Source organism: Dipodomys spectabilis, unplaced genomic scaffold (assembly GCF_019054845.1).
Source record: "Dipodomys spectabilis isolate Male_0828 unplaced genomic scaffold, ASM1905484v1 ptg000046l, whole genome shotgun sequence".
NCBI classification, from domain to species: Eukaryota; Metazoa; Chordata; class Mammalia; order Rodentia; family Heteromyidae; genus Dipodomys; species Dipodomys spectabilis.
In genome coordinates, this window is record NW_024870723.1 from 6,948,808 (window position 1) to 7,216,229 (window position 267,422).

The following is a 267,422-nucleotide window of genomic DNA, read 5'->3' on the forward strand; positions in this document are numbered from 1 at the left end:
TGGGTTACAAGCAATGAAAGCAATTGAATAGTCTGTAGTAATCCTTTGTCTCTGGGAACAGGAAAAAAAAAATTGGACTTATTTTGTGAGGGAGAAATTCATGGTGCCACGTGGGGAAATTTCTGTCATGTCCATCAACTAAGAGCCTGTGGGAGGATTTTCGGGGACTGCACGGTGGTGAATTTCTCTCGCTGAGCTGGGGGGACAGCTCTCCCAGCCACTGGGAGCATCATCATCATTCCTGAGCTTCCAACAAAGGCAGAGCACTGCAAGTGTGGTTCTCACAGGAATGGGAGTCTAGGATATTAATGAAGAAAGGAAAGGGGGCTGGAGGGGGGAAATGGAGTTATTTTGGAGGAGCAGTCTGCCAATCACAAAGCAGATTCCATATGTCCGAGGAGTGGCAAGGGCCATTTTTCAAGCCCCAGTGTCTTCAAGGAGGTGAGGATGAGGGGGAGTGTGGAGGGAGTGGAGCTGACCGGTTTGGCATCATCTGTCTTGAGAGACATGATTCAAGAAAGTGTCTCACTTTGTGGACCAGCCACACTGTGTAAGAAACCAGAAAGCGGCCTGAAGTAACACGACATCTCCACAGCACTTTGGTTTATGAAACACTTCCACATTTATTATGCTTTCTGTGACTGCACCCAAAGGTTGCAATATATGGACCCCCACAAGGGTGGCTAGAGGCCTGGAGGCGCAACAGTCTATGTGGCCTGCAGAATTTCCCAGGGTGCTCCATGAAAGAAGCGCAGGGGAAATGACCCAGGGACCCAGAGCTTCCACGCATGCGCTGAGCATATACATGACTTTTCTGACACGTGCATTCTCAGATGCTTGCAGACCCAGGGCCTCAGACAAGCCATAGGACCTCCTGGCTATCATTAGAGTGATGATAATCCTCATCTCAGTGCTGGGTCACTGAGAGGATTAGATGCGGAAAAAGATTTAAAACCACGTTGTAAACTGAGAAGCACTATTTTTGTTGTTGTTGTTAAATTCATACAGGAAAGGCGGAATCCTCCCCAGGCCTGTCTGTATTTCACACACGTCTACATTCATAGCAAGATGACTTCTTTTCTGAGGACAGGTCAGGCTGGATGCCAAGCGGGGGGTGGGGGGGTGGGTGTCCTTGGGGAAGATGACCTGAACTGGACTTGAATTAGAAAAGCTATTATGGCTGGGCCTAGTGCTATGTACCTATGATCCCAGCTATACAGATGATGTAGGTAGGAGAATCACTGTCTAGGCCTAACTGTGAGATCCTATCAAACAGGACTAAAGCAAAAAGGGCTAGGGGTATGGTTCAGATGGTAGAGCACCTGCAGAGCAAGTGCAAGGCTCTGAGATCAAGGCCAGTATGGGGGACATAATTATGATCTATTCGGGGTGTCAGTGTCATGAGATGGCTACTAGCCTTCGGAAAGAGAAGGCACCAGCCAAGGAACCATCTGGAGATATTGAGCCAATTGGTGTAGTACAGGTGAGAAAGGCAGGATTTTTAAGGCTATGGACAGGCTCCTGGGAGGGGCCCCGAGGGAACAGCACAGGCCTGGAGTCACAGCTGGGGGTGGGAGGCGAGGACACAGGCCAGGCCAGGAGAGGGAAAAGATGAGATCTGGGTTAAAAAAAAAAGTGGTCACGGTTCTACAGGAGGAACATGAGGAGGCTTGTCTTGGGGGATGGAGGTTCTGGACTCCGGGAGGCCCCGATCGGCTCCCAAGGAGCGGCACCTGCTGGCTGGAGCATCTTGGCAGACACCATGGCAGGCTCTCTTGTGGCTAGGTGGTGGCTCAGAGCTCTTCCTGCCTCTAATAGCAGAAAAGCTGAGCTGCCCCCCGGCCCCAGGCTAGGCCTAAGGAACGGGGTGATGCCACAGCCAAGCACAGGCATGCGGAGGGGGCCCTAGCTATTGTCTTCCTGCTAGGAAGAAGAAACCATCTGCTTTTGCTTTTATGTGAACCATAGCCTGAAAAAGGAGGGGTGAGTGAGTCACCCAAGGTGGGAAACACAGTGGGACTTCCCAAAGGTTCCTAGCGCTCCCTCTTACAATGGAGCACCTCTGCATGCTTTCTGCCCAATCGTATTAGGGGGAAAGAGCCCTGTCAGTCACCTGGGGGCCTCTGGTGAGCTGGCCGCCTCCTTTCCCAGTCACGTCAGGGCAGAGGCTGCTCCTGGGACGTTGGGCTCCATCAGGACAGGGCCTGTGTCTCAGACCTGCCTCTAGCTGACATTAATCCCATGAATTCCAACTTCCTCCACCACCCCGGACACGGCTACAGTGCAACTTCTTGGCTCTTCACTTGCCCATGTCCAGCGGGCTTGCTGAAATGCCCGGCACCGGAGAACTAGCTGCAGCTCCACTTTGGGAAATGGTGTCAGGTTAGAACTTCTATTACCAGACTCTTGGCAGCTCCTGGATGAAAACAAGTGTGTCCAGATGCAACTGCCTGTACTGGGACATCCGTTTGTGCGGCCTGGGGGGGTCTCAGAAGAGCAGCCCTGAGGGTTTCAACCTCTGTTTCACACAGTGGATCCCTGCTCACACTGCTCAAGTGCGTGCTCCTGTGGCCTGGTTCTTATGGGAGTCTTGTGTCTTCCTCCCAGGACCCTCTCCCCTCCCCTTTCTTCTCCCAGGGCTCCCAGCATGGGGCCTTGGCCATTCTGTCAGCACCCCAGCCCTTCAAGGGTCCATTCTGAGGCCACAAGGCCACCTGGATAGGGAGACTGTTTTGACATCAAGGCCAAACTAAACCAAACTGAACCAACTCGGAGGCTCTGGTTACCGCTGAGGCTGTAGGAACCCAACTTACGTCTTAATTACGTCTTAATTAGTGACAAAGCAAACATTGTGGCAACAGGCAAATTAACGAAATAAATGAGGCTAATTTGTTAACTACATCCACATAGCACATGATTGAGGTGGGAGGGTCAAGACTGCCTTCTTGATTTGCAGAGAGGGTGGGTGGAAGGAAGGAAACATGGAGTCCTTGGGCTTGGAGCAGCAGCGTCTCAGAGGCCCAAGTCCCAGCTTTGGCTTGGGGATGGCTGCTGACCCTCCTGCTCCCACCCTGTTTGAGCACAGCAGATTTCTCCCAGTGGGTGCTTCCTGTGAGCCCAGAATAGCAGGTGCCATCTGTCCTGTTTTAGATGTCATATGTCCACTGATGACTGGCAAACAGGGCGGGTCAGCAAGAGGAACTGAGAGGAAGTGGGGGGATGGTGAGAATTGGCATTAGAAATTGGGGTGCTGCAGAATACGAAAATAATTTACAGGGCTCTCAGCCAGGTGGGGGTCCTGGGCAGAGAATCCTTAGCATCTGTGGCTAAGGATTCTCCAAGGCAGGGGCCCTGGACTGTCTTTGGCCCCGAAGGGCTCACACTTCTGGGACAGAGTGGCCTTCAGGACAGAGCAGGCTTGGAGTAGGAGAGCTTACTGGCCCCCACGATGGTGCCCGTGGACTGGGCAGTGGGGACTGTCTCCTGCGGAAGGCTGTGGTCAGGCGCTGTCCCCCGCCGTCCCACCCCGCTGCACAGCAGGCGCTTCTCGTCCAGCAGGGACAGGTGGTACTCGCACAGGTCGATCAGCGAGGCCACTTGCTCGTGGAGCGGCATCATCTTGAACTTCCTCTGGGCCAGGAAGAAGAAAGCTTCTACAAATGCCTGCAGACACATCCCTGTGGACAGAGAGATGGCATCAGGGCGCTGCCATGCACGAGAAAGGCTGACTGGCAAGACCCAGCCTCTCTCCCTACCGTGCTTCATTCTGAAGGCTGGGCCTAGGCCGAGTCACAGAGGCTCACCAGGCCTGGGCACCAGGAACTTAAATAGCATGTGCAGTACTTTTCACAGCTATCGAAGCTGAGTCTCAGAGAAGTGGGGGATACCTGGGTAGAAAGTGAGGGGGCTCGGATTTTAACTGCACACAAAGCCTTGCTCTTGGACACCACACAGAAATGTCTTCCTGAAAACCTAGCTCCCAGCTGGGCACTGGTGGCTCACGACTGGAATGCTAACACTTAGGAGGCTGAGATCTGAGGATCGAGGTTTGAAGCCAGCCCAGGCAGGAAAGTCTGTGAGACTCTTATCTCTAATAAACTACTCAGAAAAGGCCGGAGGTGGTGTTGTAGCTCAAGTGGTAGAGCGCTAGCCTTGAGCAAAAGAAGCTCAGGGACAGCGCCAGGGCCGAGTTCAAGCCCCAGGACCAGCAACTAACAAAAACCAAACACCAGCACCAAAACCCAGTTCCCTACTTCCTAAAGAATGCTGCTCTGACTGAGGCCCCGACAGTAGCAACTCCATGAACAGTGTGCATCCCTGCTCCAGACCAGATGAGGAGCTTGCGCCAGAACACAAATCACCCGCCTCATCCTTCGCTGTGGCACGGCTCTAACGGAAGCGGGTGCTGCTTATGCTACGGCTCAGGCCTCGTGTCCTGGACTGGAACCAACCATTCATGGGCTGGAACTTTGAGTAGCTCTCATCTACACGACTCAGCAACCTTTTGGAAATGAGAATGTGGCTTGTTTGGTAGAGCACCAGCCTTGAGTGAAAAAGCCGAGTGACAGAACGCGATGGTGAGTTCAAGCCCCACTACTGGCATCCAAAAAGAAAAAATAAAAGAAAAAACCCCAGTCCTGCCTTATGTTCTAGGGATGTATTTTAAGACCTCCCCAACCAACAACCGCCTGAAAGCGCAGGTAGTATTGAATTCTGTTATCTAGTTATCTATAATAGTATACGTTATATATAGGTATATATGCCATGTGTTTTCTTATCTGTCCCTCAGTGTTTGCACATAGCACAGAATTAATTTCTCTCTCCATGTTTTAAGCCTTGGCACCTAATTTAAATCACTGCTCATGCACATTGGGGCCGTTATTAAGTAAACCAGAGTTACTTAAACATCAGCACTGAGATACTATTACAGTCAATCTGGGAAGTGGACAGTTGCTAAGTGAAGAATGGTTGGTAGCCTATACAGAGTAGATATGCTGGACAGAGAGATGATTCATGGTCCAAGTGGGAAGAGGCAGGGCAGTCTGAGATTCTGTGATGTTATTCAGATTAGATATTTCTGGAATTTTCCATAGAATATATTCAGACTGACATTGGGCTATGAAACTAAAGAAAGCAAGATTTCAGATAACAGGGATTCAGTGAAGAGGGGAAGAGAATCAGTTTTCACATGTGCCAGACATACTAGAACTCCTATTGTGCAGATGAGAAAACTGAGGCCCAGCGGATGGGCCCACATTTGTAGGGAGCAGTGATGGGATTTGCCCATGGCCTCCTGCACTGATGATTCTGCACCCCTTCCCCTGTGTCTGGGGGTGAGAACACAGTTGTAGAGGGCACAAGGGCTGAGATGGAAATGTATGGAACTTACAGGGCACCACCTAGTCCAGACTTGGAGGGTCTGGGGTAGGGGTCAGAGGAGGCTTGTGGGGAAGGGGAGGGACACTTAGAGTTGGGCCCTAGAGAAGGAGAGGGCCTTGATTGACAGGCCAGGGGTGGTGGGTGGGGCTGGGAGCAGGGAGGAGCAAGGCAAGCAAAAGGGGCCCTGGCAGCCGGTGGATTACCCAGGGCTGAGGGAGGGGCCAGCTGGCCAGAGGCTGGGGGCGGGGCACAAGAGCCCCTGGTGTCAGCCCCACTCCACTTTGGGGCTGTGGATTCCCACATCTGAAATAGCCTCACCACGTTGTCTAGACCAGTGATTCCCAAATTATTTCTTTTATATTCAAGGAAACTTTTGTTCCCCCCGCCCTTGGTTTGTTTGATTTCTTAGATACAAGTCTTATGAATAAGCCACCCCAATTTACCAGGCTAAGTCATGTGGGACTCAGAGTCCTATACCTTAGGACCTTCAGATCTTTACAACCATTTTTTGAGAAAATTTGCTTAGCATCTTCATGTTACCAAGGGACTGGGTGGCACATGAGATCCTGTCACAGGAAGCCATGAAAACTGGACCAGATTCCGGGGCTCCTGATGAGCTCACAACACCTTCTAACTGCATGACACCCACCCCACAGACAAACTCTGAAAGAAAAGGACAATCAAGGTCAAACACATGTCAAGATTAAGGTCTGGGAAAGAGGGCCACCTCTTCTAACCACAGCTGGTAAGTGGACTTTGCTTAGCCAGCCAACACAGAGGCAATGGGTTGGAGAAGGCACAGCCTAAACTACACCCTGAACATAGGGGTCTCTGGCCCCAAACAGCCCATATTAAGGCACTGAGCATCTGAATTTAACAAAGGATTACTTTTGATCTTCTTTTTTTCTTTTCAAAGGGGCCTGACCTACGCCACTATTTGGTGAGAACTAAACCATTTTAAGAATTCGAAAGGGGCAGGAGGAGGAGAAGGAGAAGAAGAGAGAGTCAGCCTGCTAAAATCAGTTTAGATTCAGGATCAGGGTGCTGGGATTTCCAGTGGAAAGGTAAGACCGCAAGACAGGAAAGGGGCAGCTCCTACCAGAGTGGAAGTTGAAGCCTTTTCCAGACACTTCCTGAATAGTCTATGTGTATGATCGGGGGACCTGGCTCTTTCTCCTTCCTTATTACTATTTACTATAAAATGCAATGAGAATATTGACAGAGGGTGTTGGCCAGGCTCAGGCCTTATCCTCTCTGAGAACTATGTGCTGACTGATCTTCCCCCATCCTGTCTGCAAAAAGGCATTTTCCCACTCAGTTGTACCAACAACTCCTGCAGATCCTCAACAGCTAAGTAGTCCTTATAACCATTATTTTAAAGGCTGCACAATATTCCATCAACTGGGTTGCCTGGTAGATACCTATAGTCTCAGCACTTGGAGGCTGAGGTTTGAGGGTCTGTTGAGCATAGAGTTTGAGATCAACCTTTGCAACAGAGCCACACTCTCCTCCACCTTAAACAAACAAAATTAGTCCATCAAAGTTTTGCCTTGGATACCATTTCACTACCTCTGCCCTGTCTGAACACCAAATATTAAGATTTGCTCGCTTTTTTTGAGAATAGTATAATCAATAGTGAATGTCACTGTTTTTATTTTTGATTCATTTATTTTTTAACAATGAAACCCTATGATTCTGGGTTGTTTTCTTCTGTTTTTAAAGCATTATATTGGTTTGGAAATTAATTCCATGTTAAAAAATCCTTCAATAGCCAGGCACCTATGGAGCACACCTGTAATCCTAGCTACTCAGGAGGCTGAGAGCTGAGAATTACAGTTTGAAGCCAGCCCAGGTAAAAAAAACTGAAAGACTCTTTTTTCCAATGAACCAGCAAAAAATCAAAGTGAAGATGTGGCTCAAGTGGTAAGAGTACTAACTGTGAGAGAAAAATCAAAGGTCAAACCCCCAAGTTTAGCCCCAAAATATTTCAGTCTTTAGAGTTCCCCCATGGGCAAAGCACAGGAACAAGGGAATGAGAGATAAAACCATTGCACCCTCCAAGTTACAGGGGTGACTGCTTGCTCACCAAGCCAACCCAAGTACAGAATAAAGGCAGTGGTCAGGTGAGCACATAATTGCTGTAAACTTTGGAAAAAAACAATTCTGCAAAAGTCTGAGAGTCTTTCAAGAATTCATATTATTCAACACATGGTCATAGTCTTCAAAATGTTCCCTAACAGAATATGCAATTGAAAAATAAACAACGTAAATGTCATATTCACTGTTGACTTATCTGTAGTACAAGTGGGTAGACAGCAGAGCTAAGATTTCAAAGGCACTGAAACAAATCCTTCTATCTTTAATGTATTTTCCAAACTAGATAATGCACACTGTTTGACAAAGATTAGAGGGGGGAAAAAAGCAACCATATTATTTAAAAAATACCTCCAACCCTGCCTTTGGCCATCCCATATAGAGTTAATTGTCTGAGTGCTTCCTTGTTTCTGGCCATCTGCTGGGATAAATCTAGGGGTCCATGGCTGTGTTCCCAGGAAAACCTTGGGCACCTGGGGACATCTGGGCACCTGTGCAACCCAGTGAAGACTTGAGCTGACACGAACCTTTATCACCCGTGTGTCTCAGTTGTTATTTCCACTTTATAGCTGAACTAAGCTGAGAGGCAACGCTGAAAACTCTTCTCCAGGAAGATTTGCAGACTAATAAAAGCAGGATGATCCAGACCATATGCTCAGATGTTGAAATGGCGATTCAGCCCCTCCCCAGAGCTGAGGTGGTTCCCAGGTGATGTGAGGCCCCAGGCCAGGGACCCCACTTTGAGACCACTGCCCAGCCTGCAGGGTCCAGTCTGCCTGTCCTTCACTCTCAAAACCCCAGCTGCAACCAAGATTCTTGTTTACAAAAAGACCTGCCCTAAACGGAGAGAGTCTTGACTTTTGTCTAAAAACGTCTACATTTATTTTAAGACATTGATTGAGAGAAAACCCAGATGGTTATTTTTAAAAGACTAATGATGGAGAAACCACGAAGTTTCTCTCACTGTGCATTAAGCTCCCTCTTCATTTCTGAGAAACCACACATTGTAGACCAGGGGCTTCTTGCAGCAGCATTGCTGGACCACGAAGCACAAGGGCGGTCTGGGCCCTGTCCTCTTAAGAACTCAAGATGGAGACGGTGAGAGAGAGCTGGTTAGATTCTGAATGTGGTGTTAGTCTACAGGTCTGAGATCTGCCCATGGTAGGGACAAGTCAGAGTCCAGTGAGATGGACTTGTTTCCCCTAGCACTGGGATTTGAACTCAGAACCTCATGTTCTCACTGGGCTTGCTTTCTTGGCTGTCACCACTTGAGGCATGGCTCCAGTTTGGCTTTTTTTGACTGGCTATTTGGAGATGGATTCTCATGGAATTTTCTTCTCCAGCTGGCCCTGAACCACAGTCCTCCTGGTCTTGGCCTCCTCAGTAGGTAGAATGGCAGGCACTAAGTCACGGGTGCCCTGCTAATCTCTTAACTTCTTTACTGCAGGCTTTAAGTCTTCAAAGAGCTGACCATGTCAGAGTTTTCCCCACACTGCCAAAAGAAAAGAAAATTCTAGGAACAATGGCAGCCTTGCAGCGTTAATGGGGATGGGCCACATCCTTGTCTGCTGGATGCTCCTACGAAGAAGAAGGCAGTCAGATCTACAGGTTTGCAAGCGAGCTCTCCCCACCTGGCTCCCACATGTGAAGATAAGATATTGAGTCTGCCTTCCTTCCTTCCTTCCTTTCTTCCTTCCTTCCTTCCTTTCTAGTTCTTTCGTTCAGCTTCATTTGGGTTGACAGATGTCGCTGGAGAAAGCAGTTTTAGAATTGTTCCAGTTGCAGCCAGACACATGCCTCTCACTGGAGATCGTGAGATGAGGCCCCTGACAGCCCCAGCCTTATTCTGTCAATCAACAGGATGAGGGCGGGCCCACTGGCTCCTCCTGGTGCACAGCTACCTCAGCTTACTCCCAGGGAGGCATCCTGGTTCACACACACACACACACACACACACACACACACACACACACACCCCACAAATGCGAGCACGGTAGCTGTTCTCACTAATCCCATCATCTATTCTGGAGCTTAAGGATGGAGACAAGATTAATAACTTACGTGTGCCTAGTGCTTTCCAATTTACAAGGAATATCTGTCTTCTCGGCTAGTTTGCAGACATTATTACAAATATTCCTCATTTACAGTCGGGGGACACAGGTCGCTTGTTGAGGTCTCTCCCTAAGTGGAAGGAGTAGCGTTTCAACCCGTGCTAATCTTGCATCCCAACCCAATGCTCTTTTTCCAACATTATTAGGCTTTTTTAACATCTGACAGTTATATATGATTTTACAGTTTACAGAGCACATTTGCATATATGATATAATTAAATCCAAATCATTGTTGACAGCCAGGGATATTATCCAGGACTGAATATAAGATTCCCCCACCCTCCCTTTCAAAAGTGTCTCAGCGTCCCTGCTAGTTGTTCTAACCCAAGGTATCAGTGAGTGAGGACAGTCTGGGTGAATTCCTTTCCTCTCCTCAACCTTCAAATCTCTTTCGTATTACTCACCTAGAATAAATGCTTCTGCCTCACCATGAAATCCCAAATGTTTATATATGTTCACGTTTTCTGTTTGGAATCATTGCTGGGGGTGGGGGTGGGGAGGCAGATTGATCTGCACTGGAATTAGCTTTGTGATTCCTCTCAGTGCAGCAAACAACACCCTGAAGAGCGATCGTTGAGGGCCGCACAGGCACACAGGTGGCTCATCACCTCTGACTTCTCCCCATTCCTAGCTTCGGGTCTGCTGCTGCATGAGCCCCACCCCTGCCATGACCACTGGCTCTCCAGGCCTGGGCCACATTGGTCAGTAGATCAGACCAGAGTAGTTGCCATGCGGTGACATTGGACCCCGTGAATGGGGATCCAGAACTCAGCTCTTCCACCTACTAGCTAGTAAGGGATTTCATGGCTCTGGCTCTTAAGTGTTTTTTGTTTGTTTTGTTTTTAATCTATAGAGACAGTAATATTGGCCCTGAGTGGCTTTTACAAGGTACCATCCACAAAAAAGCCCAATACAGTGCTTAAAAACTAGCACCTGACAGTCTCCATTTCTGCACTCACTTCTCTTGCCTGGAGTGCTACCAAAGTACTGGTTCTGGTTCCTTCGTTTATGGCTGTTAATCAGTCTCTGGTCTTCCCTATGCAGTCTGTGCCTTGGAGCTGGTCACGTCTTCTTCATGGGCTTCAGTTCCCCCTCCCCTCCCCCCCCTTTTGGAAAATGAGGGGCTAACAGAGTCATCTCAGAATCCTGGCAGTATTGGGAGTGATTATTACTTCTGAATTTTTAAGGTAATAACTACAATCATGAGCAGCATGTGATAAGCTCACTAGGACTTTCCCCGGGCGCTCCTCATGTCCTGTGGAGGCCCCGAGAGGCTGGTACTGATCATCTTTGCATTGTGCAGGTGACAAGTGCTGAATGGCAAGAGGCCAAAGCAGTTGTTCAAGGTCACATTCCTTTTGCCCAAGGTCACACTTTAGAGAGTGTCGATGCAGAGATTCCCAACCTGTGATTGGTATCTGTTCTCTACTAAACCACAGGGAGTCCTTCAAGGCCTAGTTATATTCCTGCTACGCCCGTGTAGCGCACACAGGCACTGTACATCAGCGCCACACCAGCAGCAAGCCACCATCACCCTTGTCCTTGTCTGGATGGAGAAATGAATAAGTGTCAGGATGGAATCATAAATAGATCCTGCAGAAAAATCATTACCCTAGAAGCCCGAAGCATCCACAATCAAAGGCAAAAGCAACAATCTCATCTTTCCTTAATCACAAGTCACCCACTGGCCAGTGGAGAGGGGTGCGAGGTCTCAGGCCAGTCCCATCCAATCCGATTATCCCCCACATAGACACGAGGGCCTGAGTCACTGTTCCTAAAGATAGGGCCACAGTACTGATCATGTCTTCCTGAGACCGCAGCCTGTCATGGTTCTCTTGAGATTTATGGCTTCAGCGGAACCTTCTGAGAACCAATGCTCATTCCTCAGCAAGTGATCAAAACAAATCTCCAGCCTTACACAGTCAAACCACCTTCAAAGTCAAACTAAGAAGGATCACTAAGGATATGTGAGGACACAATAAAGTGTTCGGTGTATGCTGGGTACTGTGGCTGAGTACCTGATGGACACAGCACAGAATCGGAGTGGGAGGTGTGTTTGGTCACTTTCCCTTTGGTCTCTCACTTATGTTTCATGACATGGCAATGTTTTGGTGTTGTCTGGGCTTTCTCATTATTGGGCTCAGAAGCAAAGCCATTTGCCCAGAGTTCGGCAGAGTGGGCTTGGTGGTGGAGATTCCTGGCCTGGGTTGCACTCCCTGACCTTGCTCCCAGCATTCATCCAGTCCCTTGGTTTTCTCCAGTGGCGGTTCTGGCACAGCATCAGTCCACTCTGGGTACTGCCCCTCTCTCTGGGCTCGGCTCGTGCACTGAGACTCGGGAAGCTGTGCTGCAATGATCCCACTCTAACGGCAAAGCCCACTTCTCCTATAGCAGCCTTGCTCTGCAACGCATTTACAGGGCGGCCACCAAGTGGAAGCAGAGATGCCAGCCTTCTGGGCCTAGTGCCGGGGATGGATGGATGTAAGACAGTGGAGGGAGGAGGGAGGGGTGTTGTGGACAGGGGTCAACACCAAGGGTGAAGCCAAGCCTTGCCTGGGAGAGGCATGAAAGGTGAAAATCTACAACAAGGAGGTGTGTGCACAGTACAGTATGAGAGCTCCAATTCTCTCTCACACACATCTCAGTGTGTCAGTATCTGTACACATGTATCTCTGGGCCCATATCATATCTATTGTACCATGCTTTTAAGTCGTATGTCTTGACACCTCTCTCTATCAGCATGTAAAACCACTCCAGTTTGTGTAGGTTGTATAGAATTCCATAGTGTGAATGGACCATGATTTTTGTATCAGTACTGGAGCTTGAACTCAGGGCCTTGTGCTCTGGTGCTCCACCATTTGAGCCACACCTCCACTTCCTATTTTTTGCTGCTTAATTGGAGATAAGAGTCTCTCCCACTTGTCTGCCTGGCCTGGCTTTGAATCTCAATCCTCAGATCCCAGATTCGGTCAGCTAGACTAACAGGCTTGAGCCACCGATACCCAGCTATTTGTTTGTTTTTCCAGTGAGGGTCTCAGTACGTAGCTCAGGCTTTTTTTTTTCACTCAGAGAGTCTCCTACTTCAGGGCTGAGATTACAGGTGTGTATTACCACACTGGTCATTGTGTGTGTTTTGATCATTCCTGTCAAACTGTCTAGGGGCTGGTATCTTAAGGATTAGCAGGAGTTTTCTGATCAGAGGCGGAAGGAAGATCTCTCTGAGCAAAATCTTGGTACTATGAAAGGATGAGAGCTAGCCTAGCACGGAGGTTGGAAAGAAAGATGAATGCTTTGAAGCCCTGTCTCTTGAGTGTTCTCACTGGATGGTTTCTCTGCTGCTCCTGAAGGTAAGCTTGCTGGCTACTGCCCAGTCTGGGCCCTTGTATTAGGGAAGAGGTTGCATGATGGTGCATTTCTGCCATCCTCTTCCTCTCTGCTCCCTGCTCAGCCACACTCCCCCTGGGAGATGCTCGGCCACACCGCTCAGAGGACTTCCCTTCTTGTCTCCACCCAAGCCTGTCTCACCAAATGCCTGAGCACCCCCTCTGTCTTCTCGCCTCTCAGCATTTCCCTCCAAGAAATGCTCCCCTCCCCCTCTCCCCCTCTTCCCCTCTGTCCTCCTCCGCCCTCTCCTCCTTCCCTTCCCTCTGCCTGCCTCCTGCCTCCAGCTCTGGTCTCTTCTGCTGTCTCTGATGTGCTTTACCTTGAGTTGAGTCCTGCAGGGCCCCCGCCTGGCTTCTCTGCCCTCTTCTAGTCTCTCATTGCCTGGGCTTTAAATATCTACAATGAATCAATGCCAGGGAGAATCATCTGAAGTCTTATCTCCAGGCCAGACGGCTTGTGGCTACTGGGACACCTCATTAGCATCTCAAAGAGTCTGTTAAAAAATGAGTGTCTTGGTCCTGGCTTCCCAATCCTGCCTTTGCTGGAGTCCTACCCATTCCCAGAAATGGCATCGCCACCCTTCTACATGCTGGAGCCAGAAGCCTGGTCATTTTCTGAAGTTTCTCTCACAGGCCTCCTCAGGGCCTCTGCACACCCCACGCTGCAGCCCAAGCTCTCCGCTGCCAGCCCTGCCCCCCAGCCGCGCTCACTCAGCCTCCTTCCTCCAACAGACCCGGGTCAGCCAGGGCGCCCATGCGTGACCTGCACTCTTTATTCTGCAAGCACCAGCCCCCACTGGCTTCTCCTGTGTGGCACGCTACAGTCCCTCTGTGATTCCCCCCCCCCCCCCCCCCCCGCCCGTTGTCTTCCAGAACCCTTTGCGCATCTTCCCAGCTTCTGGTCTTGGCTACTGGGGATCCTTCCCTAGGTCCTACCTTGGGTGACCCCGGCATCTCAGCTCAAATGCTACTTTTTCTGGCACATCTCTCTATCTACTTCCCAAGATAAATGCATCTTTCTGTGGTTTGCATTGAAGCTCATTTTACCAGGAGCCAGGGGCTCAGGCCTAACTACGTAGGAAGCTGAGCTTTGTAGATGGAGGCTTAAAGCCAGCCCAGGCAGGACAGTCTGTGAGACTCTTATCTCTTACTAACCACCAAAAAGCCAGAAGAGCTGTGGCTCAAGTGGTGGAGCGTCAGCCTTGAGTGTAAAAGCTAAGGGACAGCACTCTAGGCCCTGAGTTCAAATCCTAGTACTGGCAAAACCCAAAACAACAATAATAACAACAAAACCACAGTATTTTAGTTTACAGAACTCATAACCCCCAATGACAAGCTGTGTCACACGCTCACGCTCTGCCTCTGCTCCAGACACTAGGGACAGCAGGGCCCGGCTGTGTGCATACTGCGCCTGCTCCTTGCTGCCGGGGCCTGGTGTGTGGCAGAGCCAAGGAACATTAGTGGGTTCGCTTGGGGTTGGGAGAATCAGGGTGCATAGCAGACGTGCCTAAGTTCAAATGCAATCTGCCTCTTCTGTGCTGCAGCTCTAGCTTCATCCCCGCCTCCCTCATGCTCTTGGGGAACGTGTGTGGGCGCTGTGAGAGCTTTCCTGTCTTCAAGTCACTAGTGGGGCCACGCCCGGTGGGATAAACGCCCTCATCCTGCAGACCAGCAATTCTGCATCCTTTCCAGTAAACTGGCTGTCTAGGGGAAGTTGAAGTCACCCTCAAAGGCCCCTCTGCTCCCCTTGACATATCCTCTAGTCATCTGGCTGGGCCTTCTGGAATTTTCAGAAGACTGCGGCCTCAGCCTTACAGGGGGTCAGGAGGCGGTTCGTGGTGGCCACTGACCAAGGGCCCCAGCCCTGGCCTCAAGGAGACACCACCTCAGGTGCCAATCAGAGCCAGCCTGCCTGTCACTTAGAGAGGTGACAGGAGGCAGATCAGTGTCAAAAAGAAGAGCAGTGGGTTTCAATTTGATTCACATTAAGAATGTCATGTTCAAGCCCAAATGAGAAAGAAGAGTAATGCTCTTTAGGCGGGGAGTTTATTTTCGTCACTTTGTCAGAGAGAAATTGCAGCCCTGAGGGCATTGGAGCTGCACAGAATTACCTAAAACATTAACATGCAAATTGCCTTCTTTAGAGAAGGTAATTTTATTAGTGTGCGAAAGTGTTTCTTTTACTGTACTCCTGCTTGGGAGCTGGGCTGAGTTTGGGCCTCTGCGAGGGGAGAATTAGGGGAACCTAACTTGGTTAGGATTCTGTCACCTCGGCTAGTGGAACCCGTGTCGCCTTGGGCTCGTGGTATTCACCCTGGCACTGTTCTAGTTGGCTGCTGAAGGGCGCACAGTGGGGAGCGGGCACGTGACTTGCTCAAGATCAGTTCTCTTCAGCCTGGTAGAGCTGAGGTGCCCTGCCTGTGTCTCCTTGCAGGAGTTTCTCTAAGAATCAGGAGCCCAGGGAGATGCCATGTACTTGTTCATTCACTAATCATAAGTTTCTACTGTCCTAGGCCTGGGGTGCCAAATTGGAACTAGGCACCAGCAAAAAGGTGCTCTGTACCCACTGAGGTAGGTAGAACCGGGAAACAGATCACAGAGTAAGGCTGATGGAGAGTATGCCAAGAAGTAACAGAGCACTGCAGAATGCAGGACTGTTTTGCAGGAGGGACAGGGCAAGGGTCTGGGAGGCCTTTCAAAGGAGGGGCCCAGGGTGGGCTTGCTCCAGGCATCCAGGTGGGCAAGGGCATTCTAGGAAGGAGGAACACCCCAGCAGAGGCCCAGAGGGAGGCCCAGGGGTCTGGCCCAGAGATTCCCTTTAGAGACTGAACTAGAAGAACAGGTGCTGGGCAGGGCGCATGGCTGCAGCGAGTGTCGATGAGGCCCACAAGGCTGATCTCAAAAGCCGTGGAGCTCGGAGGGAGCCTGCTCAGCACAGAATCACGGTCCCCATGGGGATTCTGGAGGGAGGGGGTCCCCCAGCCCCGAGTGCCAACACGACAGGTTGTATGAGGATGCACTTACATAAGGCCTCCGCCTCCCCTCACAGACACGATGGGACGCGTAGGCAGAGACGCCCACCACTAGCGAGAAGACAGCGCCTCAGTGGTAATCAGGCCTCCCCAAGGAGATGCGTGCACCTCCCCCAGGATGCCACCCGGGCGCCCCAGGCCCAGGCCACTGCTGCTGGCCCTCAGTTGGCTGGCAGCCTTCTTGAGGGAAACACAAAAGAAAACATGCTTATAATCATGCTTGAGGCCAGATAACTATGCAGCAACCACCATTCCGGACTGCAGACATGGCCAAATGTCCGCGCAGGGATCTGGGCACTGGTATTGACTGCTGGGGTTTTGTAGTAAAGGACAGGCGCCTTGTAGAATGTGCCTGGTAGGATCTGAAGATGCCCCCATTGGTGTCTGCCCCTGAGGTCAGCCTGGGTTACAGAGTGAAGACCTTGCCTCCCCTCCCCACCAAAGACGGTGAGCTCTAGGCTGGACAAGCTCTGTCTTGGCTAGCTCAGGCCATTTCCTAAATATAGAGATTCTTCTCACTGCATTCTTGGATATGGGACAAAGTCTAGGCTTTATCCAGGATTCCATGGAAGTCTCTGGAAGGGCTTCTGGCAGGGGTGGTGGTTGGTAAAGGGAAGAGGGTAGGGACTGACCATTTAGGAATATTCTAGAACCTAAAAATTCCTAGAATTTTACTCCACAACAAAGGCTTTGTCTTCAAAGGAGGCTAATTGGCCAGAGGCTCAACTGGCCTGGGGGAAGGACAATTAGACAAGTCCTGAATCTCCACTCAGGCTTCCTGTCCCTCCTGGAGGAAAGTCAGGCGAGAAACATTTTGGAAAGTCTTGGGCCACCAGTGCAAACCCACTGAGGAGCTGAGATTTCATTTTAAGGTTATAGAATGCTTTCTGTCCTCAGCATCTGAACACCACATCCCCAGGCTCCACCTGAGTCACTGAGGACTAGAACTGAGATTCAAGATAGAGACTCCCTCTAAGAAGGAGTTTTTATGGAAACCTGAAGGCAAGAAGAGGAATGAAGAAAACAGAAAATTAGAGGCGACCCAAGCCTCTGGCACCTACAGCTTCAGCAATTGTCCAGTGCACTCCTGCTCATAGTGAGACAGATATTCTGTCCTCAGCATCTGAACACCACATCCCCAGGCTCCACCTGAGTCACTGAGGACTAGAACTGAGATTCAAGATAGAGACTCCCTCTAAGAAGGAGTTTTTATGGAAACCTGAAGGCAAGAAGAGGAATGAAGAAAACAGAAAATTAGAGGCGACCCAAGCCTCTGGCACCTACAGCTTCAGCAATTGTCCAGTGCACTCCTGCTCATAGTGAGACAGATACAATGTTCTCAAAAAAAGGAGTCTCAAGAGAAAGTGAAACATGCTTTGAACTAAGTGAAAATAAAAATATAATTTTACAGAAATGGGTGGAACATAGGGCTGGGAAGGTGGCTCAGTGGTAGAGCGCTTGCCTTGTGTGCATGAGGCCCTGGGTTCGATTCCTCAGCACCACATAAGCAAAAAGAAAAAAGCCGGAAGTGGCACTGTGGCTCAAGTGGTAGAGTGCTAGCCTTGAGCTGAAGAGCTGAGGGACAGTGCCCAGGCCCAGAGTTCAGGCACCACAACCGGACCCCCCCCCCCCCCAAAAAAGAAAGAAATGGGTGGGACATAAAAAAGCCATGCTTAGAGGGAAGTGTACATAATTGGGTGCATATAGTAGACAAGAAGCAAGATTGACAGCAATCTAAGCCTCATTTTAGGAAAACTAGGGAAAAAAGAGAAAATTAAATCCAAAATAAGTAAAAGAAGTAATGAAAATTAGAAAACAAGGAAATGAAATTAAAAACAGGAAATCAATAGAGCAAAATCAATGAAACCAAATGCTGATGCTTTGTAAAAATCAATAACATTGAGAAACCTCTACCAGGCTAATCAAGGAAAAAAAAGAGAGAAGATTATTGTAATACTAGTTAGTAATAACAAATCCCTAATATCAGAAATGAAAGAGGAATCAACCCTCTTCTTCTCAGGGATATTAAAAGGATAATAGAGAAAAATTCTGAACAAGCTATGTCCATGAATTTGGTAACTTAGATGTAATAGACCAAATTTTTGAAAGACACAATTTACCAAAACAGGAAAAACAGATAACATGAATAAGTTCATTATTTATTAGAGAAATTGAATGAAGAGTTACTACCCCCCCCCCAAAGAAAACAAAAAGCCCAGATTGTTTCACTGGTGAATTCCACCGAACATTTCAAGAAAGAAAGAATACTGATTCTCTTTAATCACTTCCAGAATATAGCAGCAGAGGGAATACAGATTGTTTGGAAATGGGCTACTTAATCTCCAAATACTTTGGGATTTCCCAAATATCTTTCTTTCTGTAATTTATTTTTAGCTTAAGTCTATTGTGGTCTGAGAGCATGCTCTGTATCATTTCTACTCTTGTAAAACTGTCAAAATATATGTTATACCCTAGAACAAACTCCATCTTGGTGAACATTCCATATGAACAGAGAAGAATGGATATTCTTTTCTTGTTGCATAATATATTTTAAACATGTCAATTAGATCCAGTTGATTGATGGTACCATTCAGTATCCTATTTTTTTTTTTTTTTGCCTGGAGGATCTGTCAATTACTGATGGGGGTGTTGAAGTCTTTAACCACAGTGATAGCTGTATCTACTTCTCTTTGTGGTTCTACTGTTTTGCTACATGTATTTTGACACTCTGTACTTAGGTGTATGTATGTTAAGGATTGTTATGTCTTCTTGAAGAACTGACCTCATTATCATTGCTACCCACCTCTATCTTCAGTAATTTTCCTTATTCTGTTTTTCCTTATTCTGCTTTGTCTGAAATACATACAGCTACTCCTACTTTGTTTTGGTTAGTGTGGAAATGGTCTCTGTCTTCATACCTTTATCTATGCTTATATCTATTGATGTTTACATTTTATCTATGTTTTTATGTTTAAAATGGCTTTTGTGCAAACAACATACAGTTGGGCTTTGTTTTTCATTCTCTCCACAGGCTCTGTATTTCAACTGATTTATGTAAACCATTAACATTTAAAGTAATTGCTTATGTAATTGGATTAATATCTACCATGATTACAACTTGTTACTATTCATTACATGTGTTCTTTTTTTTCTCTTTTTAAAAATGTTCTCTTGTTCTGCCTTCTCTGGTTTTAATAGAACACTTTGTTTTGTTTTGTTTTTACCCGTACCAGAGTTTGAACTCAGGGCCTTACACTTGCTCTGCTGGTGCTCTTCCATTTGAGCCACATTGCCAGGAAGCTATTTGGTGGTTATGTTGGAGATGGAGTCCCAAAGATGTTTCTGCCCAGCTTGGACTTGAAATCCTTTGGATTTCAGATCCCTGAGAAGCTAAGATTACAGCCATGAGCCACCAGCATCCAATTCAATAGACATTTCATGAAATTATATTTTTCTCTCCTTTTTCAGTGCACCAATTATACTTTTCCTCCTCTGACCTTCACCTCACTTTTTAAGAGATGGGGCCTCACAACTGTTGCCTAGGCTGGCATTAAATTCCTGAGCTTTCAAGAACTCCTCCTACCTTGTCCTCCTGAGGTCCTGGGACTACAAGTGTATGCAGCATGCCCAGCCCTCCATACTTCTTTTTCCTCTTTTTAAAATTAGTTAGTATTCTAGTTTGGAACATACATATCTAGCTAATAAGTCCACTGTCAAATAACATTGCGCCAGAGAGATGAAGGAAATCTAATCTAGGTGACCTTGGGTTTGAGTATTAAATTTTAGATATATCACCAAAAGCAAGGTATGTGAAGAAAAAAACTGGGAGGTTGTACTTTATTAAAATTTAAAGCTTCTGCTTTGAGAAAGATACGACTAAGAAAGTGGGGTTGGAGTATAGTTCAATGGCAGAGTACTTGGCTAGCATTCACAGGCCTTGGGTTCACACCCCAGTACCATGGGGTGGGGAATGAAAAAATGAAGGGATGAGCCATAGATGAGGAAAGTATTTGAAAAAATAATCTTGATGGAGAACTTATTTCCAAAATATACACCAAAACTCTTAAAACTGAACAATAAGAAAACAGTCCAATTAAGAAATGGATCAAAGAGCTAACAGATTTCTCACCAGAGAATATATTGAAGTAGTAAAGGAGCTATGAAAAGATGCTCAACGTCAGATGGCTTTAGGGAATTCAAATTAAAATGAAAAGCACCACTATGTTCCTATTAGAATGGTTACATAAAAAATAACTGCCTAGACTAAGTGACGACAAGGGACGTGGCGCATCAGAGACTCATTCATTCCTGTGGGAATGCAAGTGACACTGACAGCTTGGACAGTTTGGACAGTTTGGCAGTTTGACATTTTCTTATAAAGCGAACCATAACATTACCATATGCATTAGTCAGGATTCTTCAGAGAGACAGAATCACTAGGAGATAGATAGATACATACATACATACATAGATAGGTACATAGACAGACAGACAGATAGATAGCTGAGAGGGGATTTATTAGGCTATGGGTTGTGCAATTATAGAGAATGGGAAGTCCCACATCAGGACAAGTCTATATCTCAAAGCCTCAGAACCAAGGCAATGGTGATGTAGCTCTCAGTTCAAGGCCAAAGGCCTGATAACCTTCTTTGAGGGAAGCATTGCTATTCTGAGGACTCAGGGCAGGAGGAGAGAGAAAGAGAGAGAGAGAGAGAGAGAGAGAGAGAATATCACCTTTATTCCCACTCAGTCTACTGACTACATGCCAGCCCCAGAGACAATGCATCGTCAGTTCTAAAGACTAAGTATTTCTTTGTCCAGTCAGATGACATCTGAAATTAACCATCTTCCTGGGGCAGGATAGATCTGGGAAAATGCCACATGGGAAACAGGAGCTAGGAATTCCGAGACAAATACTATAGTAATGAATAGCTTGATTAAAAGCTCGTAGGTATTATTTCATTGCTTTCACAGCCAGACCCCCTGAACCCCAACACCATAACTTGCTAACATTTATTCTTAAAAAGACTAGGGGGAGGGACAAGCTCCCTTTGATCTTGTCTGCTTGCCCAAATGACTAGCATTTTCTAGAACTGAGCAAGAGTAAGAGAATGGCACAGGCTGGAAAAAGAAATAGGAAGGCAATAAAAAAAAGCCTTTGGGAAAATGACTCCTATGGGCATAAAAATTGTAAAAAGCAAAACAAAACACCTATTTGTCCTGAAGGGAACATCCGAGCTCCCCATTCAGGAGTGGGGATTTTTTTTTCCTGCCAACACAAATAACATCATACAAATAACATAATAACAACATCATACACAATGGTGTAGAGGGGCCACGGGCAGCTGAGAAGAAGCACTGAGAAGCATTCGTGTCTGGCCCCTTATGTACCAAGTGATTCGGCCCATGGGATGTAGAGAGATGCTTGGACACCCATGACATGATGTCCCCAAATGTAGTGAGCTGGCCAGCCTTGAAAAGCTCTGGGCCCCATTCATAAGGCGAGGATGACTAAGCTGCCCAGGTGCAGAACCGAGGGGAGCCCTCCTCCTCAGTGAACTTAGGGCCCAAACTCAGCCCACTTTTTCACCATAATTCCAGATGTGAAAGCATACATTGTCCCCGCTACCATATGTGCCCGCATCCATGCCTGGGTTGAGGACTGATTTTCTCTCTTTCTTTTGCTTTCATAATAAACATTTTTGGTGTCTACCTTGGTATATGCTAACATTCATTTTTTTTGTACCATCATGAACTTGGCGCGCCAGGGCCAGGGGAGGCCTCCTCTGTTGGAGTGTCACCGGTTTTAGTAACAACACCATGCCATCATATTCCTGGGTGTGTGCCTAACCGTGCTAACAACTTATGCCCACATAAAACCTGCACATGGATAATTATAGCAGTTTTATTCATGATCGTCAAACCTGGAAGCAACCAAGATATCCTTGGATAAATGACTAGACTAACAATTGGGCCCACCCCATTCAACAGACTATCACTCAGAGATTCAAAAACAAATGCGGCTGGAGGTGTGGATCAAGTGGTAGAGCACCTGCCTAGCAAGTACAAGGTCTTGAGTTCAAACGCCAGTACCTCCAAAATAAACAAAGCAAACAAAAAGGGTAAGGCTCCAGCTTCAACCCAAGGTACTTTCAAGAAAACAAGCCACTGTAATTTAACTATCAATTCACAAAAAAATATTGAGGAACTTAAATGTATACAGCTAAGTGAAAGAAGTCAGTTTGAAATAACATGACATTTTGGAAAAGACAAATGAGAGAGAATAAAAAGATCACAAGTTGCCCTGGGCTCAAGGAGCTGAATATGTAGAGCAGAGAGATGTGTGAGTGTGTGTGTGTGTGTGTGTGTGTGTGTGTGTGAGTGTGCTGATCCTTGGGCTTGAACTTGAGGCCCCGGTGCTGTCTTTGAGCTTGAGCAGAGTTTTTTTTTGGGGGCGGGGGGCAGTGGAACTGTTCTGTCTGATGCGGTCACGGTGGATATAAATATCATTATACATTTGTCAAAACCCATAGAACAACACAACTTGACTTGTACAACACAAGTTGTAATGAAAACCACATTTCAGTCAATAATAACATAGCAATAATTTGTTCGTTAACTGGAACCAATGTACACTGCCAAACACAAGATGGCATTGTAGGGGAACTAGTGTATGGGGGTGGGGGAATATGTGAGAATTCTCTATACTGTCTGCTTTATGTTCCTGAACAAATAAAGCCTATTCATTTCAATAAGTGCGTGTACAGCTCCTGGGTTGTGTTAGATGGTCCGTAAGTGTGGTTTGAGTTTGTGTTGATCACTGGCAATCATGTTCAAGGGTGTGTTTGAGAAGCTTGTTAGGATACTTGGTTCTGATCCAAAACCTGTCATGGGTGGTGCCCCATTCCCCCTCAGCTTTCTCATCCTCCTTTCTTCCTTTTTTGTTTACTGGTGGTACAGGGGATTGCACTCAGGGCCTCAGGCCTGTAGGCAGGCACCCTATCACTTGAGCCATGCCTCTAGTCCTTTTTGAAGGTGATTATTTTTTCACTAGGGTCATGTTTTATGCCTGGGCTGGCCTGGACTGGGATCCTCCTATTCATGTTTCCTTGTGTCATAGGGTTGATGGGCACTGGAATGACCTAGCTGTCATGTTTTCCCTGTAGCTGAGGTAACACACCACCACACCCAGCCACTGGTGGGGATGGGTCTCCTGAACCTCTGGACCTTCATCTCCACCTCCTAAGTAGCTAGGATTACAGCCTGAACCAATGCTGTCTCCTCCTCGGTTTCCTTCCCTTTTCCTTCCTTCTTCCCTTCCTTCTTTCTTTTTCTCCTTCTCTCTTCCTGCCTTCCTTTCCCTTCAAAGCCATTTCTATTAACATCCACAAGTCACACAGGGGGATCTCATTGTGACATTTTTACACATGCATACCAGAAGATACCCGATCGAACCCCAGCTGTCGGGCTCCCTTTTCCCCCCTCCCTCTTCTCAGAACAATTTCATGGGATTTCCTTGTTCTACTTTCATACATACAGATGAACTGCTCCAGCCATATTCACTCTTTCCCCTTTCCTGTGAGCCCTCCCATCCTGCTGGTGTTCGGCCCTCACAACAGAGCTGTCTCTGTTATTTCTTTTTCACTTCCTTAGTGTGCATTAATTGTACCAGGCTAGTCTCTTTTTACTCAGCTTTACACGGAGGATAAGAGGGATTGCTCCTGCGCACAGCTGGGAGGTCCTGCGAGGTGTTTGTTACAGCCATGCTACGCAAATACTCTACAAATTCCTCTGCCCCTGGCTAGGACTGCAGGAGGCGGGCTTGGGACTGAGCGCGCCTGCCGTGGTGCTTTCTGGACACATCTTTCATCATCACCCTGTGCTGTGCATGACCGGGAAGTCAACTCTCTCACCAAGCACAGATTTCCCACTCCTGGACTGGGGACATCTTGCTAGCATCTTCATGAGCTGTGAGTTGTCACTGCATGAGAAGCGCAGAACTGAGATGGGGTCCTGATGGCCTGAGAGGTTCAGAAACCTCCTCCCAGCCTTGACTTCTTCCTCTGAAAATGGCATCACAAACTAGACAGAGCTTCCTGGGAATGAGTGAATTCACTAGACAAGAGGGAATGGGAGCCATTTCATAATTTGTAACACATACTCACACACATAGTCTCTTATATGCACACACACACACACACACACACACACACACACATCGGGATTCATAATGTTGGCAGGAAAAAAAAAGGAAAAGGAGCCAATGTGGAAGCCAAGAATGTCCTTCCTTATGAAATCCTGCCAATGAGGTGCCTGTCACTAGCCCACTGCAGAGGCCACTTTGGCCTCCAGAGTGAGTCTCTGGAAGGTTCCCAAATGTCAGCACAGGTGTGAAAGTCTGCCAGCTTCTTCTATGAGTCCTGGGGACAGGAAGCAGTCAGGGTAAGGCGTGTGTATGAGTGTGTGTGTGTGTGTGTGTAAAAGGTGGCTTTTCTTTCTCCTCTTCTTCCTCCTCCTCCTCCTTCTTCTTCGTGCTGGTATTGGGACTTGAATTCAGGGCCTGGCAGCTGTCCTTTGGCTCTCTTGAGCAAGGCTGTCCCTCTACCACTTGAACCACACTTCTACTTCTGGCTTTTTGCTGGCTGAGACAAGAGTCTCAAGAACTTTTTTGTCCAGGGCTGGCTTTGAACCGCGACCCTCAGATCCTCGCCTCCTGTGTAGCTGGGATCGCAGGTGTGAGCCACCTGTGCCTGGCAGAAGCCAGCTTTCCTTTCTATTTTTAGGGAGCAGACTGTGGGCAGAGGTCCTGTCCTCTGTATTCCAGATGGCCGAGGATGAGGAGGGCTAGGTACTCAACTGGTTTGGGGTGGTGGGTAGGAGTACAGACGGCCTGGGGCAGCCCTGGGGTGAGGACACCTCAAAAGAATACAGTCATCACTTTGCAGCCTCAAAGAAGAGCGTCTGCGATGGGGGAGGGGAGGCTGGCATTTCTGTTGGCTCACTTGCTTTTATTAAAAATACTTCTGATGCCTACTATTTTGTAAGCGTGTAGGGCACACATCCAGAGAAGCCCATCTGACTGCGAGATAATTTCAAGGCTGAAGAATATCGTCGGTGCCAGACACCTCCATGAGGCGCTGCGTGAGCTCAACCCTGCTCTCTGAGGCCCCATCTATCCGGGGCGGGGGGAGTCCATGTATATGTATAAGGGAGGCCTTGCTAAACATTCCAAGTAAAAATACTTTAAAAATATTTCAGTACATCTTCAACCAACTACATGTCGGTGGCTGCTTATTCCAGCTGATGAAACGTAGAGGTGTTAGATGATTTGTGTAAGTCGACTGAGGCGATGTGGTTGGGAGATGGTAACTAGACTCAGAGGCTCACAAGATAGCTGGCTGGGATAGCCCAGTGTCTGGTCCATAGGACCCGTGTGTCACAGTGCCAGGACGCAGCAAGATCCTGGTGGAGTCAGTTCAACTTCAGGCCAGAGCTGCAGGCTTGTTTCCTTGTTTCAGTGCCTAATGGGTGCTGTGACTAAGAGGGAGTCCCGGTGGTCAGAGCAGATGAGAAAGGTTGGGGTCTGGCCTGGGGGAGAACGGCCCATTGAGGCAGAGAAGCTGAGCTGTGGGAAGCAAGGGCCTCAGTGGAGGGCTCCCCAGGTGGCTGGCACCCTGGGGTGACAGTGGAGCTGGTAGGGTGATGAATGGCCACAGAGGGACAGGTGTCCGGCCGGAGGGATCCTCATCACTCAGATGTCCTTCCTTGGTCTTGGAACTGTGAGATCAGACACTGCAGGCGGGGGGGGGGGGGGTGGCCAGTGGGAGGTTCTTAGTTGAAAGATGCTTTCAGAGAGTACCGGAGCCTGCCCTGTTCCAAGGCAGGGAGCATCCCTGGGTTCCCAAATCATCAACCCACCAGTGCTTTGTGGGGCCAACTGGAAAGGGAGTGAGAGGGCTGGGACTCTGTCTGGCACCGAGGGGAAGTCAGTTGCCGACTCGTACCCGGCCCCCTCTGGCTGGGCTATGATACAGCCCCTTCTTCCTGCAAAGATACAGCAGGAGCAGATGCCCAGGAAACAAATCCCGAAGAAGCCATGCATGAGAGTTACGTGACCACAGTCACCGCAGCCCAGACTGTGGGGCACAGGGGCAGAGATGGCTCCAAGATCTCCTGGGATTTGTTTCATTTTTTCTATTTTTTGGGGGGAGGAGGGGGCAGGTATCATGATTCACTTGACTTCACAGGTGATCGAAAGTTGCACAACTTGCTAGAGGTCATCTAGCTATCAAGTTATTAAACCCAAGTTCAAAGCCAGGTTTGTCTGAATCCAGAGCCCGTAGCTTTGAGTAAATTGCTGTTTGAATCAAGGCAGTTTTAGGAAGTGGGACACGAGGCTCAGGTATTCAGACATTAAACTTGCTTTCTGAGTAAGGTGTGTGTGTGTGTGTGTGTGTGTGTGTGTGTGTGTGTGTGTGTGTGTGTGTGTGTGTGTGTGTGTGTGTGTGTGTGGTGGGAAATGGTATAGGAGGGTGATTCTCCAATCCATATCCCCTTCCTTTGTGATCATGTTTCCATTGGTTACTGGGAAAGACCATCAGCATTTTTCCTTTTCTTTCTCTTCTTTTGGTTTTTATTGAGACAGGGCCTCACTGTGTAGCCCAGACTGGCCTCAAATCCATAATCTATCTGCTTCAGTCTCCTGAGTTCTGAGATACGGGTATGTGCTACTATGCCTGGCATAGTTTCTCTCTCAAAACAGGAAAACATCTGGCTGAAAAGTGAACAGAGACCCAGCAACCCCCCAGACGTCAGGACTGTGCTAGATGCGCCAGATGCCAGGGGGTGGGCTCAGCGCTCCCTTTGTAGGTGAACTCTGGCTCTCACATCGCTGACACCAGAGATGTCTTTTATTGCCTGATCTCAATGCTGTCCTCATCTCTCTCCTTCAAAATGTGCGATTCTACGCTGGAAGGAGTTGGAGCAACGTTGCCTTGATAAGAAGAAATCGTGAGTGCAATTTACATGAAATCACTGCATCTCCACAGCCAATTTGTTTCCTCATTTGATTCCGGCCCAGGAGAGGACTGCAACACCCCCATTTTGCTGATAACACCCTCATTTAGTTCTGTGTTCTGATGGAAATTCTAGAATTGGAAATTAAAATCCTTAATTTTTTTTAAATGACAATTTTCCTGGCATGCCAGAGAGTGTGAAATACATATTACTAAGTTCCATCGAGCTCCTGAACAGTCTTTGACATTCGAGAGTGCTGCAGACAGGCCTGTTTAGGGAAGGATGAACTCTGGGTACAGATGAGGTGGGGAGAGGAGAGGAATGCGCTGGGGATGGGAGGGCCATGTGTCAGATGCAGGTTATTCTCAAGTCAAGGTTTGTTTTTTTGGGGGGTGGTGAGCTTGTGTGTGCTTATTCCATTATTAATAGCTAATTACAAAAGCTAACCGTGTAAGAGCCAGCCAGGCAGGGACCATGAAGAAAGGTCTCATGAATGATGCTGATTAATGCAATTTTATGCACCTGAGATCCAACAGAATGCAAAACAAACAACCAAAAACATGGCTGTTTTGAGAGGCTGGGCTGACGTTTAGACTTGGTCCTATGTACACTTTTTCCTAGTTTTGAAATTTCTCCTCACTCAATTTTTTTTCTTCTTGTGCTCGTCCTGGGGCTTAAACTCAGGACCTGGCCATTGTCCCTGAGCTTTTTCCCTTTTTCTCAAGACTAGTGCTCTATCACTTGAGCCACTTTTGGCTATTAACTGGAGATAAAGACTTTCTTTTCCAGGCTGGCTTTGAACCACAATCTTCAGATCTCAGCTTCCTGAGTAGCTAGGATTACAGGTGTGAGCCTCCTGCACCTGGCTTCACTCATCTTTTTTTTGGTCAGTCATGGGCCTGGGCGCTGTCCCTCAGCAGTTCAGCTCAAGGTGAGTGCTCTACCCCTTGAGCCACAGCACCACTTCCAGCTTTTTTCTTTTTGCTTATGTGGCATTGAACCCAGGGCCTCATGCATGCAAGGCAAGCGCTCTGCCACTGAGCCACCTTCCCAGCCCCCATCACACATCTTTTTTAAGCACCACTCTCCTCTATTTCAATAGCAAGGTCCCTCTGCTGGTTATCTTCTTGTTCACAATGGTCTCAAGCATCAGGGATCTGGTGAAACTCTTCTCTGGGTACCAGTTTTGCTGGGTACCAGTGAAGAGTTTAAGGCAGAAGAAAGAGTTGATGGGAGGATGCGCAAGCACTTAAGACACAGCTGGTGCTGGGGGAGGGGATGATCCTATCTCACTGGGCTGGCTTTTTTTTTGGGGGGGGGGGAGGTCTGTCATGGAGCTTAGACTCTGGGCCTGGCAGCTATCCCTGAGCTCTTCAGCTGAAGGTTAGTGCTCTACTACTTTAAGCCTTAATACCACTTCCAATTTTCTGGTGATTAATTGGAGATAAGAGTCTTGTGGACTTTCCTGCCTGGGCTGGCTTTGAATCATGATTCTCAGGTCTCAGCCTCCTGAGTAGCTTGGATTACAGGCATGGGCCACCAGTGCCCAGCATGGTTGGCATTTTAAACTGAGCAGTCAGAAGCAGGAAGAAGGACCCCATCACAGAAATTGTGTCTACTTTAAGACATGGCTCTCCCACTCAGATTTCCCTGCTTTGAGGGGATCAAATACTCACTGGGTCCTGGGCAAGATGGCTTTGTACATTGTAGGCCAAATGCAAGGCCCCTGAGGGTACGGAACACACTGCCAGTGCCCTTTCTGGATAACATGGCATTCCCCCTTTCAAGAGCTGTGGGTGGATTCTGTCTATTAACTGACTCTACTCCTCCTCTGTTACTCTCTGCTGGGAGCTCCGGGTATACCCTGGTATGATCATCAACTGCTTGGACTCACATGTGTGACCCAGACCCAGTGGCTATAATGCAAAGGTTTGCACATGAGCTCTGCAGTTAGACCAGTGTTGGTTCAAATCCCAGTGTCCCTGCGACAAGGCTTTGACTCTGCTAATTTTATCTCTTTAAGTCTCAATTCCTCATCTGTCTAATGGTCATAACAATTTTTCTTCTCTCCAATGGTAAATGTCCAGTAAATAGTCTCAATTACACTTTTTTCTTAAGAGGCTAGGATCTGTATGGAATTTATATCTCCTTAGGGCCCAATATTAGATGACATGGTCATTCCTTTTTTGTTGAATGAATGATTGGCCTTTGAGAATGAGACCTATGTTCTACCATTCTTCAATGACTTCTTTTTCTTGTTTTTGGCGGTAGTAAATCAATCAAGGGGCCTCTTGCGTGCTAAGCATGGCTTTACCACTGAGCCATACCCAGCCCCAAAGACTTCTTTCTTGTCAGTCTACATAGCTCTAGGAGACAGGGAAGAGGGGGATGGAGGAAAGAAGGAAGGAAGGAAGGAAGGAAGGAAGGAAGGAAGGAAGGAAGGCAGGAAGGGAGGGAGGGAGGGAGGGAGGGAGGGAGAGAGGGAGGTAGAAAAGAAGGAAGGAAGGAAAGAAGAAGAGAGAAAGGAAAGAAGGAAGGAAGGAAGGAAAGAAGGAAGGACTCACTCTGGTCTTTCTGCTAATGTTTGCCTAAAGTGAGAACCAGAACCCAAGCACAGATTGCTTCCACTGCTCTCCAGGTGCTTCCTGAATGGTCCTCATAAGGCATCTGGGTTCTGATACCCCTTCTCCTTACGAGTCAGGGGTGGGAGGCCAGATTGAAAAAGAGACAAGAACTTGGCCCTGGCTGACACCAGCTCTAGTCGGCAGGGCACCAGTGAGCATGGGCATGGAGAAGGTTCATTCCTGGCTTTCATGTCTGGTTCTCTTCCTAGACCTCCTAGGCCCTGTTATTTCCTCTCTGTAGCAATGGAGGATGAGGAAAGGGCAGGCAGGAGCTTGGACAAGGCACCTCCACCCCAACACACACTGTACTTCTGTCCTCCCTGCAGGCCCTGTGCGGGATGGGCTGACTACTTCACTGGCACATCACGTTTGTACACATTTATGAAGAATAATGTGATGTTTCAGTATGTGTATACATTATGTGGTCATCAAACCAGGGCAATTAGCATATCCATCATCTTAAACAGTTGTCCTGTTCTCAGCTCTGAAGTTCACAGAGCTTTCATGTTAGCTCACCTTCCTGCCACTGCGTCCCCTGTGCCTCCCACTTCACAAGCCCTGTCCCTTCCTCAGTCATTCAGGTGAACCAGTACTTTCTGGTTGGGCCCTAGACTTGGGGACCGCACCTGCAGCCAGTTGGCAGGAGGTCTGAGTTCAAATCTTGCCTTTGTTACTCACTGGAGATGAGACCTGACAAGTCACTTTTGCTCTTGGAACCTCCGGTTCCTCATCTGTAACATGAGATTCTATAACACACCTTGAAGCTCTAGTGCAAGAATTAACAGCCGTATGTATGTGTATGAGGTATCTGACCCACAATTGCTGCTCCACACAGGAGTAGGTGGTAGAGAGCCGGGGCTCATACATGCTAAAAATAAGTAATCATTTCATTTCCTTAGCCTGATCAGTGCCAGTGGAGAGACCCTGGCAGACCCCAGAATTCCTCATCAGAGCTGACATTGGTGTTTGGTCCCTCTGGGCTCTGCCTGCAGGGAGCTGACAATTCAAGAGGCAAACAAAACAGGGAAAGCGACTCAGAATTAACAATGGACCAGATGCTCATGCTAGTTTGAAGCAATAAAACATGATAAATAGCTTCCTGCTGCTACTCCTGATCAATTTCAATATTTAATAATTCCACAGCCCCCACCCCACTCCCTCATCTGGCCCCTCCACGGGCATCCAGCTCACAGAGCAAACACTTCTTGGCTTTCTGAAAGCATCAGCAAAAAGTGACGTCGCCTAATTGTCACATGAGCATGCTGGGTCCTCAAAAATGATCATTAATCTGCCTGCCTGTCCTGCAGACGCTCCATCTCGTGTCTCTGCTGTTGCCAGGGGAGCTGGAGCTGTGGCCGGAGCTGCTAAGTGCAGAGATGCAACTGGAACACTTGCCTTGTTGATCCAATGACTGTGGAGATTGTCTGACTTTTGCTTTTGAATGGAAAAAAAATAGGGCAGAGAGAGCTCTGTGGTCATCTTACTCCAGGACCAATGAGTAGGAGGAAGTGACCTGGAGGGAAAACCCACCTAGGTTGGTGTTTGAATCTGACCTACCAACTACGCCTCTGAGCCTCAGTTTCCTTCTCTGTACCACAATCAGACCTATCTGTGGGAGAATTTCAGGCAATGCAGTACATGTAAAGTGCCTGGCATAGCTGACAACTGGCAGCCAACATCACTACCAAACTGCTTTATCTAACTCAGAAAAAGCAGCCATGATGAGCATCAGTGCCCTACAGGGAGGGGACTCTGTGTCCCAATGTGTGGGCATGGGGCTAGATCTGCTGGGTGTGGCACCAACAGTCAGACAGCCCTGCCCTAGGCATTTCCACCACCGTGTCTACTAATAAGATGAACCAGCTTGCCTGGATTGCCACGATCCCAAACGCTTTAGGACCCAGTGGTGCCGAAGACCTTAAGGCCACTGCAGATGGCGGGCGTCCTGGGGTCATTTTACAGCTGGCACTTTCAAACTGCAGTCAAATGCAACCCGGGTCACTCAACCTCTGACTTCACATCCTGTCCCCCAAATCACAGGAACCAGCTGCTACCTGAGGTGCCTCCCCTCCCCCCGCCCCTCTGGGTATTGCTTGTACAGGGAGGTGGCTGGGAGGGGAGAGCGGCACCAGGAGGCTACGGGTCCACTGTCATTGTATGACCATCACCAACCTGAAGTTTACCCATCTGTGAAACAAGATGCCTGGTGTCTTCCATATTAGGCCATGGCGACACTTAAGGAGAGAATAAGTTTGGAAAAATTTGGTGATCCTGCCATGAGTCATACAAATATCAGCTATTATTATTAGGACTTTTTAACAAAACACCCTTTTGTAAGGAGAAAGTTCAGGAACTCCTCGATCCACAGATATGTTCTAATACAATTCTTCCCCACAGAACACCGATGATCAAGGTCAAATCCTTCAGTGAGCCATTCAAGACCTTCCATCCTCATTCCCACGCCTTCCTGTTCCTTTTGCTCCAGTCCATCTGAGATCGTTGGGGTGGCTTGGGTCCCAGCCCCTCACAGGTGTCCACGTTTAGGCTCAGCTATCCCTATGCCCAAGCAGCCACACCCACCCTGCACGTCAGATGATCCTGAAGGTCCTTCTCCAAGTGGCTCTCCCTGGAAAGGGATGAGGAGCTTTCTGCTGGCTTCCTTCTATTTGCTTCTCTCTATCTCAGCACATCTCTCACTATGCCGATGTCATTTCCCCATGTGGTTCCCACCCCACAGAAAGGTTTTTCCACACCAGAGCCAAGTTCTCTATAGTCTCTCCAACACCTGGCTAGCATGTGCTCAGCAAATGTGTGCTGAGGGAAAGAGTAAATGAGTGAATAGCTGAGTCTCCCCAAGAGAGATGTAGTCAGTCTTAAGCATAGCCAGAGGGTGCTAATGGTGGGGTTAGAAGGTGGCAGGGGTCGTGCCTTGGTAGCAGACAGTAACCTGGAATTTCAGTTCTGCTTAGTTTCTGCAGTGGTGCTCAGAGCAGATCGGATTATCTTCCTTCTTCAGCATCACAGAAGAGTATGCACTCTGCTCCCCCCGCCCCCTCCCCTCCCCTCGGTGCTTCTTGGGGTCACATGAGAACCTGGTGGGGGTGACCAGCAGGTACCTGACTCTCGCTGGTCCAGGGTCACAGAGTTCCACCTCCTGGTGATGTCGATGTAGAGAATGTCCACGGCGGCCATGGACAGGCTGCTGCTACTCAGCTTGCAGTTCCTGCAAAGATAGAGAGGACATTACCACGAGAGGGACAGCCGCCCTGTTCTTTATCTTCCCCGGGGCCTGCTGTGGACTGAATATCTGTCTGCCCCACCCCCAAAATACATAGTGTGAACTCTTCTTCCCCAAGTGAGATTCATTAGGAAGTGGGGACTTTGGGGTGGGTGCGGTAGTCCAGGTCATGTAAGTACAGCCCCACTGGATGGGTTTGGTGACTTTTAGGAAGAGATCTGAAAAAGCTCGTATGCTCTGTCTGCTCTTGGCTGCATGAGGATCCAAGTACAAAATGACCATCAGCAAGCCAAGAGACAAGCCTTCACCAGATCTCTCCTTCTCTAAACTAAGAATTGAATGTTTGTTGTTCTGCCAGTGCTGGGATTTGAACTCAAGGCCAGTAGGGGCCCTTAGCTTTTTCTTCTCAAGGCTGATGTTCTACCATTTGGGCCACAGCTCCACTTGCAGGTTTTTTGGTGATAACTGGAGATAAGTGTCTCATGAACTTTTCTGGCCCGGCTAGCTTTGTAACTTCCTTTCTCAGATCTCAGCCTCCTGAGAAACTGGGATTACAAGTGTGAGCCACCAACGCCTGGCTGTTCTGGCATTTTTTGACACCTGCTCACACGGTCTGAGATGATTTATTTTCGCAGGTTGTGTTTCTTGCTTGGAATTGCTAATGAAGAATAGCAGGGAATGCTGAGAAAAAAAAGCTGAACATATGACCGGGGATTAGATGGTTTGGGTTCCTATAAATTCAGCCATTGGCTTTCTTGGGGGCTAATGCTTCCTAGAGCAAGGCCATCACCACCACAGGCCTTGAACTACAGGTCTCAGTGCTCTGCCACTGAGAAGCACATGGCCTGGGTGGCTGATTCCTTCTCCTTGTCTGTGCAGTGGGTGGGCTTTCATAGCACTGTCACTGTTTCAGAGGGACCCACTCTAGAAGGAAATGAGAACGCCACGTTTCAGAATATACCCCCTTACATGTGTCTCCATCTTCCTACCCATCAGTCCCTGCACACGTGCACGGCCCCTTCTGCTGGCATCCTGGCAGCTGCAGGTGTCAGGTACAGAGGACCCCTGATGACAGTCCCTCACTGAAGCCATCACGGTGGGGCAGAAGCAAGACCCCGGATGCTCACCCGAGGAGGCTCCTGAGGCCGGCTGCAGACAGGCTCTGCATTCCTGTACTTTCCCTGTCTTAATTTTTGTCACCTCAACATTTAACATAAGCTTCAAATCAGCCCTAGGAAACTCACATTTCTGGGGCAGAACAGTATGGCTGAGCCATGCCCCTCTGTGGGGGCTGTGCCAGCCTTATGGTGGGGGAAGTGGGAAGAGGGGGGAGCCCTCGGGAGCCCTCTGTGGGATGCTTTCTTAGAGTCACCTAGAAATGTCAGGAGGAGGCAGGGTGCCTCTGAGCTTCAGCTGCTTCCCTCATTAAGTGCAGGGAGACCAAAGTAAGCAGCTTTTCACTCTGATGTCGGCAATGGTGCTCAATGTCCAACCGCAGAGCAGCTCAGATCGAGTGCCCCCCCCCCCCCCCCCGCTTTCATTTGGTCTGGAAAGGTGGGCGATCTGGATTGAGATCCTGGCTCCCTCACATTCTCTAGCTGCCTGACTGTGGACTGCTTCCTTACCCCATGACTCTACCCATCTTGGGCCTCCATTTTCTAGTCTTTCTATAATATTACCTTTTATTGAGGGAGTGGATGCCTGGTACTTGGTAGACCTAAAGCAATCATTCATTCCCTTCCAGATCCTGCTCTCCCTGTCCCTTTTCCTCTCCTGCAGCCAGAGCCACCTGGGCCCTGCAGGCCACCAAGACAAGCATGCAGTGCATAGCACTGACCCATCTGCAGCCCCAGCTAATGAGAAAATGGTGCTTTGATTTCCCATTTGTCATGATCCCCTGTGGGGACAGCTCCCTTAGGAACCAGACAGGTGGGGTGCTGATTGGCAAGCAGAACTGGGCATCCAGAGGCCCTACCCCAAACCTAGGTACACCCCTAATGATGGGGTGGGAGCATACCCAGCATGGAGCCCAGATAATGCCTGGTGCTTCTCATACTGGCTGGCTTGCCCCCTCCCTTCCTGCTTCCCTCCCTCCCCTTTCTTCCAGTCCAGCCTCATTTCCCAGGCCATCAATTCACATCCTGCTTCCTCCTGGGCTCCGGCTCTATATTTCAATCACAAGTCACCGTGGCAGACTTCAAAGCACATCAATGCACAGTTATTGGAACTCCGTAACAACATGTCAGTGGACGCAGAGTCTTTCACATCACCTGTCACCAAGATGGCTATCTCTATTGGGTTCCACTGGGGATGAGGCTCATGAACAACTTACAGGGCTAATTGCCAGAGCTTCATTAGGAAAAGGCCACGGGTTTTCTCTCATTACAATAGCTGTGTCCTGCAGACTACCTGACTGCCTGAGGGCCTGAGCACTGCCTGGCTGGCTCTGTGGGTTAATGGAACACAAAAAGGTAAACCAAACTGACCACTAGTATGTAGTGACTTTTTGTGACAAGAAGAAAATAGAAGTGTCAAAGCTTTAGCAGGAGCTGTAATTTACCAAAGAGAATTCTCCACTTATCCCCTTTCCAAGGTAACTCATCCTGCCTAGTGATGCCGGCAAACACTGTTGATCGTAACATCTGTTGCCGGGACAGGGGAGGAGGGTCTGTGTTGGCTGTAGGAAGCAGGAAATGCTTTCAAAGAATTTTGATTCTGTAGGCATTTCTTGGGCACCATCTGTCTTGCAGGCCCTTTCTTGCATGAGCTCTCAGAATCTTTATAACTACTTCATGGGGGAGTGTTGCCCAGTCTCATTTCAGTCAATGGAGTACAAAGCTGAGGACTAGCAGAAAGGCTTGGCCCTGGGGCCAGTAGCTCACACCTGTAATCCTAGCTACTCAGAAGGCTGAGATCTGAGGATCGTGATGTGAAGTCAGCTTAGGAAGAAAAGTCCGTGAGCCTCTTATCTCCAGTTAACTAGCAAAAAGGTAGAAGCAAACTGGGAAAGAGCCAGCAAAAGGATGACATTGTCTAAAAAGAAATGTACTCTTTACCTGACATAGATGACTGTAATCCCTCTGCATATCACCTTTATAATCACACACACACACACACACACACACACACACACACACACACACACACACACACTGCCAGAAGCACAGCTGTGGCTCAAATGGTAGTTGGGGAACTGTAAGGAGGCACCCAGTCTACGGGCACTGAAGGAACCCCAGAATCAAGACTCCACGTCTCAGGCCTGGGACCATAGGGCTGAGCCTCTAGTGCACTGTTTTGGGCAGCAGGCTCATGGGAAGACAACCAGAATCCAGTGAAGACACCTTCTCCCAGGACGCCCTGTGATCTCCAATTTTCACCCAGGCTCACACAGAGCCACGAGGCCAACGCTCTGGGATGATTCTTTTTCTGATCCATCCACTCAGTCAATATAAAGTCGCTTTCCCCTCCCCTATGTGCAGTCAGCTGTAGTCTAGGCTCAGTGAGCAGGACAGGGATAATGGGTCTTGGGGTAGCACGCCCAGAGGGTTGATGTGATCTGAGGCAGGGAAGAAAGTCAAAGCCTAGCCACTGCTGGATCATGGAGAACAGGTTTCTCTTTTGTCCCAGGATGCAGTTCTTCAAACAGCTCATGAGTAGAAGGCTAAATTCTTCAGTGGAGAAGAGTCTAAGAAATATGGTACATGAAAAAGCCAGAAAAACTCCTAGGAAAAGGAGAGGTTGGACATGAACTTGGAACACTCCAGCTTGAAATCAAAGGCATGAGTTTGAATCTTGGCTTTGCCATGTGACCTTGAACAAGTCATGGAAGCTCTTTCATTGGTATAGTGAGACCAAGATTATTCACTGGATAATGTTGTTGTTGTTGTTGTTGTTGTTGTTTTGGGTCTGGTCGTGGGGCCTGAACTCTGGGCCTGGGCGCTGTCCCTCAGCTCTTCAGCTCAAGGCTAGCACTCTACCACTTGAGCCACAGCGCCACTTCCGGCTTTTTTCTTTTTTGCTTATGTGGTGCTGAGGAATCGAACCCAGGGCCTCAGGCATGCAAGGCAAGCGCTCTACCACTGAGCCATCTTCCCAGCCCTGTTGTTGTTATTATTATTATCTGATACACTGGGTTTGATCTCAGGAACTCTACCACATATTCAGCCTTTTCTATTATTTTTCTAATAGAGTTCCCCCCGCCCCTTAGGCCAGCCTGGGCTTCCATCTTCCTATTTGTCTTGTCCACATAGCTGGGGTTATAGGCATGCACCATTACACTCAGCCTTTTATTAGTCAAGATGGGGGTCTTACAAACTTTTTGCTTAGGCTGGTGTCAAATCTTGATCCTCTTGAGCTCAGTCTCTTAAGTAGCTAGGGTTACAGGCATGAGCTCTCTTTTCAAGGGTGTTCAGTGTCTAGCACACATGGGAAAGTGGCAGGTGACAGTTTGATCTTTCCTCTGTGATGTAGAATCAGATTGAAAAAATAATTTTTTATCCTTCTATTTGGTTTTTGTTTTTCAGAATTGAAGGTATTTGGGCATATATGATGGGAGAGAATCACAAGTCATTCAAGTTTGCTAGGAACGCAAGTAAAGAAAGATTTGAGGTGATCATTCCCATTTCCTCTTAACAACTGCTGACATCTCATGGGAAATTTAACAACCAACTTCTCCACTCCATAAAGTTCTATTTATAGAATCCCTTTTATATTCACTTTTCTCTGTGCAAAAATAAAGAAGCATTTTTTTTTCCTGGAGAGGTTTCTATAAGGTAAAAACTAACAAATTACCAATATTTATTATAAGCCAAAGACAAAGACATGTCATATCAACATATGGAGAAGGAGGGAGATAAACTCTGATTTAAAATGTGTCCATTAAAAAATTAGCTTCTATTTAGTTATATTGGGGGATTTCATTGTTACATCTCTATGCATTTTCAGAATGAAAATGTATGTATTTCAAAAGGCCCTGGGTACCTTAGGAAGAGAATCCCACAGCCCTGGAAAGGGACTGTCATAGAAGAGGAGATTTTCAAAGTTACTGAGGAGTTAACATCAGAAGGGGAAAGCAATGTTCTAGAATAGAACATTCTAATGTACTGTGTTGCCTCTCAGAGAATAAAATCCCCTACAGCTACCCATAATGAATCATATTAATATCTCCTTATGGTAAAAGGGAGTGGAAAGGCAGAAAGAAAAAGAGAGAGAAGGGGAAAAAAGTTCTCTAATTCAAAAGGACGCCCCAGGGCAGAGGCCATAAGGGTGACGTGCAGGGATTTGAAAGCAGAACAGCGCAGGTAAAATGGAGGTGCAAGGTGCAGGCAGACTGGCTCCCTTGCTTAGGAAGAAAACTGTTGAATCCCGGCTGCTGCCACTGAAGATGTAGCACATGCAAATTAACATCAGGTCCCACGTCTACCTGGCTGGCAGAAAGTGTCCTCTGTGAATTACATGGGATGCCCCCCCAAATTAGTAATCCAATGGAAGAAGAGGAAAAATGCCCTGCTTCGAAGAACGCTGTCAAGCTGAAGAATCAATTAGATCATTTCTACCATCTAAAGAAAGAAAGAAGCCTCCATACTCCTACAATTATTCTAAAATCATTTTTAAAACCAGGGGAAAAAAAGAGGCACTAATTCATGGTAATATGTGCTACTATTACATGCCTTCTGAGGAAGTGACACGAGGAACTGGGTAGACAGACCTAAGTCTAGACAAGGGGACGACAGTTCATTATTTCTTGTTTCTCTGTGAGAGGGAAAAGGAGACTATAGACAGGCTGGCATTCGCATAATTCACTCCAAAACTGCTGATCGATGCAGCACATTACGAGGGACGGACACTGACAATGAATGCTAGCCAGTGCTTATTGTTTCCTTCTCTCTTGTTCTCTTCAAGGAACTTGGGGAGGAGGAGTGGGGAGTAGGCGGGAGAGTCAAGTTCAACTTCTGCTGCCTGTGTGGGCGCCCCAAAGCAGTACGGACCTCCACAATGAATATGCTTTTTTTTCAAGGAGCTCCTGAGAAGGACTCTTGGTTCAGTGTAACATATGGCATAAATATGATTAATTCACAATCAAACAAAATTCAAACCAGAGTGGAGAGGAGAAAGAATAGTGTTAGTGACAGAAGAAGCTGATAAAGCTAACCCGCAAGACGGAGCATACCGAGATCAAATTGAAAGCAGAGGGTACAGTCTTCCACTCTGGAGTTGTTGTTGGGGTTTCTGGGTAAATTTTACTTTAGTATTTTACATTCATTCACTCACTCGCTCATTCCTTTGTGCTGGTACGAGGGCTTGAACTCAGGGTCTGGGTGGTGTTCCTAAGCTCATTTGTTCAAGGCTAGAGCTCTACCACTTGAGCCACAGCTCCAATTTTTGCTTTTTTTTTTTTTTTTTTGGATGGTTAATTGGAGATAAGATTCTCACTGACTGTCCTTCCCTGGCTGGCTTTGAACTGTGATCCTCAGATCAGCCTTCTGAGTAGCTAGGATTCCAGGCGTGAACCTCTGACACCTAGCCTCTGGGTACATTTTAAAAAGAAAAGTCTGTTAGTGGCTGTACACTATTTGGCCCACTTTTCCCTGCATCTTTCATGAAGTCAGGCATTGGTTTGGCAGGGGAGGGGGCTCATCTGTGGGTCCATCTGCTCCCGCTCACCCACCCCCACCTGAAGCATCAATCTCCATCCTCCTGGTCACCAGAGCTCCTGCTTAGTGCCTCGTCACAGATTGGGAATGGTGACTGCGGGACCTAATCGTCTCTAACAATGCCAAAATAGGTTTCTCATGCAAATGCCCTTAACGAGAGAACAAAGGGATGGAAAAATCCGAAAACCTATCACATACACACCGAAGGTTCTTTACATTACCCAGTGCCAGTCTGAGAGCATTATTATTACTCTTTTGTTTTAAAGGAATCTTATATACTAGAACCATTCTTGATTCTGCCTTCTCTTTGGGATGATGTATAAATGCAGCCATGCTCTTACTAGGGGCCTCCCTGGCGCTCAGACCACACATCACCCTGGATGGCCTCAATGGACCATCGTGCTTTGAACAGATGCCGTGGTTGAAAGGATTTTCTCAATCACCCGCCTTCATCTACACATACTGCAATTACACATGGAAATCAATCTAGCGTTCTTTGGGAAACCCTCAGCCTGGCAGGGGCACTTCCCTAGGACAGGGTGTATGGGCTCCAGTGTAAGCCACCCCCCCATCTTTTCTGACATAGCACACTGGGCTCCTTTATGCCCCTACCTGCGCCCCTAACTCTGCAGGTAGTTAGGTTTTTGTTTTTTAAAGAAATTGTATTCTCTCTCTCCCTCCCTCCCTCCTTCCCTCCCTCCTTCCCTCTCCCCCGGCTCTCTGTATATGTGCCAGTCCTAGGGCTTGAACTTAGGACCTGAGCACTCTCCCTGAGATTTTGTGCTCCAGGCTAGTGCTCTACCACTTTGCACCCTCCTCCACTCCTGGCCTCTCTGGTGGAGAGATAAGAGTCTCATGGACTTCCTTGCTAGGGTTGGCTTTGAACCCTGAACCTTAAACCTCAGTCCCCTGAGTAGCCAGGATTACAGGCGTGAGCCACTGACGTCCAGCAAGTTTTATTATCTTTAAGTAGTTGTACCAGAGGTTTCATTTCAACATGTCAGACTCTAAGTACAATGGCCCTCAATCAATGTCACTCCTATCATCATTCCCCCCCACCTCTCCAGTGCCATCCATCCCCTCAATTTACCTAGCTCCATTTTCACATATGTCCATCGAATATGATGACTGCATTCACTTACCCTTCCTCTCGCCATTCGTCTGCCCTTCCTCCCTGACCTCACCCATCTCCCAACAACACAGCTTCCTGGAATGCATTTTGTTAGGCTGTCAGTTGTTCAAAGGAGTTACGCCATTGCAGCCCTCGCCTGTGTACATCACACGGCAGCCCATGGATTTCTGAGCAAGCTCGTGGTGCCCCACCTCTGACCTGTGCTTCCGCAGAACTTTACTAGGAATGCAAAGGAAGTGTTCCAGTGTGGATGCGAGCACGCTGCCTGCTCCCACGTGCCCACGGCCCCCAGCTGGACCAGGTGCTGCTTCTGATTCTAAACTTGGGCCACACACTGTCCTACTCTCCCTTTACTGCTGGCAACTCCTCCCTGGGAGCAGTCCAAATCCTGCCACCCCCAGACAGAGACTCCTCTGTTCTTATTTCCAGGGATCTCATGACAAGCCCCACTGGGGGGACCCTGACCACCACCCCAATCTCTGCCCTCCTCATATGATTTCTGTTAGGTGGGAGTCCCCTGAGGGGCAGGGGGCGGAGTCTATTACTCACTGGGAGGGATGGGGAGAGGAAGGATGGGGAGGGGAAGGATCTTACAGGGCCTGGGTTCTTTGTACATCTTTAGATCTGCACCGAAGCCAAGCCATCCCTTCATGCTCTCTGGTCTTAGAGATTTCTGGGCCATGGAGCAGAGGCTGGGGATTGACAAGACAGTTCCTGACTTTGCTCTAGAAGGTCTGGGCCTAGTGGTGGTGGAATGCTTCGTTGTTCTGAGTCAGTGCCACAACAGGTCAGCCTGATGCTCCCACAGTGCCTTGCGTGCCTTCATGACCAGGGCCTGCTGTCACTGAGCTGTCTCTCCATGTTCTCAGGCCCGGGAATCACAAACGGGCAGAAACTTTTACTTATCTGATCTCTCCCTCCTCTTTTTCATCATAATAGGAGAATATGCACAGTTAGAAAAAGTCTCTTTTCCAGCTTCCCACCTACCAGGCAGTGGCTAGTAAGGTTTAAGTGGAAGTCATTGAATATAGCTTCTGGAAAAGGTTTTTCTCTTTCTTGTTTTTCTTCCTTTCCTTTCCTTCTTTCTTTCTTTTCTTTTTCTTTTTCTTTTTTCGGTACCACTTCTGGAGTTTAAGCTCAGGGCCAAGGTGCCATCCCTTAGCTTTGTTTGCTCAAGGCTGGCACTCTACCACTTGAGCCACAGCTCTACTTCTGACGTTTTGGCAATGGATTGGAAATAAGAGTCTGAAAAACTTTTCTGCTCAAGCTGGCTTCACATTACAGTCCTCAGGTCTCAGCCTCCTGAGTAGCTAGGATTACAGGTGTGAGTGAGCTTCCAGTGTCTCATGTGGGAAAGCTTTTAAAAGGTATTTAATTCATCTGGTAGTGACTTTCCTTCCTTTTTCCTTCTTGCTGCCTAGAAGCTGATCAAGATGGCTGGATTTTGAGCAGCCATTCTGTGACCAGAATGTAATCCTGGATCTAGCAGGACATACTTGGGCTTGATGGGAAGAACGATGATGTCTGGGACAGAGATTATACTGGGGAGTCATCAGCCAATCCCATTGTCAATTTGCCCATTACATGAGAGAAAACTATTATCCCTAAGCCATTTGCAGAAGGTTGTTTGTCTTATTACTGAGAGCCAAATGCAGTTATGAAATTAGTTGAAGGCTATCATAGTAGATAGTATTTTTATGACAAATAATAAAGGTGCCAGTTAACTAATCTTGAAAATTCCCACAGTCTAATGGGAAGAAACCATAAACATCTCACTTAACAACTGACCTAGGCCCTTGGCCAGATAATTTATAGTCTGTTCTCCAACCTCACAACAACCACCCATTTTGCAGATGAGGAAACTGAGACTTGGAGGAAACAAAGCACTGACCTGAAGTTATCCAGCTATATAATAATATGCTTATTCTTGAAGTTAGTGGACCTGCCTGACCCCAAAACCCATGCTCTTAGTCTTTCCTGCCTCCAACCTCTTCTCCCACCCTAAACACACACAAAGTCCCTCTCAAATCACTCTGTGAATATGTCTTCAGGTTTCCTAAAATGGCAAAAATTCCTGCCAGTACTTCTGCTTACTACCCCACTGGTTCCAGAATGCTACCATCCACTTTCTCTGCCTTTTGACAAAAATAGTTTCCAACTCAAGATGTCTAATTATTTGCTTTAGTGAAGAAAAACTGGGGAAAGTGTGATTTTGAGGGGCAACATGGAAATATTAAAACCAATGACAAGAAAAACAACAGCCACATTGAGGGCTGGCGGAGACTTTTTTCCTGTAGTGTATATGCTACAATTATCTGCTAATGAGCAATTAATTCTCTGTTGAAGCCAATTCAGATTTGTTGAAGGACTCTGCAAGTCATTCACTGGCACACACAACTTCGTGTCGGACTCTGTGCAGCATGTGTGTGTGTGTGTGTGTGTGTTTGGGTGTAATTTTTTTTTTTATAAAAACAGCAAGCTTCATGGAATTCTTTAAACACTGTAGGAAGTAACTAATATATATCGATCATTTATCCCATGCTAGATGCTTCTGTGCTGCTCTAACTGATCTTCCACACACAATCCCAAGGCCTAGGCGGTTCTACCCCCATTTTCACAGGTAAAAAAAAAAAATCACAGAGGTCCAAGGATGGTCATGAAGCTGCCCTCAGGCCATGAGGCCAACAAGGGGTTCTAGACTACTCCCGGAACACCCTCGGATAATCCAAGGTAACTTAAGAGGAAATTGATTACTATTGTAATACTCTTTTTGTTTTCTCACATTTCATCTCCTTTCAAATGCATGCAAATTTTGTATTATATTCTTTTCTGTAATATAGACTATAATATAATCATGTTATGTTCGTCTTAGAGCAAATGTACCAAATTATTTATCAGCTGAATTATTTAACTTTCTGGAAACTGATCCTTGGAACAGAGGTGACTTGTTGCTTGGCTATGTTTTTGTAAATGTTCAGCCCCAGCCCTCAACTACCTGGATGAACCCTGGATTGAGAAGCACAAAGTCTAACTTCATGGGTCTAATTATTATTATGATTATCATTATTAATATTACTTATAACAGTTCTGGGGCTTGAATTCAGGGCCTGGGATGTTTTGCTCAAGATTAATACGAACACTTGAGCCACAACTATAATTCTGGCTCTTTGGTGGTTAATTAGAGGTAAGACTCTCACAGGCTTTTTTCTGCCCAGACTGGGTTTGAACTGGGATCCTCAGTTCTCAGCTTCCTGTGTAGTTAGGATTGTAAACACGAGCCACTGGCATCTGGCCAGGTCAAATTATTAAGATGTGTTTCAATACCTGGCTCAGGGTAGCTGCTGTGTTTTGATATGGTTTGAGTGGATGGAGGCGTGGTTCATGGTGAAATGGAAAATCTTTAAGAGATGGCACCTAATGGGAGGTCCTTAGGTCATCAGAGACAGGGCCTTATTACGGTGGTTCTTGTGGGACCCTGGATTCATTCCTGGGCCAGTGGGTTGTTAGAAGAATGGGCCTGACCCTGAACTGTTCTGTAGCTTCCTGTCTGGAGTCTCCCTTCCCCCAGCTCAGGCTCCCACCACAACATCATCTACCACCAGGCCCTCACCAAAGGGCTTCATCTTGGCGTTTTCTCCAAAACTCTGAGTTAAACAAACCTTTTTTTCCTTTATAAAGTTTCCCAGCTTCATGCATCTTGTGACACTACTAAAACTCAGATGGATCCAATAGTGTATCTTTGTTTTGTTAACCATAGTCTTCAGGAGGTGAATGCTGTCACATCCATAATATTAATTATTTCAACCCAACGAGAGTTTATGATGTGCCAGACTCAGTGGCAGCCATGAGGCTCATCCAACCTCAAATGAGGTACTGACCCAGAACAACGGATCAGGGAGGCTCAGCCACCCAGCTGAGGGACTGGACTCCACTCCACCCAAGGCCCAAGCAGAGGAGGCTCATTTCACTGACCTTATGAAGGTACGAAAGCCGGTGGGTCCCAGCTTCATAGTCCCCTTGATTCCCAGGAATCGGATAAACAGATTGGCCATCCTGTCCACCAAGCGCAGGTAGTTGAACTGCTTTGCGTACTTGGGGAACACCTGTTTGAGGCAAATGGAGGGCAGGTGGGCCTCAGGGCTGCTGTTGGCTCCCGCAGCGTTCTTGCTGTCCACATCTTCCTTTCTGGCTACTGTTTTTCCAAGCTGCTGAGACCTGAAGTAATAAGGAATTCATGATATAGCCTCTGATGTCTCCATTTGAGATTTCCAATAACCCCAGGGGATGTGTACTGCTGTGGTTTTTATTTTACAGACCTCAGAGAGGTGACTTGCCCCAGGCTCCCACCGCTCGTGTGCAGCAGCGCTGGGCTTGAACCCAGATGCAGTCGCCACTGGAAATGTATGCTTCTACTAGGCTATCAGCCTGTTTTCCCAATCCAGGAAACTTCCTTTACTGTACTCATGGCCCTAAGAGAACACTCGGCTATGAAGCAGGCTGGGTTTGATTTCAAACTCCTACTTGTGGGTAGTAATTGAATAATTAAGAAATATAAAAATCTCATTGAGAGCCTGGCACGAAGCCAGAAGCACAGTTCACTGAACAATTTGCAAAGATGCATCAGTTACCCAATTCTAGGAACAGGAACAATTACATTTCCTGGCTTAACTGTTTTCTTTATTTGGAACTCGTACCAAAAAAAAAAAATGATCAGAATGTTGTGATTCCTTAGTCTGCATATTTTATTCAGACATTATTCTGAGAGTCAAAGTTAGCAGTTAATAATTCTCAAATATCCACTGCTAACCCAGAATATCCTTTTCTTCTCCAGAACTGTCTAGCACTTTCTCATCACTCCAGATGTGTCCTCGCTTGAATGTCCCCGCTACCTGCCAGCTACCCAGGCAGGAAAACAGCATCAATGCGGGGCCCTGCTCCACCTGTCCTGCCTCCACAGCCAGTTTTACCGCCTTGGTCTTGAAACCTGCTCTCACTCTGCCCTGCCTGGCCTGATTTGCAACGTCCTGTCTTCCTGACTCCATCTTGTATACTGCTACCTAAAGGGAACCTCTTCTATTTATTTTTATTTTTTGGTGGCAGTGCTGGGGCTTGAACTCAGGGCCTTTCATGCTTGCTTAGCATTTTTTGCTCAAGGCTTTCATGCTTGCTTAGCGTTTTTGTTCAGGGCTGGTATTCTACCACTTGAGCCAAACCTCCACTTCTGGCTTTTTGGTGTTAATCGGAGATAAGAGTCTTAGGGATTGTTCTGCTAAGGCTGACTTCAAATTATGATCCTCAGACTTCAGCCTCCTGAGTAGCTGGGATTCTAGGTATGAGCCACCAGCTTCAGACTGGGGCTATCTGGGGGAGGCAATCCCTTGCTAACACTCTCTACTTTGCACTCCTTATTCAAGCACTCAAGGTTTGAATTCTTTTCCAGCCTCATTTCTAGTCCCTGCCTGGCCGGGCATAGCCTTTCCTTCTGGACTTTGAACACTGACCCTGTCTGCACCTTGCTGCCCAGGCCCAGGCCTGTGAGACCCTGGTGCTCACTCTGCTCCCAGTTCCCTTCCAAACTCAGTACCTCTCTGTGCTTGTAGCCTGCTTCCCTTTTGGGGCCCTGTTCTGCTGGGGCCAAAGGAAGCCCTCTGTCACCTGTGGGGACAGGACCCTAAGCCTATGAGACATGGTGGGTAAAATGCATCCTGTTTGACGATCTCATCCAGGGAAACTAGACTCATGCTCCATGGTACCAAACTCAATACCATTCTCTTCATGGAGAATGTTTCAGTGCACCTACATCCAGGAAAACACAATGTCAGGCCCCACACTGAGCCTGGCACAGTCTGTCACTTTCAGGACCCACTGAGTCTCCTTGGCCATGGATGCCCACTCTGTTCCTTGGTTATGTCCTCCTGTTTCCTGAATCCTGCCTGGGCCACTCTGGTTTTGATGCCAGCCTCTCCTGCTATGCTGTGAGCTTCCTGAAGGCAGAGGCCACACTTTATCCAATGCTCCTCCGGAGAGGGCCTTGCACGTCGCAGGTGCCTGGGGACTGCTCCGCTGGATTTGGCGAAGTGGGAAAGTTTGCTTTGAATAGCAATGTGAGCCCTAAAGAAAATATCAAAGTTCTGCTGCTTTATATCTTATAAACCCTTCTAAATGGGAGAAGTCATTCAAGAAATATCTTCCCTGACAATCCTGTCCAAAAGGATTGTCTCATGCCAGTCAAAAGAGCCTGTCTCCAGGAAGATCTCCCCAGAGTGAAGAGAGGGGCCCAGAAAACCTGCTCACTGCTCCTTCTAAGTGAGTCTCAACTCTAGTCTCAAAGAAGGACAGGCAGAGGACAAAACAAAGGAAAAATCCCCTTGAGAGCTCACCAGTGTGGCGGCTTTGGGAAGACAAATGCTCCCCCTGTAAAGGGAAGGAGCCGGATCCCCCAGGAGTGGTAAATGTTCCCTTGGGTGTGCCACTTTCCTTCAGCAAAAGTGGTTTTGTCATTGTCACCTTGAACACTTCAGATAGTAAATACTAGTCAGGTGGTGACTTTTTAGACGAAAAGAAGTGTTTCCTCACTAAGATTATAAAGAAGAAAAATGCAGGAAAAGAAGTGACACTCTTACAGGAAATTAGCTCTTCAATTGCTGGAGAAGTGGCAGATGCCGGCAGTATTAGCACTCAGGAGGTTTTTGTGAAGGGGAAATATACAGTTTGAACACACCAAACAACAATGAAAACAGCTCTGAGAATAACTCAATCCTCAGAGCTGTCCCACATTTGTGATTTTGTTTTGCTCTTTCTGCACCTTTGCATATAGTCTTTGATTCTATCCCTGGTAGGGAAACTGAGACTTGGCAAGGTGTCGCTCTCGTTGCTCTGGCCGATTCTGAATTGGGCAGGATTATGAATCAGTTTTTCTAATACAGCCCTCAGTCTGCCTTGTTACCTCCTCATTTTAAAGCACATCACACATGATTCACAGTGGGGCCATAAAACCTAAATGTAACACGATGGTTTATTTTTAATTACAAAGAACTTTTAAATTGTAATTGATAGCTGGGTGCCAGTGGCTCACACCTATAATCCTAGCTACTTGGGAGGCTAAGATTGGGAGGATTGTGATTTGAAGACACCCTGGGCAGAAAACTTGATGAGACCCTTTGCTGAGAATTGCTAGATACAATAGACAATAGATAGATACAATAGAGCTGCCTTAAATAGGCAGCTCTCTGCCCAGGCACATGCCCTTGTGGGTACAGAGACCCTGTCTTAAAAAATAATCAGCACAAATGAAGGCTGGAGTTATGGCTCCGCATGTAGTCAGAGCAACTGTCATGAAAGCATGAGGCTCTGAGTTCAAACCTGAAGAAGGAGGAGGAGGAAGAGGAGGAGGAGGAAGAGGTAATTTGTGCTCCTTGTAGACATTTTGAGACATATCCAAAGGAATCAAAATCACTTCTAATGCCCCAGAGTTTGAAGATACATGCATTAGTGTTTTGATGTCTATAGTTATCAATAGGAAAATATTACATTAAATTACATTAAATATTACATTAAAAACTTTGTGCTCACAATGAGATGTACAAGTCGTTATGTCGAAAAACAAACTTTACAACTTTGGTGTGGGGACGGTGGGTGGTGGGGGGATACGAAGGGATGGGAAGGGGAAACAAAGCAGGAGGCTGCAATGCTTGATAAGAAATGTGCTCATTACCTTACCCATGTAATTGTAACCCCTCTGTACAGTATTTTCACAATAAAATATATTTAAAAAATAAATAAAATGGAAATTCACAAGAAAAAAAAAAACTTTGTGCTCATCCAAAGTATCTTCTCATGGCACTTAGGTCAGATTTCACGAGCACATTTCCCATGGACATGTATATATTCCATATTAAGCCTGAACAAGAACATAATTAATTCCTTCTTCACTTAGATACTTAGTGATATATGAACTGGAGTGTGTTTAAAGACAGCTTGGTGAGCATTTTCCTTTCTAAGCAATGTGCTTCTTTTCCCAAATACCAAATGCTACAGCTACAGTGGCTTTGGAGATCATTCCACCCAACAATGTCATTTATTTTTGTCATGTAAAACATACACGAGAGTCTACCCAATTCACCATTTTAAAGTGTGCAGTTTGGTGGCATTTAGGACATTCATGAGGTTATATCATCATCATCATCATCATCATCATCCTCATCACTACCTAGTTCCAGAACATTTCATAGCCCTATCATTTTAGAGAAGAAACTGAAACCCTGGTCAGCAGGGACATTAGTAACAATAGATGTTTTGGAGATAAGAGTCTTACAGACTTTCCTGCCTGGGCCGGCTTTGAAACGGAATCCTCAAATCTCAGCCTCCTGAGTAGTTAGGATTACAGGCACCTGGCACCAGTGAACCGCTTAATTAATGTATCCAGGGTGGTGGCCTCAGCTAGGCCTCCACACCTACTAGTTTCCCAGTGAATAGCTTCCCCCGCATCCACTCCCTCCCACCCCCCCCCCCCCCACTACATCCTGACTCAGCAGAACGAGTCTGTGTTCTTTTGCAGGTTTCTGGGTCTACTGACATTGAACATCCCTATTCTTCTAGAAGTCCCGTCGGGAGTCTCAAGCCCACCAGCCAGGCGGTTTTATTCACCTAGATGAAGCGCTAACAATGTAGCTGATATATAAGCAGGGATGAAACAATGAGAAATGGTATCTTTGCTGGAGATAATTGCAGTGATCACATTGAGAGCCAAGCCATGGCAAATACTGTAAAATCCTGTTGTTACTTAATAGCATTTTAATGGAAATGTTGAGCTTATGAAATGAAAGCGACTGGTAAAGAAAATATAAATCAAGCTTATGAGTCCTTTGGGATCAGTTTGGTTTTTTTTAAAAAATGAATTGGGTATCTCCTTGATTCATTAAAACAAGGCAAAGAATTCTGGAATATCTTGTCTATTAACATTTTTTTTCAAATTAAATGGAATTCTTTTTCAAATGAAATGGAATTCCTTTTCATTAAAACTTGAAACGTTAACCAGGTGTTGGTGCCTCATGCCTATGATCCTAGCTATGCAGGAGGCTAAAATCTGAGGATCACAGTTCAAAGTCTGCCTGGGCAGGAAAGTCTGTGAGACTCTTATCTCCAATAAATGACCAAGAAAAAGTCAGAAGTGGAGCTGTAGCTCAAGTGGTAGAGCACTAGTCTTGAGTAAAAGAAGCTCAGGGACAATATCTAGGCCCTGAGTTCAAACCCAAGGACCAGCAAAAAAGAGAAGAAAAGAAAAGAAAAATCTGGATGGTTGAAAAACCACTTATCAGCCAGGTGCCGGTGGCTCATGCCTATAATCCTAGCTACTCAGGAGGCTCAGATCTGAGGATCATGGTGCAAAGGCAGCCCAGGCAGGAAAGTCTCCAATAAACTACTCCAATAAACTTCTAGAAAACCGGAAGTGGCTGTGGCTCAAGCGGTAGAGTGCTCGCCTTGAACTGAAGAGCACAGGGACAGCGCCCAAGCCCAGAGTTCAAGCCCTAAAACCTAGCAAAAATAAGTAAATAAATAAATGAATAAATAAACTACTTATTTCTGTTGTTGCCCAGAAAGCTTACTGTTAAAATTGCTACTATTAGCAAATCACAGCGACATATACTTGTAATCCCAGCTGGGAAGTAGAGATAGGGAGGATGGAGGTTCAAGGCCATCCCAGGCAAAAAGTTATTGAGACTCCATTGTGAATCAATAAACTGAGCATGGTGGTCTATTCCTGCCCTCTTAGCTATTCAGGATTGTGGTCTGATGCCAGTCTCCAACCCTTATCTGAAAAACCACTAAAGCAAAAAAGGGCTTTCAGGGTCCTTTATTAGAGATCTCAGCTATGTGGAGCATTGGGGGAAGCAGTTTATCTCTGTATCTCATCTGTTCTTATAACAAGTCAATGAGAGGTGTGAAAGGTTCCCCGTTGGTAGATTAGGGCCTTGAGGCCCCAAGAGGCCACGCAAATTCACACGCTTGGCAGTGGAGTCAGGGTTCGTGCTTGGGGCTCTCACCCCATGCTTAGTTACCTGCACAGTTCTTGTGCTCACCAGATCAGTGAGAGGACGCATTCCCGGAAATTAGCAAAGGAGGGAGGTGTGGTGAGATGGTATTCTAGTTCCTGAGGATTTGCTGGAATTCTCTCCAGAGAATTCATAGGCACCCAGGGCCCTGGATCCAAGGCTGAGGTGGGTGTGGTCCCTGCCACATAGTGGCCTGTGACCAAGGGAAGGGGTAAGACATGCGCGCGCGCGCGCGCGCGCGCGCACACACACACACACACACACACACACACACACACACGAGACGACGACTCTGGTGTTATGGCTGCCGGAGAGCCTGGTAGGCCCTGCTTTAATGTGAGAATGTGGTAAGCTTGCAGGCGAGGAGTGGCAAAGTCAAGCTGGTGGTAAATATAAATCTCCCAGAAGCACGTGTTCTGAGTTGAGATGGGAGAGTGGGGGTATCAGGAAACTTCTGGAATCGTCTAGATGGACTGTTTTGAGGCTGCAGTCCCACCTTTGTGCAGCCGAGACCCAGGGACTCAGGCATGGAGAGCAGGCTGGGCCTCTTGTCTTAGCAACCCCCGTGGGTGGTCCTGAGGAATGCCGCAGGAATCTAATCATCGCTGGTGTAGGTGACTGAAGATGAGGCCTCAAGGAGGAGGGCTGCAGTGGGCGTAGAGCCAGGGAGCCGGCGCCAGAGACGCTGCACGGGCAAAGACTTGGCAGCCTCTGCTTCAACATGGGGACAGAACGGCAGAGCACATCCTGGATTGAGTTCCTGGCGAGGCTGAGGCTTGGCAGGACAGTCCGGTGGGCAGGGACGGGGCATGGCAGAGGGATGTGAGCAGGGCCCCCGCCCCTGCTGCTCGGGCCAAGACAGGCACCTCTGTCACCGGGAGATTTCATACGTGCTTGTATCATATTGGCATTGCTGAAGAATATGCTAACCACGCACCAATGGAGTGCCTTAAATTAGACTTGCAGCTCATTTCAAGACTTGGAGGACGAAGTCACTAAAAATAAACATAACGATTATATAGCCCAGCTCTGTCACTTTATAAATCTGTGCCATGACAGAGGCCCCATTTGCTTGATGGGCGATGCTATGCAATTTGAAGAGAAGATGTTAGACTATGAAACAGATGAGGCTTGAGTTTCCAAAGTGACTGAGGGGGAAAGAAGGACTTAATGAGGAACCACTGTCTAATATTCAAGTCCCTTTAAAACCCAGACTCATGCACCTGCCCGGCTGCTCTGTCCCTGTTTGCCTCTAGCATCAAGTGTCATCTCCAGTGACAGACAATACTGGTAGCACTTCGTTCATGGAAGGAACTGCAGGTTAAAAACAAGGAATCCTACCTGGGCTGCCAGTGGCGCAAGCCTATAATCCTAGCTACCCTGGAAGCTGAGATTTGAGGATCACAGTTCAAAGCCAGCCCTGGCAGGAAGTCCGGGAAACTCATCTCCAATTAGCCACCATAAAAAGCTGAAAGTGGAGCTGCGACTCAAGTGGTAGAATGCTGAGCTTGAGCAAAAAAACTCAGGGATAGCACTCAGGCCCTGAGTTCAAGCCCCAAGGGACACACACACACAGACACACACACACACACACACACACACACACACACACACACACACACACCACACACACACACACACACACACACACACACACACACACACACACACACATGCAAAATAAACCATAGATAAAAGTACAGTGAAGTAGGCATTATGAGGAGACAAACTTATAGGCTTCTGATCTAGCATAGAAAGTCAGGCAGTCTCTGCTCCTAAACCTTGCGTTAAGTGGTTTCCACACCCAGGGGCTTTCCGGCCCTGAAAGCCCTGAGGGCCAGGTTACTGGTAACATTTCCTTTTGGCCTTGGCAATAATCTTATACATTAAATATTATAGACTGAGTATTCACCTCTACTCCCCAAATCCAAAGGAGCAGAATTCCAAAAAGTATCACCACCTGGCTCATCAACACCAAGCCCCAAGTGGAAAATTCTGCACCAAGAAACTTTGCTTTGTGCACAAATTATCTCCAGCCTATGCCTATAAGGAGTATATGAAACATCTATCTCATTATGCACATAGAAATATTTCAAAATCTGAAAGAAAATATCAGCAATTTGAACTGCTTCTGGACCTACACATTTTGGATAAGGAAATGCTCACCTTGTATAAGTAGTCCCCTTTTACTAATGAGAAAAAAAAAAGAGTTCAGAGAGGTCAACCTACTTTCTGAAGGTCACTCAGCTGTTTAATTGGAGCCCAGATTTGTTTGAGTTCAAGCCAGGCACTTTCCACGGAAGCATCTCAACCTGTTATTATGCAACTGCTTTAAACTTATTTTCTCCTCCCTTAACACAAGAGACAGAAGCTTCTCACTTTATGGGGGGTTGTGAAACTTAAGAGGAGGAAGGATGAAAGTGTACTGTCTATGCTATGAAGACAAAATGGAGGGCGTTGCTTAGAATAAAAATGAGCCTTGCCAGATGCTGGTGGCTCACACTTGTAATCCTAGTGACTCAGGAGGTGGAGAGATGAGGATCGTTGTTTGGAGCCTTCCCTGGGCAGAATAATCCTCAATTCTTATCTCCAATTATTGGGCAAAAAGCTGGACGTGGAGGAGTTGTGGCTCAAGTGGTAGAGTGTGGGCTGTGAGTGTAAACTTGAGAGAGAGCACAAGGCCCTAAGTTCAAGCCTAGTACTGGTGCATGTGTGTGTGCGCGCGCGCGTGTGCGCGTGCACACGTGCATGCGCACACGCGCGCACAGAGCAGCCTTTCTATACAGCACCAGGGTGGGACTGCCTGGAAGGGTCCAGCATCATGTGGAAGTGGCTGGTTTTTTATAATTTGCCAAACAAATCCATCTGTTACCTTGAACCTAGGGCCTCAGGAGGATGGAGGATGGAGAATGCTTGTCCAATGCAGATTAGCCAGGGATCTTGTGAAGAAGCAGAGCCTGGGGCTCTGTCATGCTGGGGGATGGATGGGTGAAGCCACTGGCCTGGGCTTGCTTGCTGCTTGAGCATTTTCCTGCTCAGCCTGACCATGAATTAGCACAAGGACAAACACTAAAACTTATTCTAAATCTTAGCATTGTGGTTCCCATAGTCCCGTAACTCAGGCCATTTCAGAGCTGGAGGGGCCTTTGGGGTTACTCGGCACAGCCCTCTCATTTTCTGGATGAAGGAACTGACAGCTCTTTTTAACACAGACCTCCAATATGCTTCTTTTCTGGCTGGGCACTCTCTGCCCTGAGCCCCGGAGCGCTGGCCGAGGTCGAGCGTGTGTGAGTGGCTTCACTGCTGCCCCTTTTACTCTGTGATGCAGCACAGACACTGTATAGACAGAACATTCTCTGCTCTGGCCAGGGAACCGCTCAGGACAGATCCGCTCCATGTGATCTGGGTAGTTGGGGTGCAGCTTTGGGGCCATCAATCAAAACATGGCTGGATTCTCGGTGCTGCCATTAAACTTCCTCTTTTTGTGCTTGAACTGGGGGCCTGGGCGCTGCCCCTTAGCTTATTTGCTCAAGGCTGGCACTCTACCACTTGATCCATGTTTCCCACTCCTGGATTTTTGATGGTTGCTAGGAGCCGAAGAGGGTTTACTTGCTGGACAAGGCTTCAGCTTTCTAGTAGAATATCTGTGGCCCCCTGCTGTCTGGTCACTACCTTCCAGACTCCACGCCCCTCCCTAATGCTGTAAGTGCTCTTCCCAGACTAGCCACTTGAACACCACCCATCCTTCAAAGAGTCTGCAGCACCTCTTCCAAAATGCTTTCCACAGCTTAGAGAACAACAAAGCCCTCCTGACCGTAGGTGTCACCACAATCATCTTCTCATTGAGAAGGCTACTCTACTCACAGCTGCTAAGGAAGTTGAGACCTGGAGGATGGCAGTTCAAAGTCAGCTCAGTCAGAAAACTCCACAAGAATCCATGTCAACGCGCCTCCCCCAAAACCAAAATCCAGGCAGGAGGTGTGACTCAAATGGTAGATCACCAGCCAAGCAAGTGTGAGGACCCTGAGTTCCAAACCCCAAGACCGCCCCTCAAAAACATCTTTCCTGCGAGCTGGGAACTTGGTGGCTCACACCTATAACCCTGGCTACTCAGGAGGCTAAGAGCTGAGAATCTCAGTTTGAAGCCATCCTGGGCAGGATAGTCTGTGAAACTCTTACCTCCAGTTAACCACCAGAAAACTAGAAGTGGCCCTGTGGCTCCAAGTGGTATAGCACTAGCCCTGAGCAAAAAAAGCTCAGGGACAGTGTCCAGGCCCTGAGTTCAAGCCCCACACCACCAACAAAAGGAAAACACTTTATTGAGGATTGGATAAGGCTAAGCCTTTGGTGACATGGTGTTTCTTTATAGCTATTATCATACCCATGCTCAGTGACTATTTGTGTAACCATCTGTGGAATGTCTCTCTATCCTTCACTAGATGGTGAATTCCTGAAGGGCACAGGTCACCATTGCTTGGTTTGTGACTAAACCTATAGCCTTAAGAGAGCTTCCTTGTTGGGCTGGGAAGGTGGCTCAGTGGTAGAGTGCTTGCCTTGTATGCATGAGGCCCTGGGTTCGATTCCTCAGCACCACATAAGCAGAAAAAAAACCGGAAGTGGTGCTGTGGCTCAAGTGGTAGAGCTCTAGCCTTGAGCTGAAGAGCTGAGGGACAGCACTCAGGCTCAGAGTTCAGGCCCCACAACTGACAAAATAAAAGAGCTCCCTTGTTAAAAAGAGCTTCCTCTTACCTGTGCCTCTGTATACTGGGATTACAGGCACTATCACACCTGGCCTATAGAAGCCACATTTTAAATCCCAACACTATCCCAACCTTCTGCTTGTATTGTTGCAATGGCTCTTCCCTCCTCTTTCCCTCTCGTGGTTGCTTAAAGAGCCTATCGACACCCTGGGAGAACAAAGCCTTCGTAGCGGCAGCAAAAGACTGCCTGCGTGACAGTTGGAAGCAGCGGCTGTATTAGCCTGTTTTAGAACCTCCAAAATTAGCACAAAAGGCCAACTTGAGTTCTCATTGTGTAGCTTTGCTAATGAAGGGATCCTTTTAATTACACACTCAGCGCGAGTCTGCAATACAAAACATTGCAGTGTTAAACACAGATCTGCCCGGAAGTACGGGGCTGTGCGAGAGTGGAGGGTGAGTGAGCAGAGTTTGGGGGAGCCATCTGTGGAGGTTATGCTGTATTTCTTACACCATCAGTTCTTTTTGGTCTCTAATATCACCTAGACCCAGTTCATGTTCTGAGTAATCTGAATTCTGTTCTCAATGCTGCAGACCCAACACATCTTTACTCCTTTACTCCTGAGTTTATGAGTGTATTCCAGGCCAGCCAGCACCCGGCCCCGACGTCCCAGTCAAACCAGCCTGCTTTGCGCATGTCACTTGACACTGGCTGATTTCCCTGGGGGCTTCTTCCCACACCGTGGTGCTAACGTCCGTGCAAACCCTAGCCACCTTCGCTCCACGGCCCGCGTGGCGTTCGTGTCTCGCATCCCTTTTGCATCGTTCTGTATGAATTTGGCACTAATGCGAGGGTGATAGGGGCCTGGAGGGGTGATCCCAGAGACCTTGCCTGGGCAAGGGTGCGCTGACTTTGCCTTTGTGTGGCAGGGGAAGTGGGGGTGTGTGTGTGTGATCCTATGGTTGCTGGGTCTGTAAGGAAGATATTCTGCCCACTTTTTTTTCTTCTTCTCTCTCTCCCTGCCCCTTTTTATTGTGCTGATACTAGGACTTGAACTCAGGGTCTGGACATTGTCCCTTAGCTTTTTTATTCAAGGCTACTACTATCATTGAGCCACTGCTCCACTTCTAGTTTTTTGGTGGTTAATTAGAGATAAGGGGGTCTTAGAGCCTTTCGTGTCTGAGCTGGATTTGAACCGTGATCTTTAGGTCTCAGTCTCCTCAGTGGCTAGGGTTACAGTGTCTTGCACCTGCCCACTCTCTCACAGCTCATCCTAAATGCCGGTGCACAAGTCTTCCCCTACCCTTCCACTCTGAAAACATACCTTTTTGCAATTCCCACAGCACATCATTGGAGAACTGGTCATATTCTCATCGTGCGTTATATGGCCATTTATGTTTGTGGCTTCTCCTTCCTGAAACACTATGACTTGAATGGAAATAGAATCCATTTTGTGGTTACCACTCATTAGACTGTCTGTCTGACTCTGTCTCTGTGTCTCTGTGTCTGACTCTGTGTCTATCTCTCTCTCTGTCTCTGGCTCTCCTCTCCTCTCTCTCTGTCTCTTTGTCTGTCTCTCTGTCTCTGTCTCTCCTCTCCTCTCTGTCTCTCTGTCTGTCTCTGACTCATCTCTCTGTCTCTGTCTCTCCTCTCCTCTCTCTGTCTCTCTGTCTGTCTGTCTCATCTCTCTGTCTCTCTGTCTCTGTCTCTGTCTCTCTCTCTCTTTCTCTCTCACTCTCTCTGTGCTTTAATTCAGGCCTAGTACTATTGCTTAGCTTTGTTGCTTGAGTCTGAGACTCTGCTATTTGAGCCTAAGCTCTGCTTCCATATTATTTCTGGTTAAGAGATGAGAGACTCATGGACTTCCTTCCCAGGCTGGCTTTGAACCACAACCCTCAGATCTCAGCCTCTAGAGTAGCTAGGATTACAGGAATATGACACCAGTTCTGGAAGCTACTCTCTGTCTCTGTCTCATCTCTCTGTCTCTGTCTCTCTCCCTCCCCACCTCTCTCTTTCTCGACATGGTTTTTCATGCTAGCCTTGAACTTGTGATCTTCCCGTCTGAGATTATAGGCATGAGCTACAGATCGCCTGATGGGCACTGGCTCTGCAAGTAGGGATGTAGGGTCAGCTCAAGCCTATCTCCTCTAGAAGAATCCATGGCCTCCTTCAACCCATTACATTCTTTTCCTCAAAGAACGTTTGTCCTAACAAAATTAGATTTTAAAAATTGAGCTAATAAATTAGGCATGCATATTAGCAATCGGGTCCAGAGAGAAAGTCTAACTTTTTTTCTTTATGCAATTTGAATTCCCCTACCATAGAGTTGTTGTCAAAATCCATTAAGGTATTTAATTTCTCTTGTCACTGCTCAATTCCCCAAGCAGACATCCAGATAGTGTGCAGTGGTGTTTCTCACAGAAGTACTAAATGTTTAGTTATCATGGTACAGTTTTTAGATGATGTCTCCCAGATGATCCCAGAAACCCTAGAGGAACTGTGGGGGCTCAAGTACAAGGTTGAGGTGGCAGCGGAGAGCCATGGCTTGTAAGAGACTGCAGATCAGGCAGACCTGAGGTTCAGCCCTGTAACTGTCACTGATCAGCCAGGTGACCTTGGGGAAGGCACTGAGCTTTTCTGGACATCAGTTTTCTCATTTGCAAAGTGGTGACAATTTCAGACCCCACAAGGTTTTAGTAAGTGCTCAATGGAATACTAAACATAAAGAACCCTGTAGAACAAGACAGTCAACCTCTCCCCCTCCCCCCAACCCAAGCTGAGGAGATGCATAGCACAGAGCCTGGCTTGGCCCCACTCCACTCCCTTTCCCAAGAGACAGCCTTAGGGAGCAGTGTGTCAATGGCTAGATTCACCGTGTCTTGTCCCTTTTTCTTTTTACAAGGTAGCTTCTCTTCACCACTCAATCATTCAAATAAATATCCCCACTTGATGGGAGCCAAAGGTTTCCATGCCAACAGGACTGTGGTGGGTATCTGACCCTCAAGAAGGAGAATAAAAGAGTCTGCCATGTATTTTACCTACTGTTGGAGCGCAGGTTCTTCCTCGGTTGTCATGGCAACGTCTACTAACCTACCCTGTCCAGCCACATGCTGGAGGGCAAGGGGGCTGGATGGGTAGGACATAGAAGTTGAGGAACCAGAGGCAGGCAGAAGTATTTCACCATGTTCATGAGACAAGGGCTCTCGCCAAACCAAACCGGTTCACCAAACAAATCTACTGGCAACAATACATCGCTTGCCAGGAGACATGTTATACAGATGCATTTTATTATTATAAACAATTTATTTCCTCATCTAGGACCCAGAAAGAGAGAGAGAGAGAGAGAGAGAGAGAGAGAGAGAGCGTGCAGCATGGCACACCTGTGCCTCTCCCGTCATGCTCAGCATTTGGGGGACTGAGGTAGGTGACCACTGCCTGTTACTATGGCAACAAGCCATCTTCCATCTCTGATCTAAGGCAGCCTGACAAGCAGAATGCAGTGCGCCCATTTTACAGACAATAAACCTGAGGGCTGCAAGGAACCAATACATACAAATCCTTGTTTCTGTTCTGAGTTTGCTTTCTGTCCCCCCAAAAGCCTTCACCTGAGATAGCACTGGAATTTGTCCAAATAGGCTCAATTCTTTTCTCTCACTCTTTGGCTCCATGTAGCTTTGAAAAGTCACCTTCTAAACCCAACACCTGCCAGACAAATCCACCCAGATGTCCCACTTGCCTCTCAGTGAGTTCAGCGTTCCAAGCTGAACACAATTTGTTCCCCAGAACCTGTTCCTTGCTGGTTCCATGTTGTTATTGGCAATTGCCTCCTTGCAATGAGCCAAGTTCGAAACCTCAAGGCAGCTCTGGAGCCGTCTTCTTCCTCATCCCCACCTCTGAGAAACAGCCCAAAGAGCCTCCTCCACTCACAGGCTCCAATAGGGGTCCTCCAGGGAGGTCCAGCAGGTGGAAAGATTGTGAGGTGGAGGTTAACCACAAAAGACAAGGGGTCAGGCTGCCCGGGCTCTCACTTGTACTCTAAACACATTTTCTCATTTAATCCTTCCCCCCATCCTATGAGGTTATTCATAGTCTTTTTTTTTTTTTCCGGTCTGTCACTGGACTTGAACTCAGGGCCTGGGCTATGTCCCTGAGCTTTTTGCTCAAGACTAGTGCTCTACCACTTTGAGCCACAGCTCCACTTCCAGTTTTCTGGTGGTTAACTGGAGATAAGAGTCTCATGGACTTTCCTGCCTGGGCTGGCTTTGAACTGCAATCCTTAGATCTCAGCTTTCTGTAGCTAGGAGCTACAGCTAGGTGTGAGCCACCAGCACCCAGCTCTTATTATTGTTAATATCATTTCCAATTTCTAGGCGAGACACTTTCTCTATGAGAGCAGGGGTGACATAACTGGCCCAAGGTTATCTAGTTTAGAAATGGCAAAGGCAGATTATGAACCCAGGTCAGCTTGACTTAAGGGCTCAGGCTCACAAACAATATGCAAAAGCTTCTTTCCACCCAGCTGTGAGTTTCTCACGAGCAGAACCCCTCACGTCCTGCTTGTGTCTCAGCTCTATGACAGTACGGTCACTGTCTCACAGCATCTGACGCGTGGGCATCTGAGGCTTCGTGGAGAATGTCAGCTCCTTGCCAGCTAGCCTGCATTCCGCTCTCCACCAGTACTCTGTCCCTTCACTATTTGACCTTGGGGAAATGACCTTGGGAAAACAACTAGCTAATAGCTAGAGGACTGTCGTAGCCTAAGTAGACCCCCTCACCCCTAGGCATGTCCACCTCCTAATCCGCCCCCCCACACCCAAGACCTGTGAATGTACCCTTATTTCAAAAGTGCCTGTGCAGATGTAATCAAGTGAAGGATCTGGAGATCATCCTGGATTTAGAGAGGGCCCTAAATCCAATGACAGATGTCCTTGTACATGAGAAGAGCAGAGGAAGATTTGACTGACATCGCTAAAGGAAAAGACTGTGTGATGACAGAGATAGGGTCTGGCTGATAACCAAGGAACAAAAGCTGTGAGAAAGACCAGGGAGGACCCCGCCCCGCAGCATTAGGAAGAGTGGGGCCTTGCCAGTAACTCCATTTCCTACTCTGGCCCCGAGTCTTGAGCGAAATGTGTTTTTCTATGGTTTAAGGCACCCTTTTGTGGTGATTTGTTACAGCAGTCCTAAGAAACAAATACAAGGTCTCAGTTTCCCCATCCTTGAGCTAGGTGACCTTAGGGCATCGCTCTGAGATAGCAAGTAGAAAGAACTAGAAGGGAGTCTGGGGGACAGTAGACCAAGACATTGCGAGCAGCTTCCTTGAAAAGTCTCTCCCAGGAGCACCTGGCTGCCTGCCACTGTCTCCAGCCTCAGACTTGTAAACTGTTTAACTTCAGATTCTGATCAGCAGAAGGAGGAGCCACGGGAAGCGTCTCCTGTGGGCCAGCTGTGCAGGATGAACGGGCAGCCAGCACCTGGTGGGGCTGGTGTCTGCGTGCTGGCCCATCTCCAGCCTGAGATGATAAGCCTGTCACGGTGGGCTTCACAAAACATCTGTTTCAGGAACAAGCCTGTTGTTTCAGGCAAACTCTGGAGATAATGGGATGTGGTGTTGTTGTTTTTTTTCCTATACACTGCCATGACATGTTCGCCGAAGCTGAATATTTCTAAATGTGACCAATTTCTTAAGTGACAGAAGCCCATCAAGCTCTCTGAGAGTCTAGATGGCATGGGGAAAGCCCAGCAGCAGCAGACCCAGGACAACACTGACTGGCTTCCAGGGTTGGGCGTAGGGGCGGGGGTGGGGGGGGGGGTCTGGGGAGTTGGAGGAGGGATGGCTTTGAGTGGGGAGGGGACAGAGCTTTCTTTGAAACCCATCCCTCTAAAGGCTTTTTCTGATTCTGTAAAGGAGCTTGGTCCTTAGGCTTCATGCATATGGATGGTGGCTGTGGTCGAATGATAACCTGCAATTTCTCAGCCCGCGTTAATCGCCTTTGGTTAGCTACTGAGAATTTGACTAGGATACGCTATGCTAGAGCACATACCAATGATCCCCGAGATCCAAACACAGCTTTGCTGGATTCGACTCAATTCCGGCCTGAGATAAGAAAGCACGGCTGTGATGCCCTATGAGATGCGCAGAGCGTGCCTGGGCATGAGATAGGGAGAGGGCCAGAAGGCAGAGCCAAGCAGGAGCGGGCAGGCACACTGGCCCCAGGCTGGCAGCGGGGGGGGGGGGGGGAAGGCCGGGGCTGGGGGGCAGAGACCCTCCATGCAGGAAGCTTCAGGATGCCGTCTTCCCTCCTTCCTCATAGGGCTAGGACGAGGCTCTGTCCCACAAGGAGTGACTGTCTCTTGGGCAGTCTGCCTGCCTTCCTATGATCGTATTTTGGCACCAGAGCAGCTGTCTGCCTGGCCTCAGTGAGATCACAACTGCTGGGGGCATCATGCGCAGTCATCAGCACCGTCCACCGCTACCCAGAACTTTCCCACCTGCCCAAACTGCAACTCCACTCCCCATGAAGCAACAGCTCCCCACGGCCCCTCCCCGACACCCCTGCACCCTCCAGTCTACTTTCTGTCTCCAGGGACCTCATGTTAAGCCGAATGCTGTGATGTGTGTGCTTCAGCGTCTGATTTCCTTTGCTGCCGCTCTCAGATCTTCAGGGCTGTGCTTGGGGCTCGCTGTTGGTGCGGCTGGGCAGGGGTCGTGGGGACCTGCTTCCCTGGCTCTAGAGGCCTCAGGCTGCAGCCCTTCCATCATTTTGTCATCCATGGAGCCACAGAGGTCAGAGTCAGCCCCGGAACGAATCCCTGTCTTCCCTGCCTGGCAGACCCATTCTGGCAGCGTGCCCACTGAGCACGTGAAACATTCAAGTCCGCTCTCTTCCCAGAACTGACTACATTTATAATCACCATGTCATGAAACTGAGACCATCTAGAGACCCCAGGGGCCAGCTGGGCTCATCCCTTGTGTCACACTGAAAGACACAGGTTCAGAGAAGTTAACTGCCTTGTCTAAGTCGCACAGCTCATTAAGAATTTTTTCTCAGCTAGGCACTGGTAGCTCATACCTATAATCCTACTCAGGAGGCTGAGCTCTGAGGATTGCAATTCAAAGCCTAGGCAGAAAAGTATATGAGGCTCTCATTTCCAATTGACTAGCAAAAAGCTAGAGTAAGGTGTGGCTCAAGTGGTAGAGTGTGCTAGCCTTGAGTGAAAAAGCTAAGGAGGAGCACCCAGGACCTGAGTTCGAGCCTCAGTATTGACACTCTGTGTGTATGTGTGTGTGTTACAATTTTAATTCGATCTGGTTGAGCCTATTATAGTGTAATGTGTCAGAGTTTAGTCTTAAACAATTGCTTTGGCTAAATTCTGACTTATCATCACCTTATGCATGGCTAAAGATAGACTCATGCTGGACTTTCATGATCTTCCAATCAATAGCACGAAGTTCATTTTGGATGTGAGGGGTGTCCTCTCTGTCACCCAGATAGAAGTGGGAATGTGACTCTCGGCTTTCTTCCTAGTGTCCCCTGGACAAATGGTAACATCCTGCCATGGCCCATGCTACGCCCCAGGGTGGAGGAAGCCTCTGCCTGCCAAAGGTGAAATCCCCATGGTTGAGGGCACTGGGAGCTCTGCTTGTAGCTCCTTTGAATGTGGGTGGAGAGGAGGCAGAGGCAGGGGCCTTGCTGAGCTGGGGCTCAGGGGTTTGCAGAGGGAGGGAGGGACAGAGGCCCAATGAGTTAGAGGCCTGGTTGGAAGAGGACCCAGACTCCCTTCCTCCCTCTGAGCAAGAGTTATGAGTCATGAGCCACCACCAAGACACTAATTCACAACCTCTGGTCCCCGAGGAAATCATTATTCCTAATTATTATTATTAGGCATAATGACTAATTAGTAAAAATAGCTCCCATTTACGGAGTGCCAACTTACGCTTGCCTCTTAGAGCTTATCATTTCTTTTTCCTATTTTATTCTTTAAAGCTTATTTTCTATTTTCCTCATTATAAAGTCAATATGTGTTCGTGGAAAAAATATTTAAAGATATACAAAAAAAGCAGAAAAGGGAGGGAAAAAAATCACCATTGGGCATACAGGGAAGCATTACTTTAGCCAAGGTTAATAAGTTAATGTTTTCTTTCCAGAATATCTTCTCTGTCTGTCCGTCCTTCTCCATATATGCATATAGGCTCATGTGGCATGTAAGATTTAGTATAGCTGTGATTGAACTTCTATCTACCAAAAAAAAAAATACCTCCAGCTCTGGTAATGATCCCAGGTACTGGGCATTATTTTCTCCATCTAAGAGATGAGGAAACTGAGGCTGAGAGAGGGTAATTATTTTGTCCAAAGTTACACAGCAGGCAAATGGCTAGACAGGGATTCATGTCAAGTGTTTCTATTCTCCCTGTACCTCATTTCTGTCCAGACAGTAAGGGCGAATCAAAGATGATTTTCATTACCTTTTTGGTGGTGTGTTGAATTTAGGGCTAGGCAAGCCCTCTACCACCTGAGCCATGCCTCCAGACTTTTTTTTTGTTATTTTTTTCAGATAGGCTCTTGTGTCTCTCTTCTACCTATTCCTCCTAAGTAGCTAGGATTATACCACCAGGCTTGGCTTGTTTATTGAACTAGGGTCTTGCCAACTTTTGATCCAGACTGGCTCCTAACCATAATCCTTCCAACCTCTGCTTTCGGAGTAGCTGAGATTACAGGCATGTGCTACCACTCTCAGGCCAGTTTTCATTGCATTTTTGCTGTCCCGTTCATCTGGTGTGGCCCCTACCTTGCTGGGATGCAGCGAGAGGTAAGGGAGAACGACGTTACCCCCAATTATGTCTACTCAAGTGGTCAGTACCTGACTACGGAAAGCTTCAAAAACTTAAGCTTCACTGCAGAAATTCTGTCAGAAACAGGAAGGATTCTGTATTTTCTGTCCATAAAGGCATCGGAAAAGCTGAAATCAGAAAGCATAGGGAACTATTTTTTTGCAAGCTGTTTTTGCATGAGACTTATAAACAAATGTCCTACAGAGCAGCTGTGGGATGGCTTAGAAGCCTCGCCCGCCTACGCTCAGCTGAAGGCTGAAGAAGGGCCAGACATGACACACCACCCCCGGGAGGGAGGGAGGGAGGGGGAAGGGACCTGGGGTCCACTTTTTGTCTGATGTTTGAGTGAAGCCAAAGGTACTAAGTGTCATTATGCTGTCACCGGCAGATGAGCAGGTGACACTGCCTCTGGGTCAAGCACTTGGGCACAGGATTATAAAATAAAGAGTTATGTCCTTGCCTACAAGGAGCTTGCGGGACTGGGTGGCAGGGCTCTCAAAACAGAAGGGTTTTCTACAGGCTAGGATATAGTAAGTGATGACACGGAGGTACTGAAACCTTCTAACTAAAACAAACGAAACACCAAGGTCAGATCTCTAAAAACCTTAAGGAGAGACATTTCATGGCAGGCGAGGTTGGGAGAACCCTCTACAAAAGTCCTGTGTACAATAACATGAACAATTACAAACCTGAATAAAATTCTCTTTTCACAGTTCACACAGATCTCAAATTCAGTAGCAATTAAGTCAGAACACTTTGTTCCCTATCTTTTTTTTATGCCTGTCCTGGGGCTTGAACTGAGGGCCTAGGCACTGTCTCTGTGCTTTCCTGTTCAAGGTTAGACTAGTGCGCTACTACTTGAGCCACAGCTCCTCTTCCAGAGATTTGCTGCTTAATTGGAGACAAGCCTCACAGACTGTCCTGCCCAGGCTAGCTTTGAACCACAATCCTCAGATCTCAATCTCTTAGTAGCTAAGATTACAGGCATGAGCTACCACCATCCAGGTCCTAGACAGTTTTCAAGATCTTTCTCTCTTGCAATTTACAAGATGTCTAGGATGTATTTTGCTTTGCTGAAGAGAATGTTCCCAATAAAGCTCATTTGTGTGTTTGTGTACCTGCACTTGCGGAAGCATGAGTTTATGTGTATGTGTGTGTTTGTGCATCTGTTTGTGTGTGATCACTAAAGGTTTAGTGCCTCGGGACCTACTAGACATGCAGAATGCTGGGAATGCGGAGAGACCGGGGATGCTGGGATCGTTTCCAGTCTTGGCTAACATTACAGATAAAAGATGTATTTTCTTAATAATGGCCAATAGACACATGAAGAGATGCTCAACCACTCCAGCCATAAAAGAGATGTAAATCAAAACAACATTGAGATACCACCTCACCCCAGTTAGATTGGCTATAATCAAGAACTCTAATAATAACAACAGATGCTGGAGGGGATGTGGCCAGAAGGGAACCCTACTGCATTGTTGGTGGAGTGTAAACTTGTTCAACCACTTTGGAAACCAAGATGGAGGTTCCTCAAAAGACTCCACACAGAGCTCCCCTATGACCCAGCAATCCCACTTTTGGGCATTTACCCAAATGATCACAAACAAGATCATACTAAAGCTACCAGCACAAGTATGTTTATTGCAGCATTATTTACCATAGCTAAATATGGAACCAATCCAAATGCCCCTCAGTAGGTGAATGAGTCAAGAAACTGTGATATATATACATATATATATATATATATGAATTCTATACCCCATCAGAAAGAATGACATCACCCCATTTGTTAAGAAATGGACAGACTTGGAAAAAATTATATTAAGTGAAGTAAGCCAGGCCCAAAGAAACATAGATGGCATGGTTTCCCTTATTTGCAATAGCTAGTATATGTCTGGGACAAGCAGAAAAGGTCAAAAGCTATGTACATATGACCAGATAAGATGATGTTAAGTGAAATGAACCGCAAGATAGGGACACAAGTGGTTTTTTTCTTTCTTGCTATTGTTTCTAATGTATTTATAATGTATCATGTGATTTTTTTTGTTTCTTTGTGTGTTCCTCCCCCACAGTATAACCCCTGTTCTTACTGTATTTGATGTTGGTGCCTTGCATCTTGTATATACACTTCTTTAATTTGGGGACGGGAAGGGAAAAAACAAAATGCTTAACTAGGGATACAGGTTGACCCATTGCAACAATGAGATGTACAAGATACTATGTTGAAAGACAAACTTTACAATTTAGGCCAGGGGTGGGGGGGTGGGGTTTAGTTGTGGAGGTGGGAGGGAAGGGATGATAGGGGAGGCAACAATGATTGATAGGAAATGTTCCCATGTTACCTTGCTCATGTAACTGTAACTCCTCTATACAGTATTTTTACAATACAAAACATATTTTTAAAAAAGTATTTCCTCACTTGCTCCCTACCCAGCACCCCAGTGCACAGCCTTCCTTTTGACCCACCAGAAAGCCGGTTCCAGAGCCCACCATCTTCCTGCTAGACCTGGGATGGGCCAGTTCCTGTGTGTAAGTATCACAAACCAAAGGAAAAGCATGCTCAAAGGACTTGAGGGCTGAGCAGCCGCAGGACACAACCTGCCTCAGTCAGCTACATGTCTCTTCTCTGTCTACCTCACCAGTGAGCAAGACAAGGTAAATGTCAACCCAGAGCAACACATTTAGTTCAGGCTATATTAATTCAAGTTTGACCTAGCAAGTCTAGAAGTGAGCAGACTTATTAAGGAAGCCAGTAGAACCAAGAATATCAGGCTGCCAGGCACACACAGAAAAATACCATAACCAGTCCCTGGAGAGACCCTGGTCTCTCCGTGCTTGGAGGGGTTCTCCCCAAAATGAAAACCATAGAAGATAAATGTGCTGGTTTTCTGCTTCACTGACCTACATTGAGGACTTCTGGTCCTCACAACAATGCCGTGAGGCAGGAAACAGTATCTCACTGGAGGCCATGCTGCAGCCTGGGGTTCAAGCCTGAGCATCCTGAGTCCATTTCCCATCCCTGCCATCTTCCAGCCCAAGCTACAGTCATTCTGCAGGCCTGGTCCCAGGCTCGGCCTGGTCACTATCTTCTCTGTGACACCCCTGAACACCAGGCTTCCAGTCATGATTTGTAACTCCCTACAGAACATTAGCTCTTGCCATCTAGTCTCTGATACCCTTGGCACAGCTCCCTGCAGGGGTGACCTCCCACCCAGAGGCATTCCCACTCCAGTCCCATCCTGGAAGCCCATCTCTGCCTTGTTTCCTCTGTAGCCCACACAGCCTGTGGTCTTGCTCTCCTCCCATTTTACCACATTTCTTCCCCCTTTCTCACCTTTTCTTCTCTCCCTTCCTTCCTCCCTCCCTCCCCTTTTCATAAAACCTGTCACCATGATCATCTATCACCCTGAGAGAGAAGATCTAGGGAACCTAGAAAGAGAGAGAGAAAGGTGACAGAGGAAAATGGAGCTTGGGGGTGCATTTGCAAGGCAGTGTGGAGCTTCAGGTGCCTGGGGCGCCCCACTGTCTGTGGTGAGCATGATAGAGGTGGCTAAGGCAGGCTAAGATGCAGCATGGAAGCCTTGGGCTGCAGGTGAAGATCATGAGATGTCAGGGCTGGACAAGACTTGGGGAAGAAAGTAGCTACAGCCTGAGGGCCCAGCAATGCAGGGTCCTAGATGGTCTCACTCAAGGACTGAATGGTTTGAGTCCTCTAGGACTGCCTGCACATAGCCCTCAGTGGGTCAGGCCACTCTGTTGCAGTAGCAGATAGACGTCCTGGCCTCACTAGACATGTTCCCACGCACGGGAGAAGGTGCAGCTGACATCCCTGTCCCTCTGTCCCGCAACCCTCTCTGCTCCAGCCCTGCAGGCTGCCTGCCACTTCTTGGATTTGCTGATCTCTCTAGTCTAGGGCCCTTCCTCCTGGCTTCCTCTTCCTTCGGTCCCTTGAGGGTGGTAATTAATCTATGCCCCTTCTCTGAGGTTTCTTGGACACTCTATGCCCTTCCCTGCTTTATTTTTTCACTACAGTACTTATGACCTCCTAATTCTCTACAGTAACTTTTTGTTGTTGTTGGTGGTGGTCATGGGGCTTGAACTCAGGGTCTGGTACTGTCCCTTAGTTCTTTTACTCAAGGCTAGGGCTCTACCAGTTCAAGCCACAGCTCCACTTCTGGTGGTTACTTGAAGATAAGAATCTCATGAGGATTTTTTCTGTCTGGGCTGGCTTCAAACCTGCAATCCTCAGATCTCAGCCTCCTAGTGCTCAGCTGTATTTTAACTTTTTCTCCCCTCCATTTTTTTGCTTGTCTATATCTCATGAGATTTGAGTTTTTGTCTGCCTTAACTGATAAGTTCATGAGCCAAGTACACATGTTCAGTAAAGGAAGGAAGAAAGAAAAGAAGGAAGAAGGGAGAGAGGGGAGAGAGAAGGAAGGAAGGGAAGGAGACTTCTATGGGATAGGATGTTTCTGTTACAGTTTATTTAATTCTATCAATAACTTGTTGGGGTACACATGATTTTCTCTGCTTTATAAAGGGGGAAATAAACAGAAGGCAATGAGTGACATGAATGATTCACATATCTAGCAAGTGGGATCTGAACTCTGGACAGCTGTCTCTAATGCCTCCCCATCACACAAGTTACACTCCAATGATCCCCATAGCATTGAACTAGATCACTTTGCCCCTAGAGAGAGTTTGTGGCATCTAGTTTCCAAGAGTCTTTACTTCATCTCGTCTCTGAGAGGTGATTGTACTTCTCAGCTCTTTGAGTACTGGAAGCTATTCAGTGTCTGCTAGAATCTGTTGTGCTGTTGAAAAGTTAGCTGACTGATCATTACTGTGCTGCTATACACACTCTGTCTCTTTAGCTCTGGTCACTTTCTGATTTTTCTTTGTCTTTCACATTTAGTAGTTTCTACTTTTCATTAGAGAATTCACATCCTTAATTTTGCTGCATATCAGCTCTTTCTATTACCTCTTTCTCCTTTAATCTTCTATTATCTTCTTTCTATTATCTCTTTCTAGAACTATTATTGAATATATGTTAGCCTCTTAGTCTATTTTCCAGTATTTATCTGTGCTAAATTCTGGATATTTTTAAAAAATATCTTTCAGTTGTCTATCAGTTCCTTAATTTCTTCTCAGCTGTGTGTCTAACATGCTATTAAATCATTCATTGAAGTTCTATTTTAATTATAGTAGTGTTCACTTCTAAAGGTCATATTTATTTTTCAAATATTTTCTTTGAAAAAACTACTTTGCCAACTTGGTTTTATTACTGTTTCCCTCTTATTTCTCTCAAGATATTAAGTACAAGTTGGGCACTGTGGCTCACACATGTAATCCTATCTATTCAGGATGCTGAGATCTGAGGATCATGGTTCAAAGCCAGCCCGGCAACAGTCTGTGAGAAAGACTCTTAATCTCCAATTAAGCACAAAAAAGCAATAAGTAGAGCTGTGGCTCAAGTGGTAGAATGCTGGAGTTGAGCAATAAAGCTCAGGGACAGTGCCCAAGCTCTGAGTTCAACCCCCAAAACACAAAAATCAGAGAGAGTGAGATATTAAGTATACTTGTCCTATATCATGTGTGTAATCATTGTAATATCATGACAATGGTAGGACTGTTTCTAAATTTTGTTGTTTTACTTTATGCTTGCTCATATGGCCTATTTTCTTGTGAGGTTTTAAAATGATATATATTTTTTCCCATTATGAACTTATATTTCTTGGGACTTTTCTTGGTTAGATTCTTTTGAGTCCTAGGTTTAAAGTCCACAAGAAGAGTTCTGTTTCTTTTGCTATGTGTCTGGGGACATAAATGACTAAAAATGGCTTTCAACTAAATTTTAAGTGTCTGCTTTTCAAGTCATATGAATGCATGGATTCCAACTCCAAACCTGCTCTTATGAGAACAGGTTTATAAATTCTTATGGGCCTGGCTACCCATCCTTCACCCCAGAGCCAAGGCCAAAGCTAGGAAGTGCCCTTATGTTGTTCCCTGTGGGTAGTCTTCCCCAGCTTCACTCCTTAGAGTTCTTGTCCTCACTTTGTATGGGCCTTTCCAACTCAGCTCCTCAGTGTTTTCACTCTGGGATTTATCTCCTGTCTCCATACATGGGAGCCAAGTTCTAGGCAACCAAGGATTGTGCCTGCAAGCAAAGCCCAGTTCAGCTCAGGCCTACCCTCTGGAGCTGTCCACTCTGTTTTCTGCCCTCTGAGATGTCTCTCTTTCCTGTCAGCTCATGCACATCTTAAAAGTTAGAGACAGAGAGAGAAATTATCTTCTAAGATTTACCCTGTATTATATTAGGACAATTCCATCAGATGTCTATTCTGTTATAATGTTAGAAACAGAAGATCTATTGTGTAATTTTAAAAGTATTTTTTATTGCTTTTCACTGTTCAAAAACAATACATATTCTCTATTGTGAAAAAAATCAAAATCATGAACAAGATTTCTCTTTCTATGCCTTAAAATAACTAGTGAACATTATGATGCATAAATGTTCTTTAGCTGTATAAAATGGATGTTCTGGGTTTGTTATGTGGAAAGTTATTTCCTCCACTGAGACCACAGTAAATATCTTTCTCTTGATTTCACTGCTATAACTTGGATCTTAATATCCCACAAAGGTTTATATGGTGAAGGCCTGGTCCCAGACAGGGGCTGTTGGGAAGTGGGTGGGGCATTTGAGAGGTGGGGCTTCAGGAGAGGTGATTAAGTCATTTGAGATGTGCTCTCATAGAGCATTATGGGATTTTAGTCTCTTCTTGTTCTCTGTTTGGCTTCCTGGTCCAGAGGTCAGTGGTTTCGCTTTTTCCCAAGATGTGCTGCTTTAACACCGGCCCACAGCAATGGAGCCAATCAATCATGAGGCTGAGGGCTGGGGCTATAGATAGCTCAGCAGTGGAATTCTTGCCTACCAGGCCCTGGGTTAGATCCTTAACACTGAAGAAAAAAAAAATTGAGGACTGAAATCTCCAAAATTGAGCCAAAATAAGACTTTTCTTTTTATAACTTGATTGCTTCAGGTATTTACAGTAACGGAAATCTGATTAATATGTTCACTGGTGTTTAAAAACATCACTTAAGTGACTGAATGCAGGCACATGCCGTGGTGTGCCCCACTGGAGGCAGTATTTGAATAAAAGTCTGCCTTACTCCAAGTCCTTATGTTTTCCACTGCTCCGTGCTAGGCAAGTCCCACTAAGCATTAGCAAAGGCATTGTAGTTAGGAACCTTGGGGGCAAAAGCTGTTTCTCACCGTCTGTTTTGATTCCCCACGTCCCACCCTAGGCTTAGTGCATCTTTAATCCTGTGCAGTTGGCTTTATGCTTGATCTCTTTAGCCTGGAGTTCCTACTGAGTTGTTTTAGAGGTCTTTAATGGGATGTTGACTGATTCAACTCTCCCTTCCTTCCAGCTCCTGTATTCTGAGTTCCAGGAAGTCACCAGCAAGCCCTCTGTATGCTGTGTTTTAGCCAAGCTTGTGTTTGAACAGCAGACCAGAGCCCAGGAGCTAATCAATGGCATGGTCTTCACACACACACACACACACACACACACACACACACACACACACAGAGAGAGAGAGAGCCTCTTCTGCTTATTGGGGGGGATGGGAGGGGGAAGAATTGGTACTGAGGCTTGAACTCAGGGTTTGGGTACTGTCCCTGAGCTTTATGTTCAAGGCTAGTTCTACCTCTTGAGCCACACCTTCATTTCCTGCTTTTGGCTGTTTAATTGGAGGTAAGAGTCTTATGGACTTTTCTGCCTGGGCTGGTTTTGAACCATGATCCTTAGATCTCAGTTTCCTGAGTAGCTAGGATGACAGGTGTGAGCCACCAGTGCCCAGCCCCTCTTCTGCTCTGACGTTCAGTGAGCAGTTTTTGTCTCAGGGCTCAAGGCTGTCAGGCGGGGATGACAATGGGTTCTGCATCATAGAATAGACTGTCTCAACTTGCTCTAAGATTCCTTTTGTCCAGGATGAGGTCAGCTGCTTGGGGGCTGCCCTGACCAGAAGCCCAGGTGCAGCCAGTGACCTGGGTCTAGAGGTAGTAATCATGAGAAGCCTGTGTGCAAAGCCTTCCATGCATGAAAATGCACCTCCTGTTCCACGCACATCTCCAAACCTCATACTGGCACTGGGAGGAACATGATGCTCTCCCTGCTTCATAGTCTGCTAAACTAAGGAATAGGCAGGTTCCCTGCTCCAGAGCCAGAACTAGAACCCATATCACTTACTCCTACTGACAGTTTGTTTATTTTTTTCTTTGTGGTGCTTAGAACACCAAGGTACTCTGTGGAAATGTGAAGACTGTGCTAAGCCAATGGAAGCCTTCGAGGCCTGACAGGAAAATACCTGCTCTAAAGATGACAAAGCTAGATAGCATCATTGCAAACAGAGCTCTCTTTAGTGCCAAAATGGTTCAAATCCCAACGCTGCCATTTAGATATTGTGTAACTTTGGGAAAGTTACACAAAATCCATCCAAATCCAATCTAAGCAGGAAAAAAAAAAACATTTCCAGGCCTCTACTTTCTTAGCTTTAGCATGGGAATGAGAGATCTCCTTTGCAAGGTGGTAGTAAGACTTTTAAGTATAATTTTATATAAATATAAGCATGAATATGTTTATATAAGGTTATACACACATGTTATTTTTATGCCTATCTTTGTATACACATTATTTTGTGAAATGTATATAAACTATCATTGCAAATGCACACACACACACACCACCCTCCCCTCAGGTACACAGTGGTTATCAGAGGGCAGTCACCAGTCTCTCTGAGACTGCCATGTAATAGTTCAAAAGCCTGTCTCAGAGAAAATTTGAAGTGGAAATCGGATGAATGGAATGGAAAAATGGTAAGTATTCTGTAAATTTAATCTAATCAAAGAAAATACTATAGTAATCTGGGCACTGGTGGCTCACCCTGTAATCCCAGTACTCAGTAGGCTGAGACCTGGAAGATCTCCATCCAAATCCAATCCAGGCAGGAAAAAAAAGTCTTTAGGACTCAATTCCCAAGTAACCAGAAAAATGCCAGACTGGAGGTATGACTCAAAGGGTAGAGCACTAGCCATGAGCAAGCAAGATTAATGAGTACATGAAGAGTTCAAGCCCTAGTACTGGAACAAAGAAAGGAAGAAAAGAAAGAAAGAAAGAAAGAAAGAGAGAGAGAAAGAGAGAGAGAGAGAAAGAAAGAAAGAAAGAAAGAAAGAAAGAAAGAAAGAAAGAAAGAAAGAAAGAAAAAAAGAAAGAAAGGGGGAGGCAAGTAAAATCTTACCATGCATATTCTTCTGTATTCTGAATGGAATGACAGATAATCTGTCAGATTGTCTCAAGGGGCCTTGCAGGGTTTTCCAGCTGCTCAGAGACACCAAATACAGCAGGAGTTAAATACGAGGACTAGCTTAGCTTCGTACAGGGACTGAGCAAGGAGCATCGGTTGCTCTAATTCCTGTATTCAGGATAAATTCTCTTAGGAAATATTGTTTTCTCTTTAGAGAAAATTCTGACAACTGAAAACATTCTCACATTTCATACAGATCATCCGAGCAATATCTGCAGTGTCTGGGCTTTTCCACAAGTGACTTGTTTAGTGACTGCCTACACCAGGCAGCCTCTTACAGCTGGGGTCCAAGGCCTCCAGAAGTCTACTCAGCCCTGTCTAGCCCTGAGCCAGGTCTGGTCCAGCCAGTGACACCTACTTCCCCTTAGACCTGGTGGTGTCCTTTCGGCCTTAAGTCTTGAATCCTCATGTCCAAAAGAAATGGCCAACTCTGGTTGCACCCAACCCCAACTTCATGGAGGTGAATGAATTCCACCCAACTGGGTTTCTTGCTCCATGTCTGTTCAGTTCTGTTTTCCACAAGGGAACAAACCCACTGTGGTCCCTGTCCATTTGACAGGGCCTCTCCCCATCTCCTGCCTTGCTTCCCCCAGTGGGACATGGGTGCTAATCTCACAAACATGCACACTCCCTGGGACTAGCTGTGAACAACCTGAGCTCATGCAGCCTTGAACTCAGCTGCATCTAGCTGCCAGTGTTGACTAGTCCCTGCATTTCCAGGCCCTATCCCATCCTCTTGGGCCTACTGCTGTGCCTGCAAGTAGATCCAAGTTTGGTGTTTCATGCTTTTTTGGCTTTGAAATACTGTTTATTCTCTGAGTCATGTTTCAGGGCCTTCAGATGAGAAAGATATGTACATAAAAGATAGAGGTGTTAAGCCTCTCTCTTACATCTCTGTTTTTAACATTGTAATATTGTATCTCTGTAGATGACGTTAAAAAAAAAAACAAAAACGGATATAGCCAGGCATGATGGTTCTTGCCTGTAACCCCAGCTATTTAGGAAGCAGAGATCAGAAGGATCCTAGTTCAAGGTCAGCATGGGCAAAAGGTTAGTGAAACCCCATATCAACCATCAAGCAGGACATGGGGGCGTGCACATGCTACACAGGAAACATAAGTAAGAGGACTGTGGTCTGAGTCTGTTTGGGAGGCAAAAATGTGAGTCCCTATATGAAAAATAACTAATGTCAAATAGGGTGGCATTGTGGTCCAAGTGGTAGAGCTCCTGCCTAGCAAGCATGAGTTCAAACCTCAGTACTGCCACAAAAAGAAAAGGGGAAAAAAAGGAAAATACAGAAATAGACGAGAGAAGAAAAACTCATATGCAATTTCACCACCCCAAAATGATCAGTTTTTACATTTTGGTAAATTGCCTGGCAGTCCTCTTCTGTGCATGTATCGTCATATAGCTAATATCATTCTCTATAATATATGCCATTTTCTAACCTGCTTTTCCATTGAACATTTTAATATCAGTATTGGCCAGATCACTAAAATTATAGCTGCCATCTTCAGAGACAGAATGACTCTCTATCTCTCAAGCTGACCTATTTAGGTGGTTTCCAATTTTTCATACTTGAACGAACATATTTATGCAAACTATCTTTCTTATAATTTTAGATTATATCTTTGGTTGCAAACTCCCACAAGCAAAATTGAGTCAACAGGTAATAACATTTTTTAAAAATCCTTTTATGTATCATCTGGTTCTCAGTGACGACTTTGCAAGTTTCTAAGGCATAAACTCACAATCACCAATGCAAAGCTTTCCCCTCTCAAATCTTCTGCTTGCCGAGAAGTTAACTACTGTGATCACAATGAAATAAGAAGATGCACTTTTCTATTCATTTCAACACAAATCAGGGTTTTAACATATTTCACACGGGAGCATGTGAAAGTAGAAGTAATGAGATTAAGCAATATTTTCCCATGACCCCCGACAACTTTCCTAATAATAAGAAATAGTCATCGAGATTTACATCTCTATTTTTCTGACTCTTCTTCTCAAAGCCATAAATCAGAATCTGAGTCAGCAGGCTAAACAGCCAGAATTGGAACTGATGAGCTCTATTTCTGAGTTTCTTGTGTTGAATTGAACTTGGGATATAAGCTGCTCAGAATTCCATCTATGTAATAAATTTTTAAAAATATCTATCTTCTCTGTTGAACCCTCTCCTGAATCTCCCAGGCAGAAATTAATCACCCTTCCTTCCTCATTTAACATTTACTTTTTAAAAAGCATATGAGTTACTCGTACAAATTACCTACTAGGCTGAGAGCTCATGAAAGACAAAACTTGGTGAATTTCTTTAGACTTAGCATGGTGATCAATGCCTAACAGGTAACCATCAATGGGATGGCCTGCTCTTTGTGGGATAGAACTGCTTTTCAATGGCCAGAAGAAGAGTACCATTTTTCAAACTTCAGTGTTTCTAATATACAAGAAAGATACATTTGTTATTCTGAGGTATATATGGGGTATCTTCTAGGCTGCAGGCATTGGACTATATTAGGATCCAGAGTAGAATAAAGGCCCTTTTCCCCCTCTCTGAGTTTATGGAGAAATGATGGTAACAATATATAGAGCCATTAAAAAAAAAAAAACTGGTGGGCAATAAACAGGGCCAGACCAGAGAAGAAAAGAGATGGAGGCTGGTCTTCCACTAATCAAAGATTACCACCATCATTCCATTAGCTGCTACAAGTCATTCAAGATTTTCTCAGGCAACCCGCTGGTTCCCATTCTGTGGCAAGTTGAGATCATCCATTCATTCATTTCCATGTGTAGCAACTTTCCAAAGATAAGTGAGACCTCAGAAATCTGCTAAATCGCTGGGTACTGGTGGCTCATGCTTGTTGTCCTACTACTCAGGAGGCTAAGATCTGAGGATCAAGGTTTGAAACCAGTCCAGGTAGGAAAGTCCATGAGACTCTTTTTTTTTTTTTTTGTCGGTTGTGGGGCTTGAACTCTGGGCCTGGGCGCTGTCCCTCAGCTCTTCAGCTCAAGGCGAGTGCTCTACCACTTGAGCTACAGCGCCACTTCCGGTTTTCTGGTGGTTTATTGGAGATAGGAGTCTCACGGTCTCTCCTGCCCGGGCTGGCTTTGAACCGCGATCCTCAGATCTCAGCCTCCTGAGTAGCTAGGATTACAGGCGTGAGCCACCAGCGCCCGGCTTTCCGTGAGACTCTTATCTCCAATAAACTACCCAGAAAACTGGAAGTGGAGCTGTGGCTAGCCTTGAGCATGATAAGGTTCAGGGACAGAACTCAAGACAGAAAGTAAGAAAGAGAGAGAGAGAGAGAAGGAAGGAAGCAAGGAAGGAAGGAAGGAAGGAAGGAAACTGCTACATCTTACTACAGATTTCTCTGAGGAATTCTTTTATAGATGATTTGCCATGGAAAATTACTTATAACCAAATAGATATATTAATAGGGGGAAAATCAGCTAAAACTTAAGAATAAAGACACATGGGGGCTGGGAAGGTGGCTCAATGGTAGAGCGCTTGCCTTGCATGCTCAAGGCCCTGGGTTCGATTCCTCAGCACCACATAAGCAAAAAGAAAAAAGCTGGAAGTGGCGCTGTGGCTCAAGTGGTAGAGCACTGGCCTGAGCTGAAGAGCTGAGGGACAGCGCCCAGGCCCAGAGTTCAGGCCCCATGACCGGACCCAAAAAAAAAAAAAAAAAAAAGAAGAAAGACACATTAGGAAAAAGTGAGCCAGGTCCTGGTATCTCAGGCCTGTAGTCCTAGTTACTTTCGGAGTCTGGAAAATCACAGTTGGAGCCAGCAGAGAAAAAACTTTACAAGACCGCTGCTTAATCCATAGCTGGGCACAAAGGTACATATGTGTCATCCCAGGCTCTGTGGAAGGTTGAGATTGGAAGGATCATAGTTCTAGGCCAGTAGAGGCAGAAAAGTCAGAAACTCCAGGGAAGGATGGAAGTTGGATTCAGTGGCACTTTCAGATCAACAGAAGGAAATGGACAGTAAATCAGAACAGAGGAGGTCAGAGGATCTGCACTGTATGAAGTGCCAGTGCATCCCAGAACAATTCAAAACTGGATTGCAGAATCACTCAAATAAAAAGTCACAAGCCAGGCATGGTGGTGCAGTCCTCTAGTCCCAGCACTGCAGAAGATGAGGAAGGAGGATCAAGAATTTAAAGCCACTGGGAAGGTGGCTCAGTGGGAGAATGCTTGCCTTGCATGCATGAAGCCCTGGGTTTGATTCCTCAGCAACACAAAAGCAGAAAAAGCTGGAAGTGGCGCTGTAGCTCAAGTGGTAGAGCGCTAGCCTTGAGCTGAAGAGCTGAGGGACAGTGCCCAGGCCCAGAGTTCAAACACCACAACCACCACCATCACCACTACCACCACCACCACCACCACCACCACCACCACCACTAACAACAACAACAACAACAAAAGGAATTTAAAGCCATCTTAAGCTACAGAAGCAAGACCTTGTCTAAAGAAATAAAAAGTCACATTTACTGAAATGTATTTAAGGAATCAAGTTGTTGAAAGGGATAAACACAAGACCATTTTTAAATCGCTTCTCTCCAGCATCTTTCACAGCCTAAGTTTCACTGTCATGCTACGAGCCAGCCTGAACCAAACTGGAAAGTACTCATGGACATCGAGACTTTTCTGTTAGAAGGTATTATGGAGAAGACGTTGGTAAAAAAACCTTCAGTTTAAGTGTAGGAATATGAAGCCCAGTGTGGAGAACAGATTTGCCCAGAACTACCTACCAAGAAATCAGCAGAGGCTGAGCTGGACCTGGGTCCGGGGTAGCCTTACTCCTGAGACTCCCATGGACAGGAGTGGAGGGTAAGAGAGCTCCCTATTGAGCAAGGCTTGTGGGTAGCTCTGTAGAAGCAAGGACCTTCGATAACTCCAAATGAGGGGCATGTCAGGTCTCAGAGCTCAAATAACTGCTTGAAAAGCCCTAAAAGCCCTTTTCTAGCTCCCCCACCCCTGTGTCTACCCATAACCTCACCAGTACCTCCAATTTATGCAGTAAGGTAAGGAGGACAGAAATTATTCTTTAACTGTGCGTGCACATGTGTGTGTGCATGTGTGCGCACGCACACATGCACACACACAGCCTCAGAAAGGGACAGACAGCTCATTTGAGCACACAATGCAGTGTTGAGTGCAAAGCCAGAGCCATGGTCTCCTGTGCTTTACAGATTCTGAACGCTAGTTCATCATCAAATGTCTTGGGGGACATCTATCGATTTGGTTTTTGCAAATGATCTTGAGTGAGTCTCTCATATTCTGAGTTTCCCTCATGGAGTAGAACTGAAAGCATTTGGCTATCATTTGGGCCAAAAAATATTACTTATCTCCAGCGAGGAGTAGGGCTTGATTTCAAATACTGTTCCTCACCACAGTTTGATGTCACATTCTGCTATCGTGGAAAACATCCCTGTATTTTGTGACTGCTTTAGAAACTTTACAGTTTCTTCGCTGCTTCTTCTGTCAACTGAGTGAAAGAGTTTGGAAGATGATGCTACACTACTGTAAACTTCAAATCAAACACCAGCTCCAGCCATCTACAGCAGTGGCTTTCTTTAGAACACATTTATCATTAAAACAAAGGGCTGCAAGTCTTGTAGGGGAAGTGACATTTGAGCTGTCAAGAGAACTGAAACTGTTTAGGAAAACATTTTCTTTTGTAAGATAATACTTGTTTCATAAATAGCTGCAATTTCTAAATTATTTCCTCCTGTAAATTAGCATGTTTTAGATTACATAGAAAGGAAAGAATTTGGAAATGTTTGATTGTTTCCAATGTAATTATTGTTTTGACTAATAAGTCAACTTTGTGATAACACAATAAAAGACAAAAATCACCAAATAAAAGAGTATGGCATGCTCTTTTTTTGTATTTTTCAAGAACATGTGCTGGCTATTCACCATAGCTATGGTAGGAAAACAACCCAGGTGCCCTTCAATGGATGAATCAATCAAGAAAATGGAGTATATGAACACAGTGGAAGTTTACTCATCCATTAGGAAGAATGATATAATGAAATTTGTAAAGAAATGGATGGACCTGGAAAAAACTGTTAAGTATGTTAGGCCCAGAAAGACAAAGGATGTATATTTTCTCTCAAATGTGGATATTAGATCTAATTTATAAATATATATGTAAACATATGCAGGGTCGTACGCACACGTATTCAAACGTATGAACTGAAGTATGGCATATTCACAGGAGAATTTGAAGGGTGTAGCTACTTTGAACAACTAACTTAGAGTATAACTTAGAGTATAACAAAAAAAAAAGCTGGTATTGGGGCAGGAGGAAGGTCAGGAGGAGAGAGGATGAAGGAAGAGAAGTAGGGGAGAGAGTACGGTCATAATATTTAAAAGTATGAACCATGAAACTAGGAAAATTGAGGGAGTGGGTAGGGTTGGGAGAGAGAGAGAAGAGTTATAAAAGGGGCAATGTTAATTAAGATGCAATGTACTCATAAACAGGCATGTTGAATTGTAACCCCTTGCACAACTACTTAAAGATTAAAAAAGAAGAAGAAGAAGAAATTAAAGCCAGGCACCAGGTGGCTCATGCCTATTATAATAGGAGGAAGGAAGGAAAGTCTGGGAGACTCTGATTTTTTACTAAAACTACTCCAAAAAGCCAGAAGTGTAGCTATGGCTCAAGTGGTAAAGCACTAGTCTTAAGCAAAAAGAAGTTCAGAGACAATGCCCAGGACCTGAGTTCAAGCCCCAGGACCAGCACAAAGAAAACAAAACGACAACAGAAAACCTATAACAATGTGTGCTAGATTTTGGTAAATGAGAACCCCAGTAGTAAGCATCTAGGGTTTTTTTTAGTGGCTGGGGAGGCTTGGTTCTCACTGGTATATTACTCTTTTGAGCATTAGTGATGATGAGACCTCAGTATTTGAATCGATCCTGAGACTTTGCCGCCAAGTTCTCCCCTCCTTATCATGTCCCTGTCCTCAGAGCAGCCTTGAGAGGAAAATGGGAAGTGGCAAAGTGGCCCAGTAGCTCACTGTCCCCACCCACTACACAGATGGGCATGGAAGCATTTGCTCAGCAAGCACTTGGGCTATTGGGCTATTGGGCAAGGCCCTCAAGCCCAGTCAAACACAGTTCCTGGTTCCCAGGGAGCTGATGGCAGGCAGGGAGAGCAGGCTCTGGAAACCAGGCTGCCTGGGCCAGGGGATCGTCCACTCCAGCCACTAGATTCCCTCAAGCCCACAGCTCTTTCCAAGCCAATGATCAGATTTCCTTTTAGACAACACCTTCTGGTCTGGGGGCCATTGTTGCTAACTGGGTCCCTGTGGCCCACCTAAGCAATCATCTAGAACACTTTAAATCCAAGCTCTCTGAGGACACACACACACACACACACACACACACACACACACACACACACACCAAGGGGCTTTCCATTTTTAGGTATAACAGTATGTCTATAATGTCTGCATCTGAAATGCCTGTGCACACCTCTCTGCCTCTGCCGAAGCTAGTGCTTCTGTTCATCCACAAGGTGAACCCCACTGTCAGAGGGAGTACCCACCTTCTCAGTGTCACCTTTGAGCCTCTGTTGAAGGTGTCACCACTCACTCTCTTCTGCTTGTCTCTCTCAACCCACTGGAGTTCTGAGTACCTTGAGAGTAGGGGATGTGTTTTATGACCTTCTAGATCTTTCCTGCTTCCTCCAGAACCCACTACATGAGAGATCCTCGACAGCTCTCTCTTAAACAGGTAGATATATCAATTAAGCATTTAGTAAGCACCTAGCATGTGTTCTGGGCCTTTTTGAGATTCTCTCCTACCCTCAAATTATCCTAAGAGAAGGCCATTATTTTTTTCATATTAGGGGTCTGGGGCTCAGAGAAACGATGAGCTTGCCCAAGACAGAGTCAGGAAAAAATAAAACCAGGAGGCAAGACCAAGTGTGTCTGCCTTCCATGGGTTTTTTGTTTGTTGTTTGTTTTTTGTTTTCTACCATGCTACGCTGGCTCTGATGAATTCCCCAGTGCTTCTCCTGCAATGTTTGATGGAAGAATGCAGTGAACTCTGACCTTTTATCCATTCTCCACTCACCTCGCTCTGCCCAGACAAAGAGAGGCAAAGGAGGCTGATGTGTGGAAGGTTCCCAATGATTTATTATCTGTGTCTCCCCTTTTGCTTGTCTGATTGTAAGAACACTTTCCTTAACATGGATCTGTACAAGGAGCCTCTGAGCATCTTGCCCTTGGTAATCTCGACTTCGAATTTCATTTTCCTGAATTGGTCTGTCTCCTCCTGGAAGTGGTCAAAGACCAAATCATACTAAGACTAATTATTTCTTTTAAAATGTCCAGATCCCTCTGTTGGCGAAAAGAAGACCAGGAGGCAGAGTGAAATTGCATAGTACATCACTGTCCCCCGCAATTCATCTCTGCCACTCTGTCAGTGTGAAAATTTACAACAGATATTATCTCTTTGAAGGGGTTCAAGTCCTAGAAAATACAAGCTAAATTTTAAATAGAATTTTAATTTTAATGAAAGCTTCGGGGAATGCTGTTTATGTTGCTTATCTTTCATACCTGGTGATTAAGTTAATTTATGCTTAATGGAAGAGGATATTTCTAATCCCCAGACAGGCTCAACATCTGTCTCGGACTGTGTTTTTAGAAGCCTTAAGCTGCTTGTGATGGATGTAATAAAACCAGGACGCTGCTGAACTGACACCTGAAGGCTCTGTAAGGAGGACCAGGGACATTATGTCTCTGCCCAGTGCTTGTGCTGAAATCAAATCAAAGTCCCAAGCATTTCATTCTGTCAGCCCTTTAAAATCGTCCCTCTTTCACATTATTCCTTGGGCAGGACTTGGGAGAGGAAGCCATACTGTAGGGGTGTGATCTAGTATTAAAATTGATTCTTCTCCAGCCCCTACCACACCTGAGTCCCAGTGCGCTACCTCATTTAGCTCCACTCTCATACATCCGAAGGTACCAAAGATGCAATGGCTTGCTGGAGTGATACAGTGTTGGTGACTAATGCTTATAATCCTAGTTACTCAGAAGGCTGAGATTTGAGGATGGCGGTTTAAAGCCAGCCTGGGTAGGAAACTCCATGAGACTCTTATCTCCAATAAACCACTCAGAATAACTGGAAGTGGTGCTGTGGCTCAAGTGGTAGAGTGCTCACCTTGAGCTGAAGAGCTGAGGGATAGAGCCCAGCCCAGGCTCAGAGTTCAAGCCCCACAACTGACCTATATATATGACATATATGTGACATATATGTGACATATATATGACATATATGTCATATATACATATACACATATATGTATATATATATGTAGTAAGTCAGGCAATGAGTACCTTTCTTTTTTTTGGCGGGGGGGGGGGTGGGGGGAGGAGGGGAGGCCGAGGGGAGAATGCCACCCTTCTTCTCTTTCCCCCAGTTTCCTCCTCCCATCCTTGCCCACAAGTTATGTAGCTCATTTTTTAAATAGCATAGACTGGATAGTATGATTGTACCTGCCTATTGCTGCATCTGCCTCCTTTTGTTGCCCCCTCAAAAAAAAAAATAAAGCAAAAACAAACACCATCATCACCACCACCACCACCACCACCACCACCTACAACAACAACCTATGTTTCTATTTCCTGGAATTCATTTTAAATAAAGTTTAATTGGAACACAGCCATACCTATTTGTTAGCGTACTGTCTACAGTCAGTCGCATGCCACCATGGAAGAACTAAGATGTGGCAAAGATTAAGATGTTTTCTTTCAGGCCTGATAGGAAAAATCTGGCAAACCCCAGGCTAGGGGGCCTATTCTATCACAAGGAAATTTCCTGAGCACCTATGAGATTTGGGTTGGGCAAGGGCAGGGAATTAAAGCTGAAGAAGACAAAGGAGCATATAGTCAGACAAAATGCTAAGTGCAAACATTTACTATTTCTGTGTCCTCTGCTTGGCTCCTTGCAGACTCAGAGTCCAGCTCTTGCCTCCATGACAGATTAGTCAGCTTTCCTGCGAGCTCCCAGCCAACCAACCCCAGCGCTCCCTCAGGCAGCACCCTCCTGTCCTCACTCTCCCACACAGACCCCCAAGGATCCATCCCCACTCCCTGCATCCTGGGAAAGCCTCCCTTCTGAGCACTATGCCACACAGCAAGAGGCTTTGCAGCCCTCGAACGTATTGCAAGTCCAAGGAGAGGTGGGACAAGGACTGGGGGCCAGGAGCGCATGCCACTTAATGGTTCTCAGAGCCTGCGTGGCTGAGTCAATCAGATCCAGCCTCAAACCCTCTCTCCACAGGGGCTCAAAACAGTTGAGTCGACCATGCAGCAACACATGACATCTCATTCTTTCCCCACCACATTACCCTTCCCACAGCCAAATCTGTTCCCCTAGTCAGAGCAGGCAGCTAGTGGTGGTGGTGGCCATGGGAGGGGTCAGACTGGCCAATGACCCTGTGCCAAGAATTCTGGCTATGAGAGTCTTCTCCCATTATTGCAAAGTAAGAAAAATGTGTGCATGTGCAGTGTCTATTCCTTTATGGAATCATGTTGTTCATGATAAATTTCAGGCATTAGATTATTTTGATATACAAATGTGCTGATTTCAAATTTAATTGGTGATCATCGGTATCTGATTTTTTGAAAGATATTGTTATGTAGAAAAATAAAATGTTGGCCATTTTACGAGATCTCCTCGATTTGAGTGTGTGTGTGTGTGTGTGTGTGTGTGTGTTTCAACATTTTATTGGTTTATAAAGTCTGCTAGTCTGGAAATTACTTATCTTATACAAGCAGCAGCTGGCCCCCAAAACACCCTCATAAAATTCAGCAGCAGCTATCAAAATTTAAAATCACCGATTCTTTGACCTAGCAATTTTATTTTTAAGAATCTATCCTGCAGAAATATTGGCGTGTATAGACACAAGGGGATTTCTGACAGGGCCCCATAAAATGCGGAAAAGTGGAAGTAACTCAATCAGGGGATTGGTTATGAAAAGAATTGGAAGCCTCCAAACTTAGAATAGTAAGCAGGTTGCAGAAACAATGTGGATCTACAGATGCAGACAGATGCCCTTACTGTCCTGACGAGGGAGGAGAGTGAATCACAGAATAACAAGCACATCACAGAGTACAGAGCTCCATCCTGCCTTTATTCAAAATTACAACAACAATAAAACACATCTGTCTGTCTTGGCAGGTTTTAATATTACAATAGTGATTTTAAGAGAAGTATTGGGAAGAGAAAGCAAATGGTTGGTGGCAGCCATCACTGGGAAGTGGAGCAGGGCTGAGTGGGAAGATTTGCCTTTCCAATTTCTAAACTTCAGGAGTTATTTGAATTATTTACAAGGAGGATGCATCACTACTTTAATAATTTCTTAAACAAAGCAATAAAGAAAAACAGTCTTGATAGGGGTGATGTATGCAAAGCGGAATGAAAGAGAAAAATTCATTATGGTTCTGGGATTCCACAAAGCCTTTCAGAGAAAATGTTTTCTGAGCTGAACCTTCAACGATGGAAAAAGATGTTCAACAACAGTGAGGCAAGGGTGTCTGTCTGACGGGATCCTGGGCACAGGTGAGCTCTGAAGCTGGCTAACCACATTAGAGTTTGATTTGTAGTGATGACAGTTCGATGGTTGGAAAAAAAATTGTTAGGAAGCTGGATCTCCAGATTCTCATGACTTTATTCAAACAAAATGAATTCTTCCCCAGGTTAATATCTCTTCCTTGGAAACCAGGCAGCGTTCTGTCAGGGTTGGGAAGCTGCTGCGGGGATGATGGATGGCCCTTCAGCCCCTACCTTTCACTTAACAGAACTTGAATGCTGTACCAGTACCTACTCTCTTCCACAAGGCCATATGTTTTGGGAGAGACTGACCCTAGCCCAGGATCTGCTCAGGGGTGGGTTCTGATTGGGCTAAGCCAAATGTAGTGACAAAATTGACTTGTAGTTCAGCCTGTGACCAGTTGTGCATAACAGGTTGTGACGAGAAATCTACTAGGGAGTCTTGACTCTTTAAAGGTACTCTTTCCGCTGCCTCAAGATGCTACTATTTGGGGAAATGCTACTTGAAATGCTAACAAGCCAGACTGAGGTGGGCCAGATCTGAAGACAGAGCCATTGTGGTATGGATGGAAGAATAAAGGGTGGGAAAAAACCAAGGGTGTTAAAAGATGTGTCAAGCAACTAAAGTTATCAGTGTTGAGGTACTTTAGCCTTGACATCTTTTTATGGGTGGTAACGCATTTCCTTGTTATTTATGCCAAATTTAATTGAGTTCTACAGTTATGTGTAGCCAAAAGCATTCCACTTGATTCAGAAATGTTCTCCCTGGTGCCAGAAGCAGATATTTTATATTGTCTGCCATAAGTCGACTTTACTCTCCATGAACATACCTATATTTGTAACCCATAGAATTATAATCCCATTGATGGCTGCTCAACACTTTGAATGTACATAAAGACATTGAACTACTTACTTCAAATTCATTAAAATGGTAAATTTTATGTTACGCGCATTTTACCATCAGGGGATAGGAAAGGGGAGGAGAGGCGGCCTACGCCCCCTAGTGACATGAACATAGATTAAGGGTAAGAATGAACACAATATCTAAATCTTAAATGTAAATTTCTTATGGCTCTACAGGGAATAAATTGCACTTAAAAGCCCACTGGATTAAATTAAGCCCGTATAATGGAATAATATGAGACCCTTAAGCAGACGATCAGGTGCTCAGCTTGGGGCCATCAGAGCAGCAGCAGCAGAACCTGCACCCCTATGCCAAACTAGCATGAAAACTAGCCCCCCTTTTTGTATGTGTGTGCCAAACACTGAAGTACTTGAGTGAGGATGTGGGGGCTACGTGCCACTAGAACATTTGTTCATGAGCGTGACAAGCGTCTTCGTGCCTGATATACTCCAGATTCTCAAATGAATGAATGCATTGCTTGTTAAATGAATGAACAAATGGTGTCACTGAAGGACTAATGTCCAGGGCTAATGTCATTAAGGACCAATGTAAGACTGTACAAGATCAAGGAGGGATCTGGCTCCAGAGGTGTCCACAGCCAAGTCACTATGTGCAGAGAGGCACCATAATTCATTCATGCATTCATTCATTCATTTCTTCAATTACCCATTTGTTCCCCCAAACAATGGGAAGTAGCCCTAAAGACTGGAAATAACAAACCATCCGTCACAGAGTGTAGAAACAAATTATGGCACATTCACAAGAGGTTATACATTACTGCTAAACTTCATAACACAGATCAATAGCACCAACACAATGTTGAGTGAAAAAAACAGATGCAAAAGAATACAGTACACACTGGACAATGGTATCTGCCCATACATTTCACCGTGGTGTCAGAAATAAGGAGGGTGAGGGTTAACCATGAGGAGGAGGCAAAAAGGAGTGCCTAGGGGCATTTGAATATTTAGGATGTTCTGCTTCTTGTCCTGGGTTTGCTTGTCCCAGTGTGTGGCTCTTCCAACTCACTCACAATCACGCTTATGAATTAGGCGAATTTCTCTATGAATGGTATGTTCAATAAGAGTGTAAGTCCAATGAAACTGACATGTTTTATGAAGATGAGAATGTAGCTTAAATGGTGGAGAAAATGGGAGTCCATTCAATTATAAAGTTGAAAGGGTGGCATTTTTGTGATTTCTTTAGAGAAAATCAATATTAACAGTTGTTTTTAATGACACTATTGCTTTCAAATACTCATTTACAAAAACAAACATTCATGTTCTTTTAGAAAAGGATATGACATAGATTATGGAGAGAAGTAGATGATAGACAAAGATAAATGGTGAATAGATAAATAGGTGATACATGCTAGGTGATAGGTAATTTGATAATAGACGATAGGTAGATTGATGGAAGATAGAGAAATGCTTTAACGCAGATGGAACCAAGTAAAGGAAGAATAAAAAGATGTAATAGCCAGGTACCTGTGGCTTATGCTTATAATCCTAACTATTTAGGAGACAGATCAGTATCTTGGTTCAAAGCCAGCCTGAGCAGAAATGTCTATAAAACTCTAATCTCGGGGCTGAGTAGTTGGCTCAGTGGTAGAGTGCTTGCCTTGCATGCATGAGGCCCTGGGTTCAATTCCTCAGCACCACATAAGCAGAAAAAAAGCTGGAAGTGGCGCTGTGGCTCAAATGGTAGAGCACTAGCCTTAACCTGAAGAGCTGAGGGACAGTGCCCAGACCCAGAGTTCAGCCCCCATGACCAGCAAAAAACAAAAACAAAAACAGCCCTCTAATCTCCAATTAGCCAGCAAAAAGCTGGAAGTGGAGGTGTTGTTCCAATGGTAGAGTGCCTTGAGTGAAAAGACAGTGTCCTGGTCCTGCGTACAAGGCTGAGTACTGGCAGCATGTATGTGTGCGCGCACACACAGTGGCAGGCACACACCCACAGAGATAACTGAATTGTAAATTCAGAGATAAGGATGACTTACATACATAACAAGCCAACACTTTAAGAATACACAGTTGCTGGGGGTAGGGACATGAATTTCACAACAGTGAATTTAAAATGAGTGCTTCCTGCATACTTTTCCACCGTGGTAGACTCACAGGAGATGAGCTCTCTGTTGGGTTGGCTTGGCCCAGTATGAACCAGATGAACCCCATAGACTTGTAGAACATTCCTACGGATGGTATCAGGAAGCAAATCTCTGGGAAGCTCATCATCTGTCTTGCAAATTCCCACACTTAAGTTTTTTCTTGGCTAGTTAAGCAAACTAAAGGTAAGGATGACATACATCCTCTTCTTACATGTGCCCAACAAGATTTGAACCCTGTGTCCATAGGAGGTGCATCTGGGAACAGATCCTGACTCCCCTGTGAACACTGCTATGATACCAAGACACGCAATGTGGCCATGACTGCTTCAGTCTAATAAGTGGTATGAACATAAGCAGTACCTTGTAGGTGAGTGATTGCTCACACAGAGAGTTATTTCTGTTACCCATGGCAGAGTCCAGGACTCCCTTTGCCCAGGGGTGGGGGGGGCACCCACTAATATGCAAACAACCTGGAGTGCACCCTTATGCTTCCTAATTGCTTTGACTTCTGCCAGTGCATTTCTAATCATCTTTACATTAATTAATAAGCTTAATCTTTGTTAACAGAGGGATTTACCAGAGGGTAAATTAACAGGGGTTACTTTGTTTTCAGTTGTTCACACATCCAAAATATCTATTGACCAATCTAAAAGAACACCCAAGTGGAACAATCTCCCCTCCAGGCCCCCCACCCCCCACCTAGGGACATTAAGGAAGATGTAAGCCAGATTTATTTTTCCTTCAAGGAGCTGATTCGAATTCCCTGATTCAACAAACATGAATTTCACACTTTTTTGGTACCACCCACTGTTTCCAGCACCTGGCAGGTAAGCAGAGGCAGGAAGATGCCCTTAGGGCTTGCAGATAAAGGAAGAGTTAATCTAGTTTAGGGGAGGCGGGGACAAGTCAGAAAAACTTCAAGAAGTGGGGCCTTCAGAGTTGACCAGCAGGGATCCTAAGATTTGTTTTACAAAAGAGCTCACCGTAGGATTCCTCTAAGAAACCTTTTCTCCCTCCCGCCTTCCCCTCCTGCCTTTCAATTACCCCTGGACTGATTTACACACCCTTTTAGAAGCACAGCTGTTGTGTAAATTAAACCTCAGTAATCCCTCCCCAGTGCTGGGGCCCCCTTAGGAGAAGTTCTGGCACCTGCTGATTTATTTCTGTGTACTTTTTCAGCACCTTGAGAATTTCAGCTTTCAGAATTGCAAGTTATGAGTCGCTCCAGTTAGGGAGGGTGAGGAAAAGAGAGAACAGGGGATGGGAAAGAGTCAGTGGAAGGAAAGCAGATAGGCGAGGGGACTAAGGGAACCTGGGCCACACAGGGGGAAGCTGGTCCTGGTGGCCTTCTAAGTATGGAGAAAGTGCAGAGAACTGTCCAGGAGCTGGTGGGCTGGGCTGAGGGGATGGTACTTTTCAGGAGTTTGGCACACTTGCTACCAGGCAGTCAGCACAACATCAGCTGCTGCTCTACAATAAAGAAGTGTGTGTGTGTGTGTGTGTGTGCGCGCGCGCGCGCTCGCTCCTCCTCCTATGCAGGTCACAGGGCATTGCACTCAGGGCCTGGGTGCTGTCTATCCCTAAGCTTGTTCGCTCAAGGCTAGCACTCTACTGCTTGAACAACTCCATTTCTAGCTTTTTGGTGGTGAATTGAAGAGTCTCAGGACTTTCCTGCCTGGGCTGGCTTCAAACAGAGATCCTTCGATCTCAGCCTCCTGAGTAGTTAGGATTACAGGCATGAGCCACTGCACCCAGCTCAATAAGAAAATCTTAGGAATGAAGTCCTTAAACCAGCTGTGGAAGGACAACGGTTGTGTCTATACTAAACAACTTACTGCTAGCCCCTAGGTACATTTCTTTAGAGGAACCCATCCTTCAAGAGTTTTATCTTACTGTTTTCACTTTATCAAAACTCATTTCTTGGGCTGGGAAGGTGGCTCAGTGGTAGAGTGCTTGCCTTGCATGCAAGAAGCCCTGGGTTCAATTCCTCAGCACCACATAAGCAGATAAAAGCCAAAAGTGGTGCTGTGGCTCAAATGGTAGAGCGCTAGCCTTGAGCCTTGAGCTGAGGGACAGTACCCAGGCCCAGTTCAGGCCCCACGACTGACCAAAAACAAAACAAAACAAACAAACAAGCAAAAAAAACTACCTCATTTCTTTTTTTCTTTTATTGGTTGGTCGTGGGGCTTGAACTCTGGGCCTGGGCGCTGTCCCTCAGCTCTTCAGCTCAAGTCGAGCACTCTACCATTTGAACCACAGCACCACTTCTGGTTTTCCAAGTGGTTTACTGGAGATGAGTCTCATGTCTTTTCCTGCTTGGGCTGGCTTTGAACCACAATCCTCGGAACTCAGCCTCCTGAGTAGCTAGGATTACAGGTGTGAGCCACTGGCGCCTGGCTCAAAGCTCATTTTAAAAGGTAAAACACAAGCATGTTGCCATCCCGAGCTTCCCATGCCTCTGCACATTTATGCTCATCATCTCTGTCTCCGGCTGACATCCGCTAATCACCTCCCGAGTCACTGAGGAATTTTTAATGCTTCATTTCTCATTAGAGTCCCTGAAGGAGTTCTTGGGGTCTGGGAGTCCTCGGGTTGTGAAACACAGTGTGAGATTGGTAACCACATTGGGAGCAAGCTGAATTTGGGCCAAAAGATACATAAAGCATTCTCCAGCTCCCCAAGTCCGTAGAGGAGCCTCCTCTGCTTAGGTTTGAGATTGGAAGTCTAGGCTGGATGTTTCCTCTCTTAGAACAAGGAATCAAAAATCTGGAAATCTTCTAGCAGCTTCTGCCATTCCCTGTAACAATGTGAGGATAGCTAGGAGGGGGCCTCACCCTGAAGCAGCACCCCAAATAGTCCCCACCCACCCCCTCTCAGCCCCACCACCTCACCCCCTGCCAATCACTCCCTATTTGTGAGACAGAGCTGCAATGGCCCCTGCCCAGGCATAGCCTAGTGAAGATTTTAGGGAAAATAAAAAAGACAATATCTATTCTCACTGCCTGTGTGAATCTATACCAAACTCAACACCCTAAGAGCTTCATAGATGAGGGGTATTAGCATGTAATTTCTAACACCCACAAAATAAAATATAAACAATAAATACAAATAAGGGCAGGCAAGTACGTTCATTTTCATTACAACCAAAGTCAAATCGTCTGACATACCCTGAATTTACTATTATGATTGTGTGTGTACCGGCCGTGGAACTTGAACTCAGGGCCTAGGGGCTGTCCCTCAGCTTTTTCACTTAACACTGGTGCTCTACCACTTGAGCCATAACTCCACCTCCAGCTTTTTTGGTGGTTAATTGGAAATATGAGTCTCTCAAGTTCATCTGCTCAAGGCTGGCTTTGAACTGAGATCCTCAGCTCTCAGTCTTCTAACTAGCTAGGATTAAAGAGATGAGCCACTGGCACCTGGTTTCCTAGGTGCTTTTCATAGTTCCAACAGCCCTGTACTTAGCTCAGAAGCGCAGAAATTCTGGTTTGGGGAGAGTAAGAGGCTTAACTCTGCTTCCACAGGATTTGCAAAAGTTACACAGGTTTCAACATTGCTCTGCCTGGCTAGTGCTAGAACGTTCCTTCCAACATCACACCACCTCTCTGTGGCTCTCAGGGAGGTGAGACTAGTTTTCAACCTCAAATGAAAACAAAAAATAAAACCAAAACATTCCCCCTTAGTGGCATTTGCTTTTATGCTAGAGAAGTAACTAGCTTTGCATGAAGTCTATCTTGGAGTGACTCTCTCCTTCCCTCCTGTCTCCCGATTCACAGGGCCTGGCATGTGTCAGTGCTCAGCATGCTGTGATGTCACTTCATCTGAGCCTTGGATGTCTGGATGTTCAAATGGCCTGTCACCCTGCACAATTTATTGGAGGAGCCGAAGACGAGGGCAAAGACTACAGCCCGGCTTTGCAACTAGTTCCTGAGGCCTACGAGTGGCCCTTGTGGGCTGCTTTTAACTTTATGTAAACGCAGAGTTAGGAGATTTTGAGAATCTTCCACCCTCTGTCTGGAAGGAACACGAAAGACTGCGGCATTGTAAAGAGATGAGGAGGGGCGAGCCAGGTTTCCGTGGACGAGGACAAGGAGTCTGGAAATGAAATCAAAGTGACAGGTGGCGAAAACAACTATGGGACAGGCCTGATGGAAGTGCAGAGGTCAGAGTGAAATTGAGCATTTCTAGAAAGAGGACAGAAAAAAGAAAAAGAAAAAGAAATTGCCCTTTCCTGCAGAAATACCTGGGGGGAATAACAAGCTTAAAAAAAAATCTGAGCTGAAAACAAAAAAAAATCATCAAACCTAGCTACCTTTATCATCTAAAATTCATTCTGGAAATTTCTTCCAGCTTATGAGAGACATCTTAACTGTCCCCAAAAACTGTCATTTGTCACGAGGGCTTGGGAGCTCCAGTTTTGGGGGGGGTTCTACATGATAAACCAAATTGCAAACTATTGATTTTTGTTTCTTTGCAACCTATTTTAATCTAACTCTCTGGGTCTTATTACCAGAATTTTCTCTCCTCGCAGCAAGGAGAAAGGGAGAAACAGGACGCGGGCGGCTGGCTCTTCATTTCTCCTGTGAATGGCTCCTTTTATAGACCTCTAATATCACTGGCAGAAATTCAGCCCAATTTTCTGCCATGACATTTTTGAAGGAAAGACCGAGGTGCTAAAGAATGAGACAGAGAATGTGTCTTGTTTTTCCTGAGGCTCAGGCTCCATGGTGTGTGTGTGTGGGGGGGGGGGGATGTAAAACTTCAATGAAGGTGACTCAGTCACCAAATCTGTCAGCTCCTCAGACCCCAACGTGGTAACTCCAGGCCCCTGGGCTGGGTGGGCAAAACCTCCAACTGATTGGTCTCCAGAATTTCCCAGCCTTTCCGTTCCTCCCTGCCCACCTCACCCTTTGATCAGACTCTCATTTTCTGGACACATTATTGGGCCTGTTCATGGCCTGGGGTGTTTTCCCAGATGATGTCCCCTCTGATCGGGACACCCTCTTGTGAACACCAATTCATCCTACAGACGCAGAGGTTCTGTCCTTGTGAAGCCCTTGGTCACTCCTAGGCCAAGTGACAGGCAGTTCCTCCCTGGGTCTCTCATAGGCTCATTTCCCATGATGACTCTCAACCACATTATGTGTCTCTCAATGGCCAGGACTGATCTTTTGAATTGATCTGTGCACAGAGCCTAATCCAGCACCTGGAATAGTGTCTGATCAGGATAGATTTGTGGAATGAATGAATGAATGAATGAATGTCCGGATGCTCCCCTTGCCCTTCTCCCACCCCAACCTTTGATCAAGAACAGCACCAGAGAGGGGTGTCCAGGGCCTTAATCTCAGGATGAAAGGCACAGACTCGCTCTTTAGAAGATAAAGCATTCCTTTTCTTTTTTCTTTCTCACTTCTCTTGTGCCACAAGAGCTCTGACAAATCTTGTCATATCAATCTTTTCCAGATACTGTGTTCCTCTCAAAAAGGTGCCAGTTTACCTACGTGAGGGCTCTGAGGTTATTCTGTCTCTCGAGGGAGTTTTTAATCTTTGGGGCCAGAAGAGGATCCTGACATACACTTTGAAGTTTCCCTTCACACCTGCCTGCCTGCCGGGAAGCAGCTAGGATTCTTAGATGTAAAGAATCTCAGCTTCAGAAGGGTGGGGGTCTGAGGGCCATGGCCAGGACTGCCCTGGAGAAGGCCCTGTACTGCCCATGTGCCATTGAAAGCAGGCCAGGTGCCAGGATAAGGGGGCACAGGCCATCTCCCCTGGGCTTCTTGGTACATATGCATTGCTTCTATCTGAAGACCACTTCTCCCTTTTCCTGTTCAATGCCACATCATTTACATTCCTTAATTCCCATTCATTACATTCATTACATTCCTTAATTCCCATTCATTAATTCCTTCCCCCCCCCCCCCTTTTTGTCAGACTTGGGGCTTGAACTCTGGGCTGAACCCTCAGCTCTTTAACACCAGGCAAGCACTCTACTACTTGAGCCACAGCGCCACTTCCGGTTTTCTGATGGTTAATTGGAGATAAGAGTCTCACAGATGGGCTGGGAAGATGGCTCAGTGGTAGAGCACTTGCCTTGCATGCATGAGGCCCTGGGTTTGATTCCTCAGCACCACATAAGCAAAAAGAAAAAAGCCGGAGGTGGCGCTGTGGCTCAAGTGGTAGAGCGCTAGCTTTGAGCTGAAGAGCTGAGGGACAGTGCCCAGACCCAGAGTCTCACAGACTTTGCTGCCTGTGCTGGCTTTGAATTGCAATCCTCAAATCTCAGCCTTCTTAGTAGCTAGGATTACTGGCATGAGCCACCGATGCCTGGCTATTAATTGCTTTCTTTTCCTCACACCAACTCTAGGATGGCAAGAACAGCTGGGTGCCAGGCATTGGTTAAGGATGTCACAGCAGGAAGGTTCCTGAGCTTTCTTTTTTTTTTTTTGGGTCTGGTCGTGGGGCCTGAACTCTGGGCCTGGGCGCTATCCCTCAGCTCTTCAGCTCAAGAGTAGCACTCTACCACTTGAGCCACAGCGCCACTTCCGGCTTTTTTCTTATGTGGTGCTGAGGAATCGAACCCAGGGCCTCAGGCATGCAAGGCAAGGGCTCTACCACTGAGCCACCTTCCCAGCCCCGGTTCCAGCCACGGAGCGGAGCCCAGCAGAGCGTGTCCCTTCTCTTGCTTGCCACTGTGCTGCTTCAGCCACTCTTTCTCTTCAAGGCTGGGGCAAGAACTTTGGCATCTGATAGACGTGGTTGTGGGTCTATAGGCAGTCAGTTGGGGCTGCTATGGTGGGAAAACCATCTACAAAACTTCATTTCTCACAGTTCTGGAATTCAGAAGTCTGAGATCACAGTGCCAACATGGTTGGTTGGTTTCTGATGAGGAGAGAACTTACTGAGGTCCCTTTTATAAATGTCCTAATTTTTTTTTTTTCTTGCCAGTTCTGGGACTTGAACTCAGGGCTTGGGTGCTGCCCTTGAGCTTCTTTGTGCTCCAGGCTAGCACTCTACCACTTGAGCTACAGCACCACTTCTGGCTTTTTTGAGTAGTTTATTGGAGATAAACAACTCATGGGGACTTTTCTGTCCTGGTTGGCTTCAGCCTGCAGCCCCTCAGATCTCAGCCTCCTGAATAGCTAGGATTACAGGTGTGAGCCACACACCTAGCCCTAATCCTGTTCTTGAAGGCTCCACCCTCATGGTCTAATTGCCTTCATAAGCTCCCTTCTCCCTATAGCAACAGATTGGAGGTTCAGAATGTTAATTTGGGAGTCTCATGTAGACATTCTGTCTATGGGGCTACCTTCTGTCTCTTCACTCAGCAAATGGAGAAAAAAGAGCCTCATGCTACAGCACTGTCCTGAAAAGTCTTTGAAATGGCGCTGACAAAGCAGAATGAAGATCCATGTACTTAGGTGGTAGGAAACAGATCTTTTCTTACCATGGCTTAATCTTGACTTTCCATTTTCCCCTGGAATTTGATCTTTGTGATTACTATTTTCAGTCGATAAATATCAGCACCGTGATCTTCTATCAACTATCTCTCCCTGAAATTCTGACCCAGATTTTTTGGATTGGTACATCTGAAGACTTACATCAATGGAGTTCCTATTATTAGGCACTCTTCGGTAAAGGAAAGCTAGAGATGTGTGAGGCCTACTGCCTTCCTCTCAGAAAGATTAAAAAAGCATGTAAACGAAAAACATGGGAAAGAAGGAAAAAAACAAAAGTCCTTCAGGAGCACAGGAAATGGGCTGTTTTGAAGGGAAGAGATAGGTCTTGAGATTTCTGGGCAATGTTGTCTTATATGAATGAGATGCTGACAGAAGTTGGCTAGGCAAAGACGGAGCCTAAAGAGTGTCTGAACAGAAAGAAGTAAGTGCAGCTGCTAGGTGGGGCTGTTAGTTACAAATGATCCTTGAGTGTTATAGCACGGATTGGCATGAGGTAGGAGATGGTAGAAAAGACTTTAGTGAAGGGATAAGACAGTCAGGAAAGATTTTTTATCTTACATGTGCCTGAGTATGGGTCTTCCTAGAGAAACCAATGACTCTCAAACCTTGGTGTGCTTTAAGAAACAGGAGCTTGCTGAAATGGATATTACCTGCCATGTCAGGTGACTTTCTATATGTTCTTAAAGAAAGTACACAGTGGGTTCATGGGAAACACCAGGAAGGAGGTAATAGTGGAGAGGGCTAGCAGAGACTTGGTCATGTCTGAGATCTAGATGGACCAAGTATTCTATTTTGTTGGGTGTGGTGGAGTGTTCCTATAATCACAGCACTCAGGAAGTAGAGGAGAGCGGACTGAAAGTTTGAGGGCCGCCTGGACTACATAGTGAGACTTTATGTCAGAAAAAAAGAGCCTGTTTTAAACTACCTCATAATCAGCCCTTCTTTGGTCTGCTTCTAGAAAACTGGATGCTTTATTGTTTAGTTATCTCTATGGGGTGTAACTGTTACCCAAAATCCTGTACATAATTAGAATATGCAACTTAAACATGCACAGGCCCAGGAGACCATTGCCACAGTCAAGATAACGAACACATCCCTCCGTCAGGTTCCTCCTGACTCTTTTGTTGTTGATGCAATTTGTTTCATCTTGAAATTTTCCATTCAACTTTGTGTGTACACACTAGCATTTGCCACACTAGAACAAAAATGATTCATGTCTTCTTATTTGAACAAAAAATAATCATCTTTACCCTATCAAAGACTGCCAGTATGACATAAGCAGAACACACAGGATCAGACAACTTTACACAACCTTCAAACATGGGAGTGAGCCCAGGGGCCCCAGAACGACGCAGACTTTCCATAAAAGCCACAAATGTGATTTGAGGAGAACTGGGGCACTGGCAGCTTCGGTCTTAGGTAAGGAATATGGATGGGAAGGTGAGGAAGCGTAGACGGTAGGTTCAAACCAGACCCCGGGACTAGCACAGTGGACGCAGGACTCAAGCTCACTCATTCATTGTGTAGATAGAGACTTGTGCTCACTCTGAGCTGGGTCCTGTGCTGAGGGAACACAGGTAAGGCCTTGAGGACCAGCAGTCATCACACGAGGGACAAACAGACAGCACAGAACAAGGACGCATGAGGCTCCTATGGAGTTGTGGGACTCCAGACAGGCCTCTTGGCTCCTTTGGGCATTTGGAGAACAAAGAGGGTGTCTTTTTATTTCTTTTAGCAATGAGGTCCTGTACTGTGATGTTCTAAATGAAGACACTAACTCACCAAGGGAGGAAAAAATCCACTAACCACTGAAGATAAGAAAACAAGGCGCCGGTGGCTCAGACCTGTCATCCTAGCTACTCCGAAGGCTGAGATTTGAGGATCGTGGTTCAAAGCCAGCCCAGGCAGGAAAATCCATGAGACCCTTATCTCCAATTAACCACAGAAAACTGGGAGTGGCACTGTGGCTCATGTGGTAGAGTGCTAGCCTTGAGCTGAAGAGCTGAGGGACAGTGCCCAGGCCCAGAGTTCAAGGCCAATACAGAAAAAAAAAAAAAAGAAAAGAAAAAGAAAACAAGTCTGGGTGTTGGTGGCTCATGCCTATAATCCTAGCTACTCAGGAGGCTGAAATCTGAGGATTGTGCTTTAAACCCAGCCCAAGCAGAAAAGTCCCCATGAGACTCTTATCATCAACTAACTACTCAAAAATCAGAAGTGGTGCTTTGGCTCAAAGTGGTAAAGTGCTAGCCTTGAGCAAAACTGCTCAGGGATAGCATCTAGGCCTTGTGGTCAAGCCCAGGACCGGCAAAAAACAAAACCAAAAACAAAGAAATTTCCAGTTTTAAGTGACTCACTTTTACATTTTGGTGAGGAGCGAAACACATGCCTATCATCTGGAAAGCTCTCCCTTTACAGGGAATACACATGGCAATGAGAGGTCAAGAAGTAGAAAATTCACAGGATTTGAGAGCCTGAAAAGTCCCCTCAAGGTGACCCAACTGATTTGTATTTCTGAGGAAAATGAAGTTCTGGTTGCACTGCAAGTGAGAGGCAGAGGCAGAGTAAGCCACACTCCCAGTTGTTCCAGATATGTGGATTATGGGCAGATCACACAGGGAAGTGAGAAGGGCACTTGGTTCTCAAGCAGCAGCTAGCTCTCCTCCACAATCCTTAGTCCAGACCTTCTATAAGGAAGCTGCCCACAGCTATCATACAGACACTAATTGGTTCATGTATTTAGCAACCAATTACGGAAATCATGCCCCACCATCCTAAAAACAGCAAGTGACCAAGTTTACTGACTGGCGAAATTAATTCAACTCAGCCCTCCATCAATTAACACCAGAGAATGCCAGCCGGTGTGGCATGCCTACTGCAGAGAGGAAGCAGCTTACCCAGAGCCCGCCAGCCAACGAGGGTGAGTCCTGGGCCAAGGATCAGAAGGGCCAGACCCCAGCCCCCTCCCTATCCTCCAGTGATGACTCTTGTTCCACCCAGCCTGGTAGTCCTGGTGGCCACTGGCCCATTCAGTGTCTTGACCTTTGTGTCTCTGAGATGGGGCTGAAATACCATCCACATCTCGCTGGGAGGATGATTGCTTCAATGCCAGCTTCTAGTATCCAGTCAGGCACCTAGTAAGTGACCATTTAGTGCTCTTAGTAGCTGGTCGTTATCAATATTATGAGTGTCCTACACTCCAGCTATCCTTCTTCCCCGTGACTAAATTGATGCTCTGCCTCAAAGGTAAGGCAGTGGGAGGCACTCAAGCAGAGCAGCATAGTCAGTGGGTTAGAATCCACCTAATTACTCATTTCACTTTATTTGGCCATTAATTGGGAACATGGCAAGGTTCAAAGACCTAATGATTAGTATTAGCTTTCCCCGTTCAGCCAGGGCAGCTATCTTCCTACTTCACCTGGCTCAGCCATTCACTGGGAAATTGCCTGAGTGGCAGCTGTCCTATTTGTCAAACCCTGAGAGCTTCAGTCATAATCTAATGCGCTTGAGGCAGAGATCACTTGCTAATGGCACCAGGCTGCCCCATGTCCTTCCAGCTCCTGGCGGACAAGCAGACCCCTCCCACATGGAAGACTGGGGAAGCTGTATGGCTAAGAAGTTAAAATTAGCCACTGCATGACTGGGCTTCTTGTTTGAGGAGGAGTGATACGTTTTCAAGTTGCTTCCTCCCGCACCACCCTCTGACTTTCCAGGAGATATTGACTACTCAAGTCCCAGTTTCTCACAGAGCTGAAATGCTGAACTATTTCAACAGCTTGCTCAAAATTGGGAGCCTGCCTGTGTGCAACAATTACAGTGGGCCAATAGGGAGAGCAGGCTCCCATCGCCAGATAATGCCACCAGCTCACATGTTGGTCATCTGCCCAGCTCTTGGAGGAGACCATGGTCTCTGCACTATTGGCAAAGGAATTTGGGTGCCAACTGTGGCTCCTCTCTCTCTGGGCCTTCTTTCCAGCGTTTCTCAACAGGTTCAGCACACACTCTGACCTCTCTTGGTTCTTGCTGTATTTTCATTGAGGAACATAATTTAGATAATAGATTATCTTTTTCAGCAAGGCTTCCTCAAGTCTATCTTTGGATGCTGTCAACATTCTCATCCTGAACAGCCTGCCCAACTCCTGCCCACTAGCTTTGGGGCATCTTGTTCTTGCTCTGCTTTCGACCAGTATCCTGCCAGTGAGCTGTGGAGCCCAGTGAGCTGTGTGGCCTACTTGGATACATTGCAAGCCTGTGAGTCTCTTCCCAACCCTCAAGGCTGGCACTCTACCACTTGACCGACACTTCCAGCTACTTGTTGTTGTTGGTTAACTGGATATATGAATCTCAAAGATTTGTTTGCATGGGCTGGCTTTGAACAGTGATCCTTAGATCAAAGCCTCTTGAACAGCTAGGATTACAGGCATGAGCCAGGTAATGACTTCTTGAGAGTTGCCATTTATACCCTTTCTTCACTTGTCTCCATCACACCACAGGAGGCTCTAGGGATCCTGGCCCAAAATGGACCTTTGATATGTATATGTGTGTAAATAAATACATATGTATAGATACACATATATATGATGGATATCACTCCATATTGCATCTAAGGGGTTTGTGCATCAAAATGTTTTGTTTCTAAGAACACTGAACTCTTTGGAGGCCCAGGCTGAGATTTCTCCTGCATCTGCTCCTTCCTAGGTACCAAGAATAGGCTAGTTTGTCAAGATGCAACTGGGTTAGAGTTGTGGAGCAGGTTGAATGTTAGCAAACAGCTGACCATTCATCTCACAAATGGGAAAACCAGGTCCAGAGAAGGGCTGAAGCTCCAAGGACCATTAGCACCAGAGTCATTTTACACACATCCAGACCTCTTCGACCACAGCTCCAATAGCCTGTCCTTTTACAAAGCCCTCTTAATGGTTCAAAAAGAAAATCCCATCAAATCTTTCATAGTACTATGGGGGCAGGCTGATAGATCTAGATAACCCATTTTTTTTTTCAAAGGAAAATCTAATTCCTGAAGATAGGTGAGGTCTGAGTTTATACTTCAAGGGGTTGGAGCTCAGAGAAAAGACAAGGCTCCATAAAAATGGAAAGTTTGGCAGATATAAAAACCAAGCACATACTTCCAGGATTTCTAACTGCCAAGAGACAGGAAGATCTGCCCCACTAATAACACCGTGCAGATGCTTTCCTTCCTGGGCTGGGGGTAAAAAGTAAATTATAATGGAGCTGTAATGAGATATGCGAGACCCTCCCTAAAAATTAATGAAATCTTAGGGAAAAAGACTGATCAACCGGCTGCCTTTGCATTGAAAATGTCAGTTTTTCTTTTTTCTTATATTGGACAGGTGGTGATTAATATAACACAACAGACAGTAGAGGAGGCGGCGCTTGTAAAATAGGTTCCCAGGGGAAATGATAAAGGCGGGACATAATGAGAATTTAAATCCGAAGGAAGAAATCATTAAGAAATATATTAATATAGTCTCCAGAGAGAGGGGATGTGAGCAGATACAATAGATGTGGGCAAAGAGCAGGCTTTCTCGGGGCTACGCTGGCAAGAGAGAGCAGAGATAGTGAAAGAAAAACTGGGGACTGGGGGCAAAAGCATCACTACGCGCAGGCTTGGATAATGGATGGTGGCAGTTTGGGGGGATTCTGGGAAGATTAAGAGTCATGTGGAGAGAATGGGATGTCTGGCTTCTGAGTGGTCATCTTTCTTGTGATAGTGACGAAAGAGCAAATTTAAAATGGGTGATGTTGAGGAAGGCAAGAAGATTTTTGTTTAGAAGTGTGCCCAGTGCCACATCGTTGAAAAGGGAGGCATGCACAAGACTGGGCCTAATCTCCATGGTCTGCTTGGTCAGAAGACAGGTCAAGCAGCTGGATTCTCTTACACAGATGCCAACAAGAATAAAGGCATCATCTGGGAAGAGGATACACTGATGGAATATTTGGAGAATCCCCAAAAGTACATCCCTGGGACAAAAATGATCTTCACTGGCATTAAGAGGAAGGAAAAAAGAGCAGATTTGATAGTTTATCTCAAAAAAGCTACAAATGAGTAATGGCTACCACCTTATTTATTTATTGCAAAGCAAATGTCTCATGGCTTTTAAATATAATACCATAATTTAATTGCTCTCTAACATCAGAATTCAGATCATGAATGTCTGACAGAATATTTTTGTTGGACAGTCTTAAGTAAAACTGGCTTGCAGTTAAGTGAATATGATCTTACAAAAATACAGTCACTGTTTTCCCTTTCTGTGATATAACTAGACTTAGTAATGTTCAAGTTTTCAGCAAGATAGGGAATAATACCATCTCCAAATCCGTCAAAGATTGGTTTTATATTCAGATTTATATAGCTAATTATAAGAACATATTTAAATACTAGGGAAATCCCTTCAGAACCAAGCAAAATTAACCTATGTTTCAATTTATGATCATTAGTGTGCTAAAAGCAATGGTTGAAGATGAGGAAGCAATGTCTATATTTTTGGTCTTGACTATGCCAATTTAATTAGAATTCCCTGTCTCTGAAATCTGCCTTTTACTTATTGAAAGACATCATAGTGTGGTGTATGTATAAATGTCAAATAAAGAATATTTAACACCTCTCTCTCTCTCTCTCTCTCTCTCTCTCTCTCACACACACACACACACACACACACACACATACAAAGTGAGATGGGGGCTGGAAAACTAGGCCTCTATATCCAGGGTCTAGGTCAGTGGCTCTCAAGGGCTTTGTTCTCAACTAAACAGAGGATGTTTAAAAATAGTATCTGGCTCATGCCTGTAATCCTAGCTACTCAGAATCTGAGATATGAGGATCATGGTTCAAAGCCAGTCCCAGCAGTAAGTTAACCACTAAAGCCAGAAGTGGAACTATGGTTCAAGTGGTAGAGTGCTAATCTTGAGCAACATAGCTCAGGGACAGGACCTAGGCTTTGAGTTCAAGCCCCAGGATTGACAAAAAAAAAAGTAATTGATACTGAGGGGTGATGAAGATTAATGTACATTATATATACTTTTATAGTACATAGACTTATCTATGCGTACATGTACGTCACATATATGCAATATAATTGAATATTCATATACATATGTATAGGTAGTATAATAAAACTCATGAACTGAAAAAGAGGGGAAGGGAAAGGGAATATAAGAATATAACAGAGGGGGTAATACGTTATACTCATCTTTGGAATTATCACATAAAACGCCTTTTTATTAGTAATGTCTACTAACTGGGAAATTTTATAAAAATAGTAATAAATTACAACAGACAATAAATCAGCAAAACAGTAAAAACAATATGCTATGGAAATAATATTTTCATGGAAGCCATCTTTTTCAAAACATAGAACAAAATATCAAATGTAACACTGCTTTTAGTTTTGCAAACTTTATAACTGTCTTAATAAAAGATAGTGGGATCTGGGTACCAGTGACTCATGCCTGGAATCCTAGCTACTCAGGAGGCTGAGACCTGAGGATCCTGGTTCGAAGCCTGCCAAGACAGGTATGTCCTTGAGACTCTTATCTCCAATTAGTCAAACAAAAAAGAGGGGAGTGGAGCCCATCAGAAGTGGAGCTGTGGCTTAGAGTACTAGCTTTGAGAAAAAGAAAAAGAAAAAGAAAAACAAACAAAAAAAGAAACCTTTAGCAACAGTGCCTAGGCCTGGAGTTCAAACACCATGACTAGCACACACAAAAAAAAGGGAGGTGGGGAGGGCAGTGATCCTAACATCTACTCTGTATTCACATCTGTTTCTGTATACAGAGCTTTAAAACATCATTAGCTGGACATTTGCAAAAATATTGCTTTGTGCAGATCTTCCAAATGATACACATTTCATCATACATCATCAGAAACTCTCATTCCTTCTTATCACCTCTAATCTCAAAAGAAAACATCTCTAAATATTGGTGAGCTAACAAGCTCTAGTAGCAGATACAATTTCCTGAAAATTCCAATTTTTAGTTATTAGTCTAGTATTATATGGGCGATGGTGGCTCACACCTGTAACTCTAGCTATTCAAGAGGCTCAGATCTGAGGTTCAAAGTCAGCCTGAGCAGTAAAGTCCGTGAAATTCTTATCTCCGATTAACCACCAAAAAGTCAGAAGTTGAGCTGTGACTCAAGTGGTAGAGTGCTAGTTTTGAGCAAAAAAAGCACAGGGACAGCACCCAGGCCCCGGTGAAGAGTTTGTGACATTTGAAAAATACAAAGGCTACCAGTATACTGTTTTAACTGCTACTAAGGAGGCAACATTACTTTCAAACTCTCAATGGTGAAGTTAGTACACGGAAAAAGTATTATGGTCACGGAAATAGTTTTGATCTCTTAGATACCGTGGCAAGATATTGGGGAACCCTGGGAGCCTGAGGTCCACAGTTTGAGAACTGTTGCTTTAAACTAGATAATGCACAGCCTTTGATCTTTATCCTAAGGGAAAATGATAAGCCACAGAAACACTGCTGGCATGAATTTACCTCAGTTAGAAGTGAGTTTTGAAACCATCACCCTGGCTACTAGGTGGAGAATAAGATGGGTAGGGGTAAGGGTAGGTGGGGAGAAAATAAATTATGAGATTGTTAGCCCCAAACTACAGATGATGTAGCCTGGACAAGACTGATAAAGGCAGAGAGAATGAAGAACCAAGGATCTTTAGGACATAAATTCAAGAGGATTCGAAGAAACGATGCCTTCCTTGCTTGGGGAAAACGAGCTATCTAAGACCTAACTAAGACACTAAGTCTCAAAAACAAACAAACAACAAAACCCCCTCCAAATATACTGGTCACTTTTAAGAAAGCAACTTGCAGTAGTAATATGAATGGTGTGGTCTGTAAGTACTGTGGAGAGCAAATACTAAACACCATGGCTGACTCATTTAGGTCTCCTTGCCTGGAGAATTGCAGGTGAGATAATGTAGAGAAATATACACGAGGTTGAGGTAGAAGGAGAGACCCTTAAACCTCCTCGCAGGTCCACCAGTATGTTGAAAGGATTCAACCCAGCCGTTAAAGGCAGACAGGAAGAGGACTATACAAAAATTGCTTGAACACGTCTTGTATTCATATATACGGACTTTTAAAACATGGTAGTAATACCTAGAGATGATTGTTAAATATTTGCAATTCTTTCTCTGCTTCCTTCTTTTCTGACATGCTAAGTTATTTCTCCCAGTCTCATGATATATGATTTTTAATCCTTGAAGTGACATTCCTAAATGCAGACAAGAGTTTGGGTGTAAGCCTTCCCGGAGAGTGACAGTCCTTTTCCATCTGCATGGCATTTTACATTGATTTGAAGTCCTTTTACATACATTAATAAAAACCCAACATTTTAATAATATTCTACTAAATGGTCTCAAATGCTCATAAAACATCTGTCAAATGGTAACAATAATCTATTTTATAAAGCAACTGTGAGGATCGAATAGAAAATGGATGCAAACAATGACAGTTATTTTTGACTGATTCTCAACTGTATGCTGGATAAAACACTAAGCATTCTAAAGCACATGCATTCAAAAGTACTTTATGAAGCAGGCAGTGTTATTATACTGCTTTAGAAGAAGTTAATGAGAAGCTAAAAATTAAGTTAACTTGCTAGCTTAATTCTTAAAGTGAAATGTCTAACAATTTGGTGGAGCCAGAATTTAAATTTAGTTACATTTGAGCTCAAACTCTGAGCTCCTGATCCCTGACCCCCATGTCTCTGTGTTGTTTATACAACACAGTGGACAAGCACTAGTTGTATGAAAATTATTTGCACAACAATGAGTTCTCAGAGTTCACAAACTCATCTCTCTTCCTACTCTACTATACTGGCATAAGTGGCTACTTAGTAAATGGCCTTGTGAGTTGATAGCTATGTAAACTTGATGTAAGAAAGCACAAAGACCCTCTGTTCATCATTTTTAAATAACAATAAAAAAGCACAAAGAGATACCTTCCTCTAAAAAATGTCAATGTAGGCTGGATACAATGGCCCACATCTGTAATCCCAATACTACTCCAGAGGTGGAGAATGGGAGGATTGTGGTTCAGGGTCCAGGCCAGCCTGGGAAAAAACACAAGACCTTATTTGAAAAATAACTAAAATAGGTTGGGAAGGTGGCTCAGTGGTAGTGCTTGCCTTGCATACATGAGGCCCTGGGTTCCATTCCTCAGCACCATATAAGCAGAAAAAGCCAGAAGTGGTGCTGTGGCTCAAGTGATAGAGCACTAGCCTTGAGTTGAAGAGCTGAGGGACAGTGCACAGGCCCAGAGTTCAGGCCCCACAACAGACCAGAAAGAAAGAAAGAAGGAAAGAAAGAAGAAAAATAGAAAACTAAAATAAAAGCAAGAAGGACTAGAGGTATGACTCAAATGGCAGTATGTCTGCCTAGCAAATGTGAAACCTTGAACTAAGTACCATCAAAAAGAAAAGGAAAAAGCAAACCACAAAATCTTGATGCAGGAATATTAATAATTATATTACTACTATAATTAGTAATTAATATTAATAAAATAAACATTCAAAGAAAATAAACCAACCTCTAAGGAAAGAAAATTAAAGAAATAGATTTAAGGCAAGAACTAGAGAAAATCTCAAAGTGAAACCAATAAAGAATCAAAAGAATTATCATCACTACCAAGGTTTATGCTAGGACTGCAAAGACAGGATGAAATGACTTGATAAAAGATGTCAACTGGAATTCATGGCTCACTTCAAACTCAGTTGTAAAATGTTAGAAGACATTCCCTTTAAAACCAGGAATAAGATGCACATTTTCATAATGATAAGGATAACAGAATATTGAAAGAGACAGAAATTAAAGCATAAGGCTAGAAAGAAAGAAGTAAAGCTCCTATCATTTTTGCAAATAATTAAGACTATCTAACATTGAAAGTTTTTTGTTTATCGAACAGCAAACCACCTAAAACAAGTGTAACCTAAGCTATTCTATGTGCAGCCCCTAGAACCATCAAAGGGTTTTAATCCAAGATAAACTGCGTTTTTACAAACCAGAAAGAAAACAGAAATGGCAAAGAACATACGCAGGTAATTCATAGAGGAAGAAATCCAAATGGCCAATATGTCTACTTCAAGGCAGCTACCCTCATTAGTCATCACAGGAACACAATGAGAATACTATTATGCTATTTAATATACACCAGAGTGGCCAACACTAATATGTTTTATAAGCAGGTGCTGGCAAGAGTGTCGGAAATGGAAATGCTCATACATACTTGGCGTGTGAGGACAGCCACTCTGGGCGGAACATGGATATATTCAATCTTTGAACAACTGTTTATTGGGTATTTTGCAAGGTTTTGTTCTGGGTGCAAAAGATATAAAGCTGCACAACAAACAAAATTTGCTATGAGAGCATAACCAGTACCTAAACAAACAGAAAGGTCACATCCGCCTGAGGTCAACCTGGAACACACAGGAATGGTGAACACACAGGAGGGCACCCACTGAAGCGCTCGTCGTGGTAGCGAAGATGGAGGACAACTTGGTTTTCCTGATAAGAGTAAACTAATAGAGAGGGAATGGAACAAATTGTGGCTTACTAAATAAAGTATTTTACAATTGACAGAATAAATAACAGTGATACAGCCCAGATCTAAGTGTACCATTATGAAAACATATGGTAAGCAAAAAGGCTACATGCAATAGAATATATGCACTGCATTGTTTATGTAAAATTGATAGATTAAAATTATTATATGCACTTTTTGGACAGGTGTCAGTGGCTCATGCCTATAATCCTAACTTCTCAGGAGGCTGAGATCTGAGAATCAATCTTTGAAGCCATCTTGGTCAGACAAATCTAGAGATTCTTACCTCCAAGTAACCAGTAAAAAGCCAGAAGTGGAGGTATAGTTCAAGTGGTAGAGCTCCAGCGCTGAGCAAAAAAGCTAAGGGAGAATGAGAGGCCCTGAGTTCAAGCCCGCGCGCGCACACACACACACACACACACACACACACACAGAGAAATCACAATATATTTATTTATTTAAAAAATACACATAGGTGAGATAAAATTAACAGGCACAGTCATGCTCTGCTGGGAGAGAAAAAGAGGAATGCTTTATCTATAAATGATTTCCTAAACTTTAAAGAGAGAGAGAATGAGAGACTGGAAGTAAATAAGGTCAAACTGTTCATTTTACAGAATCCCAGCAGGGAGTGCAAAACTATTTATTAGATTGTTTCCTGAAAATTAAAACAATGTTTTGTGATCAACAATATGGTGTGTGTGTGTGTGTGTGTGTGTGTGTGAAAGAGAGACCAGAATTAAGAGTCAGCCCCAAGCACTGAAGAAATCGCTGATCAGTTAAGAGTCCCTTTGCCTGTGCCCAGCCCAGCCTGCAAGTCAGGCATCTGACAGCTGCAGCCAGGGCCGTGAAAAGTGGTTGGTAGGTTGCGGCTGTGGCCTGAATGCCAGGCTCACCTTTGAGAGGATGAAGGGAGCAGAAGGTAGAGGGGCTGGGAAGGCAGCTGAAACGAGGCTTGGTGGGGTTGAGGTGAGGGAACATAACCTGTGGGGAAATGACAAATGCTTTCAGGTCTCCACTGCTCCAAGCAGCCTGGCTGCTCTTCCTTCCTTAGGAGACTTGGAAACCCAGCTGGTCCTCGGGTGTTTAGCAGCAGCACAGGTCAAACATCTACCCAGTCTCTCCGAGCACAGCGTGAATGCATGCTCTCACACAGCATAGCTCTATTGGATTTTGGAGTCTGTGTTTGATTATTAGTCATAAATCCTCTTGCAAAAGGATTTCACGTTTATGCTTAGGGAAAAGCCACAGGCCCTCCCCTTGCTCTTCCTCTCAAACCCTCTCTTCCTCCCTAGGAGTCCTCACCAGATCGCCATCTGTGGCCCCCTCTCTCTTGGTTTATTCCTCTCCTTCACTTCCGGCACAGTCATCAGGAAAGCAAAATGCTTCTCAAAACTGCCCCCAGATTCAGCACCTTCTTCATTCAGGTCCCGGCTCTCCTCTGGACCATTGCTACTTCTCCTGAATTGGCCTCTCATTGAGAATGACACTTGCCTCTGTTCTTCTTTCTTTCCTTTTTTCCCCTTATACCTTAGCCTGCTTGCCTCCCTTCCTTCCTTCTTTGCTCCCTTTCTTCCTCATGCTTCTTCTTTTTCCTCTCTCCGTCTTTGTTCCCTCCATTCCTCCTTTTCTCTCTCCCTCCCTCTCTTTCCTTCCTTCCTTCTTTCCTTCCTTCCTTCGTTTCTTCCTTCCTTCGTTTCTTCCTTCCTTCGTTCCTTTCTTTGTTCTCTCTCCCTCTCTCTCTTCTTTCCTTTCCTTCCTCCTCCCCTTCCATTTCCTTCCCTTCCCTTCTCCCTCTGGCTCCCCCTCCCCCATAAGGTTTTGCCACGTTGCCCAGGCTAGTCTCTACCTCCTGAGCCCAAGTGACCCTCCTGCCTCAGCTTCCAGAGTGTCAACAGGCATGTGTCACCATGTGTCAAGGCCCGCCTCAAACAGCACCCCTGGGCAGAGGGAGCCACTTCCTGCTCTGAGCCCCGGCAGCACCTTAGGCCATCTCCACTCACCATTCACGTGCCCATCCCTGTTTCTGCATCAGACTCCAGTGGCCAACTGAGCTGTCCCTCTGAAACCTCAACTCCATTCCACACAGGGTACAGAACAGGTACCATAAGACATTTGCTGACCTCTTCCTTTTCCACTTTATATAAAGCAAAATATAACTTTAACTGGATTACTAACTTCTGAAAACATGATTTGATTCTAATTAAACAAAGAGCTCTTTGTTCACCATCAAACCCAGTTATGTTGGCTATAGGTAACAGGAAAGCTGGAGGCTCTTCTGAACTGCAATTACTGCAGCAAAGGGCTGTATTTGGGAGCCAATTAATTTTGCAACGTGGAAAACGAATTCATTTAAGATTCTACCATCCACATCCATTTCCCTCCATTAAAACGGTGTATCTGCGTGGTGCCTGCCGTTGTCTGTGTGTGTAAGAGGTTTCATGTAAGCCCTCGGGATTAGCAGATGGACCTGGGGCTTATACCTTGCCTTCTTAAATTGCAGTTAATTCTTAAGAAACTTTCAAGTAGAGCCAAGCCATATTATGGTCAAAGTGAGCCCGGATACTAGAAAATGCTTTCTGCACTGGCTTTTAAAGGAAATGGAGTAGCTTCATCCCCCACGTTCCCTGCCCCCCCCACCCCCCTTGTCTTCTGTGCTCTCCCTTCTCCCCGGAAGATCTCACCGTCAGCAATGACCTTGACTAACCATTGGCAGAGGTGCTGACAGCTATGAGATGGCTGATGAGGCTGACAATGGTGATAATAGCCCACATTTACTGAGCACTGACAAGGCCCAAACTGGATGTCTTTTCCTCCCTGAAGCCTGTTGTTCGGTGGCATTCCTCATCAAGATTAATTGTTGCATTTCCAACCCTTTATCATTCCTGAGTCCTCCAGCTTCTTTACTCATTGAATCCCAGCTGAGTGGAGCGGGAATGAGATGGCTAGTCAGTTCTCCTGGGGCCGGCTCTATTGTCCAACACCTTTGCCCCAAGTGCTCATTTCTACCTGCCAGCTGTTCCTTTGGCCATCTTGTTGCCCTGCTGTCTATCGGGGGACTGTCATCCCAAGGATGTTTGTGTGACTCCTGTGTCTTTCTCATCTCTGTTCAGGCCAAAATCCTTGGAGCATCTTTGACACCTACCCCCACCCTCGGGTGCCCCATAGCTCCACCTGCAGCTCACAGGAACTCAGCCCACCCTCCCTCCAAACCTACAACTTGTCCTTCCTCCTCTCCTCTCTCTCTCTCTCTCTGCACTTCCACCTCCCCATTGTTCCTGCAGCATAACAAGGAAGTCTCCTTGCTGTCACTATGCCTGACTCTACTGGCCAGTCATGGTAGCTGATCACCAAGCCATGCCACCAGAGCTTCCCTGGAACCTACAAGAAAACCTCCGACTCCCTCCCTCCCCTTCCTCTGGGACTGGCCTGATGCCAAGGAGGTGCACTCAAGTGTTTCTAAGCAAATGAATTGTCAGTGTCCTTGTATCCATTCACGTCTTTTGTTGCAGAGCTGGGAATGGCCTGTAGCAGACCCTTGGCCTTGGCGATGGTTCACATGGCATGTGGCGGTATGGAGAGAGGGCAAATGTAAGACACCTTAAGTCGCTCCTTCCACTCACGAGACAGGTTGAATTAACAAGTAACTCATCAGTGAGGATCCTCCAGACAATAAGTAACATTCAATTTAATAATTCCCAGAAACCTCTGGACAAGAGCCTCATGACTGTCAAGAATGAATTATCATTTTGTGTGTGTATCTGTTTCTGTCTTCTCAAAGTCAGGGATTGAGCAGCCTAGCTCCTCTAAGGTGTAGAAATATAACAGACACCATGCTGAAGGCTTGGTGTTAATAAATGGAGAAGACCCACGTGGATTGTTTCTATGGATGGTAGAAAGACTCCCACTCACCCCCCACCCCCACCCCTGAATCCTTATCTCACCTGCTCACTGGTGACTAAATCATGTTACTAGAAGACAGAAATCATTTCTTTTGCAGTGGAGGATAATGTGTACATCAGCAAAATGACAAACTGCTACATTTTACAGGTTTTCATAGTTGCCCCCAAATGACCACATCTTAAAATCTACTGAAGCCCAGAAGCCACCGTGTGTGTCTAATTTGTTTAAGCATCTGTCTCCCCATGCAAAAAACACTTCAAAGGAAAGACTGATGTCTACTTGCCCCCACTGCTATCCTGCTGGAGTTTGTTTCCCAAATGGTCCAGGGTGGTGGCTGGTGGATGTGGGGAATTGTGGAAGGTCCCGGGGTTAGTCCAGGGCAGGCCTCTGGGGAGAGATTACAGCTGCTTTGAGAGGGTTATAAAAGCCAGACCTGGCCCCACCCAGTCCTTTCTGGCTTCCTGTATCAAGCAGTGGCCGCATGTTCTTGCATGGGCTCTGCACCATTCCCCTCCTCCTCTGATGATGTGACACACTCTGGGATGTGACACAGCTGATGTGACACGCATCCTCACCAGGAGTGAGCCACTGCCAGTGCTGTGCCCTTGAACCTACACAACTGTGTGCTCCATAAACCCTTTTTCTCCCTAAATAGCCGTCCTTAGGTATTGCCCAATGGGCACAAACAGCTATGTCAGGCAGCTTTCCATTCAGAAGAGGAAAGATTTTGCCTCGGTTGTGTAGGCATCAGTCTATGATCCGGCAGCCACAGTGCTTTGGGGCTGAGGCGGGGCAGCACAGCTTGGTGGGCTGCTCACTTCATAGCATCCCAGAAGTGAAACAGATGGAGAAGTAAGGCCTGGGGTCCCCCATCCCCTTTGAGAGCATCCCCAATGGCCTACGACCTCTACCCTTTCCAATAGGGCCAAACTGGAGACCAAACCTTTGACACACGGACCTCTGGGGGCCATTTCAGATCCAAACTGCCATATTTGCTGGTTTCTCCACACTTACCTCCTACTCAGTCTTCCCTGTGCTCCTGTGGGTTGGCAGCCTCCCTCCCTCCCTTGGACTACAAGACACAGCAGAATTCACAGGTCATCTGTGCCCGAACAATCACCCTACACACGAGAGAGGCTCAGAATATGTGGAAAAAAAAAACAACCATGAACAAATGGTTCTATAAGCCTGTTCGTCTCTTCATATTTGATCAAAGAATAAAAAAATCAATCTTCATATTAAAAATAGCTAACAGCAAGAGAGTAAAAAAGCTAAATTAATGTGACTGTTACAAATCCCTAATCAAAGTGATATACAATTACCACCTTCCTGGAAGGAAAAATGAAATGATAAATATGGCCCAGGTAGGCTGGTTACACCATGAATAATCGCTGCAGAACTAAACTCTTACCCTTGGGATAATTTTAGAATTTAGGGCTTTCCTGTAGAGCAGGTAAATATTGAATTTATTTCTTTAAGTGAACTCAAGTGGAATAATAGTAGTATAGGAGAAGTATTCGTGGCATTTATTACAGAGCTAAATGTATTTAAAAACTATATTTAAAATTTTTAAATTGTTTTCTAGATGCTGTTAGGTAAAATCCAAACTCCTATGTCATAAAACGCTATCTATTAAACATAAGGAACTGGGAATGTAGCTCAGTGGTAGAGCGTTTACCTAGCAGGCACGAAGCCTTGGGTTCTATCCCCAGTACTGCAATAAAGGAAGGAAGGAAGGAAGGAAGGAAGGAATGAAAGAAGGAAAATAAGTGGAAAGCCTGAACACATTGTAACAAGAAGTACAGACATGAGTGCAGGTGTGGAGCAAACCTATAGCTGAGCTGAGTTCATATCCCAGCCTGATCTATAATGGCCCTGTGAGTTTAGGTAGTGACTCTGTTCCCCAAGGCCAGATTTCCTCTTTGGAAAACAGAATTTGCAATGATCCTTCAAAGACTGCACAAGACAACTATGTGCAAAGTACTTGCATGGCCTCTGGCACCATAACCTGTAACAGTAATGTAGCAAGTTGCATTTCAGAAAACTGTGTCACTGGCAAAGAGTCAGATATTTGTTTATAGGCAAGAAAGGAAAGCCAGGCTTTCTTCACTGAATCAACTAGTAATGTTGGTGGCACAGTCTGGAGGCCTGGAGTTAACAAGCAACTAATTAGAAATCTGAATTCCCTAAGCACTGAGCAACACCTGCTTTTATAAACAAACATACAGAGTAGAGTCAGGTGCAAGGGACAGTTGCTGGCCAGCCTCTCCCTGGAAAACACAACTGCAAACAAACCCCAAGTGATTTCTTCTAATAAGATCTTCCCTGGAAAATGCAGAAGTTAATGATATGAACAAAGAAGGGGGTCATTGGAGACCCTATTAGCTTACTTCCACCCAGTGTCAGGCCATTCCTGCCAGGATGGGCTGTGAAGATAATGAAATCGATAATGAAAGGTAAATGATGCAGATAGAAGGGGGAAAGGATGCTCTCAAAGATGGATGACTTGATCTGAGCACTTCAGCGAACCGGCCACAAAGGAGTCTCTCGCCTAACTCCTGACCATACTGCTGCCTCTCTCCTCTACAGTGTCACTGGGGCTGTCACCTCTGCCCCCGGGGAAGTTCAAACTTCCTCAGCTTGGAGTGGGGAAGGGGTAGTGTCAAGGACCTTTAGAATCCAATCACGGATCACCTCATTTCCTCCACTTCCTACACCAGCTTCCTCCAACATACCCAACTAATTCCCACATCTTCCAAACTCACCCTAAGTGTAAGGCTTCCATTCTGGACACTACCAGAGAGAAACACTATGTGCAGAATCAATGTTCAAATCCCTTAAAGTAAGTCCACAATCTAATCACCATAAATCAGTCCTGGCACAGGACACACAAGCAAGCCAGAAATGCCTCCCATCTTCCCATCCCTGTCTTTCTAACATATGAAAAGGCTCCCGTGTGACAAGTGCCAGGAGTACAGATGAATTTAATGTAGTTCTGAGCCTTAAAGGCCTCATGGTATGAGTGTCTGATCTATAAATCCAGCACAGTTTGGCACCAAGTAAATGTTCATTGAATTAGAATGGGCATGTAAACTAGTGATGACATAAGTGTTGGCGAGGGGTGGGCACAAAAGTTCTGAGCCCTGGCTCACCCCAGGGGAGACAAGGAGGGGGCTTCTGGAGAAAGTGACCTGCAGTTGGTCTGAAAGGTGAGGGGTCACACGGTAGCAAACAGATAGGGAACATCATAGGCAGGGGGAAGCATATGTGCAAAGGTACCAAGGCATGGAAAGCTTACTGTGGCAGAAGAGTGAGGTATTGGGGTACAATCCCAGAATTCTTTGCTCCCGAGGCCCCAGCAGACCCTTAGTTCCCACTTAATAGGCAAACATAAAATATACTACAGCCCACTGGAGACAGTGAAACAAACCTACGGGTTGGGAATGCTTTTAATATCTGAAGGCCAGGCAATAGCAAAAAGCTCCAGCCAGGTACTGGTGGCTCAAACACCTGTCATCCTAGCTACTAAGGAGGCTGAGATCTGAGGATCATGGTTCAAAGCCAACCAGGGCAGGAAAGTCCATGAGATTCTTACTCCAGTTAACTGTCAGAAAACCGGAAGTAGAGCTGTGGCTCAAAGTAGTAGAGCACTAGCCTTGAGCAAAAAAAAAAAAAGCTCGGGGATAGAGGCCCTGGGTATAATCCCCATGACGGACAAAAGAAAACAAAAACAAAAACAATAAAAGAACACGAACTTCTAGTGCAAAGAACCATCAGCAGGTTTACAGGCCAAGCAGACTTATTCTGGAGGCGACATACACACTACACACCCAGCAGCTCTCAAAGAAGGCTGGCATGGCTGAGCCATGCATTTTGTTGAACCATACTCCCTGCCCAGTTCTGGTTGAATGGCTCTCAAGTTCTCCATCGATCCCCATGTGTAGCCAGGCCCGGAGAGGCAATCAGGTGTGGACTGGAATCCCCATCCAACCTGCCTTAATCACTGTCACTTACCTGGCCACCGGGACCCCTGATATGTGCCAAGTGTCGCCCTCTCTAGTTTAACCATCACTCTCAGCAGCACTTTTACCTCCATTTATAGCAAGCGGCTCAGGGTCAGCAGCCTGTCCCAGGTCATTCCAAGTGTCAAGTGTTAAGTGAGGCCCCAGGCCAGGCTACCCAGGGCTGCTCCTCCCCACTGGGCTCTGCTGTTTCCTCACACTTCTTTTCAAGCTGTCCATGAATATTCAGGAACCTTCCAAGCTGGTTGTTAAAAACCACTGAGAGCCGGAAATCAGTTGTGGCAGGAATATTTACCCCAAGGAGATATACAAACACTGCCGATCTGGAGGTGTTTTGTTTTGTTTTCTGAAAGCCAGTTTACTAGCACACCTCTTCATTCAGAGGCACCAAGAAAAGAGGGGGAAAAAAGTCAAATTATGTTCTTCAATTTCAAGAAGCAGGTGCACAATGCACGTTAGAAAAGATTCCAACTCCCCACAGCTAAAATTGAAAGGTTTTTCTTTTCTTTAGAGAGAGAACCCCCCAAGTATGTAGAAAATACACATCTGTAATTTTTATTAAGACACCACATGGGTACAGATATATTTGGCTTGCTGCTATTGGCTGCTATTTGGCTCAAAGTCACTTAGTGATGGTGGGAAAGAAACATAAGAGTGAACAGGGTCTCTGGTGGGGCTCCCAGGCTCAGGTGCCATTGGACAATGGGAGGTGTCCACAGGAAGGGGGTCCTTCGCTGCCTCCATGGGCTGAGTCCCAACTCTGGCATGGTGGGAGACACTCACAGAGGCTGATCACCCCAACCAGCACCCTGGTAGAGTTCAAGTTATTGGCGTTTCTCCTCTACACACCACCCCACTCCCAGCTGGGCTACATAGCTGTAAAGCCCACTAATACTGGTGTGGTGTTTTTAGACACTTGAAAGAGGTTGTGAATTGAAAAGGAACAAAGGTAGTCCCTGTTTATTGAGCACCTACTTTACAACCAGGCTCAGCCTGCCATTTATTCAACAATCGCTATGTGCCACTCCTGTGCCAAGCCTGCAGCTGCACTATCTCACTCAATCCCCGCAAGAACCCTGTGAAGTAGTCACAATCCTCTCCCGCCCCCTCATTTTATGGAGGAGAAAATTTGAGGCTGAGCCTCTCCTGAGTCACTTCCTAGGGTAACACAGCAGGAACGTGGCAACTCCAGAACCAGAGCCGTGTGTGGTTCCTACTCTAGAGAGTAGCTAGAGCCTGCGAAACGAAAATACGTCTGGCAGACAGAGGACTGTTCCTGGAGCTTGAGACATTTTTAAAAATTAAATAAAATGGCAATTTATACCTTTAAAACCTGCTTACTCTGGTTTGTATACACGGTGTTCCTCAAAGGCCCCTGGGTTAAAGGCTGAGAAAGGTGGGATCTTTAAGAGGTGAAAGTTAAGTCACTGAGGGCCTGTCTTGGAAGGGGACCTTGGGAGCCTCTCCCCTCTCTCCCTCACTCTCTGCTTCTCAGCCCCCACAAGGAGAGCAGCTTTCCACCATGGCTCCCACCATGGTTTGATGTCTTGCCACAGGCCTCAAACCTGGACTGAAAGCCAAAATAAGCTTTCCCAAATAATATTACATCAGCAGGGGGATGGATGGACCTAGAACAATCATGTTAAGTGAGGTGAGCCAAGTTCAGTGAGACCAACAGCGCATGTTTTCTCTCATATGCAGAAGCTAGACCTAAAATACATTGGGGACATAATAAATTTTACTGGACTCCAAGCATTCACACACAGTGAGAGCAGAGGAGGATATTCATAGGAGAGGAACACAAAGGTGCAAAGCCTATATGCCTATAAAACATAAAATAATATTTATTGAAATAAATTTCAGGAAATGGAAGTTAAGAGGGGTTTTTATTGTTTTTTTTCTTTTTGTCTTGTTTGTTCATTTATCTTTCTTTGGGAGGGCAACAGGGGCACACAGAAATGGAGGGACAAAGGGTGAGCAAATGCAGCAGTGGTACTCACTGGACACTGCTGAAAATGAACTGTACAACTTGTGGGTGGAGACGGGAGAGAAAATCTGGGAGACAGCAAGGGAAGGGGTGACATTGTCCAAAAAGAAATGTACTCTTTACCTGACTTATGTAACCCCCTCTGCTCATCACCTTTATAATAAAATTAAAATATAAAAAAATTCAAAGTAAGCTTTTCCTCTTTTGAGCTGATTTCTTGCAGAAACAGGGAGCAGTAAAGGGGAGGTTGCTGGCATGCATAGTGTGGGCAGCCCAGAAAGGCCCCAGGACTGAAGAGCAGAATGGGTGATGTGGGTCTTCTGGAGAGCTTTGCCAGTCAGAGAAACAAATAACATTTCTCATGGGGTCAAGGGAGGAAAACCAATGTTGCTTTTACAATGGAGCATGGGTACCAGTGGCTTAGCCTAGTGCCGGGAGGAGCTGCTTGGGAGGATCACAATTCAAGGCTACCTCAGACAGAAAACTTCTCACGATCCCTTCTCAACCCATAGCTATAAGCAGTAGCATATGCCTGTCATCCTAAGTTAAGAGAGAGGATCACAGTTTCAGGCTAGCCTGGGCAAAAGGGGAAAAAAAAAATCCATGAGACTGCATCTCAACAGAGGAAAGCTGGCCTGTCACACTAGCCACAGTGGGAAGCCAAAATAGGTGGATCCAAGTCGAGGCAAAAGCAATCAGTGGAGGCATGGCCCTGGCAAACAGGAGGCCCCGAGTTCAAACCCCAGCATCTCAAAACAAATAAAAGCTGGAACTAGGTATTGGCAATAACATGTGCCCAAAAAAAGTAGAACTATGCTAGCTAGTGCAAATGTCCATGACAGAAAAGCTGCAAAAGCCTTCCAGAGCCTCCTTCAGGCTTCTCTTTCTCTCCTAACCAAGACAGCAAGGACTCTGGAATGAGCTGAGCCTGGTTCAAATCCTGACTCTGTCCAAGTCCTTGGGTAACCATGGAAACAGTCAAAAGAAGACAAGTATACCTGATAGGTCTATGGTTAAATTTAACCAGCAAGTACCAGGCCAAGACAATCCTTACCAAAGGTGATGAGGACAGGATGATGATGACAAGAAGGACAGAAGCAGACAGAGCAAAACCACAGCTGTCCACTCCTGCATTTCTTTCCTGGGTGCACTTCAAGGGCTGCTGCTAGCAAATGAACTGTCCCTTGAAGCCTGACAGAATTTCAGTTTATAAACGTGCCAGGCCTGTGTCAAATTCCCCCTAATGATTTCTCAGCCTAAATTAAATGGTGAATACGTTCTAATGGCTGCTACAGAATTACATGACAGCTTCCAGGAGGACCTACAAAAATAGCTGGAATCAGAGGAATGGTCGTTCTGATGCACACAAGTTCCTCATTAATTTAATTTCTTCTTTCCTTCTGGCTTGTGGATCTCCTTTGTAAACGCTAATAGGAAAGAGACTGTAACAAGCCTAGGGCACAAAATGCCCCAAAATAGAGGATACGAACTCAACAGCATGATAAATGCAATTTCTTATTCTGCTAAAGCCACTACAATAAGTAATACCATTTTTCTGTATTGATTTAGATGCAAATGTATATATCTGTATAATTTACAGAGGACATTTACATATGTTATCTCACTTGATGTGTAATTCATTTTGAGCTCTTATCATGTGCCTGGAATTTTTGTTTTAACATATAATCTCATTTAATGAAGGTAAGGATTCTCCTGGATCACACAGCCTCAAGGAGAAAGACCAGGATTTGAACCTGGGTCTGTCACACTCCAAAGAGTTTCCTTTCAGTGTGTGTACACTCTTCCTTGGAGGTTCTTGCCATAGTAGTGTAGTATGTCCAGAATGTATTAGCGTAGCATTCCTGGCTTCTTGGTCTTACACTATTTCTAACAGGAGACAGAAGGCCTTTGGCGATTATGAATTTGGAGGAATTATGAGTTAGGTGAGAAGCTTGTGGCTTATGGGACAGGCTTTGTTTCACACAATAGTGTAAGTAGGGGTCAGGGAACCCACTGAGTGCCTACTGAGTGGATTCAGCACCAGGGAGCTCCTCTGCCTGTATCCCCCAACCCTGCAGTTTCCCACAATGCAGGTGGTATTTTAGATCTTTCTTCTTTTGTCTTATTATTGACTAACTCAGTAGAATTTCCGGTTTACAGACAGAGCACAAAAAGAAAGGAGCTTAAATGTGGGCAGATAATGATAAATAGCCGATACATTATTATGTTGCATGCAAATGGCTCCTTTAGCTGAGATTATTCCATGTAGTTTAAGGAAGATTTAAAAAAAAGAGGGGATGGAGAAATAGCACCAAAATTGACTTATATGTAGCAGGGCTGATGGCTCATGCCTATAAATTTAGTTAACTCAGGAGGCTGAGATCTGAAAGTTCATAGTTTGAAGCCAGCCTGATCAGAAAAGCCTACCAGATTCCATCTCTAAAATAACTGGCAAAAAGGAGGCCTGGCTCAGGTGGTAGAGAGCCAGCCAAACAAGCAAACCATGTAAGCATAAGGCCCTAAATTCAAACCTCAGTATCAGGAGGAGGCAGAAGAAGAGGTAGGGAGAGAGAGGGAAAAGAAGAGGGAGAGAGAGAGAGAGAGACTTTAATGCGCAACAAACTAGAAGAGAAACATAAGTTCAAATGAACACCTCCTCTATCAAAAGAGTGCCAGTCTCCCACCAACTCAGAGATATCACATAAACTGATTTGAATGTTAACAGTACTTAGGACAAATTTAGCCAAGCATTTCCAAGCACGAGCCGGAATCCATTTATGAAGACCACCAGGCCCACCTGAAATGCTGTAATACATACATCACTCACCTCACCAAATAACCACACTCTTTCAAAACAGCTATACTCCACCTGCCACTGGAGTTCTAGCATAATGCCTACTCAAGCGGCAGCCTGAGACTATTATGACTAGAGATAGAGCTGACAGAATGTCAGAAAGTGTCCTCAGCAGTTCGGCCCCAGCCACTTGCTGGGAAGATGCAGAAAGCCCACATTACAGGGTCATGCTACATTGTCTTTGCATCCACAGGCCCCAGCTCAACACTTGGCCCACAGTGTGTGGCATTGAAGCAAGTGAAGGGCAGAGCCGGAACTGTAGCCCAGGTATCCCCACACAAATACTCATGCCTTTCCCAGCACAGCATGCACTCCATAGTGCTACTGGTCTGTTTATATTGATTTACACTGGTGTATAATCATAGGCCACGTTCATGGTGAGCTTCCAAGACCAGAAGAAAGATTTCTCACCAACAAACAACTGGCAGAATATGTGTTAAGATTCAAACCATGAGAGTCACTGGGCTATATCTAAAATAGCTCCACATAGAGAGGATTGTCATTCTGTCCCTTAATTACAAGCACTGCTTCACCAGTTTCAAAGATGCCAGCAATGAATATAGCAGAGGCTATATGCAAAGCCTCATAATGTCACCCTTATGAAGCAGCCAGATTATAAGAGCACCAAAAAAAAATAGCTTTCCGTATCCAGAACTATTTTAAGAAACACAATCCCGTTTCTCTTCTTCAAACTAATTAACGTTTCTAACCAGTACTGAAGTGTTTCGTCTGAATGCAATAGAGAAGCAAATCACTCCAGTTGGAAGCAAGCGGCTGGATGGTGAGAGACTGTCAAAAACACATTTAGTACAAGCACATACACTCGCCATGATAAATATGACTTCCAATTAAACCGCCCTCAAATATCGCCACCTCATACCTGGTGGTTTAAAAGCAATGGGTGAAATTTGCAGAATCTAAGGATTGTCAACAGATGAAATCTTCCTCTTTATTTTTATGTCTATTTTTAAGTAGAATAAATCACAGGCACTTAAAAGAATTGCAGCATTTTCTCAACAGAACAGATTCTACAGATGAACAAACCACAGCTTAGGAAGATGTGGAATTGTGCTCAAGGTCAAATACAGAGTGCATCTAGGCAGGGCAGACACTCAAGGGCAGGACCTCACTTCCTAGCCAGATTATAGCCCATTGTCAGCACTGCCTTCTATGGGAAGACTGCTCTTAAAGTTCCCACTCCTGTGTCACAATAATGAGAAGTTCAATAGAAACCTATGGAACCCATTTTCCATTTGAGGCACAAATTGAACACATGTTTTGCATCACAGGTTATCTTAATTAAACTATTTACATGAGCACCGTTGATTTACTTTAGTTTTGCTGAACACTAGTAAGCTGCCCATTTGCTTCTATAAATTCCTATCTTACAAAATAAAACACATATAATTTGCACAGAGAAAGCAATACACAGTTAGCCCTCTGTATCTATGGATCCTGCATCCCGAGGCTCCAACCAACCAAGGATCTGAAATATTTGGGGGGAAAATTACATCTGTTCTGAACATGTATAGATAATGTTTGGTCATTATTCCCTACGAATACAGTAGAGGAATTAGTTACAGAGCATTTGCATTGTATTAGGTATGACAGGAAGGATGGAGATCCTTGAAGAGACTTGAGTCTCCAGATTTTGGAACTGTGGGGATCCTGGAATTTATCTCCTACAATACCAAGGGAGGACTCTATTTTAATATTTGTCCATCTGTAAGAATTATAATGATGTTAATGTTAGTAATAATAGTTATCTTTTATGTTATGTGGTTGGCACTGTGATAGGGACTTTATAAAATAGAAAAAAATGAAGACGATTATAGAATAACTACGGTTTATTAGATCTTTCCTATGTCCCAGCAGTATATTGTATGTTAAGCACTGTAATTCATTTATTGATCACAATAATCCTGTGAAATAGCTGTTTCATGTGTGTGTGTGTGTGTGTGTGTGTGTGTGTGTGTGTGTGTGTGTGTGTGTGTGTGTGTGTGTGTGTGTGTGTGTGTGTGTGTGTGTGTGTGTGTGTGCAGGCACTGGGACTTGAACTAAAAGGCCCTTAAGCTCTTGCTTGGCTTTTTTCCTCTTCATTCTACCACTTAAGCCATACCATCACTTCCAACTTTTTATCTTTTTTTTTTTTTTTGCAGATTAATTAAAGATAAAAACCTCATGGACTTTTCTGCCTAGGATAGCTTTAAAATGTAATACTCAGATCTCAGCCTCCTGAGTAGCTAGGATTACAGGTGTAGCCTGGCTAGTAGTTATTTATATTACATACATGATGAAGGAACAAGCATTGAGAAGTTAATTATCTCAAATTTCATAGAGAGCAAGAGGACAAGTCAAGTTCAAATATGGGCCACTAGCTCCTTAGGGCTCTGCCTTTTGCTCCATGAACGTATTGCTTCAAGTCCCATTTCCAATAAGGACATTGACAGAGCCAAGGACAAACACCAATGGTTTGAGGATGACCTGTTCCCTGTAAATGTCTTGGCCTTCTCTACAGTTTTGAGCAAAGTCACTCTGCTACCAAATTCCCTGGGGGGAAACAGAGCTCACAGCATAGGGTATTCAGATAATGATGAAATATGAAGTGTTTCAGAAGTATATTGAAATTTAGAAGCCAAATGCAATTTGTCTACTGTTCCCTTTTAAAATATTCATGAGGCAAAGAAGCATTTCCACATTCAATAATTAAATGGCTAAAATCTGCAGCCTGATATATTTACTGATCATGAGCGATGCATTGCTAGAAAGTCCAAAGTTCAAATTAGCAGTCCCACAAGCTGCCATGTTGCAGAGAAAAAAAATGAAACAAATGAGACAGAAATGTTGCTGTTGCCTAAAGAAAAAAATTTCCCCACCACTTGGTCTGCTGTAGAGAAAGGCTGAGTCCAAATTAAGAATGCATGTAGGACTTTGCCTTGCAAACCAGCTGGAAGAGAATGAAAGGGGGGAAATGTTGCACATTTTTTCCTCATTAAAAGAATTGTTTTAAGAGGGTTTGATTGTGCCTTAAAGGTTAGCTTTGACAAGCATTTAATATTTCACCTGTCTTAAGAAACCCTCACTAAAGGAAAGAAGAAAACACGTATATAAAAATGTGAATGAGGGGCTGGGAAGGTGGCTCCGTGGTAGAGTGCTTGCCTTGCATGCATGGGTTTGATTCCTCAGCACCACATAAGCAGAAAAAGCTGGAAGTAGCGCTGTGACTCATGTGGTAGAGTGCTAGCCTTGAGCTGAACAACTAAGAGACAGCGCCCAGGCCCAGAGTTTAGGCCCCATGACTGACAAAAAAAAAAAGTGAAAAAAGTGAATGAATGACATAGCTCTGTGGGTTTTTTTTTTTTTTTTTTTTTTTTTTGGTGCTGTGGTTCTCTAAGCACTGTCTAGGTATCTATGTTTGAGTTTCACTGAAGGACATCTTGCAGTCTGTGTTATTGGTAAACTCAATCTCCACTGCCTCCTTTCCCAGGGGCATTGCCTATTTCTTATGCATAAGGACAAATCCCAGGTCTACCCCAGTTCTAAACCCCGGGAAGGGCTGAAGGGCTGCTTTGTATCTGGGACAGATACAAAGATGGGAGTTGGTGGGCCAGCAGCATAGGAGTCACCTAAGAACAGGTCAGAAATGCAAATGAGCTGGGTACCAGTGACTCATGTCTGTAATCCTAAGGAGGCTGAGATCTGAGGATCATGGTTCAAAGCCAGCCTGGGCAGGAAAGTCTGTGAGACTCTTATCTCTGACTAACCACCAGAAAACCAGAAATGGCGCTGTGGCTCAAGTGGTAGAGTGCTTACCTTGAGCTGAAGAGCTCAGGGACAGCGTCCAGAGTTCAAGCCCCACAAACGACCCCCCCCCCCCAAAATGCAAATGATCAAAAACTCTGAGGCTACAACTCAGCAATCTAGGCTTAACAAACCCTCCAGGTGATTCTGACACCCACTAAAATTTGAAAAACACTATCTCCAGTCTAGATAGCTTGGGCTTCTCTGCCCCAGTTCAGCCACCATCTTTAAAGATCTATAACCAGTGTTTCTACACCCCCCCCCCTCCCTCCCCAGTCCTGCAGCCTGTGCTGACTTTAGCTGGAAGTAGTCAGCAGACACCAAAGTGCCAGTAGGAGAGCACCTTGGGGTCATTCTACAGAAACTGATGTCCAGTGCTGCCTTCCCAGCTGCCATGGTGACCTACTTGGGTATTGTAACAAGGGTGTAGTTTTATCCTCAATTCCAGGCAGGATGGCTAAGGCCTGAGACTTGCCACTGGAACCCCAATCTCAACCCCAGGAGAGGGATGTGTGGCCTGTCTGTAGATTCTCCTCACTACCATGGAGGTAAGACCGAGCCAGAGGAGTCTCCACAGATATAATTCAGTCATTGTCCCTGTCCTGATATTTAACTCTCCCTAAACCCCTTCTCTCTCCTCATTTTCCCCTAGCTTCGAACCAGTTCCTCATTGCGTCATTAAAGCCTCAGAATGGCACATGGCTAAGCAGTAGGCTAAGGCCTACTGTTCATGAATCCAGCAGAAATCCTACCCTTGGGGCCCTGCACTGGGCAATGCACTTGAAAGCTTGTATCCCAGCCTAACTCTGGTAGTCTCTCTCTCTTTTTTTTTTTGCCAGTCGTAAGGCTTGAACTCAGGGCCTGGGCTCTGTCCCAGAGCTTCTTTTGCTCAAGGCTAGCACTCTACCACTTGAGCCACAGTGCCACTTCCTGCTTTTTCTGTTTATGTGGTACTGCGGAGTCGAACCCAGGGCTTCATGCATGCTAGGCCAGCACTCTACCACTAAGCCACAATTCCCAGCCCTCCTCTTTATGAAAGACAAGGGTGTCCTTGAAGCCAAAGAGACATGCCCACATAGGACTTATATAACTTCTACATGCTTGCTTTGGGTACCAAGCACCCTGGAATTCCTCTCCTACACAGCTGGCATCCATGTTTTCAAGAGCAAAGGGCACATCTGGTATCTTCCTTCTCAATTTCAGGGACTGACAAGGAGACCCTGAGCCAGGTGAGGAGAAGGCCAGTGTAGACAGGGCTTTGGAATGTGTACTGGATTGTCTACCCTCTACTCCTAAATAGATACTTGTGGAATGAGGGTTCGCTGCACCTGCTCTGGTATCTTATTGATCCTCAAACTGTCCCCCTGGAGTTTGTGTTGAAAGCTTGATCCCCAGTGGAGCATAGTTAGAGGTGGGACCTTTAAGAGGAGAGTGGATCATAAGAGTTGTGATCCCATTGTTGGATTAATCCATTGATGGGGTTCTAGGTTGTTGGGTTATTGAGAAGTGGGAGTAACTATAGGAGGCGATGCCTAGTTGGAAGAAGTATGGTTATTAGGGAATGCCTTTGAAGAATATGTCTTGTCCCTAGTCTTCCTTCCCCCCCCCCCCAGGCCCCGCTTCCTGGCTGCTATGAGGTAAGCCACTTTACCCCACCACGTGCCCCTGCCATGCTTTTCTGTTCACCACAGAGCCACCTGACTCTGGACCGAAACTGCTGAGACTCTGAGTAAAAACAAACTTTTCCTCTTTTATGTGAGTCTTATTCTTACCTCAGGCATTTCATCACACCAATAGCTGCCTGACAAAACCACCAACCTGCAATGCAGACACCACTGTCCGCAGACCTCAGGAGGTCATGTGATTCACCCAGGAGCACACGGCTGAGAACTGGACCCACGTCTGCTTATTCCAGAGCTGGTGTTCTTTTACAACACATGGCTATTTGTGCTTGGTTTGATTATTTCCAGCTACTTGGAACTCATCACTCATTTGGGTCGATTCTAATTTCAGGCAAAAGGAAGTTTTCTTTTCATTGAGCTTAAATCTCTCTGCAAACTTTAGCCATGGTCCCTTATTCTGCTCATTGGCACCTGCAGAGTTATCCCGTCACCCACTAACAACCTTTTAAGCTAAAAAAAGCAATAGCCCTCAGCTCTTCTTTCCTCTAAGATAAACAGTCCCCTTTCCCACTCAATAGGAGGGCTTCCAGCCACACCTCCAGATCAGCCCTGTAAGGTCAGATTCCCGTCTCTGTCCCTTACAGCCCCTAACAGAGGTCCTGGTATGCAGAAATCCTACTCTCCAAGGTCTCAGCCCTCAGCTTAGATGTGGCCAAGACAGAGACCTACAACCTGAGGTGCACTGTACCGTCTGTGGCTATGTTTCCTTGCCTAAATGCGGATAATGACTGCTATCCTGCCTGCCTGTCTCATGAGGTCGAGTGAGTATAATTTATAAGGTTTATTTTGAAATGATTCTGTAGACAGCGGAGATCCATGCAGTATGGGGGTGATGATGACAACGGTGGTAATGAGCAGAGGGAGCACTGACCCAGGAGGCCCACTGAGGCAGGGGATCTAGAGAAATGCCCTTTGCCTGCTGTTCAGTTTAGTTCCTTCATCCCCACCCCTCTCTAGACATGGGTGCAACTTACAACTGGGCTAAGTGATTCTTCAGGACCCCAAGGCAGCTGCACATCTCTAGGAGCCTAACAGTGAGTTAAGCCAGCATGCCTGAGACACACAGGCAGCTTAAAGATGGCAGAAGATGTCTCTGTACCCAGCATCCAGGCCAGCCTGGCTTTATGTGCTGCTGTGGCCTTAGGAATAGGTCAGAAAGCGTGACAGTCAGGATCAGAGCCAGGCCCCTGTCCCTGGTCACTCTACACTACCACATTTGCCAATGAGGTCATACAGACCTGGGGAACTCTTCCTCCTGTGATAGGCCTCAGCCCCTCATGAGCACCTGTACCCAGGTGCACAGGGAAGTGTACCCATGTCCCCTGGAGCCTCACAGCCCCCCTCAGGCTCCCCTAAAGCTGCTCTTCTACTTGGGGCTCCCAGCAACCACCAAGCTGATAATCCTGATTCCTTTCTTGGTTTCTCCTTCATGCTAGCCTCTTCTGTTCATCATCAAGTCTTGTCCATGCCTCCTCCTAAACACCTCCGGGTACCGATGCTTCTCACCATCCTTACCATAGATGCCTCATCCACCTGACCCCACCTCTCCCAACTCATCCATCCTCTGAGTCAGTGCTCCCTCTGAACTAAGGGACCACTTTAACACACAAACCTCATGTGTCAACCTGCTGTTTAGAGCTTGCCCATTGCCTTTAGGATAAAAAAATTAAAGAGTAAGCTTCTATCCAGGTTACAAGGTTAAGAAAAACAGGGAGCCAAGCACAGTGGTACTTGTCTGTAATTGCAGCACTAGGGAGGCTGAGGCAGGAGGATGGTAAGTTTGAAGCCAGTCTGGATTACATAGTGAGACTTTGTTGGAAAAAAAAAAAGCAGGGAGAGAAGAAAGGAAGAAAGGAAGGAAGGAAAGGAAGGAGAGAATGAAGAAGAGAAGGAAGAGAGGAAGGGAGGGAGGGAGGGAAGGAAGGAGAGAGGGAGGCGACCAAGATCCCAGCCTCCCACCTGCACCCGTCAGAGCACTCTCCCTGCAGGAAACCATGACAACTCTCTGATCATATTTCTCACCTTGCTTCATATTTGTACTACTTAGGATTACATCTCCATAAAGCAAAGCTTAGTTCTGCCTGTTTTGAATTTGATTTCATCGGAACCATACTGTCGATATGCTTTTATGGCTCACAACAATATTGATGCGGGGAGCTATGGTGTGTGAATTCTCTTTGACGTACAGCATGCCAGTGAGTGAACACGCCAGTGAGTGCGTTCTTCCGTGGGTGGCCGTGAGGTTGCTTCTAGCTTGGGGTTTTCAGGAACAGCATCCCTGTGAACATTCTGAAAGTCTCTCATTGCTCTGAGGCCCATGCCTGCCCTGCCTCACAGCCTCACCATTACTTGTTTCCACTGATGAGGCTTCTACGTGGCCTCCACACGCGCGCCGTCCTGTACAGCTCTGTCACTGAGGCGCAGGTGCATCACTAACTCCGCCTCCGGCACAGGGTCCCTGTGTCACAAGCCATCAACACTCTCACGCATGCAGATATGCCTCCACTCGTGCATTCCCTGACTCTCTCCTTAGCAGCTTCTCAGGCCAGCCCTGCAGAGTTGCCGAGGTGGGGAGGAAGAAGGGATCCTCTGAGAGCAGGCTCCACGGCTAGATGAGCCCTGCTGACACCGTCATGATATACACACAGGGAAGAGGCGCAGGAGAGTGGGGAGGACCGTGGGGGAGGACCCTCTGCTGGGTCAGATTCCACCCTCCCCTGTGCCCCACACATTAGCCTCTGCCACAAGAGCTGGAGGGGGCTCCTGTGCTGTTGAAGGCAACGGAAGAACTAGAAATAGTATTTAAAAACAAAAGAAAGAAAGAAAACAGCTGGTGAATATTGCCAACCATTTGGTGTGATAACCCAGGGCTTCAAATGATTACTGGAACTGGCTTTCATGTTGATCTTTCATTTCTTTTAATCTAGCAGATAATTAGAGGGAAATCAAATCCATCCCCACAGCCAAAGATTAACCTGTCATTGCTGTAGCTCTCTTCCTACTTACTTTACCACCTCTTCCTTCACACCTTTTTTTCCCCCTTAAAAAACACAAAATACACACACACACACACACACACACACACACACACACACACACACACACACACACAACTTCCAGGTTCCATCTATTGTTCAATTTATTTCAACACATCCAGTTTGGACATTCCCCTTGACAAGTACTCTCTTGGGAATAAGCAACATTTTCCCTTTCTCTAAATGAAGAACTTCCTGATGCTTTGCAGACTGGGGGGGAAAAAAAAAACAAAATCCTATTGAAAACTCCCTTTTATGGATGAAGAAATTATGGCGCAGAGGCGGGGGTGGCGCTACCATTTACAGCTATAAAGGGCAGAGCCAGGGCTTACCTCAGAGCACCTGACGCAAGGGTCCCTGCTCTTCCTTGCTCTGCTCCCAGCTGCGCAGAAACCCCAGGGGGGCTCCTCACTCCCTGCTACTCCCACCCTTCTCTCTCACCCATACAGCTTGCAGCACAGGAGCTAGAAAGAAACTGAAGCAGTCTACAATAGGGAGGCAAACTCTGATCCAGCCGTTTGATGCAAACGATGCCCACCAAGAGTTACAAATCCGAAGGCAAACATTACTGCTATGCAAAATGGAGGAAAACAAATGCAGCATACAAGAGTGTCACAGTATTGCCCCTACTATAAAAGAATACAGATGAATACTACACAGTATTAACTGAAAAGTTAACCACAAGAGTAGCTGAACTTGATGGAACTTTTATTTTGTATATTTTTCAGTAGTTTTTGACAATAGATGATTACTCTTTTTTAAAATTATGTGCCAGTCCTGGGGCTTGAACTCAGATCGTGGGCATAGTCCCTGAGCTTTCCTGCTCAAGGCTAGTGCTCTCCCACAGTGCCACTTCTGGTTTTTTGGTGGACAATTAGAGATAAGAGTCTCATAGTCTTTCTTGCTCTGGCTTACTTCAGACCACAATCCTCAGATCTCACATTCTTTAGTAGCTAGGATTATAGGCATGAGCCACCAGCACCAGATTTGTCCCATTTCCCCACCATGCCCTTTGGGAAGCATGCCTGGAGTCTGGTCTGACATGGAGCCTCTACCTGACCCTTTGTCTGAGCATCTCTCCTTCTCCATGCCTAAGTTCAATTCACTTCCTTTGAACAAAGCCCCAGGCTTTGAGAAGTCTGCCCTGACACTGCCAGGCCTGCAAAAAGGATGGTCTTGTCATTCTTACATCCTCAGAAAGGTCTAATGCCCATGATTTTATAGGTTTTGACCCAGCCCTTGGCTTACCCTGCCTTCTTCTGAAACTTCAACCTGTCCCCTTTTCTGTCTCATCTCTTGTCCTATACGGATCCTGATTTATATCTCTGCTCTTGCACATTATTCCTTCTGGTGTGGCACATTACCTAGCTGGCCACTGAACTCCCTCGCTCAGACGCACTTACTTGGGTCCTGTGCTTGGTCCCTGGGGATCCAGAGACAAGCACCTGCCCCCGAAGTTGAAAGTGAGACAGACAGCCTTGTATGACACAAACCCAATCAGGGAATGTGTGCCCTGTGCCCAGCCAGGCACTTGCTCTCCAGTGAACCAAGAGCTTTCATGTCCCTTCCCCCTCAAGACAAGGACCAAGTAGACCTGCTTTGAATCTCAACCTATCCCTGTCAAGCCTGCCACACCTTGGTGGTGGCATCCTTATTGGTCAAATAGAAGTCTTCACAGTCCCCATTATGTACAGTGGTTATTAGGAAGAAATGGGAGTAAACGCAAGCATTAACCCCTGCTGTATACAATCAGCACCCAACAAGCACTTCCTTGTGAAATAGGCCCCACTATTATTCCCCCCTTCTCCCACCTCTTTTACTTTTTTTTAGTTTTTACTGACTTGAAAACTGGCCTGAGGAACATATAGGAACTTAATTGAGTCCGAGTGGAACTGGCACTGAATCTTGTGTCCTTCCAAGAAGTGAACAACTTCTGATTTTAAAAATACACTGTTGTTTAAGGCTTGATGGAGCAGTGAGTGAGAACATTTCCAAACACATTTGCTACCCAACCCTTCCTGGGATAACTCTGGAAATGCCCTTGAGGAAGTCAGCATCGCCATTTCCACCGTAACAATGACTGATGGGCCAAGTGCCCTCATCTAGCTTCCCATCCTGTCCCCACACAGGCAGAAGGAAGTGCGCCTATCTGCCTCAGAGGGGCTCAGCAACAGCCTAACAGAGCTCCGAAATGACACTGCTGCGGTGTCTCAGGATATTCTACCTCCCCATAAGTCTCGCAAATGGTTCCCTCTCAAAAGACTTCATGCAAAAGAGGATCTTATTGGTTACTTCTCACTTGATGTTTCCACATTTTCAAATGGAAGAGACATGCCTTGTTTTGTGTCTTGCACATAAAATGATGCATTTATCATTAGTCATTTCCTGTCTCTTCTTCCGTGGAGACACATGCACATTTTTCTAGTTTGTTGACAGCCACCAGAGTCAGAGACCTTTGAAGCACAGACAGGCAATATGTCTCCATCCAAACCCAACCTTGGACACTTGTGAGGGGTGCCTCCCATCTTAATAGTACAGTTGGTTTTACATAATCCAACGCCTGGCCTTTCCTCCAGGAAAAATGCCCAGATACACAAAATGATGTTTCATCCCTGGGCTCAGATATCTTTGAACACATATTACAGGTTGAAAATAAGTTTGGGTTTCTTTAGCTTGACATTCAAGGGTGTCCACCGCTGGCCTTGAGTTTCCATCCAACTCCCACATTCCTCTCTACCAATCCATATCATACACCTGTCTCTCCAGCCTATGGGAACACTCCAGGTTCTGCACAGAGCTTGTGGCTTTTGCTTCTTCCAGCACAGGTGTGCTTTCTCTTCGTAACTCAAATCCTACTTGTCCTTTAAACCCCAGCTGTACTGCCACCTTTCTTCAGTTAAAAAAAAATGCTTCACATCAGGAAATAATCTCTTCCTACACTTTCCTCCCTTGACAATTTGTCTTTGTGTTTATAGTACTTAGTACTTGTCACCTTATATATACTCATATGTGGGTCTTGCCTCCTCTTATGGCCTGTGAGTTAATTTGCTTCTGTGGGCTTCCCTTGGAACACAGTAAGTGCTCAATAAATACTCAAAATGAATGAGTTCTTATTTTTGTAATCCACACATAATGCAAATGAGATGCAAATGAATATGAAAAGAGCCACCTCTCTGTGACCCAAACTTATTTATGTGAAATCTTCAAGGTGCTTGAGGTGTTCTGAACTGATCTATAGAGTCTGGCCACAAAGGAATCCTTTGGTATCAGGGGATTTATCTTAGAATTTCAACCGAAGGTCAGCCACGGACACAAGGATGGGCCATTCAACACAATAGTCAGATGATTCTTTGGCAAGAGTCTGTTTCCAGAAGAAAGATGGGTCTGTCAGAAAGGTAAAGACCTTTATAGGTGAGGGCATGCTTTAGTGTAGACTGGAATGCATCTTCTCATCCATCTTCGTGAACTATAGTTGTCTATGAAGACAACTATCATTGAGGGAATCTCAGTAACACACATGACCCCATCAAGTAGCGGGGCTAAGCTTAGAGGGATTTCTTTTTTTTTTTGGAGCCCTCCCCCCCCAGGGTCTTCTAATTGCTAGGTGTGCACTCTACTACTGATCCATGCCTCCAGCCCATTTGGTTTTATTATTTTTTTTGAACAAGGTCTCACTTTTTGCCTGGGTGGGCCTAGATCATGACCCTCCTATTTATGCAAGTGCCACTGAGCTCAGCTTTCATTTGGTGAGATGGGGTCTTATTTTGTGCCCAAGCTGACCTCAATCTTCTTGATTGCTGCTTCCCAAGCAGCTCGGGTTATGTCAACACACCCAGCTTAATTTTGCTTAATGGTACTGGAATTTGAACACAGACTCTCATCCTTGCTAGGCACATACTTTAGCACTTGAAATAAGTTCCCACCCAGTACAGAGAACTTCTAAGATTGTAAAAAGACACCTTGGTTGGGCATACAATCAAGCCCTGAAACTGAGAGCTCTTAGGAGATTGTTCTTCATTCTCTTAGAATGTTTCATCTTCATTCTAGATTCTATATAGAAGCTAGAGGATTCATCTATTGGTTCTAAGCATGGTGCAGAATTAAAGAGAGACATTTGGAGTCAAGGTCAGAAGTGAAGCTAGAGTTCTCAGTAAAATATTTAGTGGACAGGCATCTCTGATTAGGACCACAACTGTTCTGGCAGCTGACTCATCTCTTTCAGTTGTTATAAGGTAAACAACATAGCAAGAGTACTATGCAATGTTACTGAGGGAAAAGAGGCTTCTGGGCCATATATAAATATATGACTCCTATGTACATATGAATCATATAAGTAGTTATATGAACATGTTAAGTCAGTTTCTGAACAGAGGTAAAACAGTTTCTGAATAAGAGGTAAACAGACTATAACCAAGCTCTTAGACACAGACAGACAACGTGATATCAGTAAAATCCCCTCAGAGCTCCCTAGCCTACCTCTACCTTCCATGATATTACTTGGGGGTCCTGAAGTGCCAAGATTCCTAAGAAAGGAGAAAAGTTGCCAGAAATATCTACATTCAGGATGTCAATACCAGTAAAATGGCTCACAGGGCTTTCTCACTTGTCATTTCATGGCAATACCATGACAACTCAACCACAGAGACGTCTCCATTTCCACTTTACAGACCAGATCAGAGAACAAATAGACTTAGCCAAGCTCTTAACATGATGGTCCCAGATGAAGGACTTCACCCAGCCCTGGCTGGTGCCGAGTCTGGCATCCTTCCATTTCCTCTGCACCTTTCTGGAGCAGCCACGGACCTGAGGAGCTCAGGTTACCTGCCTTCTTCTTCAGCATGTAGGGGGCAACTGAAGCCCCACTTCAATAGTCTTCATGATAAAGAGCCTCCAAGAAAGGATTTATGCGAATAAATTGAAGGGGAAGGTGATAGATTCCATTTCCCCCCCAAAGGTTCAGGTCAGAGACTATGCAAACACAAGACATTGCTTCTAAAGCTGGATTGGGTGGGGCATGTCTGTAATCCCAGCACTCAGTGTTGAGAAAGGAGGATCATAAATCAAGGCTAACCTGGTTCACATAGGTCAGACCTTGTTAGAGGAAAGGAAAGGGAGGAAGGGAGGGAAGGGAAGAGAGGAATAAGGAGAAGAGGAGAGGGGGAGAGGGAGAAAAGAGGAAGAAAGGGAGAAATAGAGAGGAAGGAAGAAGAGGGGGGAGAATAAACTATAGTTAATACAGCTGGGCTGACGGTCTCAGAAATAGACTGCCAGGATTCAGCACTAGGAACTGTGTGTTTTCTGGTGACGTAAACCAAGTGCTATTACAAGTTATCCTGACATATTTCTAGACAAAGAGCTTGTCTTTTCTGCATGGTAAACTTCTGAAAAGGAAAACAAGCATTTCTTATATCTAGATGCCCTTTAAAGATTACAATGTGCTTCCATAGATATTCATTGCTCGCTTACAAAATAAAATTAAACAGTGAAATTAAGGAAGAATATCCGTAAGCGGCAGTTAGCTATTAACACCCACCCTTACACTGTAGATAGGAAAAGAGAGAGATGAAACGCTTTCTCTATTAGAATTGAAGTCAGGTTCTTGAAGTTCTAACTGTTCCAAGATATCAATAAAAAAATCAATGCTTTTTAAATTAAAAATGAGATGCTGCTACTTATGACTTGATAAGTTATAAAATGCCTTTTTCATCCTTCCCAATCAATGGTTCTCTTCCCCATTACTACTAAATTTCAAATCTGAAGCTCCTATGGACTGTACAGGTGTTGGTGGGGGGGAAGAAAACAACTAAAACAAGAAAAAGAAAGCTAAGTTTGTTTCAATGCTGTTCAATGTGAAATACAGTGGAACCTTTCCATCTATTCATTCTATTCAGAGATTAAGAAGGTCTGACCTTTCTTAATGGGTTATGAACTTCTTCCCCTGGGCCATGACCTTCTTAATAGATTATGCACTTCTTCCCAGAGGTCGCAGCCATCCTAAAATAGACTGAACTCCCATGCCATGCTGTTACCAAAAGCTACTCATGTCTCTATACAGTTTAGACCATCCCCCGGTACCTCATCTCTGCTGATGAGATCAGTCACTATTAAAGGATAGAGTTTTCTAAGGAATGAGATTTATTTTGGTTAATCTAAACAAATTACATTGTAAGCACAACTTTTCCTGAGAGATAAAGAAAACAGCTGCATGCTTTTACTAGTGGATCCATTATTTGCCTACATCTCATTTGGTTCAGAGGCTTTGTAGCCCTGGCACATTGCCACTTTGAAGCACCTATCCTTGGGAAGCCGGTCTGCAGGACAGGTCCACACATACCGCAGGTGGACATTCTTGATAGGATCAAGCCAACATTGGGCCACCTGTGCCTCAGCACTGTAGGGGAGAACTCAGTTGAGCAGGTGCCACCCAACCCACCTGAGGAGATGAGAAATCCTACAAAGGCAATGGTGCTCGGCCTTGGCTGCACAATACGAGCACTCAAGAAGCCTAAAAATGTCTGCGGCTACTTCTAGCTCAGGCTAATTCAAATCAACCTCTCTAAAAGCAGAGGCCTGGTACTGGGACTTTTTTTATTTTTTGGTCAGTCATGGGCCTTGAACTCAGGGTCCTGGGCTCTGTCCCTGAGCTCTTCATGTTAAGGCGAGTACTCTACCGTTTGAACCACAGCACCACTTCTGGTTTTCTGGTGGTTCATTGGAGATAAGAGTCTCACAGACTTTCCTGCCTGGGCTGGCTTTGAACTGAGATCCTCAGATCTCACCCCCCTGAGTAGTTAGGATTACAGGCGTGAGCCACCGTCACCTGGCTGGTACTGGGAGTTTTGAAAGCTCCACAGGTGGTTCTACTATGATGGCATATGCCAAGTGTGAGCAGCACTCCTGTAAAGGGAGTGTACTAGTATTTGGGCTTGAATCCAATTGGTGAGAAGCCTTCACAGATGAGCTGAACACATCACTTACTTGGGGAAGTTAGCATTCCGCCCAGTCTTGAGCCCTAGCTGGCAAGTGCTTAAATGTCTGAGTGCATTTGGGTCAATCTGATTTGTCAGTGGGTATGAGAAGTACTATTTGAAATGCCTGTCTTTGGTGGCTCTGCTTGAAACATAAGCAGATGATATTTACTAAACCCTTACTTTATAAGAGCCTAGAACTTGGTAAAAAAAAAAAAAAAAAAAAAAAGGAACAAACAAAATAGCCAAGTGAAATGTCATCCATTTCTGGGGTGACTCAGTGGAGAGACAGGCAGGGACACGTGCATGCCAATATCCCGATGTCCCCACTGGGTGGCTGGGGATGGAGAATTGTTAACTGCTGTATATATGACGAGAGATGTTAGAAGATCATTGCACTTGGCGCTGCAAACATTGAAATGAAAAGCTTCTACTGCAAGAGCATAAATATCCTAAAGAAAATAAAATGGAGGCAATTCTTTGTATGGCCAGCCATCTGTGGCTGCTTGCATTTTCCTTTACGCTTCCTTGCTTGCGGATTTCAAAGAGAAGCATCATGTGACCAGGAGTGGACAAGCAGAGAGCAGACTGGAAGCTCAGAAGATGCCAGATTTGGGGAACGATCAGTGCAAGAATTTGTCACAGAACCCCAATTGTCAGATTAACTCCCAATTTTGAGTCAATCTTACATGTCAATAGATTCTGAGAAATTGAACTCACCTGCTTAAAATAAGTCAAGTTGACAGCAATGAATGATGTAAAAAAAAAAACAAACTCACTGGGTCTCTCTTTTCTTCTTCAGTGGGTCCATGAGGCGCAGAGTGTCTCTGATGACAGCCACTTTCACCTCTTCATCCACCAGGCTGGGGACATTTTCAAACACCCCTGGAGAAAGCTTGAATGGGTAAGGGCTCTGTGTTATAGTCAGGCCATAGCAATCAATGGGCCACCTCCAACTAGTTCAAGTGGTGGCAGCATCACTTTTTGTCTGTGCTGGTCTATAGAAGCGGGTTTTTAAATGCTGCCTGAACACTATTCATTTCCTCTTGGGAATTCACAAAATACATGAAGGAAAAATAGCAGCACCATGTTTTGGGATTATCAAAATTTGGAACTACAAGCTGGGTGACAGTGGCTCATGTCTGTAACCCCAGCTACTCAGGAGGCTGAGATCTGAGGATCACGGTTCAAAGCCAGCCTGGGTAGGAAAGTCTGTGAGATTCTTAGCTCCAAATAACCACCAAAAAGCTCAAGTAGTAGACCTTATCCTTAAGCAAAAAAACCTAAGGGACAGCACTCAGGCCTTGAATTCAAGCCCCAGTACACACACACACACACACACACACACACACACACACACACACACGCGCGCACACACACATACACAAATCACACACATACACACAAAATGTACACACAAAAAATTCATAAATACAGAAATGGGATAAGAAAAGCAAAAGAATCCAGAGAATCATTCTGAAACCTATGACAAATTGGGTGGTTTATTTCCTTACAGTTTTTTTTTTTTTGAGCATTCTTTTTGGGATGGAGTAGGGGAAAATATAATCCCTGTTAAATGTACTATTTATCTTAGTGATTCAAGTATGTCGACATGGCTAAATCATATTCATAGAATTTCAATTAGTTCATCTCCTGAGGCTAACTAATTAGTTCATGTCAAAGCTGATGGAAAGGCTCAGCTGCTTCTAAGTTTCCAGACCTTAAAAATGGGAAGAACGGCATGCTGGGAAATTATCATAGGTCGGAAAGGTCTTATATTAATAACTCTGTTCAGAGCTCAACAGATCAACTAAAATTATTTGACTTAAAGAAAACTTGGCTGTAAAAATTTGAGAATGTTGAATCTTAGCATGGATACCTCGAGAGCAGGCACACTTGGATTTCTAGCAATATAATCAATGAGGTGCTCCAAATACTTACTTCGTGCTCATGTTCAATTCTCATGCTGGGATTTGCGTTTACTTCAAGTAGCATAGGCTTCAGGTTTTTCATCAGAAGAATGTCAAAGCCTAGAATCTTGGAAGAATAAACATAATTCAATATTAGTCCCTCTGGCACGCTATCTTTTCAGGAACCCAGTATAGTATTAGGGTCATTAAGGGGAAAATAAATCCAAACTCGGTCCCTAACCTTGGCCTTGACCCTGGCTGTTCTCCTCCATGGCCTCTGTTCCTCTGGGTGTACTTGTCAGAACAAATGAATAGCAGAAAATTTTATAGAAACCTTGGTAATGGGATGTGTTCCCATAGTGCATTTCAGCACTATCTGTGTCATCCCAAGTGCTATAAAATGATGACCTCTTTCCTCTTTAACAGGCTTTTTATTATGTTAAGGATTCGTAGTAGTCCATCAATTCCTCCTTGTTTTTTTTCTACTGCCCTTTTCTATTAAGTTCTTTTAAGCTAGATCTCTGAAAACCATAGCCTGCTTTTTCTTAACCTGGAGTATATATTAGTATCACAGAAGGAATTCGTTCAAACCCAATGCATATCCTAACCTCCATCCATTAAGTCAAACAACAAATCTTTATGTGCTTGTGATATACCCTCTTGGTTTAGAACAGTGAATATTTAATAGGTGCTTACTAGGCAACAAGGACTGTATGATGCAGTAATGATTCATAATCTCATTTAATCCTCATTAGGGTGTCTTTGGAGGAAGGACGATGACTTCCAACTTATAGAAACCTAAAATAGTCCTATGGGCTTCCACCTCACTGCCTACCTAGTCAGTGCCAGAGCTGGCTTTCATACCCAAGCAAGTCTGATCACTTGAGTTACCACCAGTATACAAGACACAAAGCTAGGCTCCTTGTTGGAAATGGACAGCTAATTGAGTGAGGGTGACATGGACGTCCACATACAGGGTTCTGTGGGATGAATCCTCAGGCCACACACCTGCAATGCTGGCCCTGCATTCAAGGCCTGCACTTGTACCAGTTTGTTGAGTGCCCGTGTTCAAGTTCAGAATGTGGCTTGCCTCAGGCAAGGCTTTGCCTTTCAGTCACTCTAGGTTGCTTTTAACTCCTTACAAGTCCTTCTATTGGACTAGCCACCGTGGGTCTCTTGCTCTCTTTGCCTTCAACAGCCCTTCACCTGGAGAATTTACATCCTTGAGATGGCTGCTTCTAATGAGATTCAGATTCAGACTGCAAGGACTTCAGAGTTTTGGAAGGACTTTCATTATCTCTAGAGAAGTGATAACGTGGAAAGTTTCTAACATAATTGATACAACCCCCAAAGTCTCGAGAAATAATATGGAGGATAAAAGGGGGGGAAAAAGACAAGATAAGGTTGTAGACTCCCCTTTCTCTGTGGACTTCAGAAGAAAAGATGAGGGGAATCCATTTACTTGTCTATATAGAATATGCATTAGTTAAATGATAATTATTAAACTGTAAGTTCATCTATATTAATGAAATCAAAGCCCGAATGACCATTTGGGGAAATAATCTGAGACGAAGTTATGTTTCAATGAAGGGCAGTAAAGATGGGAAAAAGTCATCTTCACACTATTTTTCTTTCCCTAGTCATGGAAAGGAAGGAATAGAAATTCAGTGGGAAATGTTACATGTATTATAGATCTGCTTAATAATATATGACAAGTGGATTTGAGTGATGAGCCCTTTAAGAGACTCTCGTGACATCATCAGTCTAACTTCAGACCTGGCCTTGTGACATGTGATGTTGATGAGGATACAGAGAATGGCAGGCCACGGTGCCAACGTTTTATCATTCTCAGTCATCCACTCTTACTTTGTGCTACATCTTAGTGTTTAAGCCTTGACTTTCTGAGCCTGGAGGATGCTTCTCAGTTCCATGTTCAGTGGATTTGAGGCCAGAAGTATAGGAATGCTGGGAGATGGAAAAGGAAGTAGTAAAATCTTCTCCACCATACTGGCCCATATCTACCAATGTCCTATTTTCCAGAATCTAGACTTTGGCAATTTTTTAAAAATGGGTTGGGTCTTGCACAGGAGTGGTTTAAGTCAGAAAAATCTGTGCTCAGTATCTCGAACTAGGCTGGATGATTTTAGGGAGGGTTTCCTAGCCGTTCTGAGCCTCAGTTATCTGATCTGAAAGATGAGCATCATGTTGCTGCCTTGCAGGAGCACTGGTAACGAGCATGCAAAGTAGTATCTTAGGAATCCATTCATCATGTAGAAGGTAACCAATGTGTGTGTTGTTCCCTTTCTGTTTTCCTACCATTTCCACCAACAAGAAGTGATGGCTGTGTGCGTCACAGGAGTCACAGGAATTATCTGTATTCTGGTTCTTCCTTTAACGTGTGGACTGAGCAAGTGAGTTGGATGCTCTAAGCCCCAGCCTCGGCATTTGTAAAATGAGCATGTGGATAATGTTTGCTAAACCTCGATTCATTAGCAAGAATATGTACTGAATTCTTCCTAAGGCCCAGGAGGTCCATGCTGGCTGCTGGCAAGGTCACAGTCCATTAAACAAAGCGCCTACTCTTTTGGAGTGCACACTCCAGCAAGACTGACAAGATCCAACAGAGGCCTTGCAATGGACAATGTTTATTTGACATAGTGCTTGACACATAGCAGGTATTTCAGGAAGGGTCAGCATTATTACATTTGTTCACAAGTTCAAGGAAATATGAATTATTTTCCTCTCAAAATCTCAATAAAGTATTCCAGTGCCAACAGATCTCAATAAGCAAAATTAGAGCTAGGTGTTAGTGGCTCATACTTGTAATCCTAGCTACTCAGGAGGCTGAGATCTGAGGATTGCACTGTGAAGCTAGCCCAGGCAGGAAAGTTATCTTCAATTAACTACCAGAAAACCAGAAGTAGAGCTGTCGCTCAAAGTATTTGAGTGCTAGCCTTAAGCAGAAAAGCTTAGGGACAGTGCCCAGGCCCTGAGTTCAAGCCCTATAACCAACCCCAAACAAAACAAATCAACAAAAACAGGGCAAAACTAGAGTTATCTTGTCATAAAATCCCAGAATGTCCAAATTAGGGGAAAAAATCAGCAATTTACTTTGTCTACTGATTTTCAAAATGAGGTTCTTTTCTGGTGAAGCAAGGAAGAAGCTAGCTAGATCAGTTCAACTTTTAACTATCTTTATATACTGAACAAAACCTTACTTCCCCTCCAATACTCTCGCCTCCCCAAAAAAAACCCCTCACAACTTAATCTAATCCCCACCTTAGTCAGACCAGAAACCTGTAGTTTAGGAGAAGGCCTCTCTCTCTAAGTTTCTCCAACAGTCAGTAGAAGAGCAGAATTTTCAATTCTATGGTACTCGGCCTCTCTGAGTAATCCCCTGCCTACCTGCATTGCATCCTGGGGGATTAAAAAAATACCTTTCTACAGGGTTACACCTATAAACTTAGCTACTCAGGAGGGTCAGATCTAAGGATCATGGCTTGAAGCCGGCCCAGGCAGACACATTCTCAACACTCTTATCTTCATTTAACCAGAAAAAAAAATCCATAAGTAGAAGTGTGGCTCAAGTGGTAGAACACCAGTGAATGGAAGAAGAGCATAAGGACTGAAGTTCAAACCCCAGTACCAACACACACACATCAAAAGCAATCTGTCCTTCCCTGTTTACCTCTAGAAGCTTCAAATTGTGGTTTGAAGTTCGGGAGAAAGGGCTCTGAGCCATTATTTTCTAAATCCATTCAAAATCTCCAAGTTACATTCTGAGTCCAATGGTACATAGTCTTCCAGATGCATCCAGATATTACCAGCTGAGAGGTCTCAGCTCCTCAAATTCAAACCACTCTCTGTGGCCAGCAGTCTCTAACATGGTCCCATTGAGACCCATGCTTTTATGTCTTCCCCTGCCCCATCACTCAGTAACCACCCACGGGAGTGTGGCTGTGTTTACTAACTGGTTTCTAACAGACAGTAGGACAGAAATACTGGGCGGTCTCTTCTAATATTAAGTTACCAAAAAAGCCTGTGGCTTCCATCCAGGGTGTTTCATACTCTGAGGGGGTGAGTTACTCTGTGGAAAGATCCAGATGGCAAGGAACTGTCCTCTCCCACCCCCTGCCAGGGGGTACCTGAGGCCTGCATTGTGAGTGAACTCAGAGGAGAACCTGTCAACTAGTCTGGCGTTGGTGTGACGGCGTCCCTGGCCAACCTGTGAGTGGTAGCCTTGTAAGAGACTTGGAATCTGTGGCAAATCCACTCTGCCTAGACTCTTGACCCACAGGAAGTATGAAACTGAGCACTGAGTTTAAGCTAGTTATTTGTCAGCAACAAATAACTAATACCTCATCTCTGTTCTCTGATACCTATTTTGCTTCCTGCATTCCTTATCTACCCAGTCACACATGTCAAAACTTCTCCCTTCACTCCTTACATTTAAGTGGTCACCAAATCCTATTTGCTCTGCCACCTCAGAGCTTTCTAGATCTGGCTCATTCTCGCTGCTGGAACCCTACAATGGGTCTGCACCATCTCTTACCTTTTACCTGATCTCAAACTCACCCTTTTTAAAACTCTCTGGCACAAGAGGATGCCAGAGTAATTTATCTACAACGCAAATAGAATATTAACACTCCTCTGTGTAAAAATCTCCACCCACAGGATGAAGCTCAAGTTCAATAGCATGTCCTCCAAATTCTCCCACTCTCCAGCTTTACCTCCTCTGTTCCCCCTGCTCTTTTCCTCTTCTTGATTTGTATTTCTTGAGCACCTGCTAAATACCAGGCACACTTCTAAGCACTGGGGATAAAAAAAAGCTGTGTACAAAATAAAGATCCTGCCCTCTGGGAGCTTACATTGTAAAGGGGAGAGAATCCACGAGTCAGTTAATGATTCAGTCATGGGAAAAAAACAAAAACGGAATATAGAACATTTCCGGAAGGGGAGGGTTTGATGTAGGCCAGGAGAACCTGGGAGGGCCTTTCTAAAAAGGTGACACTTGTCATCCTATTGTCCTCTGGCTCACATAGTTTCTAATGAGAACATTATGCTTACTCTTTGTTCCTATAAACTTAATGGGTCTTTCCTCTGGCTGCTTTAAAGATTTTATCATTATTGGCTCTCCGAAAGAAGTTGGTTGTAAGCTGTGTGTGTGTGTGTGTGTGTGTGTGTGTGTGTGTGTGTGTGTGTGTGTGTTATTTCTTAAACTTCTGGGAAGGCAGAGAGAGATTGGTGGGGATATTCACTCATCCTTCTTCTCCCTCCCAATCCCCTCTCTGACCCACCATCACCAGGCCATAAAGGTCTTTCTCAACTGCTGGCAGTCTGGACAGGATGGGAGGGGTATTTTTTTTTTTTTATCCTTTTCAACAGTGTTGGAATTTGAACTCAGGTCCTTCTACTCTCAAGGCAGGCTTAACAACTTGAGCCACACTGTCAGGGCTCCCTACACCCGAGTTATTTTTCTTATAGGGTCTCACATTTTTGCCAAGGGCCAGAATAGCTATGATCACAGGCAAACACCACCCTCTCCCCGCCCCTCCTCCACTATTGTTGGAGACAAGGTCTCTTCTCTTTATGCATCCCAGATTCTCAATCCTCCTGCTCCCTTCCATATAGGCTACTGCCCCTAGCTTCCATAGGGATATTCTAGACCTGGATTATATCCACACAAATGTGTTTTCATGCAAATGCTTCTACTGGTCACTTCTAATATCTTTTCTCTAAGGCCTGGCCACAGAGAGGCCAAAGATATCATCCCACTTAAGCCAAAACACAGTTCTGACTGTGTTAATCCATTCTAGAGACAAAGTTTTTGAAAAGTACACATGACTCTGCAGTTCTGCCCCTCCCACCATTTTCTTCTGTTGAATTTTGCAAAAATTCTACGGTCATGTCTTCACGTTCATAAGGGATAGCTTTGGTGCGAGGTTTTCTGTTAATCTCATCCAGTCAAGATTTCATTTCAGAGGTAATATTTTCTTTTTGTTGTTGTTTTGTTTTGTTTGAGACGCAATCTTACTATATAGCCCCAGGCTGGCCTAGAACTCACTATGGAGCCCTAGGCTGACACTGAACTTGTGATCCTCCAGCCTCAGGCTTCTGAGTGCTGGGATTACAGGAGTAATACATTTGGATGTATTATCTTCTCGAAAAGTTTCCCTTGGTTCTTCATCCTCTATGACTCCCTTTGTTAGCAAATCTTTTCCTTAAAATATTTGAATAGTTAAAATAACTGTATTTTCTCTAGGAGTTCCATCATTTCCATCCTACAAGTTCCAGCTAATAATTTTCCCTATTGGTATAGGTTCATTTTCCCTGCTTTGTGATTTTTTTTTTTTGTAGTACTGGGGGTTGAATTTGGGGCTTTATGCCTGCAGGTGCCCTCTGGCTGAGCTATATGTCCAGTCCTGTTTATTGCTGGTTATTTTTTCCACTTCCTGCCCAGGTGCACACCTGATCACAATCTACCTATTTAGCTTCTCATCACTGTTGGTATGACAGATGCCTGCCACCACATCCAGCTTCCCTCTGTGGAGAAGGTTTTACCTAGGCTGGCTGTGACTGTGATCCTCTCCTGTCAGCCTCCTTCACAGGTTGGATGGACAGGCATGCACCACAATGCCCAGCTATAGGTAGAAACTCTTTTCGTGAACTTTTCTGCTTGCACTGGCAGTGAACTGTGATCCTCCCATTCTCAGTTTCCTGAGTAGCTAATGTGAACCCTGGATGCCTAGCTTGTTTACTGATATTGGACATTTGTGATATTATAACTCTACATATCTGGACTTTATCTACTTTTTAAAGGGATGGACTCTGTTTTGCCCATCGGTTATTGGCAAGTGTGTTGGTTATTGTTCAGGGATACCTCGAACGCATCAACCAGAGAAGATCCACTGTATACTTTGAGACAGAACTTCTTTGGACTCTCTATTCTGTCCTTTCATAGACTGAATGCCTCTCTCCTTCGTGTGAGCTCTTTGCTCAGTTTATCATTTTGTGGCCATACTTTGTCCAGCTTGGTGGATGAACTCATGGCTCAAGACTCAGGAGAGACTCCCAGCGACTTTTGGAGCTTGTTTCTTGCTCAGCTCCTGGCTGTCCAGAATCCTGCCCTATAGTATCAGCTACTTCAGCCTTTCCGAAGCTCCCATCTCCATCTCCCTGCTTTCTCAGTGTCACCAGCCTCTGTGTGTTCCCCCTACCTGCCTTATGGTCCAGACATTGCCTCCAGACAAGAGGCAGAGGCCGCCCTAGCACTCACCTTGGTTTCTCTTCCTTTTCTCAGGGCTCATAATACTGAGCCAGCACCTACTGTCAAAAGCCTAAGCATTATTTCATATACCTACTCCTCTGTTTCTGGCAGTCTAGACTCTACCCCAATAGAGCCTCTGTTACTCCATCCTGACCAGCCCCATGCATCTCAGCAGGTAACACAGGAATAGAGACCAAGTGAGAGAATATGTCTTTTTTTGTTGTTGTTTGAACAGCTGGGAAGAGCACTTCAGGAAGAGGGAACAAGAGGAACAAAGGTCCCTTTTGAATGACAGCAAAGAGTAAGCAAGAGGGGGAAACACAAAGGATGGATCAGGTAACGTCTTGTAGACCATGATAAGAAGCTAGGGTTTTAAGAGCATTGGAAGTTTGAGCAAGAAAAGGAACTTGATCCAACTTGTATTTTAAAAGGATCTTTGGCTACAGTGAGAAAAATTAGCTGGAGGCAGAGGGGCGGGAAGAGGGCTGTCTGTGAGCAGGCTGTACTGGCAGTTCTAGCGTGAGATGATAGCTACCCAGACCAGGGTGGGAGCAGCAGAGCCGGCTAGACGTGGTGACATTTGGGATGCATTTGAAAGTACATTTGCAGGGCTGCTGATGAATTGGATGTGGGAAGGAGAGGGGACAGAAGAAATAAGGATGATTCAAGTTTTTGGTCCGAGTGACTCATTTAATGCCACTCACGTACCGAGATAGGAAAGACAGTGGACAGTTGGTCTGGGAGAGAAGACACAAGTTTGACTTGAGGCAGGTTATGTGTTTGAGCCCCATACTTATCTCTGCCAGTGTTCAGTAGGATATCCCTACCTGGGGCTCTGTTGGAGGCTAAGATTTTAGAAATACTCATTTAGGCATCAGTGACTTATAGATGTTTCTACAAGCCATGGGGATAGAGGTCATTTAAGGAGTTAGTGGTAGATAAGAAGCTTTGTTTCCAAGAGTTGATCCTCCCAGGTCCAGAAGAAAAGGCCTGGGAGCAGTTAGGAGGGCAGCTGGGAGCATGGGGCATATGCTGTCCCCAGCTCCCGCTCAGCAAACCCTGAAGCGCCCCATGAGCACGCCCTCCTCTGGAGGCCTTGTTAGCCAGTTAATTCTCCCATTTCTGTGCCCCCACCATTAGGTATGTGCCCTAGGTAGCACTGCTATCCTCAAGCACATGGCACCTCCCATCCTCAGCACTTCTCAAACTACGACACACAGCCATGTCTCATGGGAGGCCAGGAAAGGCATTAGAGAAGTTTCATATCAGAGGCACTCAAGGGAAGGTGCTCCTGAGGCGGGATGTGAGCAGCTCCTTGGAAGGCATTGGACAGGAGTGAGGACCAGTGATAAGACAGTAGGTTGGGCGGGTCAAGACCGAGAACAAGGGGTGGCACAGGTGGTATCTAAGAGAAGGGAGTCAGATCTGCTCGGCAGGACCGGAGGCACGGAAGCTGGACTGGAAAGTGACCAATGCCAGTCTAAGGCTTGGTTTTCCAGGCTCTGCTCCTTGGTACATGAGTATTCCAATTAAGGTTAAACTCTGACTGGGTCCTGGTTTCCTATAAGCTTCCTGGCACTTCCTCAAACACAACTTTGAGAAGTGTCATTGTTACAAGCTGTATAGTAATTGTAAAAAAACTGTCATTTAGTGATTGTTGTGTGCTAGGTACTGTGCTCTTGCATATAGCTTGCTTTCTGCCTTATCCCATATTCCTTCCTCCTCCTCCTCCTCTTCCTCCCCCTCCTCTTCCTCTCCCTCCTCTTCCTGCGCTTCCTTTCTCTCTTTCCTCCCTCTCTTTCCTTCTCTCCTTCCCTCCCTACTACTGAGGCTTGAATTCAGAGCCTCATATTCTCACCTGGCTTTTTCACTCCAGGTTGGTGCTCTACCACCTGAGCCACATTCCCACTTGTAGCTTTTTGCTGATTAATTGGAAATGAGTCTCATGGACTTTCTTGCCTGGGCTGCCTTCAAACTATGATCCTCTGATCTCAGCTTCCTGAGTAGTTAGGATTACAGGTGTGTACCAGTGCCTGGCTTCACACTGCTCTCTCTTATGTGAGCATAGCACAGCTTGGGGAGGTGGCCTCTACTTACAGATAAGGCAACGAAGGCACGTAAAGATCAACTTGCCAAGACTACCAGCTAGAGTTGCTACAATGGGTAACTCAAATTTGCTGGAACTCAGGGTATCTAGAACAAACTCAAGGCCTTGACCATTAGGCTGCTTCTGGGCCTCCTTCCTGTGGGGGTATCCTGACTGCAGAGTGAGGAGCAGGTCACAGAGAACAGGGAACAAAGAGGTGGATCAACTTGAGGCAAAGGAAAGGTGTCTCTTATAGACGTGTAAGTTTTGGAAAGGGTTATTGGTCAAGGACAGAATTAGCTACAGGGGACAACAAGAAGATACAATCAAGCCATGGGGTGGGAAGAACATTCTTGAAAACTGAGCTTAGAAACCTTTCCTTTGCATGTGTATTTTGGCCACATGAATCATCTGTACACAAATAGATTTTGCTATTTAAGCCAAGGTCACAGCTCTGCCTCAAGAACGCAGATTGGAGGGCATGTTGCTAGAGCTGCTCGGACAATGACAAGGGGACCAGTTGGAATGCCAGGGCAGCCATGTTGCTGGGCAGCAGATGACAGGGAACCTGCCCACAACTGAGCAGTGCCAGCCACTGCTGGGGCCAGCGTGATCCCCAAGTAGTTATTGTGGCTATGACTGGCAAGAGATGACAGTTACATGTTCCACCCAAATGTAATTTTGTTGGCTTGAGTTTATATTCTGGAATGCTGTTGTCTAGGCCAGGCCTAGGCTACAAGCGAGAGGAGCTTCTTTTGGGGAAAAAAAAAAGAGCTTCCTTGTTTCTAGGCAGAACATCACTGCCTGCAAAGCCCTTCTACCATCCTTCTCTCATTCCAATTTCAACCAATCAGGGAGGCAGGTAGGGAAACTGAACCTACGAAGATAAATTCAATAACTTATACCAGATCGCACAGCATGTGATGCCGAAACTAACCCTTTGCTTTCCAAGTCAGTACGGGAATCTGCAACCCTGCAGATACCTAGCAAGTGATAGTCTAGCAAGTGATTAAAAATGCAAACAAGAGAACAGAATCTCACTTCCTCTCAATCACTACATGCCTAAACTGCACCACAAAACACCTTCTAAACATCTAAGACTTTATACCTTGTCAGTGCACTTCACAACACTCCTAAAACGGTAGGTAGGAAGAAAGAGTGGGTGACTTATAGAGAGAAAAACAGAGGTGCTGGGTGGTAAAGAGACCTTCCAAGGTCGCAGCTGGAAGAAGCTTTATTTCTAAGCTCCAAGCTCTTCTTTTAGCCACCCCCTCCCCCTCCAGCCTAGAAGCATCCAGTGTGGTGAAGCTGTGGAAAAACACTCACAAGGCTGAGGTTCCATGTTCAAACCAGCAGCTCCCTCTGTCCACCCTCCTGTTCCATCCCAGTAGCTGCTCATTGTTGCCTGTCCACAACAAGACAAGAAACAAAACAACCGTCCTGGCTCTCCTTTCCTGCCACCAGGACCATGCCAGGGTTCTGAGGCTTGGCCATGCTTTCTGGAGCATGCAATAGCTGTCACAATGGAACAGATGTGGCCACACGGTCCCCAGCATGACTCCTGGACGTGGCCTCATCACAACTCTTTCCTCTGACTTCAGTCTTGGGTGCACAGGTCAGGCCCCCACATCAAAGTCCTTCTCATTTGCTTTTCTAATGTCTCAAAGCACCTGCTGATGTGGCACTGACATTCTGCCTGGGAACCATAACAAGGCATAGAGGCCAGATGCCCAAGGACAGATGTCCAGATGACAATGATCTCCTCCTGGTACTGATTACTGCTTGGATCCCCCTTCCTAGGCTTCTGTGGCTTGTCTGGAGATCCTACTTCTGGGCACCAGCCCCGCAGAAGCCTCTCTGAGCTTGAGGCTGCACTTGGGGAACAGAGTCCTCTCCTCCCACTGAAGGAATGCCTGTCCATGGCAGCCACTGCCCCATTCCCTCTTCTCACTCATTCCATGCCCATCACCTTCCAGCCATAGACTGGAACCAATCATTGAAACACTGCATAGGATAAAGAAGAATGTTGCAGACCACACGCTTTATGACATTGCCTTGTTAAAGCTCAAAAACAACATCAACAACAAAACCCAATCCAAATGAGACAATATTGCTTAGAAGTATGTTTGTGAATAATGAGAGCATTTAACAAGGACATGCTAAACCTACAACTGAGGATCCCAGTTACCCTGGTGGGGGATGGGACAGGACAAATGCAGTCACTAAAGACAAGGGTTGGAAGGTGGGTGAGAGATGATGGGCTTTTTTTTGTGCTGCCTGGTTTATAAATATGTTCCATATATCAGCTGCTATTTTAAAGACCAGATGGGAAGGACCTTAGAGATGCTTCTTCTTGCTGTATCTGTTCTGACTTTGGAGTCTCTTCTGAGTGCCTGGCCTTGGTGTTCCCTGCCCTGCCTGGCCAACTTAGTGACCCGGAAGATGTTCTGCCCTTGTTCTCCATTGCCTTCCCTCCTACTTGCTAGCTCCTTCATCCTCCCTTAGAGCCTGAAGTCCCCTGGTTGGGGGATACGATGGATGCTTTCAATGCCGGTCCTGCCTGACATCTCTGCAGCGTTTGATGCCACCTACTGGCCCAGCCCCATCTTCTGTGAACACCTCTTCCCTGGCATTTTGGGGTCCTCCCCTCGTGATCCCCCTTCTATATCTCAAGCACTTCTTGGCCTCCTTTGCAGGCTCCCTACCTCTAAGCTGTCCTTTAATTAAGCGGAGGTGCCCACAGGGGTGTTCTCTGACCTCTTCTCACCCACATCTTTTTATATCTTCTGTTACTGTCTGAATGCAGATGAGTTCTCATTTCTTTCTCCAGCTCAGGCCTCTATCTCCTGACTTATGCTGCAAATAGCTCCTTGAATTTCCCACTTTGGTACAACACAGGCACTTCAAGTCCAATTCCTGGCCTTCTCCCCACTGGTCTGGGTCTGGTCCTCTTCCTGTGGCCTCTGTCCAAGCAGCTAAGCCCACCTGCATTATCTGCCTCAGTTCCTCTCTCTTCTCTGTCCCTTACCCCACCCAGTCACCAAATCTAGCCCCTCAATCTCCCTTAAATGTTGCTCAAATCTACCTATTTTCTACGCCTCTGCAAAGACCTTCCTATTCAAAGCCAGAATCTTTTACTTGTGCAAAAGCAATTGTCTCACTGGAGATCTGTCTGAGACCAGGCTTGCCGCAATCCATTCTCCGCTCTGCATGCACTGTGTTCTTTGTGATGTGAAAATCAGAGTACAGTCAGTCCCCTAATTAACTTCCTCAGTGGCCGCCCGCCCTTCCTGCCCAAAGCCTCTCCATGACCCTGCCCCCTCCCTACTTCCTCTTCCTCTTTCCTCATCTCTCTCCACAGCTCTTCCTCAAACCTCATCTTCCCACCTCACTGAACCTCTTTCCAGTGTCTCACACACACTAAGCTTCCATCTCACCTCCAGAGCAAAACCGTGTCTCTACCAAGAACACTGTGGCCCCTGCTGTTATCCAGTCTTAATGGCTCCATTTCTTACCTTAGGGTTCATTGGAACTACCATTCCTTCCAGGAAGTCCTCCCTGACCACTGTACTCCAACTAGGGGAATATAGGTCTGTTATTCAGTTCTAGTACATGGAACATCCCTATAATAATCCCTGTCCAAAGGATTTGTCTCTTACTGTGGACACTACACAGCAGGCATCAGGAATCTAACCTGCTTTCTCACCAGGACCTAGAGCAGTGCCTGAGCCCCTACTAAGCAGCTGATAAAATTTTTGAATGAAGGAATGTATGAGTGATGCTCTGTATCACATCTGTTACTTGGCTGAATTCTTACAATTACTATTACTTTCATTTTCAAGTTTCTCATGGGAAATCATATAGCTAGTGGACAGAAAGCAGGAAGTCAGGCCACGCTTCACACCAACACTCACATCAAGGCCCCCTTCATCCCATCAGAGGCCAGAGCCCTCCCTGGGCCCCATCAAGGTGGAGAATTCAAGTTGAGAGCTGGCAATGGTTACCTGGAAGCAGGTGGGCCCCGGCCGCCCCGTGGGGATGTCCAAGTGGTAGAAAACTTTGAGCTCTGGAGTCAGGGCAATGACAGTCTTGATCACCAAGGAGATGATGTCAGACCACACCTTCTTGATGTCCACACCCTTGGAAGACAGTCTATAAAGAATGCTAGAGAAAGTCCTCTTGCTGCCCGTGTTGGCACTGTCCGAGTGGATGAAGTTGTTGCTGTGGATGTTCAGCGAGTAGTTGGTTAAGTGCATAAAGACATGGTGCATGTTTTGGGAGTTGGGCTCCTGGTATGGCTCTGTACAAAATCTAGAGAGTCCATCTTTGGCTATATAAATCTCTAAGGGATCTAAGGACTTTAGTAAAACATACAGACGAATATCAAACTTGAGCTTGTCGATAAGGAGAGGTTTGCAGATGTATTCCTGGACCACTGCTGGCCTGCTCTGCAGGGTCCCAGTCAGGCGGATGTCGCTGGGGTCTTTAATGAGGTAGATTCCATCACCCTGACAACCACCATCAGGCTTCACAATAAAAGTGGGCTTCCAGGAGGGGTCACCTTCTTTCACCACTTGAACCTGTTGAGGGGGGAGAGTGGTTGGCATCATATTCATTTCTGCGCCAGATATCCAAGCACAGAAGCATCTTGGCAAACATTTGGTGGAGGAGCAAGAGAAAGTGATTCCCCCATTACTGAGTGCTCATTGAACATTTTCCATGAAGACAATGCTGTACAAGGAACTGAGATAGAGAATGGTCCAGAATCTCATGCTCCAGAGGACATGAAGAGAGGCACTAGAATGGTAACCACAAGGCATTGGTTCAGCCCTCATTTTCCCATTTATTAGCAGCTATACCATTGAGCAAGTTTTGGAACTAATATTAAAGACGATGGTCTAATGCCATTTGTGAGTGCCTAAGATGCATCTGATACTGTATTTGGTACTTCACGTAAGTTATATCATCTAACGCACACAGAATACATGGTTGTTCCATTTTTACAGGAGAAGAAACAGAGATGGTGCAGCTGTATTCTTTGGGTATTCTCCCAAAGAATATTCCAATTAATAAGTGAGAAAGTAAACTGAACAGATATTTCTCAAAATAAGTACACATGACCAATGTATTCACAAAGAAGTGCTTGGCTTCCTTAGCCATAAAGGAAATGCAAAGCAAAACTACACTGAGATTCCCTCTCACCCCAGTCAGAATGGCCATCATCAAGAAAACAAACAAAGAATGGTGGAGAGGATGCGCAGGAAAAGAAACCCTATACATTGTTGTAGGAATGTAAATTCAGGAAGCTGCTGTGGAAGTCAGTACGGAGGCTCCTCAAAAAAACAAAAAATACAACTACCTTGTGAACCTGCCGAACCACCTGTGGGCATACAACTGAAGGAATGTAAGTCAGCATATAATAGAAGTACCTGCACATCCATGTAACAAAACTATGGAATCAGCTTGAGATGTCCACCAACAGATGGATAAGGAAAATGTGATATGTACACAAATGGAGATCACAGCCACAAAGGAGAATAAAATTTGTGGGGAAATGGGTAGACTTGGAAATCATCACATCAAATAAACCATTTAATTCACATGTGGAATCTAGACTAAGGAAATAGAATGAGTAACAAGAGTATAAAATAGAGAGGTTTTTTTTTGGGGGGGGGGAGGGTGTGGAAACCAGTGGGATAGAAAGGGTGGAAAGGAAAAAGAGAAAAGGGGAAGTGAATATGATCAAAGTACTTTATTAAATGTATGAAAATAGAATAATGAAACCCATTAAATTGATTCAGACAGGAAGGAGGGTGTATAGGAAAGAATAACATAGGGTAAATTTGATCAAAGTACATTATATGCATGCATGAAAATACTGCAGTGAAGCCCTTCTATGCAATTAATACGTGCTATCTAAAATTTTTTAAAAGGTTTCAAAAGTGTGTGGGTGTCAGAGTCAGACAGCCTGGGCTGAGGCCTTGGCCCTGTCACTTCCTGTTAAGTGACTTGCCCAAGTTACTTGTTCCCAGTGACTTTCTCATCTATTAAATAGGAGTAAGATTGTTCAGAGGATTCAATGCAACAGCTAAGCACGCAGAACCTGACATGTTGAAAGACAACCAAAAGCCTAGCTACTGCTATTTTTAACAGATGAAGTAACTTGCCAGCTAACTGGGGGGGCGGGGAGGGGGAGGGGCAGAATCAGATCTAAAATCTAGAGTAACGACTTTAAAGCCCCATACGTTCCTCCATGTTCCTTCCAAACCCCCTCTGGGTCATTGTGAAGACTGGATAAGCTGAAATGTGCAGAGAACCAAGCATTAATACCAAAACGGAGCTGGTACAGGAGTGACAGGTGCTTTACCATTTACATAATCAGTAAGTTCATCTGGTAGTTTTGGCTGATCCTTCTATCTGGGGAGATCTTTTTGAAACTAGATTCTGTTACCTACCACGTTTGTTCTCTTCCCAGCCCAAGAATAGCAGGACATTCACATAAGGTATTAGTTAGGCATTTCCCCAGTCTGTTTATGCATAACAAATATGTATCTGAAACCGGTGCCAGTGGCTCATGCCTGTAAATCCTAACTACTCAAGACGCTGAGATCTGAGGATCATGATTCAAAGCCAGCCTGGGTAGGAAAATCCCTGAGACTCTTATTTCCAATAAACCACCAGAAAACCAGAAGTGGCCCTATGTGGCTCAAGTGGTAGAACACTAGCCTTGAGCTGAAGGGCTGAGGGACAGTGCCCAGGCCCAGAGTTCAGGCCCCACAACAGACAAACAAAAACCCTCAAAAACAACAACAAACAAATCCCACAAATACGTATCTGGTTCCTCCAATGCTATGGCTTGAGTGTGGCCCCCAAAGTTCACATGTTGGAAACTTTATTCTCAGAATCAAACATTTATGGTATTTGCAAGTGGAGACTTGAAGTACTTAGGACTAGAGGAAAGGTCATGCGGGTGAAGTACCATGACAGCATTAGTGGCTCTCTGAGAGCAAGAAAGACTACAGCCAACACTTTTGCTCTTCTGCCCTGCAATGTGACACCCTCCACTGTATTAAGATTTAGCAAGAAGGCCTGACAAGATGCCAGCACTTTGCTACTGAACTATATTGGGCTTCTCTGTTTATGGAACCGTAAGAAATACATTTCTTTATAAACTAGTTTCAGGTATTTAGTTATAGCATCCAAAAGTGGTCTAAGACATCTGAGCACTTATGAGATGTTTCATGTATCACTGTATATGCCACTTACTGGGGGCTTGAACACAAGACCTGTCATTTAGCTCAAGGTTGGCACTCTACCACTTGAGCCACATTTTCACTTCCAGCTTTTTTCTGGTTCATTGAAGAATCCCATGGACTTTCCTGCTCAGGCTGGCTTTGAGCCAGGATCCTCAGATCTCAGCCTCCTGACTAGCTAGGATCACATGTATGAAACATCCACACGTAGCCTAGCCCTGTGCAGCTCTGAAGACTGGATGGACAGCAATGGCAGAAGCGTTCTTCATCAGAGCAAAGGAACAGGAGGAAGTGAGAAGCTGGCAACAGAGGGAAGAAGACACTGCACACTCTGCAGTTTGGAGCTGTAACAGCACAGTGCCTGGCAGGCTGGGTTGGTGGCTCTGCCGCAGCACTGGACTCCCCTCAGCCTCCACCTCTGCTGTGTGAGCCTGGGCCAGGCCATCTGCACTCTGAGTTGTACTTATCTCTTTGACCAGCCTATATTTCTAAGTGAGGCTTTTGCCGATTCCTTGGACACTATCAGTTATGCTGGGCTTGTAAAAGATCTTTAACAATGGAGAAACATTTAAAAGCCTTAATAATGGTCTACTTCTATTGTTTCTCCTTTGTCAGCAAGACTTGGGAATGGAACTTCACAAGAGATCAATGCAAGCCTCCCAGGCCCCTCCCCTGGGCCTGTTCTTGCTACAGTGACCTTGATATTTACGTAGTCATTTCATATTCTTCCAAGGTGCTCACACACATGGTCCTTTACAGTAAATAGGAGCGTGCTTGACAAATGGTCATTATGGATCAGGAAGTGAAAAATGTCAGCTTTGCACTGATGGGTAATTTTTCCCTCTGGAATGCTTTTGCTAGGCCAAGATACTAACTGTTCAATATATTATCAGGAGCAATATTTTCTCCTTTGAATTCAGCATATGCATCCTAAATAAATTAAACAACATGGTCAATAGTCACTGTCATTCATTGCCTTACAGAATATTTCTTCTGGTCTTTGCTGAGTAGTAACTACAAATCAAGATTATTAATATGAATAGAATCGTTGAATGTTTGGAACTGAAAAGATCCTCAGAGATCAACACTGCCCAATTCTTTTAGAATGCAAAGGGAAAGTTGAGGATTAGGGAGATGACTTGATTTTTGCCTTGGATCCCATAACTGGGTTGATTGACAGGATGAGGACCTAAGGTCTCATGATCCTACCTCAGGATCACTGAGCTATTTTTAACCTTTGATAAGGTACTGAAGGCCTCTTTTCTTGCTTACTATGCAAAAGACTCAACATCTCAGACAGTGTTGGCATCCAATCTCATAGTAAAGACTTTGACCCCTGAGCACAGCTGGCCATCTTAGAACTGAATTCATGGATCCAGGGATGGCTGAGATTGCCCAGTTTCCAATCTCCTGTCGGGATTGCTGGTGTGCTAAAAGACAGGTGTAATCTACAAGCAAGCCTCAATATTGGTCAGAATGAAGTTCCCTTAGCCACAAGACCCTAGAGTCACTTCTTTAGCGGAAGAGAAATTTTTATTCAAGAGACACCCTCTTTTCCAATAACTTAAGAACAAGTATACTGATCCTTACTGAGAAGTTATGGACCAGAATCAAAATACACCTGGGCTCCAGCCCCAGATATTCTGATTTGATAGGCCTTGGCTGAGACCTGCGTGTGTGTGTGTGTGTGTGTGTGTGTGTGTGTGTGTGTGTGTGTGTGTGTGTGTGTGTGTGTGTGTTAGAAAAAACACTCCAGACAGTTTTGATGTGTATTCTCTCTGAGAAGCACTAGACTAACACGAAATCAAAATACAGTGTGAGGAAGACTTACACTTAAGCTACATCTGATCGTATCTCTAGCTTACCCAAAGCTGCTGTTGGATGTGAAATCCATTATCTTGAAACTGTATACATGGATGGCTAAAAGAGATACACGCAAGATGCTGCTGGATTACTTGGTGCTCAAAAGGGCTATTGAAAAATTTCTGCATCTTTTACTGCCCCCTGGTGGATATTTAAGAAATGAGTGACAGAGAGAGAGAGAGAGAGAGAGAGAGAGAGAGAGAGAGAGAGAGAACATATGGTCTCCCAAGTAGTCAAATTCTTCTTAAGAGACAGAAAATAGAATAATGTTTGCGAGGGCCTAGAGTAGGGGGCTGTAGGGAGTTAGTGTTTAATGGGCACAGAATACCAGTTTTGCAATATAACAAATCTGTATAAGAGTTGGGAGCGTGGCTTAAGTGGTAGTGCTCCTACCTGGCAAGGTCAAGGATTTGGGTTCAAATCCCAGTGCCACCATCATACAAAAAGAAGTTGAACAGAGAGAAGGTAGTAGCACTTAGCCAACAAGGTGAAAGTATTTTAGGCCACAAAACTTTAAACTTAGAAATGAATGGCTAAGCTGATACTCTTTTATCATGTGCATTTTATTCCAACTTTTAAACTAAAAATTTCTTATTCAAATAGCGTTCTGGCAAATTAGGAAAAAATACTGACGTGAAAAATAGAAAAATCTGGATTGGGGTTCTGGCTTTGTTAGGTAACTTCTGACTGTGTGACTTCCTGAGCTTTATTGGATTTTCCTATAAAATAAAGGGGTCGCCCTAAGGTTCCTGGCTTCAGCCAGCTAACAAGTGCTGAGCTGTGATTTATCTTGACATCACTGCAGTTGAAGGCTGTGTTACAAACACGCAGGGGGCATTAATCACACCAGAGAGGTCGTACTGTGCTGTTGTGATCAGTGCACTGGGACGATCTATAAGAGCAAGAGAGTAGGATGGGAGATTTATGATGCCTTTGAGGCTGGCATGGGGCATCTGGGAGAAGCAAGCTAAAATATTTGGAGGGAGAAATTCAATGATTGGAATACCAAGCCACAAAACATCATTAGCAGCAAGGGGCAGGTAGGAGGACAATTTCTGAAGAAATACTATGTCTGCAATACCAGGGAAGTCAAAGCCAATTAGAGCAGTCCTTTGTCACACTGGAGGATTTGCATTCAATCCTAGCAACCCAGACCCTAGGTGGCAGAGGCACAGGCAGGAGCTGGGATTTTCTGCAAAACCAAATTGCTGGTAGACAAAAATAGATGTCACAAAGTGCACTTGACACAGGATGCTGGGACTGGGCCCTGCCAGCTGCAGAGGGCTAAGCCTGGTACCCAAGACAAGTTCCTATTCCTACCCCCAGTGTGCAAGGCAATTTTTGAGGACAGTTAAGGCAATCTGTATCTAGGTGATGGAGGCCAGTAGAGGGACAGAGTGGGACGTGGAATGGTGGGGCCAAGAGGAAGAGCTTGAGCAGATTCTAGAAGGCAGCAGAGAGCAGGATTCCCTGGGGAACTGCATGTGCTGGATAGAAAGGGGGCGTGCACATAAAAATCCCAACAGTGAGACCATCCCGGGCCAGACAACAGCACTGACAGCAACACATACTAACTGAGCATTTATTATAGGCTAGGAACTGTCCTGCATACATTCATTTAATTACAACAATCCTGTATTACAGATCAGAAAAGGGAGGCCCAGAGATGTTTAAAAAAAAAAAACTAGCCCAAGGCTACATATCTAAGAGCTTATGGAGCCAGAATGTGAGCCCAGACAGATTCTAGATCTGAGTCTAGAATAAACAAGGCGGGTATGTGAGGAAGGGAAGTGAAAAAAGATTAAGCTTGGGTAGAAAGAAGGGGCCTGACAGGGAAGGGCCTTGAATATCATTTTAGCCAGTTAGGACAAAGTCCTGAAATGGTAGGAACTTACTAACGTGTTTTGAGAAGGAAGCAACTCAGTTAGATGTACATTATAGGAAGATCCCTCAGCCACCATATAGAAAGCACTGGAGTCAGGCACCGGTGGCTCACACCTGTCATCCTAGCTACTCAAGAAGCTGGGATCAGAGGATCATGGTTTGAAACCAGGTCAGGCAGATAAATCCATGAGATGCTTATCTCTAATTATCCAGCACAAAGCCAGAAGTGAAGCTATGGCTCGAGTGGCTGAGTATCAGCCTTGAGCAAAAAGGCCAAGCAAGGGCACAAAGCCATGAGTTCAAATCCTAGTGCCGGCATCCAAAAACAAGTGTACTGGAGGTGGGAAACGGCTAGGGTGAGACAGGGAGGCAGTGACTAGGCTGGAGCTGGACCAGGAAAGGTGAAGGGAGAGGGGAAGAAAAGGAAGTTCAGGAAACATTTTGGAAGTAAAATGGACAGAACCAGATGTTAGGATTTGGTATTGTAAGGTGGTCAACTCACAAGGCTTGTGTATGCAAATCCAATGCAGAGGTGGGGCTTTGGGAAGTGGCTAGAATCAAGTAGGCTCTACCTTATCAGTGGATTAATTCACTGATGGGTTCAGAGTTCTGAACACGTGACTGGAACTGTGGAAGAGGAGGCCTAGCTGGGGGAAATGGATCACAGGAGGAATGCTCTAGAATGAACGTTGTCTCGAGCCTTTCCTGTCATCGTCTCCATTTCCTGTCACCATGAGGGTCTACCACATGCTCCCACAATGAAGTTCAGCCTTGCATCAGGCCCACAGCAATGCAACAGACCAGAGGCTGAAACTATGAGCCCAAAGGAATCTCTCTTTTCAACTATGTCAGGTATGGCCACAGTGACAGAGTAAGGGAGATGGAGGTGTACAGGATGGCTTCCAGAGTCACAGAAGTGACGGGGAGAAGAGAAGATTAAGGGAGAGTGGTGGAAAGATGGTGAAACGAGAGAAGGACATGGAAGGCACATGGCTGGAGAGGGCCTATGGCACCTGATTGCGTGCCTGGAGTTTAGGAGAGAGAGCTGGAGTCTTTAGACCCCAGTGATGGCTGAGAACTTTGCCAAGTCACCTAGGGAAAGTGAGGAGAGGGAAAAGGGTGTTTCCAGGAATGGGCTGGAATGGACAGAAAATACCATAGGATGACACTCAATCTGGAATGGGCACTCAATCTGTAGGCAATGGAAGGATTTTCCACCACGGAGACACGGACCATCCACATGGCGGGGGAACTCCTGAGAATCACCATTTGGAAGAACAGAGTAGACACAAGGAAGGCATTGTGCCATCAGAGTCCCAAAGGCCTGAAGAGGGGCCTGGGCTGAAGTGGGAAATGGGAGCAGAGGTAGGATCAGGGGCCTTGGTCATTAACTAGATGGGAGGGGGAGGGACAGGGCAAGAGTCATGGATAACCTCAGCACTTATGGGGGTTCTGGAGACATTCATAGATCTAGGGCATAAAGGAAAAGGAACTATCTCAAGGATGAATGAGTAGGGAGTAGGTAGGTTACTGAATTAACTGAGCAGCTATGGCTAGAGTCAATTTAGATCCATACACCTCAGTCCTCAAGCTCTGCACAGTTTAATAGAACTATGTTGTCTAACATCTCCCAAAGGTCATTAATTTTGACCCAATAACTCTCCTGATCCCAGGGGAAAATATAAGAACTGCTGTATGGCAAGGATGAGGTTCACATTTTGAGTTAGAGGGAAGGTATTCAGATAGACCTTTCACTTCATAGAAGCCACAGGCGTTGTGGACGGGAGCAGAATCTGCCACTGTGTGCTCACAGAGGAGTCGGAACTGACAGCTTGTGCGTGACTCCTTGGCTCTCGTCCACACCGCCGGTGGCTTCTATGAAGCTGAAAGGCTTATCTGAATACCCTCCCTCTAACTCACCCCAACAGCCTTCTTCCCTGCCCTTCCTCACCGTCTCTCGTGCCTCTGTGCCTTCGCTCAGACTCCCCCTCAGCCACTACCAGCCTCTGCCCCTTCTTTCCTGTAGTCCAAAAGTTCCTGGTGGGAATGCTTCCCGGGCCTGCAACCCTCCAAACAGAGATCTTTGCTTTTCCAAAGAGCTTCTCTGTGTCCAACTGTCCTAGATTTTCATAATCAGCTCTTGAAGGCTTAAGAAGGAAAGGAATTATCACTGTACACATGTATGGGCGCGTGTGTGTGCATGCACACACACACACACACACAGAGTAAACAAAGGAGCTGTGAGGCCAATGCCACACAGCTAAGGGTAGCACCAGAAGTAAAACACAGAATCTTCAGGCTTACAACCCAAAGTTCTTGTAACTATAATGAATTGGGGTGTCTGCAAGAGGCTTTTCAGAAGAAACCTTGCACTTGTGTATTTTGTTCCTTATTCTGAACAATAATATAACATTTGTTTGATGCTATTATAAAATGTCAGTGTTGAGTAGTTATCTCTTTTATCTTTCAAATTGCCCTTCTAGAGAAAATGAGGACTCTGAGGCACAGAGCGGTATTAGTCTAGGTTGCCCAGCGAGGAGGTGAAATTGAGGCATCCGTCCAGGGTCCAAGCCACCCTCTCTCTGGAAGATGCTTTTGAATTCACCTGAAAGCTACACACAACATCACATGGACTGGTCAGGAAAGCTGAGAGGCAGGGACATGCCTTCCAGGGACTTTACCCCAAATTCAGCCCACTCTTGGTGAACTGTAGTTATGGGGGTTATTGGTGAGCAACCAAGAAGCCACTGTAAACTGGGTGTCATGCCAACCTCTAATCCCAGCTACTCAGAAATGGAGGCAGGAGGAACATGAGATAAAGGATAACCAAGCCAAGGTAGAGACAACCTGTCGCAAACACAAAGTAAGACAAAAGGACTGGGCACAGGTCAAGTGGTAGAGCACTTACTTAGCAAGCATAAGGCTTTGGGTTTAATTCTTAGCACTGAAAAAAAAAAACCAGAAAACCAACACCACCACTGTAGAACACATCTCCCATCTGGGACTATGATAAAATCTGCATCACAGGTAGGAAGTAGTCATTTTGTGAGACTGTCCATCTTCCTCTCAAGCCTCTTCTCAACATCAGAGCCCTGATGCTGGAGCTCAGCGGAATGAAGACACCAACCTACAAGTCCCCCTTCCCCCGCCATGTCTGGTCCCAGCCAATCCTTTATCAGGCAGGCTTAGGTGGCCTGAGGCACAGCATCCTAAGAGCACAAGATGGGCCCCAGGCTGCAGTTTATCTTCACCTCTACCCAGTCCACTTAACTGAGTCCCTGTGAGAAGCAGCAGAGTCCAGAGTATGGGCTTTGTAGCTAGACAGACCGGGGCTGAAACCTTGGTATAGCCACTTCTTGGCTGTATTTGTCTGTTTCTGCTACTATAGCAAAATACCCGAGGCTGGGTAATTTGTAAAGAGAAGAGGTGTACTTAGCTCAGAGATTCAAGAACACAATCCTGGCATTGCATGAGGTCTGGCGAAGGCCTGAGGGCAAGTAGTATGATCATGATGGGAGAGACCACGTGGCCGCTGAGGGAGGCAAAGGGTGATTCAGGGTACGGCTCACTCTGGGAAGCAGTCCCAGAGAACTGGTTCCGCCCCTTTTGGGGGGCGTGTTCTCAGTGACTTAAGTCCCACCTCTCCCAGCACACAAGGGTCTGTCTCTTTACAACTCATGAACCCTGAGGGATACACTCAGACCATACTCAAGCTACAGCAGCTGGCCAACATGCTTGGCCAACATGCTTGCTCTCGGCAATCAGGAACAACATGTCTGCTACCTGTGGTTCTGGAAGGGCAGTACTAAACTCAGTACTATTATTGTATTACTGTGTTTATTAGCAGGCCTTGATTTCCTGACCATCCATCCACCAGCTTCCCTATGGGGATTCATTCCAATCTATTTGGCGGGGGTCTAAACTCTTGCCTACCTACCACTCACCAGGGCTCTCCTCTGGGTGACTGGGTTGTGTTGCCCGATCCTTTGGTTTCCCTGGTCTCCATGGATTTCAGCCTCAAGTTTCATACCTATGAGGCTGCCTCTCTGGGGCCCAGGCTCTAGCCTGGCTCATCTCCCTGGCCTCAAAGCTCAGCTCTCCTTCTCTCTAGTATCCTGCAGAGAGTGTGGAAAGCTTCACCGCCATGCTCATGCAGAGCACAGCACTCCATTGCTGAATCAGCTCCCCTTCCAGAAAAAGTCCTTTGACCAATAAGGGGGGAGTTCCTGCTAATGAACTGGCTAATCTTTAGCTCACGTCCAAATGTATACAACTCTATTATGGTCAGGGGCACTTCAGAATCACAGATCCTGGCATTTCCTCTTACCCAGGACATCACAGTCTTGTGTCTCTTGCATTCCTGCCTTAACTATCCGTGACAAGTTGTGAAATATACAAGCCAGGTCCCTCCCTCTCTTAATTAATGTTCTAGTAGCCAAATGGCAGGATTGATCGTATCAGGCTAAGCATATCTGTATGTGCACAGGAGCTCTAATCCCACAAGAAGAGACGGCACTTTTAGCATGGTACTGGTGGCTCATGCCTGTAATCCTTAGGAGTGAGCCCGAGATCTGAAGATTGAGGTTCACAGCCAACCGTGGCAGGAAAGTCCAGGAAACTCTTACCTCCAATTAACCATCAAAAAAGCTGGAAGTAGCTTTGAGCACTCTACCCCCAGGATGGGCACTGGGAGAATGGCAGGGGGCGGGGGAGGGGAGGGAGCAGCTTATAATCTTAGGCTTTGTAGCTAGCCAATTTCCCTCATACTCCAAACCCCTATCACAATAGAGAAACTGAGGTAAGGGACTGCCAGCTCTTCAAAGGTGGGGATGTCTCTCTCCCGTCCAAGTACCTCTTTCCCCGCCTGGCATAATAAGGGCCTGGAAGGAGTGGCACATGCTTCTAGAAACCGCTATGTGCTCACTTGCTCAGTGCTGTGGCCTCCTGTAATGTTACTTTGAATGCTGATCCTGGGGGTTTCCACCTATGCCTGGACACTGGCACAGTGTGCTGCTGACCTCCAGACTCGTCAGTGCACATGGGATGTGGCTGACCAGTACTGTACTTGTCCCTTTCCCCTCAAATCTACGTTTCCTGTGTCTTCTTTTCCAGGGAACCTGACCACCACTTATGCAGGACTCTGCACCAGAGGCTTTAGATCACCATGCTTCTACCATCTCCCTGTCATCCAGCCCTAGCACGTCACCACATTCTGACAATACTACTTTAACACCTGATAGTCTGCCAACCCTCTTAACATTTCTCGTTGCACTACTGCAATAGTTTCATAAGTCATCAGAAAGACTGCAGGGCTGGCTCTATGCTGGCATTTCCCATAGATTAGGTTTGACTCTTCTGTATGTGTGTGTGTGTGTGTGTGTGTTGGTCGTGGTGCCTGATTCTGGGCCTGGGTGCTGTCTCTCAGCTCTTTAGCTCTACCACTTGAGCCACAGCACCACTTCTGGCTTTTTTGTTTATGTGGTGCTGAGGAATTGAACCCAGGGCCTCATGCATGCAAGTCAAGCACTCTACCACTGAACTACCTTCCCAACCCCAGGTTTGACTCTTATTAGTGATCCTGTATTAAAGGGTAAGCCATAAGAGACTGCCATTTTTATAGATCAAGCTCAGCCATATATATATACACACACACACACATATATGCAATTGTATATGGTTTCCCTTAATACTATTGTTATCTCTCTCTCCTCTCCTCCCTCCCTTCCTCCCTCTCTCTCTCTCTCTTTCTCTCTCTCTCTCTCTCTCTCTCTCTCAGACAAGGAAACAGTGTTAAGGGCTCATACAATTTGTACAACAGGGAGCCAGGATCTGAACACAGGGGTGTGTTCAAATTTCCAAAAGCCATATATTTTCTGCTAAACAAATAATCTTCTTTAAAAATTTAAAATTGTATTGCCAAAGTGATGTACAGAGGGGTTACAGTTACATAAGTAAGGCAGTGAGTACATTTCTTGTCAAACTTGTTGCCCCCTCCCTCACTTTTCTCCCACTTTCCCTCCCCTGCACCCCCTCCAGGTTGCACAGATCATTTCCAACACGCTGCCTTGTGAGTGTCACCATTGCAGTGGTCCCCCCTTTGTCCTTCGTCTCACCATTTTGTTGTTCTCCTTCCCTTCCCTAATTTAGATAAATGTATATACAATACCCAGGGTACCAAATACGGTGACAACAGGGGGTAAACCACAGGGGGAAAAATACAAGAGAAACAAGAAATTACACAGTATATTAAAAACAACAACAAGAAAAACATCTTGTGTCCATGTCTTAGAGTTCATTTCTCTTTCTGCTAAACACACAATCTTAAAGAGTCTAGATAAAATACAATTAATTATATGTACCAAAACCAATTAATTGTATTTGAAGTACAAATAATTATGTGTACCAAAACCAACCATTTATGAGTACCTAAATGTGCCTTACATTGCTTATTTTGCTTAAGACTCACAGCCATGTAATGAGAAATCTACTGGCTTATTTTTTCTAATATTGTTCTGTTTTGTTCTTCTGCGTGGTGTTTGTATGTGAGTGTCTGAGTGTATGTGTGTGTGTGTGAGAGATGTGTGTGTTGTGTGTGCTCTGTGTATGTGTGTGTTGTGTATGTCTTTGTGTGTGGTGGGTGCCATTAGTGGGGCTTCAGCTCAAGGCCTGGGCACTGTAGCTTTTTTGCTCAAGGCTGATGCCTACCACTTAAGCCACAGCTCCATTTCTTTGGGGGGGGGATTGGTGGTTAATTGGAGATTAGAGTCTCAGAGACTTTCCTGCTTAAACTGGCTTTAAACTGCAACCCTTAGATTTCAACCTCCTGAATAGTTAGGATTCCAGGCATGAACCACCAGCACCTGACCAACTAGATAACCATTTACAAGTCTCCACAGGGCAGATGCCACATGCTCTCAAATGGCAGAGGACAATGTTTCCTAGGCTCAAGGATCACTTGTAGATTCCCCAGAGGCTCAGCTCTCCAAGACCCCCTGCTGACTGGCAGGCCTCATCTATGACCTAACAGGACAGGGCTGCTGTGTCTCCCTCTCTGTAGGACAGTGATTATGGGAGATCAGGACATAACATGCTAAATAAACAGCCATAGAGGAAATGCATATTGAAATGGTAGAGTATTTGTTATACATTAACATCTTCATCTATATCTTCATCTATAATAAACCACTGATACAGCATTTCCCAGGTTGCATGGCCAGGGAACACTTTCAAAGATGATAAAAAGCACTCAGAGGATACCAGTAAGCACTCATACCTATTCAGGTTCATAATATAGACTGATATATGAATTCTAATATATGAGAAATGGTGTAGCCTTCGTTGATGTATATTCCATTACAACAATTAATCTGTGAGACAGTTTGCTTTTTTTTTTTTGCCTTCAACTTTAATCCAAATACCCATGAGCTCCTTACTTGAGATCTGCTCATTGAATTTTCAAAGGATCTCATGGTTACATAATCAGAGGTGAAGTCCAAGAGCAGCTGAGATAAATCATTTTACCCTGCATTTTAAACTCTTAAGGACCTAGAAGTTGCTTCAAGCGAGTCACACTAGAGAAGGAGGGAGAAAGAAAGTCATCTTTCACCCAGCCTGCAGTGCTGGGTGCTTTTGTATTCTTCCTATTCTATCTTTTGTTTATCCTTCCAACTTCCCAATGAGACGGCCATGACAGTTCTGGGGACTCTGGGGGCAGCAATGCAGGACCACACCCCTAGCTGCAGATGGCATCCAATCCAAGGCTGGCCAGCCACAGGACCCAAGGACATGGTGGTAGTTTGCCTCACCGCACATGCACCTGGCATTACCTTTGCCTTCTGGCTATAGGAAAAGCAGAGGAGGCTATCTTAGATTTGTCATAACAGTACTCTTAGTGCCATCTTCAAGGCCACAGACTGTAACTAAGAAAACTCAAGAGACATGGATACAATTTTGTATCCATGGATACAAGTTAATAAGGGACTGATAAAGGAGCTGCAAAGAACATGCATGTCCCAGCTAGAGAGGGTAGGAAGGATGAGATTGAGCTAGAAAGTCTCAATGTATATAGATTTATGCCACTAATGGGGCTTGAACTCATGCCCCTGATCAAAGCTGCCACTCTACCACTTGAGCCACATCTCCACTTCTGGCTTTTTGCTCATTAGTTGGAGATAAGGGTCTGTTGGATTTGGGCTGGCTTCGAACTGGGATTTTCAGATCTCAACCTTTTCAAGTAGCTAGGATTATAGGTGCAAACCACCAGCTCCTGGCTCAACTCATAAATACTTTAAAAGTTACAAGAGTGGGCTGGGAAGATGGCTCAGTGGTAGAAGTGCTTGCCTTGCATGCATGAGGCCCTGGGTTTGATTCCTCAGCACCATATAAGCAGAAAAATCCAGAAATGGCGCTGTGTCTCAAGTGGTAGAGTGCTAGTCTTGAGCTGAAGAGCCCAGGGGACAGCGCCCAGGCCCAGAGTTCAGGCCTAGGACCGACACATGTGCACACGCATGTGCACACGTGCACACACACACACACACATGTACAAGAATCCAATGGCACAGGCTGATGAATTGCCTCTAAAAATATATGAAACTGCCAGGCGCTGATGGCTCATGCCTGTAATCTTAGCTACTCAGGAGGCTGAGATCTGAGGATCGTGGTTCAAAGCCAGCCTCGGCAGGAAAGTCCGTGAGACACTTATCTCCAATAAACTACCAGAAAACCAGAAGTGGTGCTGTGGCTCAAGTGGTAGAGCGCTCGCCTTGAGCTGAAGAGCTGAGGGACAGAGCTCAGGCCCAGAGTTCAAGCCCCAAGGCCGACCTCTCTCTTCATATATATGAAACGATTCTTTCCTGAACATGATGAAGTGCAGGCTGGAGCCTGAGCAGTCCAGATGTGGAGGTACCCATCATGAGGGGAGACACTTTGATGGTCTCAGATCCTTTCGTCTTCAGGATTTGTTGTTTTGGTACCAACTCCCTCCATTTAAGGTCTTATTAGTAACTCTGACACTTGTGTGACATGGCGACATCTCTTTTCCTCTCTGGGACTTGGTTTCCTCATCTGTACAATGGAAGAGTTTGATGAGCCGCTGAGAATTCTTTCGCTGTAAGGCTTTCCAGATCCTACACACTTCTGGTGCAGGGGTGATGACAAGCCTGGCTGCAGGATGCTCTGCTCTGGGAGGTGGTTCAGCTCTGCCTATGCCTCCAGCGCACTCACCCACCGCAGTGACCTCAGCTTACTGCCACACCCCACCCAGGCGGGAGGACAGACCAAGCTCATTGTGATTCTAAGAGAATCAGAAAGTAAGAATTGGGCAAATGCACAGCATTACACAGACTTCCATAATATGCTAAAAATTACATGCCTGTGAGCAATATCAAGAATTTGTGTTTCCTAAGGAAGAGCACAGAAAATGTTTCTTCTCCATGTAGGTCAGTTCCTGGCCTCAAGGAGGCTGGCACTGCCACCTAGGGAAAGTTCTGGAAATTTCTGGAGGGTGTTTGTCATTGTCACATTGAATGGGAGGGGGGTTATGATTGGCATTTAGAGGGCAAGAACCTGGGATGCCAGCCAGACGGCTGTGCACTGGGCTGCAATGAGATGGATATATACTGACATGAAGATGGCGAGGCCCTCACTCCATAGTCCATAGAGATAGCATTTTCTCATAGCTTCAACTGAGCACCGTAAGTTTCCAGAGATGAAGAACTACGCAAATAGAGGACAGGAAAAGTATATTTTGCCTATTTTCCTAGAATGTTATTGAGACCATTTAATATTTCAGAAACATCACATCACTGATGGCAGAGTGGATCACCTATTTGTCATCCATATGCTACTAATGATTGGGTGTGGAAATTGTTTAACAGGAAAATAGCAAGGAATGTTAAATGGAGGGAGAGACTCTAATTCTTAATCAAGTCTCGTCTTTTCTCATACGCAAACTTATTCATTCCAGGTAGGAAGGAGCCGGCACTGGACTCTTGGCATCCTGTCATCTGGTGTAACAGTGCTCAAGAATTCACAAATTGAAATGTGTAGTATTTTGTTTAAAAATGTTTTCTTCTTGTCTGCTATGAAGGGTATTTAGAGTGGATTTTTTTTGTTTTGTTTTAATTGTGTCTTTCTTAGACTTCTTTTACCTAGAGGAATTTCTTAGTTTTTCTTTGTTTCATGATGCTGGCATTTGGATGAACACAGACTGGTTTTAAGAGAATAAAAGCATGGCATAATTGTTTTCCTTGAGACAGGATCTTGCTAGGTAACTCAAGGTGACCTCAAACTCTCTATGTAGCCCGGGCTCATTTTCAACTCTTGACCTTCTTGCATCTGCCTCCTGAGTGCTGGGGTTACATGCCTGAGCCACCACACCCAGGAACCATATATATATATATATGTATATATATATATGTATACATACACATATATACGTATATATACATATATATGTATATACACACATATGTATATATGTGTATATACATGTATATGTGTGTATATGTATATATACATATATATACACATAGTTTGTTGTTCAAACTCTGTTTAATATAATCAACCAATCAGGGCTGGGGCAATCAGTGTTGTGGCAATACTAAGTCAGTGCTCAAAGAGTAAGAGGACTGACAGAAGGGACTCAGGGTCCACTGGCCAAATCTTGGATAATTTGAGCCTCAAGATAAATGATGATAGTAAAGGAATAGACCTGCTGAATACACAGTTGACACTAATTACATGCATAAATAAGTGTGAACGCAAAGCATTTCCTTGCTGCAGGAATTCAACTGACAACTGTACAAATAATGGTAGGGTGAGACAACCCCCATTAGGTAGCCATCACAGTAATAACTGAGTCAGATAAGAATCATTAGTAGAGTTAAAAATTAGACGAAGAAAGTTGGGGAAGTAACAGGGCATTACATAAAGTATCTTTGGGGCACAGGATGCTTACTGTTAAAATGGGAAACAGCACACAAGTGGCTCATGCCACTCAGCCAGCCTAGACAGTCAAAATGGTGAGACTCCAAATAACCAGCAAAAATCTGGAAGTAGTATTGTGGCTCAAGTGGTAGAGCACCATTCTTGTGCAGAAAAGCTCAGGGACAGCGCTCAGGCCCTGAGTTCAAGCCCCAGTCTCCCCCACCCCCATCCCCACCCCCCGACACACACACAGAGTCACACACAAGTAGAGGATGGAGAGGCAGAGTTTCAGTGGAAACTTGGCAGGTATCACCTTAACCAAATGTTCAAGTTAACACTCCTAGTAATCAGACACACTGATAATAGAGGTGCCTCTAGATGTGATACACCCTAAGAAAAATACAGCATGGTTTCTGTGGTATTCCTGGCCAAGACAAACCTAGTCAAAGGGCAGTCAATTAATGAAATCTGTGAAATGATATGTACAAAAAGAGAGTAAAGCTCAGAACCAATCTATACTATTCATATCCATAGACCATGTTTCTGACGTGGCTTCTAAAGTTCTGTTAATCTGACAGTAGACACATTCTTCAACGTAAACTATTTTATCACTTAACAGAAGTCCCTTTCCTCTTAATCATCAGTTAATATAATTGATCATGAAAGTCATGAGCATTCCCCTCCCTTCCTTAAAATGTAATAAGTTTTCTTTCTTGTAATTCCAGGACGCTCTTAGAATTATCTCAGTGACAGGAAATGATCTTTGTAATTTATCATACAGGAATCAGCTAACTCTGGTCCATGGACTGGTTGTTTTATAAATAAAGATTTATTGAAACATATTTATGTAGTGTGTACAACAGCAGCACTCAGTGAGACAGAGACTCCAGTGTGTACAGAGCTGGAAACAGTTACTGTCTGTCCTTCACGGAACCAGAATAACATAGAATAACCATGTGAGTGTATTAATTATGCTACTATGAAAACAAGAATTCAGATAATATAGAATCATTAACCTTTAATAAATTCATCCAAGTGAGAGATGACTTTTCAATGTGCATTTAAATATTCTCTCTCATACCTGTTTACATTTGATTGCTTGTTTCCAAGACCTAGAATCTGCCAACATTTCTTCAAAATCAGGTTCTTACTATCAAAAGTGGGTTTCAGAAATGTCAATTTCACGATCTTTAAGAAAACAACACTTTTGCTATCTGATACACCAAGATTTGAAGCAAGATCTGCCACTTTCTGGCTGTTAGAAGCTGCTAAAAACACATGGAAGAAAAACATAAGCTTGGGCATGTGACTTGAGCTCTAGTACAGTCTTATTTCTTCATTTATAAAACAGAAGTAAGAAGAGTATGTTTCAGAGCCTTTAAATCCCATTTTCTGCATGGGAGGCTGAAAAGGTTCTCTTTCCCCTACTTTAACCTTGTAATACTAAAACCTTTGCTAAAACTTTTTTTTTTAAGTGAGAGTATGGCCAGGCGCCAGTGGCTCACACCTGTAATCCTAGCTACTCAGGAAGCTAAGATCTGGAGATCACGGTTCAAAGCCAGCCCCAGCAGGAAAGTGTGTGAGACTCTTATCTCCAGTTAACCACCAGAAAACCAGAAGTAGGATTGTGGCTCAAATGGTAGAGCACTTGTGCTGAATAGCTGAAGGACAGTGCCCAGGCCCAGAGTTCAAGCCCCAAGAGTGACCAAAAAAAAAAAAAAAAAAAAGAGTATGTATATCTAGGCTTAATGTCAGAATTAAATAAGAAAAATATACAATATATTCATTATAACCAGAACATATGATATATGTCCCATAAATAGTGTTTTTATGATAACCTAAGTAAATATACAATAAAAATAATTACAATTGAAAACTGAATGAAGCTATGCATGGTGGTACACGTCTGTAATTTCAGCTTCCCAGAAGGCAGAGATATGAGGATCATCGTCTACAGCTAACCCAGAAAAAAGCACAAAACCCTTTATAAATGGAAAAAACCCAACAACTAAAAGAAAAAGGACTGGGGGGGGGGGCATAGAGCTCTTGCTTAGCAAGTGCAAGGCCTTGAATTCAAACTCCAGTACAAAAAATACTCCAAAATACCTAAATATATTGTGAGCATTATTAGATTAGATTGCATGAAGTAAATGTCAATTTTAAGATCTTGATAATAACACTATGGTTATGAAAGACAGTATCCTTGTATTTAGGAAATAAACACATACATGTTTAAGACAGAAAGAACATTGTGTGCAATCCAAAAAGAGACAGAGAACAAATGCTGTAATACAATGTGAACATTTGGTGTTGAATGAAAGATATGTAGGAATTATTCGTATAATTCCTACAATTATGTCAAAATGAGAAAGTGTAAATAAGGCATTAGATCAAAAAGCAAAAATCCATTGTAGCTGAACAAATATTCTTCTAATCTTTCTAGAAGACACCTGAGGTTATATGAGGAGGGAGATGGGGACATGTGCTTGGGTGAGAAGAGAATGAACAGTCCATGGACTGTCATTAGTAAGGCAAGAAAACTCGATTATGCCACCTTTCTACACCCACATCTTGCCTTTCATGGGGATTATCAAGATGCAATTACATCAACAAGAAGTTGAGCACAAAATGGAGTCAATGAGATTTCTTCATTTCTTTGGAGAAAGAAGGTACAGCCAGAACAATTTTCCTAATTTCCTTTTGAAACCAGTGCCAGAGTCAAGGCTAGCTGCACTGTTTTCTTGTAGAAAATTAGATACCTCTACTCAAGTGACTCAGGTGACATTGCTAAGAACTTTTGCAAAATGAAACGAAAGGACCAAAATTGAAGGGTGAAAGATGACCTTTTACTCCAGTGGGGAAAGCAGAGTTTTTTGACCTTTAAAATTCTCCCTCCCAGAAAAAAGTGTTTACCTCATTTCACTTTTTCTTTTTTAAAAGCACTGGTGGCTCAAACCTGTTATCCCAGCTACTCAGGAGGCTGAGATTTGAAGACTGAGGTTCAAAACCAGCTCAGGCAGGAAAGCCCATGGGACTCTTAGCTCCAATTAATCACCAAAAAGCTGGAAGTGGAATTATGGCTCAAGTGATAGAGCACCAGCCTAGAGTATAAAAGCTCAGGGACAGCATCCAGGCCCTGAGTTCAAGTTCCAGGACTGACACAAATTAAATAAAACAACAAACAAATATAAAGTTTGCTAGTAGAGAGACAAGAGAGCAGGGAAGAAAAGTTTAAGTTAGAGCAATAACTCCTTGTATCAGTGTTCAAATCAACGAGATAATAGTTGTGATTTAATACACTACCTGTATTTGAGAGTAAATGAAGTTTAGAAAATTAAACAATAGGGACTGGGAAGATGGCTCAGTGGTAGAGTGCTTGCCTTGCAATGCATGAGGCCCTGGGTTCGATTCCTTAGTACCACATAAACAAAAAGAAAAAAGCCGGAAGTGGCGCTGTAGCTCAAGTGGTAGAGCCCTAGCCTTGAGCTGAAGAGCTGAGGGACAGCACCCAGGCCCAGAGTTCAGGCCCCACAACTGGACCCAAAAAAAAAAAAGAAAAGAAAAAAGAAAATTAAACAATAAAGCTCCTACTTTTAGAACCATATTGAACAGAGATATCAAGGTTGAGGAGGCAAGAACCAAACCAAGTTGAGCCAACCCAGGATGCAGCCCAGCCCAAATGAAATCTTCTCTCTTTTTCTCTCCTAAATGATCTATCATCAAGTAAGGTGATAATTAGTCTCAAGAGTAGATTTTTATAAAAAGTTAAATAAATCCTTTTTCCACAGTCCTCTAAAGCCAGAAATATCCAGAACGCAAAGTGTGCTTAGCATCAGCCTAAATTTCCATCTAAGATGACAAAACCTCTTCCAGTATTTCTTTCATAAACATGCTATGGGGTCCTCTTTGTGGTTGTCAATGAGGAGAAAGCTTCCCAGGCCCCATGCTTATTAGGTAAAGCACAGCAGTAAGGGGACAAAGTGTTGTGGTTCTCACAGCAATCTTATGCTGCCACAGATGAGGAAGCAAAGGCTGTCTAATTAACTTCACGTAAAGCACACACATTAGAAAATAATGAAAGGAAGGCTTTCTGTAAGTCTATACCAGTTCCAAACGCTGGGCTCACTGTTGCTCAACATAGAACACTAGCAAACACATGTATAAGAAGGACCCTATCACTGAAGAAAAGAATATATAATTGAGAGGGCCAAGTGATCAGAGATCCAAGGGCCAAAGTGGCAAAGAAGTTGGAGGAGTGGGAAGGGGCATGGAAACTGCCTTTGGCCTGGGCACCAGTGACTCACGCCTGTAATCCTAGCTACTCAAGAGTAGCTGAGGTCTGAAAATCGTCGTTAAAAGCCCAGCCTCAGCAGACAAATCCGTGGACTCAACTCTAGTCATCCAGCAGAGGTATGACTCAAGTGGTAGAATGCCAGGCCTTGAGAGAAAAAAACAAGCTAAGCAAGAGCATGAAGCCCCTGAGTTCAAGCCTACAAAAGGAAAGAGGACAAAAAAAGCCTTTGTGGGTTTGGTGCCATAGCATCAACATGACACCCAGAAGCCAAGTTTATCCCCTGGAGAATGGCGGGAAGGGCATCTCCTGCAGAGGATGGCATAGGCCCCAGTTGAGAAGGGTAAAATAACCCTTGGAAAAGAGGAGGTTTTTCTGATGGGCCATTAGAGGAACCCCACAAGGACATCTTGGCAACTAGGCTGCAGAAATGTGCAGACATATTGTTGGTTACTGGCCCCAAAGGAGGTGGGAGGGAGGTAAGGAGGAAAGGACTTCTTGGGGTTGCACCCCAGCCCAGCTTGAGTGCACCTCTCCAGGTGCAGCTGTGTGTAGCCTTCATTATCAGCTGCCAAGCTGAGCTCCAGGCTGCTCTGACCCCAACATTAGCAAAATGATGGTTGATTACCTCAGGCCCTTTGTGCTCTACTGAAACAACAGAAATTTGTGCAGAATGTTCACTCTAACTAATTTAATGGAAGTCCAAGAGAGCCAACCTTACAGAATTACAAGAGAGTCGAATGCAGACACCGTAACAAAGGTGGGCAGGCTTCTCCTCGGGCCTTTGCAAGCAGCAGGGGGAGGGGACAAGATGACTTGGTCAGCATCCCACATCAGTGAAGAGGTGGAGCCAGGACTTGAACCCCAGTCTCCTGATGCTGGATTACTGTTTCGTGAAATGATGGCTAGGAGCTTCTCCTGCCTCCTCCATCTCCCATCCTTCTACCTCATGTTACTCTGGTCCCCAGCACTCCAATCCACCACAGCCATCCAATCTACCTCCTTTGGACCACCTGTATTCTTTGCTCCTTGGTCTCTGCTCTTGGAAGCAAAGACTTCATCCACTGTCTTTCCAGTGCTAGACATGGAAAGAGCCACTCAATAAATGTCTGAAGACACTAAAGGAGGTTGTGCCTGAGTCAAAAGTACGGGACTAAACCCTGTTACACGTGTATGCATGCTGGATTGGATGTTACTTAACCTGGACTTCAGCTGATCAAGAATAAAAATTAGGTGCAAGTGGTTCATGACTGTACTCCTAGCTGCTCAGGAGGTACAGATATTAACAATCACAGTTCATGAGACCCCATTTTAAACCAATAGCTTAGCACAGTGGTACACACTTGTCATCCTAGCTACAGAGGTCAGCATAAATAGAAGGATCACAGTTGAGGCAAGCCTGGGCAAAAGGCAAGACCCCAACTCAAAATTAATCAGGGCAGAGTATAGTAGAGGTACTCCCTAGACACTATGTTGAAAATGAACTATACAACTTGTGGACGGGACAGGAGGAAAAAACTGGGAGAGAGTAAGGAGAGGAGAGACTTGTGAAATGTTAACCCCTCTGTGTATCACTTTTACAACAACAATAAAAAAGCTAAGGAAAAAAATAACCAGTGCAAAATAAAAGGGCTGGAGGCATGGCGTATCTAACGAAGCACCTGCCAAGCAAGTGAGAAGCCTAGTTCAAAACTCTGTACTGTCAAAAAAAAAAAAAGGAATAAAAGAGTGTGACATAGAGCCTTCTGCAGGCATGCATGAATAAATGAATGAACACTCTTCTAGCCCAGAAACACTCAAGGCAGGGACATTTCTAATTTGTTGGGCACCCTTAGTTCTTGGTATTGGTGGGTCTTGGGAAAAAACAGCCCACACCGAGGGAGAATATCTGAGCCTGTTGGTAGTCACCAGGCGCATGTGCCTGCATTTCCCATGTGTAGCTTGGGAGCTGGTGCTGGTGTCCCACACTGAGTAAGGACAAAAGCGGCCAAGTGCGTGAGAAGCACTTCGTAGGCAGCAAGGCACTGCCCAGGTGCCCGCTGTCACCTGGGCGAATCATGAGGACCTGAGTGCACCTCTCCTGAGGTTCCCGGGCCCTCATCTTTGGGGAAGCACACCAGCTGGTAAGTGAGGGGCAGAGGAACAGCATGAGACATCGCAGCAGGAGGTGAGGTTCTATTTTTGGCAACAAAGGCAATAAAACAGGGAGCAGATGGGGAGGTGAAACCCTGGCTCCTATAGAAGCTGTGCCAGTGGCTTTGAATTATCTGCCTCCTCCTGACAGCCGGATCCCCCTCTGGCTTCTGTCTCCTGTCTTTTACTAGCTCTCCTCCCCTGCCCCGCCCCCAACCCTGGGCCATGGCCTTGGCCTATGCCTCATAATCAGAAGACATTCCATTCTCCGTGTCTGCCCCATGCTTGCAGAGGACGCTAAGAGCTGTGTCTGGGTGGAGGTGGGACAGCATCCAGGAGAGGCTGGAGAGTGGCAGCGTGGGGATCTCGCTGGACGCACAAGTCAGGGTCAGGCCATTGGCTTCAAAGAAGCTAACGTTGACCCCTCAAGAGACAAACTTTTTTGTTTGTTTGTAAAGCAGCACTGGGGTTTGAACACCTTGCTGGGAAGATGTTCCACCACTTGAGCCATGCTTCCAAATTTTAGTTAGGTTTTTAATGTCGTATTTTATCCCAGGGGACTAGACCACATCCTCCTATTTGCATTTCCTGAATAGCTGGGGTGACTGATGACATGCACCACCACGCCTGACTTTTTTAGTGTTTAAGGACTTGCCAACTTTTGACCTAGGGTTCGACCTGAAATTCAGTCCTCCTGATCTCTGCCTCCCAAGTATCTAGGATGACAGATGAGAGCCACTGAAGCAAGAAACAAAATCTTAGCATCTGCGTATTCATTGAGAATCCAATTAGGCAAATATACTTGTGTTCCTGCTATGTTCTGGGCACTGTGAAAGACTCTGAGAACATAATGACGAATAAGATCTGTCTGGCCTTACAGGACAAGAGAAAGGGCATTAAATACAGTCAGTAAGCTGTGTAGTAGATGTATCATGAAGAGAGAAAACATTGCGCTTATGAGGACATGCATACTTTTGAGGCCTTGGGTGGCAGAGTACACTGTTACAGAGAAGTCAGAAGCTTAGATTTAGTAAAACTGTGCAGGTGAAAAGAAAGGAGCCTTGGGGGTGGGGGACACAAAGGAAGAAGATGAAAGAGCTCCCCTCCCAGCACAGAACAATGAAGCCAGTTGAAATTATTTTAAGGAAAAGGGAGTGGAGCTAAAGAAATGCATTTGATTGGGTACATTGTACAAAACATCCCAAAGAAGCCCCTTTATGCCACTAATTCAGGTAATAAAAATGGAGGAGTTGTGGTGTTGATACTAAAGACATGGACTACGGAGGAGCCCCAAGAGAAGGTGGCAAACATGGAGGGGGGATTGCTGTGAGGGCAGGACTTTGTAAGGTGTGTGGAGGAGTTCAAGCTCTATCATTTCCATACACCTTTGGAGTCTGAATCAGCCATATCAGTATGTTGTGGTCCTGGGGGAGATGAATGGGAGGAATTCGCTCACCAGAAGGTCATCTGACAAGTGTGGAATCAGGATAAAAGCATATGTACTTCAGATTGTGGGGTTTCTTTATGTCTCCACTCTGACTCTGATAACGCCGTATTTTCCTGGTTTCCTAAACTCAGTGGAGAGCATTGTTCTCAGGGATATCTGCAAAAAAATGTGTCTCATTCAACTTTGAGGAGCTGAATCACCAAAAGCTAACTTAGGATGGTAACTGGACAGGAAAATGACAGGCCTCAGGCTCCACCCGTCCCCTCTAAGAAACTGAAAAACATCATTGAACTGGGTTTTCTTTTTTTTCTTTTCTTTTCTTTCTTTCTTTTTTTTTTTAGCTTTATTCACTGAAAAATTCTTCTGCTGAGAAATACAAACTCTTTCACCATTATAAATACTGTTTTGATAACAACACTGTACTTTTCTCAAATACCCAGATGGAAGACCATATGCAAAATAAATTCCAAGGAGTTTTTTTGACTGGCCATCTGCTGGAGTTGGAAAGAAAGCCTGCCTCTTTTTCTACTCTGCAAAAATTTCCACTGAGAATCCTACTTGCTTCAGCGTGGTGCCACCTGCTGCTGGAAGCTGGGTACCGATATTGCAAATGGACACAGGGAAATGTGGGTCTCTCTCTCTCATGAAATAAACTGAATCTCAATTAATATGGGAAATAAGCTACAGAGGGTCACATTTTCCATTCACAGCTCTTCTGGTTGGTGTAAGGAGTCACAAAGCAAAGTGCACCTGTGTGTGATCATGCATACACATGTGCACACACACACACACACACACACACACACACACACACACACCTGAGACATTGTCACGACATTGTTTACCAACATAATTAAGTTCTTCATCTCTGATAAAGCTTCACGGTTTGGCTTTACCTGTCAAAAACTGTAAAGGCTATCTTTCGATGTACTTTGAGGTATCTATCTGAAGAAAATGGAGGCACTGGTGTATAAAGATACTTTATGAGAGTGTTCTCTATAACATTACTTGTTGAACCAAAAAATGTAAGAGCTACTACATGCCCATAAGGAGAGAATGACTTTCAAAGTTATGATGAATTTGATGCAGTCCTGACCTGCAAAGGTATCTAAAATATACTTGGGGGAAGGGGAAATGCAGGCTAAGGAACAATAATGTAGAATATAACCTTTTTTTTGTTAAATAAAAATCTGCGCTGGTTATAGGTATTCATGCCTGCAATCACAGCTGCTCCGGAGGCAGAGATTGGGAGGATCATGGTACAAAGCCACCCAGGCAGTCAAGTTAGCAAGAGCCCCGTCTGAGCCAATAAGCTGGGTGTGGTGGTATGTGCCTGTCATCCAAGCTGTTTGGAAGGCATAAATAGGCATACAAAGACCCTCCTTTGAAAAATAACTAAACCAAAAGGGCTCGGGATTTGGCTCAAATCAAGTCTCAGAGTAGCTGCTGAGTATGCTCAAAGCCTCAAGTTAAAAAATATATACCTTGGTGCTGGGAAGGTGGCTCAGTGTTTGCCTTGCATGCATGAGGCCTTCCCTGGGTTCAATTCCTCAACACCACATAAGCAGAAAAAGCCGGAAGTGGTGCTGTGGCTCAAGTGGTAGAGCCCTAGCCTTGAGTTAAAGAGCTGAGGGATGGTGCCCAGGCCCAGAGTTCAGGTCCCATGACCAACAAGTAATAATAATAATAATAATTACATACCTATTACAACGTGTGGTTGTTCATACAGAGAAAAGGCTGAAGGATATACATCAAGTGTTGAAAGTGATTTCTGAGAAGTGGGGATTTTTTTCAGTTTTTACACAGTTTTACTCAGATGAAGTCTAAACATATTCACACAATTACAGATTTTCAGTGCATCTTTTTTATGTTTTTGAGAAAAAGTTTTACTATATAGCCTAGATTGGCATGGAACCCATGACCTTCCTGCTTCAGCCTCCCCCATACCGTAATTACAAGCATAAACCACCACATCTGGCTAAGTAGTTTTAATAGCCTCAAACTGCAATCAACCCAAATGTCCATCAGTAGCTAAAGATATAAACAAACTGACACCAAGTTCTAATTGAAAACTCAGAAATTAACAGAATTATTGACATATGCTACAAGAGTCAATCTCAAAATAATTATGTTGAGGGAAAGATGCCATTCCAAAAGAGAGAAAGCCCCTTCCATATGAACCCATTTATCTAACATTCTAGAAATGGAAAATGAGAGCAGATCCACAATTACCTACTGTTATGAGAGAGGGACATGAAAGGAAATCAAGAAAGGACTGAAAAGGGTCATGAGGAAACATTTGTGGGATAGAGATCATCAATTTCTTGATTTTGATGCTAAGAATGTATGTATATATATACACACACATATACATTCATGTGTTTGATATTATTTGATATGTATATATCAAATTACTTCTTTAAAATATATGGAGTCTAAATATTTTGAAAATGAACTATACAACTTGTGGGTGGGAACAGGAGGAAAAAACTAGGAGATAGCAAGGGAAAGGATAACATTGTTCAAAATGTAGGGGGTTGGGGATTTAGTTCAGTGGAAGAGCCCTTGCTTGACAAGTACAAGGCCCTGAGTTCAGTCCTCAGCTCTAGAAAAAGAAATAAATGTACTCTTTATCTGACTTATATAACTGTAACCTCTCTGTACATCACCTTCACAATAACAATAAATATGTAAAAATACTTAGAGTCTATTGTAGACCAGTTATATCTCAACAGAGCTGGCCTTTGAAAGGTACAAGACAAAACGGCTATCTATACTAGTAGAGCACCTTGCAAGGTGAAGCCCTGAGTATTGCCAAAAAAAAAAAGTCTCCCCAGGAGATGCTTAATGATCTTAATGATTATAAAGAGTAAAAAAAATAGTAACTTCATAGTAGAGGAATCTAGCAAACACTAAGTGATGGACATGACAATGACACCCTGACCCTCTTGACATGTGACATTGTGGGGTATTCTTGCCAAAAATGTGTTATCTGAACCTACTCGTGAGAAAAAGAAGGCTGAAAATAATCTGATCTGTGAAATTTAAAGGTCATTTTCAAAATAAATAAATGACTGGTGATACTCAAGAGAGTCAAAGTCACAAAAGATAGACAGGTGGAAGAACTGCTACCACTTAGCGAGGACCAAGGAGAAATGTTGGCCAAATGAGTCAGGGATCACAGCATGGGTCCTGTACCAGAAAAATTCACTAGTAGAACAAGAAAAATCCCAATAAGCTATAACATCTAACAATGTCACGTCAATGTTCCTGTCCCAGTCTGGGTAATTATAGAAAATGCTAACATTGGGGAAAAGTATACAGCAACCAACATTGTACTATTTTTTGTAACTTTTTGTTAAATCTAGAATTATTACACACAAAAATTAAGTTTTTAGATAAACAAAAGCTGAGGAACATTGTCAGCAACAGATCTGGACTGCACCATGGAAATTCTTCAGGCCAAGGGATAATACCATAAGAGAGAATTCTAGACCAATGCAAAAGAATGAAGAGCATTATGAATGGAAAGTTTATCTAGGGAAAGTATAATAGACATACGTGGCTTTGTTTTCTTTTTGGTGCCAGTGCTGGGGTTTGAACTCAAGGCCTAGGCATTGTCCCTGAGCTTTTTTGCTCAAGACTAATGCTCTACTACTTGAGCACAGCTCAACTTCTGGCTTTTTGGTAGGTACTTGGAGATAAGAGTCTCATGGACTTTCCTGCCCAAGCTGGCTTTCAATTACAATCCCTAGATCTTAGCCTCCTGAGCCACCAGCACCCAGCAAATATACTTTTTTTTAGCTTCTTTAAGATACTTAACTTTTTTTTAACCAGGTGTGGTTAACCAACACCTATAATGCCAGTACTTGAAAGGCTAAGGCAGGAAGACCATGAGTTTGATGCCAGCCTTGACTATATATCAAAATACAAAGAAGGAAGGAAGGAGGGAAGGAAGGAAGGAAAAGGAAGAAAAAAGAAAAAGGAAGGAAGGAAAAGTTAACTTTTCAAAGCTTAAATAATAAGCATGTGTTATGGAATTAGATGATATATGACAAGAGCATGTAAGATGTAGTAAAAATAGATGCATGCTATAGTAAGGTATTTAGATTTTGCTTGAGATAACAACAGGTAAATATGCTAAATTAAAGACATAATTTAAATCTTAGATTCTAAGTCCTAAGACCAAAACTAAAAAGATAAAAGTAAAATCTCAAAATATTAATTAAAAAAGAAATGGCCAGGTGTTAGAGGTGAATCTTAGGTGGTATTACACACTAAATATAAATGGACACACTAATTAAAAGGCAGGGATTGTCAAGCTGGATAAAAGGCAGTAACTCAAGTGCAAGCCAACAAGAAGCACTCTTTAAACCTGAAGACAAGGTGGAAGTAAGAGAAGGGTAAGCGCTATCTTGTGCAAGTACTAAGCCAAAGAAATTTGGAGGGTGCCATACTATATCAGACAAAGCAGACTTCATGACAGGGAAAGTTACTTTATAAGAAAGTCAAATCATAAAGCTACACCTAGAGCTCCAAATTACTTGGTGGAAACGGATATAATGAAAGAGAGAAGCTGGAAATTTCACCATCACTCAGTAGGTGGTAGAACATGTAGGTAGTACGTAAGAAAGAAAAATGGGATGCTCCCAAGAGCCAACTTGCCATAATTGTTGGTATGCCAACAACTCCAGAACACAAATTATTTTAAGTGCATGCAAACATTCATCAAGATAGGCCGTAAGAAAAATTGTTATTAAATGTAAAGGGATCAAAGTGATGAAGGATGTACTTTTTGATAGGCATGGTGAGGCACACCTATGATCTCAGATATATGGGAACCAGGAATGGAGATCGCAGTTTGAAGCCAGGGTGAAAAAAAGAAAAAGTTAATGAGACCCTATTGCTCAAAACAAGCTCTATGCGGTGGCATCCGCCTGTAACTCCCTCTACACCAAAAGTGGAAGTAAGAGGATCACAGTTTGAAGCCAGACCAGGGCAAAAGTGAGACCCTCTCTGAAAATCAAACTAAAGAAAGGTGGGATAGCTTAATTGGTAGAATGCGGCCTTAGAAAGTACCCTCCCCTCAAGAAAAAGAAAGTAGTGCTTGATATTAATTAAATTAAATTAGAAATCAAAAACAAAAATTACTTGGCAAGCACTCTACCACTGAGCCACCTTCCTAGCCCAAGAATTACTTGGAAAATCTCAAAATTATTGTAAAATTGAGCAACACATTTCTAAATAATCCAAGGCAAACCTTAAGGTAAATTAGTAAACGCTCAAACCACATGATAATGAAAATGTAATATATACAAATTTCTGAGATGCACTCAAAAAGAATACTGCAAACTTTATTGCTTAAAGTTTAAAAGTTAGTAATCCTATGTTGGCTCCTTTAAAAGTTAAGAAAAAGAAGCAATTTAAACTAAAAAATAGAAAGAAGGACATTACATTAAAATAAATCAATGATTAAATGAACAAAGAAAATAAAATCATAAGTGGATTCTTTTAAAAGATTGGTAAAAATGATAAATTCTTAACTAGACTGTCACTTCAAAACAGAAAAATTACCACTTACCACAACAATATTATTTAAAATATTTTGATGTCAAGTGAGATAAGACAGTCTAATTCTTTGAAAGGCACAAGTTAACTATATCTATTGGAAAAAATGATCCTACAACTTCACATATTCCTCAAAAGAAAGCCCAGGCCCAAATACATTTGACAGTAAATTCTTTTGAGCATTTAATAATAGCAAAACTTGCAACTAAGTAGAGGAAGAAATACTTGCCAATTCTTTTAACAAAAGGCATACATTAGCCCCATACCAAAACCAAATATAAATGTTACATATCAGCTAGTCTTATGAATACACATACAAAATATTAATGTGTTGCAAAGGGGGTTCATCTGTATATAAAAAGGAGAATACCTAAATGACATTTATATCAAGAATGCACCATTTAAAAGATCATTCAATCAACTCATCACATTATCAAAATAAAGAATAAATCATAAGATCAATTCAATAAACACAGAAGAGGCATATGATGAGAATAAGCATCTATTTATGACAAGAACTGTTTGCCAACTGTAAAATTGAAACTCCTTCATGTAACTAAAGATTTTTAAAAATAAGTTTGGCAATTTCCTACAAAGATAAATATACACATATAACATGACACAAAATGTCACTTCTGGATATTACACCAAAAAACACCCATCTAGAAAATAACTTACATAGTCATGGCAGTTTTATTTTTAATATCCACAAACTGGAAATAACCCAGATGCCATCAGATGCTAAGTGGATAAAGGAATTGTGATAATTCCTACACTGGAAAGCTATTCAATAATAAAGAAAATATAGATAACTGAGATATACAAAATGCATGGATGAGTCTCAAAAACAGAATTCTAACACGAAAAAACTCAAAAGAGCACATACCATATAAGTCTACTTATCTAACCTTATTTTTTGTGTGTATATGTGTGGTACTGGGAATTGAATTCATGCCTCCTGTTTACTTGGCAAGCATTCCACCACTTGAGACGTACCACCAGTCCTTTTACTGTTTTTGGTTTTGTTTCTTTTCAAATATGGTCTGGCAATAAAAACTTCCCTTGGGCTGGCCTTGAACTTCCCTCTTCTTGAATGTTACAGGTTTGACTTTTGACGATTGACGATCTTATTAATTCTATTAGATTTTTAATGTGTGCTGACACTATTGGCTTGAACTCAGGGCCTCACACTCTCACTTGGCTTTTTTTGCTCATGGCTGGTGCTCTACCACTTGAGCCACACCCCCACTTCGGGCTTTTTGCTCATTAATTGGAGATATAAGTGTCTCAAAGATTTGTCTATTAGGGCTGGCTTCAAATCATGATTCTCAAGTCTCAGCCCCTTGAGTTGCTAGACTTATAGGTGTGAGCCACTGGCATCAGCTCTTTTAATTTTTAATACAGTTGGAGCTACCTAATTAGCCTTGCTAATAGACATAGATAGCTGTGGACCTGGGAAGGAAAGGCATCTGTGGAGTAAAGCCACAGAAGTGAGAGATTGGAGAGAGCACAGAGAACAGCTAATAGTTATTTCTTAAATTAACTTTATTGGAGCATAATTTACATGCAATGAAATGCACCTGGTGTAAGTTAATAGTTGGATGATTTAAAAAAAAATGTTTACAAACCCATACGACTGCTGCCTCCTGGAGTGCTTCCATTTAAAAATTAGTACTTCAAGCTGTTTTGTGTGTAGTAAATCATAATTTTATTATAGGTTTTGTAGTTCAACATTAAAACCAATATGAAGACAACAAAACATATGAAAACCACAGGCCTACGAGTCAGTGCTAGACTTAAGGCTTATTTCCTGAGCAGGTCATTAAATTTCCCAAAGCCTCATGGACCTTATCCATGGAATGGAGATCTTTAAAACAACAACAACAACAACAACAAAACCAAAAACGTGCCATAAGGTTAGGGTGAAGATGAAAAGTAATCATGCTTCTAGCCCAATGTCTGGAACACAGCAGGCCCACCCAGAGATAACTGCCTTGCCATAATTAGACAGACCTTTGTTGCACAGCGACCCCGCAGTTCATGTTTATGGTATGGACTGCACATCTTGCCAAAGAATGTGAAATCATTCTAAATAGTCTGGTAAGAGACTAAACAGAATAGCAATTTTGAACACTTCTTCCCTACTTCTTCTATGTCACAATCAGTGGCAAAAACTCTGAAGGATTCCAAGCTCAAACACTTTGCTTATAAGTGCCACAGGCCGGGCATTTGAGAATTGATTCTGGAACAAATTCAAAGCAGGACTCTTGAAGAGACTCACTTACAGGTTGTCAGACTAGTTCCCTAGCCTTTAGGCAAGAGCCCAACACCCTCCATCTTATACCACTGCAAGTTGGGGCATCCCTCTCCTACGGTTTTCCCAAATGGCCCCAGTCTCCATGTTCTACTTCTGGTATCACTAAGACCTGTCCTCTCATGGCAAGACCCACTTCTTCAGTGGACTTACCTGTCACCCTCTCACCCTCCCCATTCAACTCTGCATACTGCCAACACCCACCATATACCCACGAGTCCCCCTCTTAATCAGGCTCAGCTTCCTGGGGTTCCTTCAGCCCAGCTCCTCGCACACAGGACTCAGGATACAATCAGTCACAAGCACAAATAATTCAGGGGTCGTGGGGACAGAGTGCCATCTACCTGAGCTGTGAAGAGCTGCAACTCCTCAGGTAGAATCCACGAGCGAGGGTAGAAGTTGTACTCTTCGGGGAAGAGGGTCTGCATAATTCTCACAGCTCTGCTCAGGGTGATTTTACGCACCATCTCTGTCATACCTGGAGAGGAGACCAACCGTCAGGTTTGAACAAGCACATGTCATCATCTATAAAGTGGGCATTATTTGGGATCTTTAAAACCATCCATCCACCATGGCCACTTTTTAAAAGCAGTGTTTACAGTAAGTATGAGTTGTTCCTCGCAGTAGTGGCTCTTTGGAAAGAGCTACCAGAATAGTGAAAGAAGACAGCATTCATTATAAAAAATGAAGCATCCCTTTGAATAGATGGGTTTTCACCCAGTTTATCATCTGGCTGCCATTTCAATAGGTAATGGGCACAAGAAGAATTTCTATCTTGCACTTAAAACTTAATACCCTCTTTAGTTGGGGGCTAGCGCACATATTTCTGAGATTCTTTCTATCTTTTACCCTAGAGAATATTATCTAGTAGACTCTGGTGACATGATGAGAAAATTAAGTTTCCAGGTTTTAATCTTTCATGAGTATTGAGGTATAAAATAGAAAAACACACACAAACACCTTTCAGCATAAAATCTGTCTTCTTGGATCAAGGACAGGAAATGGAAAGGCTATCAAAGCAAAATTTATAGTTTGGGGTGGGGAGAATGTAATTCATAGGAATTCTTAGTTCTAAGTACTTATATTGACATTGATCAGCTTTCATTAATTTGACCAGAGGAAACTGAAGTGTCTCATCTAAAACATACTTTAAGAAATAATGGTGGACATTATTTTTGTAACATCATTGGTATCTCTGGCAAGCAAGGAAACAATATTGTTTATCTTAGCAAATTTTAAGAAATAGGTTAAAAAGAACTACAAAATTTAGCCTGCTTATTTAAGGCTAAAAATGCATATTAAAAATAACCTGTATCCTGAAAGAGATTAAAGTGGTCCATGACTGTCATTAGAAATGAGCATGGCACAATTATCTCTAATAGAAATTAGAGTTCCCCGTAGCTTGGCATGCCCCAATCATCACATGTTTAAAATGGGCCCAGTCAGAGATAATGATGTTTCTCTTGACCCTCATGTTCAGGAACCAAATGAACATCTGAGAAGGAAGATTAGAATTACAACTTCTCCCTTCCCTTGGCATATCAAAAAGCTCAATAAGGGCTGAAGTTGTGGCACAGCAGTAGAGCACCTGTCTAGCAAGAAGTTAATACTTAACCACTCTAGCACTTGAGCCACAGCTCTACTTCCAGACTTTTGGTGGTTAATTGGAGATAAGAGTATCATGGACTTCCCTGCCCAGGCTGGTTTCAAACCACCATACTCAGCATCCTGAGTAGCTAGGATGACAAGGCATGCGCCTGGCCAATGGTTCCTTTTGTAACATGCATCCTTAGTTCCCCACTGCTAACAGATCTGGTTTCCAAGTTTACCTTTGTGTCTCTAGGGAGTTCTCCACTGAAAGCAGCTAACTTCAATTGTGTCCTAAAGGTCAAACGCTGCCCATCCCTAACACTGCCTGCCCTCTGGCTGTCAGAACCCTGCTTGAAGGAATGTCTGATATCCACTAGTCACCAAAACAGCCCCCCCCCCCCCCAGCCCAGCTCTGTATCCCTGCAGGGCTGCCAGGAAAAGAATCACAGGCAACTCACAAGATTTGCCATAGAAGCTACTGTCATTCCTGCCTCTAGCCACTCAGACATGGATGGGAGAAGTGGCGGCATCTTATGCCACATTCCTGCTGGTCAGGACTGGCCTCTTCCCTTAGCAGTCGCAGCACCCAACCTACCCAAGGTATCCCCTCTCTCGGCTCTAGATCTAACTATCTGGTCCTCTCTGCTAAAACTTGAACTTGACTTGGTGTACCAATCATGTGTTTTTCTGAGGCTCTATGGCTTCATCCTCCATTTTGGTCATCTATCTTTTACTCCTGGGGACTGAACGGCCACCTGAGCAGCACGTAGAGCTGAGGTTTTGCTTTGTTCTCGTCAATGAACCTCCTCTTTTCACCCTCATCTATGCTCCCTCTAAGTCTACCCAAAAGGTAGACTCCTCCTGCCTGTAATGTGAGCCCACTGTCCAGGGTCTTGCTACTTACTAACAGGCTCTATGGAGGCTGACTGACTTCCTAAGTTTCTCAGTAAGGTCTATCTCTAGATGTTTCTGCAGCAGCTGTTCCCTTACCAGATGGAGAAACTAACTCAGGCCGAGCTTCTGACACCATGGGCATGCTTCCTGAGGTCTGAGTTCTGTCTGCTACCCTGGAGATGCAAGGCCTGAGGGTCTTAAAGCATTGGAATCAACCAGGAGACCAGTCCTCAGGTTTCCCCACACAGCCCCGTCAAAGCAAAAACAGACTGAGCTATATGTATTTGGAGTACTCTGTAATCACCATTGATAAAACGTGCTACAGCAAATATTTTTTTGGGATTCACCTCCTCTTCCTTTGTTCCCACTGTTACTAATTAGTTCATCTTCGGCCTGGGTTCCACCTCGTAGCTAAACCCATTTCCTCCCAGCTTTTCTGCCACTGCCAATGTGGCCCTCAGGATGATCTTTCTGAAAGACAAGCTGGCCTGGGCTATTGTCTCATGTAAGTGTCTCAGTGGTTCTCAAACCCTTCTGGCTATGACAGTGATGTGTCAGGCCTCTGCTTGTCACTTCATTGCCCCATTCATCGGGTCCACTTGAGACATCCTGTGTCACTTGTCCTTCACTGCATGAGCAGCATGCACAAAGAATTTCGTGCCTTTGTTCCCTGATTGGCACTTGGGGAGGGGGCGGGCATTCATTCCTGGAGGCTCAGCTCATAAGCCAATCTTCTTCAGGATCTCTTACGCTGCCTGACACCCACACAAAGCTGGATCAGGTTGCGTGTCCTTGCTCACTCAGGACTCCTAGGTACTCCAAGCTACCTCTGGAGTCACACTAACATCGTGCTTTATTCTCTTGCGCACCTTTCTTCTTGTCTTTCTGTGTCCCCAGAGCCCAGACATCCAGCCAAAAGCCACAGATGCCTCACTGAAGCTCTACTTCATCTACCCTGGACTACCAAATATCTCAGACCACGGAACTCAATAATTAACTGTTCTTTAGAAGCTGAGAATCGATCATTTGGGATTATCTTAAAGCAAAGACACAGCTATTTTTATAGTAAGTCTTAGCTCAGTTAAGATACAATAATGTGTTTTAAGCAAAGAAATTACCCAAATAAAACCTAATGTGGTGACACAAATAAAATATATTACATGTGTATGTATACCCAGAAGTTTTTTGTTTTGCTGTACATGACGTGTCTATACATATCTGATACATTCACCAGAGCTTATTATGCTAAGTTATAGACCAATCCTGGAGAATGCATTTTCATACTTATGGGATGAGAGACACAAGAAAAACTTGGATATAACTCATATCAAAGAACAGAAGGTTCTGGAACTACCCTGGGGCTGAGGCTTGCTATCTGTCATAGGGTAGAGGATGTGCAGTGCTGTGTGTTCGTTTGAGAGGATCTAAGGCCTACTTGTACAGCAGATCAATTACTATTAGGAAAGTGGAAAATTACACGTTCCAGTCACTGGCATGGGGAATTTGGGAAGGGGCCAACTTGTTTCTTTGGAATGAAGATTCCTTTATCACCGTTCATAAACCTATTTCTCTGGGAGTACTTCTTTCTATATTTCTCCTTTGTTTTCCTAGAGTACAGCCATAGCTGCTTCTCACCACTCTCCACCATTTAAGTGATTTCTTCGGAAGCAGATGGAGAAAATGTGGAAGAAGCCTCATGTTTGAGCAACTCTGTTTTCAATTCAAAGAGTTGTTCTCATCTAAATCGTGTCTTCCCAAATCTCAGGAAGTCTTTTTAGTGGCATCAGGAAGAAACCTTTCTCTGAGCAAGAGCAGCAAGGCAGAGAAAATAGCATTAAAGTGGTATTCTCTTAACAAAACCCTTTCTCCTCGTCTAAGAACAACTTTGACCTTGGGGTAACTTCCATCTCTGTTCCCTTGGAAACCAATAAAGGTATACGGCTCGCTGTGTTATTCCACCACAAAGCACATAGTTCAAATGACTCCTGATTGGTAATACCTGGTTGGAAGCCATAGCTCCAGGCTTTCGTGAGTGTGGTGAGATGTGTTCTTGGAGGGAACTTGAAAGGTGGACTGTGGAGCAATTATGAGAGCTACTGACTCCTATGCAGCACCTAAGCCAAGGCAGACATGGATCCTGTCTAGAGACTAGACCCTGAGATTGTTACAAATACTCTACTGAAGAGATATGGCTGTAACTGAGTGGAAGATAAGCTGTGTTTCTTGATCATGCATCTTCTAAATGATTATGAGCTACCTGTGGCCTACGGCAGCAACTTGGAAAATCTCCATGCTTAAGTTGAAAACCACTGAGCAGAGATGGTAAAACTAGCCAGTGTATGACCTGCAGGTACTGGGTTTCCTGAGCAAGGTCTTCTTAAAGATATAATATAGAATGCCAAAGATAAGTGAGGAAATTAATGCTCTCTTTTGTATATAGATGGAATTCTTTTGTATATAGATGGAATTATACTAAGAAAAACCATCTCTATTCAGCCAACTACATGCTGACATATAAAAAGGATAAATACATTTAAGGTTGGGAGGAAATATAAAAGATAGGCACACTGTTATTTTGGCAGATGAGGGATGAGATTCAGGGTGATGTTCCCTTTAAAAATGTATTATACCAGGGCTGGGAAGGTGGCTCAGTGGTAGAGTGCTTGCCTTGCATGCATGAGGCCCTGTTCAATTCCTCAGCACCACATAAACAGAAAAAAAAGCCAGAAGTGGTGCTGTGGCTCAAGTGGTAGAGCGCTAGCCTTGAGCTGAAGAGCTGAGGGACAGTATTCAGGCCCAGAGTTCAAGCCCCACAACTGACAGAAAAAAATATATTATACCATATTCTGTGCAGTAAAATAACTAAATATAAGACCCTGTGGGTGGAGAAACTTAACCAAGTATTTCCTTCTCCCTAACTGTCCCACTACCCCGAACCTCTGACTTCACATAGGCATGAACAAAAGCAATGAAAAATAGTGACCATAGCAGGAGGAGGTGACGGATGTTCCGATGTGTTGGCAGTGGCAATTTTCTGGTGAGTGCCTGTGTCATTATGTACTAGCTGAGGCTGCCTATAGCCCAGGGCACTTAGAATGCAGACTAGAGAATCTGGTTTTGAAAATGGTTATCTCCAAATAAGATCATTAAAGAGGGGGGAAACTGATACTTCCTTTATAGGATACATTCCTAGAATTTTAGTTCCCATGGGAGGAATGTTCCAGTTCATTTGGAGCATATAGTTTCATCACTAGACCCCCCCCCTATATTATATCTATAACCTAACAAGTGAAAAATCATATTCTCCCACCAGTGGAATTAGACCAAGAAAGCCTGTCTCAATGTCTGCAAAAGCTAGTCTGCACTCTTGAAGTCCTGGGAGGCTTAAGTCCTGATTATCTCTGTGCTAACTTTCCTCCCATGACAACAGCAATGCAGCAGAACACACAGGCAGCAATTCCCAATTAAGAGTCTTCAAGTTTGAGCTCAACACACTGTCATGGTTTTTTTTTTTTTTTATAGGTGGTAGAAACACCAGAAACACTTTCAAATGTCAACAATAACAGCAGATACCTGGAAACTTGTTCACTTGACCAGAGAATATGTCATTGTCATGAAATGAAACTCCATGCCAGTAGATGTCACAAGGCAAGCGTCGGCCAAATGGAAACTAGAATACAGAAAACCAAAATGTGATTAATTAGCGAGGCAGTGGTAGCCCATGCTTATCATCTGAGCTATTGAGGAGGCTAAAATCTGAGGATCACGATTCAAAGCCAACCTGGGCAAGAAAGTCTGTGAGACTCTTATCTCCAATAAACCACCAGAAAAGTAGAAGTGATACTGTGGCTCAAAGTGGCAGAGCGCTGGTCTTGAGCAAAAGAGCTCAGGGACAGTGCTCAGGCCCTGAGTTCAAGTCCCATAATGGACAAAAAAATATGTGATTAATTACAAAAGGGATAGGGACCATAGTGGGTGTCCACTAGGTACAATTCCTAACACCTGGCACACGACATGATTGGGTTATCCTAATGAGCATGTGAGGTAGATGATACAGTCTTCCATTTGTAGATGAAGAAACAGATTCAGACAGGTTTGTCACATACACATGCCACTGGCTTTACAAGCACAATTTCACTTCAGTTCTCATAGCTAGATTCTAATGGAATATTCCCTTTTAGCTAATTAAAAATATGAGGCTATAGAAAATAGTTTGACATGCCTTAGGTAGCACAAAGTTTATGGAAGGGGAAGAATCAGGGTTTGACTCCAAGTCTACCCAAATAAACGCTTACCTCTTTCCCTTTCTTTGCAAATTGAAACTCTCTACCCATCCCTGAAAGAATGAATAGAACCTCTCCCCCCTCTCTCCCTCACACAAGGGCAGGATATATCCCCAGTGCCTAAAACAGTTCCTGGAACCCTACAGTAAAGACTTTTTGCATTAATACATGAACAAGTTAAGAGGGGTCATCTGACTCAAGATGAGATAACTAGATTCTGTCTTCCAGGAATTTGGAAATCTGAGATGCCAGGCAGCCTCAGCTGGCCCTTGAACTGGAGCAATAAAAAATATAAAAAGCCAGAGCTGGGCAGCTGGAGCAGCTATGTACAAAGAGAAGCCAGTCTGCTGAGAGAGAGAGAGAGAGAGAGAGAGAGAGAGAGAGAGGTGAGGCCATGTTGCCTGGAGACAGATGGAGAGGCCTCTGGTCCCAGGGCTTGCAGTCCCATGAGCTGGCTACCGCTTCTTCCCTTGGGTCCTACAAAACAGGCTTGTATCCCGAGAATATCTTTTTGGGGTGTGCTGAAATCCTCTTTGGCACAAGCTGCGAGGTTTCAATTATTTGCAGTCAGAAAAATCCTTCAGTGAGACAGAAAGGTTTGTTCTTTCCACTCCATCCTGGTGCCTCTTCAAAGTTATTAACACGTTCTGCATTTACAGAACATGTTGTGTAAATCTGCATCTCAGCTGACCTTGTTAAAAAGGGAAAGGAAGAACATGCTAGCTCATATTTAGAACTTGCTTGTTAGGAGTCCAAATGAAGAGAAACACCAACACATTAAATAACATTGTTCAGTTTCCACGCTAAGACAACAGTTAATCTGAATTTTTATCTGCTCTTAAGTTGAGGGGCTAGGTTCCGGTAGGAGGACATGGCATGACTAACGAGATTCCAGTTGTGACTCGATGCTATCCAATCGTTTCCAAATTAAAATGAAGGCGAACAGACTCAAGCCCTTTAAATCAGCTACACCATTTCAAATCTGTGCCAAAGCAAGGCATATGCTACACTCCAGCAGCATTCGCAATTTCATCTATAATTTATAGCATTTCACTCGTTTTCTGTGTACCCAGTGGGCTATAAGTTATTTATTCAGCAGTCATAAATACAAAGAGATATAACATATGTTATTTTCTTCCAGCTGTTAAGTGCTAATATAGACGAGAGAAAGATAACCAGACAGATAGGTGTCTCTAAAATGCACTCAGCTGGCTGCAGTGGCTCATACCTGTAATTCAAGTTACTTAGGAGGAAGAGGGCAGGAGGTTCATGGGTGAAGGACAGCCTGGGCAAAAAGTTAGTGAATCCTCATCTTAAACAAGCCAAGAGTGGTAGCTCACACCACACACAATCCCACCTGGGAAAGAGGGATAGAGATAAGTGGATTTCAGTCTCAGACAGGCCCCAGGGAAAAAACACAAGGCTTGATCTTGGGCGGACAGCTCAATTAGTAGAGCACTTGCCTAGCAAGCACTAGTTCAACCCTCAGTACCCAAATAAATACAATAGAAAATAGAATAAACAGGCACCGATGGCTGAGCTTTGAGGATTATAGTTCAAAGCCAGCCTGGGCAGAAAAACGTGGGAGACTCTTATCTCCAATTAACTATTGGAAACGCTGGAAGTAGAGCTGTGGCTTGAACATAAAACCTCAGGGACAGTGCCCAGAGTTCAAAAACACAGACAACAGAAAAAGAGAGGAAAGGAAGGAAGGAAGGAAGGAAGGAGAGAGAGGGAGGGAGGGAGGGAGGGAGGGAAGAGAAAATAGAATAAATCAAAAGGTCTCCAAGCAAAGTGTAGTGAGATCCGTGGCGGTTCTGTGACCTGCTCCTTGCCAGTAGGTCACCTGACAACACTTTATCGAGCTTGTCACCAACCTCTAGTCCTTACTACCCTTACAATACCAAGTGGGGCTGGAAAGATGGCTGAGTGGTAGAGTGCTTGCCTTGCATGCATGAGGGCCTGGGTTCGATTCCTTAGCACCACATAAGCAGAAAAAGCCGTAAGTAGCACTATGGCTTAAGTAGTAGACTGCTTGCCTTGAGCTGAAGAGCTGAGGGCCAGCATCCAGGCCCAGAGTTCAAGCCCCATGACCGACAAATAGAATAAAATAAAACAATACCAAGTGAACCCTCTGCCCAGAAGCTCCTTTGGCAGGGGCTGGAGTATAATCAAGTAGTAGAGCAAGCACCAGCCCTGAGTTCAAACACCAAGACCAAAAATTAAAATGAAGAAGTACCTTCAGCTCATTCAGTTTTGAGAAACCACCATTTTTCACACATTTTATCCATTAAATCATGATTATGTATCAGACACTGTGCTGGGGGCTTGGGAATAAAAGGGCACACAACTTCTTAAGGCTTTTTTTTTTGTAAGAGTACTAGGGCTTGAACAGAGGGTCTGGGTGCTGTCCCTTAGCTTTTTTTTGCCCAAGACTGATGCTCTACCACTTAAGCCACACCTCTACTTCTGACTTTTTTTGCTGGTTAATTGGAGATAAGTCTCATAGACCTTTCTGACCAGCCTTGCTTCAAAACACAATCCTAAGATGTCAGCCTCCTTGAGTAGTTAGGATTACAGACATGAGTTACCAGCACCCAGCCTAAAATTCTTTTTAAAACCTGTTTTCAGGCTGGGAATGTGGCTTAGTGGTCAAGTACTTGCTAAGCATGCGTGCAGCCCTGGGTTCAATTTCTCAATACTACATAAACAGAGAAAGCCAGAAGTGGCACTATGGCTCAAGTGGTAAAGTGCTAGCCTTGAGCACAGAGAGGCTCAGGGATAGTGCCCAGGCTCTGAGTTCAAGCTACAGGACTGGCAAAAAAACCAAAACTGTTTTCATACACAGCTAATATTATACATATTCAAGGGTAAATGAAAGTTTTTCCTGCAAAATCATGAAGAAGAATAAGACCGAGACAGCCACTCTCACCACTCAGCATAATATTCAACTCAACATAGTCTTCACAGTTCTAGTCAGCAACTGGCAAGAGGGAAAAAAATCAAAGACAATCACATTAGAAATTAATAAAGTTATCTTCTTGTAGATGATAGGAAAATCACATCCACACACAAATTAGTTCAGTCAAGCTCAAAAACCTACATGTAAAAATCTGCTCAGCATTGTTACTGGGGTTTGTAGTTATGTGTTTGTTGGATGCTTTGTGTATATGATCTCATTTAACTCTCACCACTGTCTTATAAGAAAAGGAGCACTAGAAACCCTGTATTCACACCAAAGCTTCCAAAGAGTAAAGAACTCCCCCAAGGCCCCAGAGCTAGTCAGGATAGAGGTCCAATCCAGGTCCTCCTGATTCCAAGGCCGCCAGGTGTGTGTGTGGCTGGGGGGGGGGGGGGGAGATAGACAAGAGGTGGGGTAGAACCTCTGAGAGGAGGGACTTGGGATCACTGTGTCCTAGCTCCCAACACAGACACGAGAACAGTTACCTACTATCACCATCTGGCATTCCCACCAGAGGCCCAAAGCAATGGAGATATGCAGGCTCAGACTGGGCCCTCTAAGACCATAAGCTAAACCTTTTCTCTTTATAAATGAATTGCCTCAGGCACTTCATTCTAGTAATGTGACTCTAACACACCTCTACGCACTACTTTCTGAACTGTATCCATTGGTTACCCATGAAATAATGCAACTAACACGCTCATGGACGCTCTTCCATCTTTGACACAAAGGAAGTTCCTCCCTCAGGGTACACAGCTGGGCAGTCCAAAAATCTTTTCTTCTGTTTCCCAGAAAGATTGAAAGCACACTTGCAAAATAGGCTCAAGCAAGAACTGGAGCCATTAAAGATCCTTTGAGCCTGTCTGCCCCTCGGGAACTGATACAGGGTCTCTCTTCGAATGGCCCAGAGAGCCAGTTCAAACCCCACCCCCTGGGGCTGTGGCAAAAAGAAATTTCACAGTGAACGCTGATGAAAGCCCAGTTCACACTTCTGTACTTTGTGAATGATTTTCTTCAGAAAATTTCTTCATGAACAAGAAATCTTTCAAGTCATGGGATAAAAGTAGAGTTATATGCTTTGATATGGACAAGTATATGTGTAACGACGCATTGACAGGGAAAGGGATCCAAACTGGTGCTTTACGTTGCGTGGCCCGAAGCATCCAAGAGTAACAGGAGGAAGTAGAAGCATCCAGCACATTGTGGTTGAGCCCAGGAGATCCTGGATCAAGCTCCAACCCACTGCATCCCACCCTGAGACCTTGAAATGATGCCTCTGCCCCTCTGTGCTTCCCCTGCTCATCTTTAACTGAGTAAAGAAATCACAACAAAAACTGTCCAGCTGGGGCTGCTGAGTGGACTCAGGCAATGCACAGGAAGTGTTTTATGAACAGTTTACATTGTTCTTGTGTAGGAGAGGTTATTATGTTTGGTGTCCAAAGAAATCAGCTCAATGAACAAGCTCCAGTTAACAACACATGCCAGCCAAATGTGAAGCAACATTAGGAAAGCTCTCCTACAAGGCTACTGTGATGCACCTGTATGCAAGACCCTCCCAGAATGCCCTGGAGCAGAAGTTTATAATCGATTCCTGTCTATTGATGCTCTGTTGAATCTCAAGTTCAGCCTCTACTTTGTCAGCCTTTATGTTCACGCAACTGCTTTCTCCTCCAGACACAATGAACTGGAGACATTTTATTTTTCTTCCCACCTCCTTCTTCACCTACACATCTGTGGTCAGCAGCCCCTAAGCCTCCAATGATCCTGCCTCTCTGGTGCCTGCACTTGTGTGTCCTCTACCATGCTGGCATAGGCTTAATTTCTCTCCCTCTCTCTCAGTCTCCCTCTTACCTCTCCCAATTTCTCCTCTCTCCCAGTCTCACTATCTCCTCTCTCTTCTCTCTCTCTCTCTCTCTCTCTCTCTCTCTCTCTCTCTTCTCTCCTCTCTCTCAACCTCTCCCCCCAATTTATCATCTCAACCTTTTTCCCTTCTCTCGGTCAATCTTGCCCTGTCTCTGTCTCCTGATCTCAAAATCACCTCTCTTTCTTTCTTCTCACTCCCTTCTCACTTTTTCTCTCCATAATCCACCTTGGGAATACCTAGGAAGAGGCACCTAGGTCAGCAATGGAAGTCTCAGGTCAACAGCCATAAGAATGAGTGTGGCAGTGGATCCTTCAGCCCCCATCAAGCTCTCAGAATCTCTGCTCTGGCCACAGCAGCCCTGGCCAACGGCTTGGCTGCCTCATGAGAGAATCTTTACTCTAAGAAATCACATTTGATAATAAACTTGTTTGGTTTTTTGGTAGTACTAGGGGTTTGAACTCAGGGCCTCATGCTTGCTAGACAGATGATTTACCAATTGAGCTATGTTACCATCATTTGTTTCTTTAGATAGTTTGGGGATAGGGTCTCACAATACTATTTTTATACTTCCCAAGTAGCTGAGATGACAGTATTTGTTACCTCACCCAACTTTTTCATTGAGATTTGGGAGTCTCACTGATTTTTTTTTGGGGGGGGGGGGCGGTGTTCTGGGCCGACCTTAAACCACAAGCTCCACTTCTTAAGTAGCTGAGATCACAGGATGAGCAGTGGTTCATTCCTATGTGTGGTCATAAATGCTATTTTAAAGTGCCAAGTGTTTGGGCCCATTTGTTACACAGCAATGGATGACAAATGTACCACTTCAGGTTTATAAACAAGATCACAGAGAAACAAAGCACTTTGAGGATGAAGGGATTTAAAACATATCTTTCTTCTTTCTTTCTTTCTTTTTTTTTGTCGGTTGTAGGGCCTGAACTCTGGGCATGGGCACTGTCACTCAGCTCTTCAGCTCAAGGCTAGCACTCTACCACCTGACGCATAGTACCACTTCTGGCATTTTCTGCTTATATGGTGTTAAGGAATCGAACCCAGGGCCTCATGCATGCAAGGCAAGCACTCTACCACTGAGCCACCTTCCCAGGCCCTAAAACATATATTTCTATAATGTATGTAATGATTACTCTTTATGATGCACTTAATTGTGTGTCAGGTATTTAAACATATGCCTCCATTTTACAAAAGAAATACAACCCCATTGCTAATTAGTGGCAAACCCAGAATTTGAAGTCATGTTGGTCTTTCTCCAAAGTTTGTGCTCTTTCAATTCTACTAGGCTACATGGATTGACAGATGGATAGATGAATTCACCTATGAAAATAAGTGAACATATACAGCAGGCAGTTGTGACATTTCAAGGAAGATGTTATAAATTTATTTAACATAATTTCTGCCTTTGCATTATTTTTATGCCTGTCATAGATTAGTTGGAACCCAGTCAATACCCAGTTTCCTTTGGCCTATCTAAAATTCCCCCATGGAGTTGGTTATTCATGATACCACTGGCTTTTGCTTATTCTACTGACCCAAGCAACACATTCCATCAGCTGCTGGTCATATAACTAACATCCAACACCAGCACTGCATACAGAAATTCCCCCTTCTTATCCGGTTTAAGTAGCCATTCTACAACCCCTAAGGGAAAGCCTACAGGATAGTGGCCATAGATCACGTGAAGGGCACAGTCCCAGAGAGTGTCCGATCTCCCTCCTCTTCTCCCTCTCCCCACCCACAGTGTAGAGTGGCCTCTAGATTTCCTTTTGCCCCCCATGGCACCTCTAATCTCTCTAAAACCTATGACAAGTTTCTTTTGTTGCACACATTTTTTACCTCTTCATTGAACCACGTCCAATTCACACATCTGTCCCTGCAGGGCCCTTCTAGAGAGTGGCTATGGCCACTGATAACAGAAACCCTGTTGTTATTTATATAAATGTGCCCCAAAGGCTCGTGCGTTAAAGGCCTGGTCCCCAACGAAATGTTCATTGATGGATTTCTAACTTGATGGCAGATGCCAGGAGCAGGGTCTAGTTGAAGGAAGGTATTTCCTGGAAGGGTGTGTTCTGTCCCCAGCTCTCCCGGCTGCCATGTCCTCTCACCATGATGGCTGCTACACTAGAAGCAATGAGGCTGGTGCACCATAGACTGATACCTCGGAAACCATGAGCCACATGTTTGCTCCCTTCAGCTGTTTTCACATGTATTTTGTCACTGTTAGAAAACTTCTCACTAATACAGACATCAAGACCAAAGGAGAGAAAAATACTAAGAATAAAAATCATCAGAGAAGACTATAGCACACAAATGCCCAGAGGTGGACAATAAAGACAAGGAAAGACTAAGCAGCTCCCCTTGGAGGATGGACTATAGATTTAACACTTCCTCAAGTGAGGAAGTAAGACTAAGTAAACACTGGTGGAAATCTGTCAGCTTTCTATTTAACAAATAACTAAAAGTATTGACTTATAAAGAGAAAATCATTTTTTGGCTCACAGTTTGGGAGATTTCAACCCATGGTTTGTTGGCCATGTTGCTTTTGGGCTGCGGTGAGGTGTCATGGCATGGCAGAGTTGTTTATTTCATGGCAAGGAAGCCAAGAGAGGACGAGGAGGGACCAGAGTTCCAATAACCCTATGGAGGGCACTTCCCTAATGAACTCAACTCTCTCCCTAGGCCCTAGGTGGAAGACCACCACTTCCCAATAGTGCCATGGGCTGGGTCCAAGACTCTATATATATACCACAGAACTTTGCACACCGTTCTCAATCTAAACTATAGCACTATCAGATCCTGAACACAGCTCTGACTGCCAAAGATCTGACTGATCGATGGAGGAGGCCCTTTCCAGCCTGAAGGAGGGAGGCTGGCTCACCTTGCTTCCCTGGGGCTCACACCTTGGCTCTCCCATGCGGTGGAGAAGAGACAGCCACAAGGTTGGCGGGAGGGGGAGGGAAGTATCACAAGTGGATTCCTGCCTATGGGAATTGGTGCTGCTGGAGGAAAACCTCACCCACATGGAGAGACCAGTTTGAAGACACTGATCATAATGTGTTGGTGGGGAAGTAGGGAGCAACTCTAAGCCTGATTCACTGTGAGGATAAACAATGCGCGTGAACCACTCAGCACCACACCATACACAGACTCAGCTGCTTAGGGTGTCAAACAAGGCTGATTTCCTTCTTTTCCATCCTTTTCTCTTCACTCTTCACTTCATACAAATCAACTGCTCAGAAACAAAACCAAAACCAAGTCCTTTCCCAGCAAGGTGCCTGTGGCTCATGCCTATAATCCTAGCTACTCAGGAGGTTGAGACCTGAGGGTCATGGTTCAAAGTCAGCTTTGGAAAGTCAGTAAGACTGTTAGCTTTGATTAGTCAACAACAACAAAAGCCTGAAGTGAATGTGTGGCTCAAGTAGACACTACCCTTGAAAAATTTTAAGGGACAGAGGCTAGGCCCTGAATTCAAATCCCAGTTAAACAATAACAACAACAACAAAGAAATCTTTCCCACGTCCAACACCTGAAGAGCTGGGGGTTTGGAGTGGAAGTATCTTTGTTTTCAAGACTAGCATAAGACTAAAGATGCACCCAGAGCATTCTGGGCATGGAAGCCACGTATGTCTTAATGAGTAGGCAACTACCTCTGGGGAGCCCACACTTGCAGGCATGCATTGCCCCAAGTTCAAGGACCTGGATTCAGATCTCAGCCCTGCCAACTGGGAAAGGCCTCGCTTTCATCATCTGAGAAAGATGAGCAGCCAAGCCTCCCTGACAGGCCATGTCATGGGGATGGAAAACCACCACACAGGCGAAAGGTTCTATACTCCAGCCAGGCACCACTTAGTAGGCACTGTCAGTTCAATTAGAAACGATGGAAAGCAAGCCTTCCCGCTTGCTCTCCACTAATGAAGTCCCTTGGTAAGAAAGGCAGAGAGGAAGAGTCCCCAGCCATGCCTGATGACAAAGAAAGGAGAGGCTGGGGAAAACCCACAGTGAAACAAACATGGCTCTTTCCTCCAGGGATTCAGGAGCCTGGCTGGGGGCAGAGCAGATGTGGGGACACAGCTTCAAGGCAAAGGGCAAGAGCAAGGTGAAGAAAACTTGATCAATGGAGGTCCCTTGAGCTGGGTGTGCATGGGACTTCCATCAGGAAAAGGAACACTATGAAAGGGCAGGAAGTGTGGGAAAGCCCAGGGCACTGGGGAGACAGCACTGGAGGGCTCCTCATGGCCCTCACCAATCATGACAGGCTGAGGAGTTTGAACTCAATTCTGCAGGTGGAGCAAAGCTACAGGAAGCACTCCAGCAGCGATATGACAGTCATTTCAAAAAAAGGAGGGTGGTCAGGAGAATGAGAGCTGAAGATTTGTAGTTCAAAACCAGCCCAGGCAGACAAATCCAAATTAATGACCAAAAAAGCTGGAAGTGGAGGTGTGGCTTAAGTGGTAGAGCACCTGCCTTAAGTTTTGAAAAAGTTGAGTTGATCTTGAGGCCCTAAGTTCAAGCCTTAGTACTACAGCACAAAGAAAAGAGAAGAGAGAGAAGACAGAAAGAAAAGAAAGGAAGGAAAGAAAGGAGGGAAGGAAAGAAGGAAGGAAGGGTGGGTGGTGGGAGTTAATGGGAGGTAGGAGGTAGAGACTGGGGACAGAAGATCATGGAGATGCTGACTGAGACTGGCAGAAGGGAGAGGATGGGTGTAGCCAATGGGCCTAGAGAAAGGGTTTCATGGGAGGTTAGGTAGGGCAGGTTTAGAAGGGTAAGAGCTTCTGGGCTCTATGGGTAGACTGCTGTACTGAGTGGCATGCTCCACAGAGGCCCCTTATCACAGGCCCATGGGCTGGCTTTCCTTCTCTCACCTGTGCCAGGTTTCTGGTTGTTAGGACTCTGGAGGAGAGATTCCCACAGGCCTAACAAGTGCTCTGAGGAGCCTTCCAATTTAATAAAAGCACCGTCTGGCTCCAGTGGGTTTCCTGAGAACACAATAATTACTCATTCTCTAATAGAGCCAATAAATATAGCAAGAGAAGAAGTAATTAACAACCTTTTGCTGGAAAGTAGCGATTCTTGTGATGTATGGAGCTTCCTTTTCCTGTTCACCCCTTCCTCACTGCAGATACAGTGTGATACTCTGAGCAAATGTGCCATTTGTGACTCTGAGTTTATCACCAAAGCATGTTGGGAGGTTTTTATTAAGTCCATCCATTATCATTGGCTCCTAGGAATTGCTGTCTGCCTGCCATCCACCTTGCTTCCACTTCTGCTTGCAAGCCTGTTAATGAGATCAACGTTGCTACCAAACGATTTAACTGTGGGGAGAAACCCATGCAGTCAAGAAGGGAGGCCTTTCATAGCTTGAGTGGGCTACAGCCATCTCCCTCAGATACTTACTCTGGTGTCTATTTTCCCACCCATAAAGAATCTTATTAGTAGTAATTATGTTAGACAAGAAAAAGAGAAAAACTTCACCAACTTTTAAAGTGATTTACCTCTTGGCTTACAGTTTTAATTAAAATTCCAGTTTCTTTAGCAAATAGCTCTGGAAAGATTAGATTCCCCATTTAGCCCCCATGTTCTTTCTCCATTCTCCAATTCAGAAGGGTGACACAAACAGCAAAATCACCCGGCTAAATGGCTCCGACTCTGCCACATCATAATTCAGCCTATGGAAAAGAGCTTCCAATATCAATGCTAAATTATAAATTGACTCCATTATGCTCTGCAAAATTATCAACAGTAATCTTCTCTGTTTGCTACTCCCTCGCAGTGGTAAATTATATCAATTTGCTACTGGGTCTCAAATTACTCAGTCTCTTCTGCATCAAAACTTTAAGTGCGTTTATGAAGGGAAATGGAAACAAAGCAAATCAGGTTTCCATTTCTGCAGCTCTTTCATCCTTCCCAAGCAGGATCCTGCTTCATCTGAAATCACACCTGACATCTCTTCAGGTAGCCCCTCCTCCACTTATCCGAAACCTGTCCATTCCAGTCTTGTCCTGGGAGCAACTCCCTCTGGAAATCCACTGTAAAGGCCCTGTGGATTAGCCACCAACTTATTGATTCAACACCCAAACAAACTGTGTGTTTGAGTTGGATGGAGAATGCCCATAAGCTCCACACAGCGGCAGCAGGCTGGTGGCAGGGGACAAAAACGGCAAGGTGTCAACAAAAGGATGAGTGAGACATATTTTTCCTTTCCAGGAGCTCCAAGGGCACTGAATGAGCTAGACAAACAAACCATTATTGCAGTGGCTATGGCCACCATCTTACCAAGTGGCTACTCCATGCCTGCCTTGAGCCTAGCTCTCCCCCACACTGTCACATGGACATAGACATAATCGCCCCATTTCATAGAAGAGGCTTGGAGAGGCAGCAGGCATTTGATGGGGAAAAGGAAGTTGTCCAGAAGACTTCAGAGGGAAGAATTCCCACAGGAAGAAGTAAACAACATGTGCAAAAACCCAGCTAAGAGCAACCAGAGCCTGGAGGTGTCATCCTTTCCCGCCTGCAGCCACTGACTTGTTGATCAGGAGGCTCTCCCTGCACCTCCTCAGGGTTGTTTCCCATTTGTCACATGCTGGTGAGCTCCCTGTCTGCAACTCTGCAAAGGACTGCTCTTCCTTTCCAGCCACTGACAATGATTTGAGCTGACGGTAAAGTAGTAAGCACGGCCAAAATAATCAACCCAAGGGAAAGAGAAATTTCCCAGTGGACTCACTAGGTAAAGGTAGACAGGTTCATCTCTCCTACATTCATTTGCTGCTCCATATCAAACCACTGTAGAATTATGCCAATAATATCTATACTAAATATAATTGCTACTTATTGAGTTCATAGTGTGTGCAGTATGCTTTACATGTGCCATTTCATACACCTTTACAATTAACACTGTGAAATGTATAGATACATTGTTTCCATTTCATAGACAAAGAAACTAAGAATCACAGCAATTTGATATCTTAGTTTCTGGTAGTACATCTAGGAGGTGATAGAACAAGAAATGGAATCCAACTCCACTAAATTCTTTGTCCCCAAATAACTAAGCCTAAGAGAACCAGTTGAGGCTCCTTTAACTAGCAAAGGATTCTAGTCATGGTAGGGTTTATGCTAGCTAAGTGCCTAGACAATTTTATGGGAGATGATGAGAGGTAGGAGGAAACAGGGAAAGTAGGCCCACTGAGGAGCTCTCCAGAGTGCTGAAGAGTCTTTGCCAAAGCATCTGCCTGAGCACCTGTGTCTTTGGCCTGGGAGGGTCTGCCCTGCCCAATCTGGCCTCCTGATTTCAGCGCCCAGCACTGAATGGAAATGCATCTGGTAGAGAAAGTGACTCTTAGAAGTACTGAGCCTCAGGGGCTGGGAAGGTGGCTCAGTGGTAGAGCGTTTGCCTTGCATGCATGAGGCCCTGGGTTCGATTCCTCAGCACCACATAAACAAAAAGAAAAAAGCCGGAAGTGGTGCTGTGACTCAAGTGGTAGAGCGCTAGCCTTGAGCTGAAGAGCTGAGGGACAGCTCCCACCCAGAGTTCAGGCCCCACGACCAGACCCCCCCCCCAAAAAAAAAAGAAGTACTGAGCTTCAGAGGACATCTAGTTGGCACAATCCTGCAGGGAAATGGAATTCAGGCATGACAGTAGGGAAAAGTCAAAGAAAAATATGCTCTTCACTGGACTGAAGAATGGCTGAATGCATTCTTGGATAAGTAGTTATGGAGGATCAAAAGTTCAAAGGTACAAACAGGGAGGATTCCTCTCTAGCTTCCTGGGTCAGGGGGTACAAGGAACCAGTAACTAAACTCTGATATCAATGTTGCATTAAAGGCTGTTCAGAAAGGTCATTTGTATGTAGCTATTTTAGTTTATTTTTAACTGATACATTAAAAGAATAGTTGGGCTGGGAAGGTAGCTCAGCGGTAGAGTGCTCGCCTAGCGTGCATGAAGACCTGGGTTCAATTCCTCAGCACCACATACACAGAAAAAGCTGCAAGTAGTGCTGTGGCTCAAGTGGTAGAGTGAGTTTCCTGAGCAAAATGAAGTTCAGGAACAGTGCCCAGGCCCTGAGTTCAAGCCCTAGGACCGGAAAAAAAAAGAAACATAATAGTTACATATATTTATGTGTGCTAGCCTGCCAGAGCTTCTTCCTTCTAACTATAACTTGGTACCTACTGATTCAATCTTCCCCCATCCCTCCGCCAACCCCCTCCCCCAGCTCCTGGAAGACCCTCCACTCTCAAGTTCTAGGAGATCAGTCTTTTTAGATTCTGCACATGAGCAAGAACCTATTTTTTGTACTTGGCTTATTTCACTTAACTATCTCCAGTTCCATCTATATTGCTGCAAATGAAATGCCTTATTTCTTTTTTTTGTGGTTAAATACTATCTGGTTGTATATATACACCACATTTCCTGTGTCCACTGATGAACACTTAGGTTGGTTCTACTTCTCAACTATCATGAATAGTGTCACAGTGCATATGGCAATGCATGTATGTCTTTGACATGTTGACTTTATTTCATGTGAATATATAGCTAAAAGTGGAATAACTACTTTTCATCATAGTTCTATTTTCAATTTTTTCACAGTACAGGAGTTTGAACTTGGTCTCTTGCTTGCAACAATGGCACCTCTATTACTTGACAACCCCCCCAACCCTCTTTTTGCTTTTTTCGGGTCTTGCATTATTTTGCCTGGGGCCAGCCTTAGAATGTGACCCTCCTACCCATGCAGGTGTGCATCACTATGCCAGCTTATAGGTTGAAACTTAAGGAGGTCTCAATTCACTTTTTGCGCCAGCTAGCCCCAAACCTCAATCCTCCAGATCTCTGTGTAGCTAGAATTATAGTCATTAGCCACTATGCCTGGCTTGTTTTCAATTGTTTGAGGCACTTCCACACTGTCTTCTAGAGGGGCTGCATTAATGTACATTTCCTCCAACAACATGCAAAGGTGCACCCTCTCCCCAAAAAAGAAAGAAATCATAAAGTAAAACAAGAGAAAGCTGGAAAATGATCTGCCATAGGCAGTAGATTTCAAGTTAGTGAAGGTTCTACTCACTCTTGTCTGACATGAAAACGCCTCAAGAATTGAGAGGTCATTCAGAAAAGCCCTGAGCCTCCCTTTGGTGATTCAGATCATAAACCCCAAAGGTCTACATAAGTTGTAGACATTTATAATCCCACCTCTCCCCCTGGTGGTTAAAAGAAATATTAGAAAATCACCTTTATTCTCCGTCTCCATCCCATCTCTATTCTGTAGCCTCCTACACACCTGAATAAGAATAGCTACACCCACCCTTTTGTTATGTTAATTTTTTCATGCAAGCAAATATTGTTACGCATCAAAACTCAATGTCATCTGGTGGTAATTCAATGAACACAGGCATAGTCCTTATATTTAGAATCGTGAACAAGTAAACAAATCATAATGCAAAGTAGCAAACTTGCTAGCTGCTAAGGGGGAAAGGGCTATGGGAGCTTGAAGCAGAGTGTGTTACTCTGCCTGTGGGTGGGGGAGTATAGAAACTTGAAACGTGAATTGGAATGCACAAATCTGGAAGGCAGGAAGATAATGGAGTTCCTCATACCAGGGAGTGGCTCCTGAGAGAGCATACTTCTACATTTCTCCGAGGCAGAAACATCTTAATTATATCTGTATTGCTGGTTCCTGGCCCAATACCCAGATTGGGCATGCAATGGATGCTGGAGAAATGAGCAGTGTGGAATTTGATATGGAGAGGATTACGATGGGACTTTGCTACCAAGGGAGACCTGAGTGGCTGGAAGCATGACTCAAGTGGTAGAATACTTGCCTAGCACATGTAAGGCTTTGAGTTCAAAACCTTGGCACTTCCAAAAGGAGACCTAGGTAGACTCGGAATCCATAGGACTTCAAACAAAGCTTAATGTGACACTGCTCAGGGGTACAACAGTCGTGTGTAGGTTTGGTCATTCATTTGTCCAGCCTAGGGCTGATATTAACAGCCATGTCCATCTTTTCACAGGTGAACAGGCAGCAGTGGGAAAGGAAATGTCTGGCAGCAATGTGAGCCAGTACAAGAGTGATGGACTCACCTCCAGCTAGGACAGAGTCCACTCCATGGCTCAGAATTATAAAAAGCATTGTCAGCATAAGAGTCCAATATGATGGGCGAGGAATCTAGGGCTGTCCTTGTCAGATCTTAGAGTTTCTTTTATTTCTGATGTTGAACTATATTGTCAAATTCCCATTCTCAGTTTTTACAATTCCACCCAATAGTTACAGCCTGAACTAGTGCTTGCACTGGCTTCTTCAGAGTCGTTTTTCCTCCACTAAGTATTTAAGCAATACCTTTTACTTTACTTCACGAACTGAGAACAAACTGATGGCCAAGCTCAGTGGGCAATGACAGCTGGCATGTCCCCGATGATCAGATAAGGAGGCCACTGCATTGTGTGTGTCGCCGCAATCAGTGGACACGGTTGATTATTGCAAAGCTGTGCTACACACACTTTAGCCAACCTCTGTGGCAGGCAGGTCCCTAAGCACTGCTTCTGGTTTAAACGCCTCTGTTTTCCCACACTGCAATAAAGCTGATTCTCTCCTGCAGAAACAGCACCGGTAAAGTCACCTCAGGATAACAAAAATCCATATCCTGTGGCAAATAATGATTGGGAGAAAGGTTGGAGGATTCAGAATCTAGAAACCGAAATTCCAGTCTTAATTAATTTATCTGCTCTACTAACTATATAACCTAGTACCTAGTATATACTAGCTAATGGGCAAAGTGCTCCACCACATTTAGTGAGCACTTATTTTAGTTCTAAGCAAGTGAGCGTGCATAAAGTCACTTCACATTCCTGACAATGCTAGGGCCTAAGTGCCATTGTCATACCCATTATACAATCAGTGGACAATAGTCTATTATGCATGGTCTACTTGTCTCAGTTTTCAATGTCATAAAGTAGCAGAGCAGTAGCAGCCAGTGTGACTATAGAGGAGAATAAGATGTCACTCTGGCCCCAGAGAAACCCTGGATTTCTTGAAGGAATATACATTCAGTTATGTATACATGTACATACAACTGTATAGTGACCCCTGAGGAAAATGTTTGACCCACTTCAATTAGCTTTCTATTGTTGCACAAATACCATTCTTTCACAGTACAAACTAAGTGCTTTTAGACCAGAGGTTCCCCATGGAAGAACTGCATTCTCTTCTTTTGTGCCAAACTCAAGGCATTGGCTGGGTTGTAGTTCCAGACTTGGGGTCTCCATGTGTGCTCACTGATTTTTGGCAGAATTTTTCTCCTTGCAGGTGAGAAATCCCTGCTTTCCTTAGAAGGAAATGATGGCCAGAAATCACTCAACAGCCAGCGACTCCCATGGTGACCCTCTTGGGCCTCTCACAGTGTGGGTATCTGCTTTCAACCAAGTAGGCAGAGGTTATTGCTCAGATTTGCTCTTTTGCAACTAGACGGAGAAAATGCTTTAGAAGAGCTTAACTGATTAGACTTCTCAGGCCCACCAAGGAAATCCCTCTTTAGCCTTATAATATGGTCGAGTCATAAGTGATGATGTCTTCTTACAGGTCCTGCTGCACTCAGAGGGAAAGTTATCCAGCTGAGTGCCACGCTGGGTCACCTTAGAATGCTGCCCCCATATGACGCATGCGGAGTTTTCACTTTCCTGGAGGGTGAGACCCAATTAGACAACAATAGAGATAACTCCTATTTGTATAGTGATCTTTGTCAAGCAAGCATCTTTTCATATAAACTTTTGCGCCTTACTCTCCAGAGATCCGGGTTCTCTGGGCGAAAAGATTCCCTCCACAGTCAGGGAGAGGAATCTGAGGCAAGGGAAGTTGTGTAATCTTGTCCCTGCTACGTGGGAGACAGGGAAAGCAAAGGCTTCAACTGGCCTCCTAGTTCCAGAATTTGAGCTCTTTGTATAGCCCACACCGCCATGCCGATAGACGGGGACAACATGGTCTGGGGCCAGTGTCCCAGTCCAAGGGGAAAGTCACAGGAATCTCACATTGCTATGTTTTAATCTAAGTCCTGCTCTTGTTAGTTCCCAGGGTCTTGCGCGAGTCACTTCCCTGGTCAGGTTCAGTCTCAAATCAGGACAAAACTGAACTGTACTAAGGATGCCCATTAGTTCCATGTTTCCATTCTCGTGGCTGGAGAACTGTGTGCTTATACCCTCAGCCTATCCCTGGGGCCTGGGAGATGGATGATCACTGCACTCATTTCCCAAGGCTCTCATAAGAAATTACCAGAAATTATTCTCTGACAGTCTGGAGGCCAGACATCCAAAATCAAGGGACTGGCAGGATCTTTCTGAGGACTCTGAGGGGAGCGCAGTTTCGTTGGAAGCCAGCGACTCCTGGCCTCCTTTGGCCTGTAGATCCATCACTCAAATCCCTGCACCTAGCTCACATGACCTTCAGCCTCCATGTCTGTCTTTTTCTTATAAAAACTATATTGAATTCTTATATAGAACATATTTCTAGACATTTGCTCTGGTTTTATTATATTATATTGATTCTCATTGCCTTGGTTTCTTTAACCTACAGAAGCATATGTCCTCTTTCTTTTTTTCCTGTACTAGGGCTTGAACTCAGGGCTTGGTGCATGATAGGCAGACACTCTACCATGGAGCTATACTACCAATATATCATTTTGAAAGCCACTTTACATTGTGGAATGAGATAGGCACAGATACATATTAAAATCATTTAAGTTTTACCCTGTAAGGTTTAAATGATAATATACAATTTATATGAGGTGTCACTTTCAAGATTGAGCTATATTTTCAAAATTCACATACAAAAATATATAACATATCAGATCTACTGTTGATGTCTAAGTAAAAAAAATGCTTCTAAGATGAGATATTCACAACACACCAGTGAAAATGATTAATGCTAGAAAATGATTCACATAAATTGACTGGTTGCAGCCACTTGGGTATAAAAAAAGAATTAAAATATGATACCATTCCTTCCTAAATCACTGCTATTAAAAAAAAGGTGCAAAGGGCTGGGAAGGTGGCTCAGTGGTAGAGCGCTTGCCTTGCATGCATGAGGCCCTGGGTTCGATTCCTCAGCACCACATAAGCAGAAAAAAAAAGCTGGAAGTGGTGCTGTGGCTCAAGTGGTAGAGCGTTAGCCTTGAACTGAAGAGCTGAGGGACAGCGCCCAGGCCCAGAGTTCAGGCCCACGACTGCCCCCCCCCCAAAAAAAGGTGCAAACACAATTACAATTATTAGACACAATCTGTATGTTAAAGCTCTTATGGCTCTTTTGTTTTTAAAAACAATAGGAGGGGGCTGGGAAGGTGGCTCATTGGTAGAGCGCTTGCCTTACATGCATGCATGAGGCCCTGGGTTTGATTCCTCAGTACCACATAAGCAAAAAGAAAAAAGCCGGAAGTGGCGCTGTGGCTCAAGCGGTAGAGCGCTAGCCTTGAGCTGAAGAGCTGAGGGACAGCGCCCAGGCCCAGAGTTCAGGCCCCACGACCGGACCAAAAAAACAAACAAAAAAACCAATAGGAAAAGTATGTTTATGCTTAGTTCATTGTTGTTACAATTCCTTCAACAAGCTACTCTGTGCATTGGGGAGGATGGCCAGCCAGCTCATTCTACCTTGCCAAGAGCATTCCTGGTTTTAAAACTGAAAGGTCCAGCATCCTGAGAGATTGAGCAAACTATTACTAGCGGTAACCCCAGCATTGGGCCAAAATATGGGAGGAAGGACCTATTAATAGCCAGTTCTTCTCGTAAGCCTTAACTCTGAGTGCTGATCATACATCTGATAGTTATTCCCAGCTGGGTAGGGAAACAAAATAAAATTTCAAACTCAGTTCATCTAATAGTATCAGCCTGGATTTCACAAAGGATTAGAGGAAATCTTCACAAGTCAATGTTCTTAGTCTCATCTAAAGAATTCCAGGAAAAGAGATTTTCTAAAGCTACCTTTGAAAGCTATTCTCCTATCCATAATCTTTTTAAAATATTAAGTTCAATCTATAATCATATTATTTTCATTCTCAGCACCAGACTGAATAAAGAAATCTTAAAGATATGATATCCTCAGGAAATTGAGTAAAGTTATTGGAGACCTCAAAATGGGTCATACAAAGAACAAAGTTAGGAGACCATTGGAAGACAGTCAATTGAATTGGGGAAAAGCGGACAACCACACTATAAAACATTAAGAATGCTGGAAAGTTTATTGAATGGTGAGGCAAGCAAATAGCATTAAAGTTTCGGTTATGATCTGTCTAGCACAATGATTATAAGTGAGACACCTTAAAAGTGGTTAAAAACTAGCTTTTATTAGATGACTACTATATGTTGTTTGCTTTTATGCTCTCTCTTTTAATCTCACAATCCCCATGTCCATTGACAGCATATATCCATTTTATAGATGAGAGAAATAAGACTCAGAATGCACATAATTCTGTGCCAGGTGTTGGGCATGCAGTAATAAATATAACAGGCATTGCCCCTGCTTTCGTGGAAGCTTGGAGTCTAGTGGGTACTGAAAAACTCTGAGGGAAACAATGATGAGTGACCCAGTGTGGAGGGAACTGGGGGATATGTAAGATAAAGGAGGGTGGTAAGAGGACAATTTCCTGTTTCTCGCAAAGGAAATAGCACTTAGAGGACTTGAGACATGATAATCCTTTCTTCCACTACAATACAGTATCGTTGGCCCTGTTTAAATCTAAAGAAGACAAGCCAAAGAAATGGCCCAATTTCCAGCAATGACTATCAGTATTTCCCAAACTAGTCTAAGAATGCCCTAATGAGGCTTGTTAAAAATAATAATAATACACTGGGTGCCAGTGGCTCACGTCTGTAATCCTAGCCACTCAGGAGGCTGAGATTTGAGGATTGCAGTTCAAAGCCAGCCTGGGCAAGAAAGTCCGTGAGACTCTTATCTCCAGTTAATCACCAGAAAACCAGAAGTGGCGCAGTGGCTCAGAAGGTAGAATGCTTGCCTTGAGCTGAAGAGCTGATAGACAGTGCCCAGGCCCAGAGTTCAAGCCCCATTACCACCACCACCACTACCACCACCTATCATCAACAACAACAACAATAATAATAATAGCCAGGCACAAGGGCATCATACTTGTAATCCTAGCTACTTGGGAGGCTGAGATCTGAGGATAGTGGTTCAAAGCCAGCCCAGGCAGCAAAATCTATGAGAGTCTTATCTCCAATTAACTACCCAAAAGCCAAAAGTGAAGCTATGGCTAAAAAAATAGAGCACTAGCCTTGAGCAAAAACAGCTCAGGGACAGCACCCAGGCTGAGTTCAAGCCCCATTGATAATGATAACAATGACAACGACGATGACAACAATGATGATGATGTTGATGATGATGATGATGATGATGATGATGATGATGATGATTCCCCAGTTGCCACCTGTACTCAGAAATCAAATTTTAACAAAAGCCTCAAGTTATTCTTAGGTCAGACCAGCTGGAATATGCAAAGTCAAGACTTCAGAAAAGCTAAAGCCTCCTACACTAGGAGTTTATTTAATGGCAGTCTCCTGGACAGGTTTCAGAACTGGGAAGATATCCAAGATATCCAAGAAGAGGAAAGGGGAAAAGATAGACCCTCTAGGGCTTCATCAGTCAACCAGAGAACCACAAAGGCTACCTTTCCCTCCTTCCAGGTTTCCTGTGGATTTTATCCGCTCTCAGTCTGGATTAAGCAGTGTCTTCTCAGTACAGGCAACGTGACTGCTGTCAAAACAAAGCCTGTTCCCACGCCAGAGGGCTCAGGAGCACACCTCTAATTTGGAGCCATTGCTAATTGAGGAGTTGAATCGCGTAACTGAAGCGGCAAGATAATAACGAATTGCCAGCTTCGGCTTTCTGTGGGGAGAGGTTATGGATTTCAAATGCAAGCAACCTGGGTTCAAATCCCAGACCTACCACTTACCAGATGAAACACGAACACACTAATGAACCTCTCAGAGCCTCATTTTCCCCACCTGCAAAGGGGCTAATAGCCCTTTTGCAGTGACTGCCAGTAAAAGGTGAGATGCTAGAGGCAGCAGCTTGACACCATCCAGCCTTTAAGAACTGTTTTCCAATAAATAATAAAGCAAGAGTAGATTTAGAGCTCAGTAAGAGAAGGATTTTTGCCAATACGGAGCCAACAGCTAATAAAGATATATTAAGCTTTTAGGCTACATTCCTTTAAAAAAAGATATTAAGTTTTTTTTTTTAATGTACAGAAACAAGGCCCTGTGTCTAAGCTACACTAGATAAAAACAGGGCTTGCCTGTTTTATTCCTGTGAACTGAATTATGATGGGGCCCCTCAAATAGGATGTTTTGAAATGAGAGTAGGAAGGTGGGAGGAAGAGCTTCAATGCTCTGATTTTTACTTACAGATAATAGATTTCCTGGGAACCCTAAGAGCTGAACCTAGGTTCCACAAACAGCAGCAAACTTCAGATTGAGGTGACACCAGCTCAAGGGCTAGAAAATTAGGGAACAGGGAAAGGGGACACATTCCTGATGATGCTACCTGACTTAGAAGGTGCTTCTAATGATTTCCCTAAAAGACAGAAAATGCATGAGAAGCTTGAAAAAAGGTGCCAGGCGGGGAAGGGAGGTCTGGAGGACATAAATCCCTGAGGACTGCTGCAAGTACTTGGCTAGACCACAAGGAATGCTTCCAGCCACCGTGGACCCTGGCTGCTGGCTCCCTTCCCTTTCCGGGTAAGAAGGGAGCCATGCATGTGAATAGCCTCTTTACTATTTCATTTCCACATGGTCTGAATTTGATTTAACTCTGCGTCTTCCTCCTCAATGAGGTTGAAATATATCATTGGTTGCTTAATGGCCCTTCAAGCAATGAGGCCTTTATTAAATAGCAGCATGATACCCAGGCGTTGAGGAGAGAACAGCACACAAATCTCTTCCCACTGAGATGGGAAAGACAGCTCTCAGCTACCCACGGAGCCTCCATCTCTCTGTCTGGAGAGAGACTCAGGAAAGAGGCTCTGTCACCTGGAGGGAACACAGGAGAAGGCTTTTCATGGCTGGACCCCCAGGAAATGCCTCTTTGGGCCCCTCCCTTATCCCCAAGGACGGCAGTGTGCCCTGGAGGGACAATACGTTAGTGAGCAATTCTCTTCCCAGCATTCCCTGGAAAAATCATGGGACCCAGGAGAATGTGCTTGACCTGATACCAACCAAGACCTGGGCTTGAGTTCTGATCTTTCTCTCTTTTTAAAAAAAGTTGTGTGGGGCTGGAGGTGTAATTTAGTGGTACAGTGCAAGGTCCTCTGTTCTATCTCTGGAACTGAAGCAGGGAATGCAATCTCTACTTAATAAAACATTTAATGTTTGGGGGGAAAAAGCCAGGCACCGGTGGCTCATACCTACAATCCTAGCTACTTAGAAAGCTGAGACCTGAGGATCACAGTTGGAAGCCAGCCTGGCAGGAAGGTCCATGAGATTCTTTATCTCCAATAAACCACTCAAAAACAAAACAAAACAAAACCGTGTGATTGTGACAAGTCTTCTCATTGGTCCAGCAAAAGACTGGTGCCCTACCTGGCTGGATGCTCAATGAATGACGAACATGATTCTGCTGCTATTCTGAAAAGAGGGCCATGAATCTCATCCTCTGGTCTCTGCACCCTAACTCAGTCACAGAGTTACACTACGGTATTTCCTATCTACCAGTTCTTACCAGATGTTAAGACTCCTGGGGCCACTCTCCCTGGCCTGAAGGAGTCTTTCCCCACATGTAGTTCCCCACTCTGACCCTTACTTTCCGGGTTTCCCCATAGCTCATTCTGCAGCTCAGACGTCTATGGTTTGGCCCTCAGGTCCATGCCCATCCACTCAGCCAGAGTTAATTGTCTGCAATTCCCACATGTTACCCTGCCACCAAGCCTGCTGAGCCTGTCTCAGTACTATTCCTAATAGCACCCCCACACACACACATACACACACTCCTTTCCGCTCAGGGCTCCTCCCAGGCCTCACTGTGCCTGAATCCAACCTTTCTCTCCTCCTTTTTCCTCAGTTCTTTCTGCTCCTCATCGCCACCATAGCCAGGGAGCACCATGAGAGAAGCCTCAGAGTGCCATTGCCTTGTTTACTCTTGGTCCTTAGCACGAAATAAAGGCTGAGGAGATGTTTGAGGAATGAAACTGAAGTATTATTCTAGCCAATATGTATCATGATCTGATTACAGAACATGGCAGGCCTTGCGCACTGGAATGTGAGGGTCCAATAATAGACAATAGTTAGTGAGACGCAGATATGGCCCTTGCACTGGTTGAGTTTAAACTCTGGTGGTAAAGACAGTAATAGCAATAAAGCATTGGGTGCTCTGAAAGGAAGCTCACGGAAAAAGCCTGGGAGGCATGGGGAAGGCTTCCTAGAGAAATGGAAATTGTAGCTGATAATTAAAGATGGAGAAAGTCGTGGGCAGGAGAAAAGTAGGACGACACAGTCTGTGTAAACATAGCTCCACCTCCACAATTGGGAACTCTGCTAGTTCACATTCATTCAGAAAGCAGCTGGAGCTGGAAAGGAGGCTTACAGGACCAGAGGATGTGGCTCACCCTTTGCTCACCCAGAGACTCTCATTCACAAGCCTTTCTCAATGGGCTGACCTCGTCTTGCCCATTTTCCTACCTCCACAGTTTGTACCTCACTCTAGTAGAAAGACACTGGACTCAGCCACCATATCTGCATCCCCTAGGCAGGACCTCTGAGGCCACCCTGGATGGCTTCTTAGGGCATGCTCTTCAAAGGCAGGCATTTACACACAGGATCTTGCTGTGTTGTACAGGCTGGTCTTGAACTCCAACCTCAAGCAATCCTCTCACCTCAATATCCAGAGTGGCTGGGACTATAGGCATGTCTTAGAATGCTTTTATATTTTAACTCTACAAGTGAATTATTCTTAACAAATATTAGTTAATGCATAGTATCTAGGTATTACCATATTAAAAGGACTTTAAGCCAGCTGAAAGTGCTTTAAAGGGGTTTAAACTAGAAACAGATATTCTATTTCAACAAACAGATATCAGGTTACTTTTACATTTGGGTGTGGACTTTTTGGTGATTTTATATTTACAATGAATATTGTAAATGTAAAATTGAAAAATTTGATCATTACAAGAACTTGTTGATCATTAAACAACCTATATTTCCAGAGACAGATCTTTATTTTACAATTGATAAATTACTGGAGAGTATCTTTAATTTTTTTTAAATCCTTCCTTGGAATTAGTGCAAAGATGAACTGAAAATCTCATTCAGTACCCTGTGTTTATTGTACTTCTGAATTCTGAATTCAAATCAACAAACACTGTATGTATCATGATACTATGAAGTATTATTTAATAACTACTATTTCCTTATCACTAAAGGTCTATTGCTGCAACACAAAAAATTTGTTAATGATATATAAGTAGTATATTGACTGACTTAATATTTTTCCTGGAGGAGTGAGAACATTAACTTCTCCTTCACACAAAAGGCCAATAAGGGTCAAGAATCGTGCTGGTTCGAGAACAGTGTGGCGTCTCATTGTGTCTGCATCCCTGGTGCTGGCACAGGCCTGAGGAATAGTAGCCACTGAACACACACAATTAAAAATTGTATCGGTATGGCTTTATTTCTCCATGCTTTCTAGAGAAACGTCTTGTTCTGATAGGACAGTACTGCATGAACTCAAATAGCAACAGTCCTTAGCGACTGAATGAAGCTGATTAAAGTGTCACACAGCAGAGACCATCAGCCTCTCCCTTTATTCCTTAGACACAGAGAGCTTTTTCCCCAACAAAAATGCCTTTGGAGCAAGGAGTATTCACAGCTATAATATGCCATTAGAGGAGCAACTTTGCAACATGCCTAGAGAGTCATAAAGTTTAGTAATTTCTGAGAAAATGTCATAGAAATCCAAGAAGATGGAAAGGCTTTGTATAAGTAGTCTCAGGCAGAGCCTGAGACTCCTTCAGAAAGGAACAAGTGCACAGGCTAAAGAAGGCCGTGCTATCATGGAAAATAACCCCTGCCAGGCCTAAAGCTTCTAGAGGCTTACCTACAGCTGGCTTTTTATTTCTGGCTTGAGCTTTGCAATGCCAGAGACTGGCATGAGGTCACTGCCTGGCATCTCTTTATGTCATCTCCCTTTAAAGAAAATAGTCACTTTGAAGGTAGTCCAAAAAACAGTGCAAGAACTATTAGCGATGCCATCATTCAATTTAATTAGCATTTGTGAATGCCTCCTCTGTGCCAGGAAGAACAAGCTCCCTGTTGGTGAATATCTTACATTCTAGGGAGGAGACAGACCATAATCAATAACCTTTCCCACCCAGCACCACCATGTCCAGGTGACATCACCATTCCCCTGAGGTCCAAACAAACATCCTAACTTGTCCCCCTGCCTCCACTCTTAAAGCCCTCTCCCATCCATTGTCCACAGGGCACCAGACAAGTGTAATCGTCTCATTTCCTGTACATTTAGGTAATCGTCTGGCCTCTGCATGTGGACTGACTCCTGAATGCCTGCTGGCAAACTGAGAATCAGACTGGAAACTCCCACACAAGCCAGGCCCTCTGAAAGGTCACATCCTCAGTAGGGGACATAAAGAAAACCTGCTTTGTCTTGCCCTTGGCTCAGGCAAGAGAGAATAAGAAGGAAATGACCAACCATAATACTTCCCATGATATGAGTCTAAAGTCAGGATTCATACTTGTGCCTATTGCCAAAAAGTCTGACACCAGGGCTGGGAAGGTGGCTCAATGGTAGAGTGCTTGCCTTGCATGCATGAAGCCCTGGGCTCGATTCCTCAGCACCACATAAGCAGAAAATGCCAGAAGTGGTGCTATGGCTAAAGTGCTAGAGCGCTAGCCTTGAGCTGAAGAGCTGAAGAACAGCACCCAGGCCCAGAGTTCAGGCCCCACGACCGACAAAAAAAAAAAGTCTGACACTAAAAAGATTAGTCTTATAGATCCTGGGTCTGTAGAAGCCTCCAACACACGTGCATACAATGAAGATCCTTGCCTAAACCCAGGCCTCAAAGAATTACCAGAGACTAAAGTTACAAAAGACATGAGTACAACATCAAAAGGTATCTAACACTTACAGCAGCATTCCAAAGAGAAGGGTAAGAATATAGCTTAAGGGCTGGGAAGGTGGCTCAGTGGTAGAGCGCTTGCCTTGCACGCATGAGGGTTTGATTCCTGGGTTTGATTCCTCAGCACTACATAAGAAAAAAGAAAAAAGCCGGAAGTGAGGCTGTGGTAGAGCACTAGCCTTGAGCTGAAGAGCTGAGGGACAGCACCCAGGCCCAGAGTTCAGGCCCCACGACAGGACCCCCCCCCCCAAAAAAAGAATATAGCTTAACTGATAGAGCACTTGCATAACATGCATGAGGCCCTGAGTCTAATCCCCAGTACCACCAAAAAAAAAAAACTAAAAAGATAGAAGAGACATGCTGGGTAAGAGACAAAAAGAGATGAAAAATTGCCAGAATCTATTAGATATCAAACCTCAGAACTAAGAATGCAAACAAGCCAGATGCAATGACTTGTACTTATAACCCTAGCTATTCAAGAGGCTAAGCTATGAGGATCAAGGTTTGAAGTCATCTAAACAGAAAAATCCACAAGGCTCTCATCTTAACCTGCAAAGAAGCCAAAATGGAGGTATGTCTCAAGTGGTAGAGCACCAGCCATGAGCAAAAAATGTCAAGTGAGAGCACAAAGGTCTAAGTTCAAGCCCTAGTATCAGCACACACACACAGAGGCAATAAATAAACCTTTCCCTAAAAATACCTTTGGAACACTGAAGACACAGAAGACAAAAAGACTTTTAAAGCATCCAAAAAGAATACCACACCTAACTGGCAAAATAAAAAATTAGACTGGCAGCTGACTTCTCAATGGCAAAAACGAAAGTGGTGAAATAATGGTATCTTCAAGTTGTTAAGATCTTATACCTAACAACACAGAATTGTATTGAACTACAGGCACAACAATGCTATTTTTCAAGAATGAAAACAAAATAAAAGGGTAACTTTTGATGAAATAAAAACTAATAGTTTAATTCAAGTAATGGCTTACTTGAAAGAATTTCTAAATGATTACTTCCAATAGAAAGAAAATAATCCATGAAAGAAGGGAAGAGTTGTATAATAAATAAGAAAACTGTAAATATAGTAAATGTGAAAGACACTAAGACTGTATAGAATAATATCTAACTTTTCAATTTCAATAAAAAGTTAAAATAAGATAGAACAAAAGCAGGTAAGAAGATACATGTTCAGAATGAAAATGATGCTAAAATCATTGTGTTTAACATTACTTTCTTAATAGAAAAGAGTAATGACTCTAACTTTAGACTTTGTGAAATTATATACACCTACTGAATTTTCCAGGGTAAAATTTTAGAAGAATGAAAATAGAATAATCAATTTCCAAACTTAAGGAGAAAATAGGAAAAAATACCAATAGGAACTTCATAACCATAGAGGAAATATTAGCATAACTTTTAAAGTAATGAATAGGTCAGACAAAAAATAAAGCTATATAAAATGTAACATGATAAATTCATAAGTTAACCTAGTGTACATCTATAAAATATTGCATTCAATAGTTGAACTTATTCTCCACAGCCTTTACTGGATATGTGTAAACACTGATCACATGTTAGGCCATGAAGTAAAATATTACAAGACAGAGAAACAGAAAAGGAGTGAGAGTAGTACCAGAAGGAGGGTGAGAGAAAGGAGAAAGAGAAGGAAGACAAAAGGAGGATGAGGAGAGAAGGAGAGGAGGAAAAAGAGGAGAGAAAGACAGAGGAAAAAGATAGAGGGTAAGAAAAAAACTAAAAGAAAAAAGTAATAAGGAACAGAACGCCATGAAATACAAAGAACAGAGATACTCTTTGAAAGTTACTTCTTGGGAAAAAAAGTTAGCAAACTGAGATACATATAAAATACCATAAATAATGAAGAAAGGATAGTTAACTAAATCTGGAGTATGTGTATGAGTCGGAAGACTTGCAAAAAGGATGGGCCATAATCTGTTCTTAAAAGACAAGCAAATATTTAAACAGTAAAAGAGAAGAAATACTCTAAGGAGATGGGGGAAATAAACTATGGAAGAGGAATGGCATTGTATAAAGCTCAAGAGAAGCACACATGTGTGTCGACAGTGTATAAAGCACAAGGCAAGGATATGAGAAGTCTAGAGAACCTCAGGACTAGATATTGATAATATATTAAAATGTTATATATAACATATATTGATTATATACATATATATATCCCCAATAGATCTGCACTATAGGCTAAGTACCTTTCATGGTTTTATCTTTTCATGCTGCCAACAAGAAACTTCATGAAATGTGATTGAATGATGCCCATTTTGTAAATTTAAAAACTGAGGCTCAAAGTAAAATATACCAAAAGCTACATGGCAAATTGTATCTGCATTAGCTCAACAACCATACTTCTACCCACAATGCACTGCATCTCCAGTCATCTAGGAGTCTGAACATTACTCTTGAGGCAAATATTCAAAATGCAAACTTGCCACAAAAATTAATGAACACCATATCACACTGACATCCACAAAATGGAAATAAGATATACCATTCTTACTGCACTAAGTCAAGGTAAGCAAATGTAAAAACTCCAGGGAAAGCTCTCCACACACCCTGTAAACTCACTAAACAGCACATAGAACCTGATGGTAGAATTGTGTGATTTTCTATCCTCTTGGGTTAACAAGTCAGTAATCATTCAGGACTGCTTTTAGTGAATGAGAAGGAAAAGATCCTAATTACAATAATGTAGATGATGTGAAGCAAATGATTATGTTTCTTGTTTAAATAATCAACAGAGGAGCGGTATTTATAATACATATGAGATAGAAAAGTAACTACCCATAATATTTATAAACCATTAAGGAAAATAATGAATATAAACAAAACACAAGCCAAAAAATGAGTGAACAAAGAAGACAGATGAGCCACACAGATGACTCATAAACTTATGTAAAAGTTCAACCCGGTTGACAATCAGAGAAAAGTAACTTAAAAACCTATTTCTGCCTTTTAGTGTGGTAGCGATTTAGAAGCTAACTGGGATACAGTACTGGTGAGATTCTGAGAAGACTGGTACCTACAAAACAGCTGAGGGCCACTGTCCCTGACCCCTGATAATACATTCTCCAGTACTAACTACATACTTCCATACCTATGGCACAAATACACACTTCAAATGACTGAGCACTTATTATTGAACCACCATTTGGAAAAGTAAAAAGTTTGTAAACAGCAAAAAGTCTGGAAACAGTATCTATCAATAAATTGTGGTTCATCCATAAAATGAGCATCTTATTAGGATGAAATTTAACCACCGAAAAGGCCAGAAGTGGAGCTATTACTCAAGTGGTAGAGTGCTAGACTTGTGTACCCAGCCCCTGAGTTCAAGCCCCAGCACCAGCACAAAAGGAGGGGCAATTTCCAAGCACTGAAGATATTGTATAACTGTAGAATTTAAATAATAAAATACAAATTGTCTTGGGACCAGGAGTGTGGCTCAGTGGTAGGGCACTTGTCTGAATTCTTGAGGTCCTTGGTTAAATCCAAAGCATGACATTTTAGAAAATTGTCTACATTTTGAGTAACCTAATGCTCCTGAGCACAGGTCCCTGAGTAGTCTGAGTCTCTCCTTATCTGCTCCAGAGCCTCTCAGTATAGACATGGCTGTGTAACTGCTTCAATGAATGCAACATGACAGAAGTGACACATCACTTGTGGAAGAAGCTTCAAAAGCCAGCAAAGGTACCATGTGCCCCTCTCCTCCGGACACATGGATGCAGGTGTTGAATGGAAACCTGGGTCTCTGAATATGAGAGACTCGGGCATCCAGTCCTGCCAAGTCACACCAAACCCACAGTATGCTCAGGAAGTAAACTGCCAGGCACCAGTGGCTCATGGCTATAATCCTAGCTGCTCAGGAGGCTGATGCCTGAGGATCAAAGTTCAAAACCAGCCAGGACAAAATAGTTCTTGAGATTCTAATCTCCAATTAACTATCCAAAAAATGGGAAGTTGAGCTGTGTCTCAAGTAGTAGAGCACTGGCCTTGAGTGCAAACACTCAGGAACAGCACCCAGGCCCTGAGCCCCAGGACCAGCAGAAAAGAAAAGGTGGGGGGGGGGGGAGGAAGGAAGAAAGAGAGAAAGAAAGAAAGGAAGGAAAGGAAAGAAAAGAAACTTACGTTTGTTGGATTAAGTCACCAAGCTATGTTATAGTTTGTGCTATTTGTTTCCACTGCATAAACTACAGTTAGCTCTTGACGAGCATAAAATACAAAAATCTGACAACTAGCCTCTTTTTGAGTTCTAGGCAGATACACTAAAGGACTGACTTAGAAAGCAAAGCCCCACTGCACAGGACCTAAAGGGTGCTGTCTGTCCAGATTTATGAAGGATGAGAGGACGTTATACAGATGACACAGAAGCAGATGGGAGGAGAGAGGCAACGGACAGGAAGGCCTGCTAGCAATCACAAAACATTCTCAAAAATTACTAGATGATGGTTCCCAAACACCAGGGAAAGTAACATGTGCACACACAACAGCAGAGGCAGCTGCAAAGACAAGGCTCAAGGCAGAAACAGAAGGGGAGATGCAAGTCCACCTGGAATAGACAGACATGGATGTTTTCTCCAGCAAAACAGGCAGCTCTGTGGTAGAATCTCAGGGACATAGCTTCAGAGGAGCAGCCACAGGGAAAGGCGGTTCAGAACCAATTAAAGAACTAGCAAGTTTCTTTGTCTATTCAGCCATTTTTCTGGTACACAATTTAATTAAGATGTCAGAAATTCATTATAGGGAAAGCAAAGCAATATGCATTCTTACCCAAGAGCCAGGCAATTTGAACTATTTTATGGCTTAATCCTCACAACAATCCTAACAAATATGCTTATTCACAGAGATGTGAAACCCATGGCTCAGCGAGATAAAGCAACTTGTCCTGGGACACACAGCCCCAAGATGACATAGACATGACTCAAACTCATATCTGACTAAGTTCTTCCAGGTCCCTGGTGAGGACTGGAAGGAAGGAAAGAGACATGCATGCCTCTTCCGTCTCATGTGCCCCCCTCAGTTCACCCCACGGAAAAGTCACTTCAGTTGTCTGTGAACCCAAGAAATGGAAGTCACACACAGCTGCAGTGGGTTTCCCACAGTGATGTATATCATTGATGTATCACAGCATGAAACACTCATAAAAATCCAAAGGGGATTCATGAGACTCTGAAAGTATAACTGATCTTGCCAGGTGCCAGTGGCTCATGCCTGTAATCCTAGCTACTCAGGAGTCTGAGGTCTGAGGATTGCAGCTCAGGGCTAGACCAGGGCAGGAAAGTCTGTGAGACTCTTATCTCCACTAAACTACCCAAAAAGCCAGATTTGGAACAGTGGCTCAAGTGGTGGTGCACTAGCCTTGAGCAAAAGCAGCTCAGGGACCATGCTCAAGTTCAAGCTCCAAGACAAAAAAAAAATAAAAAAATAAAAAGTTTTGAAATGTAATTGATCTTAAAAGAAAAACCTTTAAATCACTATTATTATTCTTATTGGGGATGGTACTGGGGGGGGGGTGCTGTGCTTTCTTGGCAGGTACTCTGTCTCTTAAGCCACGCCCCATTATTCCCTTTTGCCTTCATTATTTCAAACAGTGGTTCATGTTCTCTTTGGGCTTGCCTTGACCACAATCCACCTATTTATTGTTCCCACATAGTTAGAGTGACAGGCACAGCCACCACATCCAGTTATTGACTGAGATAGAAGTTTCAAGTTTATGCCTGGGCTTGCCTTGAACTATAATCCTCCTGATCTCAGCCTCCTGAATGGGTAGGATTATAGGCTAAATCCATGCTATTTTGACATTTTTAATCCTAGACTTCAAGTTGATGTTTCCCCAAAAGGCAATATTATCTCTGATCCTATACCATCTTTGAATGTTTGTTATCTGCTGTAGGGCTGAGATCTGAGGGTCACAGTTCAAAGCCAGAAGGAAGCTGAAGCAGGGGCAGCAAGTAACAAAGGAGACAGGGCTTAGAATAAAACACCTTGGGATGGATCCTGCCTGGCAGAGGTGCATTTGGCACCTGTACTTTCCTAGCCCTGGCTTGCTGCTGCCTCTGAGGAGATGCTACGCCTGGGCCATTTTTTTGTTGTTGGTGGTGGTGGTGGGGCCTGAACTCTGAGCCTGGGCACTGGTGGCTCATGCCTGTAATCCTAGCTACTCAGGAGGCTGAGAGCTGAGGATTGTGGTTCAAAGCCAAGCTGGTCAGGAAAGTCCATGAGACTCTTACCTCCAATTAACCACCAAAAAGCTGGAAATGGAGATGTGGCTGAAGTGGTAGAGCACTAGCCTTCAACACAAAAGCTAAGGGATCATGCCTAGGGTCTGAGTTCAAGCCCAAGGACCAGAAAACACACACACACACACACACACACACACACACACAATCACATCACATCTAAAAAGAGATTTTTGGAACAAAGCTATTAGCCCTGTCTCCTTTGTACTTATTGTGCCTGCTTTAGCTTCCCCAGGTGTTATCTGGGATGATGATATTGGTGTGACTACAATGGAGATGATGACGATGATGACGACAACAATGGTAGAAGAACTCCTTGCAGGATGGTTTTAAGCCAAGAACTGGCAAAGGGAGAGGGTTGTATGGGATTGTATACTGGCTCTAGATTACGGTCCTAGATGGCTCTGCCACTTGTCTCCTGTGGGGCTCGTATCAGTCTCTCTCTAACCTGTTTCCCCATCTGTAAATTGGAGATAGTAACAGGATCTACCTCAGAGAGTTGCTAGGAACAGGAAAGAAAATGTTAATGGTCAATATAATTGTGTGTGTGAGAGAGAGAGAGAGAGAGAGAGACAGACAGACAGACAGACAGACAGAGACAGAGACAGAGACAGAGAGACAGAGAGAGATGGGGAGAGAGAGAGGGGGAGGGGGAGGGGGAGGGGGAGGGGGAGAAAGAGAATATGTGTGTGCATGTGCATGCATGCCAGTCCTAAGGCTTAAACTCAAGGCCGGGGTGCCTGTCCCTAACCTTTTTTTACTCAAGGCTAGCACTTTACCACTTGAGCCATCACTCCACTTCTGACTTTTTGGTGGTTAATTGGGAGATAAAAGCATCTCATGGACTTTCCTGACCGGGCTGACTTAGAACCAAATCCTCAGATCTCAGCCTCCTGAGTAGCTAGGATTACAGGCATGAGCTACTGGTGCCAGCCTCAGTTTAATTTTTAGTAAGCACAAAGCACTTAGTTCAATACTTATCACTTAATGCTCAATATGTAGTGACCTAATGTAATATGTAAGTAATCAGTAGCACAATATAGAAAGCATGGGTGTTCTGAAGGAAGGCTGCATAAATTTCAGGAAAAAAAAAACACATGGTTTGGAGTCTTTGAAACAAAGGCCTTATATTGTAAATAGGTTTCAGGACAGGATCTTATACTAATTCTCACCAACAAGGATTCTATTGTGGAATCTCTCTCACCCTCATTCGCGTTAGCTGGCATCCATGGCACCCGTCCTGTCTCTCCAGCTACACCACGCTCAACCTCTCTCCCCCAGGAGGCAGCTCAACAACAGTGGCATCTATTCTCTATGGCGTCTTTTCCCCAAGGTTTTCATTAATGAGGGAAGCAAAACTGCAAAAGAATATGCAGGGACTGGGTGTTGGCATCTCATCCCTGCAATCAAAACTACTCAGATGTCTGAGATCTGAGGATCGCTATTGGAAGCCAGCCCAGGCAGAAAAGTCCATGACTCTTATCTCCAATTAACCAGCAAAATGCTGGAAGTGGAGCTGTGGTTCAAGTGAAAGAATTCCAGCCTTGAACAAAAAAGCTAAAGGACAGTCCTGGGCCCTGAGTTCACTCCTCAGTACTGACTATGTGTGTGTGTGTGTGTGTGTGTGTGTGTGTACATATATGTACACACACACACACACACACACACATATATATATATATGTATTACATACAGAAGATAGGAGACATTCAAACAATGGGAAGACTAGACAGTTATATAAGTAAGTCTACTGTGAGCCAGGAACTATCCCTCTCTGTTTTGGTTAAATGTCAGTGGTGACTCTATATTTGAGCATAATTCTATTCTTATTTCTAAGCATCCAGAGATACCATCTGTGAAGTTTCCCTTTAAGAAACAAATCTAGCACTCTAGATTCAGTAGAATTAGGTCTGCCGGAAATGGATGTGACTGAAAACTGGATCATCAGAGAGTCAGTGCGGGGCTGAAGGAGAGTGGGCAAGAAGCTGGTCTATATATGGCCAGCAAGCTTTGGACAGATGTAGTCAGGAGCACAAGCTTCTTGACATGGCCTCTGATATACTCCATGATCTGCTTTCTTCTCCATCTATCTCTCTACAGGTTCCCTAAACTGCCAGCATCCCATCCTGCCCTGGGAACTTGGTCTACCCTCCCTGCCTCTGTTCCTGCTCTAAGTAAAATACTCTTTGCCCCAAAAAGACTGTAACTGTTTGTCTGCTGGAGACTCTGGAGAGCCGAGTTTTCATACCTGCAGCTATAGCCCCTCACCATGGCTCTGCCAATAGAGCCACCAGGAAACATGGGACAAACACTGAACTAAAGCCTGGTGTCATAGGAAATTCCTGTTTCAAATGCCTAGCTCTTCCTCTTACTAGCTGTATGACTCTGGGTGTTAATTTTCTCTTCTGTAAAATGGACACAATAAGGCCTTACTCCTCTACTAGGTTGTTGGGAGACGAAAATTATCTCTAAGTACTTGCAACATTCTGTTTCATATGGCGAACCTGATACAGGTTAAATATACATAGAATGAAGAAAAGTGGGAAAAAATGCAAGAAAGATAAAAAGGGAATGGAGGAAGGGGACAAGCAAGAATACCAGAGAGGTGAATCCAACCAGTGTATATTATATGCATTTGTGGAAATACCACAAAAGAGCCCCCCATTGCACAATTAATGTGCACTAATGAAAAACAGGAGATAGGAGAAGAATGAAAAGGTAGGCTGTGTGCCAGCAGCCAGCAAACTTCTGTACTCATGGGCTGGCTCAGTGCCTCCTGCGGGGCATCTGTGTTGTAAGGCTCCTCACTTCACACTCACAAAAGGAGAGGGGGTTTTCACTCCGGTTGGGATTCATGCTCTTATTTCTTTTCATTCTGTCTTGTGTTTTGAATCAGGGTTTTGCCACGTTGTTTAAGCTTACTCAAACTCATGATCTTCCGAGAGCTGGAATTACAAGCATAAGCCATCACGCTTAGCTTTCCTGGGCTACCCACCTCCATCATCCAGCTGCAACTCTCAAGCATGAAGCAGTAGTAGCACGGTACCACATGAAAGGGACGCTGCTGCCCAACTCCTTGAATCCCAGCGCCAAGTTCTGTTTCATGAACATCAGCAGCAGAAATCAGATGTGATCTTGTCCAACATCATTCCCAGAACATGCAGAAAGCACCAGGTGTGGGTGGCTAATGCCTATAGTCCTAGCTACTCAGAAGGCTGAGATCTAAGGATCACAGTTGGAAGCCAGCCCAGGCAGGAAAGTCCGTGATTCTTATTCTCCAATTAACCACTAGAGAACTGCAAGTGGAGCTGTGGCTCAAAGTGGTAGAACACTAGCCTTGAGCACGAATGCTCAGGCCCTGAGTTCAACCCCTACCACCATTACCACCACCAACAACAAAACATATGGAAGCTGAGGCCTAGTAAGGTCATGTGGTTGTATTTTGTTAGTTCTATGTTTACATACATGTTACTGGTCATGCAGTCAATTTGGACATGGCTACCACGAATACAACTATCATAGATTAAAGTTGGAAAGAACTTGAAAATGTATCTCATTGGGCCCATTCTAAGACTTCAGGATGACATATGAGCTCTGTCTGCTACAGTATTTCACGATTCATTTCATGGATATTTCTTGAACACCTATGATGTGCTGTGAATTAGGGACACAAGTCAAATGCCACCCAGCTCTCAGCACGGACCTCACAGACTAGTGGGAAGGCTGGCACTAAATACATCATCCTGTATCTGATATATCATCCTATATCTGCTAAAGTCTCACTACTGTGAATAGATCATGTTCAAATATGCTAGAATGAACACCTCCACCTACATACCTGGGGTGGAGGGAAACATCACACATAGGGCCCTGGAAACTGCCCATCCTACTGGGTTCCCTGGTATGAGTCTCATGCAAGCTGACATTGGGCACCATTGAATTTCTCAGCTCTACCTCGTAAAACAGATAAACCAACTGAGGTCTGAAGAATTAATTCTCTTGCCCCCCAGCTCACACGGATGATAGATGGAAGAATCTTCAAGTCCTACCATGGCTCACATAGGCTTCCTTCCAAGTGAAATCCCAAACCCTACAGTGTGACATACGATCTGACCCCTGCTCTCTTACCACCCTGTCCAAGTCCCAAATGTCACTCCTTCTACCAGGGACCGAAGTCCATGTCCCCAAATAACTCTGGCCCATTTTCAGCACTCAGGACTCAGCTGGGGTTTACATGATCCAGGAAGCCCTGCTGGAGGTGGCCTTCCTGGGCTCTAACACCTTCACATATCGAGAGAGAAACACTCATCACATAATGTCTTCATCCATTCAACAAATATTTATTGAGCAACTTCCATAAGCCAAGCACTGGCTGGTACACAGCAGTCACACACAAAGCCCCTGCCCTCGTGGAGCTTCCATTCTGGTGGGGGAAACAATGAACAAACAGTACATGAAATAATGCCCAGGAGTTTAGTGCTATTCAACAACAACCAAAAAAAAAAAAAAAAAAACACCACACAGCAAGGGCTGGAGACTGGTAGGGATGTCACTCAGGACTCTCTAAGGAGATGGCATTTGGTGAGAGCTGAAGCAGTGACAGGGTAAGCCATGTAAACAACTGGGAAATGAGAATTTTAGGAAGCAACAGCAATGGCTTTACTTGCGTTTATTCCCTACTGACTTGTGGAGTCTATGAGGGCAAGGGTACCTCTTAAATATGATCCCCATGGCCCAGTAACGGACTTAGTATCACCACAGTGAACATACACAGATGAATGAATGAGCCTGGGCTGAACTGACCGAGTCTATCTGGCCTAACAAGACCCAGCCTACCTTGTGTGTGTCTCTCTCTTCCCACAGGGTCAGGCTGAACACAGGCCTTCTTGGGCCAGCTCCCTTGCCTGACTCTGTGGCTGGTTTCTGTCTGCAGATTCTGTCTTCATTAGGACTACAGCACTGACACATTCAGGTTCATCTTTCTGGCTTTTGTATCTCTGCCTTGGACCTAGAACCTTGTCTAGAAGAATCCAGATCATAAACTGGGACCCTTACTTTGCCTAGCCCAGGTTTCCTTAATCACATACACCCAAGACTGAGGTCCCTGATATCTGAGTCAGACTTCCTCCCATAGCTAACTCCTACTCCTGGAAGTCCTACCAGCCCGATTTTCAACTTCCTTCCAAACCAAATAACTCCTCCCTGAGTGGAACATCAATTCTCTATCCACATAGATCCTTTCTGTGGCCATATCTCTGCAAGTTCCAACTTCATGAAGTCATTATTGAATGCTTACCATATCCAGGCCTACAGCTAAGTATCTGAGTAAGGGACAAAGTTCCCAGCCCCAAGGCTAAGTACCTGGGTCTTCAGTTGTCAGCTGCAGACTCCTCTTACTTTCAGCAGACTACCTGGTCAAAGTCTCAAGATCTGACTACCCTAACTCAAAATCCTGATATTCCTGAAAGCACACTAAATAGTTCTGTACATTGCTGAAATAAACGGCTTTATTTACTCAACCACCATAGAAGCCTCTGGAAATCATTGGTGCTTCACCTCATATTCCAACGGGACTAAAATTAGCTCACGGATGAGTAACTCAACCATTATTCACCCTTCCATCCACCACTCACTGACACCTGCTACATGCCAAGTCCTGAATCATAAATCAAGTGCCTGCACTGATGGTGATACTGGTTGTTGGTGATGGTGGAGATAATGGTGATGGTGGAGATAATGGTGATGGTGTGGAGGGTGGTTTTTTTAAAAAGGCAGTGATCTATTGAATGTATGTGCACTACAACACTCAGAAGTTTTCTGATACTATAACAAAATGATGCCATAGATATTACTGGCATCAGAGAGGGTAAAGGACTAAAGAGGAAAGACAACTTGCTCTAGATGGGACGGCTCAGGAGCTGGGCCCAGGAGATCCTCGTCTGTCTGCCTCCCAAAAGCAACTGTTAAGGTGCCCAAGAGTTGGACTGTAAGCACTAAACTAATAGGTATCCAAGAGAAGAGGTTCTAGCCCACGGACTCAAAGATGGCCAAGACAGACAGACAGACAGACAATCTAACAGGAAAGAGGGGAGCAGGTGAGTGCTGAGGGCTGAAAACAGGTAAGAGCTGGAGGGGAGCCAGAGGAAGGAGTGGGTAGCTTGACCAGAGTGGCTCTGGGGGTCAGGCCCTGAAGGACAGCTGACCAGCAAGGCATGGCGCGGTGGTGCCGCCGGTGCTGGGCCGGGTCCTCCGAGGTCGTCCTGTCCACCCCCCCTCGTGTCCCCGCGGGGCGGGGCCGGGCCTCACCTCCTTCCACCTGAGCTGGCGGATGCTGATCTTCAGGGCTTCCAGGGAGGTCTTGGCCTTGGAGCTGTCCACGGTGACCACCCGCTGCCAGCCGCCGTCGTCGGCCCTGCGGCCCGAGCTCCGCTTCCAGCCGCGGCCTTTGCCCCTGGGCTTCCCCTGCTGGCAGAGGCCTCGCGTCGGCGTCGGCGTCAGCGCCGGGGCCGGCTTCGGCTTGGACGGGGACACGCGGGCGTCGCCCTCCTCGGCCGCGCGGGGCCGCGCCGGGGCCCGGGCCTTGGCCTCCTCCTCCCCCTCCTTGCGCTCGGGCTCCCCGGCCGCTCCCGCGTCCACGCTGACCTGCCCCAGCGCCGCCAGCGCCCTGGCCTCCGTCTCCCGCCGGGCCGCGGCCACGGCCTCCGCCTCCCACCGCGCCGCCAGCTCCCGCTCGCAGCTGCCCCGTCTCATGGCGCTCATGGCCGGTGCCAACGCCGCTGCCGCCGCCGCCGCCACCACCGCTGCTCCGCCGCTCCGGCCCGCGACCGAGTGGCCGCCGCCGCCACGCGCTCCCCGCCCGAGCCCGTTGCCATGATCGCCCCGGTTCCCAGTGACAGGGACAGTCGCCGCCTCGGACGGGGCCCGGGAAGGGACAATCGCCGACCGAGCCCCTGCGACCTCATAGGCGGCTGGCGCTCACGTGACCGGGGCTGTCACAGAGGCGGCGGCGGCCATCTTGGAAGTGGGCAAGCGCGGCGCGGCCCCGCCCACCCAGGCCGGCTCTAGGTTTTGGAGCGCTCAGTGCCTGGCCGGGACTAGAAGCAGGTGAGACGCGACGCTGAGCGCTGGGGGGAGGCTCACGAGAGGAGTGACACCTGTTTCAAATAAGAGACTCAGTTTCCCCAGCCCCACATGCACAGGCTGGACAACTCTTTTTGTCTCTTGTTTTTTTGTTTTTGCTTTTGTCGGTCATGGGGCTTGAACTCAGGGCCTGGGCGTTGTAACCACTTTGAGCCACAGCACTATTTCCGGTTTTCTAGTGTTTTATTGGAGATAAGAGTCTCACGGCCTTTCCTGCCCGGGCTGGCTTCGAACTGCGATCCTCAGATCTCAGCTTCCTGAATAGCTAGGATTACAGGGCTGAGCCACCAGCGTCCGGCCTGGGACAGCTCTTGGGGAACTTGCTCAGTCTGGTGATGGCTGTTCGTGGTGCGGGCCCTGGGAAGCAGCAGGGGTTCCGTGGATGGGATGAGAGAAGGCTGGGGGGGGGGGGGGGGGGGGGGGAGGGCATCTCTGGGCCTGGGAGAAACCCCAGATGGAGTGGGGCGAGGCCTTCCTCTGTTCCCAGGGAACACTCCCATGTTGTGGAGTGGAGACGCCTTACAGACTCCCAGTGGAATCAAGGACATCAACTCCTGTTTTGTTTTGTTTTGTTTTGTTTCCTTATTGTTACTTTATTGTAGTATGAGATAAGAAAGTTATTTTTTTTAATCAAATCTTTTCTTTTTCTGCATGGCAACTCCAACTTCTGTTTCTAGGGAAAATAGTAATGTTTTTTGACTGTGAGTTCTTTGGAATCAAAGACTTGTTTTTTGAATGTTTCCTGGCTTCTTCTTAGCAAATGTTCAATTGGTTGTTGAGCTTAAAAACAAACCAGGATTCTACCTCTCAGGAAGAAAAATAACAAAATGACTTCTCATAAAGATTTTAGTTTGGATGAAATTTCTTCCTGAAATCTGAATGCAATAGCAGACTAATACATATATAATTACATTAAAGTGATTCTTTTAATAGAATAAAAAACATTACAGAAAAAAAAGAATTTAGTTTGGGTTTGTTTTTTTATAAATACGTCTTGAGGGCTGGGAATGTGGCTTAGTGGTAGAGTGCTTGCCTAGCATGCACGAAGCCTAGGTTCAATTCTTCAGTACCACATAAATAGAAAAAGCCAGAAGTGGTGCTGTGGCTCAAGTGGTAGAGCAAAAGAAACTCAGGGACAGTGCCCGGGCCCTGAATTCAAGCCCCAGGACTGACAAAAAAAAAAAAAAATGTCTTGAATCTGCTCTTAGTGCAAATTTAGTATTTTAGCTACTTTTATTGCACAGTTCAGTGGCTTTCAGTTACACACCCACATAATTATTACACAAACACCACCACCAGCCAGCTCCAGAACTTCTTTTCCTCCTGCTGAAATGTGTCAATGAAATAACAACTCCTAATTATCCCCCCTCCCATCCCAGCTCCTGGAAACCACTGCTCTATTTTCTTCCTTGATGAATTTATCTTCTCTAAGTATCTAATATAACTGCAATCTTATGAGATTTGCCCTTTTGTATCTGGCTTACGTCATTTACTGTAATGTCTTCTAAATTCTTCCATGTTCCAGAAGATGACAAAATTTCACTCCCCTTTAAGGTTACTACTATTCTATTGTAGTCAAACACCCTATTTATCCATTCAGCTGCCCTGGGACGTTTGAGTTGTCTACACCTCTTAGCTATTGTGGATGATGCTGTCATTAACTTTGTTGCCCACACATCTCCTTGAGCCTCTGCTTTCACTTCTTGTGGGTTGCAGTGCATTTTTTTTAAAAAAGCTAATACAAGAAAGAGACTCTCCTCATGCACCTGAAGGAACCACATTTGTTTTGGTTTTGCTCATGTTTTCAGCAAATGGAGTTGAAAAGAGCACTGGAAACTGACCCCGGTGACTTGTGACTGCACTAGTGAACTTTGTGAAAGGAACATAGAAGTTCTAGAAGGAAGTGGTTCCACTTCCTCTCTCGTCTTTATAAGGCTTCTTGTTGCTATACTTGGCCCAGAATCTCACTTGGTGAATAAGATGCCATAGCCTGAAGAGGTCCAGGCCTCCTTTGAGGCAGCGATGTGTACTCTCTTCCCTGGGAGACCATGTGACAGTAGTTCAATGTTTCTTTCATGTCTGGTCATCTGACCACCTACACCAGCTAGCCTGGAGTGCTTATTTAGCATGCAGGCTTAGGAACACCAACCCAGACACTTGGATGCAAAATACAATCTAAGACTCAAAGCGTTCGATGAGTTCCTGGGTGGATTCTGAGGCAGCTAGGATCAAAGTTCCACAGATGGCGTCTACTTCAAGCCTCCCAACACCCTTTGGAGCTGTCCGTGGTACCAAAAAGAAGCCCTCACTGACCCCTCCTACACTCCATCACCTTCTTCCCCAAATCCGGTCTCTCCTCCTGGTGTCCTTAGCTTAAGTCAATAGCATTGTCTTCACTCAGCCAAATTTTACCTTCTCCCTGACTGTAAAACCAGCCTGTCTCTCAGGTTTTACATGGAAACATGGCTCCCTCTCTCCTTTCTTACCCTTTCCTCTTATCACAACCCTTCGCCCGTCTTCCTATGGGTCTTTCTTCAGTTTCCATCATATCTATATCTGCTTTCCACATGAAGCCAAACTTTTCACTTGCTGGCTTAGAATCGCCCCCAACTGCCTACCATCTATAAGGCCCCAGCATGTTAATTGTCCTAAAAACCCTTTCCTGATTGCTGTTCCTGACATCGCTCCCCCCTCTGCCCCGCTGTGCCTTTGTCCATACTATTCCTCCTGCCTTGACTTACCCTTCTCTGTGTATCTGCCCACAAAACTTGGACTCATCTTGGGTGTCTTCTTGCATGAGCGTTTCTCATGCTACACTCTCTTCTCCTCTACTGACATAAGAAATAACCTTCCGCCATGGTCCACCACACTACATAGAAATTGTCTCTTCCTTCCCCATGAGTCTGGGCAAGGAGGAACCTGGGCTGATATATCTCTATCTCCACCCATCTGTGGACACCAGAGCACAGTGGTCCCCACAAAGTAGAATGAGTGCATTGATTAATGAGTTCCTTACAGCTTTACTTACCAAGTCTTGGAAAATCATCTCAGAGTTATTTTTATATTACATCCCCAGACCTCTTCTCCCTCAGGGTCTTTGCACATGCTTTTCCCTCCATCTGGAACATTCTTGCTCTCTACATCTGCCTGCTTCTCTTTCAGTGTTCAGTGTAATTGATCAGAGATACCTCTGATCACTAATACATCAGACCCCTTCCGATGAAATAAGAGAGGAAAACAAGATGCAACATGAAGTATTAGATGAAGCCAAGAGTAAAAGGGAGAAAAATGACTTCGAAGTTCAAGGAATGAGGAATTTAGTGTGCATGAGAAAGGCAGGCCAGGCTGTGCATAAGACACAGACACTAAGCAGACAGAGGAGGAATCAGGCAGTCCTGGGTGGTTATGGCAGAGGCTGTGGGCAGAGTGCTACAGTCACATGAGGAGTCTGGAATGGGGGTGGGGGGAGGTGAGCGGAAATCCAGTGCAGGCTTACCCATGAGGAGAGCAACCCAATAAGCCCCGCCCATTCAGGCTTTGTCCATCTATCAAGTGGGGATGTGTTTACCTACTGGCTCAAAGGCTCCCAGGGCCCATGGAGGTCCTGTACTGAGAGAGAACACAAGGATAAGGCACCTTGCGGGTGAGTACAAGGAGGTCATCATTGGTTTTTTCATGAGGATTGGAGCAGCCTGGAAGGATTGAAAGACAAGCCTTGAAGAAAGGGAGAAGGACAGAGAAATCACATGTGAGCTCAATGGTCAGGGCTTTGAGCCCCTCTGGAGGGCATCCTGAAGCGTCTCCTTTCAGGAAACCCTAAAATGTGTCCCTAGAAAAATCTCACCCGAAATGGGGGCTCCTGTAAGAGAAGGGTACTGTGGATGCTGAGTAGCAAAAACCAGGTTGGGATAGGGACCAGGATTATTGTCCCCAGAGACACAAGGGGGGTACAGGAAGCTTTCTTCCCCACCCCCACCCCAACACTGACCACAGCTTAGAGTGAGACTTTTATGTCCTCCTTTCCTTTTATGTCTAACTCACCAGAGTCTAGGTGTCCAGGATAAAGAATGCACTGTTCGTGAAGACCATACTATCCCAATGCCTAAGTTCAGTGCCTGGCAAAGAGTTGGCACTCAATAACTTTTCTGAATGAATCAGTGAAAAAAATAGTAATAAACCACCCAGATTGTTAACAGCATGGAAATAGACACATTATGGCAAATGCTAATCCGTGCCAGCTTTAGCCACTGAGGAGAATGGTGATGATGTCATGCAGAGGGGACTGGCGCAAGCATGGTAATTACAACGCTCAGAAAGTGCTCTGCATAAACAGGGCCTGGAAGAATATAGAGATAAATGAGAACAGCTGCGGTGCTGGGGACCCGGGGGATGAGATCGTTCTGGAATTTTCCCTCACCATTTTGGCACACTGTAGCAAGCATGTGACTCTTCAGATCCTTGAGCACCAGAAATCTAGCCCAGTTCCAAAGGTGCAAGCTACAATTGCTGAACAGACCTGTAGTAGGCACACCAGACTAAGCATTTTACATACAATGTGTTCTTTTCTCTTCACTGTACCTGAGGGATGAGTGCCTTTATGAATCATATCTACTGATAAGAAAGTTGCTGCTCAGAGAAGTCACTTTCCCAAGCCACACAGCAGAGGCAAAGATAAGATTCTAATTCAGGGTGATATGTTGCTGCCCCTGATTTCCAACACCCTCCCTCCTACACACTAAGCTCTTTTCCAAAAAAATACCACAGGTGGTTAAATAGAAGGGAGTCCAGATATATGTCTGCATATAAGTATACACTCGCACACACTAGGCCCCAGCTATAAGAAATATTATACTCAGAAAAATCACTGGGAGCAAATATGTTTCAATATGAATAGTTATTACTCTAGGGGGTCTCACTAAGGTGTTTTTATTTTCCTTTATTCTTTTTTACATTTTTCCACTTTCTACAGTGCACATGCGATTGCTCTTTGGACTGGAAAATTGCTATCTACAGCTTACCTTAGCTGTTGTCAGATCACTTTTGCAGCCAGTCTGTACCCAACCCTACCGGTAAAGAGCAGCCCAGGAGAAGCCTGTGGGCAACTTTCTGCCTTGTTAGTGTCAAGATCTGCCACCAGGTGGAGCCCAAGGTCTGATTTTGAAGCGTTGAATCCAGTGGTCGATGCATAGACCATTTCATAGTTCCATTTCAATAAACATCTAACACTGAACAGTTCCCACCTGACTTTGCAAACACACACACCCCCCTTTGGGTTTTGCCACTTCGTTCCTTCTGCCTGGAACACCTTCCCCCCACCTCCCAGGTCTCATTTGACCCCTTGCCTACTCAGTTTGTCCGGATATACAAGTCGTCTTAAACAGGACAGGGCAGGGCATATGGCCTCTAGGATTAGTATTGTTTCAAATAAATTTTAAGTGACTTCACATTTCAAAAACCCACGCTGTCCTCCTTTATCTGCTTGGTGAGGAAGGCATCAGAATGGGAAATATTTCTCGCATAGCGAGGGACCGTGAGATTCACAAGGAACACAAGTCCACAGGGAGGAAGAAGGGGGAGAGAGGACCCTGCTTCAGGAGAGGGGCTTCAAAACATGCCACGTGATATTTGTACAGTGATAGCTGCACCTCGCCCCAGCCCTACCATCGTCCATGCATGCTGTGCCTATGAGTTCTCTTCAATCAAGCTGTTAAAGAAAAATAAAAAAGCAGTGAGCCAGATGTGCTGACTCCTACTGTGAAGTAGTCAGACCTCCTGAGTTGGAGTACATACTCTGATTTTTTTTAACGACTTTTCGATCTCCCCAGACTTCCCTCATCTGAGAAACACAACTACAATAACCGCATCTATCTCAGAACGTTGTGAGTGTTGTGAAGTGCCTAGGCACGGGAGCACAATAAATACTGGTGGCTATTGTCAAGCCCATTGTAGAGATGAGGAAACCGAGGCTGGCTGAGACAGAAGAGGGCTTTTTTTCCCCAGAGCACCACTGTTGATTGAAGAGGTGGGCTAGTGGTGTTCATGGTGCGTTCTTCCCATCCTTTCTATCATGTTAGTCACCCACTACAAGATGTGGCCTGGCCCTGGGCTCCCTGGGCTTCTATTTGCCTCAGCTAAGTGGGAGCTAGGCCCAGAGCCCTCCATTCAGGGCTTTTCTATTATTGCTATGTATCTCACACCTCAGTGAAGTCATGGTGTGGACACGTTGGGGAGCTGGCCAGGCTCCGGTGTCTCATGCTTCCCTGTGCCATGGACATTGAGTGGAGAGGAGGATGGATTGTCCTTGCTGGTCTCACATATCTGCTCTAGGAAGAGGGCAGGGGATGGCACTCCACTCACAAGGAATAGCACAACGGCCAGGCTCGGGTTACTCAATAACATGATGCTATCTCTGCTTCTCTGAGCACTCTGGGAAGGCAGAGAATAAACACCCCAAATTTCAAACCACTTTTCTGAAAAGGTCAAGAGAAATTGAAAGCCACTGCACTTTCCTAACAACTGGTTTCTCTCTTGGAGAGCTGTCAGGGTTTAAAAATATTTGACAAAGCACTCATCTGTAGGCAATCAAGAGAACACATCACCCTGGTCAAGAAGCTGGGGCTGTTGAAATGTATCAGTGGGTTTGGGAGAGGAAACACATACACACACACACACACACACACACACACACACACACACACACACACACACACACACACACACACACATTACCGATTACTCAGTGTTGGATTAACTTTGGAAAGCAAGTTTGAACATAGAGAAAAATAAATCCCAAATATTCCCAGGTGGCCTAATCTGAGACACCCTTTTGTTTTTAGTTTAAAGGGTGACCTGAAGGAGGAAATGTTCTTCCAATTTTGAATACCTGACCCACATCTCTCTCTCTCTCTCTCTCTCTCTCTCTCTCTCTCACACACACACACACACACACACACACACACACATACACAGCACAGCACAGCACAGCACAGCACAGCACAGCACAACCAAGTGAGTTCTGCTTGAATTGATGAAATGGATTTTGTGGTAGTTTGAAGAAGGTTGGTTACAAGGGCCCAACAGGTGTTCTGTGGTATTGGACTTGAATATATGTGCTAGTCAGGATAGGCTATATTATGCTGCAGCGATAAATATCTCCCCCTCTCAGAGACTTAATAGAAATCTACTTCTCGCTCACACTACACATCCAGGACAAGGGACTGTACACGCAGTAACCACCCAAGGCCACAAGCTGACAGAAGCCCCATGTCCATGTGATTACTTTAGATGGAAGAAAGTCAACACAATGAAGCATACACTGACTTCTTGTTATTTCCCCAGATCTGAGGATTGAACCCAAGGGCCAGCTCAGTCGAGGAACCAATCTTGAAAGAGCAGTTGTGTAGACAACCTAGGGACCTGAGAATGAGCAGCCTCCACACATATCTAAAGTGAGAGCAGATCAAGTGGCCCATGAGTGCTTGGTAGATGGTAGGCAATGGAATAAACGCAGTGTTATAACATTACAAGGGACCTGGATGTGAAAATATGGTGAGAGATGAAGAGACCTGAGGCCTGGGGCTGTGTCTAATGGTGAAGTGGGTGCTTGCCATGCGGGAAGGCCTGGGATCCATCCTCCGCACAGGAAGAAAAGAAAAAGGGGGAGGCAAGAACAGGAAGGAAGAAGATAGAGGGCAACAAGAAACTTAAAGGTCATTTAGTCCATGTCCCTGAAGCAGAAATAGGGAAAGAGAAAGCGAGATAAGGAAAGCATAGAGAAGAAGTAGAGAAGCAACAATGGCCTACCACTTGGGGGAATCTTGTGAATTTTCTCTTTCTTAGTAGAAAACGAAGGACGGCATTCCCTATTTCATTGTCTGGGGTGACAGGTGTTCTCTGAGAAACAACTGTTCCCACATACCCACCCTCCCAAGGGGTAAAAGAAGGCAATGTCCAACACAGAAAGCTGGGAACTGGGTGTCTCCCTCCGCCCTAGACCCAGCCCTGGTAAATGAAACAAGGCCCTTTTGGGACCACAGCGGAGTCAGGTCCCACTTCAAACTGCCTTGGACCCAACTTGCTCTTGACCTGATGGGTTGGATGGTTGCTCGGCTGTAGGCAGGAGCATTTCTGAAGACAGACACATGATCATGGATGACAGGTTCCCTGACAACCCCGATGAACCACACCGTATCCGCGGCCATGGCCGTGTGACTCGTTTTGACCAATGGAGCCTTTGTATATGACATAACCAAAGAGCTAAAAAGCTCTCATGCTCCAGCACATGTCCTCCTGGAATGTTCCCTACAGGAATGCAGACTCCATGCTATGAAGACACACGGGGAGACTGCAGTGGCCTCAGCTAAGTTCCTAGCCAAATGTCACCACATGAGCAACCTCGTGACACAGAGCAGAACTGGCCAGCAGAGCCCAGTCATCTCCCAGAAGCCACAGAAACAGTAACCGGCCATTGCCGTACATGAGGCGCTTCAAGGTCATCTGTTGGGCATCAGTAAATAAGTGGCACAGTGATTCCCTTTCGATCAATATAAACAGACAGGGATGCAAGGAAAGGCACACGCGCCTGCATCTGGACGGGGCCCTCCGTGAGCCTTGGGCTTAACCACACGAAGAGACAGCCTTCATTCCTGCCCTTCATTCCTGTGCCCAGGCCTGCCCTGAACACTTTATGCAAAGATGAGTTGGAAAGGATCCAATATGTGGGTACATAAGTGACCTCAGAACTTAAGTGCTAGAATAGAGAGCCATAGAAAGTGGTCCCGTTGGGCCTCTTGGCCAGGGTGACTATTGAATGGGTCCCTAAACCATGTTCACTGGGCAGATGGGATGGAATTGCGGGGTGGGGCGAGTCCTAGGCATTGGGAACAGCACGAGACAAGACACAAGTGTGAATCAGCCTGGTGCAATTGGCCGCCTACAAGAACTGTGTTATGGCTGGAACATCTATATATAGCAGAATGTGAAGAGAGGAGGTGGGGGAGGCAGGCAGGGCCTGGTTATTTAGGGTCTTGCAAACCAGGGGTGGGGGTGGGGAGTATGCATCCTAAGCTCAATGGGGAAACAGAGGGCTCAGCCAGAACTACACTGCAATGATCCTATCCCGCCGGCTACCTGAGCAGAGACTGAATTAGAAGGGCTGAGAGACTGAAGGCAGCCACAGAGGCCTGAACTGTGCATTCACTCATTCATTCATTCATTCAACACACTTTCACTAGCCACCTAAGTACCACACCCTGTTCTGTTGGGTACAGTGGCAGACAGTGAGGATGGAAAGGCATGGTCTAGAGAAGTCCTGGGGTGGGGGTGGGGGGAGATCCCCAGCTGTGATCACCCCACTGAGGGATGGATGGAGGTACCCTTTGTGAACGTGGGACTGAGGGAGACTTGGGTTTGGAGGACAATGCTGAGTTCAGTCATGGACATGTTGAGTCTGAGATGGGTGGGAACCAGCAGGCATTTCCAGCTGTGTTGAGACAGTAAGTCTGGAGGTTTGAATCCTTACTTTCAACTTTTCCTGCTGCAATCTCCTCTCTGCATTGAGTGGTGGGGAGGGGAGGGAGAAGGGGTTGTAAGAAAGAGGGTGTTAGGGGCTGGGAAGGTGGCTCAGTGGTAGAGCGCTTGCCTTGCATGCGTGAGACCCTGGGTTCGATTCCTCAGCACCACATGAGCAAAAAGAAAAAAGCCAGAAGTGGCGCTGTGGCTCAAGTGGTAGAGTGCTAGCCTTGAGCTGAAGAGCTGAGGGACAGCGCCCACGCCCAGAGTTCAGGCCCCACAACCGGACCCCCCCCCCAAAAAAAGAAAGAGGGTGTTAGGGGGAATTTGGAGGGGGTGCCCTGGTGGGCTGTGACAATTTGCTGTTCAGAGACAGGCTGGGAGAGGGGATAGTGGGTGTGGTGGGGAATGTGGAGGGAGGTGGAGAGGCTTCCGTGTCTGTACATCTCCCCTGGAGGAAGGGGGTAGATGACTTTCTAGCCCATTTTCTGTGCGTAAAGTGAGATCCGAGAGGAAGTGGAGGTGTGGCTTGGGTAGTAGAGAAAAATCTAAACAAGAGTGCTGGGCTCTGAATTCAAGCTCCAGTACATGCACACATGTGCATGCATATACACACATACACACAGGAGATCTGTGAAATGATTGAGTATTAAGCCAGACAATCCAGATCAAATTCTTGGCAAGAGGCCAGGCCCATGACTCTACATGATTGATGTATTTGGTTTTATTAGCTTATTAGAGCCAGGAAGCTGACATGGTAGGAGCTACATTTGAGAAATCTGAGGAGGGGAGATGACCCAGAAGGGTTTGGGGAAAATGCCACCCCCAGGGATAGGCAGTGGCCTCCCTGTGGATCTCTACCAGCTCAGACCCTACCCCAGCCCTGATACCCTATAGTGCAAAACTGCCACTATCCGCACATGACTGGGGCTTGGCTCTCCTTTACAGGGAATCAGCACTTCCAATTGGAGAGCCAAGGGGGCCACCAGGCACAGAGGACTTGGGCCTCTGTTGTGTGTGCATCCCATGGAAGCAGGAGGAGGGAGCCAGCATGAGAGCAAGAGGCTAGCCAGTCCCTCCTGGTCTTGTCCAAGCCTTTCCTGAGGCCGTCTGCTCATCAACAGTGTGGAGTGGGTGAGTCTCCACACACCATCCCCTGAGAGATGCCAAACATCAGAGCAGAAGATCGGCCAGGTCAAGCCAGGTGCCGGTGGCTCACACCTGTAATCCTAGCTACTCAGGAGGCTGAGTTCTGAGGATCAAGGTTCAAAGCCAGCCTGGGCATGAAAGTCTGTGAGACTCTTATCTCCAATAAACCACTCAGAAAATTGGAAGTGGCACGATGGCTCAAGTGGTAGAACGCTAGCATTTAACTGAAGAGCTTAGGGACAGTGCCCAGCCCAGAGTTCAAGCCCTACGACCAGCCAGAAAAAGAAAAGATTGGCCAGGTCAGCCATACTCCACTGCCACCACTATCTGGAAACACTGCTGTTCCAAGAACAAAAAGACTATCCCAAATCTGGAGTTCAAGCAGATTCTCCCACTAGTGGGTATGGCATTGGTCATATCCTGGGGAGATGGTACTGCAAGGCTAAGACTTCTTCAATCAGCACCTTTCTGTCAGGGGCCTGGTAGGCTCCCAGGGGCAGGGGGAGGAAGTGGGTCAGGGGGAGGGGGTGGGGAAAAGGGGAATGCTTTTGAATAGTATACCTGATCCTGACACTCTCTCTGTTTCTCTCCACCACCAGGCAAGCAGCTTCCTCCTCCTGGTGTTTCCCGTGCATTGTCTTAGATGCAAAGCAGGTACAGGGATATGCCTCCCCCTGTCCTGCCGCGGCCCCCCCCAGGAGGGGCAGCTGCAGGACTTGTTCAAGCCATAGCAACAGGTGCCACATACCTGATAAAAGCCCGAACCTCTTCCTCTAGGCCCTGAGAAAATGAGGAGCAGGCAGGGACTGGCCATCTGCCCACTCTGCCGCAGCTAGCTCTGCCCCGCCCCCCAGCAGGGCCCCTGGCCAGCTCCCACTCTCCCCCCACCCCGCCCCACCAGGCTAAGCTTCCTTGATGGTACTGGGTCTGGGGTTCTCAGGCCAGGCGGCATTACCCACGCACATCCTGCCCAGCAGATACCTCCTGCTATCAGTCTCCAAATGGCTTCTGCTTGAAAGATCCTCCTCCTGCCCCAAGTACCATTAGCCACTTTCCTGAAATATCTTAGAATGGTGGGCGGACTATGGCTGGCCTAGTCTCATCCCTACACCACCCCCAGCCCCTGCCTGCCAGACTCAAGGGCCTCTCCTTCCCGGGCTGGGTTATAATGCCCCCAAGGTCAAAGCACCTGTGGTTTTCTCTTTCAGACAAAACCCACTGATTCCCTGACCCTCTTCCTCCTCAGGACGCTCTGCTCCAAGTCAGCTCCCCCTGAGATGTGAAGATAAAGACATTCCATTCCATTTCTTCTTTCATGGCACGTTTCTTGAGCACTTATTGTTTGTTAACCTTCTGGGCCAACTTCGGCTCCTAAGACCTTCTCCACAACCTCAACCAGGAACCCTGAGACACTGAGAGGTTTGGCTGCCTGCCAGAGGTCACACCGAAAGCATTCCCCAAATAAAACCCCAACTCAGGTCTGGGTGTGGCCCGCAGTCTCATTCATCCTCTGAGCCCATAGCATCCAAAATGCCTGTCTCCCCACAAGCTTCACTCTGGCTCGTGATTTACAGGTCTTTTATTTTTTCCTCCCCCAGTTTTAGCTAGAAAGAGAGAGAGCGAGAGCACGGAGAGGTTAGAGGTAAGTATCTGAAGCCACTGGACCTCCTATGGCTCCCCCAGCCTCCTCCCCTCCACCCCCAGATTGAGTCTAGATCCTTGCATGGATGCCTGGCGAGCTCCCCAGCTCCCCTCCCGCCTCCCTGCTACAATCCTCTGGCCTCTCCAGAAACAGGAGGAACAATTGCTAATCAGCTTCCGAGAGAAGCTGGAATGAATGGAAGAGCCAACAACAGGCCTCAATTACTGGCAGCTGGTCCTCTCTCGGTGAGGCAGCCCCAGAGCCCACTCCTGGAGCCCTCTCTCCTTCCCAGTTCTTTCTCCTCCTGCCTATTCCTATATCTCTGGAGCTCTGGGGGTAGACAGCCACCACCCTATGTCCCCCTCCTTCACTGGGCTCCTCTCCGCGTGGCAAAAACCCTTAAATGCTAGGCACATTTTTGTCTTGGAGCTGCAGCGCCCTCAAATCCATTTGCATAAACAACCTTTCCCTGTTCAGTAAACTCCTACCACCTTCCAAAGCCCCATGTCCTGCGTTTGTCTCCTAGATGAAGCCCTCCAGGCCTTCACTCTCTTTTAAGGCAGACTCACTCCCCTTGGTCTCCCACAGCAGTGCTCTTACTGCAACACTCCTGGTACAGTGCACACAGGCCCATCTCTGCAGTGCCCAGACCAGAGCTGTCAGGCTCCTTGCAGGATGTGTTGGGAAGAGTACTGGCCACAGCCCAGTGGGATCCAGTCGTTTGTCTGACTCCTGATTGGGCCAATTACTTACCTGGGCAAGTTTGCTGTCTGACATGCTTGTTATCTGCCTAGACCCCTCACCATCTCTACTTCAGGGAGATCCCACTCCAAAGACGCACTCGTGTCCCCGGACCACCACGGTAGCAGCAGTTCTGATGTCATGGTCACCCCTGGGTTCTCAGAAAGGCGGACAAAGAATGAACACATGAATGAATGGAACGTTGAGTTGAATACTAGTTACAGTTGTAGTTCCCAGGGCAGCTGTAGCTAAAATCAGTGTGTGTGTGTGTGTGTGTGTGTGTTCAGTGCCCACACACTCCAAATCTAATTGTAAATGTTTATTGACACTGAATTCCCTCAAGGTCATTCCTTTTGAGATGTTCCTTCCAGATGAACACCTGCAGGGTTCCCCAGAGGAGCAGAGGAGCAGTGTGTGTGTGTGTGTGTGTGTGTGTTAGTGGGAGGGGAGGTGCTGAGGGATTTCTAGAGTCAGTTAGGAATCACAGGTCCCAAGAGCCACCTATAGACCAGTAGAACAAGAAACTTAAGTTACAGCTGCTGAAGAAGCAAGATCCAAAGAGAGTTCTAGAAGGAGAGCCTGGCAAGCAGTGCTGCAGACTATACCAGGCTAGGAGAGGGCTGGACTGGGGCCATCTGTGGCCTGTCTGCAAGTATCTTCTATCTCCAGTAGCCTATTAGCTCAAGGACAAAGCCTGGTACTTGGACTGGCCTCACCAAACACCCAGCCTTGGGTAAGCAATAGAAGACTGATGGAATGAACTCCTGGAGGAATAGAGAATGGCCTAGTCTTGAATCCTGAGTCATGAGGAAAGCCAGGATGTCTGTTTAAAAAGGTCAGACACAGGGTGAGGGAAGCTGAGCCCTGTTCCTCTAGGGGTCTTTAGGGTAGCCTAAAGACCCCTGGTCAAGGGCTGCTGCTACCCCAAGAGAAGACCCCTGATATGTCCCCAAACAAAAGCATAATACAAAGTGGGAATCGGGAACCAATAGCATTCCTGTCATCATAAGAATATAATGTGCCAGCAACCTGCATTTGCAGGACACTTGGCGTTTTATTTTGATAGCCTCATTGGATAAGAACAATCCAAGGTTCTCATTTAACAAGAAAGGAGCTGGGGGGAAGGACAGTGGGGAGGGGCACAAAATAAGAACCCCATGTCCTGTGGTTGGACCATTGCTTCTCTTCTGCTTGTATTCTTGGCTGCTTTTCTGGCAGCTGTGGTCTGGGTTTCAGCCTGTAATACTGGATTTGGGAGGCTGCTGGCTGACTCCAAAGCTCATGCTTCTTTTGTTGAGTCAAATCTGTGGCCTCCAATCAGAGGATAATGAGGATGGCAGGAGGCTGAATTTGAACTCAGGTTCTGCTGCTGAGTGAGCAAGCTGTGCAAATAGCAGAGCCTGGGATCTTTGCCTGTACACTGAGGACAACTCGGCCTTCCCCCATCTGTCCTGGCCTGGTCCCTCCCCCAGGAGTACCCTTCCCACCTCGGCACCTTGATGTGCCACCTTGATGTGGATTCCAGGAATCCTTGGCCTTCGTTTAAGGATGGCCTCTCCCTTCCTCCATCCCTGGCCTCTGGGAAGGCTGCACCTGTGTCCTCAGCTCAGCGGTGTTTCCGGTGAGCCAGGCACTGTGCTGGGCTTAGAGGATGATGCTCTGTTTCCATGGAGCTCACTCTCAGACCAACCTGTGATGAGGACCACAAGCAAAGCCAGGTGCGGTGAGATCTACTGTGTGGAGTCTGGAGCTGGCTGCTCACTCTGAGGAACAGGAGGGAGTCAGTGGAAGAGTGAGGTGGTGCACAGCTTGTAAGAGGGGCTGAGACAGAACCCCACAGGGCCTGGGGCTCTACCAAGGCCGCTCCTCTGTGCAGCCCTGAGATAGGGAGCTCAGAGTCTGATGGGGAGGCAGGTGGGCATGGCTGGCATTATGCAGAAGAGGCCAGGATTTGGGGAGGGGACCTCTGGGCAGACAATGACCTACATTTCCTAAGGTCAGGCTGCCAGAGCTGGGCTTGGAGGGTCAAGAACTGGAAGGAACAGCAAACACAAGGCAAGAGTTGGCAGAGAGCTGAGGGGGTTGGAGGCTTGCTGGACAGCCAGGAGCCACACAGAGGGTGGGCAGCGGGAGACAGGCCCTGCAGATGGCCCACGGGTTCCAAGAAGGAGGTGTGGCTGAGTCCAACAAACACAAGCCTGGAGGGGTGAGGGTGTGGGGGGCGGGGGGAGGGAAAAGAGGGAGAGGTACTAGACATGGGCCTCAGGGCAGAGGGAAGCTAGAAAGGTACAGTAGGCTTAGAGGGGATCCTAGCCAGGAAAAAGCAGGAAGAACCAACTAAGTTCAAGTTCAAAAGACTTCATGGCCCATTGCCATAGCAAGGAAGGGGCGAGCTGGAGACCCCTCTCTATGGGGCACACGGTAGCCATGGTAGGAAGTGGTGGTGTTTAGGAGGGTGTGCCTCCAGTCAACAGGCCCCAGCTTTATAGCAGGGGCAAGGGGGCCACCTTCCCCAATCAGGACTCAGTGCGGGGCAAAGTCAGAGTTCCCAGTGTTTCCTCTCTGGGAATCTCAGTTGTGCATGGATGAGAGAAAGAATGAGAGACACACCAGAATGAGAGGCAGGAACGCAGACAGACACAGGCTTACAGACACACAGAACAACGATGTGAGAAAGGCGAGCCGATGGGAACGAGGTGTGGTCTACACCGAGGCAGGAAGCTACACAGAGAGATGCGAGACAGACAGAGACAGAAATGGAGATGAGGATCAGAATGAAGATAACCACAGAGAAGCGTAATGTTTATCTGGTCTCTGCTACGGCCAGTGACTCAAACCTGCCAGGGCCTTTGCACCTGTGTGTTGGGGTAGCAATGAGGAGGCTTCTCTTTCCCCTCCCCAGCCTTCCCCTCCCTTCTCTTCTCTCCTTGCTGTGTTGTGCTGGGCTGTGCTGAGGAATGATGAGACCTTTTTCTGCAGTTGCTCAGCCAGCACACCTGTTGGGCTGGCAGATCCCGGCGCTCCTTCAGATCCACCCATGTACCTTCCCTCCCCCACCCCCTCCCTGCACCAGGTCCCCAGGCAATCAATGAATCTGAAGGGGGAAATGTCACTCTTGTTTGGCAAAACACAAGAATCAGGCTTGGGGTGCCAGGTGCAGGGATAGGATTTTCAGAGAATGTCGTACACCAGGAATCCCATGAGCCTTTGCTCCCTCTGGTGGGAATCTCCACTGGCTGGTGTCCATTGGTCATCACAGAGAGGCAGAGGAACTACAGGGGGAAGGCTGAGGCAGGGAGTCCTGAAGCTGAGGATCTAGCTGTGGCTCTGCTCCTGGCCATTGTATAATCTTCTTTCAGAGATCTGTTTCTCTGCTGTGTGTGAGGAGCTGAGATCTGATGGCCTCCTGGACCCCAGAAGTGCTGACAGTGGGGCTATGAGAGTTCCCCCACCCTCTCCCCACCCACCGCCCCCCAAAAAGTCACCAACCCTAAGTTAGCCACCTTGTGCCTCACCAAAGCCCATGATGCAAGAGCAAGCAATGCTGGTGTTCCTAGGACGCCCCCTGGAGGAGACCTTAGGGAACTACAACAGCACCTAAGATGCTTTCTACCTTCCCTCTTCAGTCCCATTATGGGTAGATCACAGGTCCCATCATTGCAAGGCCAGGAGGCCCACGGGAGCTGCCCAGCAGAGAGCCCGCACTCCGGGTAAGGCCTGTTCCCGTGTGCTTGTATGTGTGGACATGCAGAAATCAGTCTCCACCTCTGTCTGTGCTTCTGGCTGCGCATGTCCCAGCCTTTACAGACTTACCAGTGCTCACACAGTAGGTCTAAGCACTGAGGATTGGGTGGTGCTGAGGAGGCACCATTGACCAGATGGGCCTCAGGGCCCAGAGAGGTCAGGAACACAGCCCTGTCATGTGATGGCTAGTGGCAGGCACTCCCCAGCTCTCCCCTTAGGAAGCCATAAGCACCTGTCATGCAAGTACTTGCATGAAGCTTGTGGGATTCCCTTGCAGACTTACATGCCCAGCAGGACAGAATTGTGTCACTGATCTTGCTCACTATGCCCTTCACTTTAGGTATCCCACTGGGCTAGGTGGGGTGGGGAATACAAAATAAAGGGGATCCCCCTGGAGGGCCCAAGAGATTGTGGCCAACTGATCATCTTGTAGGGAAAGAAAATGAGATCCAGAGAGCCCAAAGAATTCACCAAGGTAAAAACAGGCTCTGACAATACAGTCCTCAGATGCAGAAGCCTAGGCTAGGGCAAGACCTGTTCTTTGGCTGCCCACTTGTGGTCAGAGGAGGAATTGCTACCCAGTGGCCTAACTACTCCATTGGCATGGAGTCCAACCCTGTGAGTGTGTGTGTAAGTCCTGGGACTTGAACTCAGGCCCTCATGTTCTCACTTGGCATTTTTCATTCAGGGATAGGCCCTACCACTTGAGCCACACCTTCATTTCTACCTTTTTTCTGGTTAACTGAAGATAAGAGTCTCATGGACTTTTCTGCCCAGGCTGAATTTGAACTATAATTCTCATATCTCAGCCTTCTGAGCAGCTAGGATTACAAGTGTGAGCCACCAGTGTTTGGAGTGAATTAGTCTTTTTTTTTTTTTTTACTTCCTAGGGTGGTTGGCTTCCATGTCCCCCTCTGTGTTTCTCAGTCTGGAGAATCCTCACAGGCAAAGGGCACTCAAGTGTCACCCTGGGCAACAGACCTGGAAGGTCTCTGGAAGGCACCAGTTTCATGTTGCTGAGTGAGCATCAATCCCAGGGCCCCCCTGGCAAACCTCCTGCCACAGCTGAGCTCTGTCCTCAGCCCTCTTCTCCTTGCCCTCGATTTCAGCATGGCTGATCACAGCCTCTTGCTTGAAGGCTTTGGCTGCAGTGTCCCTTGCTTTTCTTCCTGCCTTCCTGACTGCTCCTTTTCAGACTTTCATGGGCTTCTTGCTCCCTCTGTTCCTCCTGTCTGTAACTTCCAAGCCTCAGACCTCCTTGCTTTTGCCTGGACTTGGAGCTGAATCACCAAGCAGTCAGGCATCCCAGGGCACCATCAGACCAGGAGCACCAAAAACACAAAGATGGGAGGAAAATGCTGCTTTCCACAATTCCATCCATTTGGCAATACTGACATTTTGTAATGCCTGTGTTATGTGTTTTTATAGTCTCTTCTTGGATACACGGAGGTTGGGTGAGCACACCCCCTCCTTTCAGGACTTAGGGATTCTCAGGACCCTGTCTGCATGACGTCCTCTCCTCCCCACCCCCCTCGCCCATCAACACACACCATTCTCAACCACTTGTCAGTTAGCTTGCACCTCACATGAGGCCAGCTCTAGATCTGATTTCACCTGCCTGCCACATGCCACCTGTGTTAGTCGCTTATCATTGTGGCAAAATACTGGATAAAAACAAGGCAAGGTAGGGAAGATTTTTTTTTCTTTTGGTTTGTGATTGCGGAGGTTTCAGTCCGTGGTCAGATGGCTGCAAAGCTGTGAGTCTGGGGGGAAGCTAAAACATCAGGGTAGAAGGGTGGAGGGGTGGAGGAAAGTGGTTCACCTCATAGAGGCCAGGAAGCAAAAGGAAGGAGCCAAGGACAAGCCATGCCCCCTAGTAGCCTACTTCCTCCATCCAGGCCCCACCTGCTCATAGCCCATTCAGCTATGAACTCATTCATGGATTAATTAATGGATGAAGTGAGTGGTTTCATAACTGTATCACCTCTCAATAGCACTGCACCGCTAGCCAGACACTGAGACTTCAACACATGAGCCTTTTGAGGGAAGACACTTGTATTCGACCCCAACACCATCCCCGGATGTCTCCTCGTTCTCAAGACTCAATGGGGAAAATCAGGCATATCAATGCTGTCACACCATGTTCACCTCCTCTGGGTCCCTAAACCCTTTTCTCCCTCACCCCCAGCCAATTTGTCACCAAGGCTGGGTAAGCTGATCTTTTCAACAGCTCTTGTCATCTGCCCTTGTCCTGATCCAAGTCACTGTTGTCCCTCCTAGCAGGCCCTAATGCCTCAGTCTCTTCTCCTTAGCCAGTGCTCACATGCCCATCTAATCTTCCTTATCTGAGCCTGTCCCAGATCCCTGTAAAACCCAGGACGGAATCCACGCTCCCTACACTGGCATTGACACCCCCCAAATGTGGTCTTGCTGCCTGTTGAGGCCTCATTTCCCTCACTCATGGTCTGATCCCATGCTTAGTGCTAAGAAGGCCCTAGACCTCCTTAGCTGATGAATAAGCCAAATGAAGAGTGGTGAGGCTACGGGATAGGATACCGGTAGCACAGGGCAGGGCGTGGATCCCAGGGCTCTTCAGGCTGGTGATACCTTCCTAGGTTGTCCACTCTGCCACTGAAGGGCACCAATCTAGATGTGGTTCTAGCCCAGCTTGTATGCTTACTAGGATGAAGAATGCCTTCCCAGACTGGTCCTACTGTGTAACCGGAGAACGCAAGGTGGCAGCCGGGGACTGGACTGGGAGACACCCTGACCCTTGGGGACACTTAAACTGCTTTTCCTTCCTGAGATCTCAGGAAATGTGTCTCTGACATTGTTCTCTGGGTCTGGGTACTGTGACTCAACTGTGGGTCTCCTCTAAATCAGTTGGGACCTGACCGATTTCTAGAACTACCACCAGAGGGCAGTACTGCCACACACACACACGGCTGCTACCTGCCTTTGTGTTCCAGCTGCTGTGTGGGACTTTTCAAGGAGAATCTGTGTGCAGGAGACTTTGTGTCCCCCGGTGAGGGTGTCTGTCTTAGCCAGTTGGTGTCCGCTTCAGTTCACATCTATGTCCTTCAAATCCCACCCCAGGAAGGGGTATCCCTGTCACTTTTTTGCAAGAGCCTCCACAATCATCACCCCCCACCCCCCACCCCCCTTGCCACAAGCCTCAAAGACCACACCTGGGCCTCAGGCATCTGTCCGTCAAGGCCAGGTCCTGTGAGAAAGTCCAGGCCTCTCCTGGCCTGTGGGGTCTACAAGGACTGGAGGCCCTGGGGTCTTTCTTCCCAGCCTCCTGCACATTGTCCCTATCACCGAGGTGTCTTCGTTCTGACACCACTCCAAGACTCAGCTCACAGGTCTGGCCAGGGAGGAGGGCGGGCGTGAAGTCTATTTTGCCAGTTGCTACAATGGGCCTGCGGTGCCCAGGGGGAGAAGCTGCCCTGCTATGTGGGGAGGGGAGGGAGAGAAAGGGTTTCAGGGGATGGGGAGCACCTGCGGGGGGGGGGGGGGGGGTGTGAGCCTCATACTGATCAGCCAGGGCGCCAGGACCAAGGAGGAATTTGGGGGTGGGGGGTGACAGCATAGGGGGAGGGGGAGAGGCAGCTGACAGGAGCTTTGGGGAGGACTGGCCAATCCAGCTTCCCTCCCCTCCCCCCCTCCCCAAGCCAAGGCAAGGGGCCTGGAGATGCCCGCACAGCTCTGTGGCTTCCATAAAACAAACATGTCCCCCTTGACCATCATTGCTGTCCTCAAGGGCCTAGGAGCTGGGGGTGAGGGAGGGATTTCTCCAGGGGGAGAGGGAGAGGCACATCTCACTTATGGCTTTATTATTTCGGCGCTGGGAAAAGGAGCCCAGGACCTGGTGCATTTGAGCTATAGCCTATAGCCTGTAGCTCCGGGTCTTCACATTCTAGACCCGAGACAGGTGCGCGCAAGAGTTCGAGATGGAGAGAGCCAGAGCAGGGGAGAGACACGGGGGGTGCGGGGTGCGGGGGGGGGGCAGGTCTAGATCGTGGGAAGGGGGTGGGGGTGCCCAGAGGTGCACAGGGGGGAGGAAGGGGCAGAGAGAACTTTCTAGGCCTCCTTCCCCTGCGCCCTCCCGGGCAATCAGGCCGGCAGGAGGCAGGTGGTCGGGGCAGACAATGGCGCGCGGAGGAGTGCGGAACCTGGGACTAAATTTGGCGTTGGCTGCGCGGGGCGCGGGGCCGCCTGATCGATCGTGGCGGGGCCGGGGAGAGACGCGATGAATATGCAGCGCGGGCTGTAATTGGGCCGCCGCGGCCGCCACCGCCGCCGCCGCCACCGCCGCCGCCGCCGCCACCGCCGCCGCCGCCCGCCGCCGCACTATAATTTTCCAAACAGGATCTTGCAATCAGGGCCTTATTCATTAGCGCATAAACAATTTTGTTTCTCGGCACTCGAGCCTGTCAATCACGCCGAGAGGGAACATCTTGGCCGGAGGCGCGGGGCCTGCTCCGCGCGTGCGTGCGCGCGTGCACCCCACGCGTGCCTCCTCCTCCTCCCGCGCCGCCGAGCGGCTTTGCGCACACGCGTGCGCGGGCGCTCGGTGGAGGGGCGGGAGGGTGGAGTGGGGGGGGGAGTGTAGGGCGCGGCCAGCATCTGGGTGGGGAGCGTGCCTGCCTGGGAAGAGTGCCTACCTGGGTTTGGGGAACCCAAGCGGCTTGGAATCCGGTGGTGCCATCCGAACAGGATTGGCCTTGGGCAACCCGCCGGATCCTTCTTTCCTCAGCCTCAGTTTACCCTCTCTGCGAGATGAACAGCCAGTGGTCAGCCCTCAGAGCTAGAAGGAGGGGGCGTCTGGTGATTGGCTTGTGGAGGCTGAGGGGTCGTGGGGTGCTGAGGAGGATGGGGGGGGGTGTACGAGCGCCTGCCTAGGGTGGTTGGTTGCAATGGTCCCCACTCAGGACAGGTTCCTGGATGTGGGGGGGAGGGGAGGTAGTGCTGTATGTGTGTGAAAACCCAAAGCAGCTGTAGAAAAGCTGGGCCCAGCCCTGGGCCACCCCAGGAAGGGGCATGCACGCAGGGAGGAGCTCCTGGGCTTGCTGGCAGGCCCAGGGCGTCTGCGATTCTCCAAGTCAGTGTGGCACCATCTGAAGGGCACTGGGCCCATGTGTCACACGTGGGTGTGTGCCAGTGCCTGTGGCACGCAGATCCCCTGTGTGGGCGGAGATTGTGAGTGAAGGTGCGTGGCTCCCCTGAGACCCTGGAGCTGAGGCTGCGTTCATAGCTGTGGCTCCGCGTGTGCAGAGCCCTGTGGACTGAGTCAATGAGTTGGGGTGTAGGATCTTTGGGAACCCAGGTGACCTGACAGGACCTTGTGTGGAGGAGGCCTAGGCAGTGAGAGACTGCCCCTCCCCCCCCAGGACAGTGGACAGCTCTGTCCTCCTACCTTTCCTGGCCACCCAGTTCCCCAGCACAGACAACCATGATGGAGAGCCTGGTTTTGTCCCTGCGGCGGGTTCTCCCAGCTCTGACCACCCCAGGGTCCTTAGTGCCTCTCTCAGACAGAGCCCACTCAGCCTCAGTCAGGAAGCCCCAAGGCTTCTGGAATTTCAGGGTCAAAGGTTCACATCAGCTTGGCTTCATGGAGATTGCAAAACCCAATGGAGACCCAGGGGTGCCAGGCTAGAAACTGGAAAGAAGTTCTCTCTTAGATGGGAAAGAGAAGTCCTGCCTATCTGGCCTCAAAGTTGGGGATCAGAGCCTGACTCTCCCAGACAGACACACAACAGACACAGACAGATAGACACACACACACACAGCACCTACAAACCACCACCAGCAGAGGCAGACAGGCCATGAAAGTGTCCCTGACCACACATTCCCCCACCCTCACCTTCCCCCCCCTCCTCTCCTGCTCAGTCCGCACCCCTGCCCCCTACCCAGTCCCCACTTGCACAAAGAATTTGAGGATGTGACAGCAGCCAACTGACAGGCCATCAGTCTCTTCCCAGACACCCTCTTCACAGCTCCAGTCCGGATGCCACCCCACCCCGATGGTCACCCCAGCACTGAGCCAGGAAGGGAGGTGGCCTGGGGAAGGGGCTGTGGGGGGGCGGGGGGAGGCACAAAGTCCGGAAGCCAAGAGGAACAGTCTTCAACCTGCAAATCCGGCCGCGCCTAGCCCATGTCTCTCTGAATGGACGGCTGACCCCAGCCTGTGAGGGAGGGACAGGCTATCTGAGCGGCAGCATGACCCCCGGGACAGCCCATCATCACCTCCACGTGCTGGGCAGAAGCCAGAGGCTTCTTGGCTATGGACAAGAAAGTCAAGGTTAAAATCCTGCACCCCCACTTCCTGGCTGGGCCACCTCAAGTATGTTACCAAGTTTCTTAGTGCCTTGGTTTCCTTATATGTAAAGAAGAGCTCTTTAACTTGCTTGGCACTAGATGCTTGGTTCATGGGAGGATAAAGGAGATGGTAAAGGACCAAATGGAGACTCCACATCCATGAGCCAGAGTTTTCACTCATGAAGAATCCTTGCTAGGAAATAAGAATACAGGTTGACCCATTGTAACAATGAGATGTGCCAGACACTATGTTGAAAATGAACTTCACAACTTGGGGTGAGGGGTGAGGGTGGGGGGAGGGAGGAGTTGGAGAGGTGGGAGGGAAGGGATGGTAGGGGGAAAACAAAGGAGGTAACAATGCTCCATAGGAAATGGACTCATTACTTTGCTCGTGTAACTGTAACCCCTCTGTACAGTATTTTTACAATAAGAATATACAAAAAAAAAATAAAAGAATCCTTGCTAGGCCCCACCTGCTGGAGACAACCAAGTCAGGGTTTCTATACGGCTTATGAGTTTGTCTTTCTTTAAAAAAAGGTCCCTTGCATTCCTGTACAACTCTTTCTTATGAACCATGTGCCTTTGTGGCCTTCATGTAGCCCCATCCCAGGAGGTCAGCTACCTCTGTCCATTACTGAGAGCCTAAAAGGTCAAAAGTGTCTTCCCCAAGGTCATCAACTGGGAAGGGAGAGAGTCAGGATTTGAACCCATGTCTTCAAACACTGAGAACCTCCTCCCCTAGTTCTTCTGTTACTTTGTTGGGGGATGGGCTCCCAGGATGGGAACAGCAAATTGTTTTCCATCCAGACTGCTGAAGTTGCTGAGCTGGCAGTGGAAAACCACCACTGGAGGCTCTGCAGGGCCACGGGACTCAGTGTAACCCACAACGTGGAGGCTTATTTCAGGATTATCAGGAATCATTGGTCCCCAAGTCCTGATCATCAGCTGGGGAGAGGGCCTTGATGGGGAAGGGGTAGAACCTTTCTTCTACATAGGTATAGAGATCTAGAAACACTGGCTTTCTTGAGGGTGAAGTCCCTCTGTAAATCCCACCGGGTCCCAACTTCCTCTTTTATTTTTTCTGGCCCTGGGGCTTGAATTCAGGGTCTGGGTTGCTGTCCATCAGCCTTTTTATGCTCAAGGCTAGTTGTTAGCAAAATGAGTTTCCTTCCCATAGCTTAATCCACTCCTTTCCTTCTCCACAGCTTAGCATGCTCCCTTCCTAGGCAACACCATGTAGTAAATAATCAACTTGCAACCCCCTTTACCTTGGGATGGCACTTCTCTGGGGCAGCTACCACATATAAGGCAACAAGAGCCCCTTAGAGTGACCTTCAGGTCTGGCAGTTGCAGGGTCCCTTATCTACTATTTGGACAGCAGCCATCAATCCAAGTCCGCCATGATGAAGTCCCTGGTCCACAGGTCCACACCAGGGTCTCTGCCTCCTAGCCCCTTCTAGTCCCTCCCAAACCTCCTAGGTTATATAGGTCACCCCGGACAATAGCCGGGGCTTCTTCTCACTTCTCCCTTATAAGAAGGAGTCTTGCTGGCCCCAGCAATAAACCTTTCTTTGTTCTCTGTTCCTGGATGTCTGTATGGTTCTCTGGCAAAGTCTAATAATCTTTTATTTAGGCTTACACTAGTGTCTACCACTTGAGCCACAGAGCCACTTCTGGCTTTTTCTGAGGAATTTGTTGGAGATAAGAGTCTCATGGGGACTTTTCTGCCCAGACTGGCTTCAAACTGCAATCCTCAGCCTCCTGAGTAGCTAGGATTATAGGTGCGAGCCACCTGCACCCATCCCAACCTCTTCCTTTTTTAGAAACTTTCACCTCTGTTACTCACACAGTGGGGGACAGAAGAGAGAGCTCAGTTACAAGCTATGTGACCTCCAGAAAGTCACCCCAGCTCTCCAAACATCAGTTTCCTCATGCATGAGCTAGAAATAGCATCTTAGTGAGAAGAAAAGAAAAGAAAAAAGACTTTTCCATGTCCGGTGTACTGTTCTAGCACAGCGCCTCACACGTACTGTGGAATACAGGGCAGACAAGTGAGTGAACGGGTGACAGGCAAGGGCTGAATGTAACTGATTGCTCTGCTGGGGCCTCTTAGACTCGAAGCCTAGGACCATGCTTTCTGATGAGTTGCTCCTGACCACGGGTAGCTACTGACTGACTGGCATGTGCTAGTCCAAACACATGAGGCGAGTGTAAAATACAGGTTTTTGAAGAGTTTGTACCCATAAATAGGAAAGTAAAATATGTCTCCTCAATAATTTGTATACTCATATCCTTTCTGAGTTTTGGTGGCATTGGGGTTTGAATTCAGGGCCTTATACTTGCTACCACTGAACTATGCCCTGTTTTGACTGGTTGTTTTTTGAGATAGAGTCTTGCTTCCTGCCCAAGCTTATGCCTGGACCAAGAGCCACCTATTTTAGGCTTCTCTTGGCAACTGGGACAACAGGCTTGTGCGACAGTGCCCAGCTATTGGGAGAGAAGGAATCCTGCCTGTATCTCCAGACTGGCCTTCAATCATGATCCTCTCAGTCTTAGTCTCCAAATAGATATGATTACAGTCATGAGCCAGTGGCACTCAACAATACTTTGTAATACTAATAATCTTTTGAAATGATAATGTTGTAGGATTAGGTAAAAATATATTAAAGCTAACTTTATGCTGGGCATAAAATCTTAGACACTCAGGAGGCTGAGGTCTGAGGATCGTAATTCAAAGCCAGCCCAGGCAGGAAAGTCTATGAAACACTTATCTCCAACTAACTACCAAAAAGTCAGAAGTGGAGCTGTGGCTCAAGTAGCATAGTGCCAGCCTTGAACAAGAAAGCTGAGGGACAACACCCAGGCAGGCCCTGAGTATTTCTTTATGTTTTCCCAAGACTCTACTAGAAAATGTGAAATGACCTATAGCTTGCATTTGTGGCTTGTATTTGATTTCAGTTGGGCATCAGATGCTGCAGACTCCAACCCCAGAGGGGTCAGGGTAACCCCTGGACATGGAGTTGAAATGATCCCCAAAACCCACTCGATTCACTCAGGTCCAGTGTCCAGCATGTGGTATCTATTTTGCTTTCCCCCCATCCAGCTCCCCATTTCTCTCTTTGTCCCAACGTCCTGCATCTCACCTGGAATTACATCACGACCTTATTCCTGACTGCCTTGACCTTAACCCAGCCAGTCACTTTACTTTGTATGCTTCTGTGTGTGCTCTGCACATTTCCTCCCTTACTGCCAGGCCTCACTTCTCCTCCAGGCCTCATTCATTTGCTCAGCAAATACCTATCAAGGACCCATAGCCAGGCTTCTTCTTGGGATTTGAAGTCTATCAGTGAAAGAAGCAATCAAGCCCTCTGCTCTTGTGAGCTGATGCCTGCATAGAGAAGCTAGACAAGGAATAAGCATGAAAACAAATAAATGGCCTATGTTACAAGGAGTAAATGCAAATGGAAAAACTAGATAGCCAAAGGAAAGACAACAGGACCAGTGTCCACACTGGTCCCCTGCCTTGTCTCCATGGACTGCTGTAGGGAGGGCTCTCAGGTTTGACCATGCTCCCTCCCCCTTTTGAAAACTCTCATATGTTGCTCTCCAGTAACCCCCCACACACCACCAGAAGGTCTAAGCATGATCTGACCCTAACGCCTTTGTCTTCTGCCCAGCACCTTGCAACCCTTCCAGATGCCTATGTTCCTGGTCTTATTGCCATCCTCACAGGCTCTTCTGCCAATCATCAGGGTTCTGTACCCATCCTGGTGTGGATGTCCACATCCCAGGCCTCTGTGTGTGCCCGGTGGCAACGCCAGATGCTGTTAGAGTTTACTCATGAGTGTGTGTGTGTGTGTGTGTGTGTGTGTGTGTATGTGTGAATATGCATGTAACATTCCTACATGTCCTACCCCCACCTCCCCCTCGTAGCCAGGCACACAGATGCAGAGGCTGCCCAGGTACATCTGACTTCCCAAAGCCACAGCGGGAAGAGGCATTGAGAGTCAGGAAGTTGCCATAGCAACTGTCCGGCCCTCCTGCCATCTCCTGCAATCAGTGCTGGGACCTCGCCACCCGCTGGGCTTCCTGGAGATTCATCCCTATGGTGGGCGGCAGGGCTAAGGGCACGAGGGGGAGGGGGTCTCTTCTCTAATCTTCCTCCTCCTCCTCCTCCTCCCTCCTTTTTGTTTTCTTTCTCTTTACAGCAGGGATGCCAGGCTGGGACAGTGTGGTATTCATGAGAGTGCCGTTGGAGGAAGCAGGGTTCTCCCAGTTTGGTCTGCTGGACAGTTTGGTTCCATATAAGTCATTGATGATGTGACATCTATTAGGTGCTCAACCAACACCTTATGGAAATGGAAGGTCTAGAATGACCCCTTGTTTGCACAGAGTTTCAAGGTTCTTTTCCATCTGCCAGTTTGTGACAGGTGCATGGTTTAGTACAGTTTGACACAGAGAAGCCTAAGTTCAGAGGGGTAGCAAAAAGTTTCCAGCTCTGACTGATCAGAGGAATCCAGGGATATGGAAAAGGTCCAGGAGAAAAGGCCTACCCTTCCTCTGCCAGCACGGACAGCTCTCTTGTCATGGGTTGGGACGAAGGTGCAGAGAAAAGGCCTCTAGAACCCTAGGAACCTCCTGCCTGGAACAAGCTCCTTACTAGGAGACAGGACTTCGCCTGTCATTTGCCATCACTGGGCCTCCCTCATCCGGTGCTCTAGATCAGATGACTCCAAGGGCGTGGCTCACTTGCATGGCCTGTGGTTCTTAGATCTAGATGGCCTCCCAAGAAATGGTAATCCTAAACATCAGGGACCTGTGAGTCTGCCATTGCCTGATGTGTCCTGACAGGTTGTGCTCCTCACATGCTCCTAGACAGGACTTAGCATCTACTGATGCTTTTTTTTTTTTTTTTTTTGGTCAGTCGTGGGGCTTGAATTCTGGGCCTGGGCACTGTCCCTCAGCTCTTCAGCTCAAGGCTAGTGCTCTACCACTTGAGCCACAGCCACCAGTTTTCTGGTGGTTTATTGGAGATAAAAGTCTCACGATGTTTCCTGCCCAGGCTGGCTTTGATCCATGATCCTCAGATCTCAGCCTCCTGAGTAGCTAGGATTATAGGCGTGAGCCACCAGCGCCCGGCTCTACTGATTGTTGCCAGAAGAGTCACCCAAAGGAAAGAACCCTGTGTTTGCCACATGCCTTGTGATCTTTCAGGTGCTCAACTCCATTTAATCCCCACAACCACTCTGCAAATAGAGGTGACTGCCTGCCACTTCTTAGATGAGGGGAAACAAAGGCTCAGAGGGGTAGAGTGACCTGCTCAAAGTTACACATAAAGAGGCAGAGCTGGGATTTGAACCGGGGTCTCTCTGATCCTAGAGCCCAGGAGAAAGAACATCTTTGATTTTTACTCTATCTAGTTTTGCCTTGTCTAGACTTCTATGACAGCTCTACTGCCTGGCTCTTCTTCCTCTTTTGGGGGCCTTGGGTGCTACCATTTCTACATGATCCACTCAGGAATAATGGCTAGGCTCAGAGATCTAGAGGTATAGGAGCCCTTCGAGAAAACTAAGCCTATCTTCACTAATTCCACTTCCATAGATATAGAAACTGAGGCCAGACTTGGGACCTGGAGTTCAAGGTGCAGAACTTTTCAGCCTTGGGGCATAGTAGAAGGAAAGTTTCCTCTACTAGGACTATGGGGCTGCAGGCCATCAGAAAGGGGTGGGATGCTTCTAGAGAAGGAAAGCCTGCTGGTTAGAGCTAGAAGGGTTTGGAATTGGGCTGCTAGGAGGAAAGAGAGTCAGCAGGCAAGGGTGGGGGCTGGATGGCCTGGCTGAGCAGAGGGTCGGGCAGCCTTGGCCAGACTCCCATCTCCAGCCCCAGGGCCAGCGCGTGAGGTGGAGCTGCTACATCCAGGCAGCTTCCTCTCCTTTGTTGGGAGCGATGTCGCCCATTTCCTGGATGTCCAAGAACCCGCTTCAAACAATAGCACTGTCAGGAAGCCAGGAAGGGGCTGCTGCCCTGTGCTAGGTCCTGCCCCATCCCTCCCCACCTCCTGAGACCTGGCCAGGCTGTCCTTTCTGCTTATCTCTTCAAGTCTGGTGTCTCACTCCGCCACGAGCCAGCTGTGTTTCTGTGGATGGGCCACTTGGCTTATCTGGGCCTCAGAAGACATTTCCTTACCTAGCGGACCAGCGTGTTGATCAGAGGAGATAACGAAGCAGGAATCACGGTAGCATCCGACACACTTCTCACACATAATACATGCGGAAATGCTTAGAGGTTTTTTGCGGTTTTTTTTTTTAAGTAGGCATTTGGAAAATCCAAGTTTGCGCTAAATGATGGAAGTTGTCAATTATCTACATGTGGTATTTTAAGACCGGTTAAGTCTTACAGTTGAGGAGTCAAACGAAACTGGATTTAAATCCCAGATCAGGCACTTGAGATAGCCATATGATTTAGGACAGTGATGTAGCTTTTTTGAGCTTCAGTTTCTCCCACCTATGCAATGGGAATAAGGATAATACCCTTGTCAGGCATGACTGAGAGAAATAAGTGGTCCAATACATGCAAACCACTAGTCCCAATGCCTGGCAAAGCGTAGGAACCCAGTAAATGTGAGCTATGATGGCTGCTTCCATGGTGGGATTGCTCAGTCCCAAGTCCTACCACTTCATTGTCCATGTACCTCACTCTGCACAGCTCTAGAATATCCAGTGGTGGCCCCACAGGTGCTCCAAGGTGAGAGAATGAGAATTCTAAGCTCAGTCTGACTTCACTAGCAACTGAGCCTTTTCTATCTGTGAGGCAGATAGAATAACGCGGAATGAATTGGTCTCCAGTGGGAGGGCCTCTTCATTCTGCTGTCCAATGGTCTGATTCCTGCCCAGGGACTTTCTTTTGCCAGTAAGCCAGACCCCACACCCTGGGCTAGAGGTGGTCTGTGTTCCCTAGTTCACTGACAGATGGGAATCCTACCCAAAACAGGGAAGCTGAACACGTGGTTCAAGCTGTCCCCAAGCGTCGGAGCTGCTGGGTGTGGGTGCTTTTTGCCAAGAAACATGGCCGCCGCCATTGGGTGGTCTATGGCTGCAGCTCCGCTCGCCTGTCCCTGGAAAAATCTCTGCCCCACACAGTTTGTCTCAGCACCCACTGCTGGTGCACCAGTACACTCAGGGAGTCACGTGCTGCCCATCTCCCTAGCAGCACACAATGTGCCATGAGCTTGTTACTGAATCCATGGAACCACCTTGGAAGAGCATCACTGGTGTTACCCTTGTTTCTCAGAGGAGGAAACAAGGAAGCAGTGTGTGCTTCTCAAGCCCCACAAAGGAGAAACGGAAGTCACCGCACAGAACCTCTTAGAGCTGAGTAGGCCTTCAGTGAGTCACTTTACCCTTCACTTTCTCTCTCATGCCAAGTGTCTACCAATTTTTCAACCAACAACTCAGAGTGGAGCAATGAGCACACGTTTGGGACCCAGGCAGGAGTAAGTTTATTATACTTCTGCCAAAAAAAATGTAAATATCCACAGTCCCCATACCGAGAAGCTCAAGTCAAGAAAGGGAGGAACAGTCTGTAGCCGGTAGCTCACACCCGTCATCCTAGCTACTCAGGAGGCTGAGATCTGAGGGTCGTGGTTCAAAGCCAGCCCCAGCAGGAAAGTTTGTGAGATTCTTATCTCTAATTAACCACTAGAAAACTGGAAGTGGCACTACGGCTCAAGCGGTAGAGCACTCGCTTTGAGCTGAAGAGCTGAGGGGCCCAGGCCCAGAGTTCAAGCCCCATTACCAACAACAACAAAAAAAGGGAAGGAAGGAAGGAAGGAAGGAGGGAGGGAGGGAGGGAGGGAAGGAGGGAGGGAGGGAGGGAGGGAGGGAGGGAAGGAAGGTATAACAGTATGAATAATCACTGTGTCATTGACATACAAGGGAGCCACACTACACAGAAGTCCCCTATCAACACATCCCTTCTGTTCTGTTCATGATTGCACAGGGTTGCATTGCATAGATTGGGTACAACTTGAGCAGCTTCTGCTACTGATGGACCCTGGCAGATTCTCTGTATCTGTTTCTGTCTCTGTCTGCCCCCCCCCCCATGCTTCTTTTCTTTGCTTTACTACTTCTGTCGGCAACCCCCCCCCCCCTCCCACGCCAGCTAATTGGAGCTAAGAGTCTCACAGACTTTCCTGCCCAGGCTGTCCTGAAACTGTGATCTTCAGATCTCAGCCTCACCTCCTTTTCAGTAGCTGGAATTACAGACATGAGCCACCAGTGCCCTGCTACTTTTACTATTTTTAAAATAATGTTTCAATGAGACCTTTACAACCCTTTAACAGATCAGAACCAGTACTTCTGCAGTAAAAAATTTAATATGTATGCAATGGTCTACACACTTTATATTTTTATGGATGGAGCAATCTGCCTCCCAAACACCAATATATCCATTTATGAATTCACTATTTGTTTCCCCACACTTGGGTTAATACTTGATATTATAAGTGTTTGCATTCTTGTTGAGTAAAATGGAATCTTATGGTGGTTTTACTTTGCATTGTTTTGATTGCTAGTGAGGGAAAACATCTTTTCACCATTGGTCATTCTGAGGTTTTCTGCAAGTGGCCTGTGTATAGCCTTTTTCCATTTCCCTACTAGGGAGTTTATCTCCCAGATTCACTTCTGTCTCAAGCTTTCATTCCACGTCTGCCCTTTCTACTTCTAATGCTCAGATCTCCTCTAGAATTCCACCTGCTGCCTCTCCCCAGCTCCTATTGGTGAATCTTCCCCATCCAGCTCCAAGTTTAGCCAGCCTGAATCCAAGAGGGAAAAACACGGCTCAGTGTGTGTGTGTGTGTGTGTGTGTGTGTGTGTGTGTGTGTGTGTGTGTGTAACAAAAATAAAGCCAAATGAAAATACACCGAGGGTTCTCCTTTTTGTCCAATAGTGGTCATCACCAAGGCAGAATCTCCAGTTCAAATAGATGATTTCCAAAAGATTACTCCATTAATTAAAGCCAAAGACTTCATAATTATCTTCTTAACCAACTCAACCCTAAATAATAATAAAGTTACATGAAATAAAATTCTAATAAGGAAAATGAATGATGAAGTCTTTGATTGATTCTCTTCCATATCTTTCAAATAATATGAAGGAACGGAAACAGAAGCCCCCAAATGCCCTCCTCATCCTAATCAAATTTCCAAATGAACCATCTAAATGGTTAGATCTATTTTAAGAAAATGATCAAAATCCTACTAGTATTCCCTCTATAGGTTGGCTAATAGAGAGACCATATTACATGCAATTCTCAATATAGAAAAGAGCCAAGATGTTATTTCGTTCCAGTCCTTTATTTCACAGCTAAACAAAGTAACTTAGAGCCAAAGGTGGCTTGTGGAGACCACATAACACTGAGAGATGAAGCAACGTAGCCCTAACTCCTCTTCTTCTTTGCCTAGATGCCCATGGCACTGATATGAGAGATCAGATGCTAAAGGATTTTCTCGAAAGTTCTTCCACTTAAGCTCACTCCCTGAGACCCTCGGATCCTTATAAATCTCCAGAACCACACAAGGCGCTACTTGACCAACACACGATTAGATGATAGATAGAAATATAGATGATAGATAAGATAGGTGATAGTTAACACTGATGATAGATAAGACAGCTTCAGTGACAAGTCAAAGGATTAATATTATCATTTTCTTTTTTTCACAGCAACTCTTCTACCAGAGCAGCAGAACTGACTAAAACACGGCTTCCAGAAAGGGCATGCCTGCTTAATTTGCATTCAACTTTCAAATTAAAGAAATACTGGCATGCAATTATATTTCTTATTACCATAGTCTAATTTGACCTTTCATGCATCCTCCCTTCATTTCACAGGCAACATTTTTCCTGAGCTTGTCACAGGGATTTCTTGGTGTGTGTGTGTGTGTGTGTGTGTGTGTGTGTGTGTGTGTGTGTGTGTGTGTGTAACAAAAATAAAGCCAAATGAAAATACACCGAGGGTTCTCCTTTCTGTCCAATAGTGGTCATCACCGAGGCAGAATCTCAAGCTCTCTCCCTTTCATGGAAACAGCACCAGTGTTTATTCTATGTTCACAACAAACCAGGTTGCAGTTCTTGGATAAATGGTGGCAGTGTAGCACTCACTCAATAAATTGAGTTCTCAAACATTAGCTGCATATGAGCTGCTGTGCCTGAAGGAAACAATGGAAAAATAAAACAACAATGGGAAACAAGAGGTGCTGATTATCCAGAAGGAGGACCAAGAGGCGTGATGTAAACGCTGCTCCTGAACAGAAGATGAGGTTTCACAGAGCAGACATGATTTGAACTGAATCTTGAGCAAAGGGTCACTAAGAAGAGGTTGGGGAAGAATCTGGGGCAGAAGATGCAGCCTGAGACCCTCCTCCATCAGCTCCATTTCAACGATCATTTCTCTGAGAGGCTCTGCAAAGCCTGTCTTCCTAGACAGAGCTCCATAGTGCCATCACCCAGTAACTCAGTCTCATGGTTCACCTTGTTTAGTTCATTCTCAAGAGTTTACCTCACCCCAAATCATCTTGCTTCCATGTGAAACTGTCTGCTGGCTCCACCTCAGGAACAGAGGCTCCTTGAGAAGAGTTTCCCTTGTCCATGCCTACATGACAACTAGCACATAGCAGGCTGTAAACTACTGGCTGAATAAATTAGCTAATTACTTAGCTAATTAATTAATGTATTTCTAGCATTTCAGTTATAACTACACCCCCTTTTCTCCCACTGAAGAAAGGATGAATGTAAATAGGCTAGAATGACCATGTTTACTATAAAATATGGATGCCCAACCCACATGCTAGACCAATTAAAGCAGAATCTCAGGGGGTGAGATCTGGATATGAGTTCTCCAAAATCTCTAGGTGTCCTCTACATGCATCCAAGCTGAGAATCAGATGGCCTTGAGGACAGAAGTGTGGCTATTGGAACCAGAGAATCACCATTCATTTCTACTATGTTCCACTTCCTCTCTGTGAAGCAAAGTTCACAAATTTGCAAATTTCAGTATCTTATTTAAACAAATTACTAGTGGCACACATTATAAATGATCAAGACCCACAAAGATATCACTACATCCAAACTGAGACTTCCTAGGTGGTAGAAGCAACTTTTAAAAAGCCCAAGCACATCACCATCTGTATTGGGGCATAGGAACACAATATTATGTACAAAGCATTATAGCTTGGGTTTGATCATTCCAAAGATGGCAATTTAGCCGCAAAGTCATTCCTATTTCTACATAGAAGGAATTCGTTTATTTGTGGTTTTGTAGTTGGGGTAGGGTTGGAAGTGCTCTGGAAAGATAAACATGGGGGACAGACATTTCCTGGATGTCTGTCATGTAGTGGGTGTTGGACTATAGAAAAGGAAAATAAAGCCAGGCACTGGTGACTTACACCTGTGGTCTTTGCTACTCAGGAGGCTGAGATTTGAGGACCATGGTTCAAAGCCAGCCCAAGCAGGAAAGTCCATGAGACTCTATCTCCAATTAATCACCAGAAACCCTGAAGTGAACTGTGGCTAAAAGTGGTAGAGCACTAACCTTGAGCACAACAGCTCAGAGAGAGCGCCCAGGCCCTAAGCTCAAGCTTAGGTTGTCAGCGTGACATTTATCAACACTATAGCATGCATTTCCTGTGTACAGGTCATGAAACATTCATGATCCTATTAGAAAGCCAGCACTACAATTTTGTCCCATCTCCCACCTTTAAAAATTTTTTAACAGACAAGGATCATATAAGGTCCAGAAAGACTAAGTAACTGGTCTAGGATCATACACAGCTACTAAATGACAGTGCCTGGATTCAACTCAAGACAAACCAACTACAGAGCTCCTTGCTCAGCCATCAAACTATATTGTCTCATGGGTGCAATGGGGCAGGAAGTCACTTCTGGCCCTAGGAAGTAGAGGCTTCCTGGGGAAGACAGGACTAGTGTTTGCCTTGGAAGATAGGTAGAGGTTCAAGAGACAAGAAATGAAGAAACAATGGTTTCCTGACAATAGATACCAATAGTATCTTAGAAGTTGGAAAGCAATTTAGTAGTGGCCCTCGGTAGAGAGTAGGGTACATGATAAAAAGCGGGAAAGGAAGATGGGCCAGGCCATGACCAGATTATAGAGAATCAGAATGCTAGTAAAGATGTAAACTTTCATTAAGATGCATTTGGAAGCCATGGAAGGTTTAACAGCAGAAGCACAGGCAATAAACTGGAAGACAGACCAAATGGGAAGATGGCAAGAGGAGACTGCTTAGGAAGTAGTGTTAGTAATCCAGGAAGCATACTGGTATGATGAGATAAAAGGGGAAGTAGAAAGGTGAGAGATTAAAGAAGAAAGTCAACAGGATTCAGTACTGGATTGGAAGTTGGAGAGGAGTGAATGGAAGGAGCCAAAGATGCATCTCATGTTTTGACACTGAGAGGATGGAGACCCCTTGGACTCTGATAGGGAAGACAGGAACAGGCGTGGCAGAGGAAAGGGGGTAGATAAATTTCCTTTGGGAATGTAAGGAATTAAGTGTCATTATTATCAAGCCAAACCATTAAGAAGATTTTCTTATTTGAAGTCTGCTCAGGGATCCTCCACTGTTTTTGAATTGTTCTGTGACCTTTTACCTACTGACATTGAGACGTGCATTTGTTGTAAGAAATTATCTTTAATTATTTAGCTCCTTCTGTCCTAGAAGTCTATGATGTCGTGTAATTCCATCAAGAGTACAGGAAAGCCAGTTCCTTTGTTCAAGGAATTCAAAGCAAGGTGGAGAGAGAGGAAGACAAGAACTGCTGTCCAAATTGGGGAAAAGTTAAAACATCCTACAATTGAATTTGAAGCCATTAGCAGTTCAGCAATGTGTTGCTCCGATACCAAAGAGGTGAATTAACAGCTGGGTGGTGACAAGTGCTAGACACTGCAGTGGGACAGCTTAGCCAGGCATGGATTCCTGCACTCAGATACAAGCGTTTTATCCCTTTGTTACCCAGTGTGTGGTTAATGGACCAATATGCTGACTACACTCGTCACACCAAGACCTGTTCAATTAGAATTTTCACTTTGGTATCTCCAAAGGATTTATTATGCATTGGTGTGTATTACATCCTTAATATATTATCTCCTGGTTAATATTATATCTTTAATATTAAGGACTTGGGATTTGCCATCCGATTTAATGGGGTAAACCACTTACCACCTAAACCACCAGTTCATACCTCCTGACCTGCTTTCTCATACATAAAACCAGGCCACAGTCTGACTCCTTGGTGGAGTTTGAAAAGAGCCTGGGAGCTTTCAAAAGCCTCATGCCAGGTCACACTACAGAATTAATTAAACTAGACTCACAGCCAGAGGCCAGTGGCTCACACCTGTAATCCTAGCTAGTCAAGAGGCTGAAGACCTGGAGGATCAAAATTCAAAACTAGCCTGGGAAGAGAAGTACAAAAGACTGGTCTCCAATTAACAAGCAAAATACCAAGCTGGAGACATGGCTCAGGTGGTAGAGCATCTGTTATAAACAAGCAAACCTAAAATAGCATGAGTCCTGAGTTCAAACTCTATTACGGCCAGATATACAATAAATAAGACAATAAAAATAAGGTCAGACCCACCAGGGGTGGGATTGACATCAGTATTTAAAGGTACCCAGGTGATTCAAATGAGCTGCCAAGGCCGAGGGCCACCACTGGTGGTTTTGAAGGACAACATGGCCATTAAGCCGGACAATTCACTATGGTCTTCTTTC

General features: G+C 45.6%; 1 protein-coding gene and 1 pseudogene across 1 annotated transcript; one reads left to right on the forward strand and one right to left on the reverse strand.

Moving 5' to 3' along the window:
- Positions 1–3,402: 3,402 nt before the first annotated feature.
- Positions 3,403–230,145, reverse strand: Ttll11 (tubulin tyrosine ligase like 11). Its single transcript, XM_042678654.1, has 10 exons — positions 229,702–230,145; positions 190,472–190,568; positions 184,759–184,892; positions 150,740–151,315; positions 137,414–137,509; positions 136,252–136,367; positions 64,275–64,373; positions 44,635–44,877; positions 32,756–32,862; positions 3,403–3,677 (listed from the first exon to the last, which is right to left on the reverse strand). Exons 1-10 carry the CDS (start codon positions 230,143–230,145, stop codon positions 3,403–3,405), a joined length of 2,187 nt encoding a protein of 728 aa, XP_042534588.1.
- LOC122107100 lies at positions 101,389–101,720 on the forward strand (annotated as a pseudogene).
- Positions 230,146–267,422: the final 37,277 nt, after the last annotated feature.

What these genes read in the sequence shown, in the direction of transcription:
- Ttll11 (XM_042678654.1), bottom strand. Translation starts at nt 230,145, where the DNA reads ATGAGACGGGGCAGCTGCGAGCGGGAGCTGGCGGCGCGGTGGGAGGCG. An exon ending in TGCAGCTCTTCACAGCTCAG is followed by an intron (nt 151,316 to 184,758) that starts GTAGATGGCACT and finishes CCCCCTCAACAG; the next exon opens with GTTCAAGTGGTGAAAGAAGG. An exon ending in GGCTTTCGTACCTTCATAAG is followed by an intron (nt 32,863 to 44,634) that starts GTCAGTGAAATG and finishes CTATCTTTGCAG; the next exon opens with GAACTGCAAGCTGAGTAGCA.